The following is a 288,358-nucleotide window of genomic DNA, read 5'->3' as shown; positions in this document are numbered from 1 at the left end:
GAATCAGTCTGCATTTAATAAGAATCCCAGGTGATTCTTGTGCACATTGACGTTTGAGAAGCACTGTCCTAGGACATGTTTTAACAGCAAATATCCAAGTTCCACAATAATAATTCTCAGGATTTATTGACACTTTTCTGTCTTCCAACAGAAGTGGAAATCAAGAATCAATTGCTAATAATCAAAAATGTGTATGATTGAAATAACAGCCACTTATGGGGCATCTCCATTGCGCTAGGCACCGTATTAGAGATCAGAGATACAAATATCTGTAAGGACAGTTCCTACCTTTAAGGATCCCAGAGGAGGGGATCTTAACCCGAGGGGGTTCTTAACCTGAGACCCATGGATCGCCCCTCCTACAGCCAGCAACCTGCCCTGTCATCACATACATTGCATTTTGCATTGTGTGTGTATGTGTGTGTGAACAAATGCACATTTTTCATGTGCATTTCAAGCTAAAGGTCCATAACTCTCATCAGATTTACAGGGGTAACTAAAACACTTCTTTAGTATCAGAAATAAAAATTAGAATTGGACCACTAATGCTAATATAGAGGAAAATCACTTTAAAATTTTTACTTGAGTCTAATGCAATTATATCTCTATCCTATATTACAGATATACACAAACATATGCATCTACATAGTATATACATATATGTATGAACATTTGACCATGCGTTATATTTCTGTTTAGCCATTAGTCCTTACAAATAACAGCGTGACAGCAATAACAGCTAATACTTATTGAGACTATACTGTGTGCCAAGCGTGATTTTGAGCCCTGAATTAACTTATTTAAGTTAATGACAATTAGGAATTACTCTCATTTTACAAATTAGTCAGCTGAGGCTGCAGAGGTAAGTAAGTTGCCCAAGGCCACTCAGCTGGAAAGTGAAAGTGCCAGGACTCAAGCCACAAACAGAACCTAGACCTTTAGCCACTACCCAGCCTGTGAATAAACGGGACTGTGCTGATTCTCCACAACAGGGTTAAGAGTGATGCTGTTGATCAAACCAGGGAAGGAAGAAGAGGAACCATTTAGAAGTGGTACCCACCCAGTTCCCTCAGCGCTGTTATAAGCGTAACTTAGGTTCTTTCAGTTTGTCACGTCAATTTGGCAGACGTATGTGCATGAATTAAACATGTATATGCATGTGCGTATAAGACAATTCTATCCACATATATGTAAGTACACACATGAATATATGTGGACACACACTCACACATTAGTGGTCTTAACTCAGAAATAGAATCATTTCAGTTTCTCTTTTTGTTTCTTTTGCTGAACATTTCTGCACATTCCATGGTAACCAGGTCCCTTGTTCTACAGTGGTTCTCAACCACATGCATCTAAATTACTGGAGGGGCTTGTTAATAATTCAAACACTTGAAACCCTCCCTGACCTATTGAAAAACCATCTTCAGGGCTAGGGACCAGGTAACTACAAGTTTTAACAAGCTTTGGGAATACGTATTTTTTCAACAAGCCCCTCGGGTGACTAAATTTGGGAATAAATACTCTTTATTGACCCTTAAAGTGCCTGCAAATTACCTGGCCATCTTATTAAAGGCAGATTCAGGTTCAGTAAAACTGGGCTCAGGCCTGAGATTCTGTATTTCTAGTCAGCTGGTGCTGATGCTTCTGGTCTATGTGTCACACTTTGAGCAGCGAGGCTATGTATTACTGTTTTAACATTTATGGTCAAGTATACGTTTTGGCCCCCGTTTCACTGCTCTGTATACCTAGAAACAACACACCCCACCAGTTTGAGGACTAAACCCTCTTTGTAGGAACGGAGCATCTTGGACTTCTGAGGAGCAGGTGGAGATTTTTTGTTTTGGTGTTTGATGTAAACCAAATGAAAACAGGTCATTCATTCCAGGCAGGAGGACCACTCCTCGTCTTTAATACCAACGTTCACTGTTCTTTTTTTTTTTTTTTTTTTTTGCGGTACGCAGGCCTCTCACTGTTGTGGCCTCTCCCGTTGTGGAACACAGGCTCCGGACGCGCAGGCTCAGCGGCCATGGTTCACGGGCCAAGCCGCTCCACGGCATGTGGGATCCTCCCGGACCGGGGCATGAACCCGTGTCCCCTGCATCGGCAGGCGGGCTCTCAACCACTGCGCCACCAGGGAAGCCCCCCAACGTTCACTTTGTAGTTCGCCAGCATGGTTACTTGTTAGAACACAAAATGATCATCTAAATGTTAACATGCTGTCATTAAAGAATGATGACCACTTTCAAAGTACAAGTAATCCCTGACATCCTATAAAGAGGTGATGGAAGATGTAATATTTTATTCATCCCAAGGCTTCATTAACAATTCTTCTTTAAGGCAGCTGGGATTCTAGCATCTTATCCAAAGAGCTTTGACTGGAGTAGTAATTAGCTAAGCCTAAAAATCATGAGGATGTATTAGCAAGAGGTGGATTTAATGTGAAGCAAAAAAGCACCTTATAGGGCTTCCCTGGTGGTGCAGTGGTTGAGAGTCCGCCTGCCAATACAGGGGACGCAGGTTCGTGCCCCGGTCCGGGAGGATCCCACATGCCGCGGAGTGGCTGGGCCCGTGAGCCATGGCTGCTGAGCCTGCACATCCGGAGCCTGTGCTCCGCAATGGGAGAGGCCACAACAGTGAGAGGCCCGCATACCACAAATAAAAAAAAATAGCACCTTATAAATGGAAGCATGCACAATTTCTTTTGCCGACTGTACACACGGAGGTCTGAAATCACATTCCTGGAGGCATGCTGACAGAAGAAGCTGCCTGCTTATTGTGCAGAGGGGAGAGAAGCAGGGGGCAGGAAAGCAATCTAGTTCCCTAAATGTGCTGCCAGCATTTCCAGTAATTACATAATAACAATTATTATGATAACAGAAATAACAGCAATCACTGTCATCATTATCACTATGCCATAGAAGTTATAAGTGATAAAAACCCAACTCAAATTGGCTTAAGATGAAAAAATAATTTACTGGCTTATATAATTTTTCAATGTGTAAGCAGATTGAGGCACTTTAATGAGTAATGTGGTGTTTTGCTTTCTCTCCTCCTACCATTTTTATTCTATTTCTTTGTCCTGCTTCCTGGTATGGTGTCTGTCTTAGGCAGATGCTCTCCACATGAAGACCTATAGGAGCTCCATATGTTTGCAAACAGCACTCTCAGAAGAATTCTCAATAATTATAGCAAAATTTCTGGGCATTGGGTCTCATTGGACCAGCCTGGATCATATGTTTATTCTTGAAGCAATCAATTTGGCAGGGTCCAGTGGACTCCCTGAGTTGAGGAAACAGAGATGAGAGTCAAGGAGACAGAGGAGGCCAGAGTCCACAAGACAATACCAGAGAGGAGAGGGATGCACACAGAGAGAATTCCAGACATCTGCAGAGGGTCCCGCTTGAGCATCCATCCGAGTACTAATGCATCATGTTTGTAAGGAAACTACTGAAGGCTGTGGTCAGAACCATCTGAAACAATTAGACGAAGCAGTAAACAGGACTTAGGGTCAGAAATAGTGCCTATCCTCATAATAAAAACCCTCTTATTCATGGGGCCTTTGGTAGAGTACTCAGAAGGGTCTTGATCCAGGAGTTGTAAATAATTAGCCCTAGGCAAAATCTACTCTGGTCGAAACTTACCAATCTTAAAAAGAAGACTTGAAAGGATCATCAAAGTATTTACAAGTAATTTAACTTAATCCCAGAACAGAGCTCAAGACTATATATAGAAATACAAAATTACGTAGCACCCGAAAAGCTAAAATTCATTTGACATTTTTTTCTCAGTGGCACATAAAACAAGTTGCTATATTTTAACAAGTGGCATCTTAAAGTTGATGAAATATGGTTTAAGTATAAGCTAGTCTTCCCCTACTTTTCTCATTTTCCAAATCATGCTGTCCCATTGAGGGTCTCACTACATCCAAAATTTTTAAAAAACATGTTGTTTCAGTCCACAGTTCTCCCTCTTTGTCTTATCAGCTCTGTGTCTGACACCTGCCCCTGCATCTTGCTTGGCATGACTAAGTGTTTGAACTCATTCTTTTATTAACCACTTCATAATCTCAGTTCAGATGCCTAGATACAACGTCTTAAAAGCAAAAGGAAAAAATGTATTGAGAGAAAAAAATTAATTAGAAAAAATTAATGTACAAAAATTAATTTAGGAAAAAAATGAGTGACAGAGATACCATTTATATTACCACAGCCCCAGTTCTGCAGATGCAGCACAGGGTCTAAATCTCCTTTACTGGAGAATAGTAAATCTCTAAGTATATTCTACAGACAGATTCTCAAGGGGCCTTTAAAAAAACTGGCAATAATTAGTAAGTCTCCTTTCTACCACATTTCATATAAAAGGATGGATTGAAGCCCTTCCAATTTGTACATGTGTATAGTGTGTGTGTGTGCGTGTCTGTGTGTGTGTGTGAAAAACACTTCACACCTTGAGAAATGCTGACAAACACCCATCTATTTTTAATATATATATATACTAATATATTCTATATTTCTTTAATTGATTCATCATTTCAGTGCCTGATGGAAGGGCCATGAAGTGATAAAAACTAAGTTGAAAACAATTAGTTTAAACCCAAACATTTTCTTGATGACAATGTAACTAAGCTTCAAGTACTCTCTTTTATACAAATATTGGCAAAATATGCCACCTAGAATTAATTAATGAACAGTGCAAGATGAAGTGACTAATTAGCAAATAATGGAGATGGGGAGGGAGTGAGAGTGGCTGGGGATGCTTTGCTTATAGACCTAAGGTTCTGGAAATAACTGAGAATAGACTATGTTCCTCAGATATAAATACTTATCATGGGCTTGATGACACATGAAGGACAAACCTATTTAAAAACATGCCTCCTGTCGAAGAAAATGAACAGATCAGGACTCGTCAGATGAAACCGTTGCTGTTGACGTAGCAAATTTTGTGCTTCCTAGAAACCCTTTACGATAGATATCATCTCACCAAGTCCACTCTGTAACAGGCAAATTTGATCCCCTTTTCCTCCAAATTATGGAGTGGACCGGCAGGAATTTGTTTGCTGCTCCCAGAAAATGGCTTGCAAGAGAAGAGTCTAGTTGTCCATATAGCCTGGTTCTTCACTGACATTTAGAAATAATTAAGATCACAAGTATATTCTTTTAAAAAATGGTTTATAGTACTTGCTATGCACTAATACTCATCTAAGTACTTTACAAAGGTTTGATCCTATGGGATAGATACTGTTATTATCTCCGTTTTACTAATGAGAAAACTGAGCTATGAAGGATAGAACTATTTTACAGCTGGACTAAGAAAAGTCTGTCCTTTTTCTCTGGGGTGCCTGGATGACCAGCTGTAACTACTGGCTAAAATAAAGGTAGTAGGCTTTGTGATGTGCTATATAAAGTCATAAAATTCACCGGCCACCCCTTGGGCCACGTCCTCCACTGATGCTATGACTGGCCTAAACAGTAAGTCAAATAGTAAAGTTTGGCTAAAAACTGGGAACTTCTGTGTTGAGCTTTCCCAAAGCCAAGGTATCTCACACAAATCTTGGTGGTTTTACTGGAAGAGAGAGAGCAGTTGTCCCCAGTGGACTAGGACCCTGAGGACCTCACACCTGGTTGCTTCCTGGACCCCCAATGCCTAGCTCCACTCTCTCTTGCTGCATCATACCATGTGCCTTCAAGTAAAAGCTTTATGGGAGTATGTTCTGTGGAATCAGGTGAGTCCTTTAAAGTATCCCAACTTGGAGAATCTTTACATGAGGCACAGAAGTTAGTAACTTGCAGGCCAGTTACAGACAAAACCAGAATTTGACCCTAAGTATCTGGCCCCAGAATCTCTGGTTTTAACCACAAAGCTATGCTACTTGTCACAAACATCAGTACCCAAATTAGAATGGTATGTGGTCCTCAGGGGAGTCTACCTCTAGCCTTTCTCAAGTGTTCACATCTTTTAGTGAACCCCAAGGGGTGTTTCATATAGGCTTAGAGCCTGTCCTCCAGGGTTCTGTATAAGTTTTCTTGTTGACAGCCCTGAAGTAGGCAGAATTCTAAAACATCCCCTGAGATCTCTCAACCCCCTGGTATACAAGCCCTGCATCACCCCTTGACTGAATATGGTGGATTTTACTCTGTGATGGGGTTACATCATGTATATGAGATACAGCACAGTTTACTTCAGGATACGGAGATGACGCAAGTGGGCCTGACCTAATCAGGCAAGCCTTTAAAAGCAGGGAATGTCTCCAGGTGGTGACAGTAGAGGAGGTTGGAAGATGGAAGGGGACACCAGGATAGGAGCTGAATGCTGCCTCTAGAGGTTGAGACCGACCCCCAGCAGACAAAAGAATTGAGAGCTCAGTCCTACAACTGCAAAGACCTGAATTCTGACGGCAATCTCAGTGATCCTGGAAGTGGATTCTCCCCCACTTAAGAGCCTCCAGTTGAAAGCCAGCCAGGCCAACACCTTGATTTCAACCTCATGAGATCCCACACAGAGAACCTAGCCAAGCCACCTGGACTTCTGACCGATAGAACTGTGACGTAATGAATGGGTGTTGGGTTAAGGTGCCAAGTTTGGGGTAATATGCTACACAGCACAGAAAATGAATATAGTCCCCGAGGCGTAGTGACCAACACCTCCCTGGAGAGCGTCCTCCCCGAGAACATTGTATGCTGGCTGTGTCATCTCCTGGAGCTGCAGAGCCCTCAAGGTTGCAAGCCAGGCCGGCTTCCTGTGGGGCTCCCTGGGGCACAGGCTCACTGGCTCCTCACAGAATCAGGGAGAACCTTCTCTGAATCCCTGTGCCATCAGGGCCCCACCAATACTCTCCGTGCCAAGAAGCAGCCAGACTCCTGGAGAAAACAAGCCTGGCGACCTTAACTTTCAGCTCTCTCAACCAGGCTCAGGCCTCAGTTCTACTTCTCCCCTTTTGCTCACCCTGGCAGTAGCACCAGGGCCTCAGTGCCAGAGACCCAATCCTCAGATTTTTGTGCAGCTATTTGAGTGAGAGAATGTCATGGACTGCATGTTTGGGTCCCTTCCAAATTCATATGCTGAAGCTCCAACCCCCCAATGTGATGGTATTTGGATGTGGGGTCTTTGGGGAATAGTCAGGTTTCAGTGAGGTCATAAGGGTGGAGCTTCATGATAAGATTAGTGCCTTCATGAGAAGAGGAAGAGGCCAGAGCCCTTTCTCTCTCCATCCTGTAAGCACACAGCAAAGGGGCCACTGCCTTCAAATTAGGAAGTGGTTTCTCACCAGACACCAAATGTGCTGGAACCTTGATGCTGGACTTCCCAGCCTGCAGAAGGGTGAGAAATAAATGATTGTTGTTTAAGCCACCCAGTCAGTGGTGTTCCATTATAGTAGCCCAAACAATAAGACCATGTCCCCCATCCCCTGGGGCTGCTAAGAGGATCCAACAAAGGCCTAAAGAGTTTGATAGCTCATTGTTACCACCTCCAGGAGACCCTGCCTAATAAGGAAGCCAGGTTGAGCAAAGGGGAGCTGAGAATGAGAGAGGGAGAGACAGGGACCCTTGAACCAATCGTTTAGACAGGAACCAATGCATTTTCTTTGCTCAGTCCTCTTTACGTTGGGTTTTTGTCATTTACACTGAAGAAGTTCTGACAAAATAGTACGGTTCATTCCCGTAGAAGTCCTGCTGGTCTCACCCAATCCCTGTTTTGATTCGGTCATATCCTCCCTCCTTTAGCCACCCTTATCCCATCTTGACTTGTTGAAAGGGTTGGTTCACTAATGGGACACTGTTTTCAGTCTCTGAATGCTTGCTTTCTGACTGATGGATCTTTTTGCTTTAAAAAAAATTTTTTTTTTAATGCTCAGTAGTTATTTATACATAATATCTCCATTGTTCTGGACAAATCTCAACCAGACTAAAGTTTCCCAAAACCTTTAATGGAACTTCATGAACTACTTCTTCAGAGAGAACTTTAACCAGCCACCACGGTCAAATATTTTATGATCTTTCCAGGGCAAGAAGTGCAGGAGAAAGGAAGATGTGGAGGTGCCGTAAACAAACAGTCGCCCATGGCGCTCGACCTGGGAGATGAGACTGTCACGGGAGAATTAGGAGATATAAAAGTAAAAAATGACCTTGATGCTGGTGCAAGGGTGTTTGTGTTAAACTTATAGCGGAGATTTGGAAAAGCTCTACAAAAGCTTTACACGAAGAAGAAATGCTACCATGTCCAAAAAGTTATCTCTGCAGATGTGCTTGTTTTGCATTAAAGGAGAGTTCTACACTGGTGACCCTGAGAAAGTTGCTAAGACTCTTAGCTCATTATTTTATTCACTCCATGGAGGTCAAGTCCAAACTACCCTATGGAGGTCATCGCTATGAGAAACCTCCAGATACAGCATAGTGATGATAACTGTCATTGCCCCATTGTCATATGGAGCCCTTGCCTACTTAATATGTGGCAGAAACTGGGCTAAACGCTTTACATTTAAGTCTCACAAAAATCTGCAGGAGTGGGTAATATTAGTATCTCCATTTTACAAGTTTCAGGCAGGTTAAAGCATTTAAGTCAGTTAGCTAGACTGCTTGAGTCACAATTTAACCTGTCTCTGACTTTAAAATCCCTTTTGAGGGGAGAAGAGCCATTCGTACATTAAAGGTACGTATAGTGCAAGACTGTTGTCTCCTAACTCAAACTACTACCTTTTACACACACCCACATACAGATCTCACACATGCCCACACATGCACACACTTCCCTGCTGCAAGAGGTCCAATTTTGTTTATCCACATCCCTAGGAATTTGTATTCTTATAAGGAGACCCAGATGCAGCCCCAGGGGCAAGTCTTGATCCATCTGAGTTAATTAAGGCAGTTTCATCCCCCTTCCTTGACTGGCTTGGGAAGTGGTCTATGACCCAATTCTATCAAATGAGATACAGTGAGAATCCATTTCCAGGGCTTCATGGAAATGTTTCTTAGCTCTTAGAGAAAGAAGAGATTCAAGGAAGAGACTGGACCTTTTTTCTTTTCTGCTCCTGAACAATGATGTGTGTTTAGGAGCCACTGCAGCTATTTTGTGATCACGAGGGAAGTGAGATGGCATGCCAAGGATGACAAAGCAGAAAGTCAGAAAGGAATTGGGTTCTTTTTAAAATTTACTTATTTATTTATTTATTTTTGGCTGTGTTGGGTCTTCGTTGCTGTGCACAGGGCTTTCTCTAGTTGCGGCAAGCGGGGGCTACTCTTTGTTGCAGTGCGCAGGCTTCTCATCACGGTGGCTTCTCTTGCTGTGGAGCACAGGCTCTAGGCATGTGGGCTTCAGTAGTCATGGCACACAGGCCCAGTAGTTGTAGCTCACGGGCTCTAGAGCACAGGCTCAGTAGTTGTGGCGCATGGGCTTAGTTGCTCCGCAGCATGTGGGATCAGACTAGGGCTTGAACCAGTGTTCCCTGCATTGGCAGGCAGATTCTTAACCACTGCGCCACCAGGGAAGTCCCAGGAATTGGGGTCTTAATAGCATCACTGAACCTCTGAATTGGCCAAGCAGGAGATGCCTCAACTTGGGATTTAATATTTGAAAAATAAATCCCTTTATTTATTAAATCATTGTGACTTGGGTCTGGTGCGACTTGGGAGTCAGAGACTTTTAAAGATACCCCAGTATTTTACTGTATATTTGTGAGGGTCCTAGTAAATGAAACACCCACGGATTTACATTCTCTGTCCTCACTTTTGACTCTTCCTGTCCTCAAGTCCACAATGGCCTGTCATTCACTAAAATCAATTGTTTTCCCTATAAAAATGAACACAACAAACCAAGCTAACACATGAGTGTGTGATTATATTACATATATGTTATGTATGTAATGATGTTATTATATTGCATGTAATAATATAAGATGGGTGCAGCATCCATCTTGCTGGACTCCTTATTCCTGTAATGGTTTTGAGGAAGGAAGCAACCATGTTGGGGAACCCCAAATGGCAAGGAACTTTGAGAGGCCTCTAGGAGCTCTGGGTGACCTCCAACAGTCAGCCCAAGAAACTGAAGCCCTTGGTACTACATAAGCAAGAAAAGGAATTCTATCAACTGTGTGAGTTTGGAAGTAGATTCTTCCATAGTTGAGCTTCCAAGTGAGTCCTTGGCCCTGGCTGATATCTTAAATGCAGTCTTACAGAGGACCCAGCTGGGACCCACAGAAACTTCGGGAAAGTGAATATGTATTATTTTAAACCATTACTCTTGTTGTTTTTTGCACAACAATAGAAATGAGAGATTTTGGCACTTGAATAACCTTAATGTAAGCACCTCCGTAAATTTTGCATTCTAGGCACCTTGCTTGCCTCACCCTAGTTCAGACCTTGAGTTAACATAATTTTTTCAGCTATAGAGTTTGCGAGAAGGATTTGACAGAACTGAATCATAGCTTGCCTATTCTATTCAGTTAAGCTGGCATTATTGGGGGTTTTTTTCCCCTCTATAAAGTGTTAAACACAAAGCGATTAAGAATATTTAGTGTTTTGTAGTGTTCACTAATTACACTTTATAAAAAGCATAATTTTCTTTAAAATACCAGTAATTCCTGAGTTTTTCTATATTCATTTTCCCAACCCACTCGTATATACAGCCTAAGAAAGTACCTATGCTTTATTTCTTACCATCTCTACCAGCTCATGGTAAAAACCAGTGCTCAAGGAAAGAATTCAGCAGTGGTCAGGATTTCCAAGGTGTTTTTTCTTTTTTCTTTAATGTAAGAATTAAAATGTAAGAATTTTAATTTAAATGTAAGAATTTCAGAAGATCTGCAGTCAGAGAAACTTGGGTTTAATTCTGGCTGCTCTATAACTCACAAAGTGTATGACTTGAGAAAATCATTTCCTCCTAGCTTCATGTCCATTAGTTGAAAATGGGGAGATTAATAAGACCTACCACATAGGGATGCTTTAATAAAATAATGCCAGTAAAGTTCTTAACACAGTACTTGGCACAGAATATGTAGTCAGTAAGTAGATAATAGTGATAGAAAACATTTAATAAACATTAATTATGTGTTAGATACTGAACCAAAACCTTATTTACATTTGTTCACTGAACTTTTATTACAAACTTGTAGTTGTATTATACCCATCTTGCAGATGGGAACACTGATCCCTAGAGAGAGCAAGCATCTTGCCCAAGCTTCCATGGATTATAAGTGGTTCAAAAGGAAGTAGTCCAATACCTGCGTCGACCCCACCATGCTCCCCTCTTGTTCCCACTGCCCTCTGCTAACTACTGCTCTTTGGCAAAAATTTGATTTCCCTGCCCTCCCTCCCTCCCTCTTTCCTTCTTTCCTTCCTTTCTGAATGGGCCTGGGACTTCCTTGACGGTCCAGTGGTTAAGACACCAGGCTTCCACTGCAGGGGGCACAGGTTTGATCCCTGGTCATGGAACTAGATCCTGCATGCCATGCAGCAAAAAAATAAAAAAATAACACTTCCAGAATGGGCCTCTCTGCCAACATTTGGTGACCTGTATTATCAGGTTATGGTACAAGTAAGATGTGTCTCAGATTCTCTTTAGAGATTACGCTTTGCTATAGGTAACGCTTAAGTTCCCTTAGCTTTTTTAAAACTCCTTTTCTTTTTAAAGGGAGAGATTTGGGCTTCTTCTCAGTTCTAGTCACTGCTCATCTCATCTGATAGGCTTTTTAAGACAGAAGTTAAAAAATATCAAAATATAAGTTACTGGCATCATGGGGCATTCCAGTGGAGAAATGGTCACTTTCCTCATGACAAATGAGTGACTTCCTTATCAGACTCCCTCCTTTTTCCACCCATAACCACCCACTCTAATTCACTAATACAGAATAGGAAGGGGAATGCTGTGGATTTCACCCCCATCCTATATTTGCATTTGAATAAACAGATTGCTCCCAAGTGAGCTTTGAAAAAAAAATGCAAACCACTGAAGTCAGAGAGACTAAAATACAGTGATTATGAATGGGAATAGAGTCTGGTGCAGATAAATATATATTAGTCATGAGTTTCATATATATCAGAAATATTTCTTTCTACTGCTCTGACCCACCGAGGTGTAAAATTGATTCACCTGCTCTGGGAAAGCACATTGTGTCTGTCCTCCATAATCCATTGGCAATCTTAATTGATTGTAGCACTGCCTGTCTCTGGTTGGACATATAATCACAACCTCAGTTCTATAAAGTATTTTCTGCTGTAGGAGGATGAGAAAAACAATCTACAGGTGTTAACATTAAAGAACTTCATTAAATTTTCTATGCAACTCACCCTCAAACCAATCCAGTGGTTTATTAATTTTGTGAACCTAGATGTCGCTCATTAAGGGAAGGTATTCAGGTATTAAATCCCACTGATCATACAGAATGGAATAGTTTATAAGGGAGCTGGATTCTTTTCCCACAGAAATTAAATTCAGAATTCACAGCTTGCCTCCTCATCATCCATTTCCCCTTTTCCCAGCCATCCATGGATATTTAAGGGCATCTTCCCATTTTCCATTCTCAACATACATGATCAGAGAATAGCTCTGTTCTCAATCCTAGGACTGAACCAATCAGCTGAACAACTTGCCCTGAGCATGTGCAGAGATGGGCATATTATCTAAGCTGGACCAATCAAAATGAAGAGTGGGGCTTTTGCGAGAAATACTGGGGAAAATAGCCTCACTCTTCTCCACTGGATTTGACCTTGGAAGCATTTAGCCTCAGACTGTCCTGGCAGCCATGTTGCAAATACAAAAGGAAAGGTTGTCTGGGAATGGAGTCAACAGAGAAGACACAGAATTGAGTGACGGAGAAAGAGAAGTAACTTTTTTGACAGTTTCAGTCTCTGTTTCTAGCCCGATCTGCCGTGTTCTATTCAGTTATGTGAGCCAGTACTATTTTCTTCTGCCCAGGACAAAGAGGAATAGATATTTTGACACACCACCAAAGGAAAACTAAAAGATATAGTTCCTAATAGTTGTTAAATAAATAGGGATAATTACCTTGTTCATTTTGATTAAAACATACAAGAAGAGGCCCCATTACACATCTGGTAGGCATGGCTGGAAGCACTTCCTGTCGTAGTCTCGCTACCCTAAGTTCTGCTTCATTCATCTGATACATATGACCACATAGAGCATGAACTAAGTGCTCAGTCTATGCAGCCAGACTGGCTAGATTCAAAACCTGCTTCACTTACCCACCAGCTGTATGAAACTGGCAAAAGCTCCCTCAGCTCCCTGTGTTCCAGTCTACCCATCTATAATAATAGCATATTCCTCCTAGGGGCATTATAAGGCTATAATGGGGTAATTTATGAGAAGCCATAGAACAATGTCTGGCATGCTCTTAATATAAATGAATAAAATGTCAGCCTTAAAATCTCATTCACCTGGGAGTTGTCATAGTTATAATAAATGTTCTATGTAAATTGACATGAATACATATCAACCGTGGATATCAACTTTTAAAGTTTTAAAAATTTATCAGTACTTCCCTCTTTAGTATCATGTCTGCTCTGCTTGGTACCCGCTGCCATTTTGCTACCCATGGTCCCCCATCCTAAATTTACATCCAAAAGAAGCACATTGGAATTGCTTCCCTGCTTCTCCCCATCCTGTCCCAAACAAATTGAACATTAAAAGGCACTTGTAAACTGATTCACATGCATTTGAAAATAGTTGGCTATTATTAATGCACTTACTGCACTTAATTATATATATATATACATATATATATATATATATGTATATATATATATACACACATCTGTTTAAAAATGAAGAACATGCCCTAACACAAAAGAACAAGTTGAGAACAGTAGAGTCTGAGGGGTCTGAAATAGGTTCATAGAGCAGCTATTATGTGACAGAGGAAAATTACCAGGATAAACAAATAATTCTCCTTACATGGTCACCTTTTTACTTGGATTATGATCTCAAAAGAAATGTTTCTAGTTAAGGGTCTCAATAGGCATAGCCCTTCATTAATCATTTTATCCAAAAACATCTATTAACATCTACTTGTGTAGCAGATACTCTGAAAGAGGGTAGAGATACAAAAACTGATAAAATATCAACCTCTGTCATGAAGTTGTTCCCAGTCTAGTGGGAGAGACAAAACCAAAATAATACAAAAGCAATGTAATGATTTATTTCAGTAAATATATTCTGATTCTCACACAAGAGCTATGTTAAATGCTCGTGATACAAAGATGAGTTTTCACATAAATCCTGTCCTTGAAGAACTCACAGCTGTACACTTGTGACACATGTAATACTGTAAAACCAAATGTAGTATATTATTGCAGCACAAAGGAGAAGGAAGCAATTAATGATGTCTCTGAAGAGGAGGTTAAAAGAATACCAAATTCTGTAACAGGTTTTAATACAATGCTTTCTGGGGCCAGGTGGTTTAGGAAGTTTTTGGGTGTTCTTGGACTAATAGAAAATATAATCATGATGGGATCCCCAGTGTTTAGCATGGCACTGAGCTTAACATGAAGAGCACAACTGTATTTCTTCTCTCCCTGTGAGTGCAAATTCTATCAGCTGAGACGCCATCATTGAATCACTTGATGAGAAAACACACTCATGTAGATGTCAGCTTTCCTCCAAAGAAGGCAGCCTCAGTGAGTGGAAAGGCCAAACCGCAAGACTTCTTCTAGGGGTTAAGTATTGCAACAGGCTGAAAGCTACATGAAATCTAAGAATTCTGTACAGCTTAAACTCCATAAGCAAAATAAAAGGTTTACCCCAAGACAGGGTTATGTGTTTGCAGGGAAGGGCTTGGCATCCTTATAAATCAGGGAGCAAAAAGGAACATCCCCAGAATGTTAAGCTCCATGAGAACAGATCCTGAGTCTGTCTAATTTACGGTATATCCTCTCTGCCAAACCAGATGACTGGCCAAAGTAGGTGTTTAATAAATAGTCACTGAATAGACTCCTGAGTTTTAATCCAAATCGATGATGATTTATAGACTGTAATTTCCAGAGTGAATGGTGGGGGGGAATGACCTTTCGTATGCCATGGTGAAAATACAATTTGATATGAACTTCACAGAGGACAATCTGGCAATATGTACCGAAAGCTCTGAGCGAAACCTTCATCCTCATCCCCATAATCATCATCATTATAAGCTCGATACCTTTTAGCTGATATTCCAGGCACTGTGTCAAGTATTGGGTTGGCCAAAAAGCTCGTTCGGGTTTTTCCATAAGATGTTACAGGAAAACCTGAGTGAGCCTTTTGGCCAACCCAGTACTTGCTATGCATGCTTCCATTTATTCCTCTTCACAGCATTATGCGCTAGATAATCATACTGACTCCAGGCTTCTGTACGAGGAAGCATTCTTGGAGAGAGCCGTGCGCCAAATTCCCCAGCAAGCAAGTGGCAGAACCAAAATTCTAACAGCCATTTCTGATTCCAGACTCAAGCTCCTGACTGCTATGGTAAATGTCCTCTTAACAGACAATATAATGTTTTTTGTTGTTGTTCTTGTTTTTATCATGCAGTACCATTTCTGCTCATTATACTGGAAGAAATCATTGTGTGCTGTGCTTCAAAACTTAGTCAAAGTGTTAAGTTTTATTTGCTTAACATTTTTGCTTTTTCCCCTTCTTGTTTTGCTAAAATTATATAACTTGAGCCTTTGGATCACATTTCTCTGCAAAAATGTCATTTCCCACTCAATAGTTTGGAGAATTTGAAGCAACAAAAGAGCTTAAAATTAAACGTCAGGTGCCATAGCTATTAAAATCTATTGGTGTTCCACATTCCAGACCCCTCCTGGCCATCTCCCTCTTTGGGTCACCATGCCACCATATTTCTAGAATGAGTGTCTTCCATACCAAGTCACTCCTCTCACTGCTTCTCATATTCACCACTATAGACTTCCCTCCCCTCTTTTGGTAAATAGACCATTAGATGAATTGACTTTCAGTGAACTAGCCCATACTTTCTACTCTGGGGCCGTCAAGAAAAACCATATTCAGTTCCTTCATTATGTAGAACAACTGACTTCCTTTAACTCAGTCACTCCATTTTAGATTAGACTCTGGGACTGGTTAAGTAATTTACGGTATGGTAATACTATGTAATACTTAGAGCAAATCAAAATTATATTGCACACAAAGTTATGAATCTGGCAAGACATTTAAAATATATTGAGTGAATAAATATATTCAGGTTACAAAAAGGATAAAATATATTACACTATTTCAAAGCAAACATTTAAATTGCATTTCTGTTTGTAATGATATGCATCACAATTTTTAATAGTATTATTTTCTGCATTGTGGGATTATAGGGCTTTTTAAAACATATAAAAATATATACATAAATACACACAATTACATACATAGAGTAAACCCTGGAAGACACTTCAGAATACTTTTCTATATTATCTAATTATTCTAAGATAAATACTATAGGTTGTAACTCCACAGAGCAGAAATTTTTGTCCATTTCATTCACTGTCTGTATCCTAGTCTCTACAGAGGTCCCTGAAATATAGTAGGCTCTTAATATATATTTTTGAGGGAATAAAAGGGTATTCTTTTGTAAAAGAGTTCAAAACAAGATAGACTATTTTTTTAATTAAGTGATGCTGAGAAAATCATCTGTAAAGAAAAAAAACTGGATATCTACATCATACCATAACCAAAAATAACTTGTAAATAGATACAAGGGTTGGATATAAAATATAAGTCTCTGGTCTTACCTCCAATCTTTTCCTGATACAGCCAGAGTGATCCTTCTACAACACACTTTTGATCTTATTACTCCTCTATTTTAAAACTTTTAAGGCTTTCCCAGTGCATTGCTATTAAAGTTTAAAATGTTAAAAGTACTGAGCACAGCCTGGAGGTCCTGCAAGGTACCGAACCTGCGCACCACTCCACTTCATCTTGTCCTCTCTCTGTATCCCAGCTGCATTTGGAACTGGGACTTTTCTCTCCTTCTCAGAGAACTCAAGATCCTTAGCTTCAGAAACTTCCCACATGTGGTTTCCTTCCTTCTGAAACACCTCCCAACAGAATTCTCCTAACTAACCACTCACTTCTCATCTTTCAAATGGTACTTCTTGGATATTTACAATGACTCGGAAGTATCTCGCCACAAAACACATACTTATTAAAAAAGGAAAAATAGTAACTCTACACTACAGAAACTGGCAAACGACGCCGGGCAAATCATCCTGATAGTAAGCACTAAAAACGACACAGCATTGCTTCTGTGGCATTCCTGCCACCAATGTATAGCCTGAAGCTAATCATGGGGAAACACCCCCAAACCCAAACTGACGGGTATTCTATGTACAGCCAGTGCTCTTCAAAAGCTGCAGGTCTTGAAGGACAAACAGTGAAGACCTCTTCCAGACCAAAGGAGAGTAAGGAGACATGACAGAAATATGCAATGCAGAATTCTAGATTGAATCCTGGACTAAGAAAGGACATTAGGGGGACAATTGGAAGAACCTGAAAGGTCTGTTGATTAGGTAACAGTATTGCTATTGTTAATTTCCTGGTTTTGTAACTTGAGCTCTGATTACTTAAGAGAGTATCCTTTTTTATTTTTAGAAAATACACTGAAATATTTATAAATGTAGTGGCATCATCTCTGTAGCTTACTCTTCAAACATTTGAGAAGATAAAAATATAAGTATAAATAAGTATATCTATGTGTAAACACACACACACACACACACACACACACACACACACACCAGGGGTGGGGCTGGATTATAAAGCAAGAAGGGAGTTAAAATGTTAACATTTGGAGAATCTAGGTGAAGGGTATATGGAAACTCTTTGTTCTATTTTTGCAGTTTTTTAATTAAAATTTTTATCTTGAGTTAATTGTAGACTCAGATGCAGTTGTAAGAAATAATACAGAGATGTTCTTGTGCACCTTACCCAGTTTCCCCCAATGGTAATATCTTGCAAAATCATCATACAGTATAACAACTGGGATATTGACATGGACACTGTCAAGATGCAGAACTCTTTCATTACCACAAGGCTCATTCATTGACCTTTTATAGCTACACCCTTTCCTACTCACAGCCCCTCTCTAACCCCCATCCACCACTAATCTGTCCTCCATATCTGTAATGTACTCATTTCAAGAATCTTATATAAATGGAGTCATACAGGGCTTCCCTGGTGGCGCAGTGGTTGAGAGTCCGCCTGCCGATGCAGGGGACACGGGTTCGTGCCCTGGTCTGGGAAGATCCCACATGCCGCGGAGCGGCTGGGCCTGTGAGCCATGGCCACTGGGCCTGCGCGTCAGGAGCCTGTGCTCCACAACAGGAGAGGCCACAACAGTGAGAGGCCCGTGTACACCAAAAAAAAAAAAAAAAAAAAATTCACAGGTATTTTTAATAGAAAAAATATATAATTGAGAAAAAAACTATTTGGAAAAGATGAATTTGAATAAAAATATGTATTTGTCACATAACTGGGCTTAGGGTCACAGAGAAGAAGGGAGTGAACACAACATGTAGTTACAAAAGAAGCAGCCATGAAGAACATCCATATCAAAGTATCCATTCTATGCCTCATTACAAAACATGTGGCATTACTATTTATATGCACAAATCCCTAAGTCCAATTTAATGTCATTGTCCTACCAGTTAACATGAGGTTTAACACAGTTAAAATGTTAATCTTCTTAAGCTGATCATAAGGAGTAGCATTAATGACGACTGTTTGGGAGACCACCAAGCTGAGGTCGTGAAGACAGGTGACATCCACTGAGGCTTTCCTCTTAAACCCTGAACTTTATCACACCAGAATCTTCTTAGTGTTCATTAGGTCATCTTTTGAAAAAGCTTTGTACAAAGTGAAAAAACAAACACATTTCTCCATCAAGATTTTTAAATTAATTCATCCAAGGTTTTTAGTTATTGCTGCTCTAGATTATTTGAAAATTTACCCTAAAATGGAAAAACACCTATCACTAATGAATACCTGGCCAATAAAAAAACATTATATTTCAAGTCCAATTTATAAGTCTCTAGAGAGACAATGCTATTTAGTTTTTTGAAGGAGTAACAAACTGATGTTTCATATATTTATTTTCAGAAGAGAATGTATATTTAAGAATTCGAACATTGAAAAAAAAGGGAAGTCGTGTTTAAAAAACACATTTAGAAAATTAGCCTTTAAAATTGTTTTTCCTCAGAAGAATCATCTTGAATCATCAATGAAGAAGCATTATTGCAGGCCATCTTTTCATGGTCTTGGGGAATGTAGAACTAAGCCAATGTTAGTTATATGTAAGAAACACAAAAAGCCAGTGGTTAGAGGAGAAATTGACTACCTAGAGATAGTTTTATCTAGAAGAAGAAACTTGTGCCCTAAAAATGAAAATCAGACTAGAATTCCACTAGGAAACTGTTAAAATGTTTCCATCACTAATTTATGCACTACAATGTTAAATGAAATATTTTAACAAAGAGCATTTGGTGTTGCATGTTTAATAAGGAATAAGCATATTTGGATACGCTACAAGGTGAAATCCTACACTGCCTTGCTTCTTCCTCTTCTAATAGTTATTAATAAATTATTATACTCAGTTAAACTGATCACCAGATTATAAAGTCACAATTATCAGAGTAATTATTATGGGATAATCCTTGGATATTTGCTGACCTGGAGATTAAATATTTGTTCAGAGAGGCAAAGTGATATGTCTTAGGGTATGTATTTTAAACAACCATACTTCGAGAGGAAGCCTTTTATCTGCCCAACATTATTGAGTATTTGATGAGCAAATTCCATATTAAGCCATATTAGTCCAGATTGCCCCCTTCTCATTCATGTATTCAACAAATCTGTAAAACCCTATGTGCCTGGTGGTGTCCACCTTGCTGGTATTTGTGGAGGACTTACTAAAGTATCATGTATATATATATTCACACAGTAGCCCTGTGTGAATAAGAATTAGGTGAAGAGGATTTTGAAGCATGAAGAGAATCCGTAGCTTTCTAAAGGAGTCATATCCAGTAAATGGTTATGTTGGCTTTTGTCTTTGGAGCCCAACTTTTAACAACCATGCCTTATTGTCTGTTTATTAAAAATTTAAGTGTTTTCCAAGTGAATGCAAGTCTGCAATACTTTATCTGAAACCCAAGGCACAGAATTTGATTCTGCATTGAGAACTTTTCTATGCTATAAAGATAATATAGTTGACGCAGTAATCCATCATCTTACTATTTCTGCAGCCAAGTGTATGAATGAGGGTTACTGCTTGCTTCAGCTCTGTTTAGGTTATGTTTTACTATCGTATTAATTTTGACTACAATTTTACCAGAAACAAAAAGATTGAAATTCAGAACATTTTGTGCTTGAGAATTACAAATAACGGATTTGTGGGTCTGTTTTTCAAGTCAAAGCTAGTGCCAATTTAGTTGCATGGAGTTCATCTGGAAGCCCAGGACACATTTTCTGATCCCTTCTGACTGTCGGAGTTGACTGCCTGAAAACCACAAGCTCTCTAGGGAAGTTACTGCTATACAAACTCAGAATATGAGATTTGAAGTCTCTGCAGTAACATGAATTCAGTGCAAAAAAAAAAAAAAATCTCATTATCAAATGATCTTTTTTAAAGTAAAGTCTTCAAAACTTATTTTTTAAAAACTGCTTAGAAGTAAAGAAAGTTACTTACACTTTTATATATAAAGAATTAATCTCATCTAAGTCTAAAAGTATATTCACAGTAAAAAAAAAATGGCAGAAAGAAAACTAATTTGTTAGCAGGGTGTTATTAACAATGATTTCTCATTTTACCCTTTATACACTTTTTTTCAGTTTTCTATACACATTTTCATCATTTACTCCATAAACATTGTGTAAACACCAATTCTATGTTACTTGTTGCTCAATGAACGCATGACTGAATGAACAGTGTGCTTGGATACAATAAAAAGTTTCTGATTTCCTAATGTCCACAGCCTAGTAGAAAGCCAAGGATAAATTTTATTTAGAAAATATACAGGGAAAAAGGCAAATAGCATTTTAAATGGATATATACCAAAATCTCACTGAACTAGTTATATTAGGGGGGAAGTAGAGACAAATATGAATTAATTTAAATTTATATGTTCTTTAGAACTTAGAAAGATTTTTATTTTAAACTTTCAACTGTCTCTACTAATACTACAAAGGAAATGAGGTTAAAAAAAGTTTAATGAGGTTAAAAAAAAAGTTTCATTTTACATGAAACTTGTAAAAGTTTTAATACATTCCAGGAATAAAAAACTATTGCATTGTAAAGTTGATTAAAATTTGCTTTTAGTTATTTATTTACCTCATTTCATTACTAATTTCTTTTCCAAACCCTTTTTTTTAAATTGTGCAGAAATATATTTTACCACAGAAGGCCTGAGAGAATGTAATTTTCAAAAGAATGAATTCCAAATTAATGTGGAAATCAGTGTCTGTGATCTGCCTAACAGTAAGTGACTGATAAACACTGAATAAACCCGAGTATAGCTCTAGTATACCACACATAGTATATAGTGTAGATAGTGTAGCTGTAGCATACATAGTGCAGTATGTATCATATATAGCTATAGAATATAACAGTGCACCTAAAATGATATCTTGAACAAATCTCAGTAAAAGTCCCTTTGACCTAACCTAAAATACAGTCCTTTCTGTTTATAGTTTCACAATACCGCATCGAAAAATTCAGTCTAAACTCCATCTTTGATTTCAAACAAACAAAAAATACTTAGAGTGATTGATCATTTTTCTCACTGAACTGACCATTTGTTTACCCTCGTGGTAAACTGCACAATAGAAACAATTGGCTCCAATGATAAATTGACTGGAAAATGTGGATACCATTTATTTTTTTCCTGAGCAATTATTATATGCCAGAAATGATTCTAATATTAAAGATGATTATTGAACCTACAGTTAATTTAATTGTATTCAATTTAATTTTGTTAATTTATTTAATAAATTTTATTTAACCCTATTATAGAGCATGCACTATTATAAACCCTATTTTATAGGCATGGAAACTGAGATACAGAGAGCTTAAATAAATTTCCCAAACTATATAGCTAATAACTTGTGGAGCTGGGATTATATTCTAAAAAGAATGATCTGAGTGAATTATTTACTTAATTTGTAAATCAGTTGAGAAGAATTAAAGACAGAAGATTAAAATGAGTTTAGTGGAATCACGTAGGAGGACTGTCTAGATATCCCCACTAGAATTCCCCAGAGATCTGCTTTTCTTGTGTCCCAAGATGATCAGAACTTGAGACAGACTTAACACTGTTAAAGTTTCCAAAAGACCAAGGTAGATAGCAGAATGACAATTTATTAACTTCAGAGAAAAATCCAGCTGTCAAATGAATGGTGAATACTTGGGTTGGGAAGACAAGAATATGTTCCCTTTGTTGTCATGTAAATGTCAAGCTTCAGGCAAAATCAAGTCATAATCAGAAGACATTTGAAGAATATGCCATGCAAAACTGCTCTCATATACACTGGAAAGCCATTTGTTGAGTCTTTCAACAGTTTACATAGAAATCATAATATTATTGATGCAACAAATAGGTAGAGCAAGCTGAACCCAAAATGCATTAACATCAGCTAAGATTCATTTATTAATTCAATATTCATTGCTTGAACTCCAACAGTATGCCAGAGCCTGGGGCTACAGTGGTGAACAGGACATACTTATCTGAATCAGATATAACCTGGTGTCTGACAAAAACGTAACAATGAGTTCCTTGCACAATACAGATGTTTTTACTTATTTAATAATCACTTATATAAAAGACAGTGTACTAACTGCTTTGCAAATATTAACTTGTTTATCACAACCATCCCATAAGGTAATATTAAAAAGAATTATTCACAATATTTGTTAAAACAGTAAGACAGACTTTATCCAGGGAGACTACTACAGTGGGATTTTGCAGTAAAGGAGAGAAATTGGGCTTGATTTTGAATACAACAAAGGAAAATGGGCATTTATAGCCAAGGACCAGAAGTGGATTGGGGACTAGTGGATGCAAAATGACTCAGGGGTTAGGGTAATTCTTGCTGAGTAACCTAACAGGTGAAGGCAGACCAGGGAGATTAGATATTAAGTATTACTTGAGGGCTGAGGCCTTTGGTCAGATATCGAGGGAGATCATGTACTGAGGGTGGGAGATTCTGGCTAAACTGACTTAGCAGAAATCTTGTCTAAACTGGACCCCACAAGGATAGAAACTGAAGCTCTAGTTTGGACCTAGTTGAGCATAGGACTCAGAGGATCCTGACTAAAGTTTGGTAAAGAAGATAATCTTTGTCAGTAGGATTACTATAATCCCCATTTTACAGGTGAGGAAACCAAGGCAAAGCGTGGTTAAGTAACAATCTAGTTACAGACATCATACAGCAGGTAGATAGTCGAGCCAGGAAATCACTATCTATGCTGCCTTAAGAATAGAAACAAATGCTATCTTGGTTCTCTTTCACCCAGCACACACACACACAGAGTATCATTTTCATATAAAAGCACAAAGCCCTTTAACTCAGATTTACCATCTGGACAGTACTTGGGATGGGAACTGCCAACATTTCTCATGAACATGCTTTTACTGTGCTTCCTCTGCTTGTTGACATGTTCTTTATTAAATAAAATAAATTAGGGACCTAATCTGAAATGAGTTGGCATTTTTTCCTGCCCTGACCAACAATATGTTAGTTTTATATGTTAAGCAAGCACTGTTAGTTGCAAACAGGTGTCTTTTCACTGAATTTGTTCTAAGTAGCAATATACTCAGATAAAAGGTTCACTTCCCCAAACTTCGTTACAGCAATAGGTGGACCTGTGGCTGAGATCTCATCTATGAAATGTAGATGGGAATCTACCACATGGAAGGTTATTATTTCCCTGAAAAAGGTGATAAACCTGGCTGGCACCTGAATTGTACCCTTTGCCTTTCCCCTTCCTCCTGCTTGGAATGTACATATTATGGCAATAGCTTCTGCATCCATTCTGAGACCATGGGTGGAAGCCACATAACTGACGAAAGCAAAGCCGAACTATAGATGCAACCTGGATCCACACCAGAATCACAAAACTACTTTTTCATGGATTTCTTTTTCATCCCACTTGCTATGTGAGAAAAATAAATGCTCATTTGGTTAATGCACTATACTAGGGTTTGTATCTCATGCAACTGAAAACAATCATATAATAAGCAGACTTTCAAAGGGAAGTTATTGATGTTATTTTCTCATACTTGGTGAACATCTCACTATAACTATTAAGTACTTGTAGTAAATATTATCACTGACAAAACTTTATTGAATAAAGTATGAAGTACGTATTTTAAGCCATAACATGCAAAAAAAAGATTACTCAGAAATTGCTTTTCCAGCTGTTTCTAGCACTCTTCCTTCTTCTTCTTATTTTCCTACTCATTACATTTTATCAAGTGGCTGCTAGAGAAATAAAAGTTGCATTTTGAATTTTGGCACTTTTACTATTGGTCAGTTATTTGAAACAATGGTGACCCTAGAAATAAAAATGGAGGTGGTAGAAATTAGTATTCTGAAATATCTATGGAATAAATGCAAATTGTGCAGCCTAAATTTCAGATATAATATGATCTGAATTCAAAGAACTTGAACTGGTACTTTAAATTCAAGTATATTCTCAGTTTTCTGAAAACACACTTATTACTTTCCAAGCATCTTTGGCTCAAAACCAGCCACTTACAGAAATGCAATCTTCGTTTGTAAGTGGTTTTTCAGGAATGATCAAGGAGAGAAGATCGAAAAATCTGATGGTCCAGATTATTTGGGGGGAGAGGCAGCATGAAAAATGGTCACTGGCATATGATTTCACTTTTGAGAAACAGAAAACTTAGAGGGAAAAAAATATAGACGCTAAGGTCTCTGAACTGCCTCAGAAGGAGAAAAACAGTTTAGATTGCTCTGCTGCCATAAGAAGCAGAATTCATTGTTTTGTTTGCAGACTGAGGTCTGCAGAAAATAAATATCTGCAGCTGAGGGCATCCAAAGATAATGAACATCCAGAAGTGCAACTACACCCTAAGGTATTTTGGGAATCATCTTGACAGAAAGAAAGAGATAAAGTAGCAGAGAAGAAATATTAGCAGTGGTGAAGCAAAGGAGAGGCTATAAGAAAGAGCAGTTGACTGGTAAGGAATAGAATTCCATCCCCAATCAGCAGCCACATCCATTCAGGACTTACTGAAAAACAGGATTCACTTAATTTCTGCTGTAGAGTCGTTAACCTCTGCAATACTAATCAACTAGGGAAGCAGTTACAATTCCACAAAGTTGAGCTGTATCCTCGTTCGTTCTCTTCCATCAGCTCCATCCCCTTGCTCACAGTGAGACCATCCTACCCAGGAAGGTTTGATGCATATTCATTTTAAGAAAATGCTTCAAGTGAATGGTAGAGAAAGTTGGTACCAGAAAACTCAAGACAGTGAGTTAATTTCTCTTCCTTTTTTATAAACTATATATGTATCACTCTACCAAATGATAACCAAAAAATGATTTGTTGGAGTTTCTGTTTGTTTCTAATTCACGTCTCAGGTCCTAGATTATTTCCACTACCTTGGGGATTAACTTGGAACATGTGGCTTATTTGGTGTTTTAAAAAGCAAAATTTAAATGATCCTAAGATGAGACTGAGTCATTGCAAAATGATGACGTTTCTGATCAATCAAGCAGCCATTCAGTTGCCTTTATTCAATCACACATGAATTTATTGATTCCACAAATGTCTATCTTGTATCTCCTATACCCAAAGCACTATTCCAGCTGCTGATCTATACAGACAAGTGTACTAGACACAGATTCTGCCCTCAGGACGTGCAAAATATAATAGAAGGGGAAAATAAACATATGTTTACAAGGAATTGTAAAAAGTAGGTGATGACTTCAACGATAGAAATTTATCTGGGGAAAACAGTATGGGAACATTTTCAGCTATGAGATAAAGGAAGACTTCATGAACACAGTGTGTGAATTTGACTCTTATGACTGTTCAGAATTTAGCTATGATGACATAGGGGCAACAGAGAGGAAACAGTAAGCTAAGGAATTGTAATTGGAAACTGTGTTGTCCCTGTGGAGAAAGATAAGCATACATCTGGAAAGCAGCATTCATCAAAAGTCAGAAAGTGCAATCATGTGCTATGTTGTCTTTCTCATTATCCAGTCATACCTGGACTGCTGTTACAAAGTTTACATATCAACTCACTTTCATTGACTTGATAATTTTTGTTAAAATTGATTCATTTTTTTCTTAACAACTGTTTACATTTTCCTTTAAAAAATCACACCCAAGCAAAAAAATCAGTATCATTTGACACAAATAGAAAGTAGACATAAAATTTAACTGAAAAGAAAGCAATGTGGTTAAATTCTCCTGAGGCCTTTTTGGTTGCTTGAAGTCTCCTATCAATGTTAAAAATGGAGATTAATGAGAGGGAGGGAGGCATTGATACCTCCTGGAACCAAACCAAGAATTTCTCCCTGACACAGTGTAGGAGAAGGAACCAGAGAAAAGAAAACCAGTGTCTCATCATTGAATGCTGTTGAATGTTACGTCTGAGTTCCACAAAAATGCAGCTCATATTTACCAAAGACGTAAGAGGTACACTGGGAAAATCAACCTACAGAGGTAGGAAGGCTTGGATTTAAATTACAGCTCTACAATAAAATAACTAACAATTCTTTTTTATTTAATTTTTTTTTTTTTTTTTGGCTTCGTTGGGTCTTAGTTGTGGCAGGCGGGATCTTCGTTGAGGCACGTGGGATTTTTCGTTGTGGCTCATGAGCTTCTCTCTAGTTGTGGCATGCGGGTTTTCTCTTCTCTAGTTGTGGTGCAGGCTCCAGAGCCCATGGGCTCTGGAGCTTGCAGCATGTGGGCTCTCTAGCTGAGGTGCGTGAGCTCAGTAGTTGTGGTGCGAGGGCTTAGTTGCCCCGCGGCATGTGGGATCCTAGTTCCCCGACCAGGGATTGAACCCACGTCCCCTGCATTGGAAGGTGGATTCTTTACCACTGGACCACTGGGGAAGTCCCCAAATAACTAACTCTGTGTGTTAAACTTTCCTGAAAAGATTTCTCTCTCTTACAGACAGACAGATAGATAGATAGATAGATAGATGTAAGATACATATATGTGTGTGTATACATGTGTATACGTGTGCATGTGTGTGTATATATATATAGATATAGATATAGATATATATACAGTTGACCCTTGAACAACAGATTCGAACCACAAGGGCCCACTTATACATGTATTTTTTTCAATAGTAAATACTACGGTACTGTACAATCCAGGGTGTATCCCTGGATGTGGAACCATGGATACAAAGGAATTTCAAATACAGAGGAACCGCATATATGGAGGAACCATGTAAACAAAGGGCTGACTATAAGTTATATTCAGATTTTCAACTGCATGGAGAGTCAGTGCCCCTACCCTCACAAGGGTCAATGGTATTAAAAAATCTATCTCATATATATATATATATATAACATATATATGTATATATAACATATATATCATATATATGAATATATAAATATTTATGTGTACAGGGACAAACATATATATATATATAAAGAGAGACAGAATGACAGAGACAGCTAAATGTACTTTTATGTCTATGCCTATCATTCTATGTTTCATATATATATAGATAAATGTATTTAAATAGAGACATATAGAGAGATAGAAAGACAAAGAGACATCTAAATGTACAGCTGTCTATTTATCTTAAGAGAGAGAAAGAGAGAGGGGAAAAAAACACAGAAAGAGACTGGTATATACTAGGCATGCAGTATAGTATTGCAATAATAAAAATGAAGTTGGGTAGAAGTTTGGGACCAAATTATGGCTCTTTAGGCCAGATATGACTAAAAGTACATATTTCTGAGATGATAAAGATACATCAGAACCCTAATATAGTGTCAGAGACATAAGAAAAACAATAAAAATGATCTTGGTTAGTGTTAAAATGAAGGCAAAATGTCAACTGAATTCCAATCTTACAAAGATTCAAATTTAAGTGCTAATCAATATGCATGGCTATATATACAGATATATAAAAATTTATTTTAATTTCATAAGATTTTGAAATAGGTCATACAGTTTTTATCAAAAATCTTAAGTAATGTTCTAAGACTTTTCGGGTGAAAAGAGAACAATCCAAATAACCAGTTGCCACCTATACACCTCATCAAGCAATAGGTGTGTCCTTTTGCTGGGGAGGGTGCTCCCCAAGAGATTTTACTGATCTCTTTTTTGTTTCGTAAAATGACTAAGTATCTGAGTATTCCGGCAAAAGAATATAAATGACTGCTGCTTAGTAAAGACTCAATTATCCATATGCAAATAATTTTTGTGGTGTTTGTTATCCCAGTTTGCCATTATCCTTCTGCCAAGAAGAGTTTTCTAGGCCAATTTTCCCCACTGCTGATTGGAATATACTTAGGAAATTCACAGTTGCTTCAGCATGAACCTCAACAAACCATAATTAGGTGAGTCTGCTGAAACAAAACAGTCAAACTAAATAATGCATTCCAAGACCAAGTATCAATTATAGTAGATGATATAAGCCTCTGGGCTGCTGTCTATTGGCATGGATAAATGAAAACTACATTTTATCTTCATTTTATACTTGAGTCTATATGAAAATGGATGAATAAAACACTTAATTCTCACATCTGCCCCTCCCACCCTAAGTACTCATGTAGAAAAGACAGTTACGAAAGTTTTTGTATATCCAGAGGAAGTGTCTCTGTCTGTGATGTTGATAAACCTGATTTGCCATTCTTGTCTTTCTTGGTCATCTAATTAGGGAAGTCATACCACTCTTGACTTCTAGTCTCCATCACCTCTTTCCCAGGGGAAATAAAAGCAAAAGAGAATGCATCCTACTGTGATAATATGAGTTTATGCCTCACAGGTTGATCAGTAGTTGGCTTGTCCATCTCGTGATTCTAATTGAAGACGAGTTGATGATACCCTTAATTAGAAGAGTGCATAGTGCTCTCATTTTAGCAACTTTCATTTTCTGATTATTGTCTGAGTATTTACTATGTGCCAGTCACTTTGCTAAGCATTGGTAAAATGAACTGTTACATAACACTTACAACAATACGGTAAGGTGGGAACTGTAGATATCTTCACTTTACAAATGAGGAAACAGACTTGAAAATGTTAAGTCCCTTTGCCCAAAGACATAGTGGGAAAGTGGCAGAAGCATGACTTGAACCCTGGAATGCCTGACCCAACATCCAAGTGATGTCTTAGTCACTTTACTCTCCCACCTCCTCTCCCACTGCCAGATACATGGACACCATAACACTAAACTATCACAAGCCAGAAACATTCACTAAGCTCAGCAGCAGCTAAACTCAGAAGCTCTCACCCTCAAATGTGATCGAAGCTTGGAGTCCTCACAAGCAGAGAAACAGAAGCTGGAAATTGTCTGGTGGCTGGAGGACAAGGAAGTAAAGGCCAGGAGGCTAAAGGTCATGTAACCCTCCATGTGAATTTCTGTTGGCTGTGTCAAGGATGCTGCGGAATTTTGTTGTCTTGTCTAATTTATTTAGTCAAAAAAGGTCATTTCAGGGGCTTCCCTGGGCGCAGTGGTTGAGAGTCCGCCTGCCGATGCAGGGGACGCGGGTTCGTGCCCTGGTCCGGGAAGATCCCACATGCCGCGGAGCGGCTGGGCCCGTGAGCCATGGCCGCTGAGCCTGCGCGTCCGGAGCCTGTGCTCCGCAGCGGGAGGGGCCACAACGGTGAGAGGCCCGCGTACCGCAAAAAAAAAAAAAAAAAGGTCATTTCAACCTCAACGTCTTCTTGGTGGTGGCATACTGATTTTTATCAGAATTTCCAACTGGATTGACTGACTAAAGCCTGAGAAGGTCAATGGAAGTGAGTCAAAGGCTCTGATCACACTAGAATAGAGATTGCATCTGGCTCACTGCTTTTTGCTCTTTCACTAATCATTCCTATTTGTTTAATATTGTGGTTCATTAGACAAAATCTCTTATGTTAGGCTGAAGACTCAAAGACTCAACACCACTTCCCATCCACTGTCTGCTCTAGTCAAGTTTGAATTAAATAAAATTCACTGGGAAAGCAGGAAGTTGTATTTTATGTAAAACGAACCTCATGTATTAAATTCATTTTTAAAAGAGGACTAACATATGTGCCAGGTGCTATATAACAATAAACCAGAGAGAGAGATTTTCTGCTCACACGGAGATTACATTGCAGAGGGCATCTCTTCTTGTGTATATCCAGTCCTCTTTACCGCTTCTCCTGGTTACTGAAAACTGATTATCCTCTGAGGAAACACTGTTCTGCCTCTCTGAGTCCATGTGGTTTGGGTAGACCTGTGCCAACCATGGTGGCCAAGGAGATGATGAAGGTGGAAGCACATGACCCAGCCCTGGCCAATCAGCATTGTCCATTCCATTAGTCATATTTATGGGTTCCAAGACAGACATATGACTCAAGTGAGGCAAATGAGAATCAATTTTTAGGACTGTCCATGGAATTTTGGAAGAGTGGCTGCTTGACCGGAAGATAGAAAGTAATCCTGGAGCAACTAGTAGCCATCTTGCCACCACATGGAAAAAGACTGACTGAGAAAGAAAGAAGAATCTAACACACACCACACACACACACACACACACACACACACACACACACACACACAGAGAGCAAAGAGAAGTAGAAAAATTCCTGTGATGCTATTTGAGTCCATAGATTCAGCTGAAGTTCTATGTACCCCTACATCTCTTACATTGCGAGAGAGAATGAATTTTCCTTTTGTTTTTCTTTTCTTCTTCTTGGTCAGGGTTAAGGAAGGATTTGGTTCAGTTGCAAGAAGAAGAGTTCTGATTAATTCTTCCCCAAGAATAATTTTAGCTTCTATCCTTTTAAAAAGTATTTCTAAGATGAAGAGTTCTACTTTCCTGCTTTAATGAATGTGGGCATCATAAGCTTTCCTTGCCATGCTGTGGTCTTAATGCAAAATATCAATTCTCAGGGTTACAGATGGAGGAGCAGGAGATTGGCTCTAATAATTTTGGCTCTGAAGCCACCCTGCAAGTAAGGGATTTTGAAATAAATAGCTGCCATCCATTTATTCCTAGTCATTTTCCATTCCTTATAAAAATCAAAGGGAATCTATAAAAATGATTATACACATATATATAATTGATAAATGACTTTTCTGATTGATAGGGACAGAGGTAATTTTGTTAATAGGTCTTGAAAGCCTATCTTCTGTCTGGCTATTTTCCATTTAGCCTGATTTGTCCTCTGAGGAAAGTGCTTCCTTCCATGTCTCAACTTCCTGAAAGCTAGAGTGGCTAGTGTCATATCTAGTTTGGTGAAAAGGAAATTGGAAGAAGATAAAACACCAGCCAGTCACCTGAGGTCTTAGAAAAGGGTCTGTAATTGATTTCCTCTGGTCAACCAAGCCAACATTTGAAAGCCAAGTTATCAGCAAGACAAAAAGAAGAAATCAGCTCTCTGAGGTGATTACATAGGTGTTGGGTCATGTGATGGTTACCAAGCCTCAATGACCTCAGGAACCATATAGCTCAATGGCTTCATTTTGCTTTTGCTCCCTGCACTCAATTCTCATTCAGCAGCAGAGATATCTTACAGAATAAAATAATACAATAACATAAATAAAATAAAATAAAATCATGAACTTCTGTTGAAACACCACCAACATTTTCCCAATCTACTTAGAATAAAATAAAAAATCCTTAGGCTTCCCTGGTGGCGCAGTGGTTGAGAGTCCGCCTGCCGATGCAGGAGACACAGGTTCGTGCCCCAGTCCGGGAAGATCCCACATGCCACGGAGCGGCTAGGCCCGTGAGCCATGGCCGCTGAGCCTGCGCGTCCGGAGCCTGTGCTCCGCAACGGGAGAGGCCACAACAGTGAGAGGCCCGTGTACCAAAAAAAAAAAAATTAAAAAATTAAAAATCCTTAACCTGGCCTGATCACACATATTCTGATTCATGTTCTCTTCATCTGTCTAGACTTTCCCTCCTTCCTTACTCTCTGACTTTTCTCATTTTCTAACACACCAAGTCCCTTCCAGACTTAGACCTGTTTACTTTGTTTCATTTGTCTTTAATGTCTTTAATCACTTTTCACACAGGTAATTCCAACTCCTCCCACAATCTCTGCTTACATTTAATTTGTTTAGAAATTTTCTTTGGTATTACTAAAAGAATCAAGACCTTTCATTTAAAATTAATTTAACACTTTATATATCCTTTACAACAATTCTTATAAACTTTAATTAGATAGTTTCCATTTCTTTAAATACTTGTTTTCCCACTAGTCTTTAAGCTATAAGGTCAGGGGCTGTGTTTGTGTTATGACAAAGTAATGGTACTGACATAGAGTAAGTATTCAACAAATTTCTTCAAAGAATTAGTAAAATAAATGCGAATGTCTAGAGGAATGAAACAACTTGCCCTTAGACTAACAAATATTTTAGATGTTTTCATATTTTCAACCTATAGATTCCAGTAACTCTTTAGCATTTGTTTTTAATGGTAATGAGATACTGGTATATATGTATGAATCATGGATATTTATATACACTGTAATTTCTTTTCAACTTTCTGCTAACTTATTAATGTTCAACTGTAAGTTGTTACAATATCATCTTGTGAAATAAAATATAACTGAAAGTATCAGAATGTACTGTATATAGTAAGGTAAATGTTATTTCATGTAACTAGTGTTTTATATACAATATACATATGTGTGATAATCCCTTATTAGTTTCTAATTCTACATTAGTAACTTTTACTTTTTCTTTTTTTTTTTTAATAATTTCTTTCGGTGGGTTCTTTTTGTTTTCATTCATTCATTCATTTATTTTTTGGCTGCGCTGGGTCTTTGTTGCTGCGCACGGGCTTTTCTCTAGTTGTGGTGAGCAGGGGCTACTCTTCGTTGAGGTGCGCGAGCTTCTCATTGCGGTGGCTTCTCTTGTTGTGGAGCAGGGCTCTAGGCACGCGGGCTTCAGTAGTTGCAGCACCCAGGCCCAAGAGCGCACAGGCTTCAATAGTTGTGGCTCGCAGGCTGTAGAGTGCAGGCTCGGTAGCTGTGGCGCACAGGCTTAGTTGCTCTGCGGCATGTGGGATCTTCCCGGACCAGGGATCGAACCCTTGTCCCCTGCATTGGCAGGTGGATTCTTAACCACTGCACCACCAGGGAAGTCCCTACATTAGTAACTTTTCCCCTAGCTCACCACCATACTTTAAAAAGTTACTGTTGGTATTTTATTTTGTATCATTTTTACCTAAATGTAGAATGAACTTGGGATTCACAGCCAACCAAATTTCCTGAAGACAAAACATGAAGAAAAAACACGGATCCTAACTGTCTGAAAGTACATTTTAATATCACAAAACCACAGCAAGATCAATAATTCAAAGCCCACATTCCCAAATCCATCCAAAGGCATATATATATACACATGTATCTCCTATGTATCCACTCCCCACCCCACCACTAAATATTTATTTTCCCTCAGGCCCTGAGGGCTGCCCATAGAGAAACTAGTTCATAGCTTAACCAAAAAACATGGACATGTAAGTCAGGAAACAAGTACTTCTTTGGTGAGGTTTGGGAGACTAAAAAAGGAATTACAAATGAAAGAAGAACATAATCTTGTGCTCGAAAATCCATTAGGGATCTGGCTCCTATTTCCAACTAGTCTTATGTTTCTGTGGTCTTCAAAAGCCACTACTCTAGAATCTGTCAGATCTTAGTTAATAAATTTTAACTGGACCTTTAGTAGAGGCCAGTATATGATGGAAATGAAAAAAAAATAGCAGTGAAGAAGGCTAAAGAAAGGTCTTTTCTAAGACCCAACTTGTCTGGATTGAAATTCCAATTCTGACACACACAAGTGGGATCTTAGGCAAAGTGCTTAAGCTCAGGGGATCTCAGATGTCTTTCTCATCTGTAAAGGGGACACTAGCAGTGCCTTGTACAATAATAAGGACAACATGAGGGAATCCAGGTAAAGTTTATAAGCTTAGCAGCCAGTATATAGAAAGATCCAGTGTATATTTTCTACTGTTCTTATTACCATTATATTTACCATTATCATTATTAACCTTTTCCTTCAATTCTGATTAATCTGAAGTATTACAGCATCAACTGAGTATTTTCTAATGCTATCATGAAATTTTAGCTTCATTAAAATAGCAAAAGGAGGAAATGCTTGATCAGATTTTTGGGTCCCTTTACACATGGGCCAACATCATTTCTCTACTACGTGCCCCGAGTGAGATCATTCTTTCTTGCAAATCACACCCAGTGAAAGCACTAAGAAAGTGTTCTAAGCTTTTCATCAATAACCCTATAGAATAAGTCTCCAACTCTACAGCAAAAGAAATATTTCAAATAATACAGTCTTTTCTGATTAAAATATAGATCTTCTAGGGCTTCCCTGGTGGCGCAGTGGTTGAGAGTCCACCTGCCGATGCAGGGGACACGGGTTCGTGCCCCGGCCCGGGAAGATCCCACATGCCGTGGAGCAGCTAGGCCCGTGAGCCATGGCCACTGAGCCTGTGCGTCCGGAGCCTGTGCTCCGCAACGGGAGAGGCCACAACAGTGAGAGGCCCGCGTACCACAAAAAAAAAAAAAAAAAAAAAAAAAAATATATATATATATATATATATATATATATCTTCTAATTTGTCATTGCATTTCCATGTCTAAGTTTAATGTTTCACTTTCAGTGTACTGGAAGATCTAAGCTCCAGTTCCATTCAGTTCAACACCAGACATATTGAGCACTTACTCTGTGCAGGGCAATATGCTAACTATTAGGGATGCAAACATGAAGAGGACACAATGCCTGTTTTCTTAAAGATTATCTTAATGTTGTAATCTTTACAAACTTCTGGTATAATGAGTGATGTTATATGCTCTGTGCACAGTTTCCTCTCTTTCAGGAAGACTTTTAGTAAACACCACTATAATTTTAGCCATATAACAACAGTATAATAATATTGATTAATTCAAAAAGTAAACAACTGCTTAGCTACATTTTCAGCAAAGCTTTACCAAGCCCAAAATTAAACATGTTCTGTTACCAAAGCTTATCTTCTCAAATTCATTAAAGCCAATTGAACAAAAACATTTTAAGGTGTTCATTTGTTTTTATTAGATTTAAAGAAAAATAAAACTTGACATTTGGATTAAATTCTTCTAAAAAAGGGGACATCTGTAGGTAACTTTGCCCATTATTTGATTTCACAGAAATAATGCAAAATTTGTTTCTGCCATTAGTTAAAAGTTTAAGTACTTATTTCAAAACAAAACCTACATAGTTATTTTTCAGTGAGTCATTTGAACTGACTGAGGGTTTCAATATCATGGGGCCAACCCACAATGTTAAAAGAATAAAAATAACTGATGACACAAAGCATAGGATTAAATACATCACTTGATTCTAGCTAGGATATGAAATCAGTTCTGCCTCAGTAATTCTCTTAACAAATTGAAGTCAAAATAGGGAGAAACATGGTATGGTCTGCTCAGATTCAGAACAGAGATGCTCATATTTCATACACTTCACTTTGCTCCCAAGGCTGCATGTGATATAACTGGGCTAAGTGTTCTTGAGAGGGAGGATGGGAGGACCAACACTTTAGGGACACCTGCCCCATAGCAGACTCAGCAGATGTTGTCTCACCTTGTCAAGGACACTGTCTGACAGATCAAAAATGGTGGCCACCTCTTTATATGTAAAATGCCCAACAAATTTAGCCTTCATTTTAATTTAAAACAATCCATTGTTTTTACCGTTACTATAGTTGGATTTTCTATACTCCTTAGCAAGTCTTGACCCTCCTTAGGAGCAGCCAGAAGCAATGAGGAGAATTAATTAAGATAGAAGTGGCCACAGTGCAAAAGGCTCAGGCTAACTTATAAAGCCACTAAGATACAGACTCACATCATGTTGCACGCCAGGATTATCCCCAACCCAGCTGCAACAGAGGAAGCAGCACATCAGAACAAACCCTTGTATTTGCAACTAAACCTCTTCCCTTTTGATCTCATCCTGCGTCCTCCACCCAAACTCTCAAACTTCTCCCAACCCTCTTCCAAGGCAGTGTTAGCCAGAATACCCATTGCTCTACCTAATTACACTTTACTTAATTTGTGTGTGACTTTTCTCTTAAGGGGATCGGGGAGAGGCATCCCCTAATGGAGGCAAACGGGGAAAGGGCTACACAGTCTAAGCTCAGCTGGACATTTTGTTCCACTTGGTTGAGCCACACTCTTGTCATTACAACACTGTAATTATTCTGCAGTCTCCTCTTTTTCATTTTGCTAGTTTTTCTCTCAGTGTTTGTCATACATCTTCTCTTTAATACCCTGATTTTCACTTCAATCAGTTAATATGTAAAAACCCCTAAGTATGTTTAATCTTATAATTACAAAACCTCATAATTTACAAAATCTCTTGCCAAATAACAACTCCATTCAGAACCCTACACGACAGGAACTGTCTTAAGAGCAGCCCCGTGTTCAAACAATTACTTCTTACAAAACTCCCATGGGCAGTCACTAATATGATTCTTGTTTTATGGACTAGGACAGAAAGGTTACGGTCTCACAGCTAGTAAGCTTTGGTGTTGGGATGCAAACATAAGCCTTTTTAATGCAAAATCCACATTTTAATTATCATACTTACGTTCCACATATTAAATTCCCCAATTTAATTTATAAACAGCATGATTCATCAAACAATAGGGAATCATGTGGAAGGTGGACACTGGTAGTACATTAGGTGACCTAAAAACCAAGTTCACGCAACATAATGTCTAGACAGGAGGACCAGAGGCTGCCACCATCTCCTGCCCTAATCACTGGCCCCCCTTCCTTGCTTCCTCCATGTAGAGGACCTTTCCCACCCTCTCATAGGTCCACTTCCAACGGGCCCTGATGAGTGGGCAGAAATCCATCTGGTCTCACTGCCCCAGGTTCACCCAGGATCAGAGTTGGGCCCATCAGATTCTCTACCCCAGAGGTTGTGGAATTGGGTTCGAGACTCCCTTGGGCTCTGAACTTGGAAAGGGATGTACTGGTAGGTTGAGGTGGCCTAGCTAAAGAGATGGAGAGGAGCAAATTACATCTATGGAGACCGGCAGAAACGAAACCCCATTTGACCCTTGAGAAATAAAGAGAATAACTTTGCTTTTTTTTTTTTTTTTTTTTTTTTTGTGGTATGCGGGCCTCTCACTGTTGTGGCCTCTCCCGTTGCGGAGCACAGGCTCCGGACGCGCAGGCTCAGCGGCCATGGCTCACGGGCCCAGCCGCTCCGCGGCATGTGGGATCTTCCCGGACCGGGGCACGAACCCGCGTCCCCTGCATCGGCAGGCGGACTCTCAACCACTGCGCCACCAGGGAAGCCCTGATTCCCACTATCTTCTTGTAGCCCCCATCACTCAGCATTCATCTGCCCACAGTTGCTTTATCATTGGTGCCTTCTGAAAGGTGGGAAATTATACAGGGGAACAAGTGGACCAAGAAGAGTAAGCTCCAGTGGAACCATTCCATTTCCGAAAAACAAATGACACAAGTCTTAACTTATCTCATCCCTCACTTCCATCTCCATTGGGACACAAAGAGAAACAGCTAAATTCTACTTCCATTCAAAAGCGCTTTGTGCTTATGCAGAAACATAAGCAAATGGAAGAGTTACATCCAGGAACCAGAATAGACAATCCTGTAACCCTTGCTAAGATATTTCCTTCAAACATATTAGTAGGTTTGGTGTCTCATATGATTAAACAGAGTGAGTCCAAGCTGCTACTTAGAAAATTCAGCGGAAGTCAGAATTTAGAGTTGGTGAGAAGCTCCATGAAGAATTGGAGCTGGAATCAGGACTAAATTCTGCCTGGAAATGTTAAAGAGAAATAGAAATTTTCTCTCAAACATGAAGAAAATAAATATGTGTACCAAAGAAGATCACCATTAGTTTTACTGTTGCTGCTACTGAACGTATAAGCCAAGGTTTTTTAAATGACTTTAGCCATGGGCTCGTTATTTCATTGCTATTTGCGGTCACAGTGAATCCTTCCATGGTGCATGGGAAGGAAAGTGTTTGCAGCACATCATGCCTGCAGTCTTTCCTCCCCTTTATTGTGGATGTCTCAGAAAAGAAAGTGGCCCAGTCAAATCTCCTTGAAAATATGCTAATAACAGACCAGCTGGCAAACTCACGGATGGAATTCACTAGTAGGAGAATCCTTATCCACAAAATACTTTTGGTAGTATGTACCTTGTCTGCCTGGGGTTGTCAGAGGTAAACAAGTCTGGACTCAGTGGATCTGTGGGATATGGGTCCTTGGAAAATGCTACATACTCTGTGAAAATACCAGAGTATAAAATGGAGATGTTTGTATAAGTCGTGTACTGCATACCTTTCTTAGGCACCTTGCATGTTACCCAGCTTGAAACTGGATAAGAGCTTAGTTTCCATGCTCTTAACAATTTGTTCAATGCCTTAGTATGCAAAATTATGACATAGTATTTAATAGTATAAACATAATTACTACACTCTAATTAGTTATATTATTTTACATATAAATGCAAAGTGAAACAAGTCCAAATTATTAAATTACAGAATTGAATCTGTACTAAAATATTTGTTAAAGGTACACATTCACACTCACACACACATTTGTAAATACTTAATAATAACCTGGAAGATTATGTATACAAAGATGTTATATGAGATTAAAAATGAGTGGGGGAGATTCAAGAGTCTTTCTCTTCTTTTATACACTTTTCAAATATAATTATATATTATTAAAATAAAAAGCTAATATAGACACATTTAAAGTAAAAAGAGTAAGCATTTTGTATGCAATGCCGTGGCTTTGAAGAGCACACCATGTTCACACTGATGATTAGAAACTGTAGCTCAGTCTCCTACGTTCCTCATCACCCAGTTTCTGTTTTTTGCTTTGTGTGCCATAGAATATCAGGTAAACCCTAGGGCATACACATAGCAGATCCAAATGCTAAGTGTTTTTCACCTTTCTCTGCAAACACTAGTTTTCAGTCAACTCATTCAAAAGGTGAGAGTGAGGTAGTAAGTACAGTTGACCTTTGAACAACAGGGAAGTTGAGGGCACCGACCTCCCTGCACCATCAGAAATCAGCATATAACTTTATAGTCAGCCGTCCTTATCTGGGGTTCCACATCCAAGGATTCAACCAACCATGGATCATGTAGTACTGTTGTATGTACTTATTGAAAAAAATCCATGTATATGTGGACTTTGCGCACTTCAAACCCTGTTGTTCGAGGGTCAACTGTATGCTTGTTTCAAAGTTGAAAATTAAGAATATCTAAAGAATGCTTGATGTTTTAAAATAAATAAAAGTGAGACAAGAAATTATAGCTGGGAAATTCCATTCTTACCTATATGCCCTGGAGAAGCTCTCACAGATTTGCATAAGGGTATGGTTTGCACAACCATAAACAGTACACCATTCTTTATAAGAATGAAAGATTGTAAACAGCTTTTACATACATCAGCTGAGAGATGGATAAATTCGCTGTGATATATTCTTACATTAGTATTACTGCACAGCAATCAAAATGAATGAAATAGGGATGATTTATCAGCATGAATTAAAAAAAAAAAAAGTTGAATGAATAGAGGAAGGTGCAGAAAATTGCATACAGTAAAATATTATTTACATTGATCTTTTACTAACAAAAATACTATATTGTATTTTAAATATTAGCCTGTGGATCATGCATTTGTGTTAAAATATTAAAATTATGGATGTTTAATATAGCAGCTGCTAACATAGCAGCTTCAGAATAGCACTGAGTGGAGGTGGGGAGAGGAGGCAGGCAGGAAAGAAATGGAATGGAGAAGGAGTAGTCATAGCTGTAGTGGTTTATTTACTTTTTAAAATGTTAAGTAAAATTTTAAAAGTTGATATCCATTACATGTGGTTAATAGATACATAGGTGTTGATTATGCTATTATCTCACCTATCTCTATTTTTGAGATACTTTATATCTCAAATGATATAAAAATGTTTTATATAATATACACATATGTAAAATATATGTATCTCTGAAGATATTTATAAATGCTTATATTATAAAACCATTACTGTATTATAGATGTTCATTTATAAATATATACAAGATATATGTATATATAAACTAGGTAGCATTATTTATGAAAGATATTTTCCATATAAAAGTATATAAAATAGGGCTTCCCTGGTGGTGCAGTGGTTGAGAGTCCGCCTGCCGATGCATGGGACACGGGTTCGTGCCCCAGTCCGGGAAGATCCCACATGCCGTGGAGCGGCTAGGCCCATGAGCCATGGCTGCTGAGTCTGCGCGTCCAGAGCCTGTGCTCTACAACGGGAGAGGCCACAACAGTGAGAGGCCCGCGTACCGCAAAAAAAAAAAAAAAATATATATATATATATATATAAAATATATAATGGGTATTCTATAAATATACATATATATATACACAATTCAAAATGAGAGAAAATTGCAGAGTATATTATATATACACATTGTAATCTGATAAGAAACAATAGGAAACACCCCAAAATGATATGATAGAATCCCTATATGATGTTATACATTTCCGTGTTACTGCCTGTCTTTGCATAGTTAGCTAGTAATATATATGCATGTATTTGTACACATATATATATATATGATCATACATATATGAATAGGGCATAGCTTCGAAGCTTCCAAATTAATGATGCATTCATGAAAAGTTCATATAGATTAATGAGATGACAGAAGGTTAATTTTGAGCTCCGCACAGCAGCAGCAACATGAACAAATAAGAACTGATGCTTATTTTGTGATTTCTACGTGCCATACATACTGGTCTATGTGCTTTACCTATTTATGTTCATTCGCTGCTTACATAGCTAAACGAGTTAGGTGTTATTATTGTACCCATTTCATAGATGAAGACATGCATCACAAAAACGCAAGCAACTTGCCACGTTACACAGCTGGGAAGTGCCAAAGGCAGCATTTGAACGGGACCCTCTGGCTGCCAAGTCTGTTCTCCATTAAAGAGTTAATTTGGCAGGAGAAGCTACGCTCCTAGTATTCTCCAATGGGGACAGTTTTGTCTAAAACACACTAAGGTATGCTTGCTTTCATTGGTGTGCTCAAACCATCTGATATATAAGTTTTAAAATGAAATATAGCAAGTTTTCACAGTGCCCCTTAAGCAACTCTAAAGAACTCTAGGGGTCCACAGAAAAATGTCACAACTCATAGCAAGAATCTCTGATATCTGGTAGGTGTAATTTCGGAGACCTTCATGAATCGCATTTTCAAGAATATCAATTAGCATATAGCACTCCCCCATGAGACAAAAACAATGGGAGCATAGGAGTGAGCCCTCAGTTGAAACACTGGTTGGCCATTTTTCAGAAAGAAAAAGCTGTGGAGTGCTTGGGCTGCTTTATGTGGGATGATAAATGGAGACCAGCAAGCCCCGGTCCACATTCACACGCTCACCAGGCAACTGGGTTCGCTCACTGCCTTCTGCACCCCAGGCTCACGATCCTCAAACTTCAAATTCCAGCTTCCTCAAAGCAGCCAGCAGCTGCCCATCAAGGTCTCTGGCATAGCTTGCTGCCACCATTAGTCTCTTTCAAGTCTCAGGAGAGGGCAGTAAGCTCAGATGTTGGAGGAGGTCATGGAGGGGACATGGGTGGACCCACGAGCTGGACCTGGGCAGTCAGAGGCTCCTCACTCCCTCCCCTGTCTTTACACCAAAGATTCTGCCCGCTATTCACGCAGTGGGAGAGACGCAGCATTGAGAGAGCAAGGTGGTTTTGAGACCATCTGTATAGGATACATGACTGAACCCCATTAAGGCCTCTGTATAAACGTTTAAGATTCTGGCAGGTGGGTGCGGAGATCTACTCATCTTGCAGAGCCCAAGACAAGCCTCATATGTTAGTTCCCTCACTTGTTAAAAGTGCCACCTGCCCGTCTGGAGTGACTGCCTCTTTCTTGGTCTCTCCTGGCCTTCAGTGTAAAGGGGCCAGCTCCACATTTCACCCGGGAAACTCCTGAGCTTGCACACCGGCAGCAGATGCCCTGAGGGAAGGAAGGAAGGCAGCCTCTCTCTTAGCAGGTGAGCAGAGTTCATGAACACCAGGATCATTGTGATGCAGGATCCCTCAGATGTTTGGGTTGCCACAGAGCTCTCTGCCAGCTCACTCAGCCCTCCTGGGTAACTGGGTCACCTTCCAACAACAGTCACTCACCAACACTCTCTACTCTTCTCCCAATCTCATGTCCTGCGCCTTCTTGCCATGTGCTTCAACGTTTATTCTACCCCAATTTATCCTATGTCCCTGTCAGGCTAAACCTTCTGAGAGAAACAACCTGGCCATTAAGTCCCCAACACACACGCAACAACCTTCTCGGCTGGAGTTCTCTAGCCAGGCCCTCCCTAAGGCTACTGGCCTCTCTCCAGACTTGGCCATTTCCAGATTTATGTGAACTTAGGAAGTTAATTAACCTCTAAGTGCCTCAGTTTCCCTATATGCAAAAGAAGGGTAACCAGAGCATAGTTTATTAAATGGAATGATACACGGGGAGGTATTCAGAAGAGTGACCAGGTGGTGAACCCCACTGTTCTATGCCTGGGCCCATGGTGCCCAAGCTCATACCAGTTTATACTGATGCCCCAGCTGAGTATTAATGGAGCCCCTTCCCTCTCTGTACTGCCCTAGTTTTGACCATAGGTTATTTGGACCTGCTACCTATGCCCATCTTACAGACACTTACTTTTGGATCAGACAGTAACCTCCAATACAAATTGAGATGGCTGGGTGTCATGGCCCCATGGCTCAAAGTCTGGCTGACTCTGACCTGGGAGCTCTTCCAGCTACTTTATGGATAAGAACCATGTGGGTGTGGCAGACCCTCTACGTGTCACAGGCTTCTCTCTGCAACACCTGTGAGTAGTAGTACAAACCACTAATGCCAATCCTTAAGGAGCAAGCATTTTCCATAGAGAAGAAACAAAGCTGCATTTATCCCATAGGACACATAATTTAGGACCTTTAATTTTATTTTTTTAATACCTTAAACTGTTTTGTTAACACCAAAGTTGGTTGCCTCGGTTTCTCTTGGATGAGCTGGGAAACTGTAAATCACGGCTGGAGTCTCTTCTCTTATAATAGATCAGCTCGGCCTCTTCCTAAGGCAAAGCCAAGACCCAGACAACCGTCCTCCTAGCCCTGGGCTTCTTCAGACTGAGCATGTAAACAATCAAAAGCAGAGGAGAAAATGTAATTTGACAGCCTCTCTACACAGAATGCTGAGAGGTAGTTTGAGATGCTTTTCAACTGTTAAGGGCCCCAGGATTCCAAATGGCCAGACACGTGCAAGGCAGTCTCATCTGACACTTAGCTTGCCATGGTCCTTTGGGTCAAAGGAAGCTTCCAGAGAAAGATCAGCAAAGTCAGCACCTTCATACCAAGATGCAAGACACCAGGGCAAATGGAACCATCTGTACCTCCTACTGAGCTGAGGAAACTGGCAGGAGGAGGAACTGGCAGCTACATCTGTTGTCTGAGATGTATTGAGCTGGCGTACACACACATAGAGCCTTGGAGTTTATTTTTTTCTTATGACTGACTCATGCTATAATGATATCCTACATTTAAAAGAACACAGTAGCGGTGTAAACATACACCAGGAATGAATTTCATGAACCAGACAAATGTCTGAGAGGAGGGAGAAGAGACAAGTCGTAGAAGCAAGTATTAAGCAGCTAAAAGAGCTGCTAAAATAATTGAAACAGGATATTTTTATGTGCCTTGAAAGAAGTATTGAAAACACTATGCATTATTTATTTTTGAATGGTATATTTTTTATTGTGTCAGCTAAAAACATTTTTTTCATACTGCTGATAAAACAACAAGCACAACAAAAATGATCCTTCACTGAATCAAAGATATAAGGCACAGAAAATTCTGATTAGAGTGTCTAGCTTTCAAATTCTCACCCAAAGATTGCACTTTGTACAATATGTGCATGATCTAAGTTCAAGTGAACAGAAACCAAATACAAAGAATGTGAAAAACTGACTTTCAACCATTTGTTTTCATGCCTTTGAGATTCAGTCCTTTTCTGTGTTATTAGCTTGAAGAATTCAAGCTAATAACACAGAGAGAAGAAAGAAGAAAGAAGCTTGAAGAATTCAAGAAAGAAGAAAGAAGCTTGAAGAATTCAAGCTAATAATGTCTTTGAGGGAGAAATTAAAAAGGATGACAAAATCTTAATATAAAAGGCAAGATGCTTAAAGAGGAGATGATCGCTGCACTGTTTGGGATATTTATTTAAGTTCCTGGAAAATAGCACTGGCTTAAACACGTGGTTGTTTATTTCTCTCTCTGTCTAAATTTCCTCTTCTTCTAAGGACACCAGTCACACTGGATTAAGGTTTACCCTAATAATCCTATTTTAACTTAATCCAAATCTCAGATGCAGTCACATTCTGAGGTACTGGGGGTTAGAACTTCAACATATGAATTCTGGAGGGACACAATTCAGCCCCTATCAGATAGTTACAATGTAAGCACTAACCATGTATTGGCCTCTTTTGTTCTTCAACAGAGAACTGATTTTGTTTGGAGTCTGCTTTCTCCCACTCTGGGTCTACCTGGATTGAGGAGAGATCCAATACCAGGTGCAGCACACCACATTCTGCAAGCCTAGTAGGAGGTTCAGGAACTAACCCAATCAGAATGGATCTCAGGAATTCTGTAAGAATGAGTGGAATGGGGCTTTCTGCTTCTGGCTAGACTTGAATCCAAGAGGTCGTCCTGCAGCCGATTTACCATCATTCAGAGAGACCCTGGAATGGAGTGGTGGGAGGCTTGTACACCACAGGGACCCTAACATAGCGTCAATCCCACTGAACGAAGCAACAAGAGTTGGAAAGAAAGAAAGTTTGATTGACGTCATGTAAATCCCAAATCTAGCCACATGCCTGAAACCAGCATGACCTTCAGACTCTTCAGCTATGTTCTTCTAAAGTAAATTTGGGTTGGTTTCTTTCTCTTGAAGTTGGAAATACCCTAATCAATCTAATAGGTGCCCTACTTAATGGAGATGTTGAAACTTCCTCAGCTGTTGCACTGACATATCCTTTCTTAGAAACAGGAGGAAAAAAATTGATAGCATGTCATAGAACAAGTTTAGGCATTAGAAGTGCTGTTAAAAGTTCATTGTAAAAATCGTCTTGATTTCTTTGAAGCCACGTGAGATCAAGATCCCCATCTTTCCAGTAAGTAGCAAGCATCCCACTCACCAAGCATTTAAGACATCCATGCTTCATGATATTAAGACATTCTAAGGATCATTTTTGTCCCCCCTCAAATGGTCAGTGTTTCTTCATTCTCTTTGAAGAGTTCTAGAACTCATCATGGTATTCTCTCATCCAAGGTAAAATTTTGGGTAAGGGGCTTCAATTGATGCCACCATTCCAGAAACCTCAGAATCAAGGTTACCTCCCTTAAAAATCAATGGGCACTATAGTGCGCAGATTTCTACTCTGTTTCTTTGGAAACTTAGTGGAGATAAATGTCATTGGCTTCTCAGTGTTGCACTCCGCTGGCAGAACAAGCCATTCCAGTACAAGTTGGGTCCTGAGTATTTATTATGGGAGGATGTTTATCTACGATGCACTTCAGCCCAGTCAGAATGCTACCTTGGCATTGCTAGAGTCTCTAGCAGAAGGAGATCCCCAAAGCAGTTGGTTTCTATAGACTTAAAAAATAAAATGAGGGCCTCCCTGGTGGCGCAGTGGTTGGGAGTCCGCCTGCCGATGCGGGGGGTGCGGGTTCGTGCCCCGGTCTGGGAGGATCCCATGTGCCGCGGAGCGGCTGGGCCCGTGAGCCGTGGCTGCTGGGCCTGCGCATCCGGAGCCTGTGCTCCGCAGCGGGAGAGGCCGCAGCAGTGAGAGGCCCGCATACCACAAAAAAAAAAAAAAAAAAAAAAAAAAAAAAAAAAATAAAATGAAAATGAAACCCTAGAGTCTCTGCATAATGTATGTATGTTAGAGAGAAAACACATCCATTAAACTGCAGCCTTTCGGAACATGATGTCACAAGTCAGATCCTACTAAAGGAAGCAGAAGATGAATGTTTGCTCCAGGCAGCTGGAAGGAGTCAAAAAGAAAATACACTGTCAATCTTGCCACTGCTCGCCTAAACTGTCAAAGATGACTTTGGGAGTCAAGCAGACTTCTTCCAGTGAATGACTTCTTCCCAAGGAAGAAATTCTAAGCACTCAGTAAATATACTACATGGGTAGTCTGATTAGCAGAGGGGCGTTTGTGTGTGATACAGTTTATTCCCCCCAGTTAAGACCTAACTGGATTTTAGGGGAGTGACCAGGGAGGTGCTGGAATCCCTACCAAAGTGGATGGGTAGATAATTCAGCAAAATAACTTGATTCACGTGAGCATCCTAACTGAACACTTCATCTTCTTTAAGCGTAAGATACACTTGTGATATTTCCCACAGACTGGACTACTTGTATGATTACCCCATCTTTCCACTGCATTTAGGTACCTCCTTGGACCTAGAGTGTTGGTTTCGTTACCTGTAAATGATATTAATGGCATTTTATTTGGTAAAGCCTTGAACAGATTAAAAGTAAGAATGGCAATGGGCCTGCCCTCCAGCACCATTTCATAGGCATACGTGGAGACAAGGCATGCACCCTGTACCATAGTGTGCTACAAGGGCAAGAGGCCTGCTGGAGAGGAAAGAGGGGCCTCTCATAACCCGATACGGAAAAGGGAAGTCCTCTTTGGAATAGGACCAAGAACCAAAACCTAAGCTACCGTATAATTTCGGAATACTGCTAAATATCTCTTGTATATTTGACTCCAGACATCTGCACGCCTCTGGGCAGACAGCCACAGAATACGTCTTTAATTCCATGAGCGCACCTCAGTGATACATGCTTCAAAGCAGCTTAGGTGAATGTGAAGCAAAAGGAACACAAGAAGTGTTGGGGCAGGAAAAAGAGGAACATAAAGGAACAAGGTGACAAACACACGGAGAGGGAAGAGCTGGGAAAGGATACAGATGGAAAATGGCAAGGTTATCAGTCGGTTTATTATTAAGTGTTATTCACAGGTCTCCAAATTAGAAACCCACATTCTACTGAGTTGAGATTAATGAGTAGCGGCCATATTGAATTGCAGAGATACTGACTGTTGGACAGAAGGTTAGCTTGAATTTAGAGTGGGAAATTAATGTTCCAATTTATCATTCTCAAATAACAGAATTGGGACTTCCCTGGCGGTCCAGTGGTTAAGACCCCGCGCTTCCAATGCAGGGGGCGCGGGTTCCGTCCCTGGCTGGGGAACTAAGACCCCACATGCTGCGTGGCGCAGCCAAAAAATAAAATAACAGAATTATCCTCATCCTCTAGATATATTGATTGACCTTAACATCTTTGGGGACGAGGAATTCTGCAATTCAGATTTTCATAAAGCATTGATTACAACAACTTTCTAGATAGCAGCCTTCAGGTTTTAGAATGACTGTTACAAAATAAGATTCGGGGGACTAATTTTTGCAAAACTCCCAAAGTTTATCCTAGCAATTTCAGAAGTATTTTTTAAAATAATAATGTTAAAATGTTAACATACTATAAGGATTTACTATATAATATTTGATTTTTTTAAGACATGTGACATGTGGCGAGATGTCAAAAACTGAAGAGCAATGATAAAACATTCAAGGCCCAAAAGTTGGAAATCATTTACAGACCCAAGTGGGCAGGAACTCTACAAACCATCTCCTCCAGCCATGACAAATATTCTTCAAATTCCATGTCAAGTCTATCTGATTCCAAGTCATTACCTGTGTTGAGAAAGCTTCTGAGGCTAAGAGGAAAACAGCTGTTTTCTATTCACATTTCTATTTCTATTTCTACTCACATCACTGCTGGTTTTCCCCACACTGACCAGTTCTCCAACACCAGCTGGGTGTCCTACAATTCAGTTAAATTCTGATGTTATCTACCTGGAGTTAGCATCAGACCCCACAATTTAAGGGTTTAATCCCAAAAGACTGCCCCCACTTCAGATGTTAAATACATCTGACAGACCAGCTATAAACCAGGAGTTCCCGTGACCCCCTCCTCTGGTTCAGTAATTTGCTACACTGGCTCACAAAACTTAAGGAAACCCTTATTTACGTTTACCAGTTTATTATATAATGAAGAATATTTATAAAGTATCCAGATGAGCAGCCATATGAAGAGGTACATAGGGCAAGGTCCAGAAGGATCCTGAACACAGGAATTTCTCTCCCTGTGGAGTTGGGGTGCACTACCCTCCTGCCGTGTGGATGTGTTCACCAACCTGGAAGCTCTCTGAACCCTGCATTTTAGGAATTTTTATGGAGGCTTCATCACCCCCAGAGGATGGGGGTGGGGCTGAAACTTCCAAGCTTCTAATCATATTCAGTCTTTCTGGTGAACAGCCCCATCCTAAAACTATCCAGGAGTCACCTCATTACAACAAAAGATGCTCCTATCACCCAGAAAAATCCAAGGGTTTTAGTTTTGTGTAAGATACTCCTATCATCCCCATCACTCAGGAAACTACAAGGGGGATTTAGGAGCCCTGTGTCAGGAACTGGGGGTACAGAGGCTTAGGAAGAAAGAATATGGTCATGAATATAGGGAAGGTGACACCTCCACCTCATTCCCAATTACACACATATTTCTGTTAAAGATAAAGAAACTGAAGCCCTTATCTTCAGAGAGGTTAAATAAGTTGTACAATGCTATGAAGTGAATTACTAGAAATTCCACCACAAGGTTCTAAGTTTCTTGATATTCTTATCATCATCTGTATATCATTTGTTGCCAAGTCATGTTGCCTCCTATATTGATGGTCTGGTACATTTAACATACAGTTGGATCAAAAGTGAAATCAAGCAAACACCGAAGAAAGCAGATGGCTATTATGAGCAACTGGTAAGTTGTAAACACCTTACCCAACCACACAGTCCAAAATACCATCTCACTGGACCAAACAGTTACCAGGAATGTTTCCAAGTTATCATTTTAGTGAGGAAAATTCCCAAACCACAAATGAACCCAGTGCTCCCTTTACTTTATGATTTCCTAAATTGCATCCCAAGGAGTTGGAAAGAAAAAAGAGACACACCACACATCTTTCTGCAGAAATGTTAAACCACTGGTTAACTGTGCATTTATGATTAACCAAATCCTCATTTTTTTTGAAAAATAAAACACACAGGCACACATACACACTGCAAAAAGGGAACATAAACAGTTATGCTAAGCACTTTGCCATCTATACCTGTTAATAAGGGGTTTATTTCAACCTAACTGAACTTTTGCTTTTATGCCTGTTCCATGTTGTGTTTTTGGCTTCAGTCTGTCATTTCACAAACTGAGGTATTTTTCAGTATGATCCCATTGGAAAATTTTGCTAACCGTGGGTCATTTGAAAATGTGAGCGGCATGTCTTTAATAATCAAGTTGACGTTCAGGCAAAAGGCAATTTGGAATTCTGAGCTGGTGTTTAGGTGTCCAATTTAGCAGTTAGATAATAGTATTTCTCTTATACAGTCAACCCAATATGAACTAATCAATTAATACACATTAGCCTTTGTGAAAAAAATCACAACCCTATATAATTCTGCTATCATTTAGCCTCTTTCTTCCTTTTGTCTAGTAGTATATGTGGAGTGTTGCCAAATACTTTTCTGCACTCTCAATATATCCTCTGTCCATGCCATTCATCTATTTTAATAATTTGATCTACCAATTTAAGTTTGATATTTATTTTTTGTTAACTCACACTAGGGAGTAATCAATTCTTAGTGTACCTGCTTGTTTAATAACGTCTTCCAATATATCCCAGTGACTGAGCTCAACCCTTCTGCTCTATGGTTCCCAGAAGTGACAGTTTACCACCTTTCAGAAAATTAGTACATGTGTCTGACTCCAAATCTGATCCTTCACTCAGCTGATAACACCTGTATGGGTGGATGACAGTGATTCCTTAGTCATATCGTCAAGTTGTTCAGGATGTTAGTATACTTTATTCAATGGTAGAGAACCACCTCGCATTTAAAATTGACTAAGTGATCTCTTAGACTCAAAAACCATATGACCCAGCAATCCCACTACTGGGCATGTACCCTGAGAAAACCATAATTCAAAAAGAGTCATGTACCAAAATGTTCATTGCAGCTCCATTTACAATAGCCAGGAGATGGAAACAACCTAAGTGTCCATCATCGGATGAATGGATAAAGAAGATGTGGCACATATATACAATGGAATATTACTCAGCCATAAAAAGAAACGAAACTGAGCTATTTGTAATGAGGTGGATAGACCTAGAGTCTGTCATACAGAGTGAAATAAGTCAGAAAGAGAAAGATAAATACCATATGCTAACACATATATATGGAATTTAAGGGGAAAAAAATGTCATGAAGAACCTAGGGGTAAAACAGGAATAAAGACACAGACCTACTTGAGAATGGACTTGAGGATATGGGGAGGGGGAAGGGTAAGCTGTGACAAAGCGAGAGAGAGGCATGGACATATATACACTACCAAACGTAAGGTAGATAGCTAGTGGGAAGCAGCTGCATAGCACAGGGAGATCAGATCGGTGCTTTGTGACTGCCTGGAGGGGTGGGATAGGGAGGGTGGGAGGGAGGGAGACGCAAGAGGGAAGGGATATGGGAACAGATGTATAACTGATTCACTTTGTTATAAAGCAGAAACTAATACACCATTGTGAAGCAATTATACTCCAATAAAGTTGTAAAAAAAATAAAAATAAAATAAATAAAATAAAATAAAATTTTTAAATGCTTAAAAAAAATCAAAAGTAAACTAACATTGCATGATATGTGAAAATTACATGAAATTCGAATTTCAGTGCCCACAGATTAAGTTCTATGAGAACACAGCCACACACTCATTTATATTCATATGTGGCTGCTTTGGGGCTACAATGGCAGAGTTGAGTAGTTGCCACAGAGACCAGAAGTTTCCCAAGACCAAATATTTATGTTCTAGGCCTTTACAGAAAAAGTTGGCCAAACCCTGGCTTATTTTAATGTCGTAGTATATCTTTAATTCTCCCCTTAATGATGCTTGCTTGACACTTTCAGTTTGAAGGTCAGATTTCTTGATAAGAAGATGGAGAGAAAATGAGGATTGGATGGCTGTGCCATCATTTAACTGCTTACTGTGCCCCAAGCAGAAGGTGCCGTTTCTTTCCAGTTTATCTTCTTACCTGACATATCACTATAAAGCACTTTTCCCTTTACATAATATTTCCACAAGCTTTAATGCATCGTGCCCTTTAGCCTTACTGAACATACTTCTATAGATCTGTGACACCTTTTTCTTTGTATTTGGCCTTGGTTATCTTCTCCTGCTTCCATCCTCTGCTCGTGTCTATGAATTTATCAGAAATCTACCTCCCCAGACACACTGGCTTTTTCAGATTTTTTCCCCCACATGAGCAGATAATCATATATTATGTTTAAATAACTGATCACCTTCTTCTAGTGCCAAAATGTTTTAGAATCTCTTTTCAAGTGATTTTATTATTTCTACTCATTTTAAATCTGATTTTGTAAAGGCAAGTGTGGAAGTTGAACTTAGATGACACCAGCCCTGCACTCTGTAATTCTTCATACGTAACAGACATTGCTAGAAGATGGATGTGCTATTCACCCAGCACCCAGCCCCACTGTGATCTCAGACCTCTGGTGGAGTAGGAGGTTAAGAGACCAGCCAGAGTCTGAAATCACTCCTGGGTTGCATTCATAATCTGAGAAGCAGAAATTCCTCCTTCAAAACGGAAATCCAGGCCTTTCCTTCTGTGAAGGGACTGATATTATTTATTAAAAGTTGCAAAGTTTTTGAATCGTACATCTGGTTCACTAAAGTTCTATATCCTCAAGAGGTAAAAAGTTATAGGGAAAATGCCTGCTCAAGATTTGCTATGTAGTCAGTGGAAATTTTTAAAATCAAAATGTAATTTGTTAGAAATATAACCTTTATCTCTTAGCGTAAGAACAAGAGAAAATGTATTCTGGAAAGAGACTACTTCCAGAGTGCATGTATATTCTCTGGTGAGGAAGAAAGAAGACATTTGAGGAGAAATTATTCCAGATTCTCAAGTCCTTCCTGAGAAAAGGAGTCACCTAGCTAGCTGTCCTTGTGAAGAGGGCTCCATCTGTCATGTGCAACACCCAGAAAGACTGACTGATAAAGCTTCCTTTTTTGTTATATAAAATATGTCTACTATAAGTAAATATGTAGTAGTCACTAAAAGGTACATATAGCAAAATGTTTTCTGTTAGTTGAACGTATGAAATTGCCAATATTTGACAATTTTTGACTGTCACGAACTGTAATTTCATTTGTTTAAACCTAACGTTTAGAAGGACCGAAGTTTGAAATACAATCGAACCTAAAATCATTATGAATGGAGTTCAGGGTGAGAAATCCTGATGAAGCAATACTGAAATAGTTTTTTTAACCAAAGAATAACTTTACGAGCCTTGCTTGCTGCCAGTGTTTTCACAAAAATCCCATCTTCATTCATTAGTATTAAGCAGACCTCTTAACTCTGTCAATTCAATGTAACAGTTTTTAAAAATTACAAAGATGTAAATTTATTTGGGGGCCCCTGTTTAGGTCCTTTGACATCATGGGCATGCAGAGCTTCACACCTTAAATATATTTGCTGAATGGAAGATGGAGAGAAAGAGATGTATGGGGAGAAAGAGATGTATGGGGAGAAAGAGAGAAAGGAAAGGAGAGGACAGCTAAATGAATCCTAACATTAAAAGGAGCTGAAACGGAAGAGGCAGGGGTTAATATAATGTAAGCCTTCTACATTAAAAACCACAAAAGATGACTGAGAGAAATCAAAGAAGATCTCAATAATGGGTAGATACACTACTATCATGGGTTGAATGACTCAATGGTATTACAACAATACCAATCAAATTCCTATTGTTTTGTGTGTCTTTGGAAATTGAGAAGGTGATTCTACAATTATATGGAAATTCAAAAATCTTAGACTATCCAAAGAATCTTGAAAAATAACAAAGGGACATATATTACCTGACTTCAAGGCTTACTGTAAGTTAGAATATCCTAGACAGTGCTGTCCTGGCAAAAGGACAGAGAAACCTTCACTTGATTATGATTCACTTGGTCAATGTGTCATCTCTCCATTCATCTATCCATCCACCCATCTATCCACCTATCCATCATATATTATAATTTATGCACTGAATGGGGTATTGGATATACAAAGAGTAATTAAACGTGATCTAATTGTCAAAAAGTTCTCAGTTTAATTGGTGCTTTAAACGTGGACAAAATAATTAAAATGCATTTGTATAGATACATTGTGTTGTTGTAATACAGAGGAAGTAAGAGAAGTATATTAAATTATGTCTAGGAGACTGAATAGCCATATAGTCTGTGGATAATGAAAAGAAGGTACCTCTGAAAGAAGAATTCGCATGGGCTAGATGACAGATAATTGAGACAGCCTGTGTTCGTGCAGCACTGGGGAGTTTGAACAACCATAAAAGGAGGCGAGGTTAGTAAGTAGGACGGGGTTAAGAAACAAAAGGTTGTATAGGTCCTCAGAGAAGACTTATGCAACAGAGAACCCATGTTTTGTTTTGTTTTGTTTTGTTTGTTTGTTTTGGTTTTATAAAGCAGGTGACATAATACAGTTGGTTCTGTACAAAGATAACTTGGTTGGGAATGGGGAAGACGAACCAGCAAATTTGCATGGAATGGTTTGAAGCAGGAAACCAATTATTCCATTTAATATGTAAAAATATTCCCCAGATATATTTTCTGACTTGAACACTGGCAAGACAACTGATAACCACTTAGAACTTGGGAAGAATTTTAATTTCCCTAAAATGTGTTAATGCGCCTTGCCATCAGTAAATGGAGTATTGAATGACTGATTATATTTATAAATTATTCTGCCATTGTGCAGCCATCAGAAGGCATTTCTGAAACATATTCCCATTTGGGGGCTCATAACAAATTATTAATGTGTCAGCATGCTGTGGTAGCCACTTCTTCCCCAAGCTCCAGCGAAATTCATGTGAGCAACATGTGCTTTCTCTACCCTTGATGCTTAGAGACCAATACCAGGGGAAAAAAATACAACATGAAAATGTAAAACAATTTAGAAATAAGTTCAAAATAATGTAATTAACATTTCCCATTTGCCTTCTGCACCCAGATCGCTTTTTTCAATATGAAAACTTACATAAGTAAGTAATGAAAGTATAAAACATGACTTGGTGCTATCAGTCCCCAAATAGACACTCGGGCAAGGAAATATATCTCAAAGGCCACCCCATTCTACTGGACTGTACCATCCTGGGCTGTGATATGGAAAACAGAATGCATGCTATCTAACGCATCCAATCTTCAATTATCTGCTCTAGTGGAAAGGATAATCACCTTTCGTGTTATATTGTAACTTATACCTACATTCTATCCCAACTAGATTATGAGCAGCCCACGATAAGAAAAGAAAATCCTCATTAAGTAAGAAGAGCATGAATTTTGAGGACAATATTTAAAGCCTTTCTTTACTACTGTAAAGGGCGTCTGTTGTGTCTGCTAATCTTCGTCATCCTTCTTCTGGCTACATCACCCCAATTTTTATGTTATTGACAACCTCTCCTTCACTCTCTGTCCCTGCAGATGGGTCAGGTCCATTCTCCCCTTACACCTTCCCAACTCCAATTCCACATACGGTCACACAACTCAGATATGATCAATGTTTCTGTTACCATGGCTGCATAACAAATCCCCCCAAAATTTAGTGGCTTAAGATGACAGCAGCATCCCTGTTTGTCCACAAACATGCAATTTGGGGAGAGTTCAACAAGGAAAGCTCTTCTCCGCTCCACTCAGTGTCAGCTGGGGCAGCTTCAAGGCAGAGACTTGATCATCTGAAGTCTTTCTCGCTCATGTGTCTGGTAGTCGATGCTTGCTGTCAGCTGAGATCTTAACTTTATTGCCCAGAATACCCATATGTAGCTCTCCACGTGGCCTGGGCTTCCTTGCAACATGGTGGGGTTTCAAAGGTGAGTGTCTTGAGACAGAGACACAGTGAAAGCATTCTCACTTTTTATGACCTGGCCTTGGAAGTCCTGCAGCATCCCTTCCGTAACCTTTTCTTCATTAAGGCAATCACAAAAACCCACCTTTTCTAGGAGAAAAGGAACAGACTCTTCCTTTCAATTGAGAGTGGCAAGGCTCTGGAAGAGCATACCAGACGATTATTGTTGTAGTTACTTTTGGAAAATTCCAACTTCCACATCAGCATATTGCATCTCTCTGACATTGGTTCAGGCATTGGAATTCCACTCCAACAAGACTGAATCCTAAGACTTTTCATGGGGCTATTGTAAAAGAGTCTTTCTTTATTCCAGGCATGCACAGACGCTGGGAGGGATATTGGAGCTTTTGATAAAATGTGTGTGCTGAGTCAGGCTAATCCAGAAGAACCAAGAAATATAGAAAGACAGATATATAGTAACATGGTTTTGGGGTCTATTTCTGAGCTTTTCAGTTTCACAAACAAATTTCTTTTATTTTCTCAGTCCAGATTGAGGATATTTCCCTTCCATTTGCTTCTAAAGCTTCCTGATTAATAAAACCATTTACCAGGTCAGTAACTTCAAACAAGATATTTAATTTGAGTTTTTATTACTTTCCTGCAAATGGAGTGTGCAGGTCTATACCACACAGAGTTCTTTTGAGCGTATGATGGGAAAGCAAACATAGCTTATGTGAATTAGTCACAGAAAATGACCCTCACTTGCAGGTGCATCTACAAGAACCATCTTACCTCTGTTCAATTCAAGGAACCTGGTCTGAAATACATAGACACCCTAAAGACATCATGATTAAGATGGGAACACTTCCACCCATAACTGTAAAACCTCAATTAATCAAGATACTACCAATGGAATCTAGGTGTAAGATGCATTGTGCTTGGGAAACTAGGCATGTGTCCTTCATTGCTAGACCATCAGCTACATGGGAGTGGACATCAAATTTGCCTTGTTCATTCCCATCACCAACGCCTGGCACAGTGCTTGCTGCAGTGCAGATACACATCAATAGAAAAGGCTAATGATGGGCTAAACCTTTGATGAACTCCTTTTAAAAAAACTTATTTTAGAAGAATAAGATACCTGACAAAAATCTAGCTGAAGTTGGTGATTTACTCAACGTTTAACTTCCAGTGGAGCTACTGTATCTTCATCACTGTGTCTTCTGTCTTGTCTACCTATAGTCCTATTAAAATTTCTGTCATTCACTTATCAAATACTTACTGGCTGTCTGTCATGAGCCAGGTTCTGACAAGGACTCTGCCAAGGTAACCTCTTAAAATAAACCAGGTTGACTGAAGTTTTGCAAACTCGTGGTTCAGCTGAATGTACCAAATCCATTATCTGGGTGTGTTACGACCTCAGTTGCTACCCAGGTCATCCACTCAATCTTGGAACAAGCACAGAAGTGTTCCAGAGGTCACAAACTGGCTTCCTGTGGGCTGTTTCCATCTTGGAAGCATGCTGGTTTGACAGGCACCATGATATGTAATAGATACCTTTACTGTACATTGTTTGCAATTGGTAGCTATAAATGTGAGAAATTTCCCCATGAAAATCCGTATTTTCAGCTTCTTTTGAAATGTAAAAGATGCGGCAGACTTGTTTCCACATTCCCAAGAGGCAGTACTCAGCTGGAAGTAGGTGGTGGCCCCCCATTCAGGTACCCAGTCCTGTTGCCACCAGCTCGCACCTCACTCCTTTAGCTTAGCTGCTCAGCCCCTGTAGGGATTAGCCCTCTCTCTGTGCAGGAGCTAACACATGCAGTGGTTCCACTCAGGCTGCTGATGGGGACCCATACGTGCTTCCCCGCTCTTCACTGCACTGGTTGTGTGTTGTTTTATCTCTCTAAGCCTCAGTTAACCTGTCTCTAAAGTGGTGGTAATAATAGAACCCTCTTCAAGGATGCTGAGAAGATTAAATGAGCTAAAACATAAAAATGTCTTCATTAGGACTAGCTAGAGCCACTATAGCAAAGTATCACGGACTGTGTGGCTTAAACAACAAACATACTTTCTCACAGTTTGAGAGGCTGGAAGTCCAGGGTCAACATGCCAGCAGGCTTGGGTTCAGATGAGACCCCTTTCCTTGGCTTGAAGATGCTCTGTCCTCTCGTGGCCTTTTCTCTGGGTGCACACACTCCTCGTGTCTCTTCCTCCTCTTATAAGGACACGAGTTCTACTGGATGAGGGCCCTACCTTGTGGCCTCATTTAATTACCTCCTCAAAGGCCCTCTCTGCAAATACAGTCATAGTGGGGGTCAGAGCCTCAACCTATGCATCTGGGGGAGAGACAGTCCAGTCCACAACGGGCACTTCCACAAATTAGCTTAAAATAATATGAAAACATTTTACTACACATTTTACGGAAAAAGAAACTGGGGCAAGGGCAACAGCGTTACTCCCCTAACGTGATACAGGCAGCAAACGGAGGAAATGGGGTTAAAACTAAGTCAAGCTCCAAATTCTCTGTCCATCCTCTCCCCATGGCTGTCCAACCAACTCTCTTCTCTGTATTTTTGATTCCCATCATCTCCATTTTCTCTTTCTACGTTTACAGAAATTTGCATAAACTTGACTACGGCTCCTATTTGGAAAATAGTGTTAAAAAAGGAAAGGTCCCCTTTAAAAGGAAAAGAAGAAGAAGAAAAGCATCAGCTCAAGTCAACCAAGATAGAGCCTGACACTGTCACTTCCACACCATGCTTTTTTGGCACCACTGGCTTCATCAAAGAGGTAAGTGACCAGTAACTTGTGGGAATGAGACATTCAATTGGAAAGACATGAGGAAAACGTGTAACTTGTAGTTACTTAAGAGCCATAAGTGGAAGCTAGGGCATCACCAGTGGAGAAGGTGGTATAATTTTCACTTTATATATATATCCACTCTCAGTAATCCCCTGTATCAGTTTTGCATCACTGCTGTAACAAATGACCACCAACTTAATGGCTCAAAGCAGCATACGTTTATCATCCCATAGTTTTGTAGGACAGAAGTCTGAGCAGCCTCAACTGGGGTCTCTGCTCAGTGTCTCACCAGGCTGAAGTGAAGGTTCCGTCAGTCTGGGATCTTATCTGGAGGCCCTTGGGGAGAATCCACCTCCAGACTCATTCAGATTACTGGAAGAACTCAGTTCCGTGTGGCTGTATGACTGAGGTCCCCGATTTCCTTGCTGGCTGCTGGCCAGGAATAATTCTCAGCTTCTCCAGGATTCCCACATTCCTAGACTCAAAGCCTCCTCCATCTTCAGAATCAGAAAGAGTGCATCCAGTCCTTCTGTTGCTTCCAGTCTCTCTGAATTCTTCTGCCCTCAGGCAGGAGAAAGCTCCACTGTAAAGATTACATCAGGCCTGCCCTGATAATCCAAGATAATCTCCCTATTTTAAGGTCAATTGATTAGCAACCTTAATTACATCTGCAGAGTCCCTTTAACCATGTAACAAAACACATTCACAGGCATGAAACTAGGGGTAAAGTTCATGGGGACCAAAATTCTGCCAATCACACCCACCCAGCAAACATACACGAGTACAGGTCTTCGTGAGTCATGCTAATTCCCAGCTCACTGAGTTGATGATAAGCTTCGAAATGCATATAAAACTGGAGGGAAATGCATTGCTTCTACTTCTCCTCTAGAATTGTTATTTTTAACACATAAGGAATCTGATCCCTGGTATAAAGGGAAACACAGGGAGATTGTTGTAGGGTGAGAAAGCCTAAAGGGACATGAGTGCAGTAATCACTCTCACCAAGAGGAAGGGAGGTGGGTGTTGCAGAGCCTGAAGTCATCCACCTGAGTCAAGGAGAGAAGGCTGCTAGGACATAAATAATGAGGTAAAAAGGATTTTATATAACCTAACCACCATAAAAGGTAGCTTTAAAGAAACCAGAAGAAAGGAATATATATACATATATATATGTATACACATACACACACACGCATACGGACATATATACACACACACGCACACACACACGTGCATATGCACACATATACACACATGCATGCACATACGCACATGCACACGCACATATACACACTCAGTGCACACATGCACACGTACATATATACACACACGTACCTATACACACACATATATATACGCACACACGCACATTCACACACACATATGCACATATACATATGCACACATACACAACGCACATATACACACACACACATATACACACGCACATATACACACACATATACACGCATACACATACATGCGTATATATTTTCATTTTACTTTATTATTATTTTTTGACCCCACCACACGTCTTGTGCTCTTATTTCCCAGATCTGGGATCGAACCGGGGCCCGTGGCAGTGAAAGTGCCGAGTCCTGACCACTGGACTAGAATTCCCTATATTTTACATTTTAGACTGAATTTAAAAAGAAAAAAAGCAAGAAGTGTTCATTGAAAATGATTCGTATACTGTGTGGAGTCTCTGCTAAATGTGGCCATGGTTTGTCAATGACACTGGTGAGAGTTAACCTTTACCAAGCCTGCTGTGTGTGGCAGAACCATCTCATTCAACCCATAAACCTACAGCGTGAATGCTCTGGGGTCATCGCGATCAGCATTGTTTAAAGGTAAGAAAATGAAGCATAGGCACAGTTAAGACATTTGCCCAAAGTCACACTGCTGAGAAAGCTTGAAGCCGGATTAAAACCCCAGCAGTCTGACTCCACGACTCATGCTCTTAAGCATCTCTCTTCTCTTCAGGAAAACATTCTCCAGATTCAACATGAGGGGTCCTGAAGATGTAAACATTGTAGTGACAAGAGGCTACAGAAATAATGAGGTCAGTCATGGTCTCTTGAGCCCAATATAGCCAGGAAATGGGAGCAAAGAACTCAAAAAAGGCAGGGGAGTTATTTGTGTTTTAAGACATATGAGAAAAAGTGGATCAGTGACAGTGCCTCTAAGCAAAGACTGCATCTATACAAACCAAAAGTTCCAATGATCCAGGCATCTGCCGTTAATGTCCTCAGATTCCTGTTTCTAATTTAAACCAACTTTTAAAAAGTAAGTTTAGTTGAAAGGCTTTGAAACTGGAAACTGAAATTTGCAGATTATGCAATAGGGAAAAATAAATCTTGTGACTGAGACCTGTTCATTTTAGAATAAACCTGCACAGTTCTAGAAACTTTCACAAAGCTTGTGGACCACAGACTCTTCTGTCCAGAGACTTCCAGAGATATCCACAGAAATAGGGTTCTTCCTCTTTCATAACTCTAATTGCTGTGGCCCTGGTATGATAGGCTGAATTATGGCCCCTAAATGTCCACATCCTAATTCCCAGAACCCGGGCATTTTTTCACTTATGTGGCAGAAAGGACCTGATGTGACTGAGGTAATGATCTTGAGATGGAATGATGTTGAGATCCTGGATTATCCAGGTGGGTCCAATAGAGGGTCAGAGACAGATGTGCAACAGAGCACAGGTTAGAGATAGAAAGATTTGAAGACTGTGGGCTGCTGGCTTTAAAGATGGAGGAAGTGGCTTTATATGAGCCAAGGAGGGCAGGCAGGCTCTACATGCTTAGAAAAGGCAAGGAAGGCGATTCTCCTCTAGAGTCTCCAGAAAGAACAGAGTCCTGCTCATACGCTGATTTTAGGACATCTCATTTCCAGAACTTAAGATGATAAATCTGTGCTGTTTTAAGTCACTAAATTTGTGGGGATCTGTTATAGCAGCCATAGAAAACTAATATATTTGGTCATATGGTTTAGCTGTGCGTAGCCTCTCCCACCCTCAATTTTTTTTCCTCTGTTAAAATGGGGGAGTTCTTCTCTCGCAGGAAATAGTGAAGATAAAATATTACAAGGTAGGCATGAGACAAAAGTTAATTCCCTTACCTGGCTGTCACAGTCAGCACTCAGTTAAAAAAATAAATAAATAAAAAAATAAAAGGACTCCTGGGCTTCCCTGGTGGCTCAGTGGTTAAGAATCCGCCTGCCAATGCAGGGGACACAGGTTCGAGCCCTGGTCCGGGAAGATCCCACATGCCGCGGAGCAGCTAAGCCCGTGCGCCACAACTACTGAGCCTGCGCTCTACAGCCCGCAAGCCACAACTACTGAGCCCGCAAGCCACAACTACTGAGCCCATGAGCCACAACTACTGAAGCCCGCACGCCTAGAGCCCATGCTCTGCAACAAGAGAAGCCACCTCAATGAGAAGCCCGCGCACTGCAATGAAGCCCCCGCTCGCCGCAACTAGAGAAAGCCCGCGCACAGTGAGGGAAACCCAATGCAGACAAAAAAAATAAAATTAATTAAAATAAATAAATTATAAAAGAAAAAAGGACTCCTGCCTCTCCAGGCAACATTTCTTTTTTCTCTACAACTTGGTTTTCCAGTGAAAGTGCAAGGGATGAGAGGGGAGAGAACAGAGACTCCTGAACTTTGTCTCATGTATTGGAACTGCTTCAATGGATTCTACCCTTTTATTTTTATTTGAGCAACTGTAAATCGGGTAACACTATGAATAAGTTGGAGATAAGTTTGTGCAAATTTTATTACACATAAGAGCAACCTAATGCCACATAAAAACTACCACCTGAGCATTAACCCTCCGGGAAAAGTCACACCACATAACTTAGCAGGTGGACACCAGAGTAGCTTCCTTGGAAACACAATTGCCAAGTTCAGAAGCTGAAGCTAGAAAAAGCAACCATTTTGCCAGAAGTTCTCCTGTTGTAGCACACTGAAACATCCTCTGGACCCTCTGGTCCAAAGAAGTCTTCCCTGAGTCTTGAGGATTCATTTAGATTTCACTGCTTTTTGTCCTTGCCTTCAATTTATGATCCCCTCGTAGTAGAAGTTTGTGACAAGCTCAGCTTTAGCTCCTGCACCTTCACGTAAGGTGACAGCTGACAAACAACAGCCAAAACTTTCTTACCACGAAGTTTATTCTCTCCTGATGGCTCAAGTGTGCTTTAACACACACCAAGCTGAAATTACAAGTAGAAATGTAGCCCACGTTCTGCAAAATGACATTTTATTCTTTGGCTCTTCTCTCTGATAGCTGTTTTTGTTATCCTATTAGCCAGATGCAGACAGGCTCCAAAGTCATCTACACAATGCTTATATCCTTGCCTCATCTACACAATGCTTATATTCTTCCCCTTCTTTTATGAAAACAGTCTTTACTCCCTTTCTCTGTGTGAGGAAAAAGATGTATATTAACAATTTCAGACAGCTCTGCAGCAAAAATGCAAAAGAGGCCACATTAAACTTCAGTCGAGTATGATCATCTGAAAGTTGCAAATAAAAATTGACAGATGACATCATGGATAAAGAACTGAGGTTACGAATAATCTTTGGAAAGTTGCATTCTCTGTAGCTGGGGCCAGACCAAAGCTATGACTCAATCCTCCTCATCTGGAGGTATTTCTCTTTGCTTTGATTTTGGCTGTCTGGCCCACAGTTGTAGTGATAACAAAAGCCTTGCAATTTAAAGCAATGAAATTCTCAGTTCATAGGGCTTGGGAAGCTATAACCGGCGAATCTGACTGTGTTACAAAGCACTTTGCTCTCAGAAAAAAGGCAGCAGGAAACCCAGATGCTGCAGCTGCCCACCGAACAACCAAATGACCACCAAACTCCACATCTGCAAAGATAATTAAACTGTAATTAAATGCTCTGACCCACTTTAAGCAATGGATCACGCAATCTAAGCACTTTTCCGCTGGCATTGGACAGTCACGTGCTCTAGGGAGAAAACGACTTTGGATTGATTTTGCTTCACTGTGTAAACAAGTAAAGGAAATATTCCATTTGAGAAACAAATGGCAGAAGTAACAGGCTTGCTCCACCCCAAACCTGGTCTAAATGAAATTTGCATTGCACATGGCTGCGTAAGATCACTTCCAAAAATAAAGGATAGAATATAGCAGAGGGAAACGCCCCCGCCCAAGGAAGGGTTGAGGTGGCCGGCCCTGAGAACAGAATCTCAGTTTCCCAAGAAATTGATGCTAAAGGAAAGAATACTTTAAAAGTAGAGACTTAGGGCTATTGCAAATTTCCCCTCTGACTACGCATGACCACGTGTGCAGGTGTGCATGTGCATACACACGGACACACACCCAGTATTCTTTCCCTTTGGTCTCACAGAGGATGGGAAGATGCTGGGATTTGCTTGGAATCACGCTGCCCCGTTACAGAAATCCGGTTTCCCATCCCTGACCTCTACATTTTGGCTCACACATTCATATCTCAATGGCCCTAAGCCTGTTTCTCTAGTTCCAAAATTCAAGTGTTTATTGAAGGGCTATTTGTGTCATAATTATGAAAGGGCACAAAAATATAGGCGGTAACATTCCAAGCATGTGCGTCTGGCTCTATTCTAAAGATCTGGTATGCTCAGTGAACCCTCCTGACAACCTTACCAAGCAGGTTCTGCCTCTAATTTTTTACCTCCTGGAAGAGGCCTCCTCTAACTGTCCTCTCTGAAATACTCCCATCACACTTGTCCTTCCCCACTTAGCACTCATTGGCACCATGTTACAGGGTACTTGTTGTTTCTTTATTGTCTTTCTCTGCTAGTGACACACCTAAGTTCTTTGAAGTCATGGACTTATTTACTGAGGATTTGTCAAATCCTCTAATGAATTATGATCCTGTGGCTCAAAATTGTATAGTAACTTACCAAAGGTGGTAGAGTTCAGAGCAGGTCTAGGATCCAAATTTGAGTCAATCTGAATCAAGGCCTGAATCTTCAGCCAATGTTTTAAATTACAAATCAGGCAAAGGCATTCTCTCCTTAAACATGGCCTGCCACTGCCCTGCATAGGTCTGCTTTTAATAAACATGGTTGTAAAACAATCAAGAAGCAAGCTTTCAAAAGGCTGGAGAGAGGGCTTCCCTGGTGGCGCAGTGGTTGAGAGTCCGCCTGCCAATGCAGGGGACGCCGGTTCGTGCCCCGGTCTGGGAAGATCTCACATGCCGCGGAGAGGCTGGGCCCGTGAGCCATGGCCGCTGAGCCTGCGCGCCCGGAGCCTGTGCTCCGCAACGGGAGAGGCCCGCATACCGCAAAAAAAAAAAAAAAAAAAAAAAAAAAAAAAAAGGCTGGAGATCCAAGTTCTACGTTCAACTTGTGGTCTTCTCAATCTCTCTGTCTTTAAATAGATAGAAAGAAAGATAGATGATAGATAAGTAGATAGGTACATACATGTATACATAGATAAAGAGAGAAAGAAATATATGTATATTTCTTCTTCTGCCATCTTCACCATCCGCCCGTATAAGACCCAACTCAGTGAACCGTAAATTATCAGAAGACCAAAAGGCCACCCCCCACTACACTAAGCTTGCCTCTTCTCAGATTCAGTCTAGGGCATTTATTCCAGATGATTAATAAGCAAGATGGTTCCATAAACTCACTGGATAATCCCTTCTGGGACTCAGAGGGATTATCATGATAGAGGGGGAAAATTGAGTTAGAAAAAATGGAACTAGAGAAACAATGCTTAACGTGTGATCAGAAATTCAAGACCCTTTGATGGAAAGAAGGGCTTCTCAATATCATTGAATCCGAAACCAGCGTTAAAAATACCACATAGGGCTTCCCCGGTGGTGCAGTGGTTGAGAGTCCGCCTGCCGATGCAGGGGACACGGGTTCGTGCCCCGGTCCAGGATGATCCCACATGCCACAGAGCGGCTGGGCCCGTGAGCCATGGCCGCTGAGCCTGTGCATCCGGAGCCTGTGCTCCGCAACGGGAGAGGCCACAGCAGTGAGAGGCCTGCGTACCGCCAAAAAAAAAAAAAAAAAAGAAAAAGCCACCACATAAGTCTTCCTCAGTACAGTTTGCATTTAAGGGGGATGTAATCACATAGATAGTGGTACCTGTCAGTGCACAGACCCCATCATTACATATTTGAGGCCTAAGAGAATCAGAACTAAGACACATAATGTTGGTCAAGAAGGTGACTACATGTTTGTAATGATGCTGAAGATACTGATGCCGCTGCTAATGATGGACCAATAATCATAGGAACTGTTCAGTAAATTTAAAGCTATTTGCCAGGCACTAGGTTAGATAATTTACAATTTTTTTTTCCATTAAATAGTCACAAGTAGTAAATAAGATGAGTGTTATGTTTATTCCCTTTTACAGAGAGGAAAACTGAGGTTTAGAGAAGTTGAGAACTTCCCCCAAGGTCACATAGTCTATGCTGTAATCCATTAACTTGTGGCTTTTAGTGTAGCAAACACATGATTCTGTATAAAGTAAGTAAAACTCAACAATTAAAATTCTTGAATCTCTCGAAACTAGTGAGATAGATAAATTATAAAAACAGTAGCCAAGGCAGTTGGGGAGCCAGTAGTCTCATACACTGCTGGTAGGAAGAGGAAATCTATGGCCTTTGTGCTATGTAATTGGCAACATATTGTAATATTTAATTATATCAATCATTTAAGCAATCCAGTTGTAGGCAGACCCTAAGGGAACCCCATGACTCATACCCTTATATAATTCCCTCCTCTTGAGTGCAGGCAGGTCATGTGACTTGCTTCTCATCAATACAATATGGAAAAAGTGATGGGATATCAAACCCATAATTAGATTATGTTATATAATATAATTATGGGTCCAGTCTATCTTAACAGACTGGAGGGAGAAATTCTCCTCTTACCTTGAAGAAGCAACAGCCATGTCATAAACTCTCAAGGAGAGGGCCACATGGCAGGGAACTGTGGGAGCCTCTATGAGCTGAGGAGGACCCCGGACCAGCAGCCAACAAGTGAATGGGGACCTCAGTTACACAGCCCAGAAGACACCTTAGCTGTAGCCTTATGATGCCCTGAGAAGAGGACCCAGCCAAGTCATACCTGCCCCACAGAAACTGTGAGATAATAGATGTATGTTGCTTTAAGCTGCTACATCTATGGTCATTTTTCATGCAGCAACAGAAAACTAGTACAAACACTATTTGGGAACTTTAGCCTACAGAAATGAAGTAGAAGTCCAGGAGGTTGTATGTTCAAGGATATTTGTGGCAGCATTCTTCATAATGGAAAAACTTAAAATAATCTGAATACGTACCCATAGTGGAATGGTTGAATAACTTGTTAGTCCATTTTATAGACTATTAGATAGATTAAATATCAATAAGTAATCAACATCTATTGACCTGGAGGAATGTCCATGATGAATTCGTTCAGAATAACATTTACATGTCATTGCTGTTAAGGAAAAGTGAGTATGTTTGTTTATTCATATCAAGCATAGAGAAGTATTTGAAAGAATACAGTCTCTGCTGATACTATTGGTTATCCAGCTGGGGTAGAGGGAGGCCAGTGGAGGGGGAGGGGAGGCAGAATACAGGGAGGCAGTATCACTCGTTCATGGCAACTGACATCTGCACTGAGCAGCGTTCTAGGCATCGGAGGTAACTTTAGTTAATCATGCAATAGGAGGAGCCAGACAATTGAATAAACAAACCAACAAACAAGATTGCATTAGGGAACAACAGTGGCTACAGAGAAACTAAAACAGGATAATAAAATAAAATGTGATCTAGAGTGGGTGGGCTCACCCATCTTTTCCCCAAATTCCTGTTATTCCATACCAGGACTCTTGAAAGGCATCTTCTGATGCTAAGCATTCCAAGATGGCTGCCAGTTTTGGGTTTTTGAGTTTATTCATTGTCAACCTTTAGAACACAATCTAGGGCTGCCAAAGCTATAAGCGTACACCCTCGAACTGAAGACAGAAGCTCATTCCAGTCAAATGTTGCCTGTGTGTTTACAGGCACACGTGCAGAATGCTTTGATTCTAAGTGGCACTCATCTGAAGAAGTTATTTGTTTTATGCCACTATTTGTGATAAACCTGATTTATTTGTATAAGTTTTACAAGTATTGTTTTTAAATTAAAAACAACAAAAAACAAAAAACATTGGGCTTCCCTGGTGGCGCAGTGGTTGAGAATCTGCCTGCTAATGCAGGGGACACGGGTTCGAGCCCTGGTCCGGGAAGATCCCACATGCCGCGGAGCAACTAAGCACGTGAGCCACAACTACTGAGCCTGCGCGTCTGGAGCCTGTGCTCCGCAACAAGAGAGGCCGCAATAGTGAGAGGCCCGCGCACCGCGATGAAGAGTGGCCCCCGCTCGCCGCAACTAGAGAAAGCCGTCACACAGAAACGAAGACCCAACACAGCAAAAATAAAAATAAAAAATAAAAAAAAAAAGAAACATGAATGGCCAGAAAGGCCAACCCTGAGAGCATTTAACTAGACCTCTTCCTTACCCACGGAGCTTGCCTGGACGGTCACATCCCTCCCATTCTTGCTCCTACATGGGGTTTGTGTGCAACAGGTGGGGTGACGACTCACATGCCCTTCCAGCTTGTCAGCCATGTAGATGGCACAGCTGTTTGTCTTTTATTTACCACCCCTTTTTACATATTGTGAAGGACTCAGACTGCTGCTGCTGTTTCCTCCAGGTACCTGTCCTGGGCCTGCAACTGTGAGTCCTTCATTCCTACATTTGTCTCTCCCTGGTTCATCCCCAAAATGTAGGGATATTATTCAAGTACACAGGGCTGTGACTTGGTTTGATGTAGAAATCTAGAACCAGAATGGACCTCAGAGGCCATCACAGACAAAGGTAGCATCCTCCAGAAGAGGAAACCAAAAACTCAATAAGCAGAACAAATGAAAAGGTTAAGTACATGGGCTTTGGATTCAGACTCCCAGGTTCACATCCAAGTTGATCCCCTACAGCCTTCATGACATTGGGAGAAATAGAGTCCCCCCTCGGTATCTGCAGGAGGATTGGTTTCAGGAATGCTTGCGGATACCAAAATCTGCAGATGCTCAAGTCCCTCGTATATAAAACGGTGTAGTTCAGTGGACACCCCGCCCCCCCGCCCGGCTGTATCTGTGGGCTCCACATCCGTGGATTCAACCAACTGTGGGTCTGATTCTGGGTTGGCTGAATCTACAAATGCAGAATCCATGGATATGGAGGGGTGACTGTATTACGTACAGTCTGTGGTTTAGCTTCCTCATCTGTAAAGAGGAGAGTCATTGATTCAATTAAAATCAACAAATATTCTCTAACCACTCTGCTGGTGTAGGAGGTACACTGAATAAGCAAAAGAGCTTGTGTGTGTGAAGCTTCATGGAGCTTACAATCTAGTGGATACAGTAGTACTACCTCCTAGGGTTGCTGTGAAAAGTAAATGAGGAATCATAGAGTCTTAGAGCAGTACGTGACATGTAATGATTATAATCACAATTGTTATAATAACAATAAGAATGTTGTAACAATAATCGTTGTTATTGTTATGGTTCTTATTTAACAATAATATACGTAACCACCTCATGGGGTTAGTGTGACGATCAAATAAATAATTTATGTTAAATACTTAGTAAAAACGTCTAGAAATCGTGCAGTACATTTCATCTATTGTAATTATTGCTAGGTTAAGTGGTTTTTGCCAAAGGCAAAGAGTAAATTATGGGAAGAGCTGAACTGAGAATTTCTGCCACATGCCTAAACCATTTTGCACAACTCACAGGCTGTAATACAATTAAGTGATTTCCTGTCTGTCTCCCCTGTTCAGCCTTGAAGTATACATTCTATCTGGCTCAGATTCATCCTGCCAGGCCCATGCAGGATCTCTCACCAGGGCCTCTGCACCATGATTTTAGACAGTTCTGGTATCTGTAGGGACCTTATGTCATTATTCATTTATCCTGATTTAAATAAATATTTGGGGAGCCCCTAACAGGCACAACCCCCTCCCAACTGACATGTCCTCAGCATGTGGCATGTCATAGGTGTCCTACACTATAAATATTTATGAATTGGACAAACATGTCAGGTTCCTGCCCCCAATGAGATTAAATTCTAGTGGAGGACAAACTGCTAATGCAGGTCACAACATGGAAGCACCTCAAAAGCAGTATGTCAGGTGGAAGGACCAGGTGCAAACCACCACCTAGTGTATTGTATTGTATTGTAATATGTTTCCATCTGTGCTAAGTGCCCAGAACAGGCAAATCCAGAGAGACAGAAACTAGACCAGTGGTTCCCTGGGGGTTCCTGGGCTTGGGGATGGGAATGGGGTTGAAATGAAGATGGCACAAGGGATTTTGGGGGGCTGAAGGAAATGTTCTAAAAATGGAGTAGGGTGACAGTTGCCCAACTCTATAGATTTACTAAAATGGGTGAATTTATAATATGTAAATTGTACCTCAACAAAGCTGTTTTAGACCAAAATATTCTAGTGGAGGAAGACCTTAACCAACTAATTACTCAATTACTTGTTTGGTTCCAGCTGTGATATGTTCTATGAAGGGACGGACAGTCGAGGGTCCTGATAACCTACCGCATCCTGCAATCTGGGTAGTGAATGTCAGAGAAAGCACCTCTGAGAAAGAGTTGTTTAAACTGAGTTCAGATGGGGTGGGGTCAAGGGGACTCTGAAAGGCAGAAGACATGGCATGTGAGGGGCTCAGGGATGAGAAGGACCACAACAGTGTGGGCTTTTGGGGAAAATGAGGGAGGAAGCGGGACACCTGTGTGTCTAGAACACAGACTTTGCAGAGGAGAGGAGCTCAAGGAGAGGTGACAGCTACAAAGGGCCTTTTAAGAACTTAGTCATTTAAGCGCCAACGGCTGTGATGTGGACAGTGGCACTAGAGCCCACAGCTGGGCAAGAGTCACTGTAAGACTAACGAAGCTGTCCTCAAAGCCAACTTCTAGATTGCCTTGGTTTCCCCCCCAGTTAGCCAAAGACGTGGGTTTATGCGTAGTGTCTCCATAGAGACTTTATTTGACCAATGTCCTGTACGTTGTTGATTCAAATCACATTAGGAAGAAATCAGAAAACTGTCCTGCTATGCAATTCTGATTTATAGAACATTTGAATGGCGGTGAACTCGATTAGACAACCCTTGGGTTCATCCCCTAAAAGATTTCAAAGAAAGGCTCCTAAAACTTCCCCCCTACACACACCTAAAAAAAAAACTTTCAGATGAATCCAATATCACCAGTAAGTTACAGTCAGCTTTTAGTAGATGATCCATTAAGAGGATAATATTGGGAGAACACCTGGGTTTTCAGTCAGGCCTTAGAACTTTTGGCCAAAGATACCCAAGCAGATCCTTGATTTAGACAAAATATGCTCCACAGACTCTTAACTCAGACACAAAACCAGATTATTTTAGTTTGGGGAGAATCTGAGCATCTATTTTCAATAAGAGCTATTTTTTAAGAAATCTCTATTTTAAAAACATTATACACACATGCACACACATGTTCTACCTGAAACATCCTGCGTTCTCGTTGGAAATCACTTCTTTTCTTCTCCTGAAGTCTTCTAAAAATACACACAGGGCTTCCCTGGTGGTGCAGTGGTTGAGAGTCCACCTGCCGATGCAGGGGACACAGGTTCGTGCCCCGGTCCAGGAAGATCCCACATGCCGCGGAGCGGCTGGGCCCGTGAGCCATGGCCGCTGAGCCCGCGTGTCCGGAGCCTGTGCTCTGCAACGGGAGAGGCCACAACAGTGAGAGGCCCGCATACCGCAAAAAATAAAAAAATAAAAAATAAAAATAAAAATACACACAGTACTTCATTATCATCAGAAGGTTCTCGAGCCATTTTACATTTGTGGAGAAGCAGGCATTCTGTGTAATGATGAACACCAGCTTTTCCAGTGCATTCCTACAGAGCCATGCAGTTATCAAGGGCATCTTAGAAATCATTTCCCTTGCTTGTGCTCTATGTTCCTCATCCTTTCCCCACCATCTCAAACATCTCAGCTTCTACTTAAGAAAGGGAATGGCTCAGGTCACCACTCTCTGCTAAGATGTCCCCAGGGAGCACATGGATGGACTGTGTCACAACCCAAAAGGGGCTTCTGGTCTTCTATTTTCTTTTCCATAATGAGTTTCCTGCTTTTAGGGATAAGTGAATTGAGGAACAGGGACCTGTGTGCAGCAGAGATTTAGTGGAAAAGGGGTTCATAGACATAGACTCCAATTATTTTCAAATTATATGTATAACATATACATAACTTTATGCACGCATATATGTACATACCTGTGGCTATACACACACATATATTTACACACAACTTTACACACACGCACATATACCATGTTCCCCTTTAGGAAAATGAACCAGCCTTTTAAAATGTAGGAGTCATAGTAGATGAAAACCCTCTGCTCAAAACCCTCTGAAACCTCACATTTCACTCAAAATGAAGTTCAAAAGCCAGGACCTGCAAAGCTCCATATAATCTTTATGATTCCACCCCCGCCCCCAGTCTTACCAGCCTCCTTTTCTACCATTTTCTTCTTACTTCATCAGAGCCTCCCTGGATTCTTTGCTGTTCCTCTAACACATTCCTCCCACTCCTGCCTCAGGGCCTTTGCACGTGCTGTTCCCTCTGCCTCGCATGTTCTTTCCCCAGATAGCTGCTCGGCTCACTCCCTCAGCTCCCTGCCAGATGTCATTTCTAACACACAGGTTTCCCTGACCACCCCTCACTTCCTTAGTTTTCCCTCCCAACCTTTTTATCACCTAACACATTGTTTACATAGCATTTATTGCCTGTACCTACTCCATTCTAATGAATTCTCTGTGACAGCAGGAACCCTTATCTTATTCACCTTAGAGCTCCTGTGCCCAGAACAGTGTTGAGAGACTCTCAAACGTTTGTTGCATGAATGATGCTGGACTGATCCCATTGGACCAGACTGCTGCCAGTCACAAAGCTTTGAGCTGGGAGGGATATGGAGATGGCAACTCATCCATCACCCCTGCCAAGAGGGCAAGACCATGCCCGACACACCGCATACAGGTGAACTCGTGCTCTGAAATCAACATCCTGAGAAACATCACAGTTAGGAACAGGCAGCTCAGACGAGAGCCAGCCACTGGCAAAGGGCCCTTTCAGCACAGCCTGTTGGGGAGGTTCTAGATGCCAGATCCTTACCAAGCTGGGCTGTGAGGTTCTCAGAGCTGCAGATGAGGCTGCAGGGCCCAATGAGGAGAAGCAAGTGGGACTGGGGGACTGCATGCTCCTCTGTAGTGGGGAACTAACTCCTCCCTGGTTTTTGCATTTGGGATCTCTGTGGGCAGGCCAGCTACAAACCCCTAGTAGAAAACCTAGAGCTTAGAAATCAACTTCAGCCAACTACCTGCAGACCAGATGAAACCTTCCAGACAAAGTCCATTGCGAGCTGATACAGTCCAGTGGCCACAGTTGAAGCTCATAGGGCAGAATACGGCTGAGAGGAGGGTGGCTCAGCCGCCTGGGCCCAGCTGTGACTGCCCACCGGGACCCCTTGGGAAGAGGCATAGCAGGCAGGCCACAGGCACTGCTTCAGCTGAGCCTGATGCTAAAAGCAGGTCTCCTAGTCTGTATCTCTTCCCCCAGTTTTCTATCCCACCCCACCCCAGCCCACCTCAAAGGGATGTGATTTTTATGTAGCAAAGGAACAGGCTTTACCCCACCCTTCATAGTGAGAGATCCAGCAGATGTGCAGACAACAAATGCACAGCATCACCTTTCCACAAATGACAGAAGAAGAGGGATGGAGAGATGGAAACCAGGAAGGGCCAATGGGAAGGGAAAGAAAAGCACCAGGAAAGAGGAAGGAAGGGTTTTATTCCCATCAGAGGGACAGAGGCAGGTTCTGAAGGTACAAGTATGAGAAGCAGAATTGGAAAAAGGGGACAAAAGAGACAGACTGGGGGGAAGTGGAAGGTCTCAGTAACCCCAGAGCCTGGTGCAGAAGAGGAACGAAGTGAGTCTGAGTAGAAGGAATAGATTAATCGTATTAACACATCGACCTGACCTCAAAGGAGAAATGATAACACTCGCCCAGCACTTTGTAGGTTCTGGCCTCAGACAAGCACTTCCAGGCATTTCCTATTTCACTGGGTCGTGAACCTGCTCCCATGAATCAAACTCTTTTCTTGCGGTGAAGGCTGACAATGAACTCCGCAATGAACTGTCCTGATTCAACACTGTCATATGGGGTGGAGGAAATCTACATGGGTCACCATCTATGGGGTCAAAGAAATAAATGAAAAAATTATACCCTGCCTAGTGGTTGCCCCTCTGTCACCTCCCACCTCTGCTCTTTGCCCCTTGCTGTTATTCAGAAACGGGCCATTCACCTCTGCTCGGGTGCTCTGGCACTGAGCTTCTCCAGATAGGCTGAAAAAAAGGCCTTTTAGAAACTGTTGCATATTCTATTTCTTAAAACAGGTCTTTCAGCAGCAGGTCTTCTACCTAAATCCACATATCTTGGAAGGCTGGAGTGGAAGACACAGCTTATTTTTTTTCTCCCCTCACTCTCAAGAAAGTCCTCCAACCACCTATGCACATGTGCTTCTGTTCTGCTCTCTCTTTTGTGGCTCTGCTTCCAGAGAGGATGCTGGGAATAATACAGATGTTCCCCTTGTATATAGTTTGCATAGCAATTGCTGCAGAAATAAATATTATGGGCTTGGCATGGCAGGATCTATGGACAGTGCCATAAGATAAATAAAAAAGGAAAACTGTGTAAGCTGTTTTTACTTTATTAGCTATAAAACCCAGGCTTGGGCAGGGATGAGAGAACCCAGCAGACATCATTCAACAAAAAGTGGCGCATTCTTTTGCTCTGCTTTCCTTTTTCTTCCAAATGAGAACATCGCCACCTGGTGGGAATCTCCAAATCACCACCGGCAGTTTCCGAAACAACCCAGGGACAGAATTAAACCCAAACCTGAGCACAGAGGTCAGCGGCTGTCAGAAAGGAGGAACTGGATATTAGAAGAGCACAGGTTTCAAATACAACTTGTTCCCAGGAGACCAAATCTCTTACAAATCTTTCTTTCTCTTCTGCAACTCTCGTCTTCCCTGATTGTGGTTTTCCGGGTCTTCCGGCTCTCCTTGCTACTAGATACTCAGATTGAATCCATTATTTAATGCCTAGTACACTACCCACCTTCTCCAAGAGTCCACTGAGACCGCTCCAACCACGTTGGATTTCTCCCTCTTCCAACCTCCCAATGCACCTTTGTGCCACAAAATACACAACTTGATAAAATAATCTGCTCATTGCTCCTGGGCTGTTTGAACTTTCTCCTCAACTAAGGTCTGAGTCCCTGGATCTCTTAAACATTTATGCCATGGTCTCCAACTGGAGGCCACAGAGACAACAGCCTGGAGATAGGTTGGGGTTTGACATTCACACAATGAAAACAAAAGCCGTTGTTTCAACATTGGGAGATTTCACATAAAAATTTGAATTTCTAGAATTTCTTTTAAAAAAGCTTAATTTCTGCTAGAGCTGGGCCCACACAAAAGAGGCATGTTTCTGGTTTTTTTCCACAGTCCCACCATACTTTGTTGTGCCATTAATACCAGGTCTGAATTTCAGTTGCCATTTATCACTATGCTCGCTCTGAGTTTTTCTTTAATTGAGAAATATTTTTATATCCATGTCTCTGTTAAATGTGGGGAAGTAAGTAGTAGCCCAATATTCAAAAAACAGAGGTAGAGGGCATATTTCTTTGGGATCTTATCTATGTAACGCACAAACGTACAATCCACTTTATTTATTTCTGTTATTTGCCTGACCCTTTGTGAGATTTGAATTTGTTAATCCTCAGTTTGCTATAAGAAGCTCTAGACCTCCCACCGGGGTTTTGCTCAACCCAGAACGCTCTCCCTGCCAAGCCCTGACCATGCTCTTCTCTCCCATTGCCTACAGATCAGAGACCGGTAAATCTTCTTCTTTAAAGGATAAGAAAACCAGACATGGTTTTGCTTGAGGTCCATATGGTCTCTGTCACAACTACTCTACTGTTATAGCACAAAAGCATCTACAGATAACATGGAAACGAAGAGGCATAGCTGTGTGCCAATAAAACTTTATTCACATAAGCAGGCAGCAGGCTACCAATCCCTGCAAAAGGATATCTAACCATCGTGCCATCCTCCTTTTGACATCACTTCCTCCAGCCTTGGTCAGGCTCATCTGTGATACGTTCTCAGTGAAATAACACTTCACTTCAAATCTTTCCTTCCCCACTAGGCTGAAAGCACCAGACTCCAAGAGCAGGGACTCCTGTATCTCCAGCGCTATCAGCAGAGCCCTATGATACACATAAGCGTAGCTAAAGCATGACTGTGCAGGACAGCAGGTGAATGCCACAACCAAGTCCAGAGCGCTCTGGCTGCAGTGAGATTGAAGTCGGCTGCTTCTCGCTCGAGCAACAGATTTGACAGAAGCACTCCACAGCTGACATGGGACTTCCACTGCATCAGGGACCCAGGCTCCTTCTAATTGTTCTATCCCTTAAGAAACAGCTCCCAAGGCCAGCATCCAGGTGGCTGTACCAACTCCCACCACTGTGTCTGCACAAAACAGCTTAAATTCTAGAGCACGTTTCTCAAAACATAGTTGAATATCAGTCAAAGTAACTAGAAGAAGTCATTAGAGACTCTGCTACAACCAGTTTTACTTCATTTACTCATTTGTATATAAGTGAATTCGTTCTCCGTAAGGATTAGTTATTGTTAAAATCCCAAGCATGCCGCTACTCCAGACTTCTGCATTGTTGCTGCCTGGAATGTTCAAGATTTCATATGACGCCCCTCCCAGAAACACACAAGCAGAACACCCCTCCTCCATCCTGGGATTTTTTTCATAGAAATTATTACCATCTGATACTTATATTTGTTTGTTTGCCTAACATCTATCTCACTAGAGTATAAGCTCCATGTGAACAGGAAAGGTCTGGTACTTAGTAGGCCTTCAGTAAATACTGGTCAATAAATGAATGACTTTTGTCATTGTTTCACAAAGAAGAAGTTAAGAGAGGATTCTCATTTCTGTAGAGAATTTAACATCCCAGACCACATCTCAGGAAGGTCTTTATTGCCCAATAAAGGCTATTCTGTTTAGAATAGCCTTTCCTTCCCATCCCTGCCACACTCTGTTTACCCTGCTTTATTTCTTCCATAGCAATAATCATACCTGACATGTTAATTGTTTGTTTATTTGAATATTTTCTCTTTTTTCTTTTTTTTTTTTTTTTGTGGTACGCGGCCCTCTCACTGTTGTGGCCTCTCCCGTTGAGGAGCACAGGCTCCGGACGCGCAGGCTCACCAGCCATGGCTCACGGGCCCAGCCGCTCCGCAGCATGTGGGATCTTCCTGGACCAGGGCACGAACTGGTGCCCCCTGCATGGGCAGGCGGACTCTCAACCACTGCGCCACCAGGGAAGCCCTATTTGAATATTTTCTGTCTTCTCCCTTAGAATATAACTCTGAGAGAACAGTGGCTTGGTTTTGTCCACCCTTATTACCCTAGAAAATAGCCTGTCACAGTGACAGCTCCCAATAAAAACTCTTCAATGAGTGAAACCATCCACCCACCCATCCAACTTCCAACACTTAAAGTTCCCATAATGGGACATTCAAGGAGGTAGTGAGCTCACCATCACTGGAGGCATCCAAATGGTGCCTGAACTACACTGACAGAGTTGTAGTAGAGATTAAGGTATTTGATGTATGAGAGCACTGAGAGGAGGTTTTCTGTCCTGAGGTCCACGGACATCTGCATGAATAACCTCAGGGGGTCTGAGATCTTGTAGATTATCTCAGACTTTCATGTACGTGGCTGGATTGTTCCAAAGAGATAATTCTAGCAATGTTTGCTGACTGTTCCTCAGATATTGTTGGAAAGGCAGAGGACTCAGAGATGAACAAGTCCCTGCCCTTAGGAAGGTTCAAGTCTAATAGGAACAACAGGTAGTAAAGAGTCCAAAAAGGTGAATGAGGTCCCTAAGAGGAGCACAGGGGTCTCGGCAAGGGCCCTGCAACCAGTGCTCGGGGGGTCAAGGACGTGATTTGAGTCCAGGAAGTAACAAAGAATGATTTAGACTAGCTCAGGTGAAGCTGGAGATCAAAAAGGTTAAGAAACAGTGTTCTAGAAGATTCCTTCCAAGAAAGGCAGAAGAGCACACAAGGAGTAGGGAAGACCCAGAACTGCCCAGTTCGGCAGATGATACCCACACCCTTCAGAGCAAACCCTCCTTGCTCTGAGAGACAGGAATCATCATGACCCGAAGAGCCAAAGCTTGACAACGGTCAAGACACCAAACAGGGCTACAAGACAGCAGTGCCAACGGAAATGCATCATTAGTGCTCAGTGCCACGGAACATCAATCTGTCCTTGTGAAAGTTAATGAGGACATGAAAATATCACAAGGAGACCTGAGCGCTGAGCGGCTAGAGCCGTCACATTATTATGCGCTGTTCAGAGCTTGACAGAAACAAAGCTGAGACCATTCTTTGCTGTTCCATGCAAGTGCAGGAGTCTTATTTGTATAGTGTCTCCAGAACCCCAGACCTGGAGAGCTTACCACTTGCTCAACAAACTCTCCAGCCCACAGGAAAGGCTTTGCAGGAGAGGACGCACCTCTTCCACTAGGTAGGACCCCATTGAGAAGGGTAGCTATGTGTGGACCTGCAAGGGCCCGTGGACATGCGGAGTCTTCTGTGAACAGTCCACTCTGCAGAACCGACGAAGGTAGCACCTACCAGCCCAGTGACTGGGGACAATTTAAATTCTACATCCCTCAAGTTTCTAATCGATGAAATGGACATAAGAACGTTACCCCTCCCACGGAGTTGTGGTGAGAAATAAGTCAGATGTTTTGAATGCATCACGTGAACTATTGCCAATCCTTCCCCCACCTCCTCAGCTTCTGAGTGAGCTCCGAAAGCACTGACTCCTGGACTCTCTATAAACTATGTTTCACGTACTAGGCACATCTTATCCTGTAATCAGAACCAGCTACATAGTTGGTGGTGCCCACTGCAAAATCAAGCTGCAGGCCCCTTGTTCAAGAATGACTGAGAATTTCAGGATGGCCACAGCAGAGCATCCAACCAAGCATGGAGCCCTTAGGAGTGTGGGGTCCCAGTGACTGCACAGGTCACATATCCATGGAGCCAGCAGGTCAGTTATATCAACGTTAATTTTTATAAAATGGCCACAATTCCCACTACTACTGTTTATAAACATCTTGATTTGGGGTCAGATTCTTTTTTGTCGATTATTTTATTCCACTCACAATACCTAGGGGATGTGCACTGTTAACCTCCCTGTTTTACAAATAAGGAAACCAGGTTTCAAGGGATTGGGTCCAGTTGAGTGAGTTGATGGAGGGAACATAGATTTGGGAATCTAGGTCTTTATGACTCTGAGGCTATAACACTAGCAGGGGTCATTCTCGGCTTAACTAAATATTCAGATGCACAAGATCACCACTGACCACACTTAGCCCCTCAGGGGGATGCAGGCCAGGAAAGAGAGCAAGACAGGAGAACAGCAAAGTCATTCCTCTTCAGGTGGAACAGACGTTCCATGCAAGGGACATGCCCAGTGACAAGTCTTCACTCACAGGGGAACCCAAAGTTGGGTCTTTCCATCTTATATGGCTCACTCGGGGCTGCTCCCAGGCCCATGCAGTATTCTACCCAGTGGTCATATTTGTCCTGACCAATGTTTCCTGGTAACACAGCTGGCATGCCATCTTTATCAGGTTTCCAGGGGAAATGAGGTAGGAAGTTAGCCCAAGGTTAAATACGTCCCTTACAGAAGAAGAAAGGATTTGGGTACCTTTTGCCCCACAAATGCTCTTTACCACTACAGAGCAAGTCCCTAACAGGTACAGAATTCTCACTCTTCCAGAGCAGCAGCAGAGCACGTTCCATGACAGACACTGTGTGGCATCTTCTGCTCTGTTCTAGTACCTCTAAGCGGGTGTGCCAGGACTAATCTCTTTAGCCAAAAAAAGTTTGTTTTATTTTGCTTAGTAGTAATATTTATTCATAGCAAGGAGATAGTCAAATAGGCATAGCAAAAAGCAGTTGAAAGAGAAGAGCTAACACCTATCCTTCTCAAACTCTTCCAAAATATAGCAGAGGGAGGAACACTCCCAAACTCATTCTACGAGGCCACCATCACCCTGATACCAAAACCAGACAAAGATGTCACAAAGAAAGAAAATTACAGGCCAATATCACTGATGAACATAGATGCAAAAATCCTCAACAAAATACTAGCAAACAGAATCCAACAGCACATTAAAAGGATCATACACCATGATCAAGTGGGGTTTCTCCCAGGAATGCAAGGATTCTTCAATATATGCAAATCAATCAATGTGATAAATCATATTAACAAATTGAAGGAGAAAAACCATATGATCATCTCAGTAGATGCAGAGAAAGCTTTCGACAAAATTCAACACCTATTTATGATAAAAACTCTCCAGAAACTGGGCATAGAGGGAAACTACCTCAACATAAAAAAGGCCATATATGACAAACCCACAGCCAGCATCGTTCTCAATGGTGAAAAACTGAAACCATTTCCACAAAGTTCAGGAACAAGACAAGGTTGCCCACTCTCACCACTATTATTCAACATAGTTTTGGAAGTTTTAGCCACAGCAATCAAAGAAAAGAAATAAAAGGAATCCAAATCACAAAAGAAGAAGTAAAACTGTCACTGTTTGCAGATGACATGATACTATACATAGAGAATCCTAAAGATGCTACCAGAAAACTACTAGAGCTAATCAATGAATTTGGTAAAGTAGTAGGATACAAAAGTCAGAAAAACAAATACCATATGCTAACACATATATATGGAATCTAATCTACACAGGGAGGAGGAAGGGTAAGCTGGGACAAAGTGAGACAGTGGCATGGACTTATATACACTACCAAATCTAAAATAGATAGCTAGTGGGAAGCAACCACATAGCACAGGGAGATCAGCTCGGTGCTTTGTGACCACCTAGAGGGGTGAGATAGGGAGGGTGGGAGGGAGACGCAAGAGGGAAGAGATATGGGGATATATGTATAGCTGATTCACTTAGTTATAAAGCAGAGACTAACACACCATCGTAAAGCAATTATACTCCAATAAAAAAATAAATAAAATGAAAAAAATTGAAAGAGTGCAAATTTGTTCAACTACTTTTGAAAACAACCAGGGCAATAGGCACTCTTGACTCATTGGTCCCACTTCTAGGATTCACAGCTGAAGATGAATATTTGTGAATGCTCATTACAACATCATTAATAATAAGAAACTTGTTGGAAACAAATGGTCAAATGAAGAGCAATAATTAATTTATGGAAAATTAACATATTGGAATATAATGAAACCGGTAAAAGACAGGTGTTTGAAGTTTCTTTCATGATCCAAAAATTCTTAGTATCATTTTGAGTTAAAAAAAAAATCAACTGCTTAAGGTATAGTTATGATTTTTGAAATAAAAATAAATATGGACTCTACCTATAGGCACAGAAAAGACAAAGGAGACACCAATGTGTTAAAAGTGGTCATCCACAGTAGGTAAGATTACAGCTCATTATATTTTCTTCTTTACTCTTACACATTTCAACATATTTTCAACAATGCACTTGTTTGGACTTTTCGATAAGGAAACAAGAACAGCACAAAACTAGAGTTTATAGTTCCAGGAAGTTGAATTGTGGGGTTTTCAGCTGAAAGGAAGTTAAGAGCAAACTAATAATTATCTCATCTGGTATTCACAGGGGTTTCCATATCAGAAGCAGCTGCTGAATTCAATAATGTTGCTGCTTAAAAGAGCAGCTGTTTCCTCATTGACCGAAAGTTCCCCAAACTGGGGGCTCTACTTAGTCCCGCAGAACTGACCCACCAGACTCCATCATGGACACATGCAACAAAAACGCAATGAACTGCCACAAGAAAGCCAATTACACTTGCAGTTTCAACCATCCTGCTTGGTAAAAATCAAAGTCAGAGTAGATACCCCAGAAAAATATGAAGAACCTATATTTTATAGACTTTATGGATTTTTTTTCCAGATTATAAAGGCATTCTTTATTCCCTGCATAAATCAGACAGTGTAAACTGACATTCACCAAAAATACATTTAAATTTACCCCAAATCCCTCAACCCAGATATTAATACTTAATATTTAGGCTGTCGGATATGCTTCCACCCTCTGTGAGTTGTGTGTGTACACATACACTCACACCACAGACATGCATGCCTTCACTATTCATTCACACACATATACTTTTCTCTATGTAAATATACATACATATATAAATCCATAGTTTATCCCCAATATGGTGTGATTTATGTGCACTGTTCTCTATCTTTCCCACTTAGGGACACATCATTCATTTAACAAATATTCACTGAGCACCTCCCATGTACCAAATCCTCTCCTGGGTGCTTAGAATAGAGCAGTGAACAAAACCAAGATCTTTGCCCTCATGGAACTTATAAAGAAGGGGAAGACAGTAAATAAAAATCATGAAAAAGGAATCAAATTTTACGACATGTTAAAAAAAAAAAAGGTACTATAGGGGAAAAAGACAGAGTATAGAGTGCCGGGGACCAGAAGAATGGCCAGGGGACGGGAGGCGGTCACTTTTAATTCGAATGGTCAGGTTAGGACACTGAGAAGTGTTCTTCTGAGCAGAGATCTTGACCAAAGTGAGGAAAATCACGGATGGAAATTGCTGGTGGAAGAGCAGTGAAGCAGGGGGGCCAGCGCAGAGCCCCTGCCAGCGACCAAGAGAGAGAGGACGCGAGGAAACAGAAGCTGGCGGCGGGGGGCGTCAGGGGGGCAGACCGCGCAGGACCTTTTGAAGGCCACTCTGAGGACTTCAGCCTTTCCTCCAAGCTTGGCAGGAAAGGATATGTGATTGATGGGCAATAGCTGCCATGAATACAGAAGTAAAGGCAACCTCTGCGTATCGATGTAATGACGGTGCATCCTTGGGTACATCTTCAGACCATCCCTGCCGGCCCACTAATTTATAGAAGGAGGAGTATGGTGGGTGAGTGATGCCATATGACCTTTATATTTCAGATCTGTGCTGGGAACAGTGGGTATTCCAGCACTTGATTCAGACCTACCCGTAAAAAATTGATTTGGCCGTTTTCATGCAGTGACGGAAAGGTGCACACACGCACGCACACAGGGACGAGGGCAAGAATGTTCCTCTGTACAAGATGAGCGTTGGAGGTGAGCTGATTGACACACAGGTTTTCACTACCAAGTATAAAACCTTCATCTTTTAGGGGCTGGAAATCGACATCTTCCACAGATGCCACCTGCTCCGCGATTCTGGACAAAAGAGATGCCATCTGTACTTTCCTCCCCTAAGTCTTTTCCGTGGTGTTCCCCAAACCTGGATGGGCCATGGCGCCCTGACCTGCCCTTGCACGGCTCCCCCAACAGACTCACTCCTCTCCAGCAAGACTGCGGCCCCCACTTATTGGTCCTCAGACATCCCCATCTCACGGCTTGCACTCTCACTCCTTCCCTTCTTAGCATGTTCCCAGATGCTAGAAGGCTGAGCCACTCGGTGCTTCTCAAAATCACCTTCTTTTGTGACCTTCCTTGACCACCCCACTTAAAATTACAAGACCCCACCCAGAACTCCCTATACCCCTCCCTGCTTGGCTTTCTTAGCAGCAACTATCAACAGCTGGCAAAATATAAATATCACCAAATATTAAGTATGCTTTACTTCCCTCAACTAGACGGTAAGCCCCGTGAGGGCAGAGAATCTTGTCTGTTTTATTCACCACCATCTCCAATGTCTCAAGCACATAATAACACTTATCATTAGCATGTGCCGAATGGCCGAGTAAGTGAACCAGTGAGCAGCCGTCGGGAGCCCTGCTCATACAGCTTTGCCTCTTCTGCGCCGCATCGCAGCATCCTCTCTCCGGCAGGAAATTATAGCGAGAGGCCTGTTCAATAGTTCCTTGAAATGGGGGCAGCAGGGGCTTCTACACAAGGAGATGGGACAGGCAGGCTTCCGGTATGCCGGGACGATCGGGAACATTGACCTTGCACCTCTGGCCTCTCGACCTCTCCCACACGGGGTTAAGCAGCTGGAGAAAAATCACTTCAGTGTATTACTTCTTCATATTTCCTGCATCTAACATGATGCTGGACATGTACCAAGGTTGTTAGTCACATTTGAGGGATGAAAAGTAAATGCATGAAAGAATGTATGTATGTGTGTTACTCTGGGCTTTTTTTGACTGAGAGAATACAATCACTCAATAAATTATTCTTCCCTGCTCCCCTGGAGAAGTTCAGCTTGAAGCAGAAGAGAAGGCTGAGAAGAGCTGAAATGGAAGACACGACAGGGAGCTCATCTGGGGGACTCGGGCATTCTTAGCATCCCTGAATTATTTGTATACATAGTTAAATAATGTGTTGGTTATGTTTGAAACTTCCAACTATCAGATCTCTTAAAGTAAGTGCCCTGTGCACTGCTGGCCACATCCTAGACATCATCTGATCACAGGCCAAATAAGAAAAGGAATATGCAGTCACCAGGACGGTCCCATGAAGATCTAAACCAGGCTGCTGTGACACAGGAGGGTGGAGACTTGGCAATTGTTGAGTTAATGTCCTACACACCAACCAGGCTTCAGTGGAATTGTTCCTGCTCTGGGTGGAATGCCTCTCTGGGACTCCTGAACCAGGCAGGGAGCAAAGAGGTTGAGAATGGGCACATTTGATAGAAGAGGGAATGAAATCTTGAGTCTCTTGTCTCCTGGAGAAAAGAAGCGCCGCTATTTCTTACATAGAATCTGAATAAGTTAATACAAGGGAAATCTCCTCTTCTCTGTAGGCAACTCTGCATTAGGATATTTTCTTATCACAGGAGGATCTATCCTATGTTTGTCAAAAATTCACTTGGTATGTTTTTCTGCCTGCAATTGAAAACAATAAAAGTCCTCCTTTGCATCAGATGTTTGCATACAAATTATATTTGGCACTTTTATAACGTACTACAGAATCTTCAGTGTGCTCTGATGTGGCACAGTATATTATAATGGGGAAATACACATTTTTCCATTAACCAATTGCTTTTTCCACAGGTGGATCTGTAAGGGAGTTATAAGAAGGCAAAAGGAAAAGAAAAAAATCCTTGCAACAAAAAAATAAGCCAGGTCTGAAATTCTGACAGCTTCTTCCAATGAAAAGTAGTTAAATGGGTCTTTGAATTATCCTACCCTACACTGCTGTCTGATTGTTGTGCTTAGAGAATGAGTTTTACAGACACTTATACAGGACAAAATCATTAGAGAAGAGATAATGGGACACCACAGTAATGACTGTGGGAAGGAGCACTGGGCCTTAATTAAATTCAAGTGAAAAGCACTGTTCTTTTGCAAAAGGTAGATGGATCCCATCTTGAGAAGAAGCCTATTTCATAATCCCAACATTCCACACAGCAAGAAAGAAGATAACAGTGGACCGTGTCCTAGCCTTGGAGCTCACAGCCAAGGGCAAGGGAATTAAAAACAGAATAGAGTACCAGATATTGGGTTTCCTATGCATCAATTCCTATAATCCTCTAAAGATAACTACCCTACAGACAGTGCCTGCTACACTGTGGACCTTCAAATCACTGCTGAATAAATGTATGAATCAATCAATTTTATAAAACTGATACCAGAAGGGCTTCCCTGGTGGCGCAGTGGTTGAGAGTCCGCCTGCCGATGCAGAAAGCGCGGGTTCGTGCCCCGGTCTGGGAAGATCCCGCGTGCCGCGGAGCGGCTGGACCCGTGAGCCGTGGCCGCTGGGTCTGCGTGTCCGGAGCCTGTGCTCTGCAACGGGAGAGGCCACGGCGGTGAGAGGCCTGCGTACCGCAAAAAAAAAAAAAACTGATACCAGGAGAAATTAAGAAATTTGCCTAAAATCACACTGGGGTTCAAACCCAGTTCTGTTGGACCCAGAAGCCTTTCCAGTGCCCCTTGTTTTCCTCTGTTGAATGGGGGCACGTTTCTGTATCCAGAGAAGGAAGATTCTGGAATGGAAAATGAGCAGGAAGCAATGAGACCAGTTCCTTTTTGAGATGAGGAGGTATCTCAGGCCACACAATGACTCTCATGGGCCAGCAAATACTTTTGCCTTCCTGGGCCCCTTCCTCCATAAAATGGTATTAAAAACTACATTATACGACTGGGTTTGTATGAAGACCAATATAATCCAAATTGGATTTTTTCTTCTGATTTTAAAAGAAAGTAAAAGATTTTTATGGGCCTCTCAGAGAATCATGGGTCCCAGGCACCGCACCTACTGTGTCTTATGGAGACCGCGGCCCTGACAGCATCGCATAAAAACTCCATCAACTAGAAACATTGCACACACAAAAATTTTATAGTGAGTCCACATCCCTGCAAGGTTTTGATGCTCACAACATTTACCAAACACCGCTGAAATCAGTACCTAACAGGTCAATTAGGATCATGGTTCACTACACATGCTAGAGACCCTCAAGTAGGAATCTTTCATATGAAATAAGTCCAGACAAGGGCAGTCCTTATACAAGGGCTGGTCTAGCTACTCACGGGGAGTCATAAAGGACCCTTCTCCTCGTTTCCTCTCTGACATCCTTACAAGTGTCTTTGCTCCTCGTGGAAGCAAGATGACTTCTCCACCTCCAGCCATCCCATCTACATTCCAGGCAAGATGAAGAAGAAAGTGCCAAGGATGAGGGGTAAAAGCCTTTGCCTTAGAAGCTTTGTTTTATGGGGGAAAGGAAGCCTTCTGTGGGCTGGAATTGGGTCCCATGACCTTCCAGAGAATCTGGAAAAGTAAGTATTTTCAAGTAGAATCACTGCTTCCCCCAAAGGGTTGTTAGTAAGGAAAAAGGTTTAGTAGAGAAAAAAATGGAGCTTGAGTGGGCCATCAGCAGTGTCTGCTTCAACAGCCATAATTCCTATAAAACAAAATGACTCCCTGGTCCCAGTGTGTGACCAAATCTTTGAAAATACTACCCAGTTCAGGAAAGTTTCAGCTCAGCAGAAAACTGGGCGAGTTCTTTGGTTTTCACCAGAATTCGCTAATCCAGGCCACTCGGCCCTCTGTTAACACTCGAGCAAAAGAGACATAATAGCATCCTGTCGATTAGCTAACATGTCTGCAGTAACCACCTCCCCAGGCTGTCTTTATTTTTAATAACTGTCTTATTTCCCAGTACAAGACACTGGAGTTGTCTTCCTAGGTCAATAAAAATAGGTGTGTCATTCGCATCTTTTTCCTGGCTGGATCTTATCTGCTTGCTAAATTTTAGCTCAAGCGCTATTCTCTCAATAAAAACTTGCTGTTTGCAGCACAGGTGCCTGAAAATGCCTCTTGGTGCTCTCTGGGCCCAGGGATCCAAAATTCACCTTACTGGTACCCCTCCTACCGGACAGTGAGATACACTGAACCCTCGCTACTGAGCACAGTTCTTGGTCATGAAGGTACACAGTCAAGTGTTTGTGCACAAAATGCGAACATGACTCAACAAAATATTCAGTTGTTCTGCTGGGGTAGGATTAGGGTGACCAACTGCCCAGGTTGGCCTGGGACTCGGGGCTTCCCTGGACATTGGACTTTCTGTGCTAACACCAGGAAAGTCCAGGCCAGCCAGAGGAGCTGGCCGTGGTGAGTACAGTACCCATGCAGCACTGGCTTAGAACCGATTGGAAATAATATCATCATTAACAAAAACATTTTTTGAGTGATAACACTGTACCAGGCCCTCTCTTAACAGTTTACCTGTATTATTTTGTCCTCACAAGAACTCTAAGAGGAAGGGACTAATGTTATTCCCATTTTACAGGTAAGGAAAGAGAGGTGCAAACTTTAAATCGCTGAGCCAAGGATATACAGTTAGAAGCAGCAGAGGTGGACTCGAGCCCAGGCAGCCTGGCTCTAAAACCCAAGCTCCTGCCTCACCCGGATCCTTCTGAAGACGTCGGGCCCTGTGAGCTGAGGCCCATTTACTTGCTCAGGCTGTTGCATCGCTGATGTGCATGAGAACGTCCATCTTATAGCTGAGGGAGAAGGAAGAAATTTGTGGGCAGAGGCGTTTTATCCAATGCAAACCAGGAGGGAATTTTACCCCCAGAAGACACTTGGCAGTGACTCTAAAAGCACCTCACATCCGAAGCATTTTTTACAATTTCCAAAGAGTTTTCATACCTATGACTTCATTTGGTCTTAACCAAATGGACAGGAGAATTGTTGCTGCTATTTTGTTGATGAGGATGTTGAGTCACCTCTGCGTTCCAGCTATTTCTGGAGCTTTTCCAGCTCTTACTCTCTCTTTTATAGTAGCCTGCAAGGCATTTTTAAAAGTTATTTTTACTGTTACCTCTGCTTCAGGAATCAGAGCATAGAGAGGTTGAATGACTTGCCCAGAGTAAAACAACTACACAATAATCGAGCGAGGCCTCCCAGCCCAAAATTCTTTCCTCCTACACATCAGCTCCTAAAGCGGGGTCCTTGGAAACCCAATCCTGAAAGATGCTCCAGAGAAAAGAGTTACATTCGTTTTAAGCTACATGTTTAATACTTGAAGTACCCTAATTGGAAATCTGCATTCTAGGAGTTGTAAGTTGGCTAAAAAAAGAAAAACAAAACAAAAGCCAAACAACAGAAAAGCATATTCGCCAAACTCCCTCAACCCCAGAAGTGGCTTCAGCTACCTTTCCATCTGGTCAACACCAGAAGCTTGGCTAATTAGCAGAATGGGTGTTAGAAGCGGGTTTTCTTGGTGAATAAAGAGGTGTTCAAGAACATACGGAATCACCGGAAACACTGTAAACATTCCCACCCCTTTCAGGATTAGGGATGAGACTCCTGTGGGCCCAAGAACCTTCCTCTGGAAAAATGGTCCCTCACAGGCTTTGCAATCTTTTTTTTTTTTGCGGTACGCGGGCCTCTCACTGTTGTGGCCTCTCCCGTTGCGGAGCACAGGCTCTGGACGCGCAGGCTCAGCGGCCATGGCTCACGGGCCCAGCCGCTCCTTGGCATGTGGGATCCTCCCGGACCGGAGCACGAACCCGTGTCCCCTGCATCGGCAGGCGGACTCTCAACCACTGCGCCACCAGGGAAGCCCTCAGGCTTCGCAATCTTAACTGTTCCTCTTTTCAATGGATAGCTATGGGACTCCTCCACCCCACTAGAACCTTAGCTGAATCTGCTGCTGGACTACTGTCCCATGTGCCTCAAGGAAATCTTCACCACACCTCCAGTGAGAACACCTGAAAGTACAGGGGGGCCACCAGTCTGGCCACACCACTGTTTTTATACCTCCTGGCTAGTAATCGTTAGCATGTATCTAGACATTTGGTACAGCTGCATTGCAGACAACTATCCGATGGCCCATTGGAGGGTGAGAAGACCTGCCCTCACCTGTCTCTCATCGCTGGAAACGACTGATGGAGAAACAACCACCAGCAGCCAAACTGGTTTAAGACGTCACAATAAAAAGCTCTGCATCTTATGTTATAAAGATAAGTAAATAAAAGGCAATATATATAAAAGAAAAAAACAAACAAGCAAAAAAACCCTCTGCATCCTACAGCCCGCCCTTGGCTATTACATTACATTTACTAAATGTAAGGTGCCAAGAAGTTTGCAAAGTAAAGAAACTGGTTTGAGGTAACATTTACCAGAACTTCACTTAAGGATAAACCTTTTTGTTTCTTGCTTAGGAACTTGAGTTGGCCTCTTATCATAGGCCGCCCTGGGGAACCCTGGTCTAGGCGTATCTGACCCCCCGCCCCCCGGCCCTGTCGCTGCTGCTAACTGACGTGTCCCCCAGCAAAAGGAAAGAACCAGAAGTAGACACTGGGCTTTTATGCCTTCAGAGCCGCGTTTTTCCTACTGTTCTCGGCTCTTTTCTTCCTTCTCCAAGTAAATCACAGAATCCTCAGAAACCCCATTGCAGCCTCTCCAGGACTGCACTGTGATCTTTATCTTCAAAGCCATCCAGCTAGGCCTCTTGCTTGAAATTTGCATGACAGCTAAAGCAAAGTAAATTTGGGGGCTGGCTTCCTTTGATAACGAAATGTTTCTCTTTCCTTCTTTGTTCTGAAAGGACAGCTTTAAAAGGAATTCAGTGATGAGGAAAATAATTCCACACTATTTAGTTCTGGGCAGTCACCGTGACTGGCTTGGGGCATTCGCTTAAAATAGGAACTGCGTGGCTTGTCTTCAATAGAGGTCAATTATTAAAAGACTAGACTGGAAGGTTTAAAAGGTGAGCAGGGGTCCTGGGTGGAAGCCACGTGTAGAAGCAGAAAAGAGGCAGAAAAACTCAACTGGAACCTAATCCTCAGCCCCACTCAGCTTGCTTTCTTTTCAAGAAGCACCTTCTGCACAGGACCGGCCACAGAGCTGGTGAGACCCAGTGTACAATTAAAATGTGAGCCTCTGTGTTCAAAAAGCAAGAAAGAAGTGCCACTCAAGGAACTAAAATGTAACCTGTTTTCCTTTCTTCCTTATTCTCTGTTGGTCACTGTTTCTTTCTTTTTTTAAAAACATCTTTATTGGAATATAATTGCTTTACAATGGTGTTAGTTTCTGCTGTATCACAGAGTGAATCAGCTATACATATACATATGTCTCCATATCCCCTCCCTCTTGCATCTCCCTCCCACCCTCCGTATCCCACCCCTCTAGGTGGTCACAAAGCACCAAGCTGATGTCCCTGTGCTATGCGGCTGCTTCCCACTAGCTATCTATTTTACGTTTGGTAGTGTATATATGTCCATGCCACTCTCTCATTTCGTCCCAGCTTACCCTTCCCTCTCCCCATATCCTCAAGTCCATTCTCTACGTCTGCGTCTTTATTCCTGTCCTGTCGCTAGTAGTTCCATTTATTAAGCTGTTTGGTCCAAGCCATTTAAGCTGTCCTAACAAATTAGGAAACATTTAAAAATACACCTAAATCAAAAGAAAATATATTTTTAATTTTATTCTTAACCACAATTGCTTGCTAAGGGGATGTGTGTGTCTATAGGGCACTGAAGTTCCTCAAATCTGGGAATCAGACTGGACACCCACTGCCACCCTCATTTACTGGTGCACACCGATTTTTTCACACAGTACTTTTGCTTTTTATTGCCAAAAACCCAGTTTCACAAAAATGATATCATAGAAATGAAGTTAATGTGATCTAATGTTGAAACTGAACAGCCTCCAGCCAGCAGTTCCCAAGGGTTCAACAGACGTTGAATATCACTGTTTGCTGCAAAAATTTAATATATCCCACAGCACCGCTGTGAACTCACCGTGGCGCCCTGGGCACCTCAGCACACAGTTTGGGAACCACGAGTGTAGAAGTAAAGCATGTGGGCTCTGGAGTCATCACTCTCACAGGGATGGTGTAAGGATTATGCTTGGCACACACAGGAATTCCAGAAAAGTCAGGGCTCCCTGGCACGCGTTACACTACTCATCTGAGGGAGAACCTATATTGTCTAATACTGTGATTTAATGATGTATCTGTTGCCGTCTCACTTTCCATTTCTTTATGAAATGAAGATTTATTGAGTACCCGCTAAGTTAACGAGGTATTTTATTTGGTGCTGGGGGGACAAAGCTTAGCCAATTAGATACAGTACCTGCCCTCAGGGAGCTTGAGAAGCATGGAGAAGGCAGAAAATGCAATAAGCACATGAACATGTCATTATAAACAGTAATTAGTGCTACGCAGGAACCGCTCTGAGTACCTTAAAAGCTTATAACTGGCGGCTTCGTCTGGTCTGGGGGGTCCCAGGAAGGAACTCAGAGCCTGGTGTTTTAATTAATGTCTAAAGAAAGTGTTGGTTTTGCAAGAGTAGAAGAAAATAAGGTTTTTCCAGGCAAAAGGAACAGCAGAAAAATGACCCCTGCAGTGAGAGGGTGCAGGCCGCGCTCAGGGGAGGGCTAAGCATTCCCTTCCACCAAGAACATTCATTTCACAGGTGATGCTGAGGACAAGAGATGCCTGCAGGACCAGGGTCCCCAGAGGATCAGCTGGTTCCGGAAGGCCCGGATCGTACAGAGCAGGACTCTGCAGACCTTGCCTGTAGAGGGGACGTGGCCCCTGACACCGCCACTCAACTCTGCAGTTGTTGTGCAAAAGCAACCACAGGTAACAAATAAATGGGCATGGCTGTGTTTGAATAAAACTTTGACAAAAGCAGGGATAGGCTGGCTTTGGCCAGCATGTACAGAACCTTGCTACAGAAGCCTTCCACGTGTGCCTCATTAGGTAGGCCAAAGGAGGGTAGCTACCTACTGAAAAAAACAAAGCTAGTGCTGGGCCTCCTAGGGTTTCCAATGGAAAAAAAGTAAATAAACACAACATGTAAACACAGCAGAGAGACAACAAAGACGAGCAGTCACCGTCCGGTCAAAACTCAGAGCAGAAATAGTCATCCTTACCCCTCTCCGACATCTTCAAATCCATCCAAGCAACCTCTGCCCTTCAGTACAGGAGGGAACTGCATCATTACCAAAGGCCAAAGGTAATAACGTTACTATGATAACAAGGAGCAAAGCACTCTGGGGGAAGGGTGGGCGGGGGAAACCTGGTTGGCTAGTGGCTGAGCGCTGGGTCATTAGCAGCAGCTGGGTATCCGGCTCTGCTGCACCCGGCACGCTCTTTGCAGTCTATGCTCTGCTTTCCCCAGCAGCTTCTGGCTGGCTTTTTCCTATTAAAAACAACAGTGCGAGAAGCCCTTGCACTTTAGGCATCTCCGAGAAACAAAGAAGGTCAAACTGAGTCTCCTTATTAGTTGTTATGGCAACAAAGTATTGCAGAGGCACGGGAAACGCCACTACAGACCTCACTGCCTGAGCTTCAGTCACAACGCAGCCCCCCTTCCTGTGTGTAAGCGCCCCGCCCCCCCGCGGAATCTCACTGGTGCCCTCAGCCGGGCCGCACCCCAGCTCCGCCTGCTGACTTCCCCGAAGGCATCTTGTTTAAGAACACCTTGCTGACTGCCTCCAGGCACCAAACTTCACCTGATAGGAACTCTCTCCATTTCAATCTCCTCAAGGTTTCTTAAAATGGGATGTATACCTCCTGCATTGGAATTACCTAGAGATGCTGATTGAAAATATAGATTCATCGGCTCCACCCCAGACCAGCTAAATAAGTATCTTTTGCCAACATTTGATAACTACAAGCGCAGAGTAGAATGTGCGCAGCTGTATCTCCTTTAGCACAAATGTAGGCAAATGATTATCACCTGGTCTTGCCTTGGCCGACCCAAATCCCTAGAGGTTGAGCCAGAAGCTCTCTTTGACATCAGCCAGCACTGATTTTCATCAGAAGATGAGCTGCTTGACCTCCAACATTTAATCAAAACAACTTAAAATTTCAATGTGAATGAAAAGTACTGAGTTTGTGTGGAAATCTCAAAATGGATTTTTTCTGGGACTGAAAGGAAAATTTTTTGTTAATAGTTGGTACATTCCCCTCTGCAAAGGTCAAGGTTGCCCCCCCAAAAATCATAAAATGTCTCTTTATGTAAATGTACGTTCTCCTTAGTTTTTTCTATCTCCTGCACAGTTGGCTTAAGCACTTTGAGGTCATGGATAAGGCGCTGTGAAGGCAGGTACACTGCTGGTTATATTCACACCGTATTTTTAGCAACTAACACACAGCCTAGAATACCCAGAGACAAAACAATACTTGGTAAATGAATAAACGAATCAGAAACCCAAGCAGTCTTACGTGGAAAGCATTTTAGTAACTACTGCATCATGCTGCCTTAAGTTGGGTAAAAGGTCTTTTTAGCGCCGGCTACAATAAGCATGCAAAGGGGAAGACAAAACCACACCTTCTGCCCCAAAAAAGTCACTTTTCTCAGTATATAATTAAAACAGAAACAACTATGTCTAAGTGAAATTCTGCCGTTTAACCTCTGGATTTGTTTATTCGCAATGTTGGTCTAAGTGCTTGAGAATTCAGTTTGGTTTGTGTACAAATCCACCACAGCTTTGAAATGTTCCCCCTTCTCATACTGGGATATTCACCACTGACGTTAGGGATTAGAAAAAGAAAACTCAAAACCACTTCAAATCACTATTTCTCTTATTTAAGGCCAGAAATTAAAGTGTTTAAATTTCTTATGGTTTCTACCAAAAACCTGAAACTGATAAAAGATAGTATTTGCTGTTCTTACAACCTAGAGTAGAGAGGGGCTGCAATACGGTGTGGGCGAATCCAGCCTGTGGCTTGTTTTTGTAAATAAAGTTTTATTGGCACATAGCCATGCCTCTCCTCTAAGTATTATTGTCTATGGCTCTTTTTTGCAATACAGTAGGAACAGTGACACCATAGGACCCCCAGAGCCTAAAGTATTTATATTCTGGCCCTTTAAAGAAAAAGTTTGCTGCCCCCAAGGCAGCATGTGTAAGGCATTTTACACAGCAGTCTCTGGAATCAGATTGCCTGGGTTCACATGTGTCTACCATTTAGTAGCTGTTAACATAATCAAACAGGAAGGCCAGCAGACTGGGGTGATCCTAATGCCTCGATAGCCTACATGAGCAAAGCAAAATGTAAGCCAGAGTCAGTGCGTGAAAATCCAAGAAAATGAAACTTAGGAACAACCAACCACAAACAGCCAACTAGCCTTTCCCAGATAAGGCAACCACTAGAGTCAAGTCAAATAATTTCCTTGCTTTGCTTCCAAGTCTTCTCTGTAAAAACCTCCTGTTCATGGAGCACTTCTAACTACTTTTGGTCGGGCGCTGCCTGATCCAAAGAGATGGATACTCAAATAAACTCTTTTAATCTGCCTCAGTGTACCTTTTAACAGAGCTAAGAGATCTTGGGCATATTTTTAGATTATTTAAGCTCCTTAAGGCTCAGTTTCTCATCTGTTAAATGGGAACAGCAGTTGTACTTACCTCATGGAGTTGTTGTGGGGATTAAGTAAGATAACACAAGTAAAGCTCTAAGAGTAGCAGAGACATTAAATAGAAGCCGTTAGGATAATCTAATAGCACTCTAACTCTTTTCTGTCAATATGTCTCTTTTTTGAAAAGCCCTAAAAGAGGCTCTGGCTTGTAGTTAACTACACTCAGCAACATTTCTTCACACACTCATTAGCTGTAGACTTGCTTCAGCAATTCTGACTTCATTAAAATTATAATTATTTCTTTAATTCCATTTGCTTTATCTACTTCTTCAACTTAATCCCCCGTGCTGGCTGCCAAGGCCCTGGGAATCAGGGAGAACCTCTTATGAGGCAGTTTTAGATGAGAAAAATAAATAAATAAGAGCCACATAGAGTCAGGAAAACGAACAGTGAGCAAATGATCAAACGTGTGTGGCAAACCAAATTTTTAAAAGATGAATACAAATACATCTAGAAGGAGGATGAGCTAAAAGGATGTGAAGAGCAGCTACAGAGAACACAGAACACAAGTGCATCCCAGTGAAGCCATTAGCACTCAATCATTTCTATATCTCTAATCCACTAATTAATTCTTAGCTGAATTTAATCCTCCCTCCCCCAATATTTCTCCACCCCTGAGAAAAACACATCCTAACCAGCAGTGTCCTTGGAAATCCCAACCAACTCAGATCTGGGTGGGATTTTAGCAGGGCCTTTGGGGTTTTATTGGTCAATCTCCATTTTAGGAAATTATGCATTTTTGGAAGGAACATAAATGAAAATGAACCTTCTTAATGTCCCTTTTTTGGGGACTTAGTGAACAAACGCATAAATGGTTGGATTCCATCAAATGCGATGCCAAACCACACTCATGGCTCGTAAGGCAAATATTCACATACCTTCAGAAACACTGGCGATACAGAGAAAACCATATAGCCAGAATCCCAAGACCATATGGGTGAAGAATGATCTTTTATTTTAAAATGTTTTCGGAAAGTACACCAAACAAATAAAGGCTTTTTTAAAAAGGAGGGAGGGGGGAGATGGTGTGAGAGAGAAATCGTAACCCTATGAAGAATACAAAGTGCCTGGAAAGGTGATTTACTAACAGAATAGGTAATACTGAGTTAAAGCACTGATGTAACTAATGGGGAATATAATACAATATAATAAAATATGATGGCCAACAGTTATGTGGGACCATAATATTAATAACTGAGGAATACGGTATAAACAAATAACAAATAATTAAGAGCCATTTTATTGTCAGTACTGTCATACAATTGAAACACTCAGAAGGAAAAACCACAAGAATCGGCAAAAGGATAGATTCAGAGAGGTGCAAGGGACATGGCATCTACAATAGAAAATCATTTTGTGGCATCAACTCCTTTCTGTCCAACTGTAAAAGAGGGAAGAAAACGTCGATATCTATAGAACAGGTTTCAATTATGCTAAGTTTTTTTTAAGGAAAGAAAAGAGAAAAACCTTTTAAGGAAAAGGTTTCAATTATGCTAAGTTTTTCTTTTAAGGGGAAAAAAAAAGAAAGGAAAAAAAGAAAAAGACAAATATGGTATTGCAGAGTTTCCCAAGGACCACGCAGTTAGCCAGGACGTGTAGCTTCTTTTCTTCAGCGCTTCCCTCGGGGTCATCCTCTGACCTCCCGGGTGGGTCTGTGCCTGACACATCACAAGCATGTCACACAGCAATTCTTGGCAGTTCCGTCAGTGCTCAGATGGGTAGGCAGGAAAAGTCTCTGTTCGATGAAGCTTCAGAGGGCTGGTGACATCTTTTCCAAAAAAGATTTAGAAATCGGCAGTTATATTTCAAGAAAGCCCACAACCAGATTAGCTAGTCACAAGTTTCTCTGTAGCAGAAATAAGTAACATAGGACACAGGATTTTTTTCCCAGAGGCCACTCACAGGAATATGCAAATGAAAGTCATAAGAGAGGGCATGATTAACATACATTTGCATGTGGCCTTTGCACTGAACTATGATCAGACCGGTAGCAGTTAAGGACAACCTCCTCCTTAATGTTTCGTCTTTTTCAACTCCTATACCCAGAATATTTAGAGGAAATGATATAGAATCAAAGGACTGTGGAATCTTTTGGCGAGGACACTCTTTGGAAACCGGACCAGAAGTAAGACAATATTATATTTATACCTAGGAAATCTTGCAGTAAAAGAGGACTTCTTAAAATCCATTTAGCCTTTATTATTTCAGGTTTAAGTTCCAAACCAAGAAAAATGAAGAAGTCAAGAAGGCAACACGCAAGGCAACTGTGAGCCCCCTTTGTGACACAGGATAGGGCTGGCAAACTTTCTCTATAAAGGGCCAGATATGAAATATTTTAGATTTTGTAGACTGTATGGTGTCATAGCAACTACTTAACTCTGCTGCCTGTAGCACAAAGGCAACCAGTTAATATGTAAGGAATGGGCGTGAATGTTCCAAGGAAACGTGAAGAAAAACAGACAGCAGGCTGGATTTGGCCAGGAGGCCAGTTTTCCAGTTCTTGCAGACAGAGCACCATCTGCTGGCTAAACGTTACCACAAGCAAAGGAATTTACACTGCAGACCAGGTGAACAGCTCTCAGAAGTGAGCAAAGCAAAACCTACACAACAGTACAGCATTCCTGGAACCAAATGTGTGGATCAAGCCGGCCTAACACACAGGGAGATGGGACCCCAGCTAAGTGGAGCATGTTCGCCCCACCAACACGCGTTCAAAACACTGGACCTAGCAAAAAAGCTTCACAGTGGCCTCTGGCCCCCTAAGCCTTAAGCTCTACCTCATTATCACCAACAGCCCTGGCCTCCATCACACCCCAGTTGAGTCTCTTTCTGACATAAGAAATCGTGGATTCGGATATTTGCAAGCCTCAAATCTGAACCGTAAGAAAATTATATATATCTAGTCATACAGTCATTGGTACACAATAGCAGTGATTATTATTAAAGTAATTTGAATATTAAAATATCCCAAATCACTAGAAATCATTTCTTCCAGCCTCCCAGCCATTTTGGACATGAATTCTATTCTCTTTCCAACACACACACACGCACACACACACACGCATGCACACATGCACACATAAACACACGCTATAACGTAGAGAAACTGCATTAATGGGTTTGATTCCTACAAGTAAAAATCCAGGCAAATCTTTATTACAGTTTGATAAAAATTCCCTGCAGGAAGTAGACAGCGTACAAACAATATTGATGCAAAATCCACATCTTCAGTCAAGTGCAAAGCCCTTCCTGAACCTTCAACGGTAGCTCCTTAGACTCTAAAAGTTTTCGAGAAAAGTGACTGACAGCATTCACTTGGGGTCAAGTCAAAATGAATACACCTGCAGCTTCTACCATGATGGTTAACTGAAGCTTCCTGGCTTGGTTGGAATGCTGTTTTTAAGCTTAAAGCCAGGAGATGGATTGAGAGATTCTTTTTACATTTTTGCAGTTCACACAAAGGTCACAAGCTGGTACTGGCCTGTGGACACCATCTGGGCCCAGCCCTGTTCTCTGGCCTGTGCAGAGCTTGGAACATTTGGAATTGCTTATCAATATCTGAATGACTGCAAACTTCCCGTAAAGGGCGGATGTCCCTCTTTTCTAGGCCTGCACTCTCCCTGCCATTTTGTTACCAGGGACCCCACCACTCAGTCCTGGCATGTCCTCCTGGCCCCTACAGACATGTGACCTTGAGACCCTGGTTTATTTGTCATCTTTTCACATTTGCTCAGATCTTAATCTATTACTTCTCTCTTACCAGCTGCATATACAATGTATGTGACTGTGCTAGAATTAATACTGAAAAATCAGTGTTATAGAGAGCACATTTTTGGTTGCCAAGGGGGAGGTGGGTGGGAGGGGTGGATTAGAACCTTGGGATTAGCAGATGCAAACTATTATATATAGGATAGATAAACAACAAGGTCCTACTGTAGAGCACAGGGAACTATATACAATACCCTGTGATAAACCATAATGGAAAAGAATGTGAGGAGGAATGTATATATATGTGTAACTAAATCACTTTGCTGTGTAGCAGAAATTAACACGACATTGTAAATCAACTATACCTCAATAAAAAATAAATGATAAAAAAGAAAGAAAAACCAATGTTAACTCCTCCAAAGTAGCCACTTGCTCCAAGAATCTATCATCCTTAAAATAAAAATGTAAATCGCATGGCCTGGAACCAACCCACTGGAGGAGCTATTTCCATCACATGGTATCTGTCTTGGAAACACTTTGGGAGAAGCAGAACTTCCTCCCAAAGGCAAGGACGTGTGATAAAAGAGCGAGCGAGCCCTGGACTAAAAGTCAGAACACTGAAGTTCTAATGTCAGGCCCTCCACCCAGTGGCTATGTGATCTTGAGCAAGTACTCGACCTCCAAGGGTCTCAGTTTCTGCCTTCATTGAAATGGAGAAGATAGTCCCACTCTTGCCAACTCGAGCTGTTGCCAGGTGGACCAAATAAGCAACACGGAAGATGTCCCGCAGAGTGACGCAAACATCTGATGCCACTCTTTGATTTCCTAAAATTATCTAAAGTCACATCTGATCAATGATACGTGCCTATTTTTTTCTTTTTTCTTTTTTTTTTTTTTGAAACAAGGGATGCTATCTTCCGAGGCAGTTCCAACAGAAAGGTTCTAAAATATTGAGCAACAGAGCTCCTTAAGATTAAGAGCAAAATTCCTAAGATGTTAACTTTGAGGAGGAGGTGAGGGCATTTGAGAAGAACATGGCAGTGAAGCTGGACACACCTGCTGTCTCCTAAAGGCCCTTGTGCACCAGCCACACTACCTCCGTTCTGCTCTTTGAACACGCCAGCTCGTTTCTACCTCAGGGCCTTTGCGCTTATTGATCTCTCTGTGGACGGTGCTTTTCCCTGCTTCTCAGTATGGCTGTCTCTTCTCAGACTTCAGGTCTTGGGGTAAATGCTGCAGCCCCTCTAAAGAAGTCCCTTTGTCATCATCCTCCCCAAACCGACAACAACTCTGCTTCACCATTCTCTACTACAAACACTTTCTTTTCAACCTGACATGGACCAAATTTGAAATTAAATATATGTGTGTAATTACTGACTGTGACTCTCCTTTCAACTATAAGCTGTAGGAGGGCAGAAACAAGCCTGTCTAGTAGCCCCAGTATACCTCCATCACCTAGCACAGTGCTTGGCATAAAGTAGATGCTCAATTAACATTTGCCAAATAAACGAATGCATCAATGAATGAATGGAGAGATGAAAACCTCAACTCCTTACTAGATAGGTGACCCTGGACACATCACTAACCCTTCAGATTCTGTGTCTTAGCTGCACATGGGTGTAAAATACTCTCAGGTGGCTGCTTTGTGGACTAAATGAGACCATGTATGTTAAGTTTCTAGTGCAAAACCTGGAACACAGCAGATCCTCAAGAAATGGTAGCTTTTATAAAGATACTCAAGGAGTGTCCAGTCTCCCTTGTATGGAACAAATCTGGCACTTTACTAGAGGTATGTTAATGTTTGTTTATATAAAGAAGGAGAGACAAGATTGCATGTTCAAATAAATTTGCAGAGCTGTGATTTAAGCAAGACTAAACAGATTTTTCACTACAGGACATCTCAGAGTCTGAAAAATACTGATTTGCTTTCTGAATCTCCTACAGGAGAATTTAACATGTAGCATTTTGCCCCAAACGTATTGGAGCATAGAACTTTTCTGGAGGAAGGTGATATCTACCAGGGTTAGGACAATACAGAAGACAACTGGAAAAAGATGACTCTGGTTATTTTATACAATGAATTCTTAAAAGAATCCTGTGAATACGGTGCTCAGCACACTGTTGAATACTTCCGTTTCATGAATTCCTTCCCGGTTTTCATGATAAACCTCACAAGTTGATTCTATATATACCTAAACATAGAAGAAAATTTAGTTTTGAAAACTGGCAAATGGGGTGGGAGAAGCAGTGAAGGGGGATTGAATACGTCTTAGTGTTGGTGGGTGTGTCCGAACCAGCACCTTCCTCTCTCCACCAGAAACGGCAATAATAAGGTGGTAATTCCAAAACCAACCAGCAGGTGGCTCTCTAGGACTAAATTTGGAGAAGAAAATTTTCTCAGACCAGTTGGATAAAATTTCCTCACAAGCGTCTCATTTCCAAGAATAACCACCAGATCTGTCAGAAAACGTCGGCTTGAAATACATTAGGGTAGGTGAATTGGCTAGACGAATTACAACTCATGGATACCAGCAAAACAAGAAGAAATTACGTGCTGGGTAATTTCATCCTATGGCACACAGGGTCATGATGTTATTAGTTTTTCTCAATTTCATTTTTTTTCTGGGGGTGGGCAGAAGGGAAGGAGAGCAGGTGGTATAGGTGGAATAGGTGAACTTATCCCATTGATTTGTTGTGTAAGTGACCACCCCTGAGAAGAAGCAAGATAATGTTAGGTAGTCTGTGAACACTTTTTTTAATCTATCAAATTTACTGGTAAATTGAGCCCTCAAACTGCATACACAGCACGTATTAGCACTGTATCTTAATGAATGCTGGCAACTAAAAAGCAATCCACAAGGTAAAATAAATATGGATAAATCTGCACAGAACACGCTGGTGAGGAAATAGCTCAGTAAACATTGGTACAAATTAAATATCAAAATAAAATACATTTACATTAATTCCTACACAGGTAACAAAAGTATGTGAAAACAAATAACTTGATGAAATAACTGGTACCAAAAAATGTATATAAATGAAGCAAAAAAAAAATGAAGCAATTACAATGCCATTCTCATGCACAGAAATATTCCAAGATAATAGGACATTTCAGTGAGTATCAGCATGCAGTCAAAACAGGAATAATACAAGAATTCTATTGGAAATTTGTGTTCAGTGAAGGTCATACTATATAACAAAGAGCAAACAATAATAGTTTTAATTTTCATCTTCAAAACCTAGAACACAATCATCTTCAAAATCCTATAAAATTATCAATCACAAAGTCTGATAATCCATCATCTCTGAGGGAATTCTGTGGCATTTTCTTCTCATCACTGGTTATTTATTTCATTAGAAACTAAGCTATCACTATCTTCAAATGACTGTTTTGTAAGTATTACTACTGTGCTCATTTGGAAAATCCATACCAATAAACTTGAACTTAAGTTTACAGTAATGCAGGCAGAACCTTGTTTTATTGTGCTTCACTTTATTATGCTTCGCAGATACTGCATATTTTTAATTGAAGATTTGTGGCACTCCTACATCAAGTAAGTCCGTTGGCACCATTTTTCCTAACCACATTTGCTCACGTCATGTGTGTCCGTGTCACATTCTGGTAATTCTCACGATATTTCAAACTTGTACATTATTATTATATGTGTCATGGTGACCTGTGATCAGTGATTTTGATGTTACTACTACGACCTGCTGAAGGCTCAGATGACGGTTAGCATGTTTTAGCAATAAAGTATTTTTAAATTAAGGTATGTACATCTTTTTTAGACATAATGCTATTGCACACTTAATCGACTACCGTATAGCATAAACATAACTTTTGTGTCCACTGGGAAACCAAAGAATTTGTGTGACTTGCCTTATCTCAATATTCGCCTTTTGGAGGTGGTCTGAATCGAACCTCGAATATCTCCAAGGTCTGCCTGAAGCTTTTGAGTGTTGAATTATAAAAGTAATAGATAACAAACCTAGAGATGAAGATTTATCAAATAAACCCAAATCCAATTCTGATGAGTCGTTTGGTTGGTGGCTTGCTATTTTGGACACAAACAACAGAAACGTCTCAAAGAACATGATCTTCTTCCTTTGCGGTGAGGTTTTGCATTACTCTGATCCCCTTGTAAAGATAACATGATCACTACTGTTATTTTGGAATTAGTGGGTCACTAGACTTTTTTTTTTTTTTTTTTTTTTTTTTTTGCGGTACGCGGGCCTCTCACTGTTGTGGACTCTCCCGTTGCGGAGCACAGGCTCCGGACGCGCAGGCTCAGCAGCCACGGCTCGTGGGCCAAGCCGCTCTGCGGCATGTGGGATCTTCCCGGACCGGGGCACAAACCCGTGTCCCCTGCATCGGCAGGCAGACTCTCAACCACTGCGCCACCAGGGAAGCCCTGGGTTGCTCGTCTTTGATGATCATCCCAGACCTGTCAGCTGTGTATGGTTTTCCAACCATAATATGGGCTTTTTGCATGCACGTAAATCTGCGTTTTTTGTTGTTGTGGTTTAAAAAAACTATGTCTGTATGCTGGAAAACAGAGTTGTTTTCTTCATAGCAAACAGATGTAGACATTGTCAGAGGTAGTTGTATAAACCCAAGGAGCATACAAACCACATGCTAACAGTATCTAAAACATCTGCTTTAAACTTAAGAAGATTTTTAAAAGATATTAAAGGGTCTGATAAGACCCTTAGCCTTAAATCATTTCTGATGAATGCCTACTCGTTTTGGTTAAAGAGAGTTAGATTAGTTAAAGTAAGGATTGTAAAGTGAGCGTCTTCTTCATATGACATTTTCTCTGTCCGGATTGTCCTGAGGATTTTTAAATTCTGGGATATTTGCTAATAAATTCTGAAACTGCAACACATACTAAATATTCATGACATCCTCACTCTCATCTTGCCAAACATGGTATTCTGGGGAAATCCAGTGATTCATCAACTTTGATACAAGTTGACTATTCTCAAATTACCAGGCTGTCTCTCAGGAATTCAAGCAATTTATCCATTTTCTCTTTACGAAGCCTACATCACTTTGGTTCTCAACTTTCTTTTGCATTCCAGACACACAGAATCTGAAAAGACATACCTTTTTTGTAAAGATTATTTGGGTTTGTGTAGACAGTCAAGTTACAAAGCAACTCCATAGCTTTTTGTGAGTATATGTTCATAACACATGCTTCTTTTAAACCTTCAGTAATTACTACTGGTATTTGTACAGTTGATCTTATTGTGTATTAGAAAAAATATAGGTAATTGGTATAGCAGTATAAAGACAGTAAAATATACTTTTTTTTTTTTTTTAATTTATTTATTTATTTATTTTTGGCTGTGTTGGGTCTTCGTTTCTGTGCGAGGGCTTTCTCTAGTTACGGCGAGCGGGGGCCACTCTTCATCGCAGTGCGCAGGCCTCTCACTATCGCGGCCTCTCTTGTTGTGGAGCACAAGCTCCAGACACGCAGGCTCAGGAGTTGTGGCTCATGGGCCTAGTTGCTCCGCGGCATGTGGGATCTTCCCAGACCAGGGCTCGAACCCGTGTCCCCTGCATTGGCAGGCAGATTCTCAACCAGTGCACCACTAGGGAAGCCCAGTAAAATATACTTTTAAAAATAAATATATTTAAATAGAAGAGACGGAAGAAAACTGAATAATGGTACAAGTGATATGTAAATGACAAAAACTGTGATGATATAAGTCAAATGCTGCAAAAATTTCTGAATTTGTTCTGACCTGAAACCAATGGTATTTATAACAACCTGATCTAACCCAACCCTCCCTCTCTGTGTAGATGTGTCTTGGAAGGTAAGCTTATTTATCAATTATCAAGGCAGTCACTTGTCACTCCTACAGGCACTCAGGACATAATTTTTGAGCATCTACACTATGCCATGCTCCCCACAAGTGAACAGAGCCTACAGTCACAAAGACTAGAATGTAAGGACCTTCAGTGCCCTCTTAACATTATACGGTCGTTCAACAAATATTCATGGACTCTGTGCGAGGCACTGGGGGATAAAATAACGAGGAAAAAACAAAGACACAGGTCTCCTGCCCTCCTTGGTATTACTGCTTCTTGGAAGAGCTAGTCCTGAGTCAACTGGCCACACAATTAAATATGAAATGAAAACTGTGGTGGGGCTATAAAAAAGGGTGCCCTCGTCTGCATCTTAGGGGTACACACAACCGGAGATTCCACATCAGTTATGATAAAGTCTGGGGGACCTGCCTTGGAGTCAGGGAGGGCCCTGGAGGTAAGACCAAGAGATGACAAAGAGTTACCTTGGACAGGGGAAAGGCACAGAATTCCAGGGAGAAAGACCAGGAAAAGCTCTCTGCGGGAGAGATGACCAGCAGAAAGGGCCGAAGGGAAGGCTGGGTGACTCGGGTGCAGAGAGCAGGTATTTACGGCCGAGGCCATTGTTTCCTGTGGTCATTCATTCGTTCTTGCATTCATTTATTTAGCAAGTTTCTGCATACGAACTAGGTTCCATCCCGTAGATATTCTTCCATGTTTGGGGATCTTGTTCCTTATCAGTGGAAAGGTCTTCAGCAAGAACCCCCTACATGGGCCTATTCATTTATTTATACGTTACATATACACAAGGTATCCTTACATATAAAACATACAAAGATACATTTGAAAGGATAAGAAAATGTTTTAACATTTTTCTAATTGTTCCCCTTGTCCCTCCACGGGCCGTTCTATACCCTCGTCTGCATCTTAGGGGTACACACGACCGGAGATTCCACACCAGAGATCACTGTTCTGGAAAAGGGGCCTCTTAGGATTGGCTCAGAGTCACAGCAGAACCAGAGCCCAGGACTCCCCGCCCCCCACGCCACTCCCTTCCCAGGAGAGCGTGGGTCCCAAGCTTGAGAGTCATGAGCATCACCGGAGGGCTTGTTAACACATTGGGGCGGGCCCCACCCTCCGAGGCCCTGAGGGGGCCTGAATGTCCACACCGCCAGCCCCACGCTCCCAAGGAATGCCGAGCTGCTAGACATCAGTCCGCTCGACTATGTCCCCAAGCGCGGCCCAGACCTTGTGCCCAGACCCCGTGTAGGTCATTAAAAGTGAACGCCGCTCAGCCACTCCCTACACCTTAAAATCTAGCATCTCTGGGGATGAGGGCCCAAGAATCTGCATTTTAAACAATTCCCCCCAGGACACTGTGATACAGTGTAAGTGACGGGGAGTGAGACCTCGACAGGGGCCAGGCTCTGGGAGGGAGGGGCCTCCCAGCCTGGCGCGCAGCAGAGGGGAGGAGCTGAGCCCTCTCCCCACCCCTCCCCCCCAGCCATCTGCCCCCAGCCCTCCCCTCCCCCACACAGTCGTTCCGCGCTCACCTTGCAGGCGGTAGAGCTGCCCTGTGCTGTGCTGTCGCGTGATGTGCTGCCAGTAGGCGCTTCGAGGCAAGGGCACCATGGTGCTCAGCGAGGCGGCCCGCTCACTCATCCTCATCTGGAGCTGCGTCAAGGAAGAGAGCGTGTGTCAGCAACCCCGGGGCTGCGAGAGACCTGACCCAGGGAGCTCCACGCAGGGAGCTGCAGAAGCACGAGCTGGCCCGTCAGCCAATCAGTGCGTACGGCCCCATGGTGGTGGTGGACGCCTGTCGGCTTCACTGACTTAGCAGCATCCGTTCTTCAGCCGGCTGGCAACAGTGCACTGATTTTCCTTGGGGGAACTTCCCTCCAGTTCAGCTCAATCGATCCGGTCATGGTCAGACCCCACCACTGATTCTAGGGGTGACCTGCGTCAGGCCAATAAGACACAATCCCTGGGGACATTTATCAGGACTTTTGTGGAAGAGAGAATCGGTAGAGGTGAATTAAGGGGTTTTTCTGACTTTTTTTTTCGTTGCTGAATCCCAGGGTCTAGATTATTTCTGGAACGTGGTAGATGCACAAGAAATACCCGTTGAATTAATGTTTATGAGTTTTCTTGTGGGGTTGCTGAGAGGACAGGAGATGGGCCTGGAGCCTATCTTGGAACAATAAAGGGAGAACATGCCAGTCACTGGACACTGTTCCAAAGGAGACAGCCAAGAAAAGGAGGGGAGAGTCCCGACAAGCTCCACTGAGACCTTGGATCCTACCTGAACCAAGAGACTAGCCTGGGACTTCTCAATTATACAAGCCGATTATTTCTGTTCAGTTTAAGCTGATTTGAGTTGGGTTCTATCACTAGTATAAGAAAAAGAGCCTTGTCTGCCCCTACAAGCACCTGACCCTCATTCCAGACACTTGAGGGAGGAAGAGGAAGTCGTAGCTTTTGGCACCAAACATCTAGGAGTATCCATCCTGAAAGATACAGTGTGAGGCCCCAGGTCCTTGGGGAGTAGTCAATGGCCTGTCTGAACACATGGTGGGGGGAAGATTCAAAGAGAAGACAGCTTAGTGGGATGGGCAGGAGGTGAACAGAAGGCAAATGGGGACAATGCACGAAGAAGCGCGGGTGGGGTTCATGATTTGAGGCAGCTGTCCAGCCACCCTCTCCTCTAAGTCCTGGTCTAGACACAAGCATGATATACTTGTATTGTGTCATAACATGAGAAATGACAATTCACAATGTTTGATTTCCTGGAATTGCTTGAATATCAAATAACCTACCCCAGTCTTAAAAAAATGTGCTCACAGATACATGGATTTATATAGAGATGGGCATTAGGATACAGTTTGCAATCATGGAAAACTGGGGGCAACTTAAGGCTCCATCACTCAGGACCTGGTTAATTGCAGAGATACATTGGAATATTTGGCAACTGCAAACCAGAGGAAGGCAGATTTACATCAACTAAAAAGGAAACATTTACATATTGTATCATTAAGGAAACAGTGAATCACAGACCACTCTACCTAGTAGAATGCCATTTTAATTGCTCATATGAGGAAAGCTGGCATTAAATATTTATCCATTTGGGTTCAGTGAGATGATACCTGCTTAGCACTTGCCTAGCACAAACCAGGTGCAGGAAAAAATGGAGGATATTATTATGATGAGTATAAACTGCAGTGCCCACTGAAAGATCTTTTTTTAAGAGAAAACTCCCCACTCTACACATCTCATTAACATGGTAGTTCCAGGCATAATATCTGCATATTTACTCAATAAAGCCAAAATAATATGAGGCTTCACACCCTGGAGAACAAAACTCATTGCAGTTGACGAGACTGACTTTTTTAAAAAAGGTTATAACCATCTTTCTAAATACAATTTTAATTTATATGTCTTGCATTTACATGTGATTGATTGGATTCTTTATCACAATAGCACAATTTAAAAAAAAATGAGTCTCCAAGTAGAATTACATAGCACTAGGTTTCATGGGGACATTTTTTCCTAAACATGTCCTGTTAAATCAAAAGGGCAAAAAGCTGAAAACAAAAGCTAGTAGAGAAGTTCTGTGGCTGTTTCTCTATTTCTGCAGAAACTAAAGTCTCAAAAGTTTAAGAGCAAAAACCAAAACCAAACAAACCAAGAAAATCTATTTACCAGCGACTTCTGGTGACATTCAACCTCAATAACATGGAATACGAAAATAAAGAGAGGAAAAGAACTGAACTCTCAAGGTACTGATTATAAGATTTTCTCAATATAAAGGGATTATATTTAATGTAATAAAATTTTTAATATAAAGCAAATATTTGGGAAATAGCTGTCAAATTCAAATTACTCACTATATTACTGTGAATATATTTCTGCAGCCCAGCATGATCTGACTGTATTTTTAGAAAGCTTATTTAGGAACAAAAATAAAATGACACTAATGTCATGTGTCGTAGAGAACATTACAAAGCCAGGTTCTCTGTTTCTTCCAAAAACCTTTGAAACAATATCTAATTTTATGAAAGAGGCATTTTAATTGTCTTTGGAGAAAAATGCTGAGAAAAGTCTTCTTATTTAACAATGCAAAAATGTCTGAATTCTCGAAGACTGAGAAGACTTTGGAAGTCATGTGGTGAAGAGTCTAGCTGGAAGGTGTCCGTCCTCATGCTTCTTTTTTTTTCTTTTATTTCAAATATATCATATCTTTTTTATAACTTATTTTCTTCACCCGAACAATGTATTGGTAGCATGTTGGCATTTCTACAACAGCATTTTTTTTTTTTTTAAAGAAGATGTTGGGGGTAGGAGTTTTTATTAATTAATTAATTAATTTTTGCTGTGTTGCGTCTTCCTACAACAGCATTTTTGATGTCTACATAGTATTCCATTATATGGACGTATTTGTTTTTGTTTTTTTTTTAACATCTGTATCGGAGTATAATTGCTCTACAATGGTGTATTAGTTTCTGCTGTATAACAGAGTGAATCAGCTATACGTATACATATGTCCCCACATCCCCTCCCTCTCGCGTCTCCCTGCCACCCTCCCCATCCCACCCCTCTAGGTGGACACAGAGCACCGAGCTGATCTCCCTGTGCTCGCCCTCATCCTTCTTTATTGCTTTCAGTGGCCCTTCCCCTCTGAGCTTGCCACCCTTCCCATCCCGGGCCGCACTATGGCGGGGGCCTGCCGTTTCCACCCACCTGTGGTGCCTCCCCCCTCCCCCCTTCCCACCACTGCCTGGATCCCTCAGCCTGAGAGCTGCCCCCACTCCTCACCTGGCTAACACCTGCCTTCCCTTCAGGAGGCAGCTCAGGAATCACCTCCTGACGACGCTTCCCCCTTCCTGACGCCAGGCGCTCCCAGCAGACACCCCACAGCCCTGCTCTTACTCTGATCATTTCACTGTTTTGTGACAGCAGCTAAACTAGCCCACCTCCTCCTGTAGCCCATGCACTCCAAGCAAGTGGGGATTATATCTTTTATCTCTGTGTTCCCAACACCTAAGCGGGGCCCCCAAAGGCTGAACAAATAGAGGATGGATGAATGAGCCAAGGAACCCAGCTCTTGCCCAGGGAATAAATCCTAATCAACCCAGCAAATCAGAAGCACTGTTAGCCCAGAGCTGAATTCCTGCTGAAGCTCCAGGCCCAGGTTAAACTAACATGGTTCTCGGGGGCTATGGGGAACGTGGTAATAAGACAGCATCATTCTAAAGACGGAGATGCAGAGAATGGGCTTGAGGACACGGGGGGAGGGGGAAGGGGAAGCTGGGATGAAGTGAGAGAGTGGCATGGACATATATACACTACCAAACGTAAAATAGACAGCTAGTGGGAAGCAGCTGCACAGCACAGGGAGATCAGCTCGGTGCTTTGTGACCACCTAGAGGGGTGGGATAGGGAGGGTGGGAGGGAGACGCAAGAGGGAGGGGATGTGGGGATATATGTATGCATACAGCTGATTCCCTTTGTTATACAGCAGAAACTAACACAACATTGTAAAGCAATTATACTCCAATAAAGATGTTAAAAAAATAAAAAATAAGACCATCATTCTACCCTGCATTCAAGTGATGAGCAGAAGCAGGGCCTCAGGGAAAGATGTGCTCACGTGCGTGCGTGTGCACAATCGGTCAGGACAGCCCGACGGCGGGGAGTTCAGCTCTGCACATTTATTCATTCTACTAACAGTGTTACTCAAGATCCCGCCAGGGAAGAAAGGCAAGGCTTTGTGAATGTCAAACAAATGCCTTCTTGTACTTCAACACTCAAACTTTCCCCCTAAACAACAGGGATGCACGTAGGTCTCTTCCTAAACCAGCCTCAGCGAGTTCTGGCGCTGCCCCGTGGCCTGAGATAATCAATCAACGGATTAATTGATTGGGTTTCAAGGACACACAAAGCATTGTGCTGCAGAAGGTGGCAGGGAGCCGACCATGGAGTAGGAGACCTGTGCTCCCGTTCAGGCTGTGCTCCAGATGAGCTGTGTGACACGGGACACACCCCTCCCCGCGTTTAAGCCTCAAAATCTCCTCTCTCATGGAACATCCCTTCCTAAGGAGATAGACAATAAAACTAAACAAATAAAAAAGAAAAAGACTGCCATAAAAAGGAATGAAGTCCTGACACACGGATGAAGCTGAAAACTTGATGCTGAGTAAAAGAAGCCAGTCACAAAAGACCACATAGTGTATGATTCTATTTATATGCAATGTCCAGAACCGGCAAGTGTAGAGAAAGCAGATGGGTGGTTGCCTAAGGCTGGGTGGATGATGCCTAAAGGAGATGGGTTTCTTTCTGGGGTGATGAAAATATTCTGGAGTTGACTGCAGTGATGCTTTCACAATTCCGTGAATATATTAACACCATTGAACTGTACGGTTTAAAAGGGTGTACTGTATGGTATGTGAATTATATCTCAATAAAGCTGTCCTCAAAAAATGTAAAATAAAATCACATCGTAGTATATGTTATATGGACTTTTTTTTTTTTTTTTTTTTTTTTTTGCGGTACACGGGCCTCTCACTGCTGTGGCCTCTCCCGTCGCAGAGCACAGGCTCCAGACGCGCAGGCCCAGCGGCCATGGCTCACAGGCCCAGCCGCTCCGCGGCACGTGGGATCTTCCTGGACCGGGGCACGAACCCGTGTCCCCTGCATCGGCAGGCGGACTCTCAACCACTGCGCCACCAGGGAAGCCCTGGACTATTTTCTTAAAAAGTATGATGTAATGAGGTAGTGGTGGCTACTTCCTGTCAAGCAGTCACAGGGGAAGTACCATTTAAATTTGTGTGACAACTGGATAAAGCATGGTTCCCCATCATTATCATCGTCAACAACACAGATAGAGCCTCTTAAAAACCTCCCAGTACTCACAGTGAGGGAAATGCTCATTGTCAAGGCCCTTTTCTCATAATAATGGACAAATCATATCAACTCCCTTGGGAGAGAAAACATTCTAAGGACCGCGATACGTGGCTTGTCAGCAAGAAAAACAACCATCTTCTCCACTGCCAAGCACAGTTTTGGTTTCTTCGTCCTTCATTTGGTTTGGCTGACACTTACCCATTGCTTGTGCACTTCTTTTATGAGTCTGAGATCAGGCGTGCAGGGCAGTGGGGAGTCTCTGCCACAACACCACACCACACCATCCTTCTCTGGAATCCATCCGTTTTTAAAACAAAGCATTGTGTTTTGCAAAACTGAACAGCACGACAGGATGTAATGTTTGCTGCTACAATCAGCCCATCGTGAGTATGCTCCTATGCTGCGTATGTGACGTTGTTCTGGATCCATTCAGAAACCAGCACAAATCATCACAATGGCAAACCGATGACGACTTCACGACCTAATTGCCTCCTCATCAGACTCTTAAACTTCCACTGGGCTGCCCCTTAAAGTAACTCAAGTGGGGTGTCTGCCAAGAGCCACTCTGCATATGCAAACTCAACCTGGGCCCTGAAGTCACCAAACAAGGACACGGTTTTGACAACAAGATCGTGCTGTGAGTCACAGTTACACTGACGCCCAGTGTTTGCTCAACATGAGAGACTCCCAAAGCTCATCTGATGCTGGTAGTAGCCCTCAGTTCAGGGAAGTATATATAAACCAACTTATTTTCTCTGGGTATTTTAAGCACAACATGCGCACAAAGTTGAATCCGAAGGACCAATTCAGTCCGAGAGAAAAAGTAAAACTAGGTTCTAAAAGAAACCCGCGCTTCAATGTCTTTCTCTCATTCCACCCAAACTCAGCTGTGCCGGTGATACCACCCTTCAACTCGCCGGCATTCTCCACTCGGCTTCCTGAACTATGCCTCCATGTTCTGCCTACTTATTCTTCTGTGAAAATCACATTTGGCAACAGACCCTACCTGTACTTTCTGGACCCTGGGTCAGCAGTTCTCCGAGCTCTCCAACTTTAGCAAGCAAGAATCATCTGGAGAGCTCACTGAAATGCAGATTCCTGGCCCACATCCCCACTGTGGATGGGGGATTTGCATTTCTCCCAAGTTTCCAGATGATTCAGATTGTACTGGTCCAGGGATCCCACTTTGAGAACCACTGTCCTATGCTATTTATCACCTTTGGACCAATAACTCTGGGAAAAAGTTTTCCACTGTAGTAAGAGCCCAAACTCCAGAGTCAGGAAACCAGGGTTAAAGTCTGGAATCTGTCACTAAAAACTGTATGGCTCTAGACTAGTTATTTAACCTCCTTTAGGCGTTAATAACACGTCAGTAAAAAAAAAAAAAGAGAGAGGAAAAAAAGTTCCTCCTTTGCAGCTAATTCCAAGAACACACATGACTGGGGTTCCACCAATGTTAGCAATATTTCTAATTAGCCCTATGTCAATCAAAATACTATCTTTAGGGCTTCCCTGGTGGCGCAGTGGTTGAGAGTCCACCTGCCGATGCAGGGGACACGGGTTCGTGCCCCGGTCCGGGAGGATCCCACATGCCGCGGAGCGGCTGGGCCCGTGAGCCATGGCCGCTGAGCCTGCGCGTCCGGAGCCTGTGCTCCGCAACGGGAGAGGCCACAACAGTGAGAGGCCCGCGCACCGCAAAAAAAAAAAAAAAAGAAAAAAGAAAAAAAGAAAAGGGTAGATCTTTATATCTTTATGAAGTCACATGAAACAATTCTAAAACCAAAGGGCCACCATTCCTTATCTATGTGTGTTGGTGGGGAGAGCTCATCATCACTGGGACAGGTTTAAATACCGTCTATCCACACTGATGACTCTCAAATGCATGTCTGTAGCTCCAATCTCTCCCCTAAACCTCAGGCTCCTGTATTTCACAGCCTGCTCCCCACTTCCACCTAGATGTCCAGTAGGCACCCCTCATGTAACATGTACAAACTGGAACCATCGTTTCTCACACTCCACTCCCCAAAAGCTCTTCCCCTTCTAGGTCAATGGCTCTTCCATTCAACCCATTGCTCTGTTTAAAGAAGAAGAGAAACCTTTGAGACTACCTTGTTTCCTCTCTATCCTACAAGAAAGTTCAACCATCAGCAAATCCTGTTGTTCAACATGTATCCAGAATCCACTTTTCACCACCTCCCTCCCCACCATCCTGATCCACATCATTAGCACTCACCTGGATGCCCAGATGACAGAAATAGTCCCTAACTCTGCTTCTTACTTGTACTCTCGCCTCACCCACCCCCAGTCCTTCCCAAACAGCTGCCAGAGTGCCCCCTTCAAGAGTAAAGCCAGCTTATCTCGGCTTTTCTCAGAACCCTCCAATGACTTCTCAACTGACCCCATGCAAAATCCAAACTCTTGACCACGAATGAAAGGTCATATAGGACGTGGCTCCTACTTATTTCTAGACAACACCTCCTACGCCTCTTCTCATTTCATCTGCTTCAGAGTCACAGCTTTGTACTTGAACATGCAAAGCACAGAGCTGCCTCGGGGCCTGTGCACTTACTGTTCCCTCTGCCTGGAACAGATGTGGTACATATGTACAAAGGAATATTACTCAGCTATTAAAAAGAATGAAAAAATGCCATTTGCAGCAACATGGATGGACCTGGAGATTGTCATACTGAGTGAAGTAAGTCGCACAGAGAAGGACAACTATCATATGATATCGCTTATATGTGGAATGTAAAAGAAAAATGATACAAACGAACTTATTTACAAAACAGAAACTGACTCACAGACTTAGAGAATGAACTTATGGTTACCTGGTGCCGGGGGGAAGAATGGGGGGAGGGATAGATTGGGAGTTTGGGATTGACACGTTATATGCTGCTATGTTTAAAATAGATAACCAACTAGGACCTACTGTAGAGCACAGGGAACTCTCCTCAATACTCCGTAATAACCTAAATGAAAAAAGAATTTGAAAAAGAATAGATATACATATATGTATAAAAAAAACCAAAAACTGGCCCTTAGAAATTTCCACTCCTCCCTTCCCCCCTCTCTCTGCCAGAGTATCACCTTATCAGAGCAACAAACCTCCTCATTCTCTCTCCTTTACAATGCAGTCTCCTTCACAGCATTCACCAACTCCTGATACAGTTTTATGTTTATTATCTATCGATGACTGTCTCATTCTCCATAACAGTGAGTACACTCTTTGAACCCAAGGTCTGTTTCTTGTTCTCTGCTGTACTCCTGCTTCCTAGAACAGGGTCTGACACAAAGTAGATACTCAGACAATGAATGTACTTATTCACACATAGATACCTTTATATCTATTAAGGGATATGACGTTCCGGAAGGATGCAAAAGAAGCTGGTCGTGGGTTTGCTTCCGAGGAAGTAAACTGGGGACCTGAGATGATTAAGCGTGGGAAAGAGACTTACTTTACACTGTGTAACATTTTGTACAATTCTGTATCATGTGTGAATCAAATATTTTAATCCAAAAGCCTTCTATTGAAATCTTCAAAGAAATCATAGCTCTTTTCCTCAATTTGCATACCATTCCACGCACTAGTTTAAAGAACTCTGAAACTACGCATAAGGCACTGAGCAATGTGTAAGTGGCCCCGCTCCTCCAAGAACAGGCTTGTAGAGAGGAAACATCTTCCCACTCCACACACTGTCTTATAGGCCCTCCCCAGTCCCAGCCCTAAGCCCCTTGATCCTCTCCAGATGCCACTTACTAGAAAATGAAAACGGGGGAATTTCAAAGGAGAGTAGAAAACTGGTCTCAAAGGAGCTTAACCTTAATTTCAAATTTCTAACCAGAGAGAATTACTCCAACGATCTCATGAATAGTAAACGTGTTTTGAACAGAATCTTTAAAATGTTAGGTTTATTCCTACAAATTCCAGACCTCTCTTAAAAGAGAACAATAGTCTTAGACAATACTTTTTTAAAAAAGACATAAACATCAAGCATGTGTTTGTGTAGTATGTGATCTGTTTACCCAGTTTGAGGTAAATCTATATTTCTGAGGTTTATCAAACACCCTTGTAAAGTTCTAGCAAACTTGTACGGTTTGGTGCTGGGAGTAATTCATTGAGATAACGACATTTGCTGCATTCTTTAGGGTTCTTTCTGCTTGATGAAGCACGTTCATTTAATCAATACAAACCGCTTAAAATGCTAATTGCTTCGCTAAGTGGCGGTAACCAAATCCTCTGGAAGCGAGAGGCAAATGCTGTTGAACAAGTTTTGTCATCATTGTGGGTTGATGACAGGAGCTATATCGTCCTGTCTGAACAGAGGTCTGGAGAGCGGCTCTTGCGCCCACCTTTCCTCCACCTACTGGACAGGTGCGCTCCCACTTCAGTTAGAGGAGTGATTTCTTAAAAGGATCCAGCTTTCTCCAGCGAGAGAGCTTAACCACATGTTCTTGCTTCTGTAAACACATGAAACACCGTGAACGTATCCTGCTGAGATGCATGTAAAGACTGGTTAAGGTCCGATATAATTAGACCAGGAGGGAATTATGGCTGCATTGACACCTCTGTTCTCAGCGCAATGTATGTTCACTGAATGATCAGTGTTAAGTCTTACTGCGGATTTTTGTATGTATAAAGGGCATCAAAGCACGCGGTCCCATGCTGTGCTCTCTCTAGCTCCAGTGCCACTTCTTCCAGGGACCAAGGAGCTGGAATCTCAGTCGCTTTAGAGCCATAGTTCTCAAAGTGTGGTCCCTGGACCAGCATCAGCATCATCTGAGAACTTATTAGACATTCAAATTCCAATGCCTCTGGGGCTTCCCTGGTGGCACAGTGGTTGAGAGCCCGCCTGCCGATGCAGGGGACACGGGTTCGTGCCCCGGTCCGGGAAGATCCCACATGCCGCGGAGCGGCTGGGCCCCGTGAGCCATGGCTGCTGAGCCTGCGTGTCCGGAGCCTGTGCTCCACAACGGGAGATGCCACAACAGTGAGAGGCCCGCATAACGCAAAAAAAAAAAAAAAAAAATTCCAATGCCTCACCCACACCTGCCGAAACCCTGGAGGTGGAGCCCATCCACCTATGGCTTAGTGAGCCTTCCAGGTGACTCTGATGCCCGCAGAAGGTGGGGAACCACCGTCCCAGAGTCCACCTTTTCTGCTCCCTCACCTCATCACCGCCCAGACCACAGACACACACTCAGGCCCTAGACATTCTCTCTCTTCTACCTCCAAAGCCTCCCAAATTTCCTCCTTCCTTTCAGCTCCCACCGACTCACACCCTGGCCTTTATGTTCCTGTCCTGGCTCTGCACTTACTGACTGTAAGCCACGGAGCCTCAATTTCTCCCTCCATGAAATGGACCTAATATTGCCAATAAAATGCATACATTACAAAGAATGAATGAGACCAACTTGGCAAACTTTTCTGTCAAGCGCCAAATATTAAATGTCTTTGGCTTTGCAGGCCATCCAGTCTCTATGGTACCAATGAACCTCCTCTTTTATTTCCATGTGAAAGCAGCCATAACAATGTAAAAATGGATTGGGTGTAGCAGTGTTCTAATAAAACTGTACTTACAAAAACAAGCACAGGTTAGATTCTGCTCGTCAGCCATAGTTTGCCAACCCCTGAATCAGACCTAGGCTATATGACTTTAAACTACTCCCATGAGATATTTACTGTTGAATGAGAATACCAGGGGGTAGTTTCTTCAAACGTGTAATATGATCACGATTTTGTAAAATCAATAATGACCCCCAAATACTCATATCTTGTGTAGGTATCTATGTGTGTGTCTATCCACCTCTCTGTGTATGTAGATATCGATTTCTGTGTAGGATTATATGGGTACGGAGGAAAACATGGAAAGATAAGTGCACAGTTCATAGTTCATATAAGTTTTAGGAGTTGCTAAAGAGGGGAAAGAGGCATGCAAACCAATAATAAAAGGGAAAAAACAGAGCACAAATCATCTTCTATACGGTTATATTTTTGCAGTTAGTTAAAATTTCCATACATGTGTTTGTGTAAAAATAAATTAAATAGGATTCAAAAAACCAATCCCGATCTCCAAGGATAGTTGTGAAAATGAAACAAAATAAAGCATGCAGACACTCAGCGTCGAGCCAGATGGAGCTGCTCATTCCAACTCTAATTATCCCTCAATTAGACGAAGCCCCCGAACTCAGTTTCCCGTTCACGCTCTCCCTGCCTGCGTCCCTGCCTCCCCCGCACCCCTTTCAGTGAATTCTGCACTTGGCGTTCTTTGGCTCATTCACTCCCTCCTTCCACGCATTTATATACTCGGGGCATCATGTACAAGGCATGCATTCTGCTGGGGGCTGGAAACTTAAATAAAACACAGAACCTCTGTTTCCTCCAGGATTTTATAGTAAATGGCCAGAGAGCTAGTTTAAAGCCCAGCTTAGGTTACATCACCGTCTGCCTGCACAATGGTGTCCCGTCCTCTACAAAACAGAGCAGACCCTCTTGTAAGCAGAGCTCTCCTTCCTGTGGTGGAGAAGATTCCACATCTATGCTCATATACCTAGTGTCTGGTGTGATTCGTATGATGGTACTTAATAAAAAGTGGCTGAATAACTGAGTCACTGATGGACACACTGGCTGACTTGATGGAAGAGATGAATCCATAAGTGGATGAGAAAACTCCCTCATCTTCCATCCCCTTGCCATCTTATCCTCTCTAACTCCCAAGTCAACATCAACAACGCAGGTGGACTTGGATTTAGTAGGTGCCAGACACGATGTCAGGAGACCACAGGCATTACGCCACCCAGCAAGGTATGTACCTAATACAACCCCCTCTTTCACAGGGAGGGGAACAAACATTACAGGTGGGGAAGTGACCTGCCCAAGGACACTGAGCTGGTAAAGATGCCCAGCCAGGATGTAAGACCTGGCCTCCTACTGCAGAGCTAAAGTTCATATCAGAATCCTGTGTAGGTCTCAAGAAAGCACAGAAGATGTCATGAAGACCTTAAAGGATGGGCTCATGTTCTGTTCATAGTGATAAAAGGCGTCTGAATTTTGTAAATAAATTTTAGAAATAAAATTTTCAAAGCTTAGAGAAATGGCAGTCGAAGGAGGTGCAAGGAGATGGGAACACCCACAGAACCTTGAGGAGCAGAATCTCCCAGTGATTCTCCCAGCCCGTGGAGCCCTCACTGTCCCAGGGGCCTTTGCTCAAGTGAAAATCAACCATCTGCCAAACAGGTGGCCACCCTCGGCTTTATCATGAAACCCGCGCTTCTGGGCTGCCGAATCCAGCTCTGACAGATGTTTGGCAGGAACCACCCAAAGAGCTGTCTTCACTTTCTCCAGCTCCTTTCCCTTGTTCTGACATTTGGAGCAGAAGTGATGGGTATTCCTATCATCAAAGTGTTACCGAGATATCACAGAATATTATTGAACTGTCAAGGAAATAGAGCGAGCAGAGGCTTACTTTTGAATGTTACAAAAACACACACACACACACACACACACACACACACAGAGAGAGAGAGAGAGAGACAGAAAAGAAAAAGTGAGCAGGGGAGAAAGTTTGCTAAGGGAAAAAATGCAGCAGACACTGCTTGGTGAGCAGAACTCTGGCTGAAACAATGCCTCCACTGTCGCCTGCAGCTTTGATAAAGCAGACTGTTAGTGGAATCAACCATTTGGGGCCAAATTTCCAAATACAGCATCTTGCTGAGCACCAGATGTGCTCAAATGGTTACTTGCATGGGGAATGAAAGTGATTTCATCAATTTACTCGGGGCCATTTGAATTCTCAGCCATATGCATAAAATAGAATCATCCTTCCCTTTGCTTCTGGTAACTTTTTACAACTCCTTACCGAGGAAACCCTCTCCCCACCTGTACACCGAAATTAATAACCTCCGGGACTATTTTCCCCAGCCTCTCAGAGCAGACTTGCTTGGAACCTGCGCCTTGTCTTGGCACCGGGAGGGAATGGGATTTGGGATTCCGGCTTCATTTTCCTTTTTCTCTATGCTCATAAAATTGTCTATTCAACCCCTATTTTGCTCATTCAACAAAACTTTAGTAAACCCTGGGCCAGGCCCTGGGATGACTGCAGACATGTGGGGCCTAGTCCCCTCCCCTCCAGAGGCCCAAAGCCCTGAGGGGAGCAGCCACTTACTCGGAGGCCAGCTTTGAAAGTTGATGCAAAGGCAGATTTCCCTCGTGTTCAGAGTGAACCTCTAAACTCAACAGCTCACATTCAATAGAAGCAGGTGCTTTCGTGACAAGATGCCACGTGCACGTCGGAACTGGGACCAGTGAGGGAACAAGTGTCTATTGTTCACTTTGAGCAAGTTCATTGAGTGGAGTGGTGGGCTGGTGAGCAGAAAGGCCTGGACCGCATCGAGGTGCTGTGCTTTGTTTTGCTGCCCTTTGCATTGCAAAGTGGCTGTAGCGAACCCCGTGCATATTTACAAGCTCATGCTGAGTGCTCGGCCCTGCTGAAGCCAAGCAGAAGGCAGAAGTCTTACCTCAGTCTGATGCTGCCATGCTTACACAAACACCATCCGTGTCTTATGGAAGCAACAAACAACAGCGCTCAGCCTCATCACGCAAATTCCTGATGCCACCCGTGTGTATCTCCGCTGCTGCATGGTGAGTCTCCTTCTCCTGGCCCATCCCATGCCAGTTTGTGTGAGTACAAGGGGAATCACTGTAATGGCTCACGTTTGCTGCATCTTACTATGCCTCTCCTAGGTGCCTCCCACGCTCTAGCTCATGTGAACCACACAACACTGCGAGTCCTAAGCACTACTGTTGCCGCCCGCATATGACATATGAAGTAAACAGGGCAAAAGGAGGCCAAGTTGCATAGCTCAGGAGTGACATTCAATCCTGGACACACTGACCCATCAAATTCTTGCCCAGACTTCAAGCAAAACCTGTCCTATCTTCAGAGCTGGTTTCTCAACCTCTCGCAATTGACATTTTAGTCAGGTTGTTCTTTGCTGTGGACTATATGAACCTGTGCATTATAGCATGTTTAGCAGCACCCCTGACCTCTGTGCACTAGGTGCCAGTAGCATCCCACCTCCAGCTCCCTGTCCAGTGCTGACAGCCAAAAGAGACTTCAGCTATCGCCAAATGTCTCCTGGGATGCAATATCACTCCCCACTGAGAACCATTGGCTAAGGGTAAGTATCCTGGTTGCATCCTGTTTACATATGTTACCTAGGCATAACTCTTGACCAAGGCCAGCTTCAGGGGCTATAACTGTGCAGTCACACAGGGCCCCATGCTGAGAAGGGCCCCATGCTTGATTAGATGCTCTGCTATCACCATCTTGAAAATCTATAATAATTTTTGAACAAGAGACCCTGCATTTTCATTTTTGAACCAGGGCTACAAATTACATGGCTCATCCTGCTCTTAATAGGATCAGACTTGACTCTCAAAAGCGTCCCAGCTTGGGAAAAAATTCCTACGGTCACCCTTCTGATTATACATAACAGAGCCTTTAAAAGCTCATCAGGTAATTTTTGCCTTATTGATCTGAAAAATACAAAAGCCTAGTTTACTCTTCTGTAACAGATCATACTGTGACACGCATGCCTATAACGTGCTTGCATTTTCCATCATAAACTACGAGATGCGTATCTACCCTGACATCTTCCCCAGTAAGAGCCAGAGAAATGGCCATAATCTTCCACAAAAAGAGATTATCAGGGAAACAAATGTCTTGGCAAAAATTTAAAGGACAAGAGGAAAAAAAATAAAAATAAAAAAAAAATAAATAAAGGACAAGAGGTATGTGTGGTTCTCCTAAACCAGGGGCTGCAAACTTGAATATCTAAATGGGTCATGCAGGTATCAGATATGAATAAAACCTTCTGGTTATTGAGACAACAAGAAATGACAAGAATTATAAAAAAACTGAAGAGCAGTCAGCATCTCAAAATGGTAGTTGCTATTCAATTTTGACTCAGGCAGGCACCGTGTTACCAGATATTCTCATTTTTTTCAAAAGACAGAACTATTATTTTATGTGAAACCTTCCATTTTAAACATTGGGAACATTTTAATCTTTAAAAAATATCATCTGTGCCAATATCTTGTAGACCAAACAAAAACTGGTCTGCAAGTGCCAGCTCATGACACCTGCCCTGCAATCTTTGACAATCCTAGCTCCTTTTCCCTGCTCTGGCCCTTTGAGACATCTACCTAAGTTTTCTTGCTGCCTGAAGGCAAGCCAGTAGATAACTTTACCCCTCCCTCTTGCTACTTACATATTGGAGGAGGATTTGTATTTCATGCTTGGACAGGTCAATGACTATTTGAGCAGGAACCTATAAAGTGGTCCATTTCCAGTTCTGCAGAAGCAACTGACTGAATCTCCCCCAAAATGTTGAAACTTCCATAGCTGGTGACAACCTCTCATCCTGGCACCTCCTCCGAATGCCCTCTCCATGCTGCGCTCTGGTGGTCCGATTCTGGTCACGCCCAATGCTTTAATATCATAAGAAAAAACAGCCATACAAGGCAAAGTATGTGTCTGCTGGTGCAACCAACAGCAGGAACCTCTATTGAAGGATGTCTATGGTGTCTCTAAAAGTGACTGATTCTGGTTAAAATCATAAGTGGCCTCTGATTTTACTGCTAGGTATTTGAGGTTATTGCTTTTTCCTTTGGCAAACTCCTAGGAGAAGAAGTGAATCCACGTGGCTTGGAGGGAAGAGATTAGTTTAAGTAAGTGCATTTGTATCGAATGCCTAAAACCCAGGGTGTAGAGTGGGGGTCAGGGCAGGCAGAGCAGCAACCATACCTGGCCCCAGGAGCCTAAAATATTTACCATCTGGCCCTTTTCAGAAAATGCTTGCCAACTCTTGGTGGAAATGGATAAATCACTTATTCCCTAACTTCTCAAAATATTAGATTTAAAATGGCGTTGAACGGATTCCATTCATCGCTCAATCCCCATCACCGTTCCCCTCTCTGTCCTCTGCCGTGATTGACATTGGGAAAACCGTCTTCCTCAGCATTGCCCATCCGGTTGACCAGATGCACCCCCTGCTCTCATGTGAATAACAGGCTCACGTCATGACCTGCTGTCTTGCCATCATCACGCTTTCAATTTACTGCCTACTTATGGAGCCCCCATTTTAGACATTAATGTTAGTTTTAGAGTTTGTAAAGCTACAACCTGCGAGCGACATTTAATTTGTCTCCTTTTCCCATAGAGGCACAGCCAGCAGCTAAATAATGACCACGGCAAGGCTACAGGAGCTTCCGGCTTGGAGAGATATTGTATGAAGTCGGGTAGCATTTAATAACCAGGTGAAAGGACCATTAAAACGTACCACTGCACCTTGCAAGTTATTAGGTTGTTTTAAGAGACTCAGAAGATGACATCTTCCCCCAAATATATAGGAACAAAAGTCATAGCAAATTTAAGGAAGAAGCCTGAGTTGCATCTGCATCTATCCTGTCTAAAGAAACAGTTCAGCCCGTCTTGTCTATTAGTTAACGTAGGTTAATAACACTTAGCCTCTTTTACTTTCTCATGAATTTGTGAAGAGTGCCTTGTGACCTATAATTCCGTTAATTTTATTTTAGCTGAGTAAGTAGAGCACGGTGGCTAAAGTGTGGACACTGGAGCCAGCAACACCTGGATTTAAATCTTGGCTCCATCACCTCTAGCTGTGGGTCCACACTTCAAACTCCTTAACTATAAAAATGGGATGACGGTGCCCACGTCGATGGAGTCACGTTGAAGATGAAATGTTAATTCAAGTCTAGTGCTCGGCAGAGTGCCTGGCACACAGTAAGTTCTCAATGAATGTCAGATTCGTTATCACCTCCAGCAGCAGCAGTCACAGTAATGCACAGCTGACTCTGGTTCATCTGAAAACTCAGCTCAGGCACAAACTTCTCCAAAAAGATGATCTCATCCCTTGATGGAGACCCCATTTCTAGCACCTGCAAACTTCCCTACCAGGCTTTTAAAACTCGTTCTTGCTTATCCTGCATTTTTACGCATTCAAGTGGGAGAATCCTTCCTCTTTCTCACCAGTATATCCTTTCAGTTTGCCATATGCCAGAAGTCCAACTATTTCTGTTCCCGTAAATATAATTATGTAGCTACGTTTTTTAAAAAATTAATAGAGGGCTTCCCCGGTGGTGCAGTGGTTGAGAGTCCGCCTGCCGATGCAGGGGACGCAGGTTCGTGCCCCGGTCTGGAAAGATCCCACATGCCGCAGAGCGGCTGGGCCCGTGAGCCATGGCCGCTGAGCCTGCACGTCTGGAGCCTGTGCTCCGCAGCGGGAGAGGCCACAACAGTGGGAGGCCCGCGTACCGCAAAAAATAAAAATATAAAAAAATAAAAAAATAATGGAAGAGAAAGACATACAGAGAAATATAAAAGCCCCTTCTCAGAGCCTCAAACCCCAGTCCTGCTCCCCAAAGGTAACCAACATTACCCAGTACGTTTGTATCCCGCCGGAAGTTCACTCTCTGTGCTGACAAAGCACGTGTGAGTATGAGTGCGAGTGTGGGTGTGAGTGTGTCGGACTCCGTCTACTGTCCTGCCTCTTCCTCATCCATGTGCTTCACACAAGTTCGATAGTACCAAGTGTGACCCTACTTAGCTGCCTCACTAAATTCCTGTTACATCATGTATCTAATTATCCCCTTTGGGTGATGTCTCTATTACACACAAGCTCCCCAAGAACGGGAACTTCATCTTCTTCAATCACTTCCCCAGCACCCTGCGGACAGCAGGGCTTAGCAAATGTTTGTAAAACAGCGGAATGTAAGCAAAAAGGAATAACTCTCTCCATTTGTGTCCACATCATCTTTGCTTCTGGTAGTACATTTTTAGAGTAAATTCCTAGATGTACTATTGCTGAGTAAAGAGACATGTGAATTGAATTTTGATCAACAGGGACAAATTGCCCTCTAAAGGGCACCAGAGCAAATTGAATCACAGGATTATACTGTTGCATGTTTTGAAGGGTTTAAATCATAACTTCTTATCTAAATTTCAAGCTCCTTTAAAGATGCAAAAAAATTTTTTTTACATCTTTGCAAAGATCTACTTTGCAAGCAGGAGATAGATGTTCAGTAAAATATTTTTGAATTATAATTAATATACCAGGCTATGAAAAGGGAGTGGATATTCAGGAGTGAAAAAAAGTTGATAACTGCTTTAATAGTACACTAAAAAAAAAATCTGTAAGTTAACGCAATTAACTAGAGCTCATAAACAGAAGAAGAGGTAAAAACTGATTTTTTGTGGGTGGATGAGTGTGGACAGAGTTGTGAGAAGACTGTTTCTACACATAAAATCCCAGCAGGTGTGGGTCTTTTTCAGTGTGAGTAGTAGTGAAATTGATTCTATGCTTTCTTTGATGCCCTCTATATTAAAAAAAAAAAGTGTAGACTATCTTTTTTTTTTTTTTTTTCGGTACGCGGGCCTCTCACTGCTGTGGCCTCTCCCGTTGCGGAGCACAGGCTCCGGACGCGCAGGCTCAGCGGCCATGGCTCACGGGCCCAGCCGCTCCGCGGCATGTGGGATCTTCGCGGACCGGGGCACGAACCCGTATCCCCTGCATCGGCAGGCGGACTCTCAACCACTGTGCCACCAGGGAAGCCCTAGACTATCATTTTTTAAATTAGGTTGAATATAAATTACTTTGGTTTGCAAAACTGTAGAAGAGTTCCACTTGAATTCTACAAATTCATTAATAAATTTTATTTGCAAAACCAAGTCCGGAAGTAAATAAACAACAACAAAAAGGAGGGGACACAGAAAGTGCTCAGATTAAACTCTCAAACGTGGGAGCACGGTCAGGACTGCAGAGGATGGGGGAGACGTCACCCTGGGGCCTGAATGTCACCCCCAGTGGAGCCCGGCCCTGCAGCCCCCAAGGGAGCTGCTAAATTGCCACCATTCTCCACCTTGTCACTCTCGCCTTGAAGGAAATTCTGAAAATGACAGGCCCGGTCGTGGAATGAGGAACATCTCCACACTGCCACTCCTTGTTCCAAAATTAGACTCTGTTATAGACACTGATCTCCAAGGTGGCAAAAATAGCTGGCTGCTCGGGGGAGTCCCAAACTGCCCCGGCAGAGTTTCCCTGTAGCTGCTCCAGCAAGGCAGCTGGCAGCTCGTGAGCAAACGAGTTCCTGCGGCTCCATCTCATTCAACAGTTAGTCCTTCCCCTAATACCCCAGGCCCGCTCACCCTCTTCTACACCCTATTTAGAATGAATCATAATTCACTGAATTTAAAAAGAGAGGAGGTGGGGGAAGAATTTTGGAAACATGATTGCTACCTGGTCCCAAAAGTACCAAAGAAACGAGATTTCTTATAACAGTAATTTTTAAACATATACTCTGAGTTGATGTGTATTTCTGAAAGGTACTCTGATATTCAGGGTAATTTGAAAATGCTAAGACAGTTCTCAGTGCAGATATAAGAGAAACAGAAGGGCTTTAAAACCCTTCTGGGGAGTAAGGCATTGTGGCCAGAGGTAGAGGTTTAGGAACCAAATAAAAGGATCCTGCATTTCTGGCTCCAACAGTAATGAGCCCTACGGCTGTGGGCAAGTGACTTAACCACTGCGAGCATCTGTTTTCTCGTCTATAAGATCTGGAGAGTGATTCCTTCCAGGTCAAGGGTCATGAATAATACTCCCTTGAATTATTAAGACCCATGGGATCATGGGCTTTACATGTCAATTACCGCTATATCCTACAGCACATAACAGCATATTACATCTGCAATAAACATATTTGAATGAACTAATAAATGAGAACGAATGAATAAGTCTACTTCACAGAGATATCGTGGTGATTAGAGAAAAAGCGAGTAAAGTGCCTGGCTTGATAAGTGGTATGGTTGTCGTTGCCAAAGAGCCTGGCATTTAGCAGATGCTTCACAAATAAATGGCATTATTAGCAACACATCATAAAGCAGGAAACATACTTAAAAGGTAAAATCAAAGCACTAAATAAACATTATTCCAGAAGTTTGCATGGTATGGGGACAGACACTAAGGTGGCCCCCTGATCTCCTCCTCTAGGTGCACACACCCTTGTGTGGTCCCCTCCCTCTCGTGACCGCGGGAAGGACTTGTGACTTGCTTCCAACCAATAGCCTATGACGGGATGATGGGATGTCACGACCATGGTTAGGATACATAGGATTGTGGCCCCCATTTTTTTTTTTTTTTTTTTGCTGTACGCAGGCCTCTCACTGCTGTGGCCTCTCCCGTTGCGGAGCACAGGCCCCGGACGCGCAGGCTCAGCGGCCATGGCTCACGGGCCCAGCCGCTCCGCGGCATGTGGGATCTTCGCGGACCGGGGCGCAAACCCGTATCCCCTGCATCGGCAGGCGGACTCTCAACCACTGCGCCACCAGGGAAGCCCTGTGGCCCCCATTTTGCAAGAAGAGTCTTGCTGGGTTTGATGAAGCAAGTGGCTATGTTGGGAAGCCCACATGACAAGAAGCTGAGGGTGGTCCCTGGGAGCTAAGGATGGTCTCCATCCACTAGCCAACAAGAAACTGAGGCCCTTGATCCTGCAGCCCCAAGGAACTAACTTCCACTAACAGCCACTGTGAGCTTGTGAGTGGGTCGTTCCCCAGTCTAACCTTAAGATGAGACTAGAGTATCTCAGCCTTGTGAGAATCCGAAGCCGGGGCCCAGGTAAGCCATGCCAACATTCTTGACCCATGGCAACTATGAGATAACATACGTGTGTTGTTTTAGGGTGCACAGTTTGTGGCACTTTGTTACACAGCAACAGAAAACTTATACATGTAGTAACATAGGCAGGACATCAATTGGCCACAGCATGGCTAGCAAATGCCCAGGGAAGGACCACTTGCTGAGAGACAATGGAGAGTGGTAGGGGCTGTGGAGAACTGAAGATCCATCCCCATTCTACCTAAAGAGGGAAGGCGCCACCAGGCATATCCGATGGCTGCCACATGGGGGTGTGAGATCAGTGTGGCCTTTTCACTTTTAAAGATATTACAGAAATCTGAGTTTTATGTGAAACCTCTTAACTTTTAAATGTCAGCCATTAATTTGGAATTTTTAGAACAGCAGTGACCTGATCTCATGCAGGGCAAAGAAAACGTGTCTAGGGGCTTGATTCCGAGATAAAGTATAAAGTGGGGTTATCCCAGCACACCTGCTCCAAATTGGAGCCCCACTACTTCCAAGCTGGTGGTGCTGGGCCCTCCATCCAAGGGTCATTGGGAGGGTTAGAAAGTACACACAAAGTCCTTAAAATATTGTCTACCACAGAGTAGAGACACGATACATTTTTATTATCTTTGGTATTATTATTGTATTCGTCACCTATAGCTGTTGTAACAAATTCCCACAACACTGGTGGCGTACGACCACACAAATTTATCCCCTTACGGCTCTAGAGGCCAGAAGTCTGAAATCAGATTCACTGTGCTAAAGTCAAGGTGTCCGCTGGGCTGGTTCCTTTTGGAGGTTCCAGGGGAGAATCCATTTCCTTGCTTTTTCCAGTTTCTAGAGGCCACCTATATCCTTTGGGTCACATCTCTTTCTACCTTCAAACCATCAGCACAGACCCTTCAAAAATCTGTCTGTCCCTCTGCTTCCATCGCCACATCACCTTCTGTCTGGCTCTCACTCCCCCGGCTTCCTTCTTACAAGGACCTTGTGATGACACCGGGCCCACCTGGATAATCCAGGACAATCTCCCCATCTCAAGAGCTTTAACTTAATCACATCTGCAAAGTCCCTTTTGCCATATAAGGTAATGTTCACAGGTTCCAGCGATTAAGGTAGGAAAGATTTGGGGGAGCTATTGTCCAGCCTATTGCAATAATGACGATAATGATGATGATAATAAAATAAAAGTTATTATTACTATCTAACCCACAAGTCTCCTCTTTCTGACTTCTGGGATTCAAGGTCTTAAGTCTGATCCAAACCCCTTCACTCAAGGCTGCAACTTCAAACTGTCATGCATTCCACAGTGAAGCATTCTGTCTTGGGAGTTAGTGGCAGCTAACAGTGGGTTAGGGTTTCCTAATAATAAGGTCAGCTTCACCATCTTTCTCCATTCGTGACCTTGACCATCTCAGAGAAGCAAGCCAGTAGTGGCATAAAGGCAATTCCTAGTCAAGAATAGAGCCAATCCGTGTAGATCCACTCCCAGGGACCAGAAAATGCAAAACTCTAACTTAGGGGCTTTAGTATCACCTTCATTTGTTTCATTTTAGTACAGTACCTCTTTTCTCCCCTAATCAGAGATGGATTGAAGGATGTTGATTTTTAAGCATTTCACAATTCCCAGTTTAACTTCCTTGAGATTCAGATCCCGTTTTGAAGCTTACTCATTTCCATCTAAAACAGGATGTGTTTACTTTTAAAATCATTCATTTTATAGAGCTTGTTAAGCATACAGCAAATTAAGAGCAAACAACATTATATTCCAGTTAAATCTGCAAAAGGATGATCTGAACGAATTACTCATACTCCTGATTAATTTTTAGTGGAAGTAATGAGGAGGCTGTAAATGGAAAAACATGTGCGTGCAGAACCTGCTTTTCAAGTAGATAACAATGTATGCTATTCGATGGCTTTACAAAAAGGTAACCTTAAAAAAACTTCTTCAGACCTTTAAAGGCATCTTGTGGAGCTCACAACTTTAATGCAATGACATTGCCCTGTAAGTTCAAAGCAACTTGAACTCTCCTCCCTCCCTCCTCCTCTGCTTTTGCTCGCTTTTGCTTTACAATGGCAAAGTTAAACAGTTGCAGCAGAAACCATCTTTGACCACAAAGCCTAAAATATTACTATCTCGCCCTTTACTAAAGTTTTGCCGATCCCTGCTCTAAAATCCCAGAGCGCTGGGCTTCCCTGGTGGCGCAGTGGTTGAGAGTCCGCCTGCCGATGCAGGGGACACGGGTTCGTGTCCCGGTCTGGGAAGATCCCACATGCCGCGGAGTGGCTGGGTCCGTGAGCCATGGCCGCTGAGCCTTGCGCATCCGGAGCCTGTGCTCCGCAACGGGAGAGGCCACAACAGTGAGAGGCCCGCGTACCACAAAAAAAAAAAAATAAAATAAAATAAAATCCCAGAGCGCTGCATGCACAAGTCGTTCGGGAATAATCTGGGGATGCTTTGGGATAGATCATACTACATGTTTTTCCCATCTTTAAATCCAACCAGCCCACATGGTTAAATCATAACTTTTCAAACGGCCCTAACCTTACCATGCCAACCCAGTTCCTTTTGGTTTTGAAGATTTCTTTCCAGATGTGAATCTCTATGCATGTATTTGCAGCCACACTGCATGATTTGCATTATTTAACTGTTGTACATTCATTTCGGATTTTGTAAATTTACTGTTCTTAAAGAAGAAACTCATGAATCGTAACTGTCTGTACAATGCACAGTCCCTGGCACTAAGCAATGAAAAGAGGAGGGGTTTTGAGAGAGCCTTTACATACGCTCATGTGTATTTGTGTTTGCAGTGTTTTTATACATTGATGACTATGAAGGTTTATCCACTAGAGATGGCAAATGCATGGCTGTGGGCAGGATGAAGTCTTACAGGTAGGTTTCCTTTGTCCCACAAAGCATTACTGGTTTTTGTTGTTGGTTTCAGCTGGAATTAATTTCCAACAGTTACAAACGGGAAGATACTATAAACAGTCAAGTTCTTGACTTATCTGGAAAAAATCAAGAACTCTCCTACACGGAAACCACGATCTCATGTCGACAGTTGTCTGGTCTTGAGCTTTTGATATTTCACCCCAGTTTCCTCTCAGCCCTCTTCTCTCACCTTCATTTTCTCTCTGACCTCTGCTGACATTTGAAATGACAACTTCTGCTACAGTTAAGAATATTATATATATCTATAGATAGGTAACCCACATAACTGTGTCTATAGATGTCCATACACATCCAAATTGATTTTAATGTACATACACACACACTGCAATGGACTGACTATTGTGTCCCCCACCCCCAAATTCATATGCTCAAATCTTAACCCCCAAAGTGATGGCATTAGAAGGTAGGGCCTATGGGAGATGCTTAGGTCATGAGGGCACAGCCCTCATGAATGGCATTAGCGCTCTTACAAAAGAGACCCCACAGAGATCTCTCATCCTTTCTGCCATATGAGACAGTGAAAAGACAGCCATCCATGAACCAGGAAGCGGGTCCCACCAGAATCCGCCAGCACCTTGATCTTGGACTTCCCAACCTCCCAGTGAGAAATAAATAAATTTGTTTTTTATAACTCACTCAGTCTATGGTATTTTGTTGTAGGAGCCCACATTGATTAAACACAAAGGTAACAACTGAGGCACAAAGTGGGTAAGCAGATGATGAGGCGGTGTATAGTTACTGTGTTACCAGGTGGCCTTTTGGAGCTTTCCAAGGATGGCATGTAATCCAGGTACTACATTGCTGAGTACAGGAGTAAATCTTCTGCCCAAAAATATACTGACCATATTTTCAGCACAAAGATTCCAAGACTAGATTCTACAGTGGCGTACACTGGGTCATAAGCAAGAAATTCCACACGTACCATTGAATTTTTCACGCTCTGTAGCAAGCGCTCGTGCTGCTCGGCTATGGCCAAGGCAGCAGAGTGGACTTTCTGGTAGATGGCCTCCCCATCTCGCGTTTGAAAGATAAACAGCCCTTCACCAGTCTCACACATCCTGTGAAAACAAAGACAGAGAGCTTCTGAAAACCAGCTCCTACAAGTTCAATGCACCTAAAGCCTAGAATAGTCTGATACGAGGCTCATTTATTTTGTATGAGATTAGGATTCTTGTTCACATGTGCTAAACAGAGTTAACTAGAATCAAAGTGTTTGATGAATTGGTACTAATAAGGACAGGGAACCAATCGCTCTAAGCCAACACGGTGCCCAGTGTTTTTTGTCCTGAAGGTTTTGTCATAGAAGGTTAACAAGCTGTTTCTGGATTCTTAGTATAATCCCTCTACTTCCTGTAAGACTCTCAAAGAGGACACCTGTGCTACGGCCTTCCCATCACAGTCCACGAATCAGAAACTCATCAGAAACGGCGCCATGTAGCTCAGAGGTAAAAGAAGGATTCTATGACTCTCAGATTCTGTCCTAAGCTTCCTTACAGACAATGGCTTGAAGAATGATTTCATTCCCAAAGGCAACTATGCTTTCCCAAATCACAGATCAAATTTTACTCTAGGTGTTCACTCCATGAGATGAACCAAACACAGCTAAGAGGTTTTTTTTTAAATGAACCTAACTTTGCTGAATTAATGTGTGGAACATAAGAGAAGTTACTCAAGGAAAGCTAGATGGGTTTCAACATTAATATTAAGGATTAAGAAGAGGATCATTTCTACCTCAGACTGTTAAAAAAATGAATTATATTAATAACGGAAGATAGGTACACATAATTAGGCAAGAACCAAATAACTGTGTTTTAACTACTATATATACACACACAGACACACATACATACATATATGTGTATATATATATATATATGTATAGTGTGTTATATATAATCAATAAATATATTTAATTACTCTAAATATTTTTAAAGACTTGGACAAAATCCTATTATCAAGGATAATTTTTAAAAGGATATTTTTTAAAGTTATGATTTTGATACATACATATATCAAAGATAAACTAAGAGGTTGTTTTTGTTTTAAAGAACAATATTTAATTTTTACATTATTTATAACTATTAATAATTACTTAATTATTCTAAAATACAATTCCACTCCTTTCACCTCAGAATCTCTTGCTGAAAAACTGAATACTGGCCTTAATGCCTGAGTTTTGCTCACATCTAGAGGCTCACATCTAAAGAACTTTTTAACACAGCATGGAAACCAAGCACATTTTCAACCCAAACCTGTTAAATATTTTATCTATTCCAGTCTATGCAGTTAGTGCAATAAGAAAGACTTATCCTTATTTTCCACAGTTGGCTCAATACCACGGCCATATGGCAATTTTCAGCACATATAGCATAGCATATGTTAATTGGTCAAAACCTGCCTCGCTTGAATTTCACTAATATGGACCATGTAAGAAGAAAAACTAGAAGGCTCTTTCAACCAGCTAATATAAAGAACTAGCTTATGAGGTTGATCATGTGATTTTAATTATTAAGTCATCCTAATCCAAGGAAGAACTAAAAACTAAAATTCAAAGCATATTTACTCAAGTCCCATTTCCTTCCTGAAGACTTCCTAAAATACTTCAGTCCTCACTGCTATCCCCTCTTTATTTGATCCACCATACAAATTTGACTCTGCTACTAGGCACCTAATTCCACAAGGTTTTAATTTTTTCACACCTCTTTTTTTTCTATCAAATACGGAAATATAATTTGTTAAGAGGAGGGTAACCTCAATCAGTTGTTTAAGAGGAAGAAGTGGTCTTCTGTTTCCTCTAGGGCAGAGGTCATTTTTACTTACTTAGATGCCAACTTTGGTTCCAGACAGGATGAAGGCACCTGTTACTGGGAAACATTTGTAGGATAATTGATTCATAGAAAACCCTGCAGCTGTGTTTCTAAAACTTGACAATCTAGTGGCTTTTAAGGTTTTTGTAACAGCAACCCACAGTAATAAATATAGCTTAGATTGTGACCTAGTACATCTGTTGATCTATTTATCTATCACCTAGTTATTATTTAGCTATTTATCTATCATCAATTTATAATATGTTTATATTTTCTGTTATATTTTTTAATACAAGTGGTGACGTGCTTAATTTACATTATGACTCGCTAACTGGTGAAACCTACTCTTTGAAAATCACTCTTTTACCCAGTGTCTGCTTTTGGTTAACATAATGAAGCCACAACCATCCTTTAATGACATTTGACTCTCTAAATAATTACTGTGATCAGAAACAAACTAAATCAAAACAGAGTGTCAAGTATTCTTCTTGAAAGTACACAGACTTCCCCTGCCTCCACCTAAGGATCTGAAAGACACAGACACACACACACACTTACACATACACACACTCACACATACACACTTACCACTTACAAAAAGAACCAGGAGTCACAACCTCAAATTCCATCAGGGTTCAGACAAAGAACGTGAATGGATAAAGATGCTCAGACCCCTACAACATACAGCCACACAGAGGGAGTGTAGCTAATGGACACCAGCCACCAGTCAGCCCTGGTCACATTTAAATGGGGAGATACGAGCCCCGTGTAGCCACACTTCTGATTGTCTAAGAGAAATCAGAGATTTTGATTTTTATATGAAATAACCTGAATTTTTAATGTTGGCAACTTTTTCCTTCGGTTTTTTTTGTTTAAGCTGTGGGAGCCAAAATGCCTCTAAGGATCAGATCTGGCCAAGAGGCCACCAGTTTGCATTAAAGGCACAAACATGCACTAAAGAGCTCTAAACAGAACAGGAATTAGGCCTTTGGTCTGCCTAATTGTTGGGACTTTCATCCATACTGTTCAAAGGTATATGCCCTTCAGTGGGACAGCAGTGACCCAGAAAGCGTGGATAATGTACAAAAATTGACCTCAGATGCTCTTCCATACAGTCTCTTCTAACCTCTATCCACAAGTTCTTTTATTTCATTCATGCCCCTCAACCCAACAGACTTGTTTGGTGCTGTTTCTATAAATTTATTTAGTTATTTATTTTTGGCTACGTTGGGTCTTCATTGCTGCGCAAGGGCTTTCTCTAGTTGTGTCGAGTGGGGGCTACTCTTCATTGCGGTGCGCGGGCTCCTCATTGCGGTGGCTTCTCTTGCTGCGGAGCATAGGCTCTAGGTGTGCAGGCTTCAGTAGCTGTGGCTCACGGGCTCAGTAGTTGTGGCGCACGGGCTTAGTTGTTCTGCGGCACGTTGGATCCTCCCGGACCAGGGCTCAAACCCTTGTCCCCTGCATTGGCAGGTGGATTCTTAACCACCACGCCAGCAGGGAAGTCCCTGGTGCTGTTTCATAAGCAGCTTTACAAGCCATTTAAAATGTTATTAGAGGTCTTTGGCAAAATAATATAATGGGCCAACTTCCCAAGGCAAGTAAGAAGAAAATAGGGAAAAAAAGAAAAAAGGAAAGGAAAGGAAAGGAAGTCAAAAGAAAAGCACATCAAAGGGGTAATGATCTTACATAACCTAATATGGCTACATCTGCTTCACATGTCTGGAGAAAACACAACATAGAGCAAAGACGTTCTAATGGGTTCATCTATCACAGACTTGCAAATACACAGTCTTGACGTTTTTCTTTTTGGCCACACCATGCAGCTTGCAGGATCTTAGTTCCCCAACCAGGGATTGAACCCGGGCCCACGTCAGTGAAAGCACTGAGTCCTAACCACCAAACTGCCAGTGAGTTCCCTTGAAGTCTTGACTTTTAATGGTCCCGATTCCTTTCTTTCTCTTTACCCACTGACTTTGACCTTGGACACTTCTAGCATCCGAAGCTGTCCCAAATGCCCCAAGCCTCCTTCCTGATGGCCTTATGCTAACAGAACCAGTGGATGGAAACCCAGAGGAAGAAAAATAATGAGTTTAAGTTGGGCCTTTCCTATGTCCTTTGTGAAGATAAGGATTCAGATATTAGAACTTTGTGCCATATAGATGCACATATAGCTTTGAATTTCTAACTACTTTGCCTAAACGATATGCCCGTCACTCCAAACCATGGATTGTGCAATTAGTTAAGAAGCCATAAGAAAACCAAGAGCTCAGAAAGTATTGGGAAATTCATTCATTCATGCACACAGTAAGCATGTATCAAGGCAGCATGGAATAAAAGGCTTGGTAAAGGTACAGCCTTGGGCTCCAGACCGCCTGTCTGGGATTGCCCCTTACCAGCTTTGTGCCTGGTACACATTAGTTAACTTCCCTAAGCCTGCATATCCATCTGTAAAATAAATATAATGATAGTAACTGTCACCTAGATTTATTAAAAGTATTAAATATGATACTCAGAATGCACAAAGCACATCTTCAAATAATGTGCACTTCCATTATTTCACTGGAATGTAAGCTCCACGTGGACAGAGACTGTTTTCCAATTTATTCACAGCTTATCCACCAGGGCCCAGCACAGGACTTGGCCTATATTTAGTGTCCAATAAATAACTGTAGAATAGATTAGGAAACAGCAGACAGGGCTAGGAAAGGAGTGACTGAGAACTTGACCCAGGCTTCCTTGAGCAAGTTTTATTTAAACTGAGGGGTCACTGAGCCACCGTGGGGAGGGAAGTGGTTTGGATGAGGAAGCAGGAAGAACAGTGCGACAGAAACAACTGCACACAGAATGCCTTGAGGTGGGACGTAGTCAAGAGACGAGATGACACGTCGGAGAGGGGGCGGGGGGAGGGGCGGCCCGCATGCCGCGACCCACAAGGGCTCTGAAACAATGCTCTCCGCTATCTCCAAGTCACCACCTGGATGCAACAGCTTGCACTGGCACCGAGCGCCCGACTTTCTAATCTTTGTTCCTTCCCTTTGACGATGACGTTCCACACCAACATAGTTTATTAGAAAAATACGAACGGAATTGAAATTATGAAGACCAAAATAAGTAACCTCACGGGGGACAGTATTAATAAGCAAACTTATGAAGTTAGAAAGCCAATCGACTCAACAGTTCCTCACTTTCAAGATGTATTTTGTGCATGTGCGTGTGTACACGTGTATGTGTGTGTCTTCAGGATATTTAAACATTGCTAAAAGCAGAATGTATCTTACCCTCAACATGTATATTTCAGATAATCTTTTCTTCTCTCCATCCCTGCCATAGGGGTTATTAGGTCAGTATTGATTTTTCACTTTTACGATTACATATTATAACTGAAAGAATGCGGTACTTGTCACACTAACATTAGGCAAATCATGAGAGCGGCTGCAATGGATGTAAACAAAGGTAAAGGCACAGGCTTTGTCTTTGAGGAGTTTATGATTTGTTTGGTTAGACAAGATCTACATATGCGAATGGGTTCAAAGATAATATAATGGTAGAGTGAGCCGTTACAGGTCAGAGGAACAATCAAGAAAGGAAAGATATACTTGGGAAGAGAGGTGGGTTTGCGTTAGACAGCAAAAAAGAAAATCAGTCAGCCGAAAACCTGGGAACAACAGGTCAGAAGCAGCTTGCAGAGAGGGATACAAAACTAGGAGCAAAACCCTGCAGAATGTTGATACTCTTCCGTCTGTGAAAGTAAGGTGAGGAAACGGAGTAGAACCCCTCCCCACCTGTGGCCGCAGCGATGCCAAAGAAAGCACACACACAGAAACACAAATGAAGTAAACAAGAGGCTTAACCACATGGGATCTAGTAGCTCCATCTTGAAGAAAAATCTGGAGAGGAGAGAAGTCTGTTAGGAGCGTGTAATCTGAACAGGGGTTCTCTCTCCATTGGCACAACTAGTATCAGCAATACCTGGATGGCCAGATCATCCTTTGTCATGGGGACCGCCCTGCACATTGTAGGATGTTTAGCAGCATCTCTGGTTTCTACCCACTGGACGCCAGTGGTGTCCCCTAGTTGTGACATTGATAACTGTTCCTTGGGTGGCAAAATGCCCCCAGCTAAGAATCACTGAAATAGATCCAAATGAAGGGGATGACGGAGCACTTGACTTACGCTTAAATGGAAAAGAGGCTGCACACCAGGCAGCTTCTGGGTTCAGGGGAGGCTGCCTCACTGCAGACTGTGCTCAGGTTGGGGTAAAGAATGCACCCTGCACTAGTGGGTCTGCTTTGTCCTGCGTGTTCCAATTATTGGCATTGCTGCCTGGTTGATCTCAACTTGAGAAGAGATGGCGGTTGACTTTGCTAGTGCCGTGTGTGTGTGTGTGTGTACTGGCTGAAGATCAGGCCAATCTAGGCTGTCAGGTGAGGCTGTTTGCCTGGGCTTTGCTGCAACCAGTAGAGCGAGATATGGAATCAACATGAGACCCCACTGGATGTGCCACCCAGGCTTCTGAGCGGGGGACAGCTCTGTGAACATCGGTCATTCACACACAACTTTCATTTGTTTGTCAAACCTTTGTGTCGCCTATTTAATATTTTTAATCAACTCGCTTTTTTCCCCTCTTAAACAAATGTGTTGTAAGTGGAATCATCAAATCCATATCATAAGCCAGTATGCTCTGCCATAAATTGAAAGCAGACATGTACATAAATACAATGAAAATAGAGTTAGTAAGTCATTAAACTCTGTCTAGGTCCTCTTGTCAAAGATACAAGCTGGAAGTTTGCTTACTTCTCAGTAACACAGGTAAATTAGAAAGTGTTAGATGATTCCAGTGTTTAAGACATGCCAGCATGCCCACTGAAATGTTTCTGTATAATTTAACCAAAAATATCAAAAAAGGTAATTGAAAAGAAAATAACTTCATCACTGTAAGAGTCACATTCATTTAACACTATGTCTGTATCACCTAAAATCATCTCACATTTTGGGGAAATACAGGTGCAGTTTGCAGAGTCCTGCTCTGGGTGGTGTGGGAGACGATACATTTCCATCCCAGCTCCCTCGGATGCTGGAATCAGGACCTTGCGCATGTTCCTTGACCTCCTGAAGTTTCAGCAGCCTCATATTTCAAATGTGAATCATAAACTCACCCAAACCTCAGAAGGTGGTGGGAAATCGTGTTTTATATTTAGCAAAGGATCTGACATCAAGTAAACATTTAATTAGGATTTGTTGTTGTTATTTGAACTCTTTACAATGTCAAAGCCAATGAGGATGGGGTTCTCGGGGAAAACTTCACAAGGGCCACATCTTTGCCCAGAAGGAAATGTGGGTGATCGCATCCCGGGACAACAGTGCGGAAGCAAGAATAAGATGCATGGGAGATGCATGAGGGAAGGGATGTGGGAACAGATGTATATGTATGACTGATTCACTTTGTTATAAAGCAGAAACTAAAAAAAAAAAAAGATGCATGGGAAAGGAAGGTGTGTGGCTGGGGGACGTTCACATCTGAGGCTCACGGGCGTGTGAAAACAGAGTAATAGGATCCTCTTCCGCGAGAACGTAATTATGAATTCAGGGAGACAAAGTCTCCCTTTAAGAAAAGAATCAGCTTTCATTGAATAAAAACTATGATGCGAAATAGCGGGTGCTTTGTTTCTCCAGCTATGGGAAGTACACGGTGTTGGTCATGGAGTGTTAGCAACACCTTAATAAAGCTTCCGAGCCAAGTGATCAGGATGAAGACAAAGGTCCCAATTCCGAGTGTGCATTGTTACATGCTGTCCTTTTTCCTGTGGCTTCATCTTCAATGTCATCAGGCTTCCTAAGACCAATTCCCTTAAATGTGTACAGAGACCATCATTATCACTTTTTTTTAAAATTTGCATTCAATTTGTAGATTAATCTGGAGAGAAGAGACATTCTTTAAAAATGTTGAGCCTTTTGTTAATTAATTTATTATTTTTTTACTTTTGGCTGTGTTGGGTCTTTGTTTCTGTGAGAGGGCCTTCTCTAGTTGTGGCAAGCGGGGGCCACTCTTCATCACGGTGCGCGGGCCTCTCACTGTCGTGGCCTCTCCTGTTGCGGAGCACAGGCTCCAGATGCGCAGGCTCAGTAGTTGTGGCACACGGGCCCAGTTGCTCCACGGCATGTGGGATCTTCCCAGACCAGGGCTCGAACCCGTGTCCCCTGCATTAGCAGGCAGATTCTCAACCACTGCGCCACCAGGGAAGCCCCATTATCACTTTTTAGATACACATTCGAACACTTCTGTCTGTGGACTTGAAGGTTTATGGGGAAAAGAATTAACTATCCGAAGCCATATAACATGGCTAGGATAAAAGCATCTTGCATCTGTTCTTAATCACCTAACATGTAAACAAAGTCAAAGAAAGATGACTTTTTTCTTCCTTTTATGCTTTCTCATCTTAAGTCGTGGCTAGATCTAAGTCCTTCTGTCGAGGACGCATTTTCCCTCATCCTTCCTGCTGTAGCAGTTTACAAGGAGCGGGTTGCAAATGAAGTGCTGATCTCAGTTTTTAAACCCAAATATAATGTGTAGGTTTACGAATCCCTGACGGAATGAAAAGCCAATTCAGGGAAATTGCTGAACGAGCCTTGACGTTAACGTGTCCAAGGCTGAAGTCTGATCATCATCAGCCCAGCTCCCCGCCCCCCCCGATTTAGGAAGCTCTGCAGTAGCAGCCACTCCTGGGGGATCGTGAACCCCTCTCTTTCTCCCCTAACCCACATCCAATCAGTGAGTAAGTTCTTTGGGCTTTAGCTTCAAAACACTTAAGCCCATGTTCACTCACCACTACCATCATCGTTGCAAACACCCTTGTCCCTTACTCTGAACATGACGATGCCCTTCTAACTGGCTTTAGCCAGAGAGAGTCTAAAGATAAGTCAGACCATGTCACTTCTTTGCTTAACACTCCCTGTGTAGTCAAGAATTTAATCTTGTCCAAAAAGAGGTCTGGCCTTTGCCATGGGCTCCTGGGAGGTCATTTTCGTTTGCCTGGGGTTCTAGGCAAAGAGCAGCAAATATGATTTAGCATGAGCTTTGGGTCACATGGTATCTGTGGACCTGGAGACTGAGACCATCCATGTGGGCAATCAATGAACCAATCAATCATGCATGTGAGGGAGCCCCAGTAAAAACTCTGAACGCTGTGGATCGGGGAGCTTCCCTGGTTGGCAACACTCTGTATTGTCACACATGGACACCAGGAAAGGAACGATGCCCTGGCCCTACGGGGAAAGGGTAACAGAAGCTCCATGTCACCTACTCCTCCAGTCCCCACCCCATGCACTTCTTCTCCTGGCTGATGTTAATCTGTATTCTTCTCTGTAATAAACTGTAACTATGAATTTCGTAGCTTTCAGTGAATTCTGTGAGTCATTCTAGCAAATGACCAAACCTTAGGTGATATGGGAACCCCTGAACTTGCAACTGATGTCAGAAGTGAGAAAGGTCTTGGGGACTGTTCCTTCAAACCGTGTAGTCGTCCAACCACGCAGCCCCCAGTGGCTCCCGTCTGACTGAGACTAAAAGCCAAATTCTTTACAATGTCCGTCAAGCCGCACGTGGCCTGACGCCATCGCATCTCCACCTCTATCATGCATCGCTTCCCACTCACGTTTTCTGCTCCAGTCTCACTGGCCTCCTGGCTCTACTTTATGCTCTGCTTTCCAGATACACACACTTCCCCCTAGGCACCTTCTCCCATCCTCCTACTTCTGGCTGGAATGCTCTTCCTCCAGATTCCTGCATGGCTCACCCTCTCCCCTTTTTCAGGTCTTTTTCATACATCACTGACCTAGCAAACCCGGTCCTGCTCACTCTATTTAAAACTGCACCCCTCCTTTGACACTTTCTATCGAACACCTTTATTTTTCACTGTGGGACTTACACATTCTAACATCTGTTGTACTTTTTCTTAATGTTTGTTATAGTCTGTATCCCCTCTCCTCTAGAGAGTAAGTTTCATAACAACAGAACACATGTATGTTTTATTTATTGCTACATACATAGTGCTTGGAACCACGCCAGGCTCTCAGGGTACACTCAGGGAATGTGATGAAAGAAGGCACGGTTCATTTTTTACTAGTCCTTTACTAGAATTCTGAGGTACTGTCATATATAAAGTGGTCACATACACTAGTGGGCCATCACCTACGAAAAGATGGTCACACCACGCAAATAGCCAACAGCTATACGAAAAACGCCCCACATCACTAACCATCAGGGAAATCAGAACCACAATGAAATCTCACCTCATACCTGTTAGAATGGCTACTGTGAACAAGACAAGAGATAACAAGGGATGGTGAGGACACAGAGAAAAGGAAATCCTTGTGCACTGTTGGTGGGAATGTAAATTGGTGCAGCCACTATGAAAAATGGTATGGAGGTTCTTCAAAAAATTAAAAACAGAACTGCCAAAAGATCCAGCAGTTCCACTTCTGGGTATATATCCAAAGGAAATGAAATCACGATCTCTGCAAAAGAGATATCTGCAACCCCATATTCACTGCAGCATTACTTACAATAGCCGAGACATAGAAATAACCTTAGAGTCCATTGATAGATGAATGGATAAAGAAAATGTAGTGTGTGTGTATATACACGGACACTGGAATACTATTAAGTCGTAAAAAAAAAAAAAGAAGACAATCCTGCCATTCGTGACAACATGGATGGAACCTGAGGGCATTATGCTAAGTGAAGTAAGTCAGACAAAGAAAGACAAACACTGTATGATCTCACTGACATGTGGAATCTGAAAACAGCCAAACTCATAGAAACAGGGAGTAGAAAGGTGGTTTCCAGGGGTTGCAGGAGGAGGAAAAGGGGAGATGTTGGTCTAAGGGTACGGACTTCAAGCTGGAAGATGGGTAAGTTCTGGGCATCTAATGTACAGAATGGTGACTATAATTAAAAATACTGTATTGTGGGCTTCCCTGGTGGCACAGTGGTTGAGAGTCTGCCTGCCGATGCAGGGGACACGGGTTTGTGCCCCGGTCTGGGAAGATTCCACGTGCCGCGGAGCGGCTGGGGCCGTGAGCCATGGCCACTGAGCCTGCGCGTCCGGAGCCTGTGCTCCACAGCGGGAGAGGCCACAACAGTGAGAGGCCCGCGTACCGCAAAAAAAAAAAAAAAAAAAAAAAAAAAAAATACTGTATTGTATACCTGAAAGTTACGAAGAGAGTAGATCTTAAATGTTTCTCACCATAAAAAAAGGTAATTACGTGAGGTGATGAAGGTGTTAACTAACCTTATTGTGGTGACCATTTTTCAATACATACATGTATCAAACCATCACCCTGTACACCTTGAACTTAAAGGATGTTCTGTATCATTTATACCTCAATAAAGCTGGAAAAATAAATTAATTAAATAAAAAATACACCTTAAATTTTTTTTTAAAGATGGCCACAAGACAGGAGGCATTGGTGAGTGTCTAATTTCTTTTTCCAGAGGTCACAAGGAAGTCATCCTTTCCTTTAAGGATTTCATATGCTAGAACCAACCACAGAAGCTCAAAGGTAAGAGGGGACCTAGCTAAGCTTCTTATGATGGCCTTGTCTTGTCTGTGTTCACACCCACACACCTAGCACAGTGTCTGGCAGAGAACAGATGGGCCATAATGAAAGACCTTTAAAGATGATGATTAAAGAGGTTACGCTGTAGAGTGGAAAGGGGACTCTCCCTTCTGATTTCACACACGCCTCCACTCAAGCAATATTTATAATAGAATTATAAATGAAAATTTATAAATAAAAAATCTAAAATTATTTTTTAGATCGATGCTAATGAAGAATGAATGGCCATATAAATGGCACAACTGTAGTTTCTGTTTTCTTTCAAAAGAAGAGAATTTCACTTCCTCTGAGCAAGGCTGTGTGGGATCTAACGCATTTGTATTTAAATTTCTCTATCCAACATAGTAGGAAGCGCCAAGTACATTTTATTTGTTAATCTGCTTTCCTTTAGTAAGAATGAATATATGCTCTACAAAATATTTAGAAGTGAGGGATTACTAAGTAGCTTAGAATCAAGAAGACAGAGAATATCCAAAGGTTTATATGAGAATAATGGTCCTTTTACATGTACACTCATCTACAGTTTTCTTCTCCAATGAAAAGTTATTTCACCAGTTAGACTTGTTTTTAGAGTGATATACACAAGACACAGATGATTTCTTTTCCAAGACTGTTCAGATGTCTTTACATCCAAAAAGAGCCTTTTTCACCAATTTGTGCACTCCATTTAAGGAAAAGAATTTGTATATGCAATGTCAATTTTCACATATTCTTGGCAAACCTAAAAGTTTCTCTTAAAACGATGTCAAAAGCACGAGAGGGACATTCTCTGGCTGGTAGAGAGAGGCACCCATGTGTGGTAATTATTCACCACTTTCTGCCAAATGTCACCTGAGCTGCCCTCAGCCCTGCAGGTGCTAAACCGAGGGTAGTCATTTAAATCGGTCAGGAGGTAGGGCAGAGCCTGACACTGAAGCAAGCGAACTGGGCGGCCAGCTGTGAAATTCACAGGGAAACCTACTGGACACCTGCCACCATGCTTTAAACAGTAACGTTTCAAGAATAGTTCCATGGGGGATGTTGCCACAGTTAAAACTTCATGTCAACTGGACCTTCCCATGAAAAAATCAGAGACCCTGCCAATCTGATGAGCTTCACTGAAGCCTCAGGGCATTCCAAGTGGAAAGAAACAAACGAACAAAAAAACTAGAAAAAACTCAAATAAAATAAGCAATGTGTCTCTTCCCCCATCCCTCCCCCCGATAAGCTAATTGTTCTTTATCTCCAGGGGCAATAAGTGGCAATTAATTGTGCAACTGCACTTTATTAAAAAGATTATATTTCAACTGTGGAATTCTTCAAGGAAAAAACAGAGGTACGGTCAGAATTGCCTATATTGGGGAAGAGAGGGAGAAACAGCATCTAGAAGACTCTAATGACCTTTGACCATGATATTGCCGCCCAGGAGAGATGAACAATTCTGACTGTAGGTGCCTGCACTCCGAACTAAAAGAACAAATAGGAGGTTCCAGAATTAAAGTAAACTAAGATAATTTATACATGAGTGCTGGTTACGCAGTATGCCTTCTCTTCCTTAGCTCTGTAGAGTTCACTCAGAACTAGGCTAACCTAGTAGAGTTAGGATGAGCATAATAATATCCCCTGGTTTATATGACAAGCTAATGGCTTAAATGAGACAGTGCATGTAAAATGCTTAGTACAGCAACTTTCGTATAGTAAGGGCTCAGTAAGTATCAGTATTTATTTTCAATGGTTGATATGCTTGCTAGAGCAGAGTTTTTCACCTGGATAACTGGACCTGACAATGCTTTGTTGTGGGGCTTGTTTGTGCAGCACACATTGTGACAACTAAAAATGTCTCCAGACTTTGCCAAACGTCCCTTAGGTGCAAAATCACCCCTGGTTGAGAACCACTGTTCTGCATCTCAGTACCATTATGAGTGATATTACTAATTATAGTCAAAGAGCTGCTTCACCCTATTTGCTTTGAGAAATTATTAAATACTGTATTGGACACATTTTGTTAGTTTTTTTTTAAACCTCACATCCCTTCTGATGGTGTCAGTGACCTCTTCCTGATTTGGGAGAACCACGCCCATTCTATCTGTACCCTGTGTGCTTTCCATAAAGCCCTCAGTGCAGTTCCTGACACATAGTGAATGCAATGGTCAACGTATGGTAAGAATCTATCTCTCTTCTATTGGCTGACGGTGTGAGAAGATCTCAAAGCCCCTGGAAGCCCCGTGTGGGGCAGAGTGAAGCCACCTAGAAGGAACAAGACTGAGATAAAACCTAGGGTCCTCATTTGGACTCTGAATCAACCCAACCCTGAAGCCATCTCTGCTCCCTGGACTTTGGGTTCTGAAGGCCGACAAATTTCTTCTCTGCTTGTGTCAGTTTGTGTTGACACAACGGCCTACTACCTGCCAGGCATTATGCCAGGTGTTTGTATATGTACCTTTATTTAGTCTTCATGGCCATCTTGTGAGAGACATAAATTATACCCATTTTACAGGTGGCCAATGGAAGCTCAGAGAGTTAGGTCATTCACTCAAGGTCCCACAGCTAGTATGTGATTGACTATAATTTCATTTCATTTCCTCCATCTCCCAGCCCAGCTTATTACGCGTGCCCCATTGTCAATCTTGGTGCGGCGAAATGGGCCATTCAGCAGGAATAACACTTAGCTCCAAGTCTAACAGAGGCTTTGCCTAGACAGAGCAGAACTTTGCCCAAGGTCTTAGGAAGATTCTCTGCATTCTAGAGCGGAAATGGTGTGACGTTTTGCAGACGCATGCTGGATATGTGAAAACTATCTGCCTAGAGAGACTTAACTCCTGTTCATCTATCAACGTGAGACAGGGAGAAAATTATCTCAGTTAATATGACACTGCCTTATTTTGAACACATCCAAAAATAGCCAAGGGAAAGAATTATCTTCACTAATAAAGTAAGGCAAATGTGAAACCTTCACACTTGGGGGAACATGAATGATCTTATGATCCTAAGCATCTTGATGGTAACTATAAAAATTCATCTTTATTTGAGTTTCAGGCAAAATATAAAATAGTATGATCACCTTGCATTTAACACTGTCTGGATCCGGCAAACCCAGTCCTGTTCCAAAAGTTATTATGATAAAACCTCGAAGAGACTATTAAGAGAAGCCCAGCACCTTCTGGGTCATCTATGTGCACTGCTGCTTCTACCTAAGACCACCCCAGAAGGAAGTTATTACTTAGATAAACTTGCAAGGGAAGTTAAACACTTTGTCCGTGGCCGACAGCTAATAAAGAATAGAGATCAGGACCTAGGGTCTCTCTGACTCCCAAACCAGTGCACCTTACACTACGAACCACACTGTTTGAGAAATGAGTGAGGTCCTAAAAATACATTCCCGATACTTGTCCTTCTGATTGTTCGTTCAGTCTCGGGTTTGCACCAGCCCCATAAAGCATGACCACTGAACAAGAATGCTGCTCAAAATCAATAAATATCCTAAGTCCCTACCATATCTGAGGCACAACACTGTGTGGTATGGGTTGTAGGTACTACAATCATCTAACCACTGGAGTTCTTGGACAAAATACCCAAAAGTCAGACCATAAAGAGACCAAAGTCGTGAACCAAAAAGCTCCTTCATTTCCCGAGTCAGCACTTTATGGCTTTTGGTCAAAGAGGAATATTTCTGAACTTCATGTCCCCAATATAGCCTCACTTTTCTTCCACCATTTCTTTTACTTGAGGTCCTTCAATATCTCCCCATATCCACATCTGCTACCTCTATCCTATTATTTACAAAATATGAACACGATTATACACACACACACAAACACCTACTTAAAAATCTAGATGGTTTGCTATCACACTTGGGGGAAATATCAAAGTCTTTAAAATAATCTCCTAGATTCTTAGCAGTTCTACTACATGTCAATATGAAGAAGTTAAACTTTTGCAAGCTATGAGCAGTATTAAAACCGAGATAATTTTTTTAAAGTTTCAAATAGGGCTTCCCTGGTGGCGCAGTGGTTGAGAGTCCGCCTGCCGATGCAGGGGACATGGGTTCATGCCCCGGTCTGGGAAGATCCCACATGCCGCGGAGCGGCTGGGCCCCTGAGCCATGGCCGCTGAGCCTGCGCGTCCAGAGCCTGTGCTCCACAACGGGAGAGGCCACAACAGTGAGAGGCCTGCGTACCGCAAAAAAAAAAAAAAAAAAAAGTTTCAAATAGTCATGAGATACTACAAAGGTTTACTAAATTTTTAGCCTTTGGAAGTGACAATAAAAAGCCATACATGGCCATTTCCTATTATTATTTCCTATAAATAGAGTGAATCAAAGAAAAGCTGAAAAATATGAATGTTGGAATAAATGCTGCCCCAAATAGGCGCCAAACATCTTGATCAATGCAGAATTCTTCTGCACATCAATATGAAATACGAGGTGTACAGTCAATAGAAAAGTCTATTTTCAATGATAAAACATCTTTCATAACCAGATTTCACTGGTTACAGTTAATACATAAATAATTTCTGAGGGAATTCCCTGGCAGTCCATTGGTTAGGACTCTGCACTTTCACAGCCGAGGGCATGGGTTCAATCCCTGGTCAGGGAACTAAGATCCCACAAGCCACGAAGCGTGGCCAATAATAATAATTATTATTTCTGAGACCGAAGCAGGGAAATATACCACCTTCCCAAACAAATTCTTAATTTTCTACCAAGATTTTCCTATAAGGATAATAAGTCATTAATTCTGACATAAGAAGGATGCTGCACTAAAGATTAAAGTTTTATTTGCTAACTTGAGAACCTTTGTGTCTCTGGGAGATTTACCAATGCGTTTATACCATTTCCATTTCCAGGTACTTAAAATTTAAATAGACCAAAGAAGAGCTGTGTGGAAAAGAAGAATTTAAACACTTTCTAGGATAGTTGTAAGAGCATCAAATTGATCATATTTCTGAAAAGTGAATTTTAAATGACTGGGCTTTGTTTATAATGGAGTGAACAGATGAATGTAAGTGGAGCATTACATGATGTGAACCTGGGGAAAAAAATGTAGAAAAACAGTCATGAAACTCACCTCCCTGCCTCAAAAGTGAACCAAGCAGCATCTCGTCCATACCGCCGCAGGGCGCTTAGCGGCCAAGAGATGAGTTTGACTCTGGGATTCTGGACGTCCCAAAGACAGATGTGCTCATATGTAATCTGCAAGGCACATTCGCCATGTACATCTAAGTTAGGAGATGGCATCAAATACACATTGAATCTCTCTGGGAGAAAAACAAAAGGTTAGTCTAAAATCCCCAGGAATAAACCATCAAAGACATTGTAGGAACAAAGAGGCATTTCAAAGTAATTCAAGCTCTTATTCTAGGTTTTGGTTGAATATTCAGGAAGATAAACCTTTCTCATAAATTAACAGTTCCAGTAAATGATTTTTTTAAATGAAGACCATATTAAATAACATAATAATGATACAGTCTGGTTGTCAACATACATGCAACACTATTTACATGAGCAAAGATCTTTTTAGAATTTTTTAATTTGCATAATAAAAATTTGTATGCCAATAAAAGACTAAAGCAATGAAAACATTAAAAACAATTTTTTTCTTGCCAAGTACATGTTAATTACACCCACACTTTTGTATTCACAAAAGATGCAGGTGCAAAATAATTGTTGCATTGTCTAATGATATTAAAATTATATTGATCAATTTATAATTTTCATAACTAAAGGAACACAACTCTACCCCAAATTATTTAAGTAAACTAATACTAACTAATATTATGCACTTAACTGACCAACAGTTTGGAAAAATTCCAGTGGATCTATTTGAACTAGTTTTAACAAAGAGCTCTCTTTAGCCAAGTACCGGAAAGAAATATTCATTTGCTTATTTGGATGATTGCTAACATTTAACCAAGATTACTCTGAATAAACTACTTGGCTTATTATTGAACCTGAATTTTCATCCCCTCAGATACAGTCATGGTATTTTTATTACATTTCTAGAAAAGTCATTAATTTAGGAAGCTATAGAGTCAAAATTTTAAGTGAAATATGAACAAAAATATTATTACTATAGCAAACACACTTTTATCTATCCATTGTTATGGTAGATTGCCTACATCTGAGAAAATAGTGTGGCACTAATAATATCACTGGTATTCTAAATTAATTGTTTTATAATAAGGAAGTCATTAGAATTTCCATAGACTTCAGTTTAGTAAATAGGAGTGTCAAGATTGTCTTCATAAATGTATTCAAGCATCTATTCCTCAAGTTTTCTAAGTTACTTCAAACTCCCAGTAACCAAATATTTACTGCTTTCTAATAACTATTATTTTAAAAGTATATTCTAGTGGAGCAAATTTCTCCCTGGAGAGTTCTGAAACAAGTAAGAAAGACTGTCATCATCAAGCAAAAAGTAAGAGAGACCATTACCAATTTCTTTGCTTGGAAGTTCTTCCATATAACTACCTCATCCAAGAAAAACAGCAAAAGTGGTAAGAGTGACTACTTTAGTTACAATTACTTGAAGTCATACAATTAATCTTGTAAAGTGCCTTAAAAGACAGAGCTGAGTTTCATTATAATCCCTAGTAGTTATATACCAGAGGTGTTCTTATTCCTATTTGACAGAAGAGGAAACTGAGGCACAGAAAATTGGTACCAGAAACGTAACTCCTAGGCACAGGCAATTCTTGAATTCAGTTTGGAGCACTATCCGAATATAGCTTTGCAAATATAAAATGTGAAAAATAAGTGCTGATCTGAGCCCTCTAAAAAATAGTCAAAACCTGTCATGCTTTCCTCTTTATGTTTGACTTCATGTGCATTTGCCGGTGAGGCACTACAGGTGCCGTTCAGCCCAAGAGCATCCTGAGTTAGTGAACTATGGAGGGAGGAGCCTGGGGCTTGGTTGTATGACCCTGGTAAAGGACTTAATTAAGCTCTCTGCCGCTCAATTTCCCAGTCTGCAAAGAGGCTCCTCTGAATTAGCTAGCACTTCTAAGACTTTGTCAATAACACTTCCCTGGAGATGGATTCTGGCAGATACGATGCTTCCAAAATAGTCACCGACTGTAAATGTGTCACGAAGACATAGTTCCAATTGGAGAAAGGGCATTTTTTACTAACAACTGGAGTGTGAATCCATAGAAAGGGTCAGTACAATTCCACCTCTGCCATGTTCGTAATCAAGCCAGGTGCCCCACAGCCTCTTCGGTTGTGATATATCCTCATAGATCAAGTCAATAGGCTAAGAGCAGAACTATGGGATCCCACCTATCCCATCACAAGGCCCAGTTATGTGGAGCCAAAGAAATGATTCCTCACCTCCAAGCTCATACTGCAAACCAACACTGATTCTGTTGAAGTGTTCATGAATATTTCAATCATTATTATTTATAATGACGTATTCCCAGGTTGAGTGTTGAGCTTAAAGAGCTGGCTCAATTGTTAGAGCTAAAAAAATATATCACAGATTTAGGTGGGTTTAAACTTGATGAAACATTCATGAAGTCTGGATTCTATTAAAAACACTGGGAAGTGTTCAATAAAAATTTTAAGTGAAAAAAAGCAAGACAAAAACCCATTGCATTGTAAAATCTGTACACTATAAATATAGGCTCAAGAGTATAGTCTGGAATCAAACAGTAGTTATTGGAATTGGAGCAAGATCTTTAGCTCTTTTAAGCTTCAATTTCCTCATCTGTAAAATGGAGAAGTAATAGTACTTATATCATAGGGCTGCCAGGAAAATTAAACGGTCTAATGCATCTTCTGCACAAAACTGACACACACACAGCAGGTTCCCTATAACTTCTATCTGATATTATTAATGTAGATACATTCCTATTATACGTTGAAAACATGTTAAGAAAAGAAACACACTGAAATGTCTGCTCAGGTTTTAGGTGAAATAAAAGGTTATTTTTACTTCTTTCTTTATACATTTTTATACCTTCAAAAATTTTACATCATGAAGATGTCTCATGTTGCATTATATGGGGACAAAAACAGCTTTAGAAAAGAGCAAAGGAGAGAATTCTCTTTACATACCACTCTGTTCTCTCTCAACCCCCGTAGCCAGTAAGTCAGGCTCTCCAAGGCTGATGTCATTGATTCGCGTCCCTACACACTCCATCTGGAGAACTTTGCACCATTCATCAGCCTCAAGATCTGCGGAAATGTCCAGAGATTAACGTGTATGCCCAGCACCTGCTGAAAACCAAAAAGCCAAAGCCCTCCCTGCCTCCGACAAACCTGATTCACAGGCAAAGGTCTTGGAGGTATCATCATTGAAATAAATCACTATGGCATGCTTCTTGGTGCTTTTTGGCAACCGAGCTACGTTCTTCACGTTGTTGAGTTCTGTAACCTGAAAAATGAACAATGGTGAGTATGAGGATGCTCCGGAAAGAAAGCTTCCCATCAACACCATCAAACTGAGTGGAGGCACAGAAGGCAGACAGCACATCCCAGGCGAACACAGCCCGACAGAAGAGCGTGTATTCAAAAGCGATGAATTATTTCAGTGTCATCCTCAATGCCTAGCAAGGAAGGTTAACAAATTACCTCCCCTTTTTAGATCTTTTTCTTTTGAAGCCTATTAAGAGGCACAGGCTCAAAGCTTCGTAGACGTAGACGCTTGCTTTATTTTTTTAGTTTTCTATCCACCCCTGTCAAAGACTCTGCCTTCTCCATTGTCATCACGTTTATCTCCATCAATGTGGACAGACTTTCAAATACCCCGTCTCTTCAGAGTACTCCCAACGTAAGCATCTTAAACACACTGACCCCGAGGAAGAGAAGGCAATGGTGGTCTGGTTCATAACTAGATGATCTCACCCTTTGATAATCAGAGATAGAGTCTTAGGATTCTCAAAGATGCCCCTCTACTCAGGGTTGAAGTCATATATTCCAACACAGAGAGCTGGTAGGTGAGACGTTACTCCGGTCTCTCTGACTGACTCCTAGCTTCTCCATGGTTATGGGGCCACTGTCTTAGGGTCTGAAAATACTGCATGGAAATCACGTTCTTCCTAACAGGAGGGGAAAGCTTTCCCCTCTAGCCATTCTCCTCACCTCTCTCTCTCCCTTTCACTCTTTTATGACCCGTTTCCCTCCCACAAGGGGTATTGGCTCATTGTGTTTCCAAAATGCCATCTCTCATTCAGTTACAGCCAGATCCCCTGATGCACTCCAGGGCTGTGATCATTGAGTCCTGCAGGAGAGAAGGTTTAGGTGGCTTGGGGCAGAGTATTTCCAAGATAAATAACCCTTTCACACTAACTTAGTCTATCTCTTCTGTGTTATACAAAAGAATGTGTCTCCCATCAGTCTTTGCCATCAGTAATGTCATGCCATTTCTCCCATCTATTACTCTAAATTCAATAAATGCTTGGCTCAGGAAGTAGGTGAGGAGAGAAGCATATACTCTCCATGCACATCCTAACCTGATGATTTCAGTTCCCTGCTTCTTAACCTCCACTGGCTCTATTGATAGGATAGTGCAAATTTCCTAGCATGAATATCACAACAGTTGCTATGGACCAAATGTCTGTGGCCCTCCCAAATTCATATGTTGAAAGCTTACCTCTAAGGGGATGGTATTAAGAGGTGGAGCCTTTGGGGTGACTAGGTCATGAGGGTGGAGCCCTTGTGAATGGGATTAGTGCCCTTAGAAAAGAGGCCCCAGAGAGCTCCCTTGTCCCTTCTGCCATGTGAGGACACAGCAAGGAGTCGCCTTCTAGAAACCAGAAAGTGAGTTCTCACCAGACACTGCATCTGCCTGTGACTTGACCTTGGACTTCCCAGCCTCCAGAACCGTAAGAAATACATGTCTGTTGTTTATCAGCTACCCAATTTATAGTGTTTTTGTTGTAGTAACCCAAACAGATAACACTGTTTACCAAAAGCTGCAAACTCTTTAGTGGCTAAACACTACTTATCTCATTCCCCAACTGCACCAAGTCTCTCAGCGTTTACCAGATGCAACTGTTTATTTTTTGCTTATTTCTGTGCTAATACCACAATATAAGCCACTATCATCTTGCCATAACTGCTTACTGGTCTCTCCACTTCTATCCTAACCCCGTTCATTCACTGTAAACACAGCATCCAGATGATCTTTTCTTTTCTTCTTTTTTTTTTTAATGTTTTCTTTTTAAAACCCTAGTCAGCTTTGGGAAGGAAGTAGCTTTGGCAGAAGCAAAGATATTTTGGTGAAAAAGGAAAAAGGAGCCTTAACATGAACAGAGGCGCTCGGACAAGTGAGGGTTAGGGGGCACAGATGAGTTTTTTAAAACGCAGTTCTGACTCCAGCGTTTCTAGGCATAAAACAGAACATTTCAATGACTTCCCTTCTGCACTTGCAACAAAAGCCCAAATCCTTAGAATGATTATGAAAGCCCCCTGTGGTCCTCCTTATAGCTCTCACCAGGCTCCTCTCTGACACCTTCCCGAGCATCCTATGTCCCAGCCACACTGGCCTTTATTCAGTTCCCAGGAGGCACCATGATTCTCCCGGCACAGAGCCTTCCCCATGGTCTCCTTACTTCACTCCCACTCGCCCTGCTGGTCTTACTTTAAATCTCATTTACCTGCAGAGCCCCACTGGACAACCCCCCAAGCCCCCATCAAATCAACGTCTCAAGGCTCTACGATCCAAGGACATCTTTGCCCTCACAGACCTCGGATGGCTATACGGGTTATGGTTTAGCGCCTGTCTTAGAATAAAAGTTCCATAGGGCAGAAACGGTATATTTTTTGCTCACCACTTTGCCCCCTGAATCTAACCCAGAGCCTGTCACATAGCGAGAATTCAATGAATGTAGGTGGACTTGAACAAAAGACCAAACTCACCCACCAATTTACGTGTATGATGCTTCTCCAGGGTGAATGCCTCTCTCTCCTGTCTCTTTTCTCCAGGGAAATTTCACTTATCCTTCAAGGTTCACTTCCTCTGGGAAAGTTGCCCTGACCTCAGTGTGAATTCACTGTTCCCTCTTTCTGTTCCCATGTCTGCTGCATGAAGCTGTCTTCTATTATCTGTTGTTGTAATTAATCCATTTAGCTCTCCAGCTCCCAGCTAGACATGAGTCACTTATCAGTGACTTACTGATGAGCTGAATCAATGAAAAACAATCATTTGAGAGTCAACATTTATTGAGCCTACACCCTACATTTATGCACACTCTGCTTAATTTTTTTTTTTTTTGCGGTATGCGGGCCTCTCACTGTTGTGGCCTCTCCCGTTGCGGAGCACAGGCTCCGGACGCGCAGGCTCAGCAGCCATGGCTCACGGGCCCAGCCGCTCCGTGGCATGTGGGATCCTCCCGGACCGGGGCACGAACCCGTGTCCCCTGCATCGGCAGGCGGACTCCCAACCACTGCGCCACCAGGGAAGCCCTCTGCTTAATATTTTTATATAGAACATCTCATTTGATCTTCATAAAAATCCTATGACTGATATTATTATCAGTATTTTCCAGATGAAGAAACTGGGGATGAGAAAGGTTCAACTCATGTGCCCAAGTCCACAGCTAAAAGATGGCACAAACGAGTTGCGCATGAGGCAGACTGACCCCAAAGCTTCCTCTCTTCACCGTCTGAAGCACTAATAATGACTAACTCTGCAAAAGTTCAGCAGAGAGAATCTTTAACTCCGAAAGTCATCTCCGACTGGAGGACCTCTTTCTTTTCATGGGGGTAGGTTTTATTCTAACCCTCTACTGAGATATTATATAAGAGTAGTCCACCCTAGCCTTCAACTCAGCAATGACCTTGAAATATGTCATTTCACTAAACATCCTCCAAGGGCAAAGAGGAAGGAATAAGTCACCAGAAAGGGTCAGGGAAGTGCAGGGAGAGCTGCATGAGTCCAAACACAATCATCCATTTTGGAAACTGGTTTAGATAATAAGAAACCCCACACCCCGCTCAGGGTGAACGTTTAAGGAGCAAAGGAGTGGGTAGGGTTATGTTTTATGTGTGGAAGGACCATCAGGTTCTGAAGCAACAGTTTCTGTCCCCAATTCAGAACTACATCTCAGTGAGCACGTGTACACACACACACACACACACACACACACACAAACGTATGCTCGTGTGCACACCTTACTTCCAAAAGAATTGCAATCTGCTCGAATCCATAATAGAATCTTCCTCAAAACACATGCTACAGTGACAATTATGAGAATTAACATTTGCAGATATATTTATAAGTCACACAAAAACTTCTATGAGACATTTATTTCCACCATCACTTCATTTTGTAAATGAGAAAAACAAGGCAGGACGTATTTTTTTTTAATATTCCTTTCCCAAAGAAATAATTGGCCCCTAAATAATTACTTTTGAAGTAAAGAGAGATTTTGATAAGCTCTCAGATTCTCATTTAATACGAGCAGTATCTTAAATGGGGGCGACAACAGTGTAACTGACCATCAAAAATGACTCTATGGGATCCTCAGCACTGTCTCAAAGAGGATGAGCTTTCGGGACCACTTACGTGTGATAACTTCAGTTCAACTTCAGTATGCATTTATTGTCTTTCCCTTATGCTTCAGATCACCCAGAAGTTCTTTCTTGCCAAGTTCAAAACTTTTAAGTAAAACGCCCTCCTGGGTTTCATAGATTATATTTATAGTTTTCTAGATTTTATTCTTCTTCCACAGTGCAGGAGAACAGACACACCCTAAACTTTACATGAATTATGCTCTTTGTGTAGAGATTCACAGATAAAATGTAAAAATTTCTTCAAGGTGTAACAGCATCAAGGAGGGAACCACTTAAGCACAATTGCAGGAGAACAACATTCCGTCTTCAAGAATCTTCCTTGCATCCATTCATTCATCAAAATGTTTAATCACTATTTATTTACTCATTCATTCATTTATTTATTTGTAAAATTTACTCTGTGTCAAGTACTGTTCTATTCACTAGGGATAACATACAGAAGCTTTGTGCGTTGTTAGTGGGAATGCAAAATGATGCAGCTGCTATGGAAAACAGTATGGAGGTTCCTCAAAAAATTAAAAATAAAACTACTGTGTGGTCCAGCAATCCCACTTTTGGGTATATACTCAAAGGAAATTCAAAGGACCTCAAAGGGATATTTACACTCCTGTGTTTACTGAAGTATTATCTACAATAGTCAAGATATGGAAACAACCTAAATGTCCATTGAAAGATGAATAAAGAAAATGTGGTATATACCTAGAACGGGATATTATTCAGCCTTAAAAATATTATTTTCTTTCCCTTGTACTTCTTTTTAACTGTTAATTCCTGTTCATGGCAAACGATACGTTTCTATTGATGGTAGTAAGAAAATGTTCTTTTTTTTTTTTTTTCCTCTCACTGTTATGGCCTCTCCTGTTGCAGAGCACAGGCTCCGGACGCACAGGCTCAGCGGCCATGGCTCACGGGCCCAGCCACTCCTCGGCATGTGGAATCTTCCCGGACCGGGGCACGAACCCGTGTCCCCTGCATCGGCAGGCGGACTCTCAACCACTGCGCCACCAGGGAAACCCAGAAAATGTTCTTTTACAGTTAATTTATTTAAACAAAGAAGTGATATGATTTCAAGCAAAATATTAAGTAAATAAGAGTAGAGGTGATACTGTGACCACAAACAGTTACGAATAAATGACAAATGACTAAAAATTAGGAAAAACACTATCAATCTACTACTCCTAATCTAATACTACTATTATGAAACTGACTTTCAATTCATTTTCTACTGAGTCAACAGTCCAGGTGACAACCAATTGACCTGAAGGTCACAGAGTCACCCAGAACAATTCTCATTTGCTCCGCAGAGGCATGACAGTACATTTCAGTAGAAACTTGGTAAAGATTTGGTGCCCACTTGATATCCCGAAGGTCACCCATCTCATCTGAATAGGACCATTTGTTTCATTTTTGCCTTTTTTATCCATTTCACGATTGCTTGTCCTAAATGAGAGACAACAAAGCATTTCAAGCCTCATGACCAAAATCTGAAATATGTCTGAGAATTATGATTTAAAGATCAAAAGAACAGTTCCCAAGAGAGGTCTAACATGAGATCCAGTTACAAATTTTCATTACTAACAGAGGGGTTTGATAGTAAGCAGAAAACAAAAAGAAGTCAAATTGTGTGATTAAAAATGGTATATACATAGAGTTTAAATATTTTGACCTACCCTTTTATATAATCTTCATGCTAAGGGAATAGCTGACCAAGTTAGACAATCAAAATAACTTCTGTTTATTTTCTGGGCTGCTACCTGTCTGGTTACTCTTTCAAATTATTCTGTGGCCTCTCAATCTCTAACCTTCCTTTTCTTTTTCCAGGATATATTTAAGCATCCTGACTCCAGAGATTTTTCTCTTGAAATGGAGCTAAAATCTGCCAAAGAAGACCAGAGACATCCATATGGCTTACTGAAAATGTCAATATTAGGACCTTTGAAATGCTTGATTTTCTCTAGAAATTGGATGTTTACTTTCAAAAGCCCAGGCTAGCTCTAGGCTTAATCTGATTTAATACATCCTGGACCCAATTCAATCCTTGGACTGATTCAAAATTCATGGAAGACAGTGGCTCCTTGAAAATTCCGCTGGTAAGAGATAATGAACACTAAATAGGAGTTTCCCTGATACATAAAATATGTTTATGAGCACAGAGGATGGCAAGATGAAGTAAAGATAAGACTTGGCGAAAAGGATTCTCTCTTTAGAATCTGGAAGTATTTCCAATCAGACCAAAGGCAAATTCTGTACCTCACAGCAACCTTCACTGTCTGTATTGAATTATTTGTTCAAAATCATCCATCGCCTCCTGGCCCTCGTGACTCTTTACTGAGTTTGGACTTGGTCACGCAACTTGCTTTGGCCAACAGAATGTGAGCTCATGTGCTCAAGAAGATGCTTTAAATGTGTGTGTAAGTCAGTGCCACTCTCCTTGAGCTTCAGCCCTCCACTACAACAACAATATACCTCTCCTTCTTGGATCTCTGAATGCAGGACAGATGGACTGCAACTGAGTCAAATTAATCCAGCTATGCTCAATACACCCACAGCCAACCCAGATCCCTCAGGCAACAAGGGCAGAAGATAAAGATGAGCTGCTATAAGCTATTAAGATTTTGGAACTGTTGCCATAGCAGACATTGGCTAATACACCCTCTGTTTGATGTCCTTTTGGCCAAGAATTTTCATCGTTTTTCTCTCAAATCCCACTGTATAACAATATTGCTTCTAGTACAAAGGAGACCAGATTTCCTACTCAGATACATAATAATCCACTAGAACATTGGTTATCAGTTTTAATTTAGTAGTTGAATCATTTGGTTTTAAAATTTTTTTTCAAAGAAAATCTTACAGCGTCACTATTATATATAAGTAGAACTAGTCTAACTACACGAGGAAAATGAATCCCACCCTACTCCTCAGTTATAAATCCACTTCTCAAGAAGGAAGCCTTCCATCAATCACTTCACAACTCACTTCAATCAACCACAGAATGCTGAATGGCTACAATGTAATACTAAATTCTCAGGATGATATAACATCCTCGGTACTATTATTAAATGCATTACAAGGATGAATAGTGAGAATCAGAGAAGTAACTTAATTATGATTTCTCAGGTAGAATGGAAAGGTCGAGCCACACTCAAAGCCAGAACTTCTGGCTTTATAGATGTATGTTATTTCTAGCAGGACACTCCATAGGGTGTGCTCCTTAAAAAATACTAAAAGTAAATGAATGAATAAGTGACTGGCTGAATAAATGAGCAGATGAATAAAACTAAAGTTGCAAACAGTTTTGGAAACAATTAAAAGTTATTTCTGCAAGTTGTAAATCGTATCTTGAGAGAGAAAAAAGAAGAAATGCAAATCGTAATTCCTAAGGAAAAATAAAGTACTTGTCAACTCAAAAGAAGATACTCTGAACTAAACTCATCTTTCCTACTTAGACCTTAAAATGCTGAAGAAACTCAGCTTTTCAAAAACCACTTGCTTTTATGTGGGTACACCTGCACCATGGTTTGCATCCCAAGCTACTGCTCTAGTGAAATTCTGCTTGGGACAAGCAAGGAATCCAAATATCAGGTCCTGTGGATCAAGCACATATAGTAAAAGACAGAAATCTCAAGACCACAGTCCAGTGAATCTTGACACATGTACACACCTGGGCAGCCACCAATGTTCTGATTGACAAACAAAACATTTCAGTTAATATCACCACTTCCTGGGTCAGTACTGACCATAGATAAAACCACTACTGTTACCTCCATCACCACTGGTTAGTTATGCCTTTTAGAAAACTTTATATAAATGGAATCATATCATATGTATTTTTCTGTGTTTGGATCCTTTCACCCAATATAATGTCTATGAGATTCATCCATGCTCGGTGATACTTTGGCATCATGTGAATAAGCTGTTACCCAACCACCTTTCAGAGAGTTGTCTTAGCATCCACTGAAGACTCATCTGCATCAAAATACTATTCTTTTTAATCCAACTGGTTTGTCAACCTAAGTCCATATGTCTATGAGTGCCAGAGTCAAGATAAATATTGACCAAGGATGCTTTTACTGTTCCCACCTGCATACTGCTTTTTATTAAAGTAATCTGGAAACACAGGTCATGAATATTACTAGAATCACTATGATTACTCATTTATTTCAAAAATGTGGACTACTGCATTTAATCAGGTGAGCAAGTTTACATAGAATTTACTGCATGTTTAGTTGATAGAGGTGCCCACCGTACACCCTTTATGCATTTGGACATCCTCATCCTCAGTTTTTAATTTAGATTTGTCAATAGATGAGCTGGTGTACACAGCTGGGTAGCTTACTCAAGAAGGGAACCAAGCCATTTGTGACTTGACCCCATCATCAGTCTCTTTACAGGCATTCCAGAAGGACAGCCAGCTAGCTGTTATCACAACTGCAAGTTCTAACTGTAGTTACTTCGAATCTGAAGAAAATCATGCACAGGTGAATATGGTGGTCCATTTAGGTTACACTTCTAGAGCCTGTTGAGAAGGGATGTTGGCGATTCTTTGTTTCTCAAAGCTTTCAATGGCATTTGCAGACCATCTTATGGGGGACTTCTAATCTTCCCCTTGCACTGAAGCATCCTTCCTTCAACAGAGACTCCAGGCAGATGGAGAAGGCGGTCCAACTCGCCTTTCCTGCGCCAGTGCAGAAAATGACAGAAGGCTACCTTGCTGGTGGTGTGTTTTTTTGGCTCTAGCATATGGTTACATTAGATGGCACTGCCTGAAAATCAGTCTGAACAAACTTTGATTCACTCTTCTCAAGATAGAGCCCAACCATGTGTATTCCTCCCACACATGCTGTGCTCCTCTAAGAGAAATGGATCTCTTTCCAATAGCTGGAGGAAATAAAAAGCTGCACACTGAAGTCTCCACCTAGCTCCCACTTACCTAGTGGACAGTTCTTTGGGACTTTCAGAATGTTCCTCCAGATACTTCTCTGCACACACAGCCTATTGTGATGCTAGAGGTCATTATATTGAAGAGACACAACTCTACTGAAACAAAGGCAGTGCACAATTTACTGTTTTCCTTATCTTAAAAGCCCAACTGAAATCCCTCTCATTTCTGTGGTCTTTTCAGTCCCGCCAAGCAAGAACACCTGGGCTTGCTCTTCCTTTGCCTGGAGACACTCTTCCTCTATAGGAAGAAGCCTCACTCCTGCCTTCTTCAGCGACTCACACAACATCTTCTTCCGATGACTGTATTTAAAATTGTAGGGGCTTCCCTGGTGGCGCAGTGGTTAAGAATCTTCCTGCCAATGTAGGGGACACGGGTTCGAGCCCTGGTCTGGGAAGATCCCACATGCTGCGGAGCAACGAAGCCCGAGCGCCACAACTACTGAGCCTGCGCTCTAGAGCCCGCGAGCCACAACTACTGAGCCCGCGCGCCTAGAGCCAGTGCTCCACAAGAGAAGCCACCGCAAAGAGAAGCCCACACGCAGCAACGAAGACCCAACACAACCAAAAATAAATAAATAAATTAATTTTTAATAAATAAATAAAATTGCAGCACTCTCACTCCACATGCCTATCCCTTTTCCCTGCTTTCATTTCCTCCTTAGCATGTATCAGTCACGCCGACACACTATATATTATACTTTTCCTTTATGCTGGAGTCGAAGCAGAGAGTCACCTGCTTTGTTCTCTGCTGGATCTCCAGTGACCCTCAATAAGCACATGTTAAATGAAAGCCCCGCTTCCTAATCACCATTCCCATCGTCAAGACAAGGAGACTGAGGCGCGGTGATGTTGTTAACCTGCCCGGGGCTAGACAATTCCTGACCAGTGACAGAGGCAGGATTTGACTCCAAGCAGGCAGACTCTGAATTATGTGCCAGATCTTGGGTTCTAAGCCCTTCATATGGATTATGTTATTGAACTTTTTTTTTTTGTGGTACGCGGGCCTCTCACTGTTGTGGCCTCTCCCGTTGCGGAGCACAGGCTCCGGACGCCCAGGCTCAGCGGCCATGGCTCACGGGCCCAGCCGCTCAGCGGCATGTGGCATCTTCCCGGACCGGGGCACGAACCCGTGTCCCTTGCATCGGCAGGTGGACTCTCAACCACTGCGCCACCAGGGAGGCCCTGTAATTGAACTTTTCACATCCTTTCTCACTATGATATTATTCCCATGGTACATAGAAGAGTGTCGAGGTCTACAAAGGTGAATTTGTTCACTCAGCAGGCAAACAGCAGAGCTGGGATTCAAACACAGATGATCCAATGACTCTTTACTAAACCAACAACTGCCACCAAATGAATATACAGGGGCTTCCCTGGTGGCGCAGTGGTTGAGAGTCTGCCTGCCGATGCAGGGGACGCGGGTTCGTGCCCCGGTCCGGGAAGATCCCACATGCTGCAGAGCGGCTGGGCCTGTGAGCCATAGCTGCTGAGCCTGCGCGTCCGGAGCCTGTGCTCCTCAACGGGAGAGGCCACAACAGTGAGAGGCCCACGTACCGCAAAAAAAAAAAAAAAAAAAAAAAATGAATATACAGAAAAGAATCAGAGAGGCCATCATTCCTGAGTTAGGCATTGTTATTCCTAAGGTGGGTCGTGAAGGATGAGGGAAAGTTTATGAGGCAAAGAAAGGAAAGATGAATTTCCAGACCAAACAGAGCCTACATACGCACAATCACGAAACTGCAGTTTGGTACATAAAAACCTGGGGAAGAGCGGCGGCCAGGACGGCAGCAGCGGGCAACAGACAAAGCATGAAGCGGGAGCCGCTGGATGGGGGCTACATCCGAAAAGGCCCCGTGTGATGCCGTCAGGAGTTCAGTGTGACTCATGAAGTCTGCAGAGCGTATACTAAGAGGTTTAAAGCAAATAAGTGGAAGGGTAACATCTACGCATTAGAAAGATTATTCTACAGGCCAGTGGTTCTCGGTCTGGGGGAGATCTTGCACCTCCCTCCTTCCCAGGGGAAAAGATTTCACAAAGTCTAGAGATATTTTTGGTTGCCAAAACTGGGAGGTGCTACTGGCATCTAGTGGGTAGAGGCCAGAGATGCTGCTATACATCCTACAGTGAACAGGACTGCCCCACAGCCATAATGTTAAGTAACAGTGCAGTGGGTGAAAACCCCATTACAGTAAAAGTAGAGAATGAACAAGGCTGATGCATCATGCAACTAGAGAGTTCTATGCACACAGAGTTGATGAGAATGGCGCCCTCTGGAGGTGAGCGGTGAACAGCTGGCTTGGCCATACATGGGGGACTTAACCATGGGGAAGGAAGGGACCATCATGACCAGAGGGCAGAAATGAGGTCTAGAGAGGCCAGGAGGCAACCAGGTAATAGTTAGGACTTTAGCGTAGGTTAGAGCGGGAGGAATGGGAAAACAGGGAGAGATTTAAGAACTACTTAATTACCATGCATTTCTTGTTTTCTAGTTTTCTGAGTATCAAAAATCCAAAGTACTATGACTTCCTCAAAGAAAAGAAACATTCAACACTCTCCTAAATTTCTGATAAATCTTTAAGTATGCCATCCAATTAGGAATTCCAAAAGAAGGATTGCCAAATCAATTTGGCTGTTTAAAGCCATATTCCAGATGTCTTATTCGTCATAAATGACAGTATTCATTGAAATAAATGTTTAACAGCCAGCGATTAACAAAGTGGCCATACTTTAAAAGTTTAGTTTTAGGAAAACAAGGATTTGATTTCCAATTTTTCCCCTTCTTTTGCTGATGATAATTTACAGATAATGATTTATTTATGTTTACAGAGTGAAATGGAGACCGCTACCTAAAAGGCAATTTTTCCGCCTTGCTTTTGTAGGCTGTATCCTAATTATTTTTCCCCTTGTGGGACTGAATGAATTAAGTGAGCAATTCACTTTGTACATGCAAATTGTGAAACTCTGCAGAAACTTCAAATTATTTCATTCTAAAATAAATAAATTAATAAATAAATAAAGCAATTATCCTACAGAAAATAAAGAGGCATAAATCCCTTTAACTTTTGTAGGTTGCCTTTGAAAATAAAAGTCAGGTAAAAGCAATCCATTTCTGGGTCCGTAATGTTTTCTCAAGTACAGGATTAATAAAATAATCCATTACATTATTATTATTATTATCTGCTGAAATTTTCAGAGCACTCTGAAAAGATCTAATAAACATTTCCATTAAAATTTTGCAAGACTTCTTATAATGTGTTCCAAACCTTTAACTTTTTCATATCGTCTTTCCTAAAAAAAAGTACCAATGGGGGCTTCCCCGGTGGCGCAGTGGTTGAGAGTCCGCCTGCCGATGCGGGGGACGTGGGTTCATGCCCCGGTCTGGGAAGATCCCACATGCCGCGGAGCTGCTAGGCCCGTGAGCCATGGCCGCTGAGCCTGCGCGTCCGGAGCCTGTGCTCCGCGCAACGGGAGAGGCCACAACAGTGAGAGGCCCACGTACCGCAAAAAAAAAAAAAAAAAAAAAAAGTACCAATGGTTTTAATGCAGTGCCAGTAAGCAGGAACAAATGAGGAGAGACATCCTCAGTTCTAATCAAAAGTTGTCAGCATAAAACATTTCTATCCACAAGTCTCCCCTCAGGACCTGGAACACAGCAGTTTAATCAAACATTTTATAAAAGATTTCTTAAGAAAGAACCAGTCTAGACAGTTATATCCCAGCCCCCATAGAGATGGTTTCATTCTTTCCAAAAATATCTATATGCCCTTGGTCACTTAAAATAAATTGGACTAGCGCCTGTCTGAGGTATAAATTTGGACTGTTTTCCCTGAAGAGTGGAGCTTTATTTGTACGCATGAAATAACTGAAATAATCTATTCATTGTGTCTTCCTTAAAAATAAAAAGCCACACACACACCAAAGTGTACTTACACTGAAAAGTCTGCATCTGAAATTTACAGAGAGAATGTTGTCTGGGGTGAAGGGCACTTTCCTTAGCTGCCCGTGGGTGTGGGATTTTGGATAATCTATCTGGAGACAATTTGGCAGTAGCTACAAAAATGTTAAAGGTACAGGATATTAGCTGACCATCTCACATCTAAGACCTTCCCTTCCAAAAAGATTAGCATGAGCATATAAAGACAGATGCACAAGTTTTTCACCAAAATAGAATTTATATTAGTAAAAATTTAGAAACCTTTTTGTCCATCAATTTGGGTATTTTTAAACAGATTGTGGTGTATCAATATTAAAGAGTAGTCTGGAGCTGTTAAACTAATGAGGTGCAGACACTAATCATTGACTTAGAATTATAGTCAAAGCATGAGAGAAAGGGTGTAATTAATGTGACCATTTATTTTATGTCATAAACCAGAATATTTTGAATGTGAAAGAAGTTGTTACTAAAAGTTATATAAAGACTACAGGATCATCAAAACATCCTGGGGAAATCTGTATTTATGGTCTCCTTAAACACAATATGCATAGTATGTAATGAATTACTCTATTTTTGCTTTAAAAATGTGATCTATATATGTGTGAGAATATGCTTCTATTTGTGTAGAGAGTGAAAAGAAGAGTTTGAGGGGTGCACATCAGTCTATTAGTATTTTTTTTTCCTGAAGACAGGGACTAGGGCCCAAGGTAGGATTATTTTCTTTCATTTTACTTCATACACTTCAGAATTGTTTACATTTGTTACAAGGAATGTGCAAGATATTTATAATTTTTTAAAATGAGTGACAAGAAAAAAAGAAAAAGAAGTCTGCAAAAATGTGTAAAATGAGGTGAGTGGATCTCTATCCTTTGTCAACACAACTTCTTGTGCAGTAACTTACTTGGTCAACAATATCCTGTAGTTTCTCCCACACCCAAAAACCATTTGACTAATTTTTTTACCAACTTGAGAAAACCCACCCTTTTCCTTTTGACATCATTTACAGAGAGCTTCTGTATGTTCTTGGATTATAGTCAAGTGTTTCCACATAAACACAAATGTGAAATCACATAGATCAAGTCCTAGAGATACAGGCTTTTAAGAAATTCATGTAAGAAATACGTAAGAATGGGGAGGAAAAAGCATTTACATTCAATGAACTTTGTAGCTAAATTTGTTTTTTTCCTATTCTTATTTTCCTATGTGCATATGTGTGTTTCCTGAGATAACTAAGTCAAACAAACTAATAGACCAGTGACAGACCAAACAGATTACATTTTCATAAACCCTCAAAAACCTGAGTTTCTTTCCAAAATGCAAGGAAAACTAATCATTTCAAATGATTAGTCTAATATTGTGGGGTAGGAAAAAAAATAATTTAAACTAGATGATTGTTTTATCAGATTATAGGCTAAAAATGACTGGTTTACACACAAGTATTTAATTCAAAAGGGCTTTAAATTTAATCCAAATTAAATGAAATAATCACATATAAACTTAACAAAACATGTACAGGATATGGAGGTTGAACATTACAAAATGCTGATGAAAGAAGTTTTTAAAATTCAAATAAATGAGTGACCATGTTTATGAACTGAAAGACTTGACACAGAAAAGATGTCAGTTCTCCCACAATTTGATCTATAGGCTTAATATAATTATTTTCAAAATTCTAACATGGGTTTTCTGTAAGCACAGACAGGCTTCATTTAAAATTTTATGGAAAGGCACTAAAATAGCTAAAACAACCTTTAGAAAAAGAATAAGCGGAAGCAATCATTCTACCCAGTATTAAAGATTAGTATATATTTACAGTAATCAAGAGAATATGATACATAGCTCAGTGAAAAAGAAAAGAGAACCCAGATATAGACTTCTGCTAATATGCCCAAATGATTTTTGATAAATGTGCAAAAGTAATTCAGTGGGAAAAAATAACTATTTTTCTTTTTAAAACAAATGGTATTGGAATAATTGGGCAACCTTAGGTAAAAAGAATGAAACTCAACTTACATCTCACACCTTATACAAAAATTAAACTCAAAATGAATCATGAACTTAAATATATAACTTAAAACTATAAAATCTTAGAAAAAGAAAATGTTCAGGATCCAAGGCTAGGCAAAGAGTTTTTAGACTTGACAGCAAAAGCATAACCCGTAAAAGTAAAAATTCAAATACTGGACCTCATTAGAATTAAAACTTTTGTTCTGCAAAAGATCCTGTTAAGAGGATAAAAGATAAGCTATGGAAAAGAAAATATTTGCAACCACATACCTGACAGAAGAGTAGAATCTAGACTACATAAAAAATCACCAAAACTCAATGGTTAAAAAAAATCTATTAAAAATTCGTAAAAATATATGAAGAGCTATTTCATAGAAAAAGATATACAGATGGCAATTAAGTGCATGAAAATATGTTCAACATCATTAGCCATTAGGGAATACAAATTAAAACCACAATGAGATATCACTAACAGAATGACTAAAATAAAAATAGTGATGCCACCAAATGCTGGTGAAGATGCAGAGATACTGGATCAGTCATTCATTGCTGGTAGGAATGTAAAATCCACAGCCGCTCTGTTAAGACAGGTTAGCAATTTCTTATGAAAATAAACATGCAGCCACAATATGATCCAGTAGTTGCACTCGTGGGAGTTTATCCAAGAAAGATAAAAACTTTATCCATAATAATAAAAAATTAGAAACAACTAGTTCTTCAGTGGACGAATGTAAATAAACTGTGGTACTCCATACTATGGAACACTGCTTAACAACAAACAGGGACAGAATATTGAAACACACAACACAACAACTTGGATGACTCTCAAGGGGATTACATTGCTCATAGCAGCACTATTGAAAACAGCCAAGACATGGAAGGAACTCAAGTGCCCATCAACACACAACTGGATTAAGAAGATGGGGTGTGCATGTGTACACACACACAGTGGAATATTGCACAGCCATAAAAAAGAATGAACTACTGCCATATGCAGCAACATGGATGAACCTAGAGAATATGATGCTTAGTGAAATAAGTCAGAGAAAGACAAATACAGTATGATATCACTTATATGTGGAATCTAAAAAATAATACAAATGAATTTTTATGCAACACAGAAACAGACTCACAGATACAGAAAACAAACTTGTGGTGACCAAAGGAGAGAGGAGAGAGGGAAGAGGGGAGGGACAAATTAGGGGTATGGGATTAACAGATACAAACTAATACATATAAAATAGATAAGCAAGAAGGATATAGCACAGGGAATTATACCCATTATCTTGTAACAACCTATAATGGAGTAGAATCTGCAAAAATGCTCAATCACTTTTTAGATTCCACATATAAGTGATATCATATCGTCTTTGACTTACTTCACTCAGTATGACAGTCTCTAGGTCCATCCATGTCACTGCAAATGGCATTATTTCCTTCTTTCTTATGGCTGAGTAATATTCCATTGTATATATGAGCCACATCTTCTTTATCCATTCCTCCATCGATGGACATTTAGATTACTTCCATGTCCTGGCTATTGTAAATAGTGCTGCAATGAACATTGGGGTGCATGTATCTTTTCGAATTATGGTTTTCTCCGGATATATGCCCAGGAGTGGGATTGCTGGATCTCATACGGTAGCTTTATTTTTAGTTTCTTAAGGAACCTCCATACTGTTCTCCATAGTGGCTGTATCAATTTACATTCCCACCAAGAGTGCAAGAGGGTTTCCTTTTCTCCACACCCTCTCTAGCACTTATTATCTGTAGATTTTTTGATGTGGCCATTTTGACCTGTTTGAGGTGATACCTTATTGTAGTTTTGATTTGCATTTCTCTAATAATTAGTGATATTGAGCATCTTTTCATGTGCTTTTTGCCCATTTGTATGTCTTCTTTGGAGAAATGTCTATTAAGATCTTCTGCCCATTTTTTGATCAGGTTGTTTGTTTTTTTGATATTGAGCTGCATGAGATGTTTGTATATTTTGGAGATTAATCCCTTGTCAGTCGCTTTTTTTGCAAATATTTTCTCCCATTCTGTGGACTGTCTTTTTGGTTTTTTTATGGTTTCCTTTGCTGTGCAAAAGCTTTTAAGTTTAATTAGGTCCCATTTGTTTATTTTTGTTTTTATCTTCATTAATCTAGGAGGTGGATCAAAAAAGATATTGCTGTGCTTTATGTCAGAGAGTATTCTGCTTATATTTTCTTTTTTTTTTCCTGCCTATATTTTCGTCTAAGAGTTTTATAGGGGGAAAAGGGGTGCAGGGATAAATTGGGAGACTGGGAGTAACATATACACACTACTATATATAAAATAGATAACTAATAAGGACCTACAGTACAGCACAGGGAACTCTACTCAATACTCTGTAATGACCTACATGGGAAAAGAATCTAAAAAGAGTGGATATACGGTACATGTATAACTGAATCACTTTGCTGTACAGCAGAAACTAACACAACATTGTAAATCAACTATACTCCAATAAAAATTAATTGAAAAAAACTGAATCACTATGCTGTACACCTGAAACTAACATAATATGTGTATATCCACTTTACTTAAATAAATAAAAAAATAAATAGAGGTTAGCTGAAAAAGGAAAAAAGAGAGAGAAAGAAAAGAAAAAAAAGGAAAAGAGAAAGTCGGTTTACCAAGCCCAGGGTCAGCATACTTCCCACCTCACTAACTGCCTTGGTCTCAAAAACAACAGACAATCGTCTCTCCACTTAGATTTCTTCCCAGTTGTTATTCATCTCAAAAAAGTAAAAGTATGCACAGAAATTCTCAACCCCCCTTTGGCTGGTGTGAGCAACTTTGATTTGCTGAGTGAAAACAATAAACTTGTGTTTCACAAGAAGGTCAGGAACTATAATATTTAAAGTTGCTGGAGTCCTTTGTCTCAAACTTAGACAATGATGTATGTCAATTATTTCTCAATAAAACTGGAAAGAAATAAATGAAAAATAAAGTCACTGGAGTCTTAATATCGTTGCAATTACAGTTAATCAAATTCACAGCCGTCTCTGACAGCTGTGGGTGCTTGAGGGGTGCTTCACAGAAGAAGACATGAAAAATGAATGGTTCTGTATGTGCATTATTCATATATTTATTTTCCAATTTTTTATGAGAGCACCTTTAGCTCCCTTGTCAGTGAGGAAAGCACCAAGTTTTAAAATTCTACAGACAACTTCTTGCTTTAAAAACTTCTAAAAAGAATCACATACATAAAGCTGGCATTTTTTCCATAATACTATCTTTAAAAGTGAAACAAAAGAAGCACTATATTCCCATAAATGCTACAGATGTCCTACAGGAGAGATATGGGTGTATATGCCACATCATCTATGTGTTGATCAAACAGCATAATATACAGTTCTTCATTTCTTTTGGAAATTGCTTTACTTGTATTCAAATGAACTCTGAAATCTGTTCACCGTGTGCTACTTTTCACCCTAGTATTATCAAGATTCATAAATTACACAGAATTTGGATAAAAAATGCACATCTCAGAGTTACTCCAGCTTTTTATATATCCCCAAGAGATTAATACTAAACGTATCAGGCCTGAAAGAGTAAGGACGATGAATAGGCTACAGGAACTCATCAAGGGCTTGGAGGCTTAGTGTAGATAATTCTTCCATTCTAATGCTTTGAGCTTTGGTTAATGACTATTATAGATGAAAGAGAATGTGGCTTATCACATTCCCCACAGATTTACATATTAAATTCCAAAGCCAGCAGGTAGAAGTCTGGGAAACAGGGCACGTTTGTCCTCAATCTCCCCTTACTTGTTTCACATTCAAGGGGAAGCTTTTCAGGCCACTTTGGTTTTACATTTGAGTCTGTCCTCATAAAACTTCCCAATCCTGGCTTTCTCGGCTCCTATCCCCACGCACCCCATTTCCTCCAAATCAAAATTCCTTTTCCTAGTTTCAGATTTCTCAAGATTTTCTGATAAGCTAAGTAAAAGTGTGACACAAAGACATCTACATGTATCCCATGTCCTCTGTCGATAATATTCATAGCTTTTCAATCAATAGTTTAAAAAGTGTCTGCTATGTGTTAGGCCCTGATAAGGAGTAGAAGCAGACTTACACCCCCACCCGCCTGGAGGGGTAGGATAGGGAGGGTGGGAGGGAGACGCAAAAGGGAGGGGATATGGGAACATATGTATATGTATAACTGATTAAATTTGTTATAAAGCAGAAACTAAAAAAAAAAAAAAAAAAATCACTGCCCTTGTGGAGCTTATTTTTGGTGGTGTTGTAGTAAAGACGATAAGAAACAACCAAGTAGATGTGTAGGTAGTGATAAGTGCTAAAGAGAAAAATAAAGGGAGATGGAGAGGGAGGGTGTCCAAGGATTCCATTTTAAATAATGGCGGCAGGCAATAGCCTCACGTAGAGGAGGAATTTGAACAACGACCCGAACAAAGTAAGGACGTGAGCTTTGTGGATATTTGCTGGGAGAGCCAAAGCAAAGGGAAGAGCAAGTTCGAAGGTAGGAATGTGCTTGGCATGTTCTGCGGAGAGTAAGGAGCCCAGGGCACCTGTCGCAGAATAAAGTTGGATTTGGGGAAACTGTGCAGATGAAGTTAAACAGGCGACAGGCAGTCACATGAGTGACGTGTAGGCCATTTTAAGGACTTGGCTGAGGGTTCTGAGCTAGAGTATCAGGATGTGACGTAAGTGTTTCGAACAGACTTCAGAGGGCTGGGGATTAGGCAGCCTGGTGGCTTCGACCACAGCAGTAGCAACAGAGGTTGTAAGAAACATTCAGAGTCTCTCTGCGTATTGAACACAGAGCCGACACCATCTGCTGATGGACTGGATTTGGGGAGTTCCTATAAAATACTCCTCACCTGTCCTCTTTCTTCTCTTAGGAATATATAGGTATGTAAGCAAAAGACAGCCTATTTATTTCTCTGCATTCAGAAAGGTTGGTATAGGGGATTGTGAAGAATCAGATATTTCTGGAAATATATGCAACTCTACCAAAACAAGGAAGCACTGATCAACATCAGTGGCCACACACAATGAGCAAACTGAGTCTGACGGTATCCATTCAGGCTGTTGTAACAAGTCACCATAGACTGGGTGGCTGAAAAACAACAGAAATTTATTTCTCAGTGTTCTGGAGTCTGGGAAGACCAAGGGAGAGGCACCGGCAGATTCAGTTTCTGGTGAGGACTTGCTTCCTGGTTCTTAGATTCTGTGTCCTCAGCTGGCGGAAGGGAGGAGGGAGCTCTCCCGGGTGTATCAGTGCTTTGATAAAAGCACTAATTTCATTCGTGAGGGCTCCACTCTCATGACCAAATCACCTCCCAAAGGTCCCACCTCCACATACCATCACAACTGGAGATTAGGTTTCAACATATGAATTTGGGTGGTTGGGACACAAGCACACAACCTAGCGCAAATGGAGACTGTAAAGTTATAGATTGGCTGGAATTCTCAAGAGAAGAACTGATGTCTAACCACAAGTTCTGGCTGCCTAGGGGTGAAGCCTTTGGATGACCTTGTTAATTATAGTGTGAAGGCAATGAAGAATGAATGATTTTCAACCACAGCGGAAAGTCCAGTCACCAGGATGTGATGGACCTGAGAGGTGGAGGAGAGGAATCGGTGCCAGGTAAGGGAAGGAGAAAGGAAGCAACTGTGTCCTTGTCCTAGAGATAAACCAAACACCCCTTTGGGCATCTTGAGCTCCGTTTTAAGGCAAGACCTCTCAAGTTAAAATGAAGCACGTCATTCCTATATCATTGTTTGCCATCCTGTTACAAGAACAGACACTGGGTATGCACGGGATAAGTGGGACATATTACATCTGGTCCAAAATGACTGGACATCAATAGCTTCAGGTGTTACAGAAATGGAGAGACTGGCTCAAGATTATTTTCAAGGGTTCAAAGCTATGCTCTCCCTGGCTTCCTGGATCACCGCTCCTAAATAATAGATTCGCAACAACTCCTTCCTGAGGACAAAAAAAAATGTTATTTGAATAGTGGTAATGTCTGGCATATGGAGGATAAACAGTAGAGGAAATCCAGACTCATACAGAAGTATACTTGGGTTCTCCTTTGGAGAGAAGGAAGGCTGGACATGGGGCTGGCCTTGGAAGGTAGAACTTCGCTATGAAATACTGGGGAAATGAACCACATGGAAGATGCTACTCTTGACTCCCTTTCCTACTTATCTCTAAAGTCTTGCTCTGTGCTTTTCCTTCCCTTATGTCTGTATAGATGCACCTTTAAAGCACAGCATACTCTTTGTGTCTCTAAGCGGAGAAGGAATACAGCTTGTTCTACTGCTTTTCATTATTGTATAAACAAAGGTGTCAACACAGGCCCTTAGCAAGATGTTGGAAAGTCACCACTTTTGGAGAATTTGCACAAAAGGGAAGGTTATTCACTTTCCCTCACCTGGCTAAATTTCTGTGCTACTGGATCCACCTCTTCCAGCTCCTTCCCCTCCCTCCTCACCCCACATTCCAAGCACTGACTGAGGATCTATTCTGTATCAGGCACTGTGATAGACATAATGAGATCCAATCCTGACCCTCCAGGGGCTTCAATGTTGGGAGAAGGGCCTACCACGCAATTGAAAATTTACAAAACATGGTGATTTCTACAGTAGAGATTGGAAAAACAACAACAAATAGTAGGAAACCAGAAGAGGGACTTCACATCAGTCAATTATTTTAAACAATGAGCAAGTAGATATTATTTTAGAGATGTTTTGTCCTTGGAAAAAGTATCATTTGTACCTTTGTTAAAAAAGCAAGACAAGTTTTCAGACTCAATGAACTTGAGTTCCCTAATTATGAACAGATTTCTGGAAAGCTACAACAATCGAGTCTTACCTTATGATAACACCTAAAATATGCAGCACGTTCATCGGAAAATTTCTCCAGTCTTTTGGGACCTTTGCTTGAAGCTTTCTTGAATACTAACCAACATCGTTGATAAATCTGCAAGGAAATACAAAGACAGCACTCAGCATCACTACTGCCTCAGATATTACTGGCATTTCCATTTAAATATTTTCTTTTTTGATGTTTTCACCTGTAAAATATTCATAAGCCATAAATGGGATGTTGCTTTGGGAAAATAAAATTTTAAAACCCCAAACTGTTTCCACAATGGGCGTATTATGTCATTCAGAAAATGACTGGATTCAAAAGAAAATAAGTATTTGGAGGCAAATTTCTTCATACTTTGACAACACCACCAGTAGAAACATTGCAGGAAAAGTCTCAGAAATAAAAATCCCAAATCAGCACAAATAATATAAGCATTTACGGCACATGCTCTAATTTCAAATGCCATTATATATGGAAATCATAGGCCTGATATATGCCAAAGGCTTTAAGTCCTAGAAAGAGACAGTCCCTATGTGTCATGTGACAGTCCTCACAACTGATGGTCAAGAGTTGGGCAGACACTAGACTAGCTAATAAACGCTGAGGAACACCAACCAGATTCCCCCTCAGAAAATTCAACCCAGAGACTCAAAGATTATTGTCAGGCTAGGGTGCAGTCCAAGTTAATACCGTAAAAAGTTAATACTGTAAAAAGTTAACACTGTAAATTAAAGAAAAGAGAATTTCTGTTATTTCTTAAATATCCAAAGATATCAGTAAAATAATTAAAATCAGTTCTATTGGCTTTCATCTTGCATAGTCACTGAACTTACCAAGGGGCATAAAAACATGGAGACAAAAGTGGAAAAGCAATGGAGGGAGGGTAGCCTTTTAAACAAATGGTGCTCAAGTAACTGAATATCCATAGGGAATAAACAAACTCCTTAACCCAAAACACTCATACAAAACTTAACTGAACATGGACTTAAATATTTAAAAAACTATAAAAAGTTTAGGGGGAAAAAGGAGGAAATGTTTGGGATCATGGTCTGAACAAAGAGTTCTTAGACCTCATACCAAAAGCACAATCCATAAAAGAAAAGGTTGCCACATTGTACCTCATCAAAACTTAAAACTTTCGCTATGTGAAAAATTCTGCTAAGAGAATGAAAAGAGAAGCTACAGACTGGGAAAAAAAATATTTGCAAACCGCATATCTGACAAAGGATTAGTATCTAGAATATATAGAGTCCTCATATCTCAATAGTAAAGAACCAGACAATCCAATTACAAAATGGAAAAAAGACAGACATTTCACCAAAGAGAATATACGGATGATCAAGAAGCACAGGAGAAAATGTTCAACATCAGGAAGCCTTCACGGAAATGTAAATGAAAACCACAATGAAACAGCAGTACACACCTATCAGATTGGCTGAAATAAATAATAATAATAATAATAATGCCACCAAATGTTGACAAGGATGCTGAGAAACTGGATCACTTATATTATAATACATTGCCGGTGGGAATGTAAAATGGTACAGCTCTGAAACACAGTTTGGCAGTTTCTTAAAAAACTAAGCAAGCAACATAGGACTTACAACTGCACTCTGAGGACTCTATGCCAGAGAAATGCAAACTTCCCACACACAAAAAAATGTGAACATGAATGTTCACAAGCAGCTGGATTTGTACCAGCGCAGAACTGGAAACAACCCATCTATTCTCCAAGGGGTAAATGGTTAAACAATTTGGGGAACATCCATATCATAGAATACCACTCAGCTATAAAAACAACATGAATGAGTCTTCACAGAATGATGCTGGGTGGGGGGAAAAAAGCCAAACCCAAAAGGTTACATAGTGTATGACTGCATTAATAGCATTCTTGAAATGACAAAATTATAGAAATGGAAATTAGATTAGTGGTTATCAGGGGTTAGGGGTGTGTGAGAAGGGAGCAGAATGGAAGAGGGGCTGTCTATACAGGTAACATGAGGGATCCTGACAGTGATGAAACTGTCCTGGATCTTGACTCTATGAATGTCATTATCTTGGTTATAATATTGCATTGTTGTTTCAAAGATGTTACCACTAGGAAAACTGGATAAATGGCATAGGATCTTTGTGTAATAGTTCTTACAACCAAATGTGAGTCTACAATTATCTTAAAACAAAATGCTTATAAATTTTTAACAAAAAATGTAAAAGATCTTAAAAATTACAGCCTAATCTAATAACAGTTACCTAATTCTTTTGCTACCAGACCAAAGTCTAAATAACCACTAGACTAGGTAACTTTAGAAAGCCAAGTGGCAAGAGCTATTGGTAAGAATTCAAACCCCAAATCCTTTTCAGGGTGGAGAGTCAGCCATGCAAATTAACATTTTCAGGGCTATGGTTGGCAAATAGAAGACTTACCACCATCTCGCTGATGTCTGAATAACAGATGAGATCACCAGCTCCCTTAAAACCTAACCACCAGAGAGAGGACTGTAATTACATCGGGAATGACTGTCACCCTGATTGTTCAAATAAAGGATGTGGAAAATAGGTTTCTCATTGTCATTCTATTACTGGCAACCCCTTTCTTCTGGACATGGCCCTGAAAATGTGTTAAAGACAGCACGCTAAGGTATGCAAGAAATATGCCTACTATGAGGAAAAAAATATTTTCACCAAAGGGGATATTTTATATTTCCTAATTATGCCTCAACTTTTAGACCCAATCTTGAATGACAGTATTTCTACTTAAAAAAAAAAAAAAAGTATTCATTTTCTTCACAATCAAACCTCTATTTGCCTGGCTTCTGTCTGAAGTCTATCGAACACAAGCTAAAGATTCCTCAATTTCAGCATGCCTAGTGATGGCCATCTTTGATTCATCCATATTACACTTGGGGATTTTTGTTTTTCTTTTGTTCTATTAAGTATCAATAGTAAGAGCAAAAGTGCAATGTTATAATCAAATAACTGCACGAGTACTACTGTATAAATTCACATGCAATATTGCTTATAACTATTGGCTGGAAAGTCACCCCGGAACAGATTAAAACATGTTGGTTCATCAGGAGATAAGGAAAACCCCAAAACTTGGTTTATGAAAAGGGGGTTCAGTGATTCTCCGTGTTGGCCCAGCCTCACTCAAGACAATTGTTAATTATGCAGATTCCTAGAGATTAGCCAAGGTCGACTGCATCAGAACCTCTTGGGGTGGGGCCAAATTGGCTCTGTACCTTATCCCCCAGGGATTTTGTTTGTAATTTACAAACCAATGCCATGAATATTCATAAAGACTTTCAGACAACCCAGGGTTTCCCACGTGGGACTGACAACAAAGAGCCCTCCAACAAATGCTCCATCCACCACGAGGGTCTCTGGGCTGTGTGGTTTCCAACAAGTGATGCGCAGTGGCTTTGGACGTGGAGCAGCGTGAGATGCTGTCCTGAGACACGGTGAAGGTGAAAGTGAAATCTGCTGAACTACAGTAAACTCGCCATTTCACCTGCCCTACACTCTCCGTCCCAAGAACAGAAGAGCCACCAAGTATCAGAGAATTAAAAACTTGTCCTCAGGGCTTCCCTGGTGGCGCAGTGGTTGAGAGTCCGCCTGCCGATGCAGGGGACACGGGTTCGTGCCCCGGTCTGGGAAGATCCCACATGCCGTGGAGCAGCTGGGCCCGTGAGCCATGGCCGCTGAGCCTGCACGTCCTGAGCCTGTGCTCCGCAACGGGAGAGGCCACAACAGTGAGAGGCCTGCGTACCGCCAAAAAAAAAAAAAAAAAAAAAAAAAAACCCAACTTGTCCTCAACATTTCAAAACTGGTTAGAGGAAATGAAACAGGAGGACTCACTGAACATGGGGACATGTAGAGACTAGTTGGAGTAACACTGACATGGTTAAAAGGACCACAGTTGGAGAATAATCTCATTTGCATAATAGCATAGGGCATTTCTTTTCTTAAATTAATTCATTCAACCATCTCCTTCATATTTCATAAAACACATCCACTGACCATCTGTAGTATTTTTGAGCTAACATTTTTCTTTCAATTGACTTGTTTTTAACTAAAAAATGCTTATCCCAACCATGAGAGCAAAGTGCAGTTTCAAACTGGACATGAGGAGGAGGTAATCCTAATGATAACTATACTCTTAGAGAACCTAATGACGGAATAATTTTCATGTTGAAATATCTCACCTTCTCTGCAGCAGGGTTCCGCATTCTCGGCACAGCTGGCATTTTAGACAAGGCAATTTGGGGTAGTGGGAAGGGCGGGGCTGCTCCTCCAACTGGATGCCAGCAGCACAGCCCTCCTACCCTGCTGACAACCGGAACTGTCTCCAGACATTGCCAAAAGCTCCCTGGGGGGCAAAGTCAGAACCACGGCTACAGGGGAGTGCACGCTGAGCCGAGACTGCAGAGTTGAAGAATATGAGGTTATGGGAATGTCTTCTAAGTTCTGGCTTTGGACAAGTCAATCCACACAAGCCACTGCTGAAGCTAAAACAGACAAGCACATCACACAGTTCTGACAACCTGAGTGGATGTACATGAGATTTAGCAGTTACATAAAAATCTCCTTCAGTGTGTCTTTTCTTGGTGGTGGTGGTGGTTTTACTACACCTAATTTTCAGCCTTAAATTGTCATCAAACCATATATGATTTCTGTTACTTTTTCCATTGTCTTCCCTTTCTTTAAAACTTGAGATCCTGGGCTTCCCAGGTGGCGCAGTGGTTGAGAGTCCGCCTGCTGATGCAGGGGACACGGGTTCATGCCCCGGTCCGGGAAGATCCCACATGCTGCGGAGCAGCTGGGCCCGTGAGCCATGGCCGCTGAGCCTGCGCGTCCGGAGCCTGTGCTACGCAACGGGAGAGGCCACAACAGTGAGAGGCCCGCGTACTACAAAACAAAAAAAAAAAAAAAAAAAAAAAAAAAAACTTGAGATCCTTAATAACTAATTAGCTCTGGTTTCAAATCCCTGATATTTTTACTAGCTACTTTTCCTAACAAAGTCTAGTCTGGTAAATTCACCAAGATTTCCAGGGCCAAGGAAGAGCGGAAACAATTTAGAATTTGCTTGGAGTTCCTAATTTCCTAATTAGCAGTCCATCACAATGTCTTGAACAACAGAGTCACAAACTAAACTTCTATAGGACGTATCTTTTTTTTTTTTTTTTTCTTTTTTGGCCACGCCACGCGGCTTGTGGGACCTCGGTTCCCTGAGCAGGAAACTCCCTATAGGATGCATCTTATGAAGATAACAGAAAGCAAATTTTGGTCACAAAATTTCTGTTAAAAGGAAAATTATATACTGCCTTTACATAAGCTCAAGAAAAGCAGAAAGCTTAAGTGAGGTGTGACCATTTAGGACTTCACGGTCTAGTGCAAGTATCAGCAAACTTTTTTCTGTAAAGGGCCAGACAGTAAATATTTTAGTCTTTGAGGGTCACAGGCCCTTGTTGCAACTACTGAACTCTGCAGTGCTAGCATGAAAGCAACCATAGGAGGATATATGTAAATGAAAGGTGTAGTTATCTTCCAATAAAACTTTATTTAAAAAAACAGGCAGTGGGCCAGATGTCGCTCACAGACTGCAGTTTGCCAACCTCTGGTCTTTGGTAGTATTTCTCACCTGTTTAAGCTCAGGTCACCTTTTGATGAACATAAAAATCTGGTTGACATGTCCCTCTTCAGGGAAAGAGAGGAGGAAATATCTCCCAGGTGAGGATCCCTATATATCCCATATCTCCCCACAAGCCAAATTTAACTTAAACTTCTATTAAAATGTTGACTTGATGCCTTTCAATGCCCTCCACCACATACTCCACACATTTCTGGTCTCGCCGTCCACTGCTGGGACCCACTGCTCTACAATGGATGCAGATGCTGTCCTAAAGAGGCCTTTTACAGGCAGAGACATTAGCATCTCAGCTCTAGCTTTTTATAGTTACCGTATTCTACGCAGGGAAGGTGCACTTTGGGGAGAAAAGGTAAGTTAGGACTGTTTACCATTTTGCCAGCATCTGCTTCCTGTACTCAGATTGATTTTTCTCTTCTCAGGGCATTCTCTCCAATTCTAAAGATATACCCTCAGTTTTATAATGCTAAATTAGCCTCATTTCCCACATTCTAATCCCATTTTTTTTTTTTTTTTTTTTTTTTTTTTTTGCCGTACGCGGGACTCTCACTATTGTGGCCTCTCACGTTGCAGAGCACAGGCTCCGGACGCGCAGGCTCAGTGGCCATGGCTCATGGGCCTAGCCGCTCCACAGCATGTGGGATCCTCCCGGATCGGGGCACGAACCCGTGTCCCCTGCATCGGCAGGCGGACTCTCAACCACTGAACCACCAGGGAAGCCCTCTAATCCTGTTTTTATTTATTCTCCAAAACAAATCAAATATTCTTCTTATCCAGGGTGTTAGTAACAACACGTAGCATTGGTCGAACCCTTTGTGCGTGGCAGAATGCTAATCCCTCTTTGTGCATTATCTCAACTAACCCTACCAACAGCCCTATAAAACAGATGCTGCTATTATTCCCATGTTACAACAAGGAAATTAGGCCTTAGTGAGGTTACTCACTGAGTACTACTCAAGGGCGTGAAACTGGTAGAAACAAGCCAGCATTCCAACCTTGGTTTGCTTGATTCTGAAGAACAAGCCCTTAACCATTCCTCCAGGATTTTCCCAGAAAAGTTGATCTCCTAGAGATGCATAAACTTATGCTGAGGGTCGAGCTGTCTGTAAGAAGTTGATTTTCATGCTTATCATAATCTAAAAAGAGACATTTAGCTGTAACCATATGCTCTTTCATCTGGACGATGGCTTTATCGTCTAGCTATTTTGGTGTGACATTTGCATTTGTGATTTTAAGTTCCCTGGCACCAAGTGTTCACCAACAGTGATAGTTTTTAATGGAGTATTTCTGCATTTGGGGTCTGAAGACCCTATTCCAGGACTGCCAGTTAGCCTAGCAGTTTGTAAGATGTGTTTTCTTTGAAAAGAATTCCACTCTCTCCCTCCTTAAGTAACAAAGTATTCAGTATCCTTGACTGCAGTCCAGAAACTCAAACAAGCCCAGTATTTCTAACTAGGTGATAAGTATCTCATGTAAGTTCTCAGCTCTTCTTGGCGTTCCTTCCCTCTCTAAACTTTAGTCTCTTGTTATTCATTAGTTACAGCTGCAGTAAACCAATGTCCTGGCTAGCTGTCTCCCTGCTGGTATGTGTAGTCAGCTGCCTATAGAGTTGACGAGTCACTTCTCTAGGAGTGCCCAGCCCTCCACTTTGGCCAACAATGCATGGCCACAGTAACTAGTTGCCCACCCAGAGTCCTGGGCTCCTCTGTGACTGATGAAACACCACAATCCAAGTTCAACCCAACAGCCATAGAAATTGGTGTTGGATGATGCAATCTGGAAGCAGAGGGATAATCCCCCCTCCATCCTGTCTGCCACTGTCTGCAATAATCCTTCCACAATATTAGAATTTTGACCGGCATGATCTCCGGGACTAAGATGCTTAAAACTTTCTAGTCTTACGAAGGATTCTGTCATTATGGGATTTCAGAAAGTGACAGATGAAGAATATAAGAGAAGTAGTTCTTTGGCATCGTGGAATCGTAACAGGTAGGCTGCTACCAACTCCACCTACCAAAATAATGAGCTGGTTCAGAATTATGTATTTTATGAGGGGAAAAAAATCTTTTCATTGAGTAAACAACGCGACTCTATGCCTATCATTTATGTATACCTTTCATTTGTAAGGAAAGAAATGCTAATTTGGAGAAGGTTTTGCACAGTGGGTAGCAAGGTTCATTTTAAATTCACTGCAAAGAGAAATACCTGCAAAAATGAGATAATTAATCATAAAATAAAATTTGTACAAAGAGGATAAAAAATACTTCAAAAGCATCCACAGGCAATAAATTACCAATCCCTTGCTGATGGTGAAGTAAAGTAGCACAACCTTTCTAGAGGGTAAATCATGCCTACCCTTTGACCTGGAAATACCATTTCTAGGAACTTTCCCCTGAGGAAATAATTGAGGAAATATGCAAACATATGGGAATAGGGTTCTTTGGCCTAAAAACTGAAAGCACTCTAAATGTTCCAGGGGACTAGCTTAATTAATTATGGCATCTCTGTAAACTAGAAATTGCCATCATTAAAAATGATGGTATAAAATAATATACCATAGAAAATGCTATTAGTAAGTTATTAAGTAAAAAAAGTAGGTTTTCCCTGCTTTTTAATCTGTTTCTACTCCAGTATATATACTCATTCAGTAAATAAGGCCCAGTTGCTCATCCAAAAGGACTGAGAGCTATATTTCCACCCTTCCCCACCTCCCCTCACACACACACACACACATGCACACACACACGCACACACACACACAAACATGCACACACGACGACAGGACGAAAATGTCTGCTTCAGTGGAAAACTATGCGTTCTCTAGGACACACACATCCAGTATTATCTGCTTCTGATTCTGTGGGAGCTATTCTACAACTCTAAACTGTAGATTACTGATAGAAATGCAAAATAATTCTAGTCCATATGGATAGAAGAATGGGGTTTCCATTAGCTGAGCAAGCAAGCCTGGAAGAGGACCAGGATCTGAGGGAGGATATGGAACGTGATGATGGATGTAAGGAGTCTGTCATGCCTGTTAAACACCTAAGTTTATATAAACATTATATTATCAAACATGATGAACAGTCAGTTATTTGTGCGTGTTATATATATATATATCTATTATAGAAGGTTTTATTGTACTTTTAAAATAAATTAATAACACTATCTTCTCTATAGGCCTGTTGGGAGAATGGAATAAGTTAGTGCATTGAAAGGGCTTATATTGCTTGGGAAGCACTTCATAGAGGTCAGCAGCTCATACCATCCGATCAGGCAGTGATGTGCCTGCAAACAAGGACAACACCCATATTGGTTCCTTCATTTACTCATTAATTTTGCAAATATTTACTGAGCATCTACTATGTGCTAGGCCCTGTTCCAAGCACCGAAGAAATGGCAGGGTATAAAGCAGACTCCACAGAGTTCACTTTCTCATGTGCAGACAGATAATTATCTGTCTCCCAGCCCCAAACACAATGCCTAGCATGGGGTCATAATGATTACAGACCACATTTGCAGAATACCGTCATTTGGTAGGATGCACCCAATAAATATTTCGTGAAGCTAAACAAGAAATGATGTCATCGTGGCTTCCAAAGCAGTCTTTAAGTGATCACCAAACCAAAATCACCAACACTGAGTTCCAATTTCACAGCCTGGCTCTATACAAGCTGACCCGTGCCTATTTGTCAGACCTCTTCACCCACCACTTCCTGCTTCACTCACAGCACCCCCATCTCCAAAATGTTCCATTCTTCTCCGATGAGGGATGAGAGAATGTGCCGGAACTCTCTTCCCCTTGCTGTTCACAGGGCTGCTTCCTTCTCATCCTTCAGATCTCGTGCGAAATTTCTCTATCACTTAGCTATTTTTATGTGACAAATCACCCCAAAGCTTAGTAGCTTAAAAGAACAGCCATCTTTCACTTCTCACGAACTGGATGGTGGATCAGGTGGCTCTACTGATCTGACCTGGCTCCCGGCTCATTCACAGGTGAGCAGTCAAGGCAGGTGGACTGGAGTTTGCCTGGGGTGACTCAGCTCTGCACTGCACGGTCTTGGATTCTCCAGAAGGTTAGCTGGGGCTTATCATCACAGAGCAAGCAGAAGTCCGAGAAAGCAAGCAGAAAAGTCCTCTATTCCCGAGGGTCCCTTCATTACTGCTGGGTTGAGGGGGGAGCTCTATCTTCTCCTGTGATCTCCACTGACACAGCAGTGGGGGTGGTCTCATTACCACTGGGCATTGGTGAAAATCCTGACCCTCCACCAGGCCCCCTCTGACTCCGCCCCAGTGGGGAGAGGAAGAGGCACCTCATTACTGCTGCGTGAGGCGTACAGACCCCCAACATGGCCTCCACTGACACCGCGGTGGACAGGGCTAACTACCAACGGGCCAAGATGAAAGTCCTGGCTCCCTACTTGGCCTTCACAGACACCAGCTAGGCGGGGCGGAGGCCCTTGTTACAGTGGAAGAGGATCAGAGTACGCCACCCCAAAATATGCTACTCTGACATCAGGATTACTTTGAGCGGAAGACAACTGAGAAACAGCAGACACAGGAGGATCTCTCTGCCTTCCCCCTTTCTGCCTAAAAGCAAGGCATACATTTTTGTTTATGTGACATGGACTTACACGTGTAAACGTGTTTCCCTCTCTTACACCAGGAAGACGAGACAGCACCAAGACGAGTCTGTATACCAAACCATACTAAACAACCCTAACCTACAGTAAAAATTTCCTAGTCACCTTCCCACAATTGACCACCCTTAGTTGCTCAAATTCCCTTTCCTTTCTCTAGTCACTTCTCCACAACTTACAACCCTGTGTCAAAATGGTGTATAAGATTCTGAGCCTAAAGTAACACTCATTGTAGAGGGGAATGCTTTAAACAGCTTTGGTGAAAGGTGAGACCTCCAGGGCACAGGTATTACCAGGAGTCAGGCAAAATGAGAAATGGCCAAACTGTTCTGTAAAAGAGTGATTTGGGTTTTTTCTCTTTCAAATTCTTTACCTTTTTTTTTTTTTTTTTTTGATACTTTGAGAGAAGGAGAAATGAGAGAGAGAAAAGTAAAAGCAGCAGAAGGGAGAGAAAGAAGTCATGAATCTGGGCACTACTTGGAAAACAACAGGCAGAACACAAATCTGAGTTGGGGCAAATAAAGGACTTTTAGGAAGTGGAGTGACAAAAAAAAAAAGAAAGAAAGAAAGAAAAAAGAAAAAAAAGATTCTGAAGGCAGAGTCAAGATGGCGGTGTGGGAAGATGCGGAGTTAACGTCTCCCCACAACTAGGGCACCTGCCGGCCACTGGTGGGGGACTCTGATGCCCAAGGAGATGGGAGGAACCCCAGAGTGAACCGGTAGGAAGTAGGGGGTTCGAGGGGGGAGGAGAAGTGGAGGCCAGACAGGATCCGAGCCCCTGAGGCCGGGGAGATCGGGAGAGGCAGGCGGGAGGGACTCTCCAGGAAGAGAGGGAGAGGAGCAGAGGGTGATTGCCCCGCCCACTTGGGCACAGGAAGCCTGGCCCACCACCCAAACCTCGCCCTTGCTTAGGCCCCGCCCTCCACAGCCAAGGCCTTTTGCCCCCTCCCTTTTTTTCTTTTTTCTTTTCTCTCCTCCTCTTTATTACTACTGTGGTACTGATGTACCTTCCGGTTGTTGATTCATCTATATATATATATTTTTTTTTTTTTTTTTTTTTTGAGGTACGCGGGCCTCTCACTGCTGCGGCCTCTCCCCTTGCAGAGCACAGGCTCCGGACGCGCAGGCTCAGTGGCCATGGCTCACGGGCCCAGCCGCTCCACGGCATGTGGGATCCTCCCAGACCGGGGCACGAACCCACGTCCCCTGCATCGGCAGGCGGACTCTCAACCACTGCGCCACCAGGGAAGCCCTATATTTTTATTTTTATATTCTTCCTAACATACCTGTTAGTTTCCCAGTCTAATTTTATTTTTTACTTTGTTATTGTTGGTTTTTTTTTTTTTTGCCACCCCAGGAGGCTTGTAGGATCTTGGTTCATGAGCCCGGGGTTGAGCTGAAGCTCCTGCGGTGGCAGCTCTGACTCCGAACCACTGGACAAACAGAGAACCTCAGACCCCAGGGAATATTCATCAGAGTGAGGTCTCACGGAGTTCCTCATCACAGCAGCAAGACCCAGCTCTACCCAATAGCCTACTCCAGTGCTGGAGGCCTCAGGCCAAACAACCAGTTAGACAGGAACACAATCCCATTCTTGAAAAAAAAAAAAAAAATGAGATGGCAAAAAAATATGTCACCAATGAAGGAGCAAGGTAAAAACCTACAAGACCAAACAAATGAAGATGAAATAGGCAATCTACCTGAAAAAGGATTCAGAGTAATGATAGGAAAGATGATCCTGAATCCTGGAAATAGAATGGAGGCACAGATTGAGAAAATACAAGAAATGTTTACCAAAGATCTAGAAGAACTAAAGAACAAACACACAGAGATGAACAACACAATAAGTGAAATGAAAAAGACACTAGAAGGAAGCAATAACAGAATAATGGAGGCAGAAAAATGAATAATTAAGCTGGAAGACAAAAATGGTGGAAATAACTGCCAAGGAACAGAATAAAGAAAAAAGAATGAAAAGAATTGAAGAAAATCTCAGAGAACTCTGGCACAACACTAAATGCACCAACAGTCAAATTATAGGGGTCCCAGAAGAGAAAGAGAAAGAGAAAGGGTCTGAGAAAATATTTGAAGAGATTATAGTTGAAAACTTCCTTAACATGGGAAAGGAAACAGTCACCCAAGTCTAGGAAGCACAGAGAGTCCCATACAGGATAAACGCTAGGAAAAACACACCAAGACACATATTAATCAAACTAACAAAAATTAAATTCAAAGAAAAAATATTAAAAGCAGCAAGGGAAAAACAAAAAATAACATACAAAGGAATCCCCATAAGGTTATCAGCTGATTTTTCAGCGTAAACTCTGCAGGCAATAAGGGAGTGGCAGGATATACTTAAAGTGATGAAAGAGAAAAACCTACAGCCAAGATCACTCTACCCAGCAAGGGTCTCATTCAGATTCAAAGGAGCAATCAAAAGATTTTCAGACAAGCAAAAGCTAAGAGAATTAAGCACCACCAAACCAGCTTTACAACATATGCTTAAGAAACTTCTCTAGGTGGAAACACCAGAGGAGAAAAACACCCACAAAAATAAACCCAAAACAATTAAGAAAATGGTAATAGGAACATACATATCAATAATAACCTGGAATGTAAATGAATTAAATGCCCCAACCAAAAGACATAGACTGGCTGAATGGATACCAAAACAAGACCCATATATATGCTGTCTACAAGAGACCCACTTCACACCTAGGGACTCATACAGACTGAAAGTGAAGGGATGGAAAAAGATATTCCATGCAAATGGAAATCAAAAGAAAACTGGAGTAGCAATACTTATATCAGATAAAATAGACTTTAAAATAAAGACTGTTACAAGAGATAAGGAGGGACACTACATAATGATCAAAGGATCAATCCAAGAGGAAGATATAACAATTTTAAATGTTTATGCACCCAACATAGGAGCACCTCAATACATAAGGCAAATGCTAACAATCATGAAAGGAGAAATCGACAGTAACATAATAATAGTAGGGGACTTTAACACCTCACTTGCACCAATGGACAGATCATCCAAACAGAAAATAAATAAAGAAACACAAGCTTTAAATGACACAATACACCAGATAGATCTCATTGATATTTACAGAACATTCCACCCAAAAGTGGCAGAATATACTTTCTTCCAAAGTGCGCATGGAACATTCTCCAGGATAGATCACATCTTGGGTCACAAATCAAGCCTCAGAAAATTTAAGAAAATTGCAATTGTACCAAGCATCTTTTCTGACCACAACGCTATGAGACTGGAAATCAATTACAGGAAAAATACTGTAAAAAACACAAATACATGGAGGCTAAACAGTGCACAACTAAATAACCAAGAGATTACTGAAGAAATCAAAGAAGAAGTAAAAAAATACATAGAAACAAATGACAATGAAAACACAATGATCCAAAACCTATGGGCCGCAGCAAAAGCAGTTCTAAGAGGGAAGTTTATAGCAATACAATCTCACCTCAAGAAACAAGAAAAATCTCAAATAAACAATCTAACCCTACACTTAAAACAACTAGAGAAACAAGAACAAAGAAAACCCAAAGACAGTAGAAGAAAAGAAATCATAAAGATCAGAGCAGAAATAAATGAAATAGAAACGAAGAAAACAACAGCAAAGATCAATAAAACTAAAAGCTGGTTCTTTGAGAAGATAAACAAAATTGATAAACCCTTAGCCAGACTCATCAAGAAAAAAAGGGAGAGGACGCAAATCAATAAAATTAGAAATGAAAACGGAGAAATCACAACTGACACTGCAGAAATACAAAGGATTATATGAGAAAACTACAAAAAACTACAAACAACAAAATATGCCAATAAAATGGACATCCAGAAAGAAATGGACAAATTCTTGCAAAGGTAAAATTTTCCAAGACTGAACCAGGAAGAATTAGAAAATATAAACAGACCAATCACAAGCACTGAAATTGAAACTGTAATTTAAAATCTTCCAACAAACAAAAGTCCAGGACCAGATGGCTTCACAGGCGAATTCTATCAAACATTTAGAGAAGAGCTAACACCAATCCTTCTCAAACTCTTCCAAAAAATTGCAGAGGGAGAAACACTCCCAAATTCATTCTACGAAGCCACCATCACCCTGATACCAAAACCAGAAACAGATATCACAAAAAAAGAAAATTATAGACCAATATCACTGATGAAAATAGATTCAAAAATCCTGAACAAAATACTAGCAAACAGAATCCAAAAGCAAATTAAAAGGATCATACACCATGATCAAGTGGGATTTATCCCAGGGATGCAAGGATTCTTCAATATACGCAAATCAATCAATGTGATACACCACATTAACAAATAAAGGAATAAAAACCATATGATCATATCAATAGATGCAGAAAAAGCTTTCAACAAAATTCAACACCCATTTATGATAAAAACTCTCCAGAAAATGGGCATAAAGGGAACCTACCTCAACATAATAAAGGCCATATATGACAAACCCCCAGCAAGCATCATACTCAATGGTGAAAAACTGAAAGCATTTCCACTAAGATCAGGAACAAGACAAGGATGTCCACTCTTGCCACTCTTACTCAACAGAGTTTTGGAAGTCCTAGCCACAGCAATTAGAGAAGAAAAAGAAATAAAAGGAATACAAATTGGAAAAGAAGAAGTAAAACTGTCACTGTTTGCCAATGACATGATACTATACATAGAAAATCCTAAAGATGCCACCAGTAAACTACTAGAGCTAATCAATGAATTTGGTAAAGTAGCAGGATACAAAATTAATGCACAGAAATCTCTGGCATTCCTATACACCAACAATGAAAAATCAGAAAGAGAAATTAAGGAAACACTCCCATTTACCACTGTAACAAAAAGAATAAAATACCTAGGAATAAACCTGCTTAAGGAGGAGAAAGACTTGTACTCAGAAAACTATAAAACACTGATGTAAGAAATCAAAGATGACATAAACAGATGGAGAGATATACCATGTTCTTGGATTGGAAGAATCAATACTGTGAAAATTACTATAGTACCCAAAGCAATTTACAGATTCAATGTAACCCTATCAACTACCAATGGCATTCTTCACAGAATTAGAACAAAAAATTTTACAATTAGTATGGAAACACAAAAGACCCCAAATAGCCAAAGCAATCTTGAGAAAGAAAAACGGAACTGGAGGAATCAGGCTCCCCAACTTCAAACTATACCACAAAGCTACAGTAATCAAGACAGTATGGTACTGGCACAAAAACAGAAATATAGATCAATGGTACAGGATAGAATGCCCAGAGATAAACCCACGCATATATAGGCACCTAATTTACAACAAATTAAGCAAGAACATACAATGGAGAAAAGACATCCTCTTCAATAAGTGGTGCTGGGAAAACTGGACAGCTACATGTAAAAGAATGAAATTAGAACACCACCTAACACTGTACACAAAAATAAACTCCAAATGGATTAAACACTTAAATGTAAGACCAGACACTATAAAACTCATAGAGGAAAACATAGGAAAAACACTCTGACATAAGCCACAGCAAGATCTTTTTTGACTCACCTCCTAGAGTAATGGTAATAAAAACAAAAGTAAACAAATGGGACTTAATTAAACTTAAAAGCTTTTGCACAGCAAAGGAAACCATAAAAAAGACAAAAAGACAACTCTCAGAATGGGAGAAAATATTTGCAAATGAAACAACAGACAAAGGATTAGTCTCCAAAATATACAAACAGCTCATGAAGCTCAATATCAAAAAAACAAACAATCCAGTTAAAAAATGGGCGGAAGACCTAAACAGACATTTCACCAAGGAAGACATACAGATGGCCACGAGGCACATGAAAAGATGCTCAACATTACTAATTATTAGAGAGAGCAACACTACAATGAGATATCACCTCACACAGGTCAGAATGGCCATTATCAAAAAATCTAGAAACAATAAATGCTGGAGAGGGTGTGGTGAAAAGGGAACCCTCCTACACAGTATGGAGGTCCCTTAAAAAACTAAAAATAGGAGAGCCGGAGGAAGATGGCGGAAGAGTAAGACGCGGAGATCACCTTCCTCCCCACAGATACATCAGAAATTCATCTACACGTGGAACAACTCCAACAGAACACCTACTGAACGCTGACAGAAGACCTCAGACCCCCCAAAAGGCAAGAAACTCCCCACATACCTGGGTAGGTCAAAAGAAAAAAAGAATAAACAGAGACAATAGGATATGGACGGGACCTGCACCAGTGGGAGGGAGCCGTGAAGGAGGGAAGGTTTCTACACACTACAAGCCCCTTCGAGGGCGGAGACTGCAGGTGGCGGAGGGGGAAAGCTTCGGAGTAGCGGAGGAGAGCACAGCAACAGGGGTGTGGAGGGCAAAGCAGAGAGATTTTGGCACAGAGGATCGGTGCCCTCAGGCACACACCAGCCCGAGAGACTTGTCTGCTCGGCCGCCAGGGCGGGCGGGGCTGGGAGCTGAGGCTCGGGTATCGGCTTTCAGTCGGAGCGCAGGGAGAGGTCTGGGGCTGGCGGCAGGAAGAGACCCTGAAGGGGTTAGTGCTAGCCCGGAGGGAGTCCGGGGAAAGGGTCTGGAGCTACCGGAGAGGCAAGAGACTTTTTTCCCTTTTGTTGCCTGGTGCGCGAGGAGAGGGCATTCCCCTCCCTCCCCTCTGCCTGAGTGAGCCAGAGCCCCCGAATCAGCGGCTCCTTTAAACCCGTCCTGTCTGAGCGAAGAACGGACGCCCTCCGGCGACCTACGCGCAGAGGCGGGGCCAGGTCCAAGGCTGAGACCCGGGAGCTGTGAGAGCAGAGACAGGGAAATCTCTCTGTGCAGCCTCCGAGGCAGCGGATTAAAGCTCCACGGTCCATTTGATGTGCCCTGCGTCTGTGGAGTGCATGAATGGACAGCGAATCATCCCAAATTGAGGAAGTGGACCTTGAGGACAAGATTTAAGACTTTCCCCCCCCTTTTTTTTCCTCTTTTTACAACGAATTATCTCAAATTAAGGAGGTGGACTTAGCAAGATTTCAGACTTTTCGCCCTTTTCCTCTTTTTACAACGAATTATCCCAAATCGAGGAGGTGGACTTGGAGAGCAAGATTTTTGATTTTTCCCCCTACTCTCTTTTTGTGAATGTGTATGTGTAATCTTCTGTGTAAGATTCTCTCTGTATAGCTTTGCTTCCACCATATGTCCCAGGGTTCTTTCGGTCCGTGTTTTTTTTCAATAATTACTTTTTAATTTTAATAACGCTACTATATTTCATACTTTATTCTATTTTACTTTACCTGCTCTTTCTTTTTTTCCTCCCTTCCCTTCCTCCCTCCCTCCCTCCGCTCCTCCTTTCCTTCTTTTTCTTTCCTCCATCCCTCCCTCCCTCCCACCCTTCTTCTTTCCACTTTCTTTTTCTTTCCTTCCTCCCTCCCTGCCTCCTGTCTTTCTTTCTTCCTTTCTTTCCTCCCTCCCTCCCTCTCTTCTTCCATTCACTCTTCCTTTTGCTTTCATTCCTCCCTCCCTCCCTCCTTTCTTTCCTTTCTTTCCATCCTTCCTCCCTCCCCCCTTTCTTTCTTTCTTCCTTCCTTCCTTACTTCCCTTCTTCCTTTCTTTCAATCTCTCTTTCTTTCTTCTACTAATTATTTCTTTCTACTTTTTCTCACTGTTATTCTGAGCCGGGTGGATGAAAGGCTCTTGGTGCTGCAGCCAGGAGTTAGTGCTGTGCCTCTGAAGTGGGAGAGCCAACTTCAGGACACGGGTCCACAAGAGACCTCCCAGCTCCACATAATATCAAGCAGCGAAAATCTCCCAGGGATCTCCATCTCAACACCAGCACCCAGCTTCAGTCAACGACCAGCAAGCTACAGTGCTGGTCACCCTATGCCAAGCAACTAGCAAGGCAGGAACACAACCCCACCCATTAGCAGAGAGGATACCTAAAAACATAATAAGGCCACAGGCACCCCAAAACACACCACCAGACGTGGACCTGTCCACCAGAAAGACAAGATCGAGCTTCAACCACCAGAACACAGGCATTAGTCCCCCCCACCAGGAAGCCTACACAACCTACTGAAACAACCTTAGCCACGGGGGACAGACACCAAAAACAACGGGAACTACGAATCTGCAGCCTGCAAAAAGGAGACCCCAAACACAGTAACATAAGCAAAATGAGAAAGCAGAAAAACACACAGCAGGTGAAGGAGCAAGATAAAAACCTACCAGACCTAACAAATGAAGAGGTAATAGGCAGTCTACCTGAAAAAGAATTCAGAATAATGATAGTAAAGCTGATCCAAGATTCTATTTCCCAGATCCAAAATCTTGGAAATAGAATAGACAATATGCAAGAAACAGTTAACAAGGACCTAGAAGAACTAAAGATGAATCAAGCATCGATTAAAAACACAATAAATGAAATGAAAAATACTCTAGATGGGATCAATAGCAGAATAACTGAGGCAGAAGAACGGATAAGTGAGGTGGAAGATAAAATAGTGGAAATAACTGATGCAGAGAAAAATAAAGAAAAAAGAATGAAAAGAACAGAGGACAGTCTCAGAGACCTCTGGGACAACATTAAACGCACCAACATTCGAATTATAGGGGTTCCAGAAGAAGAAGAGAAAAAGAAAGGGACTGAGAAAATATTTGAAGAGATTATAGTTGAAAACTTCCCTAATATGGGAAAGGAAATAGTTAATCAAGTCCAGGAGGCACAGAGAGTCCCATACAGAATAAATCCAAGAAGAAATACGCCAAGACACATATTAATCAAACTGTCAAAAATTAAACACAAAGAAATCATATTAAAAGCAGCAAGGGAAAAACAACAAATAACACACAAGGGAATCCCCATCAGGTTAACAGCTGATCTCTCAGCAGAAACTCTACAAGCCAGAAGGGAGTGGCAGGACATAATTAAACTGATGAAGGAGAGAAACCTGCAACCAAGATTACTCTACCCAGCAAGGATCTCATTCAGATTTGATGGAGAAATTAAAACCTTTACAGACAAGCAAAAGCTGAGAGAGTTCAGCACCACCAAACCAGCTTTACAACAAATGCTAAAGGAACTTCTCTAGGCAAGAAACACAACAGAAGGACTATACCTACAATAACGAACCCAAAGCCATTAAGGAAATGGGAATAGGAACATACATATCAATAATTACCTTAAATGTAAATGGACTAAATGCTCCCACCAAAAGACACAGAGTGGCTGAATGGATACAAAAACAAGACCCATATATATGCTGTCTACAAGAGACCCACTTCAGACCTAGAGACACATACAGATTGAAAGTAAGGGGATGGAAAAAGATATTCCATGCAAATGGAAATCAAAAGAAAGCTGGAGTAGCAATTCTTATATCAGACAAAATAGACTTTAAAATAAAGACTATTAGAAGAGACAAAGAAGGACACTACATAACGATAAAGGGATCGATCCAAGAAGAAGATATAACAATTGTAAATATTTATGCACCCAACATAGGAGCACCTCAATACATAAGGCAAATACTAACAGCCATAAAAGGGGAAATCGACAGTAACACAATCATAGTAGGGGACTTTAACACCCCACTTTCACCAATGGACAGATCATCCAAAATGAAAATAAATAAGGAAACACAAGCTTTAAATGATACATTAAACAAGATGGACTTAATTGATATTTATAGGACATTCCACCCAAAAACAACAGAATACACATTTTTCTCAAGTGCTCATGGAACATTCTCCAGGATAGATCATATCTTGGGTCACAAATCAAGCCTTGGTAAATTTAAGAAAATTGAAATTGTATCAAGTATCTTTTCCGACCACAATGCTATGAGACTAGACATCAATTACAGGAAAAGATCTGTAAAAAATACAAACACATGGAGGCTAAACAATACACTACTCAATAATGAAGTGATCACTGAAGAAATCAAAGAGGAAATTAAGAAATACTTAGAAACAAATGACAATGGAGACACGACGACCCAAAACCTATGGGACGCAGCAAAAGCAGTTCTAAGGGGGAAGTTTATAGCAATACAATCCCACCTTAAGAAACAGGAAACATTTCGAGTAAACAACCTGACCCTGCACCTAAAGCAATTAGAGAAAGAAGAACAAAAAAACCCCAAAGTTAGCAGAAGGAAAGAAATCATAAAGATCAGATCAGAAATAAATGAAAAAGAAATGAAGGAAACGATAGCAAAGATCAACCAAACTAAAAGCTGGTTCTTTGAGAAGATAAACAAAATTGACAAACCATTAGCCAGACTCATCAAGAAAAGAAGGGAGAAGACTCAAATCAGTAGAATTAGAAATGAAAAAGGAGAAGTAACAACTGACACTGCAGAAATACAAAAGATCATGAGAGATTACTATAAGCAACTCTATGCCAATAAAATGGACAACCTGGAAGAAATGGACAAATTCTTAGAAATGCACAACCTACCAAGACTGACTCAGGAAGAAACAGAAAATATGAATAGACCAATCACAAGCATTGAAATTGAAACTGTGATTAAAAATCTTCCATCAAACAAAAGCCCAGGACCAGATGGCTTCACAGGCGAATTCTATCAAACATTTAGAGAAGAGCTAACACCCATCCTTCTCAAACTCTTCCAAACAATATCAGAGGAAGGAACACTCCCAAACTCATTCTACGAGGCCACCATCACCTTGATACCAAAACCAGGCAAGGATGTCACAAAGAAAGAAAACTACAGGCCAATATCACTGATGAACATAGATGCAAAAATGCTCAACAAAATACTAGCAAACAGAATTCAACAGCACATTAAAAGGATCATACACCATGATCAAGTGGGGTTTATTCCAGGAATGCAAGGATTCTTCAATATACGCAAATCAATCAATGTGATACACCATATTAACAAGTTGAAGGAGAAAAACCATATGATCATCTCAATAGATGCAGAGAAAGCTTTTGACAAAATTCAACACCCATTTATGATAAAAACCCTGCAGAAAGTAGGCATAGAGGGAACTTTCCTCAACATAATAAAGGCCATATATGACAAACCCACAGCCAACATTGTCCTCAATGGTGAAAAACTGAAACCATTTCCACTAAGATCAGGAACAAGACAAGGCTGCCCACTCTCACCACTCTTATTCAACATAGTTTTGGAAGTTTTAGCCACAGCAATCAGAGAAGAAAAGGAAATAAAAGGAATCCAAATTGGAAAAGAAGAAGTAAAGCTGTCACTGTTTGCAGATGACATGATACTATACATAGAGAATCCTAAAGATGCTACCGAAAAACTACTAGAGCTAATCAATGAATTTGGTAAAGTAGCAGGATACAAAATTAATGCACAGAAATCTCTGGCATTCCTGTACACTAATGATGAAAAATCTGAAAATGAAATCAAGAAAACACTCCCATTTACCATTGCAACAAAAAGAATAAAATATCTAGGAATAAACCTACCTAAGGAGACAAAAGACCTGTATGCAGAAAATTATAAGACACTGATGAAAGAAATTAAAGATGATATAAATAGATGGAGAGATATACCATGCTCCTGGATTGGAAGAATCAATATTGTGAAAATGACTCTACTACCCAAAGCAATCTACAGATTCAATGCAATCCCTATCAAACTACCACTGGCATTTTTCACAGAACTAGAACAAAAAATTTCAAAATTTGTTTGGAAAAACAAAAGACCCCGAATAGCCAAAGCAATCTTGAGAACGAAAAACGGAGCTGGAGGAATCAGGCTGCCTGACTTCAGACTATACTACAAAGCTACAGTAATTAAGACAGTGTGGTACTGGCATAAAAACAGAAAGATAGATCAGTGGATCAGGATAGAAAGCCCAGAGATAAACCCACGCACATATGGCCAACTTATCTTTGATAAAGGAGGCAGGAATGTACAGTGGAGAAAGGACAGCCTCTTCAATAAGTGGTGCTGGGAAAACTGGACAGGGACATGTAAAAGTATGAGATTAGATCATTCCCTAACACCATACACAAAAATAAGCTCAAAATGGATTAAAGACCTAAATGTAAGGCCAGAAACTATCAAACTCTTAGAGGAAAACATAGGTAGAACACTCTATGACATAAATCACAGCAAGATCCTTTTGGACCCACCTCCTAGAGAAATGCAAATAAAAACAAAGATAAACAAATGGGACCTAATGAAACTTCAAAGCTTTTGCACAGCAAAGGAAACCATAAACAAGACCAAAAGACAACCCTCAGAATGGGAGAAAATATTTGCAAATGAAGCAACTGACAAAGGATTAATCTCCAAAATTTATAAACAGCTCATGCAGCTCAATAGCAAAAAAACAAACAACCCAATCCAAAAATGGGCAGAAGACTTAAATAGGCATTTCTCCAAAGAAGATATACAGACTGCCAACAAACACATGAAAGAATGCTCAACATCATTAATCATTAGAGAAATGCAAATCAAAACTACAATGAGATATCATCTCACACCAGTCAGAATGGCCATCATCAAGAAATCTAGAAACAATAAATGCTGGAGAGGGTGTGGAGAAAAGGGAACACTCTTGCACTGCTGGTGGGAATGTGAATTGGTACAGCCACTATGGAGAACAGTATGGAGGTTCCTTAAAAAACTACAAATAGAACTACCATATGACCCAGCAATCCCACTACTAGGCATATACCCTGAGAAAACCATAATTCAAAAAGAGACATGTACCAAAATGTTCATTGCAGCTCTATTCACAATAGCCCGGAGCTGGAAACAACCTAAGTGTCCATCATCGGATGAATGGATAAAGAAGATGTGGCACATATATACAATGGAATATTACTCAGCCATAAAAAGAAACGAAACTGAGCTATTTGTAATGAGGTGGATAGACCTAGAGTCTGTCATACAGAGTGAAGTAAGTCAGAAAGAGAAAGACAAATACCGTATGCTAACACATATTTATGGAATTTAAAAAAAAAAAAAAAATGTCATGAAGAACCTAGGGGTAAAACGGGAATAAAGACACAGACCTACTTGAGAATGGACTTGAGGATATGGGGAAGGGGAAGGGTAAGCTGTGACAAAGGGAAAGAGAGGCATGGACATATATACACTACCAAACGTAAGGTAGATAGATAGTGGGAAGCAGCCGCAGAGCACAGGGAGATCAGCTCGGGGCTTTGTGACCGCCTGGAGGGGTGGGATGGGGAGGGTGGGAGGGAGGGAGATGCATGAGGGAGGGGATGTGGGAACAGATGTATATGTATGACTGATTCACTTTGTTATAAAGCAGAAACTAATTAAAAAAATAAAAAAAATAAAAAAATAAAAAAAAAACCAAAAAACTAAAAATAGAACTACCACATGACCCAGCAATCCCACACTGGGCATATACCTGAGAAAACCATAATTCAAGAAGAGACATGTACCACAATGTTCACTGCAGCACTATTTACAATAGCTAGGACATGGAACCAACTTAAATGTCCATCGACAGATAAATGGATAAAGAAGAGGTGGCACATATATACAATGGAATATTACTCAGCCATGAAAAGAAACGAAATTGAGTTACTTGTAATGAGGTGGTGGACCTAGAGTCTGTCATATAGAGTGAAGTAAGTCAGAAAGAGAAAAATACCATATGCTAATGAATATATATATGGAATCTAAAAAAAAAATGGTACTGATGAACCTAGTTTCAGGGCACGAATAAAGAGGCAGACATAGAAAATGGACTTTAAGGACAAGGGGTGGGAGGGTGAGCTGGGGCAAAGTGAGAGTAGCATCGACATATATACACTACCAAATATAAAACAGTTGGCTGGTGGGAAGCAGCAGCATAGCACAGGGAGATTGGCTCGGTGCTTTGTGATGACCTAGAGGGGTGGGATAGGGAGGATGGGAGACAGGCTCAAGAGGGAGGGAGGGGATATGGGGACATGTGTATGCATACGGCTGTTTCGCTTTGTTGTACAAGAGAAACTAACACATTATTATACTCCAATAAAGATCTATTTAAGAAAAAAAAAAAGATTCTGAGCCTAACCATTTCTTTAGATTTTCACTTTTTTTCTGTTAGTCCCTAAAGATATGAAGCTATCAATGACATTTGTATGCCTTTTGTCAGTTTAATTCACTATGGCAAGGTACCGCACCTAAGAGGGCAGAGGAAAATATTTTACTCACAGAGGCTCACAAGGATGGAAGTCTAGACTCCTTACTCAGCTTTTGCTGGCATGAAGGTGGGTGGGAGCACAGTCTATTCTGTGATGTTTGGCTGATATCAGAACAGATATTTTCTAAAAGTTTTCTGTGTTGCTCGGCTGCCTCATTTCCTGGTTCTTTGACCAGAAAATGGGTTTTTATTGGGGCTTTTTCTCTCTGTACCTGCTGGCATTTCTGGTTTGCTGGCTTCTTTAGCTCCAACTTTGGGATATACGAGACAAAATGAAAACCCAGGGAAATCACCACTATGTTGCTCCTCAAAAGCTGAGGTCTCTAGCCAGTCTGAGTCTCTCCACCTTTCAGAGTCTTCTTAGTTTGATTTATATATAAAATCCAGAGTTTGTAGTTGTACTTAGCAAGAACAATAGGGAAAGGTATGTCTATTCACTCATCCCAGAAGCAGCAGGTAAAAGTTTTTTATAGGCTTTGTGTGAAATGCTTTTATAAGCCTCTGCTTGTGGCAAGTTTGCTAATAGTTCATCTCACATGTGTTTCATCTTACAAGCCCAGAGTCAGGGCAGATAGAGACAATCAGAATAAAGGTCATGGAAGTAACTGAAGCCATCAACGTACTCACATGCTATCACGATCTCACCTCCTCAGAAACATCTTCCTTCCTACAAAATCTAAAGTATTCCCCTACCCATCCCCCTTGCAACTTCAAATCAATCTCTGAAATCACCTTGCTCATTTATTTGTCTGCATATTTATGTTTTATCTTCCTCCCTAGAAAGCAAAAAAACATCCTATTTTATCTTGATCGTCCTGAATTCTCAGGACCTAGGAGAGCATAGGTTCTCATTTGTTTTTAATGGCTGAGTGAATACACTAACGAGCAAACAAAAGCATGGGAAAAGCCATACTCAGTGCTCATGAGCTTCCACTGTTTCATAAATGATGCCCTTGGATATCAAAGCACCTCAGAATGGACCTGACATTTCCAAAAAAGCCTTAACCTCTTTATACAAGAGAGTATTTTTTTTTTAAAAACTCAAGATATGTAGAGCACACACATTCACATTATACTGACAGACATTCTTTTAAAAGAAACAATTATAAAACCACATTTTTCCTTAAAAAGTGCATTCCACAAAATGCTATTTTCTATACCCTGAAGAAAGGCTCCAGTGGCCATTTGTTACATCAGTGTTTTCAAACATCAATGGATTTTGTTCTAAAACCACAGAACCTCAAGATGACTATAATTCCCTAGAGACCAAAGCAAATATTTTCCTATAATTAGAAACAGGCTCTAACCAAACGGGAGAGAGACCTATTTGCCATGACCCGCCCCCCCGCCAAAAAAAAATTAAAAATTCCAAATTAGGGAGTTTTCATTAGAAATGCTACTTCTGAAGTTGAGCCACTGTAATGATTTCGGAAGGAAACATTTCAGCAAAGCTCGCCCTTCCACATCTCCACATTATTGGGGCACAACGCTGAGTAAAAGTCATTCCGTGAGAGGGCTCAGTACAGAAAATTAGAAGGTCACTCTCCAAGAAAGGAAGAGAAATGAATTCCATGGTTGAGAAAGCACTCTTAAAAAAATACACACACATAGGGAACAGATGTTGCCAGAAAGGCACAGAAGGGTGAAAAATAATAGCCCTGTAAAAAATTCTAAGCCAGGAAATTCAAGAGAAGGAAACCTGGGTGGCCACGGAGGAAACAGCTTCAGATTTTCAGGGGTAATTTGCAACAAAGAATAATATTTTCAGAAATTAGTCTTGTTGTGAAGAGATGCAAAATTGACAGTACCTGGAAGATTGTTGGTTGGTTGTTTTGTTTTGAGGGGTTTTCTTTTTGGGCTCAGTTTGGTTTAAGGATGAGTGGTATTAAACGTCATCAACACACTAACTATTTAAAACATATCATCACCATCACCACCCTTCACTAAGTCCTGACTTCATTACAGGGACCTGAGTTAGTATCCCACAAGCATTTTCTCATTTAAATGCCACCCATGCCGGGGTGAGCTAGGACCTATTAACGTCCCCTTTACACAGATGAAAAAACTAAGGCCCAGAGACTTCAGCAATGTGACTGCGGTCACACTATTACATGTCACACTGATATATTAGCTAATATATTACTGAGTCAACACTTGAATGGCTCCTGAACAATTCATCAGGTCTGTCTGATCTACATGACCTACATTCTGAGCTCAAATCCCCCATGTCTGAACAGAAGCAAATCTTTAGGACCAACCATTGTTTAATAATTGGTGGTCCAGCCATACTAGCCATTTTCTTTTTGAATTCATTCTTCAGTGATTGAATTTACTCCTGACGGTCAAGTGATACTTACACTAGGTCATTAGCGGAACAGTCAAAAGTGAGATGATTATCAAAGAAAAACTCTAATCCGGTTGTTGTCCACAGACACTGCTGCTTGGAAACAGGGTTTGGGGGACATATTTTTTTCTAAAATTACAAAATCAATCCAAAAATACGATTCTCATCCTTTAATTTTTGACATTTCTTTAGAAAAAGGTAATAATTTATCTTATGGAAAAAATCAAATAATAAACAATGGTCAAAAAATAAAATTACTGTTTGTTATATCACAAATTTAATATTAAGAGAGGTACACCCCAAGCTCTAAAAATGGGAAGCCTTGGTAAAATCAAGGTTAATAAAAACATGATCAGTATTTTTATCAGACTTCGAGCAAGTAACTTACCCGCTTTGAGATTCAGTGTCTTCATCTGTTAAAGGGTGATAATAGTACATATTGTGTATAAGGTACCCAGTGCATCGTTAATGTTCAATAAAGGTTACTTATTATTTTATTCTTTACACATTGTTTTCCGGATCTTGTTATTTTATTATTACTATTCATATTAATTTAATTTCAACAGGTTAGGAAAAACTGTCTAAATCTCAGATTATTAAAAAGCTGTGGGACTTCCCTGGTGGCACAGTGGTTGGGAGCCCACCTGCCGGTGCAGGGGACACAGGTTTGAGCTCTGGTCCGGGAGGATCCCACGTGCCGCGGAGCAACTAGGCCTGTGTGCCACAACTGCTGAGCCTGTGCTCTGGAGCCCACAAGCCACAACTATTGAGCCCACGTGCCGCAACTACTGAAGCCCGCGAGCCTGGAGCCCGTGCTCTGCAACAAGAGAAGCCACCACAGTGAGGGGTCCACACACCGCAACGAAGAGTGGCCCCTGCTCGCCGCAGCCGGAGAAAGCCTGCGTGCAGCAGCAAGACCCAACGCAGTCAAAAATAAAATAAATAAATAAATTTATTAAAAGAAAAAAAAAGCTGTGAAATAGCCTTTTGCTATATATCATCCAGGTGGAAAAAAAAAACAATCTACATCTGAATGACAGAAGCCTGTAAGTGATGAAGAATCCTCCCGTGTGATTAGATCAGTGGTCCTCAACTAGGACAAGTGTGTCCCCAGGGGACATTTGACAATGTCTGGAAACATATTTACTTGGCACAGCTGGGGAGATGCCGACCAGTGTCTAGGGCGTAGAGGCCAAGGATGCGGCCAACATCCTACGGTGCACAGGACAGGCCCCCAATACAAGAAATTATCTTCCCTAAAATGTCAACACTGTTGAAGGCGAGAAAAAGAAGACATCAGGTAAACAGTCTTCTCAAAATTAAAGCCTTTAACCCAGATTTAAAAGGACTCATTGATCAAAGTTAAGTGTATTTGATGAGTTATAAAATACAGTGAAACCAAGTATTTGACATGTTGGAAACCAAACATCAAGATGCCGGAACACTTCTGTTAATGTGATACTTTAGGGTCAGGTAGACACAGATCCTAACAAGCTGAGACATGCCCACAGTCCCAGCACGAGATATTTCAAACTTCAAAGAATTTCTGAAGTCAGGTGGCAGTAATTAGTTCTGGGCCAGGAGGTGTGGATAAAGCCTGAGGAACTGCCACTCAGACCGCAGGTCTCCAAACCTCCTGGCACCCTGCTCAAATTTGAGCCTGCCTAGAAAAGTCACTGCCGATCAAGATAGGGAAAACGTGAGAAAAAGGGGCATGGTGAAGGGTAATCAGGAGGAAAAGCAACACAGCAAAGACTGTGACCAGCAGCAGTCCTCGTACGTGAAGACTCAAGTCTGCACGAGACTTAGAAGTTGGCTGCCAAGCTGGGCACAGACCCTGCAGCCTTCCACACCACCAGGCTCCTTTCTTTGCCCAAACTATCCACACCTTCTTTCCTGTACCTGGGTGGAATGCCTCTACATGGATCAACCCTCCCATTCAACCTGGATCCTTATCTTCCATGGGTTGTGCTACTTCCTCTAGAAAGCCATCACTTCCTGTCACCACCCCCCAAGCCAATATACATACAGACCATACAAAGAAGCATATACAGCAGAATTCGGGAGCACAGCCTCAAGAGTCAACCTGACTAGGCTCAAATGTGGATTGCAAAATGTACACGCTGTGTGGCCTTGGGCAAGTTCTTCGTGGGATAACTAACTGTCATAGGACCCACCCCACTGGGCCTTCAAGAGGATCCAATGAGTTACTATATTTAAATCACCTTGGAACAATGCTTGGCACATAATAAACCTTTAATAAATGACAGACCCTCTTAGGAGAACGCAACCACCATGAATAGAGGATATTTGTCTATATTCTTCATTGCTTTATCCTCAGCTCTAGCACAGTGCTTGCCATATTGCAGGAACTCAATAAACAACTGCTAAATAAATGAACTGCCAGAGGCCCCTCTTATGCACACCCAGAGCACCCTGACCTTCCACATCATAAACAAACTATACTTCATGGCAATTGTGTCATTTTTTCTCTCTCTCTATAGTAACTGTAAGTTCTGTGAGGGGCACTGTCTGCTTTATGCACCACTCTAATTATTGGATCATGGTGAGCACACACAAAATAGTTCCCAAATGGAATTAAGAAGTCAGTGAATGTCAAACTTAAAGAATAAATACAATTGAATTATACCCAATATCTTTTAATAACCTATAATGGAATATAACCTGCAAAAAAAAAAAAAAGAATCATTGGGCTTCCTGGCAGTGCAGTGGTTGAGAGTCCACCTGCCAATGCAGGGGACACGGGTTCGTGCCCCGGTCCGGGAAGATCCCACATGCCGCGGAGCGGCTGGGCCCGTGAGCCATGGCCACTGAGCCTGCGCGTCCGGAGCCTGTGCTCCGCAACGGGAGAGGCCGCAACAGTGAGACGCCTGCGTACTGCAAAAAAAAAGAATCAGGGCTTCCCTGGTGGCACAGGGGTTAAGAATCTGCCTGCTAATGCAGGGGACACGGGTTAGATCCCTGGTCTGGGAAGATCCCACATGCCGTGGAGCAACTAAGCCCGTGCACCACAACTACTGAGCCTGCGCTCTAGAGCCCGCAAGCCACCACTGCTGAGCCAGCATGCCACAACTACTGAAGCCGGGCGCCTAGAGCCCGTGCTCCGCAACAAGAGAAGCCACCGCAATGAGAAGCCCATGTACCGCAACGAAGAGTAGCTCCCACTCACCGCAACTAGAGAAAGCCCGCGTGCAGCCACGAAGACCCAATGCAGCCAAAAATAAAATAAATCAAATAAATAAATTTAAAAAAAAAGAATCACTATGCTGTACACCTGAAACGAACACAAAATTGTAAATCAACTATACTTCAATAAAATAAAAATAAAATAAAATAAAATAAGAATAAATAAGACTGTCAGTAGAGCCAACAGAATTCATATTTTGTTTTCTTATAAACTTGTCTCTACTAAGTTTTACTGGAAATCCCTTTGCTTTTGCAAAGGATACGAAGAAAGGGGGAGTTTTTCCACTAGAAGCTAATTGGAAACCAACTCCCCTAAGACTTCACCTCCAATAGTAATATGTGGAGGTAACACTAGAAACTAATTGGAAACCAACTCCCCTAAGACTTCACCTCCAATAGTAATACGTGGAGGTGAGAGGCTCAACTTTCATCCTCCTTGGACCCCAGGCCAGCAGGAAGCTACACAGGAAGCTGTTGAATATTACAAGACCCTGGAATGGCATTCTCATTCCGATTCATTATGAAATGAAGCAAAGCTGATGCTTCCTCTCCCCTGTAATATCAATTTCTCCTTAGGTGTCCTAACTACAGTAGATTCTACTCAGACTCACCCAAAATTTAATAGCTTCCCTGTCTTATAAACCAGGTTCTGCTGTCGTTTCAGTCTTTTGGAGCTCCGAGGTCCTACAACTAGAATCAAAGTTGGTTCAAGACTCATCCAAATGAGGATTTTAAGATCCAATGTAATGCTTTTCCAGTCCCGCAAGATGGGCAAAAATGAAGACATTAACATAAAAATCCATAAGGTACTTTCATATGCTTATTAATGCTGGACCACAAAGTTGGCTCTAAGCAAGTAATATAATACAAACCTGATGAATTATGAGTCACATTCTCCATAAGATAAAAACAAACCAGTTGCTGAGGAAAGTCACAGTAATTCTTTAGACTAGGTCCAGACAGAAATATTTCCTCAGGATCTTTATAACAGATGGGAGTGCAGTTTGGACAATCTCCATGGAGGGCAATTTGGCAAGATCTTTCCCCAAAATGTACACACTCTTTGACCCAGCAATTCCACTTGCAAAGATTTAGCTTACCCTTATATGCTTACATGTGTGAAATAATGGCTAAGAGTATTCACTGTAGCACTATATGTAAAAGCAAGCAAAAGACTGAAAACAACTAGAGTATCCATTATTAGGATACTGGCAGAGTAAAACAAGAATGTCATGGAAGACTATGCAGTTGTTAATAAGACTGAGGCCACCCTGCATCCACCAGAATGAACTGGTCTCCTCCAAGCATGACTGCTAAGTGAAAATGCAAAGTGAATACCCAGAAGAAATTAAGACATATGTCTACACAAAAACTTGCACACAAATGTTCAAAGTAATAATATTCATGATAGTCAAAAGGGAGAAACAACCTGAATGTCCATCAACTGAAGAACAGATAAACAAGCTGTGGTGTATCTATACAAAGGAATATTATTCAGCCAGGAAAAGGAATGAAGTTCTGATACCTGCTACAATGTGGGGGAACCTTGAAAACATACTAAGTGAAAGAAGCCAGACACAAAGGATCACATATTGTATAATTCCACTTATATGAAATGTCCAAAAGAGGCAAATCCATAGAAATAGAAAGTAGATTAGTGGTTGCCAGGGATTGAGCGGAAGAGAAAATTGGGAGTGACTGCTAATGGGTAGGAGATTTATTTATGGAGTGATGAAAATATTCTAAACTTGGATTGTGGTAATGTGCTAAAAATCACTGAATTGTACACTTTCACAAGACTGAATTTTATGCTACATGAACTGTATCTCAATAAAGCTGTTATTAAAAAAAAAAACCCTAAGTATTACCCTTATAGACTTGTGGGTCTTGGGGGTAAAATTCTAAATAACTATAGAACACCGGACACATAGTGTGCCAGCAACAAAAACATCATCATCATCTTGATCCTGAGCATTTACTAATGGCCAGTCACCTGATGGGTATATCTTCTTAAATTGTTATGAGGGTTCAATGATATAGAGAGGAATTCTTATTATTCCCATTTTAGAGGTGAGAAATTGAGGTTTAGGATATTTAAAGTACAAATAAAGAGCCATTCTGATTCAAGAGCTCACATTCTTCTCCATCAGACGATACTACCTCACTAAAGCATTCAATCTCTGTTGGTCGTACTACTACAGTTGGACCTCGAACAACTCTGGGGTTGGGGGCACCGATTCTCCTCCCAGTCAAAAATCTGAGTATAACTTTACAATCAGCCCTCCATACCCTCAGTTCTGCATCCGTGGATTCAAGCAGCTGTGGATCGTGTAGTACTGTAGTATGTATTTATTGAAAAAAGCATCCTAATGTATAAGTGGACCAGTGCAGTTCAAACCTGTGTTGTTCAAAGGTCAACTGTGTAATTATGTCTCCAGCCTTGAACATCCAAAGGCTGGAGCAGCTATTAGGAGGCTGAGTGGCAGCTAAGGATGAGTATTTGTCATTAGAATTCTACCTCTGCAAACAGGTTTAATGCAGATAAGAAAATGATGAAATCTAAACTGAGTTGAAATCTAAACACCCTTTCATCTGACACTTTTTGGGGCCCAGCACTGGGTCATGACAAGAGGATCCGTTCAAACATGCCAAGATGCTCTGACAGTAAAAGAGAGGTTCAAACAAGCCAGAGAACTATCATTTCTCTGATGCTGCTAATGGTGGACTCCTGGGTCACCGTGTATCTCCTTACATTTTTATTTCCTCTTCTTTAAAATATGCATTTCTTAATCTTTTTTTTTTTTTTACTGTTTACGTAAAAATGCTCATTTAAGACAATCGATGATATGGAAGTGTAGGAGGTTGCCACTTGGCCATTCTAGCAAGTTGCCACCCAATCACCTTTCTCTTCTTATTCAATAGTAACAAAATCCTGGGCAATGTGCCACCAGAGGGACTGTATTTTCTAGGCTTCTAGGTGAAGCCAGGTGACTAAATACTGACCAAGGAGATAGAAGAAGCAGTTTTGTGTTGGTTTTTCCAAGAAGGCTTCTTAAGATGTGAAGGGTCAAAATTATTTTGCACTTCTGGCCTTTCCTCTTTTTTCTGGCCTATAAGAGATATGATGCATGGAGCTCTAGCAGCCATTTTGGGCCATGAGGTAACCTATAGGTGAGAAGCCACATAGCAGATTGGTGGAGCAGACACATAGATGAAACCTGGTTTCCTAATGACCATGGAACTGCAATATCATACAAACTTTGACTTCTTTTCTATGACAGAAAACTAAACTGCTCAGTAAGCCACTATGATTCTGAGTTTTCAAGTATAGGTGGACAAACCCAATTCAAAAAGTGGTATCAGTCTACCTTTCTATCTATATATAAACATTTCTATTTTTTTAATAAAGAGAATCACACCAAGTATTACGTTTCACAACTTTCTCTTTTATTTTTCCACTTGGAAACAAATCAAAAGCACCTTTCCACTTCAATATGCACAGCCCTAACTCTTTCTTTTGAATGAATGCATAGCTTTCCACTGTTAAAGTTTCAAATGGTTCCCCTGCATCCCTTTGTCACTTTGTTAAATTCGAACTGCTGTTTCTGAAAAAAAAAATCTATTTCTACTCAGCTCTGCCTTCCCAAGGCACTGAGTTTCATTTTGCTTTTAGACAAGCAACTTTGCTTCCCAGCTTCCATTTTGGGAAACTAACAAAAAGCCCTTTGGGGTTAGCATCCCCCATAGCGAGTACTGGAGCGGATACTATCTAACAACACCAATGTGAGAGGTCTGCTCTTGGGTTTGAATTCAGCAGCAGTGGATGCCGTGACAGCACATGGTTCTGTAAGAGGAAAGAAGCTCAGGGCTGTTAACCTTGGGAACAACCAGGGAGTTGCAAGTATAAAGTAGCTTCGTGAAATTCTAAGCACAGGAATATACACTTAAAATGTATCTTCATTTGTCAAACCACAAAACAGCTATGAATTGCCAGAGAATAAAATTTAAAAAAAACTTTTAAAGCCACCATTCCCAGAGAGAAAGCAGATTGTGAACCACAGAACCTGAATTTTGCCATTGCACTTGAAATTGCAATTGTTTAGGTAAAACACATCTCATGTATCATTCGAAGACCAAATCCATGTTTTCAGGCAAGTTGCTCAAGCTTTGAATTTGAGAGAGAAAAATTAACCAAGGAAATTCTCAAGATTACCCTTTCTGCTGAAAGTGCAATTATTTCAGCGACCTTATCAGAGGTACACAGAAACCACAACTATTTTGAACCACTTCTCAGTAAAATACAAGACCAGGCAAACTGTACCTTAACAAACATTGTCTCTGATAAATAAAATCTCATTATTTCATAGACAGTACCTGTTTGTGGTAAGCAACTGATTTTAAAACATCTCTGCCTCTGAGTAAGAAACTGCGCTCGCTTTTCACACTGGTGTTCTGAAAGAAACGGAAAAAAGGCTGCCTTCTGATAACAGGCAGCCCTACAGTTTTCTCTGGGAGTTCAGACATAGCCATGTGCATGAAGAGATATCTGTTATTGGACAATGGACTTGCTCCAGGTATTTCTGAAAAGCACAGTTTAATTACATGGCTCAGGAAGCATCCAGCAATTGGACATCTTTTTTTGGGTTTTCAAGTTGTGTGTGTGTGTGTGTGTGTGTGTGTGTGTATTTAACCAAGAATACTTCGTTTGTGCCAAATCCTCACTTGATTTATTATCAAACCACAAGTTTGCAGCAAGAAAGTTCAAATCCCCAAGAGAAAATCATTATTTCTAACGCTCTTAATACCCGAGTAGTCAGGCTCTACATTTTCTTCCCCTTTCCAGCTGGCCCCCCAGGCAGCCAGCTCTGGATCACAGGGAACAAATTCATTTCTTTCCTGAATATTCACCAGTTAGAACTCCACGAATCCTGGCGCCAGCCTGTCGGTGGCCCAGCTTTGGGGCCCCGCCCTTCACAATGCAGAGAAAGGACGCCTCTCAGATGGGAGAGTGTTCTTTAAACAGCCTGCCTTTATCCAAACTTATCAATGGAAGAAGCAGAAAACTGACAGGCTGGCAATTCTGAAATCTGACCTCATCAAACCTAAAAAGAGAGGAATGTGGGAAACGGTTAAAAAAAATTCTTGGTTTCTTTTTACGCAGGCTACTCGGCCAGAGATCAGAGAAGCCTGAACTTTAAGTGGGAGGAGCAGCCAAATATAAAAAGAAGACTTACTGAGGGGGTTAGAGCAGAAAGGGAACAATGCAGCCTGTGGCTGGGCAGTGGCGTGAACAAAATCGCACACTCACGCAAACACCCTGAAGACAAAAACGCGATTTGGTTCTTAGTGTTTGGCCCCAAATCTGCAGGCCAGTCTTCAAAATAAATCGAATCACCAAGTGGGAAGCGTTAGAAGACCTGAATACAACTTCTACCAAATCGCTTTATGATTTCAGTAAAGATGAAAGGACTGCCTAAATTATTATCTTTCTATCATTGCCTAACTTATTATAATAACGATGTTTAAGTTGTAAAACTAGGCAGCACAAATTTTAAAGTAGTTTACTTTCAAATGGATGATAATAAGGGTCAATTTTTTTTTTTTTGTACGCGCCGCACGGCGTGTGGGATCTTAGTTCCCCAACCAGGGATCGTGTGGGATCTTAGTTCCCCAACCAGGGATCGAACCTGCGTCCCCTGTAGCAAGCGTGCAGCTTGACCACTGGACCGCCAGGGAAGTCCAGGGTCAATATTTAACAGTAGCTTCAACTCTGGGTTTCTCTATTAACACAGCCCGTTTACCTCTCCCAACAAGGGGACTGTTATTTTCATCTCCATTTTATGGATGGAGAAATTCCCCAGGGCTTCCCTGGTGGCGCAGTGGTTGAGAGTCCGCCTGCCGATGCAGGGGACACGGGTTCGTGCCCCGGTCCGGGAAGATCCCACATGCTGCGGAGCAGCTGGGCCCGTGAGCCATGGCCGCTGAGCCTGCGCCTCCGGAGCCTGTGCTCCGCAACGGGAGAGGCCACAACAGTGAGAGGCCCGTGTACTGCAAAAAAAAAAAGAAATTCCCCAAAGGTTAATTAACAGACTTTGACATCCTGAAACCAGATCAGCATCTAGATTTTTCCATAATCCCTCTCACCTGTAGCCAAAGGTAACCCACAATTATTATAAGCCCTGAAGAAATGACACAACTAACAAAAACATAACGTGTTTCCTGCTCTTTGGGGCATCTCAAGGAATGTTTTTCCTACAAGTTACTAATTCCCTGCATTAAAACATAAAAACTCACATTTGAAAATGAAATAAGAATTGTAATGCTCATGTCCAAAAGAGAATTCATTCCGGCTTTTGGGGTGAAATTCCATTGGTCCCTGTAATATCTCTCTGTATCCCGTAGTGAACGGGATGACTAATATAAAGGCTTCTAACCAACTAGGGGAGCAGGATTCCACCCACTCCTACCTGAGCTCGGGCATTCTTTAGCCAGTCTCCCAGCACCCTCGGGGAAAACGCTTCCTTTCAGGGCAGGGACAGTCATGAGCAGACCCACTATAAATAACCTGGATGTTCAGAGCGGTGCCACTCGGAATATTTAACATGTGAGCAGAGCAAGAACTCTGCTCTTTCTCCGGACAGTGACCATTACCCACCAAGGAACATCTTTGACTAATGTTCTTCTCCAAAGGACTGTCCTCTGGTTGAAAACTAATTGCAACCAAGCACCCACAAATTAAAAGCTATAGATCGACAAAAACCCAGTCTTTCTCATTCTCTTTTGAAGGCCTGATTTTTAATCTGATATAGATAAACTTCAGCTGCAAGCTCAAGAGCATGCTAATTATCTTAGTGAAAATTAGTTATTAAGAAAGATAAAAATAAGATAGCAGAGGGGAAATATCAAAATGCCAAGCTATGAGGTGTGCTGTAAATTTGCTTTAAGAGTCACAGAACATTGATTTGGAAACCCGCTCTCCTCCTACTGTGTGATCGTGGGCAAATATAAATAAATCCCCTAACTCCCCTGAGTCTTAGTTTCCCCTGTGCTGAATTACAAAGAAAATACAACCAACACCTTCATTGCCCCCCTAGCATAGTTGCAGGAGGAGGGCAGGTCTGGATGGCAGACAATGGTCCATGTCAGTGTTAGTCACCATAATCGATATTCCTAAAATCAGATCGTTCAAGGAGATTATGTGAACAGAAAAGCAGAGACTGGAGTTTCTGGGAGCTGTAGGGGTTTCAAAGGGCAAATTTTTGGTTTGCCCTTTGAAAATTAATTTCCGGTTAATTTTCACTGCATCCTAACGAAGACGCTTACCCGCACATAATTGTCTATGTTAGCAACTAGACCAGAATGATAGATGAGAACAAAGGGACAAAGGGACAAAAACTGCAAGTTGCGTCTTTACCTGCAGCAGAGCAGTCCCTTCATCTCTTCTGCTGTAGCATCAATGCCACTCCCTTCCTCAATCCTAGGCTTCCCTTCCACGATCCTTCCTCCCGTCTCCCAGCACACTGCTTTCCTCCCTCAGCCCTCGGCCACCTCAAAACTGGACGGCGCTCAAGTTGGGTTAGACCGGAAGGTGCAGGGGGCGCGGGTGAGAGGTAACGGGGCTGGACCATGGCTAACCCTGTTTCACAGCCTTTAGCCCAGCGCCAGTTTTCAAGCCCGGTATGCAGCAGATTAGCAGGACTGCATCTCAGTGCTTCAATTCTGCAGACAGAACAAATTTGGTCCCTGATGCTGACCTTAAAGACAGTTATTTAATTAATCCTTGTAACATTTTTATTGGAGTTTTGAAGTTAAGCGCACTCAAAGAGGCCATGGTCGGTGTCTCCTTTTAGCGTGCCTAATGGGTTTCCGATTTCTGCCCCCACTAGCTAGCAAGAACGTGTGTGTGGGCCTTCTCCCTCTGGTCAATGGGAAATACAAGCCTTCCTCTTTTGAGCAATCATTCATTCTTCAGAAAATATTTAGATATTATATAGAGAAAAAAACAGCTCCTAAAACCCTTGGAATTTCCTGAGTGACGGGAAAGACAGGAATTTAGAAACATCTTTTATTATTCATAGCTAACTCCTTTCAACCACACCTAAATTTATGCTAATGAGGTGACTCCTGATGGGCCAGAGGAAGCGGGCGTGTGATTGGAGGGTTGGAACTCTCAGCTCCACGCCCCAATCCCCCCACCTCTGGGGAGGGGAGAGGGGCTGCAGATTGAGTTCAGTCACCAATGGCCAGTGAACGAATCAATCATGCCTACATAATGAATCCTCCAAAGAAACTCCTAAGAAAACCCTATTCTAAGATTTGAGACTTGTGGAATTTTGAGCAGAGGGGTGACATGATCTGATTTACAGCCTCAAAAATAATCTCCACCAAAGATGGGCAAGGGCAGAAAGCAAGGCAGCAGTTAGGAAGCTGTTGTGATGGTCCAGGTGATAATACAAGGCAGCAGTTAGGAAGCTGTCGTACTGGTCCAGGTGATAATACAAGGAGTTCTGGCCCAGGGCGATGACAGTAGGGTACTAAGAACTAAATCCTAGATGCACTTTGAACAGAGAGCTAATAGAATTTGCTAAGGGATTACCAAATACAGTGTGAGAGAAAGAGAAGAGCCAAGGACGACTGAAGGGTGACAGCCCTAGCAAACTGGAAGGATGGAGCTGGATTAGGAGTTCTATTGAGATGTCTTTGGTCCAGTCAACTGAAAGAGGAGAAGCCCAATAACATGAGCATTGGTATAAGAGTCCAAGTGTTGTAAGAGTCCAAGTGTTGAGCAGAGTCTGTAGGTCAAAGAGCTTTCATAGGCAGGTATGTGCACTACAGTATAAAACACACTTGATTTTCAAAGACCGAAATGCTAAGACGACAGGATTCTCTCTTGAGAGAGACTAAAAGCCGACAAGTAAGATTTACTATGGATAATCTGCAATGTCTACTGCACCACATTTCCTTGAAGCCAAAACAAGTAATAATTCAAAGATAAAAATCGGATAAACTGGTTACTTCATAGCATAGAGACAAATTCACAAATACAGTTATTGAGTGCATCATTCACTCTGAAATGAGGTAGTAAACCATCACGTTTAAACAACCCATTTCTCTTAACTGAATCACAAGATGATGGTGTTATAGACTTAGTGATATTTGCTTAAGATACAAGCTGGTTATTTGAAAAACAATGAGTGCATCATATTCAAACTTGTAACTTTGACCGAAATAAAGAATTTGTTTCTGACTTTCTGTAGATATTATAGAAATCCTGTCATTCTCTCATCTTCAATTGTATGGGCACTGATAACTTTTGGATCTCTACAGAGGAGAATAAATAATTTAATCATTTCAAGATGATTTTAAATGTTAAAGGCAATAATAGAAATGGAATGAATAAAGATTATAATTCATAAGTAAAAAGAAATAGATCTAATATTAACTAAATACCTCACATTTATGTAGCATTTACTATGGGATGGATGCTAAACATTTAACATATATCGTATCTCTTTTAATCTTCATAACATCTGACCTCTTGATACAAAAAAAATGCAGTTCAAATCACTAGAGCACAATAAATACATTAAATGAAATACAGTACACATTAAGAGTCAATCACATCTACACTGGAGCCCTAGATGAGCTAACTCCTACCTAGACGAACCTGGACATGTTAACTCCATTAAATCTCAAACTTCTCATTTAAAATAATGAGATTTTAACAGTAGCTAGCCCAGAGGGTTAGTGAGAATACTATGAGGTGATGCATATGGAGTATTCAGCATGGTACGTGGCAAAAAAGTAAGGGCTTAATAACTGTGAGGCATTTTCGTCAACATCATCAACATCATCACCATCATCGGCACTTCATCATCCCCACCAGCACCTTCATTATCATCAATCCTATAAAAGAAAACCTATTATTATTCCTATTTTATTGACAAGGAAACTAAAGCTCAGAGAGGTTAAATAAGTTACCCAAAGCCACACAGCTTATGAAAGTCAAAGCCAGCATTTACGGTAGGCATGTACTTCAAAGACTATATAATTCATATTCAAGCTGTGTGACTTCAACATACAGGTCAGTCTATTTTAGTGTCCCATGTTGCCTAAATCATAATGCTTCCAATTTATTTCAGAATTTAAACCTGTGATGGCATTATTTGTTTCATGGAACTACTATACAGTAGCATTTGATCCTTGTAAGAATCCACACCTATGCCCATTATTCAGGTGAAGAAACTGAGGCCAAGTTAGCTCAACTGAGTTAACCAAATGCTAATAAAAACTTGACATAAGACACAGAAGGGATGAGAATTCACATCTATTGAACTCAGCGGTTTAACTCTGCATATCAGGTGAGAAGTTATATGGAATCAAATAAGCCCTGCTAATTCTTTAGGGATTTTGTACAAAGCAACGTATATTTTTCAAATTCTCAAATAAATAAAAGAAATTGGGGCTTCCCTGGTGGCACAGTGGTTGAGAATCTGCCTGCTAATGCAGGGGACACAGGTTCGAGCCCTGGTCTGGGAAGATTCCAGATGCCGCGGAGCAACTGGGCCCGTGAGCCACAACTACTGAGCCTGCGCGTCTGGAGCAACAAGAGAGGCCGCGATAGTGAAGAGGCCTGCGCACCGCGATGAAGAGTGGCCCCCGCTTGCCACAAGTAGAGAAAGCCCTTGCACAGAAACGAAGACCCAACACAGCCAAAAATAAATAAATAAATAAAAGATTACTATAAAAAAAAGAAATTGAAAGATTATTATAGAGCAAAAAACATGAATCCTTGTACATGTTATATTTAAAAGCAAATGCATGGCTCTCAAGAAACTTGATGATATGAGGAATTTTGAGGCCAGGTGACAGTTTGTAAAAACGGAACTGCTTCTGAGAAAAACCGGTTTTGAAGTCAGTGTTTCTGAATAAAAAGCAGATGTTAAAAACTTAATTGCTGGCTTAGAAGTGGGTTCCCCCTTACCCTGTAAATTCTTTGAGGGCAGAAACTAAATCTAACTTCTATAGTGCCCAGTCTAGCAAAAAATCTCAATCTTTAATATTGTGATATAATAATAAATAGGTATTTGGTCTCTGTCCCTGCTTCCTGTACAGAGCTCCTAAAACCCTTAAAATTTCCTGAGTGACAGAGGTGAGAGGAGCTTCCTCTGTCATTCATAATAAGCCCTTTCAATTTTACCTGAGTTTATGCTAAGGAGGCAGCTCCTGGTGGGGCCCTAGAGAACTTCAGGAAGAGGAGCTGGATGACCAGCCAAAGAATTATCGGGTTGGAACTTTCAGCCCTTCCCCCAACCTCAAGGGAGGGGAGAGGGGCTGGAGATTGAGTTAATCACCAGCGACCAAGGGGTGAATCCATCATGCCTACGTAATGGAATCTCCACAAAAACTCTAAACAATGGGGTTCAGAGAGCTTCTGGGTTTGTGAATGCATCCACATGCCAGGAGGATGGCACACCCAGCTCCATGGAGATAGGAGCTCCTGCACTCAGGACCCTTCTGGACCTCAGCCTGTGTACCTCTTCATCTGGCTTATTTATATCCTTTACAATATCCTTTATAATAAACCAGTAGTAGTAAGTAGCGTTTCCCTCAGTTCTGTGAGCTGTTTTGGCAAGTTATCAAAAAAAGAATAGGGGGTCATGGGGTCCCCCAATTTATAGCCAAGTCAAACAGAAGTGTGGATAACCTTGGCAACCCAGTACTTACAACTGGTATCTGAAGTGGGGAGCAGTCTTGTGGGTGAGCCCTTAACCCGTGGGGTATGCACTAGTTCTGGGTAGTCAGTGTCAGAATTAAATTGAATTATAGGACACCTGGTTGGTGTCTGGAGAGTTGGGAAAATTAGTTGGTGTGGGAAAACCCCATGAACATTTGGTGTCAGATGGGTTCTATGAGCAGAAAATGATCAGAGTTAGTAATAAGTACCTATTTAGTAACTGAATGAATGAATGAATGAATGAATGATGAGTAAATATCTATGTTAATTTTTTCATTATTTATTGTTAGGCTAGAACCTGGGTTGAGTGTAGAGCACACATCTGGAGCCAAACCATCTGAGCTGGAGTCCCATCTCTATCACCTGGAGGGACCTGAGTTTTTATAAGGATAAAGCTCTTAGCCAAGTATGTTAAAAGGGTAAAATACAGCTCAGACATCACAGCATACTCTACCAGACCCAAAGAAGACAATCAAGTGTCCCCAAAGCTAGAGTATTTCCAAAGGGTTAAATTTAAATGATTTTCTTCTCTCACTTATGTCTTTCCATCTGTTGCAAAAGCCTCTTTATTTAAATAAAGCGGGGCTATAGATACATGTACACATGCTGTCTCCAGAAAGGCTATCATTTAAACAACACTGCTCAGTTCTTTTTAGGCTGAATTAAAACCCTAATTTGAATAAAATCAACTCCCACATCATATGTAAATTCCCAGGTTTTTTTCCTTACAGTAATTAAATATGTATCTGTAGCTGACAATGGGTTCTCCACATGCATATTTAAATATAGCTCCTTTTCCCACTATAACAGGGTTATATAACAAGACACACTTCTGCCCACTTAAGGAATTACATACAGGGAAATCAGAATATGGGAGCTGGATTCTGAGATGCTGTCTATCTTTAGCCTAAGGGCGCACGACGCACTGCAAGTTAACATTTTACTATTATACACACCTTTCTTTTCACTTCCGTCCACTTTAAGAGTCAGAAGTAACTAGAGCTAGAAAGAGATGGACGGTGTCAGGGATTGTGGTCAGCTAATGCATCACCCAATTACTTCAGCATCACGGAACTGTATAAAAGCATACTCTAGACACTTATGCCATCACCTGACAAAACTGGCTGATGGCCAGCAATTTGACTTCTTTGTATTACTAGCACACATTTCTGGGTACCTAGCATCTCCTCAGGAGGTACGGAACCCATCTTGGCATGCTTTCTTTGGTTGAGCCATGCCTCTTTTCATGGGCAACATTAAGAAATGATTTGTCTGCTTGGTAAATAAATTTACATTCTGAAACGGATTAAGCAAAAGGAGAACACAAGCTCAAAACTCTATAAATTTGCATCTGAAGTGACATTGGTAGGATGTCCTCCATTATAAGATCTCAAAATAAGAACCAGTAGTTAATAGCAACAAGATATACTAGGGTATATCTAAATGTCCCCCTAGGACTTCCCTGGCGGTCCAGTGGTTAAGACTCTGCGCTTTCAGTGGAGGGGGCGCGAGTTCCATCCCTGGTCAGGGAACTTAGATCCCATATACCACACAGCGCAGCCAATAAATAAATAAATAGAAAACAAAATGTCCCCCTAAAGACGTCCACATCCTAATGCCCAGGATCTGTGAAGATGTTGTCTTAGATGGCAAAAGATACTCTGCAGATGTGATTAAGCTAAGGATTTTGATATGGGGAAATTTCCCTGGAGTATCCAGGCGGGTACAATGTAATCATATGTGTCCTTATAAGAGACAGGCAAGAAGGCAAAGTCAGGAAAAGGAGATGTGACAATAGAAACAGGTTGGAGTGATGGGCTTTGAAGACGAGGAAGGGGCCATGAGCCAAAAAGTGCAGGCAGCCTCTAGAAGCTGCAAAAGGCAAGAAAACGATCTTCCTATGGCCTCCAGAAGAAACACAGCCCTGCTGACACCTTGATTTTAGCCCCATAAAGCTCAATTCAGACTTCAGACATCCAGAATTGTAAGAAAATACATTTGTGTTCTTTTAAACCACTAACTTGTGATAATTTGTTACAACAGCAATAGGAAAGTAACACATGTATCATTAAATTTTTTTAAAGGTACAATTTCAGACAAATGTATCTGGAATTAATTTCCACTTCTGAAAATTGAATCCACATATAACTTATTATACATGAGAATTATAGTAACTTGAAATCATTCTTTTCAGTTCTTAAAAACGTATTTATGTATTAGTTCCTCATTTATTTGTTTGGTATCACACATTCATTTAGTCATTCATTTAATATTTTTTTCACTTGTTCAACAGCCTTTATTGAAAGCCCACTCTGAGCCAAGGTTGGTTAGGAAGACAAAAATGAAGATTTCAAGTCCTACCCTCCAGATGCTCCCAGTCTAATAGAGGAGGAACACGTGTCAACATTTTCAGTGTTGTGCCATAAATGATTTAATGGAAACATGGATATGATGCCAAGGGTACAAAGAAGATCTTTCCAGGTCAGTATATGTACGTGTGTATTTCATTCTGCATCTCCTTCGTTCTTTTTAAAACTGTATAGAATCCCATGGTACACATAATTAATAGTTATTTGGCCACTCCTCTATTAATGGACTTATATGCTGTTTTTAATTTATACCACTACAAGCCATGATGCAATAGTCATCCCACTATATCTCTGCTTATACACATGTGTTTCTCTCCAGGTAAGTAAATAAAACATCTTGCAGTACACTCCATATAGGATATCATTTAAATAAAAGAACACATGTCCCAAAGAACTATATTTCTAGGGATACACATATTTATGCAAATACCTAGAAACCATATGTAATAACTGATAACAATGGTTACCCCTTGGTAAGGAGTTAAAGGCAGGATGATATGGCCAAGGGACACTAGCCTTGACATTTATTTGTAATATTTTAACTTCCTACAATGAGAATGTACTATGCATTATTCACACAATTAAAGTTAATAATAAAGTATTACCACAGCATATGTTCCCAAATCAGAGTGAGGAGGAATCAACTGGGTAGAAATTGAGAAACTGAATCAGCCATACACAGAAAAGAGAAGGAAGTTGTGATCATGGCATGGGGCTTCAAAGGAACACAGAAAACTTGTGCATCCCTTCCAAGGTTGTGTTCCTAACAAGAACTCTAAAGAACAGTTAGTAGAAAGAAGTAGAAAGAACAAGGTCATGGTCTCTCCAAAAGGTTAGATGGCAACTGGCTTTCCCTAAAACATACAGCACCTACATCATACTAAAACCATCGTGAACCAGCCCAGACCTCTGTTAAACTATTAATGCATTTTACCTTCCCTAAAAAACACTTGTTTCCTAAGCAATTCCAGAGGGTGTTCACTGGCAGCCTTAGAAATAGGCAAAGAAGAAAAGTAGAGCAAAGAAAAGAAAAAGGCACATTATGGTAAAACTTATAGAGGTTTTACATTACAAGTTGCTCAGATATTTTACCTGAGATTATTATGCATATAAAAAGGAGTGGTATACTAACACTTACTAAGTCTCAGGATGTTTTCACTCAGTAGTACAACTACCCTTGGCTTATTTTCAGACTTGGGATTCTCTTTCGCTTTTTTTAAAATTTTTTTAAATTTTATTTTATTTTATTTATTTATTTATTTTATTGTATTTTTGGCTGTGTCGGGTCTTAGTTGTGGCATGCGGGATCTTCGTTGCAGCACCCAGGCTCTTTGTTGCAGCCCACAGGCTTCTCTCTATTGAGGGTTTCCTCTCTCTGGTTGTGGCACGCAGACTCCAGAGCACATGGGCTCTGTAGTTTGCGGCACATGGGCTCTCTAGTTGAGGCACGAGGGCTCAGTAGTTGTGGCGTGCAGGCTCAGCTGCCATGCGGCATGTGGGATCTTAGTTCCCCGACCAGGGATCAAACCCACGCCCCTGCATTGGAAGGTGGATTCTTTACCACTGGACCATCAGGGAAGTCCCCTCTTCTGCTTTAAATGGATGCTTCAATATCTTTATACTGTCATATTCTCTGTATCACCATAGTTCACTCATCCTTGTATTCATCACACTCTTAAAGACAGGAAGACATCAACATAGTGGATGAGTTAAGTAGTTGTTCATAAAGAAACAGGATCAGTACCCAAACTACCCTGCTAAAAAAACATGTCTTGAAGCCTATTTTGCTGACCTTTGCAAATGGGATATAGAAGAGTGGTCATAATTTCTTGAACATTGCCGAATATTGCCTAGACACTTTAAGCAAAACTTTTAGTTGTATTCCATTAGAAATCTGTTCAAGCCCAGCCTTGGTTTCAAACATCTTACTAAGCTTTTTCTTCATGTAATTTCATACACACACACATATATATATGAGTATATATATGTATATATACATATATATGTGTGTATATATATATATATATATTTTTACATCACATATGTCACAATTATTGATATACCTGGTTGTTTTGGTTTTTATTTTTGCTTTTTTGACTTTTATGTCTTTTTCAAAATAAAAAAATAAACCTGTAACTTTTAACTAAAAAAAAAAAGAAAAAACACTTGTTTCAAAGTCTAGCACCCTTATACTTTTAGAAGACTGAGATTTCATAAACTGGGAAGGAATGTTCTAGGGGCAGGTACTTTGCTTGTCTTGTTCATCATAATACACTGAATACATGTGTCTGGCTCAGAGATGGTAACTAATAAATATTTTTTAAATGAATCAAGTCTAGGTTTCCTGTATCACACAGTACTAATAGTTCTAGTAACTTAAATTGCATTTTCCCTCAGTTTTCTTCTTTCTGTGTCAAAGAGTAGTAAACAAAAAAAAAAAAAAAAAAAAAAAGAGGAAGAAAGGAAGAAAGAAAAATGGAAGGAAAGGAAACAAAGAAAGAAACATAAATGATCCTTGGGTATAGAAAGATGCACCAAGTACTACTGTAAGTTCATAAAACTCCCATAATCCCCACAGAACTCTGCAAAGTTCAACATTCAGCTCAGTAAGTTACTTCCAAACCTGGACTAACTCAGCAAAAACATCTTGATCAGTGGCTTTTCACCTTAATCAGTGGTTAATTGTTTCCCACTAGGCTAAAAGAAGCAGAATTAGGAAGAGAAATAAACTCAGTTATGAAATCAATTACTTCTAACTTGTATCTCAAAGCCTGAAGTCAGGTCCACAGAACACTAAGATTACCTACAGTATTTTCTGTGGAATGAACTGTGTCCTCCCCAAATTCACAGGTTGAAGCCCCAACTCCCAATGTGACTGTATTTGGAGACAGAGCCTTTAAGGAGGTGATTTGTGTTAAATGAGATCATATGGGTGGGGCCTTGATCCGATTGGATGGGTGTCCTTATAAGAAGAGGAAGAAACACCAAACATCCTTCTCTCCCTGCCAACACAGAAGAAAGACCATGTGAGGACACAGCAGAAGGCAGCCATCTACAAGCAAGAAAGAGAGTCCTCACACCAGACAGCAGCCCTGCTGGCACTTTGATCTTGAACTTAGCCTCCAAAACCGTGAGAATATAAATTTCTGCTGTTTTAAGTTGCCCAGTCTGCAGTATTCTTTACGGCAGCCCAAGAAGACAATTACACTGAAATAAAGAAGAATGAGAAGGAGAAAGAAGAGAAGAGAAGAAGGGAGAGACAGAGAGAAAAAAGAAGAAAGAGGATATTTTCATAATTCCCTATGATGCACTTCACTTAAACTATTCAGCATAAGCAAAGATAAAGTAGAAGATGATTTCCTTGAACTTGTTCATTGCCTCAGACACAAACCTAGTGTTACATGTGCCCTCTACCATCAGTTTTATGTGACCCCAAACTCCCAAAAGTCACTTTGTTTTTCATTCATTTCTCGATGAACCCCATCTCCCATTACTCTTCCCTGACAGCCCTTCTGTAGCAAAAAGAGAGAGAGAAAAAAAAAACCAAAAACCTGTCTTACACAGCCAGTGAAGCTGTAGTTACTAGGCAACCCTCCATATATTTTAAAATAACTTGCAGTTCTTCAGCAAAAGGAAAGAGAATATTTAAGACTGTTAAGCTTCGAATTTTTACAGCACACCTGAACCAAAGTTAGTACAAGAAGAGATCTACTGCCATTTCTGGAACCGTTGGAATTCCTCTTCTGTCTGAAAACTGAAGTTCGACCATGGACTCCTAGAAACTCTTGACATCTTTTGACAAGTGGAAAAGGCAAATTCTCATGCATGGAATGGAGGAGGGCTTTGCAGAACTATTCAGAATAATGAAAGAGGAGGAAAGCGTCAAGTTGGCATTCGTCAAGCTGGGAGATGTGACTTCCCCAGGGGAAACTTCATTTCTGTATCTCCAAAAGGAGCCCCCTATTCAAAGCACGTGTCCAGTAACTGGAGCAGTTATGGCATATGAGGGGCAGAAGACTCTCAAGTAATCAGAATCCAAAATCCCTAAGGACGTCTCTTGAATTGCACCTTGCACTGAGTGCAAAAGGTTGGCTGCAGCTATTGAATCCCTTCAGAATAAGTAATCGAAGCCTCAGCATTCCAAATGGGGGGGAGAGGTCATTCCAACATCATCCAAACTATACAAACAAATCCCTCCGATAACCTGTCCTATTTCTTTAAAGTCTTTACAAAATAAGGGTCCACAGCCTTTTCTCCTGTTCTGTCGAAAACTTTATAACTCCCAGTATCCAGAATTTTTTTTCACATTTATTCATAATGATTCTCCTTGAAATGAATCTATTTTCTTTTTGTACTACTCTCTAAAAGACAGAGGATAATTAGTCGACATCAACCGTTTAAAATCCCTTCATGTATTTAAAAACTATTAATTAGCCAACCCACAGCCCACTCTTCTCCATCATTAATAATCTCAATGTCTTTTATCTTCCTTTGAAAGTCTTCTTCTCCGGCTGTTTTTGTGACTCACTTCTGAATTACCGTAAACCTCTCCACAGTTTGTTGAATGGATCAATGAAATGAATGAATGATCAGTGGTGGCAAAATGGCAGCCTGCAGGGCTTCCCTGGTGGCGCAGTGATTGAGAGTCCGCCTGCCGATGCAGGGGACACGGGTTCGTGCCCCGGTCTGGGAAGATCCCACATGCCGCAGAGCGGCTGGGCCCGTGAGCCATGGCCGCTGAGCCTGCGCGTCCAGAGCCTGTGCTCCGCAACGGGAGAGGCCACAGCAGTGAGAAGCCCACGTAATGCAAAAAAAAAAAAAAAAAATGGCAGCCTGCAAAGGCATACGGAGATTTTTTTTTTTTTTTTGCTCACAGAACATTTAAACATATATAAACAAACTAATATTTTATTTTATATTTTATTTTATAATATTTTATAATCAAGTTTCACACAGAATTGGACTTCAGATTTTGCTTTAAAAATTGAAAGAACTGACACAGCCAGATCCCTGGGCTGGATATACGAAGTGACTGCCTCCTGAGAGAGGGTAGATGCGATTTTACCAAATCCCTACCCAGCCTTCTTCACTTATTTATGTGGCAATTTGCCCCATGGGCTTCTGAGTTTTTGACTTTTTGGAATAATGTCTTCGACAATCACAGCTCATTTTTGAGTACTTACCAGGTGTCAGTCATCTAGAATTAATATTTACTGATCATCTACTATCTGTCAATTACCCATTAATTCCCATCATTCTCACAACAGCCCTGTTGGCTAGGTCTCATGGTTATTCCCGCTTTATAGAACTGAGTTTCTGAGGTTAGGTAACTTGATTACAAAGTGAAGTGTTAGAGATGGGATTTGAACATATGTTTCTGAAACCAAAGCATGTATTTCCTCTACACTGAGCCATCCCTCTCACCAGGAGTAAAGTGCTTACCACTGAGATGGAGGTGAAAAGGACAGACTCGCAAGGTCGTCAGTGATAGAGAGGTCACGATGAACAATGAAAAGGAGCAGTGAGGGCTTCCGTGGTGGCGCAGTGGTTGGGAGTCCGCCTGCCGATGCAGGGGACACGGGTTCATGCCCCGGTCCGGGAGGATCCCACATGCCGCGGAGCGGCTGGGCCCGTGAGCCATGGCCGCTGAGCCTGCACGTCCGGAGCCTGTGCTCCGCAACAGGAGAGGCCACAGCAGTGAGAGGCCCGCGTACCGCAAAAAAAAAAAAGGAGCAGTTAATTCCCACTTCTAGTTTATTAGCCCACAACTAGTTAAGTGGTAGTAAGAACTGGGATTAGATTTCCCAAATTCTAGAAGCCATTCTTGACTTCAGGCAAATTCTGACCAGTTTTAAGATTTGGGACAAAAGAATTTAACTAACTTCTCTGCTCTTTACTTTGTCAAATGGAATATATGATACCTATGTTTCTCCTGAAATCGCATATAGCTATGAACATGCCCTAGGAGGCAGAGTTTTTGCTTATTTGTTCTTTTAGCTTATTATTTCACTCACTTTTACCTGCCAACGTAACACAAGCTCATTATAAAAAGTCAACCTATCTTCTTAAGAGCAGAAGCTTTGCTGTGAAACAGACCTATGTTCACACTTCATCACTCAAGGACAAGTAACTTATAATCTCTAAGCTTCAGTTTCCTCATTTGTAAAACAGGGGTATCGCTGTAAGTATCATTAACTATATGGCTGTAGTAAGGATCATAAGTAAGGTAAATGAAATCATGAATATAAACCATTTTGCACACTGCCTGGCAGACAGCACACACTCTGTTGAAGCTCAATAAACTCCTATTACTATTATTCTGCTTACTGGGAATTGCATTCAGCTGGATGTAACAGAAAACCAAGTATACCAGCTCATAGTCCCAATGTGGCTGCTCAACCTCCAGTAACATCTCCATGTTACACCCTGAGAAAAGGGTAAGAGACAAGTTGCCAGCTGACTCTGCCCCTTATTAAAGCATTTTACCATTAGCCCCATCCAGTGACTGAGCCCCAGCCAAGAAGCTGGTTACTTTAGCTGGGTATACCATGACCCCAAACAACCTGGGATCTGTTGGTAAATAAGAGGGAGAAGAGAGTATCAATTAGATGTCCAGCAGTATCTAGGAAACAAACCTACATCACGGGCTTGTTATGAGGAACAAATAGTTGATGCAAAATTTCTGAAACATGCTCAGCACTGCACAAAACCTCGCTCTTGCTCCTCTCTCCTTTATCACTTTATATCCTGTTCTTCCACCTCCAGCTGTAGATCCTCTTATGATCGCCTTCTCCAGAACCATGGTACAGTAACTACACAAAGACTGAGGCCAAAATCAAGTCTATATCACTGAAAGAGTTTACCCTTCATAGCATTTCTATTTTTAAAAAAGTATGCATTTTTGAAACAGTAAAGCAAAGTGCAGATTTCAATATGAAAGAATATTACTAAAGGGGAAAGGTGGGGGGAGGGATAAATTAGGAGTATGGGTGGAACAGATACAAACTACTATATATAAAACAGATAAGCAACAAGGGCTTTACTATATAGCACAGGGAACTATATTCAATACCTGGTAATAACCTATAATGGAAAATAATCTGAAAAAAATATATGTATATAACTGAATCACTTTGCTGTACACCCAAAACTATTGCTAATACAATACTGTAAATCAACTATACTTCAATTTAAAAAAAGAAAAAGAAAATACCCATTAAATGGTAGCTATTACCATTGCTGTTGTTGTTGGAGTCCGGTGGCTCTGACCATCCTCAGACACAAATGCTCTTATTCTGTGTTGTCACATTGAACACCATGACCAGACAATGGTGATCAAGCCAGCCTTGCCCTCTGGCTCATTCCCATTGAACATGTGCCTTAGAGAGACCCAGAAAGATGATGAATGCAGAAAATCTAGCATGGCACTTAAGAATCTTCACTCTCCCTTCAAAGAGAGTAATACCAATGATTAAATGTTATTCCAAGAGTTAAATTAAGAGTTAAGGAAATGCCAAGCTCAATTCCAGGTTCATCTTGGTCGGCCATATGACCTTGAACAAGCTATGTCACTGTTCTGACCCTTACTCTGTTCATCTATAAAATGGCGTCACAAGTAGTAACTAATTCCCCTGTACACGTATATAATGTTTTGCCTAGTGGCACCAACTATTATTAAGTGTCCTACTATTATTAAATCTTAATGGCACTAGCTATTATTAAGTGTCCTACTACTGTTAGGTGCAAATTCAGTATATTGATTCATAGAGCTCACAATAATTTCTATCAATAATTCTACATTTCTACGTCCAAATTACAACCAACCACACTGACATGGTAATTAGACGGCATTATGCTTCCACAGAAAAATCTTTATTTGGCTGTAGGGCCAAAACCTACAAAAATACTATTCAATAGCTTTTGGAAACAAACCTTTATAAAACCAGCTCAAAGCAACAAGATTCTCTCTCTCCTTCCCTGCATTCTATTATTGTCCTAAACAAAGGACTTGGGTTATACAAATTAAATGGTTCACCAAGACCTTGGGTCTGAAATATTGGATGTAATTTTACTACATAAGAGTGAACATCAACACTTGTAAAATGGCACAGAAAATTGGAAGTGAACAAATTATCAAGATATATGGAAATTCCAAATCAGTTTGATCTGTTCTGAAAATCTGACCCAACTTTCTTCTCCCCTTTGTCCAGTCCAACCACAGTCTCTCACTGACGAAGCTGCCATGTTTACGTATTTAAGTATAGAATCCAAATACCATCTTTCTCTCTTGACAAACCAGAGCTGTTGTTCCCCTGATAAACTTAATATGATATGTAAAAAGACCACTTAATCCTCCAATTTATGACCGTGAGATGCTGCTGAAAACCTGAGCTCTCAATGCTCCTAATTAAAACATTAATAGTGATCACTAAAGGAAAATATATTTCATTAGAATTGTGAGGATGTCTCGCAGTGTTTTTGGCAAAGCCATAATGATTATGTTAAGGTGCAGAAAGTAACGTGGCCGAGCTTTCTCTCCTGCAAAAGAAAATATACAGTGAAAGTCATATGTGATGACTTTACATATGAATGAACATAATCTGTCGCTCTTCCAAGTTCCAAGAGATACAGGAGAGGAAAGGCCAGTGATGTTACTGGACCATGTCTTTCAGGACAAGACAATACATGAGGATATGCCCCTGTCATGCAGAGAATGAATTTCAATATATTTGAAGTAAAATGAGTTCACTAATAAAAATAAGTTCACTAATAAGTTCACTTATCTTCCAACTGCTATCCTCCATCTCTGCCCAATTCGGGTCATGATACTATTTTTATTGCACTACAAAAGGTATGAATGTGTATAAACAAACAAATGGATAGATAAATAAATTAAAAAGCACAAAATTTAAGAAGCAAATGACCACCCACCTCGCTTTACCTCCAGTGTTCCACTTCTTAGAGGAAAGCACAGTCACTTTCCAAGAGTTACGACCAGAACTATTCCGTTCTTCAGCTACTCCCATGCAGGAATACTCATGTGCACACATCTGTGCCAAAATCCCTCTTTTTTTCTGCCACTTGCTTTTTTGCACACTTCACAATATATCAGGATAATTCCACATTGTAGATTCCACATTGTAGCTTAAAATTATGATTTCTGAGGGGCCAGAGCCTCGGAGAAGTCATGAAATTGCTCCTGGCTTCAGTTTCCCCATCAGCAAACTACAGGGATCAAACGAGTTCCTATCAAATCTCTTCGCACCACGAATGTCTAATCATTCTGGCCTTTTCTCTCCCCTCTGGTTTCAAAACTTGAATTGATATTATTCTTTTTATATGTTACCCCTTAAATTTAATATAATTTTCACTTGCATGCCTAGATCACAGAATAGTGAGAAATAGTCTTTTAATAACCCTTATAGTCTCCTTGTTGGTCGTTTCTCCAACTAACATGCCAATGCCTTTCTCCGTTTGAACCTTTACAAGATAAAATGAAAATCTGCTCATTTCTAACTCCATATGCCTAAATACTCATCTAAAAATCATGATTACAAATTCCCTAGAATGCATGACCTTAACTGGTGGGGAGCTGACCCCTTCTTTAATATTAGAGAAATTAGTCTAACAAAATGATTTTTTTGTCTTTGAAAGATCTATCTCTGAAAAATAAGCTTCAAAGTTAAACACCAGTAAAATGTCCAATCTGCTTCACACACACTTTATCCTGTATCCATCTCTCTCAAACGGATTTAACTTAAGAAATTTATTTCTGTATGATAAAGAACTTTTTTAATCCCATGTGTAAAACCTGTCAATCTCATTAAAAGGTAGTCCAGCAGCCTGGGGAAATATACTTCTCTCTAAATCTTTAATCAATCTTGAAACATCTGCCAGTCAGCATGTCTTCTGGAACTCCATTTATGTTACAAATGTTCTCCAGAAATTCACAGTTGCCCAATGAAATTGACAGTTTTAAAGAAAAATCAGATTGTCTCCTTTCCATGAGTGGGCTACGCCCCTTTCAGGACTAAAGTAGACTCAAATTCGCAGACAAAAGCATATTCCTTCCCTTTGGCTACAAGAAGCTATAATCAGAATTCTCCTTTTATGACAGTGTAAACAAGTACTCAGGAAAAAGAACTGCCATCAGGCCTTTCAAGCAAGAAAAGCTAAAGTAATATGCATATAAATCTTGTCTACTGTTTATCTGGAGCTTCTTCCTCCCAGAGAAAACCATGGTTGATATTAATAATTTACGAAGTCCAAATTCAATGTAATGAACCAGTGGAGGTATTTTCCTAATTCATTCATTAGATGAGTCTGTTGAAGAGACCGGTGAATTTTAACAACATAAGAAATGAAATGGGGCTTCCCTGGTGGCATAGTGGTTAAGAATCCACCTGCCAACGCAGGGCACACGGGTTCAAGCCCTGGTCCGGGAAGATCCCACATGCCGCGGAGCAACTAAGCCCGTGCGCCACAACTACTGAGCCTGAGTGCTGCAACTACTGAAGCCCACGTGCCTAGAGCCTGTGCTCCACGACAAAAGAAGCCACTGCAATGAGAAGCCTGTGCACCGCAACAAAGAGTAGCCCCCGCTCGCCGCAACTAGAGAAAGCCCACGCACAGCAACAAAGACCCAATGCAGCCAAAAATTAATTAATTAACTAATTTAAAAAAAAAAAGAAGTGAAATGAGCCATCGAGCTTTTATTTTTTGAAAAGTAAATTAAAGAACCATTTTGGGGGGGGGTTGTTTTTTGGGTTTGTATTTATTTATTTATTTTTTGGCTGTGTTCAGTCGTTTCTGTGTGAGGGCTTTCTCTAGTTGCAGCAAGCGGGGGCCACTCTTCATCGCGGTGCGCAGGCCTCTCTCTATCACAGCCTCTCTTGTCATGGAGCACGGGCTCCAGACGCGCAGGCTCAGTAGTTGTGGCTCACGGGCCTAGTTGCTCTGCAGCATGCGGTATCCTCCCAGACCAGGACTCGAACCCACGTCCCCTGCATTGGCAGGCAGATTCTCAACCACTGTGCCACCAGGGAAGCCCACCATTTTGGTTTTGAGAACACTGGGTAAAATACAGGGAGAAACCATGGGCCAGCAAATCAAGCAAAACACATTCTTGCAAAAGGTCTTGGCTCCCTCTTTGGAAGGCTGAGCTAAGGCTGCAGGTTTGCAATTACAAATCAAGTTGCTGCAAGTTGGGTTTAGCAGAAAGCAGATTCTAAGAAGGAAATTTGCATTCATAATGTTTCGCGGGGTGGGGGCTCTGGAAGCAACACCTAGGAGGTCGTCAAGGATGCAGGTCAGCTGTGATGCACTCTCAGCAATGCACCCATCTCCACCCAGGAACCTGGATGCCTGCAGAGTTGTCCCAAACTGGGGCAGTCAATGAGTGTAGGCTGTGCCCCAGGAAAGGGGCTTGGCTTTGGTCAGGTAGCTCTCTTCAGCATCAGCACAGGGCACGGCTGCAAGCTGTCTGTCTACAACACTCACAGCACTCCCAGTGTGGGGATGGAAGCCTTCAGTCCTGGAAGAGACGGGTGGAGATCTGGGAGCACACTACAATGCCACTACACTGGTCTAGCCCAATCCCGTCAACCTTTCCAAAGTCAGGCAATGGATGCTGAAACAGCAAGCCCAATGAGAAAAAATCTCCATGATGTTGGTGGTGAAAGAACTCGGGTCCTGCTAAGGTATCTAACCGGAATTTTGAAGGAGACTTGGATAAAAGCATGGAACAGGGCTTCCCTGGTGGCGCAGTGGTTGAGAGTCCGCCTGCCGATGCAGGGGACGTGGGTTCGTGCCCCGGTCTGGGAAGATCCCACATGCCGCAGAGCGGCTGGGCCTGTGAGCCACAGCCGCTGAGCCTGCGCGTCCGGAGCCTGTGCTCCGCAACAGGAGAGGCCACAACAGTGAGAGGCCCGCGTACAGGAAAAAAAAAAAAAAAAAAAAAAAAAAAAAAAAAGCATGGAACATCCAGCCCCTTCCCAGAAGGCCTGCTGATCAATAAGGCACAACAATAAAGTTAAGAGCTTGGAGGAATTCTTTAATTCACACAGTCATTCATTCAACCAATACTTATTGAACCCTTACTCTAAGAAAAAAGCAAGAAGCAAGACAAGAATAAGCTGTACCCTTGTGGGGCTCACAGACTAATGAGGGTAAAACTATCAAAACAACATGTTCAATCACATACTTTAAAACAGCCATGAGTGTTACAAAGAAATTAAGGCAGCGCTGTCCCACAGAATTCTCAAAAATGATGGAAATATTCTATATCTGTGCTGCCCGACATGGTAGCCACTAAGAAAATGTCGCTATTGAGCACTTGAAAGTGGCTAGTGTCATTAAGGAACTGAATTTTTAAAATTTTATTTGATTTTAATTAAGTTAAATTTGAAGATCCACATACGGCGACTGGCTTTTCCCAGCATTTAGATGTGGGATGGTGCTGCGAAAAACATCTCCAGATCAATAACATCCCAGCTGAGATTTCAGGATGAGAAAGAAGTAGAGAAAGTAAGAGGAAGCATTTTCTGATCAGTGAAAATACATGTGCAAGGGCAGTAACAGAGGAAAGACAGCTTGGCCACTGGAGGAACTAAAGTAGGTAAGTTTGGCTTGAGTACTGACTTGGGGGTGCAATGATCTGAGAACTGATTTGGGTGGGATGAGATATGGCAGGGTCTAGATCACGCAGAGTGTCTTAAGTACATTGCAGAATATTTATGTGTAAGGAGAAGGCATTAGAGAGGTTTAAAGTAGAGGTAGGATAGGATTGGATTTGATTACTAGGTAATCAGTTTGCTGTAAGCAGAATAAATTTGGGGTGTGGAGGACTGAGCCAGGAACATCCTCACAGGACAATATCCTTCCAAACACACACACACACACACACACACACACACACACACACACACACGCGTGCGTGCGCGCTCACAGAGTTGAAACACACCCCAAGTGAGGACTGGCAGAAACAAATATTTCTGGACACTCTCGGTGGAAGTATACCTGGTACAACCTCTTTGAAGGAAAACTAGATTTATCAAAATTCTAAATATACACAAATTTGTAAGAGCAACTTCCTTCTTAGAATTTATCTTAGAAAAATATAGGATCATGTATGCATAAGTGCATGCACAAGGATGCTTACTGCTTCATTGTTTAATTAGCAAAAATTAGAAACGATATTAAAATGTCCATTATTGGTGTGAGCGAATTAAAGAAATCATGGAACAGCCAAATAAGTGAATATTGGGTATCTATAAAATTTTATGAAAAGTGCTACAACATAAGTTAAAAAGAACAGGGACAGGGCTTCCCTGGTGGCGCAGTGGTTGAGAGTCCGCCTGCCGATGCAGGGGACACGGGTTCATGCCCCAGTCTGGGAAGATCCCACATGCCGCGGAGCGGCTGGGCCCGTGAGCCACGGCCGCTGAGCCTGCGCGTCCGGAGCCTGTGTTCCGCAACGGGAGAGGCCACAACAGTGAGAGGCCCACATACCGCAAAAAAAAAAAAAAAAAAAAAGAACAGGGACAGAGTATATAACAGTACTTAATAATATGATGTGCAAAGCAAATTATACACACACAAAAACACATGCATTTTTATATATGCCTATACATATATATAGGTATATACATATCTCCATACAGATATACAAGAATCTGCCTAGAATTGCCTGGAAATGGAGACGAGTCTGGCGTAGGAGGGAACTTCCCTCTTCATGCCATCTTTTTTTGCCTTGATTCCTTTACCATGTACACGTAATGTAAAACACTAGTAAATTAAAAAGACTTCATATATGCAAAAGCCGTCTTTCACTGTACGTAGTGTGGGCCTCTTTCTCCTTCCTTCCTTCCCTCCTTCCTTCCTTCCTCCCTCTTTCTTCCTTCCTTCCTTCCTTTCTTTCTTGTCAGAAATTCAACACTGCCTTCTGAAATCCAAAGTAAATCATAAAAAATAATTTTTTTTCAAGTTATCTGTTCTTGTTTTGTGGTCTGACACAAGTCATAGCAGCACAGGGGCATCCAAAGTCTTCTCTGCTATTTTCCACTCAGGTGGCCTATAGCAGGGCACTGCAGAGACCAATTTGGGACTAAATGGGATATTGTGTGTGCTTGGGCATGCTCTTCACATCCACAATCATGCTTCTGGCTCAGAGGCAGACAGGTGGGAAGAGAGGGAGATCAGGCATTTGTATCTCCATCTTGCCACAGTGGAAGCGGAGGTGTGAGAAGTTCAGTGACATGCTTTGGTCACAGCAGAGGGCCAGCAGCAGGACGGGAAAAAATCAGGCCATTCTTATTCCAGCCAGGTTTCTCGTCTCCACATGTTTGTCCTGTGCCGAGGACTGCAGTCTGGATACTGCAAAAGGGCTAGAACAAACATCACCCAATAGAATTCCTCAAAACTCTTGGAATTTCTTGGGATTTATGAATATATGTACTCGTGAGATACCAGGGCTACTGTCTGCTTCATAACTGAATATGCAATATGTTATTTCAGGGTTTTATTCCTTTACTTAAATGTTTATTGAGCATTTAGTATGGGCAGAGACGCTAGTCTATCATTCCTCCCCCCAGCTGGACCCACTTGAAGCATCTTACAAGACTGAGTGAGTTAATAAATACATTGATTGGGCAACATTAGTTACTATGCATTTGTTTGATTCAATAAACATATTTTTTTACCCAATATATGTTGAGCAAATTTTCAGTTTTATCATTTTAACTTCAGAATAAAAATAACAAACACAGCCACAGTTAACATATGATTTATCATATCTTCTAGGTCAAAGAATTTGACATAACATTTCCCAGGAAGGTGCTGTTCTAAGAAAATAAATCATCGTTTATGTGTTTCTAAATCCTTACTTAATAACTACTTTTTAAATTGCATAAATGTCATTCCTAAAAGAAAAAAGACTGCAAAACTGAAAAGATTCTAATTATAAAATTGCCAAGAACTCACCGTCATGCTTGAGAAAATCTATGTACAAAACAGATTCACTTTTCACCTACTGGATTAGCAGAATCTTGAAACAGCTCTCAAAGCACACTTTTGCAAGATGGGAGGAAAGGGGTGAGTTCATAGATTTCTGGGAACATCCTCCAAGGCAACTTTGATAAAATTTTACATGTGAATATGCTTTGGACAATAAGTCCACTTCTAGGAATCTATTCACCAATATGCTCATCATGGGATGAGATGAGGGGGGGTTTGCAGCACTGTCTGTAACAGGGAAAAAGGAATTACTCAGATGCTCCACAAGAGAGAAGCAGCCTGAACTCAAACTTAGGTGCTGCCACGTGTGACTTGCACAAAAATTTAACATCACAGTTAACTCAGTCTTTTGATCTGTAAAATGGACATAAAAACTCCTACTTCCTGCACATATTTAATAGTAAGTAAAAGGAAGAAAGGAAAGAAGGAAGAATGGATAAATAAGCAAGCAAATACAGCAAATATACCCATACACTGGAATTCTATCTGATTACTGAAAACAATGATATGTTGCTAAATAAGCAAAGCACAGCTCACGGGGCTTGCCCCGGTCCGGGAGGATCCCGCATGCCGCGGAGCGGCTGGGCCTGTGAGCCATGGCCGCTGAGCCTGCGCGTCCAGAGCCTGTGCTCCGCAACGGGGGAGGCCACAACAGTGAGAGGCCCGTGTAATGAAAAAAAAAAAAAAAGAAAAGCATGACTCAGATGAGTATGTAATTATATATGTCACGTACACACATACATTCATGCACACACACAAGAAACTTTTTATACATAGACTCTTCTGAAATAAACTATTCACAGTGGTTGCTTCTGGGGAAGGAAACTAGATGATTCCTAGGGACAAGGATGAAAAGAATCTTACTGTTCAATGTAGAAACTTTGTACCTTTGAATTTTGTACCAAGTATACACATTACCTATTCCAAAAAACATCAAATAAAACTTAATTTTAAGGGAGTCAACTCAAACCTCGAGCGTTAATTGCTGAATTCCCTGGTACTGAATTTGCAGATTACATACCAGTAGCAATTATGAGACATCTTAGAACATCCTACCACTCAAAAATAGAAAATACCACAGAATCAGGTGGGACAATAGGCACAGTTTTCTCCTTGTCTTCTTACATGTGAATGTCTCATTCCATTATTCTGACCTGCAGTAAAATCATTTATTCATCCAATCAGCAAATATTGAGCATTTACTATAGGCTAAGAGCTGGGGATACAACAGTGAATAAGATAGCCAAGGTCTTTGGTCTCACAGAACTTACAGCTTAGTGGGAGAAGACATACCCTACAAAGAAATAAATTACGAAAAAAATGTATCTGGCACAAAAATAAGAACAATGTTCTAGAGGGATGTGAGGGGAAAACTTTGGATGTGATGATCCATATAGGTTGGTCTCAGGCAGGAACTATAAAGGTAAAATCTGGATACCAAGAGAGGGCCAGCCAGAAGAAAATCAGAGAAAAATCATCCATCAATGGAGAAGATGGATTCAAATGGACTAAGACCTCTCCTGGGGCCAAGTCCCTGGGAATGTTCCTCTCAAACCACACTTCACACGACATTTTCCATCTGAATTAATGGATGTTGAAGACCATACTAGTTTCATAACATTTAGATTTGGGGTCACTGTTGGTGAAATACAACCCAGGCTCAAAAAGTGGTTCTTTGGCAAATGAGCTAAAATACCTGCTATTGGTAAATGGAAAGCTGGAAATCTGAAGAAATTGTTCATATGAAAAGTCAATGAACTCTTTCACTAGGGGATTCAAAGAGGTATGATTTCTTAAAGTTTTTTAGAAATATTTTCTTTTATTAAGTTAATGTGTGGTATTAAGATAATAAAATGCATTTTAAGACTATAGCGCTTTCCTGAATAGTGTAACTTGTAATAAGTAAAAGCTTTGAACTCAAGCTAGTGTTTTAATTTAATTTGAGTTAGTAGTCCATTCATAAGATAGGCTAATTTCTCTTTCTATTAACCACTAAAGTATTCATTGTATAAATGAATTAAGGGAAGATAAAATAAAAACTTAGGCAAACTGAGACAAGTTTGTGGGTTTGGGGGAGTTGGGGGTGGGAGGGGACACACACACCCATGGTCATATCAGACGGAAGTTCCTTAGAGGATGGTATTGAGTACATGGGATATCTTTTCTTAGAACCCTATTTTCAATATGTTTGTATGAAATCAAGCCATATGGCAGCTACAAGTAAAGAATTTTTCACGAAACCCACTTAAAAAGATAAGTACAATCATCCTGTTTCCCAAACTTCAGTCACGCACAGCACACCATTTGGATTTGTGCTGCATCTGAGTTCTACCACCTACCCCAACAGTTTTTACTGCTTCTTTGTAACACTTGCACTAGGTGTTAATTATCTATTTTAAAACTTCGCTTTTTAAATTAAATAAATTTATTTAAAGAGGAAACTATATATTCTTATCTTAAATGGAAAACCAGTATCACTCGAAGGTAAATGTAAAATGTAATACAATATAGTGTTAACGAATACAATAAAATATGATATTTTTGAAGACTCTACACCTAAGTATGGTTTTCTATTAAAAGGTCTCCTAGCCGACAGCTCCTTGAGCTGAATTAAATAAGAAGTAGCACTTTTTCTCATTTTATAATTCAATGCTGTTTACTGCCCTAAAATGGTCTCTCAAGACATGATTCTCACATTTGGGGAAGACGTCTAGAGTTAATAAGCAAAAATATGATGGTCAATCTTTAATCAAAGGTCTGCCATTTTTGTCGAACATATTCAACTATGTATTTTCTAATACAGTGTTTCATCAGTGGCTCCTAAATAAACCCAATGTTATAAAAATGATTCACTAAAGTTAACGGCAAGAGGAAAGTACAATGCTACCTGCTGTTCGTTACCAAAGCCGTGACTCTTCTGCTGAGATACGAGTGAATTAATTTCTACCAGACAACAAACAACAAATATCACCTCAATCTCTTAACAATAAAATTAAAAATCAACATTACAGACCTTCATGAAGTTTCTACTGTGAGTCAGCACAGGATTAAGAGTTTGATGATATCTTTTATGAGAAGCGTATTATTATCCTCATTTTTGTACATGAGGAAGCTAAATTTTGGGAAGAGTAAGCAATTTCCCCAAGGCCACAAAGTCAGTAAGTGGCCAAGTTGAGATCCAAACTGAAGTGTGAGTCCCAAATGTACGCTATGTCCACCAAGGAAAAAAATAATGCACCAATTCAATTATGAATGAAAGAAGGAAGGGAGGGAGGGAAGAAGGAAGGAAGGAAAGAAAAAAAGAAAGAAAGAAAGAAAGAGAGAGAAAGTGTCCCAGCAAGATTTGTAGTAGTTATTGTCAAGACTATTCTAAAAATGCACCAATTCAACAAAGGAAGGACAGGAAGGAGGGAGGGAGGGTCCCAGCTAGACGTGTAGTCGTTTTAGTCAAGACTATTTGAAAAGTCATATTGAAACCAAAGGACCTAAAATACCTAAAACAATTTTGAAAAAGAAAAAGTGGGAGGAACCAGTTTACCCTATTTCAAGACACTGTACATATATAGACGTATCACTGTACAATGGAGGCACACAAAACAAATGGAAGAGGGTAGAGGACCTAGGAATAGATACACATAAATATGCTCAATGGAGAAAAGTCAGGCTTTTCAACAAATGGTCCTGGAGCAGCTGGACCTCCATAGGCGGAAAATGAACCTACACCTAAAATGCACACTGTATATAAAAACTGACTCAAAATGGATCATGGACATAAATGTAAAAGGTAAAACTATAAAATATTTATAGTAGGAAAGAAAAAAAGTAGGAAAAAAATAGTTGGGATCTTGGTCTGGACAAAGCATTCGTACCAAAGGCGAAAAAAAAACTGATAAATTGGACTCCATCAAACTTAAAAAATTTCTGCCCTGTGATAGACCTTGTTAAAAGGATTAAAATAATAAGCTACATACTGAGAGAAAATGTTTGCAAACCACATGTCTGAAAAGGATTAATATCTAGAACATACAAAGAACTCTCAAAACTCAACAGTTAAAAGCAAACAACCCGGGCTTCCCTGGTGGCGCAGTAGTTGAGAGTCCACCTGCCAATGCAGAGGACACGGGTTCATGCCCCGGTCCGGGAGGATCCCACGTGTCGCGGAGCAGCTGGGCCCACGAGCCATGGCCGCTGAGCCTGCGCATCCGGAGCCTGTGCTCCGCAATGGGAGAGACCACACAGTGAGAGGCCCGCGTACCCACAAAAAAGAAAAAAAAAAAAAGCAAACAATCCAATTAGAAAATGGGCAAAAGACATGACTGGGCATTTTACCAAAATGTATGTACAGATGGCAAATCAGAACACGAAAAAATGTTCAGCATCACAAAGAGATGTCAATCATCATCTCATCATCACAAGGAGATGTCAATATACACACATCAGAACGTCTAAACCAAAACTGACACCAAAAACTGGGGGGCAACACCAAATGCTGGCGAGAATGCAGAGAAACTAGATCACTCATGCATTGCTGGTGTGAATGTAAAATGGTCCCAACCACTGTGAAAAACAGTCTGGCGGTTTCCTGAAAAACTAAACATGCACCTACCAATACAACACAGCAATTGTATTCCTGGGCATTTTCCTAGAGGTATGAAAACTTACGTTTGCACAGAAACCCAGACCCAAATGTTTATATCAGCCTATACATAACAGCCTAAAACTGGAAACCACCCCCAAATGTCCTTCAATGGATGAATGGCTAAACAAACCATGGCACATCCATATCACAGAATACAACTTAGCAATAAAAAGGAATGAAACTTTGATACCCACAATACCGAAGACAACCATGACAATTCCAGAGAATTATGCTGAGTTAAAAAAAAAAATCCCAAAATGTTACATACTGTATGGTTCCATTTATATAATATTTTTGAAATGATAAAACTATAAAAATGGAAAACAGATTTGTGGTTGTCAGGGCTTTAGGGTTATGGGAAGGGGGAGCAGAAGGGGCGACTATAAAAGAACAACACGAAGGACCCTGTCATGAGGGAATGCTTTGCATCTTGATGGTACCAATATCAGTATCCTGGTTGTGATACTAGAGATTTGAAGGATGTTACCATTGGGAGAAACTGGGTAAAGGGCATGCGAAATCCCTCTGTATTATTTCTTACACCTCATGTGAACCTACTATTATCTAAAATCTAAAATTTTAATTTAAAAAAATGAGACAGTGGTTCTTAACCTTTTTTGGAAATTGTGGAGGGTGGGAGGTGACAGGGTTTGGGACACCAATGTCCTGATCTTAGAATCTCATAAAAGCTATGAGGTCATCTGAGAACAATCATTTGCATCTTATCCATAACACAGTACCCACAGCTAACATTTATGTTCTCTGAGACCCAGGGCATCAACAGAGGCTCAGAACACTAAAAAAAGAAACACAGCCCCCCAACCGCTCTGAAAAAAATCAGCTTCCAGATACTCATCCAAAATGTAGGCATCTGCATTCTAGAAAGAAGCTATTTTAACTTCAACATTCACATATATCTGTGGCATTTCTAAACTCCCAATTTCATTTTGAATTTCACAGAAACAGGGGTTTGCAGGAGGGAGGCATCCTAATCTCTTCCTGGCTTGGAATCCCCCAAAGTTTTATTTCCACCCAACCGGGATCAAATTCCTAGAGGAAGAGGAAAATCAAATTTCCCCTTCCTCGTTTCATGAAAATGAAACTGGAGATACCTGCAGATGTCTTTTCACTTCAATATTTGACCTGTTACTCAAACTAATTCATCCTTAACTAGAGTGAATATATTAATCTCATGTTAACAATACCATTCCAAAAATAGACTGTCAATTCCTTGAGGATGTTGACTGTATCTGTCTTATTTAAGGTGGCTTTCCCTGAGCTTCTTAAAACGAGTATTCACTCAATAAACATTTGATGCATGATAAAATTAATGAAATCAAATATATCCCAAATGAAAACTAAATTCTTAAAATACCAAAGATAATGATCCACAAAAATTACAAAGCTGCTTAAAAAATAAATATTTCTAGCCATCTAATGAATATCATAAAAAATACACTGGCAGATGTGGGAAAAATCATCACAAAAGTAATTTGGTTTATGCCTACACACAAAATCACTAAATTGGCCATTCTTTGCTTAAATCAGTTTTGGGGATGATTAAAGGCTGACTTTATGCATAATTAATCATACCATCCACAAGGACCATTGAATAAAGATGACTAAAATACCAGCTGGAAGGCACTTCTGACATGGAAACCAGGGAAGCTGATTCAAATGGAGCTAAAATACTGAGTACTCTTAGGCAATACTTAGCAAGTGTATTCAGTCTAACTGACCATCAATTTCACTACTGGAAGTTAGCCCCAGACTCTCTTTTCCTTGAGGAAGGAAAAGGATGCTTCATGAATCTTACTGAATGGTTGTATGTGTTTGTGTGCATGTGTGTGTAAATACACTCATGTACTGATGGTATATGATGAATTTATTCAATTCCTATGATTTTTTTTTTTTTTTTGCGGTACGCGGGCCTCTCACTGTTGTGGCCTCTCCCGTTGCGGAGCACAGGATCCGGACGCGCAGGCTCCAGACGCTCAGGCTCAGCGGCCATGGCTCACGGGCCCAGCCGCTCCGCGGCATGTGGGATCTTCCCGGACCGGGGCACGAACCCGTGTCCCCTGCATCGGCAGGCAGACTCTCAACCACTGTGCCACCAGGGAAGCCCCAATTCCTATGATTTTGATGTTATGAATATAACTTTGCCACGATATCATTAAAAATACACAGACCCCTGATCATCTCCAAAGCCAAAACCCTAAATGAAATATGAAACCTCTTTGGCATACTGGGTCAAGTGAAACAGAGAAACAAAGGAGTGAGAAAATATTTCTGCCTAAAATTTGGCCATTAATTAACCAGTTTTTCAAATCTACTCTGCCACCCAAGAAAAAGATGCCGAAATTAACAGTTATGCCCTAGTCTGATGAGCTTGCTCAAACCAAAGTTACATGCAGATGGGTTTCTCTGGTCCTGATACCTTTGCCATTTATCTAAGGATCATGAAAAATCCTATAAAGGCAAATATCCCTTCCATAACCTAACATCGGTGCTTGTACATTAATTATTTCACGGATATTAAGTTTTGTTTTCCTAACTAAAGAGCAAGGTCTTTGAGGATGAGAGCTATTGTAGTGAAAGAGATGAAAATAACAGCCATGTAAGTATCAGCATCCTCTAACAGCACTAGTAGGAGAGAGAGTGGTAATAAACATTAATTGGGTTTCCACTGTGTCAAGCATTGTGTTAAGCCTTTTATGAGAATCCTCTATTAGGTGGATATTATGAGTCTCCCTATTATTACAGAAGACTGAGGCTTATAAATGCTAAATAACTCACCAAAAGTCACATAACCAGTCGCTGAATTGGGATTTTAACAGTCTCATGTCAGAGCGTATGCTCTTAAACCAGTAGGTAGTGATGGATTCATTCATTCAATAAATCTTCATCGAGTGCTTTTCCATGCTGGAAACTGTTCCAGGCACTGGGGTTCAGCCCTCATGGAGTGTCACATACCATTTGGGAGATACAGGCAATCAACAAGTAAAACATACAGACCGGTAAGTGAGGGCGTGATAAGTCTAGAGAGAAAAAAAACAAAGGGATATAGCGGGAGAAGGAGGAAAGAGATAAAACAGGGTGGCTGGAAGGCCTCAGTGAGAAGGTGGCATTTGCGGAAAGGCTGAAGAAGGTGAGGAGCCAGCCAGGAAGAGATAACGTGGGAAACAGCATTCCAAGCAGAGGGAACAGCAGAAGAAAAGATTCTCAGTCAGGGAACTTCCCTGGTGGTGCAGTGGTTAAGAATCTGCCTGCCAATGCAGGAGACACAGGTTCGATCCCTGGTCTGGGAAGAGCCCACATGCCACAGAGCAACTAAGCCCCTGCGCCACAGCTACTGAGCCTGCGCACCACAACTACTGAAGCCTGTGCTCTAGAGCCCACGAGCCACAACTACTGAGCCTGCATGCCACAACTACTGAAGCCCGCATGCCACAACTACTGAAGACCGTGCACCTAGAGCCCGTGCTCCGCAACAAGAGAAGCCACTGCAATGAGAAGCCCGCGCACTGCAGAGAGGCATGGCCCCCGCTCGCTGCAACTAGAGAAAGCCCGTGCGCAGCAATGAAGACCCAACGCAGCCAAAGATAAATCAATAAATAAAAGATTCTGAGTCAGCACAGGGCCTTGGAGCCCGCTGTAGGGCTATAACTCTTGGTGGTCTGAGCAGTGAGGGAGATAAATTAGGAGGTTATTATTCTACAATATTTGGGGGATTGGGCCAGGGCGGCAGTGGCAGGTGATGTGAGAGGTAGTCGGATTCTAGACATGTTTCCAAAACACAGCTTACAAGACCTCCCGATGGACTGGTTGTGGGGCTGTGACAAGGAGGGAGTGAAAAGGGGGGCTGAGTTTTTATTGTTTGCTGCTTGCTTGCTTGACTGATTTTTACCAGGGCAACTGAAATACTAGGACCTCTAGTGGCTGAGATGCAGACTCCAGGAGAAGCAGGTTTGGATGAAAAAGCAGGGGTGGCTGGACATACTGAGACCAGGAGACGTCCAGATGAGGATGCAGGCTAGACGGGAGAAGAGGTCCTTGGTACATAAAAGCACAGAGATGCTATTGAAAGTCGGGTAATCGAGGGGGACAGCATGGAGATAAAGTGAACAGGTGTGAGTTTAAACTCTGAGACTTGCAGGGTGGACAAGCCATGGCAATTACTGACTGGGAAATCCTCTCCGTTGCAAAGGAAGAAACCAAGTGAGGGCAGTTATATGATACCATCTAAGCCACGTGATAGGTTAATGATATGCAAATTGCCTAGTTCACCATTCCTCTAAGAATACATTTTTTAGTGCCTTTTGTGGATTTGCCAGATAATTGTAGACACACCCCTCCCCAGCCCTCAAAACAGCAACATCGACATTATCCTGAAAAAGTATTGCACCCAGAGCCCGGCTTGACACCTCCATGAACCAACGGATGATGAAGCCGGAGAATAAAGATGTGAAGATACTGAGACTTTTGAGTTAAATGGATTGAGTTTCTTTAAGTTTTTTGATGTTTATAGAAAAAAGCAAGTCTACAAATATTTGATTGTTTAATCACTTAAGCTGCTTAGTATCTCAACTAAAGGTGACCACTTATTTGCAACCCATCTGAATGGGGATGGTCTGAGACTATTTCATGCCCCACTGAAAAATCACTTACATGTATATTATTTGTAAAAAATTGCATCCAATGAAAATGTTTGAGAGCTGCATAAACATTTATGCCTTTGGACACATCTAGATAGAAAGATTTTTAAAAATCAATCATTCCTATATCCTTCCACCAATCCTAACTCATCTCTGATTACACCAAAGAAATAATGAAATGAGAATCCATGCTGTATGCTTTCACTGCATTTTCACAAATATTATCTTATCCAATGCTCACAGCATCATTAAATAGTGTTCGTTGTACAGATAAGAAAACTGAGGCCAAGAGAGGTCAAGGGTCATAGAGCTAACAAGTAATAGAAGGAAGATTTGTTCTCTTTTCTTCTCTTACCAAATCTGAGGGGTCGGGCTTCCCTGGTGGCACAGTGGTTGAGAGTCCACCTGCCGATGCAGGGGACGCGGGTTTGTGCCCCGGTCCGGGAAGATCCCACATGCCGCGGAGCAGCTGGGCCCGTGAGCCATAGCCACTGAGCCTGCGCGTCCGGAGCCTGTGCTCCACAACGGGAGAGGCCACAACAGTGAGAGGCCGGCATACCACAAAAAAAAAAAAAAAATCTGAGGGGTTATTCCCTGGCACACCAGCTGCTTACGATTAAATGTTGTTTTCTTGTTTAATTATAAACCCTCCCAAACATGGTTCTAATCCACAGACACTTGTCTGAATTCCATTAATAAAACCACCATGTCATATTAGTTCCTCAAGGGGCTTATGAATTGCAAAGTCAGGCCTTCACTCTGTAGTTCAATCCATGTTCAATGTGCACTAACTGAGCACCTACTGTGTACCTAATGCAAAGCCTCCTGACTCTTTGAGACTTCCACATGCTGCCTGCTGTTCTAGGCTATCTGCAGCCTAGATTAATACCACTAACATTTCTTACTTTGGACGGAGGGTCCCTGTGCCATTTTCCTGAAGCATTCCTCTTGATGCCTCCATTATAAAACTTTAGTTTGCAGTACTTTCTGACAATTATGTAATCAGCCTCTTCAGTTTATATAAATAAATTATATCATTAGGACAGTTTTTGAAAATTAACTGGTGATAAAATCAAACTGAACAAATAAAACCAGATTTTGTTGATTATATTTTTGACCTTTTCTCTCCATGAGCAATAACCATCATTCAGTAAATATTCTAAAATCTACTGGAGTGTTAACACAGACACGATGAATAAATCCTGAGAAAGTACACTTCTGGTCGGCATCCAAGATACTGTAAAATATAAAGGGATGCAAAGTGAACTATATTTCCTTTCCTTCTGTTTCAAATATCTGTCCGTAAACATTGGCACACACGGGACTATATAGTGTCAGTAATATTACAGAAAAAAGTCTCAATTACTATAAACTAGAAAGTTATGGTAACTAGTCTTTCAAATAAATCACCATGTGTCACAATTTGGCATAAACTCTGATCCTTATGAATAATTCACATTTTGTGCATTAATAATTCATGTCCTCTTTCTACTGGAATGCTCTCTAGCACAGAATGGATGTCTCTTATCAATTTCCTCAGTTGACATGATGGAGTAAATCTAAAATTAGAATGGTGTTTTCTAATGCTCCTTTTAACATTGTAACACTCGGCTGGCCCTTAAGGTTACAAAAAATATAAAGTTCCTCTTATTTCTTGCCCTTTGCATGAAAGTCACTATGTTAAGTACCCTAACAATAGTTGGTCCCCTTGATGAGAATATTTGCATAGCAAAAAAGAAAACCAAGGAAACTAAGGGTTATAGGGATTGGTTAGTTCTGTCACATTTCTCCCTAATTATATATTTATATATTCACTATAACATGGGGCCTAGCTGCTAAAACATGGTAACCAGCAGGGAAAGAAAAAAAAGAAAGAGAGAGAGAGAAAGAAAGGGAGGGAGGGAGGAAGGAAGGAAGGAAGGAAGGAAGGAAGGACCAAAACAAATCAGGGAAGAGTTTTTAATAATTACAGATGTTTCCCATCAGCAGGTTTTCCTCCCTAACTGTTTAACACTGTGAAACTGCCTTTCAATTTTCAGTAAAATTATCTGGTACATAAAAAAGTCCAAAGACCAAATAAGAGAAAGGTGCCAATGACATATATTTGTGGAGAACGATGTTCGATTTATTACTATTAACTCTATTCCCACTGTGGCCATTCTTCATCATTACTGACCTTATTTTTTCAGACATTAGGAAAGTAAACTTTTCTCCCCAAACTCCCTCGCCCCAAAGTACACAATAAACAGAAACAGCAACAGCACTTGACACAAGGCAAAGAAAAATGAGGTAGTTTGAAATTAAAAAAAAAAAAAAAATCATTCCAGTATCCTCCACCTCCCTCAAGAATTCCTTTGCCATCCCTCAAGCCCAAAGAGAAGCAGAATGAGTTCTCTGAAGTCCATCAATGAAGAACAAAGGGGAAAAGGGCAGAAGAGAGGGGGTTTTAAGAGAGGAGCCATCCCCGGGCCAACATCCGGTCCCTGACAAGTAGCCTCTGGTTCATTCATTCTTCCTTTTAGTACATATTTAGGGAGGGAGCACTTGCTCTGTGCCAGGTATTATGTTCCGCCCTAAATAGTCCTCCACTGGGCATCCGGTGTGTATTCCAGCAATGAATCCACTATCCAGGCTCGGGACGATGGAACCTACCCATACCGCCTTTGCCAGCACCTGGGCCAGGGGTGGGTCACTGTCCAGGACCCGGAGTCTGAAAAGACTTCTTCTCCCTGGGGTCAGAGGGTCCCTGACCTTGTTCACACTCAGAGCGTCTGCCCTTTCCTCAATCAGTCCATTGACCCCCCGGAAAAGTTAATAAGTTGGCGGCGAGTGGGAAGAGGGGCACCGGGGGCAGCCTGCGGGCTCAGCAACCCCGCCCGGGTTTCTCAGCTCTAACTCCCATGGCTACCGAGAAATATTTATTTCCAGTAGACGGGCTCCAGTGGCTACTGAAGCCGACCACGGGGCCACCATCAGAAGGCCAAGTCATCCGAGAGATAAAGATAGATCCATTACATACCTAGACCCGGCCTTACAGTGGCAGCCCCAGGAGATGTGGGTTTAGGCTGAGAAACCACAGCGCAATTCTCCGGCGCGCTGCCGGGAATCTCCTTCCACCCTCCAGGGATGCTGGCTAAGGATAAAGACAATTGACCCGGTGAACGGGGGGGCGGGGGGGGAAAGGATCGATACTTACCCCTAGGCGTCTGCTCCGGATCCTCACGTACCCTTGCTTCACTATGTCATTAAAATTGGAAGCCATCCCGGACAGCCAGTGACAACCCCCCTCCTCACCCAAGCGCACGCACCCTAAGTGGCTTTGGGGAGGGCTGAGGCCAGGGTCAGGAGAAGGCTTTGGGGTGGGGAAGGAGAAAGTTGACAAGGTCAAGCGGCTACGGCTGCGGCCCGGCGTGGCTTCAGAAGGCGCACATCACTTTCTCTGTCCCCCAAAACCTGAAAGTGGGCGGCCGGTTTGCAGCCACTTTGGGGGAGCGCAGAGAGCACAGCGCCGCGAGGCGAGGCTGGAGCGCCGGCGTCAGCTGACTCATCAGCCAGCCTGCCCGGAGGAGGAGCGGCGGCTGCTCAGGGATCCAGCCCAGCCTCTTCCCGGTGCCCAGGAGGAGAAGGGGGAGGGGGGAGGGGGGGGCGAGGAGGAGGAGCCGCGCGGGGCCGGCGCCTGGCGGTGGCCACCCGCAGGCAGACACACGTGGACGCGCTCCCCCTCCCCCTCCCCTCCTCTCCCGCCCACCTCGCCCGCCCCCATTCTCGTCCCGACCCCGACCCTCCTCCGGGACCCAGAGCTTGCCCCTGCCTGCCCCGCACCTCGCCCACACCCGCCGAGATAACGCTCGGTAGCTTCCGGCTCTGGGCTTATTTTAGATGGAGAGGAAATTTCACTTTTTTCCCAGACGCCGCCGACCCCCGCCTCTCCCTTCAGCCCCATCTTTGCCCTGAAAAGGGCTGGTTTTTGCCTCTGTTGTGCATGTGTCTGGGGAGCGGTGTTGCCATGGTTTGCCTTGACCTTGGCATATGAGGGGAGGGATAGTGCCCTGGCTTAAGCTGCATGCTTCCTCGGGTTTCCTTGGCATCCTGGACCCAGCCCTTGCGTTGATATCATTTTCCTTGTTTGAGCTTGTCTTTCCCGCCGGATTGTGAGTTTCCCAGGGGCTGACCCTTGGCCTCATTAGTACGTGTACCAACAAAGCCTGGCCCAGAACGGGTGCCGAATAAATCCTTAGTGTCAGGCACCCTCTAAGCCCTTAGCTTGGGCTCATTTAAACTCCCCTGTACTTTATGAGGTACCCACCCCCCTTATGTGAATACCAGGACCATATTTATGCCTCCCTAGCCTGGCAATAGAGCTCATGTTCATAGCCATTGCAGGATGCTGCCTATAGAATACGATAAAAGGGAGACCGGATTTCACATTCACCTGCCCCCGGCTGCACTACCTTCCTGAAACATGTCTGAGTTGATAACGGCTATCATTTATTGGCACCAGGCATTAGGCATTGTGCTAATCCTGTTAAAGGAATAATGAGATAGGTACTATCATCCACATTTTATAGAAACTGAAGCTCAGAGGAATTAAGAAATTTGCCCCAGGTCCCACGGGAAAGGAGGTGTGTGTGACACCAGCTCTCGTAAACACTGGATGGTAAACACTGTCCTATACAGTGTGGTCATGGGGGAGGGAGGTTACTAGGTGGTTTCCAAGGAAGGTCTGTCTAATCACTTGCACTGTCCACAAAGGCAAAGATGGCATCAGAAATTTGACAATTCTTGTTCACTGGAGGTGACCAAACCAAGGCTGGGTGACCTCTGGTCAGAGCTACTGAGAGGATTCATTCATTTAGTGGATTCTTTGGCCTGATGACATTCAACGGCTTTTCAACTCTAAGATTATATGAATCTTTCCTTTCTCACTGGGAACACTAGCTTTTAGTCATCTTGGTTTGATGGGTGTCAGTTAAAGAAGAGAATCACCCAAGAATGTGTCATAGGGGAACTGAGACTAAATTGGGACAATCAAAAAGCAAATCTTCTGGCAGGGAGAACTCTTTTTGTTACATAGTAAACCATTAGCTCTGTCATCATGTTGTCATTCAATGAAAATGATGTTTTAAATTTAAATCTCTCACCAAAAGAAGATGAAATGATTAAAAATATCATTTGGAGAGTTCTTTTTGAAGGTTTAAAACTTAAAAAAAAAAAACCATCCATGGTTGCCATGAAATAGACATGTTCACGGAAGGCATTTATCCAACACATCATTTGTAGACCAAACCCACAGTATCATAGAAACCAAGAATTAAAGAACTTATGCATAAGGAGCTTGAGTGAATGGCTCAAGGTAACAGAAATAATTACTGACAAAAACTGAGACTGAGGGACTTCCCTGGTGGTCCAGTGGTTAAGACTCCGTGCTTCCAATGTAGGGGGCTCAGGTTCGATCCCTGGTCGGGGAACTGAGATCCCACATGCCATGCGGCATGGCCAAAAATAAATAAATAAATAAATAAATACTGAGACTGAGAAATCCATCCTTTGATAATTTATGTTGAGTTCAATCAATATCCATAAATAATTTATCTAGAAGTGAGGAAACTAGAATCACTCTAGCAAATATCAAACTAGATGAGAAGAAACAAATGCTTTTCTTTTTTAATTGCAAGATTGAATCCAGTGTATGGTTTTGTTTGTTTGTTTTGGGTGAAGTCAAACTGATATACGTGCAAAATACACAAACTGTGCTCTACTATTCAGAGGACAGACAGCCGCTTTACACTTGTCCAAAATATGCATACACAACTGTTGCAGGGGGAAAGGAGTAATTCACAGAGATACACAATGTAAGTAGTGCTTATAGAGTTGTGCAGTGTACACCTCCCACAACTATGTGTGTCAGACAGACACACAGCCACACACAATTCGGTTTCATTAGAGGTAAGTCTGACATAGAAAAATCATTATTTCAATCCCTGTTTTTAACTCAATTTTTAACACTTAGAACTTCATAGTTATAGTATCCATTTTTTTTTTTTTTTTTTTTTTTTGCTGTACGCAGGCCTCCCACTGCCGTGGCCTCTCCCACTGCGGAGCACAGGCTCCGGACGCACAGGCCCAGCGGCCATGGGTCCGTGGCATGTGGGATCCTCCCGGACCGGGGCATGAACCCGTGTCCCCTGCATCGGCAGGCGGACCCTCAACCACTGCGCCACCAGGGAAGCCCTATAGTATCCATTTTTGTTTGCTTCCTTAGCATGCAATTCCTTTCTTCCAATAGTGGTCACCATTGTCACTTGGGGTATAATTATCCCCTGCTCCCAGTACAGGTGTGCAGCCTTGTACATGCTTTCCTTCGAAGTTACTGATTGGTTTAGACGTGGACACATAACATAAATTGGTGCATTAAGAGTTAATTACATTACTTTTGCTGAATACTGGGCCAAAGGTTCATACTGTGTTTGGCTGAAATAGAGTCTGGATGCATGGAGCCCAGGAGCTTCGGGAGTGGAGGCTACACAGAAGAAGCAAAGCCAAGAGATAAGGAGAAGCAAACCCAATCCTGATAGTACTGTTTGGACCCCCCTATCCAGTACCCCAGGAACCTATTACATCATAAATACTCAAGAAGCTGGTGTAACAATTAGACCCCAAAATGCAATGACTTAGATTGGGTAAAAGTTTATTTATCTCTCATGGAACAATCCAGATGGGCAGATAGGAAGCTCAGTCTCAAAAGGTCATCCAGGGACTCAAGCTGGGGGGTCAGCTGTGGACATGGTATCCATCCTTGGGTCTAGTTAACTGCCACTTCCCAGGAAGGGAGAAGAGAGCGTGGAGGGAAAACAGCCTCCAAATAAAAAACTCATCCAGATATTTCAAACCTCTCTTTCTCTTGCATCCCACTGACCAATATATTGTCACATGGCCACAGCTGTCTCCAAGGGAGAATGGGGAATATAGTCTCCATTCCAACATGGCTCTATTTCTGGAAGAACAAAATTGAATTGGTATTGCATGGGTCAGTTGGCATTTTCTACCTCAGTGGAGCCACTCTTGGAATGTTTAACTGCACAAGGTAAAAAATTCCCCTTTTTTCTTAAACCAGCTCAGACTGAGGTATTCTGTCATTTGCAATCAAAGGAGTCCTGTTTAAGGTACCATGGTACAATTTGAACAAGAATCTCAACTAAATTGTATATAGACACAACTATAAGGCCCAGATTACTTGAGAAAATTCCAAAACTTTTTGTGGCATTTTCCCATAAAGGTACAGACAAAGGTGAAAGTGACCTCAGCTCCAAACTGGTCTGATCTCTGTCATTGAGAATCACTACTCTCTCAACTATGAGTGATTCTGGGGGAGTGGGTCGAGACAGCGACTATCTCATTCACCACAGGGCTGGACACCTGATCAAGTCTGGCCAATCAGCACACACCATTCTTGGACATGAAGATTGACACAAAAATGGGCACATGACCTAGAAGATCCAATCAAAATCTTCCCTGAGGTGAACAGATGAACACATGAGATACACATCTGCATAGCCATATTGTTTCCATAATGTGAGCCTAGGTGAGAATAAAGCCAAGAAAGGAGAAAGTGGGATGAGAGACAGAGCTAGAGATACAACCATTCCTGAGGCCAGAACTACCTCTGCCACTTCTCAGTGACACGATCTACTTTTTTTGTTTTGTCTTGTTTATTTGAGCCCATTTGAATTGGGTTATGAAGAGCATGCTCCCCAGGGCTGGGACTAGGGTGAGGCAAGTGGGGCACTTACAGTGCAAAATTTAAGGAGACACTCACTCTCAAGGCTGCGTGAGTGCTGAGCCTCCATTTGCAAGACCCTGAAGGTGAATGCTTCCTTAGATCATCCCTTCAGGAGCTTCTTGCTTCCTCCAGTCCTGACCCTGATACTACCGCCTTTCTTAGTCATCTCAGGCTGCTATAACAAAATACACAGAGTGGGTGGCTTAAACAACAGAGGTTTATTTCTCACAGATTTAGAAGCTGGGAAGTCCAAGATCAAGTGCGTGCAGATTCTTCTTCCTGGCTTGCAGACAGCTGCCTTCTTGCTATGAGCTCACATGCCAGACAGAAAGAGAGGGCTCTGGTCTCTATTTCTCTTCTTATAAGAGCACTAATCCTATTCATGAGGGCCCCACCCTCATGACCTCATCTAAATCTAATCAACTCCCAAAGGGCCCACCTCCAAATACCATCACATTGTGGGTAGGGTCTCAACGTATAAATTTTGGGGGGACACATTCAGTCCATAACGTTATCCTTATTAAAAGCATATTAATTAAAATGAAAGGACTGTCAGTTCAAAATGGAATACATATAACAGTATTCTTCTCCTGCTTGGACATCTTCTTGTTATGAAACAAAACTATGTCATGCACTGAAACAGAACTTTATAACCATAGCATCACAAAGGCAGGAATTAGCCCAAAGGTTGCTTAGTCCAATACATTCAGAGCAGAAATCCACTCTAGCTTGAAACGTGAACAATTCATGCCTTGCTCTCTGCATTCCCTTTAGCCTATTACTATTATTATTATTATTATTATTCTTTAGTTCTTCAGAACAGAAAATGCAGAGGCAACTGCACTTTTCCAGAGCAGGTGCCCAAGCTTCATCAAAGGATCTTGTACTTTCACCAAGTACCACAAAGTACCAGGGCAGAGGCTGAAATGGCCCTTGTCCAAAATCTTTACCAAAAATAACTTGAGCTTTGGCCCCGTCGCCTGCTGCTCTCAGTGGGAGTGTCACAGAAACATAAGCAGCCTTTCCTCTGGCAAGGTGACACAGCGCTAATGAGAAGGATCGGGCTGGGGCTGAGGAGAGAGGTTGTGTGCTCTGCCACCGGCTCCCTTCCCCAGCCCTTAACCAGCTGAAGGAGGATGACTTGGGAGAATGATGCACCGAGATCAGGTGGGAGAAAGCCTGGGGGCAGGTGTGCTTCAGTTCTTCACTGCTTCCCTGCCTCCTTCCTGCACTGGACAGATACTGATTGAGCACCTGCTCTGAGTGGACAGTGTCCACATTAAGCTTTCACACACACACACACACACACACACACACACACACACGCCACATAGATGAACAAAGTCCATGTCCTCAGGGAGCTTATAACCCAGGAGAGATAACAAGTAAACAAGTAAATAAACAATGTAAACAGCTGTAGATGGTGATAGGGAAGTGAGTGCAGTACTACGTAGGGGCTAACCAGCGGCCTGCTCGAAGCCAGAGAGTCGGGGAAGTCTTCTCTGAGGACGTGGCACTGAAGCCCAGACAGGAGAGAGAAGCAGCAGCTGTGTGAAACGTCAGGGGCAGGGCATTCCAGCCGGAGGGAAGAGCCCTCGAAAAAGCCAGGAGGAAGGAAAGAGCTTGGCAAGTCCAAGGAGCTCAGGGAAGGAGAGTGTGTCTCAACCCACAGGAGGAGGGACTGATGGGGAAAATAGTCCCAGGGAAAGGACAGGACAGCCCAACCCCTGGCCTAGCGGCCGCAGCAAAAAAAAAACTACATCCTACTCAAAAGGAGAAAACATGAAGGAACAGCTGATTTATATTTTTAAAATATTATTCTGCCTGTTGAGTAAAAAATGGATAAGAAGGGGGCTTCCCTGGTGGCGCAGTGGTTGAGAGTCCGCCTGCCGATGCAGGGGACACGGGTTCGTGCCCCGGTCCGGGAAGATCCCACATGCCGCCGAGCGGCTAGGCCCATGAGCCATGGCCGCTGAGCCTGCGCATCCGGAGCCTGTGCTCTGCAACGGGAGAGGCCACAACAGTGAGAGGCCTGCGTACCGCAAAAAAAAAAAAAAAAAATGGATAAGAAGGGACTGGACTGGAAATCATGAGACCATATAAGTATCTAGTTCTAAGGACCTTTGCCAAAAAATCTTTAGGAAAAGAGAAATAAAGCTTCCAATGAGAATGTAAATTTATATCGATTGATATAACTGTTTTGGAGCATGAGTGATGCTATCTTAAAATTTTTAACTTTGATAATTGCTTACCCTAGGTCCTCAACAATTCCAGTTCTGGAAATGTATCCAAAGGCAAAAATATTTAGTTACAAGAATATTCACTGCAGTGTTGTTTATGATTTTATATACACACACACACACACACAAACATATTTTTCCACATGGAAGAGTGTGTATATACATGTAGCCAAATTTCCAAAGAAGCCAGGATCACTGAGATGTAATCGTTCCCCATTATACTCTGCTTACTGAGAAGTGCTTTCTCCAAGCCTAAATGAAATCTCCAGCAGGTCCTTGGCCCTTCTGACTACTACGGGGTACCAAAGAGTCCACTTCAGCCTAACAAACACAGAACACCGCCCCCTTTCCATGCAGGGTTTATCCCCGAGCCCAGGTCAGGCCTGGGAGTGAGCTGGGGCTTAACGGGGTCTTCACTGATCTTCTGCTCTGCCTCTTCCACATAATAACTACAGGCTCCTGAGACCCCCAGGACTGGAGCCCAGGGGACAGGAGAGGCTAGAACACAGGAGTTCTGCTTGCCCCAAGGTTTGTCTGCGGGTGGATGCCCTCTGGGCTGCGGGCATATAAAGGCTGCTCTTTCTCTCACTGAGCTTTTGTGGGTTCATGAGGCACCAGCCCCTGTGTGCGCCACACTCACAGGGACTCACATCCCAGGCTTCTAAGTGAATCTCTTGAAAACCGCTCCCTTGCTGTAAGGTAAGCAGAAGCTCCCCGTTCCCTGCCCCAGGGGGAGAAGAGCTCTCTGCCAGGGACCCTTCCTTCTTTAACCTCTTTATCCACAATGTCCTATTTAGGCCGGAGGTGCGTGATGGACTAACGCAAACAAAAGGGTTGCGAACTACTTTTTTTTGGAATTTCTGCACAGACAGCCCAGCACCTTGCTTTGGAATGTTTTCTAAATGTGCCCCCCACCCTTCCCCTGGGCTTGTGCGGCTTCCTCTGCAATCGAGTCAATAGTAATTTTATCATTCTGTGACAAATCCATATCACAACCATTAAAATGGATGTGAAAGAGGTCCCTCCTTATTTGTTTGTTCAACAAATATTATATGAGTCAGGCTTGCTAGGCGCTGAGGAATTGGTGCAGCAGATAGAAAGAGACCAGGCTCTGCCCTTGTGGAGTTGATGGTCCAGTGGGAGTGCAAGACATTAATAAAATATTCCAATAAGTGTAAAATTATGCACCAAAGAAAGTTACATGATGTTAGGACAAGGAGAGAGGACCTGACCCCTTTGGAAGATGGGGGATGGAGAAATTAGGGAGCTGAGATGGGAAGGAGAAGGTGATATTACCCAGGTGAGGGAGGGAGCGGGGGAGGGGGGAAGAAGGCCATGAGCACATGTCCCCAACAGGCGAGCATGTGGTACATTTAGAGCAGAAGGAAGGTCAAGGTGACTGGAACTTGGAGAATGAGAAGAGGGTAGTGAATGATGAGGCCAGAGGGGATAAAAGGGCTTCTCACACACTGATTATAAATGATCTATGCAGTATGGTCCTGTTTTTTAAAAAAAATTATACACACACACACACACACACACACACACACGTGCACGCTGGGTAGAATATATCTACACTAAAATATTAGCAGTGGTTATTTGTGGGCAGAAGTGAAGTATTGAAGGTGTTAATTCTTTCCTGTGTTTTTTAAAACATAAATTCCAAACGCAATTTAAAAAAGAGAGAATGACTCTTTCTTTCTGCACAGGTGGACTCACATCTTAAGTTTTATAACCAAGGACACCAAAGCAAACATAAACCTCTAGTGAACTTGATTGGGATTCAAATTTTGGAGTCTTGTGATCCTTAGGCTTCTCCCAGATATTCAAGTCTCTTTTCTGATGAGGAGAGGCCTCCTCTCTGCAGGTCAATGCAAAGCCAACCCAGGAAAATCTAGGCCAACACATGAGAAAGAGACCAGAGAGAAGTAACTAGATGACAAAGGCATCTGGCATTTACAGAGCCCTTTTTCAAACTGAAGCGTGTATTCATTGGTTGCTGCAAGATTAGAAGTCAATATTCCGAAGGTCTCCTCACTCAGTTCACTCAGTGACTTTGGGCAAGCCTTTCATGTCTCCTGCCTTACAACCTGATCTGGAAAACACAGGTAAATGGGACCAGCCTTATTGGTACAGTGTGTTGAAGTCCCTGGATACAATGTGCAAAGAGGGCAGAATCTTATGTTCAAAGTGTTCTGCCAATGCTAATTAATCCCCACAGCACCCCCAAGCCCTGTAATGTTATCCCCAATTCGCGGCTGAAGGACCTGAAGCAGAAAGAATAAATGACTTGTCCAGGGACACAGAAGGAGCTGCTGGAGAACAGGAATTAGCCCTCGACAGCACTGGCATCCAAAGAAGTGGTATTTTAACATCACTCATGAGATATGACTAAATTGTGTGGAATGTTTTTATTTTGAAAACAGAGTTTCTGTGTCGATTAATTATAAGGCAGCAAAACCCCAGATGCATTTACAATAAAATATGGCAGACAGATGCATGTGCAATTTTAGGAACTCCTTTCTTAGACTGATGACTGTGATTAGCTGCTTGCATCAATTCCACTTCTATCTCATTGGCCAGGGCTTAGCCACGTGACCTTGGCCTCACAAAGAGAAGGGAAAGTGGGGAAATGTAGGTTTTACTCAAGGCAGCCATGAGCCAGGCTAAGGGTGGGAGTCTATGGCAAAGGCAGAAGGGCTGCTTGGCTGGGGACTGGACCAGAGACAACCTGAGAGGATGGAGTGACCAGTTAGGAAGCTACCGGGGACAACTAGTCATCCTACCGCCCCAGTCTTAACGTGGCTGAAACCAAATTCACAGTCGTCCCAACATTATGCCCCTCCAGTATTTCTAAATCATATCAGTTAGCATCTTTTTAGCTGAAAATAGCATAAAGCTCAACCACCAGAATCTCAGATCAAAGGCATTTAAGATGCTACTATACCACTTTATGCCCTAGTAAGGAAGAAAAATTACTACCAACTTAACTTTTCGTGCCAATGACCAACCATAATAATTTTTCATAGCTTTACTGAGGTATAATTGACATTCAACGAACTGCACATATATAAGGGTGTAAAATTTCATAAGTTCTGACAAATGTGTACACCTGTGAAATCATCACCACAATCAAGATAATGGATATACCCACACCCCCAGAAGTTGTCTTGTGCCCCTGCTATCTCATGCCACCATGCTACAGTGTTCATCATTTTGCCATATATAAATGTACCAAAACAACATTTGTGTACCTTAAACTTACACAATGTTAGGGGTCAATTATATCTCAATAAATCTGGGGGGGAAATGGATTTTTTCTATTTTACTACAGCCTACTTTTTCCTTCTCATTCTGTGGAGACTGGTACAGTTTGATACACTTAGATCTAGTCATTGAACTACTGAATCATACTTCATCATATGATAACACATTTTATTTCTCCTTTTTCCATTGACAGACATTTAAAGTATTTCTATTTTATCCCATTACAAGCAACAGACATTAAATTGTTACGCCTAAAATATGAAATACGATCATCACAGTAATATCCTTCTAAAAAAAACCCTAAAATCACTGACAGCTATTGACACTCAACATCAGAATTCTTAAAGAATACAGATGCTTGTGGGCTCTTTTTAATGAAATCAAATATTCAGTAGACCTTCTAAGGAGCCAGTGCAATAAAAAAAAGTCTGTTTTGCAGAAGCTCTGCAGGGAGAATAAAAACTAAACTAATATATTTTACACTTGATCTTAGCCAAAAGGCCGAGAAGCGATAAAACTAATATATTTAAAATATTTCTTTGATTTCCCTTGTAAGCTTCAAATGTTAAGTCTCACGTCAGTCCATTTAAATCACAGCAAAATTGTACCTGTGAATGACGGAAGCAAGAACGTGAAGGACGCTGCATTGGCATTTTAGCTCCAAGACAGATAACGTTTGCTCTTCCTTTTGAAGTGGCTTCAACAAAATCATGTCGCATTTGCATATGGAATAAAATCCACTGGCTTACAAGGTCAGACACGTCCCCAGGTCCTCCTCGTCTGCCTCCCGGATCCATCTACCTCCTGCTTCTGCTCACCCCCATCATCCACAAAGACCTTCTTCCTGTTCCCGAAATACACCAAACTCACTCCCTGCTCAGCACCTTAGCGTTTGCTTGCTCCTCTCTTCCACACACCCTTCCCTTAGATTTTCGCGTGGCTGACTCCTTCCTGTCACTAAGTTCTCAGCTTGTGTCACTTCCTCTGAGAAGCCTTCCTTGATATCTGAGTCCAAATTAGCTTCCTTCTTCCAGCCAAGTCACTTGCCCTCATAAACTTTTTTTCAAAACACTTAGCATAAATTGAAACTATCTTGTTTCATGATGTGCTAACAGGTCTCCTGTCTGTTCTCCATCCCCCATTAGACTGAGCACGAGTTGAGACCTTTCTGACTTGTGCACTGTGAGCCTCAGTGCCTGGTACAATGCCCAGCATTGCTGAATGAATGAATGAATGAATGAGTGAATGAATGAAATGCAGGCTATTATGTGATATTACATGTGTCCTGAGATGTTCAACAAATAATAGAAAACTAAAATAATGTCTGCATCACCATCTCATGCGTATCTTCCTCCAGGGTGACCCATTTGTAGGTAAAGATCCCTTCTTACGGCATTGCTTTAAACAAATGCAGTTAAACATGGATGGACAGTGCTCAAGAGAGACCTATTCAGAAAGGCATTGCACATTAAAGTAAGAAATCTGGACAAACTAGTGAAAACAACCAACAACTATGGGCTCTGGCGTCGAAAAGATTTGAATTCCCATCCCACCCCTCACTCTGTCTCTGAACCAGTGGTTCTCCACGGGGGCAATTCTGTCACCCAGGAGATATTTGTCTGGAGACGTCTTGGTTCTCGCAATGGTTGAGGGGTGGGGAGCTCTTGCTTTTAGTAGAGAGAGACCAGGGATGCTACAGAAAACCCTACGATGCACAGGGCAGCCACTCAGCAAAGAATCATCCAGCCCCAAAGGCCAATAGCATGGAGGTTGGGAAACCCGGCTCTAAACAAATTACTTAATCTCTCCTGTACTCAGTTTTCTCAGATGTAAATTGGCAACAAACAATATCAACCATGTAGGATTAGGGGAAAAATGGGTTTAAGGCACCAAGAACTGGGTCTTGAGCATAATCTACAAATACACATTGTTTTTATTATGAACATCACATATTATACTTATTACTTGTTTCTGTTTATTACTTATTTATTAAGGCATGTGGCTCCTTCTATGGCAGGGTTTCTCCTTCTTTATCTTTGAATCCCCATTTCCTAATAGAGGGTCTGGCAGATGCCTTAATAAATGTGGTCTGAATTATTTAAATTAAATTCAATATTGAATAATCTAAAACATCTTATATTTTGCTGTCATTTTGTCCCTCTCTCTCAAGATTAGTTTGACCACCCCAATCAGTGCTGTCCCCTATATGTTTAAGTTTCTTTTTATTTTTCTTATTATCTTGCTAGCCTCTTAAGTCGAGGATTGAATTATATGACACTGAAATTAATGATCTGGACCCTTACCTGTCTTTGTCATCATCTTCCTCCTTCCTCTCTCTGACTCACTAGAGGCAACACACTGGCCTTCTTGCTATTTCTTGACAAGCCAAGCAGGATCCTGCCTCAGGGCCTTTGCACTTCCTCTGGCTAGAATGCTTTTCCCCCTGGATATCAACATGAGATGTTAATGTTCATTTTTCTCGTTATGATGGGGTTGAGCATTGTCATAAGTTTACTTCCTGTCCATGTTTTACATTCTGTGCAATGTTTGTTCATGTCTTTTGCCCATATTTTTGTTGTAGGAGTTTTCTGTTAATGTGTTCCAGATAACGATTTTTTTGTCAGTTGTGTTACAAAAGTCTTCTGGCTTGGGGTTGTCTTTTCTTTTTCTTTGTGGTGCTTTTTAATAAACAGAAGTTTTAATTTTCATTGGAGTCAAATTATGGGTCATTTTTTTTCATGGTTAGTCATTTTTGTGTCTTAAGAAATCCTAGCTTTTTAAAAATATCTTTATTGCAGTATAATTGCTTTACAATGTTGTTATTTTCTGCTGTATGACAAAGTGAATCAGCTATATGTATACATATATCCCCATAACCCCTCCCTCTTAAGCCTCCCTCCCACCCTCCCTATCCCACCCCTCTAGGTCGTCACAAAGCATCGAGCTGATCTCCCTGTGCTATGCAGCAGCTTCCCACTAGCCATCCATTTTACATTTGGTAGTGTATATATGTCAGTGCTACTCTCTCACTTCGTCCCAGCTTCCCCCTCCCTCCCTGTGACCTCAAGTCCATTCTCTACGTACGCCTCTTTATTCCTGCCCTGACACTAGATTCATCAGTACAGTTTTTTTAGATTCCATATACGTTTGTTATCATCCAGTATTTGTTTTTCTCTTTCTGACTTACTTCACTCTGTATGACAGACTCTAGGTCCATCCACCTCATTACAAATAACTCAATTTCATTCCTTTTGATGGCTGAGTAATATTGCATTGTATATATGTGCCACATCTTTATCCATTCATCTGTCAATGGACATTTAGGTTGCTTCCATATCCTGGCTATTGTAAACAGTGCTGCAATGAACATTGTGGTACATGACTCTCTTTGAATTATGGTTTTCTCGGGGTATATGCCCAGTAGTGGGATTGCTGGGTCGTATAGTAGTTCTATTTTTAGTTTTTCAAGGAACCTCCATACTGTTCTTCATAGTGGCTGTATCAATTTACATTCCTACCAACAGTGCAAAAGGGTTCCCTTTTCTCCACACCCTCTCCAGCATTTATTGTTTCCAGATTTTTTGAAGATGGCCATTCTGACCAGTATGAGGTGATACCTCATTGTGGGGTGTTTTTTTTGTTTTTTATTTATTTTGGCTGCGTTGAGTCTTCTTTGCTGCAGGCAGGCTTTCTCTAGTTGCGGTGAGCAGGAGCTACGCTTCGTTGCAGTGCATGGGCTTCTCATTTCGGTGGCTTCTCTTGTTGCGGAGTACAGGCTCTAGGTGCCGGGCTTCAGTAGTTGTGGCACGCAGGCTCAGAAATTGTGGCTCACGTGCTCTAGAGAACAGGCTCAGTAGTTGTGGCGCATGGGTTGAGTTGCTCCGTGGCATGTGGGATCTTCCCAGACCAGGGCTCAAACCCTTGTCCCCTGCACTGGCAGGCGGATTCCTAACCACTGAGCCACCAGGGAAATCCCCCCTCATCGTGGTTTTGCTTTACATTTCTCTAATGATTAGTGATGTTGATCATCTTTTCATGTGTTTGTTGGCAATCTGTATGTCTACTGTAGAGAAATGTCTCTTTAGGTCTTCGCCCGTTTTGGGATTGGGTTGTTTGTTTTTTTGATATTGAGCTGCATGAGCTGCTTGTATATTTTGGAGATTAATCCTTTGTCAGTTGCTTCGTTTGCAAATATTTTCTCCCATTCTGAGGACTGTCTTTTCGTCTTGTTTATGGGTTCCTTTGCTGTGCGAAAGCTTTTAAGTTTCATTAGGTCTCATCTGTTTATTTTTTATTTTATTTCCATTACTCTAGGAGGTGAGTCAAAAAGGATCTTGCTGTTATTTCCTTCAGTATCTTAATGTCATACATAATCCATATTTTCTTCCACAAGTTTTAAAGTTTTGCTTGTCACATTTAGGTCTTGAATTCATTATGAACGATGATTTTATTGGGAGAGAGTGATGCCATGGAAGACTGGGATCCAATTCCTTCCTTTCTATGTGGAAACCACTGTAGTAGCCCCCTTTCCACATCAGCCTACAACGTCTCATCTGTCATGGATCTAATTTCCCTATATGGGTCAGTTTCTGGATACTGGACAACACCCACCGCATACCTCAGCTCACTGCCTCAATAACTGGCAGCTCTTAGAGTCCTAACCCCAAACCACACACTCATGCATCCTTAATTCTTCTTCCTCCTACATTCTCTCACCTCAGCAGTTTTTGATTTATGTATGTTGATGCTCTTTTATTTTATACATAAAGATACATGACCGTATTTTTTCAGAGTTGGGCAACACCAAAATAAAACTAATTTCTTTTACAACACTAATAATTTTTACTCTGAATTCTAAATTCATGCACTAATGTACTCTCTCTTAATGTTTTTGTGATGTTCTGAGACATCACTGCCCATCCTTTATTTCTAATCTTTAGGTATCATTTTAAAGTATGTTAGTCTTCAATTAGTATATAATGGAATGCATCTTTTCCCAAGATAGTTTAATCCACTTTCATTTTTAACATTTATTGGTGTGTTTGGTCTTCTCCTTTTCTGATTTTATGCTCATTTTATTATTCATCTTTCCTCCTTTGGTTTATATAAGCTATGTTTTCTTTTTAATTTTTAATAAGGCTGAAGTTTAAAAAAATGTTGTTGGCAAGCAATACTATCTACATCAACACAACTTACTATCTACATTGACATGACTCTATTATGCCAGGAAATTCTTGCCCAGAAAAATGAAGTTGCAATAACTTTACTGCTTCCTTCAGGAACTTGCTGAAAATCCACTTATCTGAACAATAGACTATTCACCCTGTTCTCTTCAGTATAAGGAACAAAAGTCCTTTCTTCCTATTCAACAACAGCTTGTCCAAGTGGATTCATCAAATTATTGTTTATTCATTAAAGACTCACTTCAAAAATCTCACCTCTCTGCATCCATCAATCCTCAACTATTATACCACAAACTTTGCCAGCTCCCAATCAAGTCCCTGCATCGAAAGATCTACCTTAAATCAGATCACAAAAACCTCATAGATCTCCCACTTTGGGCTTTTCCCTTTAGAGATGCTACTAAGACTCTGCCCTCCATCACTGCAGTAAACAATAAACTTGGCTTTGCTTGATCTGCAGGTTATTTTGATGATCTCTTTGGGGAGTCAGCTGTCAACACCATCTTATTTTTATTCCCTCAGCAGTTAATTTTATAATTTTATGCATGTATTTTTCATGTCTATGTCAAAAAAATTTTTGAAGTCTAACTTTTTGTAGAAGATGAAAATGCCCAGTTTTTATTTCACCTAGACCTGACCCCTTTTCCTAGCTTTTGTTCATATGATATAATATGGAATTATAATGACAAAGCTGACGATTTTACATTATACATGCTCTTTCAATAATTATTTTTGACATTTGTATTCGATTTTATAAATACATAAACATCCATGATGGAAATTTTAGCACATTTTGTTTTATATCAGCTCCATTCTACCTCTTCTAGCATCAACTATATAGTATCTATATAATGTAAGATTTTCAAATTTTCAATCCATAGATCTATTATTCATTTTTTTCTGCACCTTCTCATTCAAAAATTATTTTTGAAATTTAATATTACTACCACATTTAAACTCTATTATTAAATTGCATCTCTCTTGATCACTGACAGTTTTTTAAAAACTGTCATCTTCCTTCTCTGAAATTCTTTAAAAAACTGTCATTTTCCTTCTCTGAAATTCTTTGATCCATTCTTTTGAATAGCAGGAGGGTGACTTTGATTTTATTTTTAGGAAGAGGGCCTACATTTTCCTGCCAGCAGAATGACCTCATGAGTTTAAATGCAAATCAGACAAAGGCCATGTGAGGTATACAAAATTCTACTGGATATCATTCTTAACGTTTCCTCAGTTATATGAGTTTGAGAATATATATTTTAAAAATGAGCTCACTGAACTGACAAGTCTTTATCCTGGGGTAGAAATTATATTTATACATCTTTAAAATTCCACCAAATTTGTAAGTCCGAGTTAGCAAGGATCAACGTAATGTACTTCAAGATGGGGGGAAAAAGAAGCAAAAGTCAAATCAAATCAGTGATTTGGGTAAAAGTTACGGAATCTGTAAATAGATAGGTGAATTAGAAAATATGTATAACTTGAATTTGAGGAAATAGGCAAATTGATCACACCTTGGATTTATGGAGACATAACAAGGAGACTATAAAATAGATCTCGATGAGTCCCAGCAGGGTAGTCACTAAAAATCCAGGCAGTCTCTCATCATGAATAAATCCAGTTAATTAAAAGTATAACTATATTCCGGACTTCCCTGGTGGCGCAGTGGTTGAGAGTCTGCCTGCCAATGCCAGGGACACGGGTTCGAGCCCTGGGCTGGGAGGATCCCACATGCCGTGGAGCAACTAGACCCGTGAGCCATAACTACTGAGCCTGCGCTTCCGGAGCCTGTGCTCCTCAACAAGAGAGGCCGCGACAGTGAGAGGCCCGCGCACCGCGATGAAGAGTGGCCTCCGCTTGCCCCAACTAGAGAAAGCCCTCACACAGAAACGAAGATCCAGCACAGCCAAAAATAAATAAATAAATAAATAAATTTATTTTTTTTAAAAGTATAACTATATTCCTTAAATATGAACACAATACTTAAACTTTATAATTAAGTATAAAAAATTTGAGAGTAACAAAATCATAGTATTAACATTTTTTCTGTAAATACTGAATTTGTACACACTTTATAAACATGCCTTTGAAAAATTTTAAGAAAAGAAAAACTTTTAATTTTTGTAAGTTTAAACATTAGTAAATGAAAAAGACTTGATAAATATTCTAGAAGGTTGTTTTTATTAATTCAGTCTCTTGGGGGTACTTAGAGAAAGCAAATATATTAAATTTCTAAAAGCTGTTCAAAATATTTGAGGTGTTCAAGCTTGGAAAGGGAACCAAATATTTGCCAAAGATCCCTTAAAAGTGATTGCTAATAATATCTGCTGGACTTTAAAATAATAGATTTGTGAGCTATGCTTAAAGCCTAAGAAAGACTTAGTTTTCTTTTCACAACTGTAACTTTAATAAATTGAATAGTTTTTTTTTTTTAATAAAATACTTCTGAGTAGTATTTTTCTATATGTAAAAGCATCCCTTGGGGGCACTAAAGAATCCTTACATAAATATATCCTTCCTTTCATGTTGCTCATCAAGCATTTATTTAATCATTAAACATAGATCTATTAAATGTTTATTACAATCTATGTAATGGGCAAAATACTGGTGATACACTGAGAAATGAGGAAGGGTAATATGTTCACACAGACACATATTTTTGAGTTTCTGTAAATTTTGTAAGAGTAAGATGTCTAAGCATAACTAAGTTACAGACTGCTGCTTCCTTTCCCACCAAATCCCTGCCTGTTACACTTCCCTTTTATCAGTGGTATTAGAGTGGTGGTGAACATTTTTTGTATCTAGCTAAGGGAAAGATGAATTTAGGATACACTGATCTTGGTTTTAGTGGGATACATGTATGTGATTCACAGTCATTGATGTGTTCAATTAAGTTTTTGCTAACTATTCTGGTGAACTGTTTCCTGGAAAATTCTCAGTGCCTACAGGGTTGACTGTCCTGGCGTCATGACACAAGATACAAGGACAGAAGGATCACAGTGGAGCCAGGCCCCTGACCTCACAAGTATGTGGGTCATGGAGGAGAAGCAAGGCCTGTAATATCCAGAGTCAGATGACAGTCTATGGAAAATTCTGACAGCAAAGGTCTCTATCATTGAGAAGCTACTTGATAATACAGCATACGTAACAACAAATGCACCATACATTTTCATTCCTCTTTGGATGGGAATTATGAGAACTTCAGAATTCTTGATTTCACATTGGACAAGTTGAGGAGCAGCATATTAAATCACATCTCAGCTCCTTTGACACATCTTGTCCTGATGACATCTTATGAATCCAGACAAAGGAGCACACAAAACTGCTCACAAAACAGAAACAATCTACCATAGTGGAAGAACGACTGAATTATCCTTCAATTCTCCCTCTAGGAAATAATACTGTGAAATCACTGTCACATGAAAGAAAGAATGATATCAGTGATATCAAAAGATATGCCCACAAAAAATCAGGGAGAAGAGTACTACAGAGGTGTGACTCAGTTAATTAAAAAAAAAAAATAGGGCTTCCCTGGTGGTGCAGTGGTTAAGAATCTGCCTGCCAATGCAGGGGACACGGGTTCGATCCCTGGTCTGGGAAGATCCCACATGCCGCGGGACAACTAAGCCTGTGCGCCACAACTACTGAGCCTGCGCTCCAGAGCCCGCAAGCCACAACTACTGAGCCCATATGCCACAACTACTGAAGCCTGTGCGCCTAGAGCCTGTGCTCCACAAGAGAAGCCACTGCAGTGAGAAGCCCACGCACCGCAACAAAGAGTAGCCCCCGCTCGCCACAACTAGAGAAAGCCCACGCACAGCAACGAAGACCCAACGAAGCCAAAAATAAATAAATAAATTTATTTATTTTTTAAAAAATACTGTTTTTCTCGACTTTGTGACATGTGTGTGTTTTTTTAAAAATAGGCTTTAAAATCATTTGTGATTTATGATTTTTAATGGTTTATTATTTATTTCATGATTTATTTTCTCATTCTAATTAAGTATCAGCCCTGTGTCTAATTCTTTTTTCATAATTGTATATACATTTTTCTTTTTCAAGAAGGCTGTAATCATTATAAAAGCTTCAGACCTCAAAAACCAGGATTTATCACTACTAGTGGACCAAACAGCTGAAGTTCCTGGCTTAATGGAACTTAGACTGCAGTGGGAAAGTGTCCATCATTGCCCTTTAACAGTAATAGTGATGGTTTGGCTTAGATTTTTGCTTTCTTAAAATCTTTTTTTACTCCTAAACCTGTAGATATCATTTCATTTAATTCTGGGTTTTAATATTGTAGAAGACTGGCATAATGGGAAACAGAAGACAACAGGGCAATGAGAGGGAGACTGGCATTACGACATTAAAAAAAAGAAAGTGCTTCAGTGGAAGACAACTCATGTCTATAGCACACCCTCTGAGTTACCAGAATCTAGTTCTGTTCCTTGACTTTGAGCTATGTTACAACTCCGTAAATTGTGGATAACTGATAGATATGCAAAGTATGTCTTATCTGGTAGAGGTTCAAACTGTCTCCACTCCCACCCTGGTTTTTGTCTTTGCTTGCAATTCATCTCAACATTCCTTTACTCCAGATAAATTTGTGCTGTTTGTGCTGTGTGTTGTCTTTCCCTTTGAACAAGTTATAACACCAGCCTGGGCCCCTCATATGAGTAAAATAAAATCTTTAATACACATGTTCATGTTGATATCTGTATGTAAGTCATGATTTTATCTCTTCCCAAAAATTATCTTTCAATAATGGTCAGGTCTATCTAATTCCCTCTCTCCCAGAAGAGAAAGTCGAATTTAGCCCGATTTTTGTCTCCATATAGATTACTTGATTTTTCCCTCTAGATCTTAAGCTATTTTTCTTTAGACTTGAAGGTATAAAGTGTCATCATAGATGAATGTTATTAGTTTGTTTTGACATGGTGCATTAAAAAATATAGTTGACAACCTCTAACTTAAGTCAAAGCACAATTTTTAAAAAATCATTCTGATTATCTTAAGTATTTGTGAACTCTCTGGTTTAGTGGGATTTGTGGATGTTATTGAATATTGTTGAAATGCAACAAACTACTGATTTTTCACATTAAAGCACTAAACTATTTTAGAGTTAGACACAGCCCAAGAGACACTGTGTAAGTCCACATTCCTGGGCAGTTTTTTTATTTCATGCCCATTGAGCCTATTTTGATCCCTTCTATTGGTATTATTATCTTAAATTCCAAGGATACATTTTAAAAATCACGTGTACTATGATGTTATTTTGAACTAAGAGTTGTTCTCCAGACGGATTATTTGAGACTCTGTTGCAATGTTGTCACCAAAGCTTATGTGTCTTGTAATGATGCAGTTTATGGAAGTCTTAGGCTTAAAGTATCACATATTTAGCATGCTCAGACTGTCAGTTTAAATAAAGAGGAATGATTATTTTTAGAAAATAAATGGGCTTCTGAAAACCTGCCATTTTTCTGCATCTGTATTTTCTTTTTCAAGATTTTGTTTCCTTTGTCACTTCCCCTTTATAAAAAATGAAATTTTTAATAATTTTTTATAAATGTATAAAAGTCCCCTTCATAAAAAATGAACTTTGCTTTATTTGCTTTATTTCTATTATTTGCTGTATTTCTGTGAATCACAGGACAAGTTGAAATACGTTAAGACTGAATCAGTTCTACAGCTAGGAAGAGCAGGAGTTCAAGTTTTTACTCACACTGCCCTGATGTTATCCTAGAGTGTAAAACCTCTCCTTGCCACCAGGGTTAAGCTTGTTTTAAAAATGTAGGTATGGGCTTCCCTGGTGGCGCAGTGGTTGAGAGTCCGCCTGCCGATGCAGGGGACGCGGGTTCGTGCCCCGGTCCGGGAAGATCCCACATGCCGCGGAGCGGCTGGGCCCGTGAGCCATGGCCGATGAGCCTGCGCGTCCGGAGCCTGCGCATCCGGAGCCTGTGCTCCGCAACGGGAGAGGCCACAACAGTGAGAGGCCCGTGTACCGCAAAAAAAAAAAAAAAAAAAAAAAATGTAGGTATATCATGATACTATCTAGAAAAAATTCTTTCAGAACAAAGTCCACAATATAATGTTAAGTGAAAAAAGAGAAAGAGAGAGAGACAAAAATCATATTTATCTTAACATTATAATAAAATAAAGTTAAAATAATTATAATGAATTTATTTAATTATTTTTAAAAGACTGGAAGATACACGTAAAACACAAAAGGCTTTATCTCTGGATGTTGAGATTAAGGGTGATTTTAATTTTCACATTTATACTTTTTTACACTTTAAGTTTTATATAACATGCTGAGATGAATTTAAATAAAGAAAAAATAGTATTAAGGAAATGAAAAAAATTAATACTCTATGATGGTAGAGTTTAAATTCTTCGGTTGACACATAAAGCAAATACGTACACTATGGCCCCAGCCTGCCTCTCAGACCTCACCTCCCTCATCCCACCCTCCACACACACCTCACACCCTACACTCCAGCCACACAGAGAATATGGACTCTATACCCCTCACCCTTTGCACAATCACATTCCCTGCTTTTGTTGTTTCTGCCTCCAGAAAACCTTCCCTGACTTCTTTCAATGGTATCAGTTGTATCCACAGCATTTCAGAAATCCCTCTTCAGTGGAACTTATCGTATTTTGGCTATTTCTTTACATTTTCTCCACTCACCTGTGGGTTCTCTGAGTTCAGGGACCACATCTGATACATCTTTGCACCTCCAGTGTCTCTGCCTGAATCTAGTGGGCTCTACATTTGTTGAATAAATGAGTGAATGAACAACACAACCCAAAAAAGATTATGGGAGCTTTTTTTCCCATTTCATGTGAACTTCACTTCTTGAGAAGCCCAAAAGTACTTCCTGCATCCTCTATTATCTGAATTGACATTCTTTTCTACAAGTTTAGTGAAAAAGCCAAATATGGATGGTCTGTGTTGATGAAACTTCCTTTTCTTCCAGAACAAACAGAAGAAACACTTCTTTGTATCTCTGGGGAGAAACTGGTTTTCTCTTAAGAAATGTCCAGTTTATAAATAAAGAAAGCAATTTCTGAAACTTGCTGCAGAATCATATCTAGGTCAGAAATTATCATCCTTTTGTGTATATCTCACTTATTTTGGAGTTATGTATTATTCTGGTAAAAATACACCATGGGGAGCTTAGCTCCTGTAAAAAGGAACTTGGTTGAGTGTGTAATAAAAAAATTCTAGATTTCATACAGTCAGTCCCATGAATATGTCCTCATCTTTCAGATAAACCTGGCAGTGATATGTTTAATAATCACAGAGCACTTCTTCCTCAAAGGACTTGGATTTCTTTACCCTCCCCTTAGCACTCCTTTGGCGAAGGTAATCTTAACATCATAAAACAGATGAGAACATGGAAACCTGGTGTTATGGGTTGAGTTGTGTCCTCTCAAAAGACATGTCGAAGTTCTAACCCCCAGTACCTCAGAATATGACCTTATTTGGAAATCAGGTCCCTGAGACGTAATTAGTGAAGATGAGTCCAAATAACATAGGGCGGGCTCTTAACCCAATAGGACTGGTGGCTTTGTAAGAAAAGGAGGAGACACTCAGAGACAGAGACACAAGGGGCAAAGCTAAGTGGCAACAGAGGCAGAGATTAGAGGGATGCATCTATAAGCCAAGCAATGGTGAAGATCACTGGCAAACACTAGGAGCTAAAAGGAGCAAAGGGAGATTCACCCCTAGTGTCTTCAGTAGCTTGATTTCAGACTTCCGGTCTCCAGAACTATGAGACAATGTACTTCTGTTATGTTAAGCCACCCGGTTTGTGGTACTTTGCCACAGCAGCCCTAGGAAACAAATACACGTGGAGAGACTCAACCCATTTCACAGGATTCTGCATCTAATTTAGATGAAAATAGGACTAAGCCCAAGTCTTCTGTCCCCTGAGTCAGTCTATGGTCAAATGGCAAACAATTGTAACTCTGTAGTTATAATTCTCCCGGTTCTGCCATAAATGTTGGCCATGACTATTGAGTCCTGCAAGTTGTAGAAGGTGAAACATGAATTTTCAGAGAGATAAACTTGTCTTTCCCTTAATTTTCCATTTAACCTTTTGCAAGGTTGGTCTAAGAGTCAAGAACAAACCCAGTGGGGTTAAACTAGGCTATAATTCTGCATTATCGTTCATGTAGTCATTTATCTGTCCTGATGTACTGTGAAGCCAAGATTTCTGCCTATTAACCTTTCAGCCAAAGCAAGCCTGACTCTTGGGTTAGAAGCTAAAATGTTAGGAACAATTACCTTAAATGGCACTGCATTTCACACAAGGAATTTGGCCTTGTGGATGCTCTTTTTTTAAGTAGCCATTTGTTACCTAAACGAGGAAAAAGGGATGAGAATAAAGGATGAGACAAAATGAATAAAATGTATATAGATTCAAATCAGGAATTAATTTAAGTGCCTGTAAGTGATCAACTTGTGAGTCTCACTGAAAGCAAACACGTGACATGAGAGGCAGAAGGGTGTCATTTTTATTTTTTAATTTATTTATTTTTGGCTGCGTTGGGTCTTCGTTGTTGCGCACGGGCTTTCTCTAGTTGCAGCGAGCGGGGGCTACTCTTCATTGTGGTGCGCGGGTTTCTCATTGAGGAGGCTTCTCTTGTTGCGGAGCACGGGCTCTAGGCACGCGGGCTTCAGCAGTTGTGGCACGCGGGCTCAGTAGTTGTGGCGCGCGGGCTTAGTTGCTCCACGGCATGTGGGATCTTCCCGGCCCAGGGCTCTAACCCGTGTCCCCTGCATTGGCAGGTGGATTCTTAACCACTGCACCACCAGGGAAGCCCCAGAAGGGGGTCATTTTTAAGAGTACCCAGCATGGGTCCAAACTTTCAGTTTTAAAATCCTGGCTCTACCATTTACCAGCCTTAAGATCCTGGGCAAGGCACGCAATCTGCCTCCATCTCCTCAAACATCAAGTTCAAGTTTGGGATAAAAAGAGTATCTCCTCATAGCATTGCTGTGAGCGTAAAAAGTTCTTACTATGCAAATTCAAGGGACACAAATGCTGATGGTACTTTGACCCTAGTCTATACCTAGTCCATCCCAATCCATCCACGACAACTCACCCAGTGCCACCCTTCCACAGGGCATCCTCAGCAGCCTCAGGCAACTAACCAGACCTGGAGAACTAGAGGTAAGGCATCCTCAGCTCTGCCTCTGAAAGTCCATCAATCCTTGAGGTCCACACTTCCCCAAACCATAAAGAGGTCCACTTTTTCGCTGCTTATTCAAAGAAAGACTCAACCAGAACAGTTTGGATAGTTCTGCCTTCTTAGCAAGCAAGAAATTAAGCTTTTTATTTCAGATCTTGAATGTGGCTTCTTCCATCAACATCATAAGGATTAAATCACTGAATATATACACAGATCCCTTAGGCAGTGCCTGGTGTGTAGTAAGCAGTCAATAAATGTGCATTATAGTTACTCAAAACTGTGGTGGCCCTGACCTATTGGATAGACCAACAGGAAGCAGAGGCAGCAAACGTAGTATTCAAAATTGAGCATTCGGGAATCAGGACAACTGAGTTCAAAATCTAGCCGCCACTTAGCTATTTAGATACAAGCAAATTACCTACCCTCTATAAGAGAGGTTGGCAAACTACAGCCAGCTAAATCCAGCCCGCTGCTTGCTTTTCTAAACAAAGTCTTATTGGAATGCTGCCACACCCATGTATATATTTAATGGTTGTGGCTGCCTGTGAGCTCCAACAACAGAGCTGAGTAGTTACAACAGAGACCGTATAGCTCACCAAGCCTTAAAATATTTACTATCAGGCGTTTTACAGAAAAAGTCTGCCCTGCTCTGTAAACCTCAAGCACCGCATTTCTAGTAGTCCCTCAGTATCTTCAGGGGATTGGTTCCAGGACCCCCGTGGATACCAAAATCGAGGGATGCTCAAGTCCTTTATATAAATGGCATAGCATTTGCATATACTAGGTATACTTTATATCATCTCTAGATTCCTTATAATACCTAATACAATGTAAACGTTACACAAATAGTTTTCGGTTCACAGCAAATTCAAGTTTTGCTCTTTAGAGCTTTCCGGTTTTTTTTTTTTTTCTTCTGAATATTTTCAGTCCCATTAGTTGAATCTGCCGCTGCAGAACCCGCAGATACTGAGGGCCAACTGTATAAATGATGTCAATCACAGGACCTCCTTCACAGGGTATAGTGACAGTCAGTGAAAGAATATACGTAGCGTGTGTAGGAAAGCATTTAGCAGAGTACGCACTGCATCAGGATTAGAAACCGGCCAGCTGAAGCAGTGGCCAAGGCTACAGTTTTTATTTTTTATATTGAATTTGAATTATCTTAGGTGAGGCATAACTTGAGTTGGGGCACAGCTCTCACCCTTTCTCTTTTCTTTAAAATTAGGTTGACTTCACACTGTTTACCTGCCCAGCTCCTGCAGCCATTTCAACTGGAATGCATCATTCTAAATGTTAGTCACGCTATTACTCTTCCTTCCAAGAGAACCTAAAATCCCATGAGTCCTCCTTGAGTTTACGTATACAACTAAATATTTTCTTCAAAAGAGAGCAATTTGGGGCTTCCCTGGTGGCTCAGTGGTTGAGAGTTCGCCTGCCGATGCAGGGGATGTGGGTTCGTGCCCCGGTCCAGGAAGATCCCACATGCCGCAGAGCGGCTGGGCCCGTGAGCCATGGCCGCTGAGCCTGCGCGTCCGGAGCCTGTGCTCCACAACGGGAGAGGCCACAATAGTGAGAGGCCCGCGTATCACACACACACAAAAATAATAATAATAGCACATGGGTGAATACATGAGAGGTGCTTAGAACAGTGCCTCTCACTCAATACCTATTAGCTAGTATCGTTACCATCATTATCATTACTATTATTATTGCCATAATACTCTTATTTGCTATTATTAACTCAACTGACAGATGAAGAAACTGAAGCTCAGAGAAATTAAATAACTTTCCCAAGGTCAAATGACAGGGTGAGAATTGGAACTCCAGAGTCTGACCTCAGAACCACCAGGCTCCCCAGATCTACAATGATAATTATCTGGTTGAAAATGTATTATTATTTGGGCTAATATTTGAATCAGTTGTTTATACGATTTCTCCCTGATGTCACTTTAAGATTTCCTATATACCAACAAACACACACACACACACACACACAAGCACACACAGAGCTGTCCATATAAAAACACATTCACAGTTGCAGTACACTGAGGACCTCTAATAAATAACAATAATAAACTCTTTGTGTGATAAATGTGCTGTTTTCTAGTAAAAAAACAAAACCAAGAAGTTATTTTTTAAACCTTTAAAATTACATTACAGACCTAATAGTGTAAAATAATTCTCAATGAAAAATATACCATGATTATGATTCCAAATCATAGCAATAAATCTCCTAATGTTGCCACTGCCATTTCAGTGGGTGCAGTACGTTATGTGCAAAGGCCTGGAGAAATTCCTGAACACGTTTTCTGATTAATGCACAATTTTAACATTTTTATTTATTTATTATTTTTGCTTGGCTCAGGTGTTTCCTGAACAAGGTCTCAGGGAAGCAAAAAAAGAGGATTATTTCCATGGGAACATATGCAGAACTTAAAAACCTGCAAATTACTGTCAATATGGTAAATATTATTAAAGTGGAGGAAAATAACACTGACTAAACCTGCAACCAAACAGACTGTGCTGAATCCTGGGCCGTGTTACCCACTGAGAAATGCAGCATTCATTTTGCTTATTTGGGATTTTTGTGACAGGTTCCAGGAGTACAAACAGCTTTCTCTCCGCTCCCTTCTGCTTCTGGCCGTTGATAGCACTTGCCAAGAAGACCTTCTCCTCGCTCTATTCAGTGACTCAGGATCACGCAAGGCTTGAGTCAGATTACAAAATAATTCCCATTTGTCCCCTTTTGTGCTCTTTATTTAAAGTTCACTGAAGGGGAGTTTCTTTGCCAAATTAATTGGCAGGCTCTGTATCTGTCGCCAAACCAGGCTGGCGTAAACGACAGAATCCCTCCTCATTTTTACCCCTGGGAAACCACCTACAAAGCCACGACTCGCTTTAGTGATTATGGGATTTCCAGTTCATCCCTCTTGCCAGGAGCCCCTGTCTAAATGCCAGAAACTAACTGGGGTACAAGTGTGCCAACCCAAAGGCTAAAAACTCCTTTTTTGCTCAGTCACAGAGCCTCAGTTTCATTCAAATGTCTGGCAGAGGTCCGTCAGGAAAGAAAGGAGCAGACCCCAGTGTAGGGGTGGTCATGTGACCCAGATGGTCATGTAAGCTGGGTGTGGCCAATGAGAGCTAAGCAGAAATCCTCTGGGGGCCCCTGCCAAGAGTATGGCATTGGAAAAGAAATACTCTGCATGCCTCCTCCCTGCTTTGGAAGTAATTGGGTAAGGACCTCATGCTCCGATGAGTCAGGTCTATCTTATAACTAAGTGGAAAGTTTAGAGAATTGCAGGGTTACTGATCTGGGGCCCTGATATTGCTGAGCCACTGAATCATCACTAGCAAATCACCTTTTGCTAGAACTTTATGTGAGAAAGTGAAAACCTCCTTAAAGATCCTGAAAAGTGAATACTCCCTTAGTTGCAGCCAAAAGCATTCAAAACTCTTACACCAATACTCTGATCTCTTACGCATTTCCCTGACTTTTCTAAAACAGTATGAGGGTTAAGTTGGGACAAATTCTTGCATCAGTCCAGAGGAAGTGGCTCTTAACAAAGATGGCTGCTGTTTGCATTGGGGTAAGTGGAGAGTAGGCCTGGCTGGGGTGGTGGACGGATGGACAGGCAGCTGTCATGGGCCCTGAAGCCTTCCTGCATATTCTTGCTGGGTGTGCCAAGAAGGCAAGGCCCTGACTGCTGTTTACCCAGGTCACTTTTCAGGGCTCTGTTTACAGCAAGCAACTTTACAGGATGAGGTAACATCTCCTCCAGACAATGAGCAGGCTTGCTTACAGTTTACTATAACCGCAGTGGATTCCCCAAGCTCAGGTCTCCTCAGTTGTAATGCAAACCCACTTGAGCCCCTCTGCACTGGCAACTCTCCCTTTCCTCACCTCCTGTGGGACCTGGAGGGCAATGGGAACCAAGCCAAATATGAAGCTCATGCTACTTGCCCTGCATAATAAAGTCCTTTGTCTCTGACCCAAGAACCTCATGTCTCCTGTCAGCATGTATGAAGCTGTATGCATGTATGAAGCAGGATAAAATCTCAGACCCTTCACAGCTGTTAACAGATCTGTGGAGCAACTAGGCCCGTGAGTCACAACTACTGAGCCTGCGCGTCTGGAGCCTGTGTTCCCAACAAGAGAGGCCGCAATAGTGAGAGGCCCACACACCGCGATGAAGAGTGGCCCTCGCTTGCCGCAACTAGAGAAAGCCCTTGCACAGAAACGAAGACCCAACACAGCCAAAAATAAATTAATTAATTAATTAAAAAATAAAATAAAATGCACTCCTTCGGAAAGACTCTCTTATTCTATCAAGATTTGTCTCTACCAATTACTCTCTTCCTTTATTTTTTTGTTTTCATAGAACTTCCTGCAATTACCATTCTTTATTTACTTAGGAATTTAATGGTTTTTTCTCTCTTCATTAGGATGTGAGTTCTATCTTGTTAATTGCTATAACTTTTGCAACAAGAAGAGTGCATGGAACCTAGCTATTTTGTTGAATGAATGAATAAGTGTTATGCTTTATCATCAGGATATTAAAGAAGCAAAACTCTATAGTTATTTAATATCTCAAGGCAGGACTGTGCAACAAAAAAATAACAAGCCTCAAGCCTTTCTCAAACCCATGTTTATTTGTGGAAATTCAGCAGTTTTAAACAATATCATATCTTAACTTTTTTTGCAAATACAGTATGGAGGGGATTCTTTCAGCTTTAAAGGTAACCTCTGTGAATTTTGCAGAGAACTTCCTGGAGATGGGTTGTTTTTAATTCCAAACATTCCCTTGACAACTATGCCCACCAGGACTCAGGCTCCTTGTGGAAGCTAAAACATCACAGGGATGGAAGGGCATCATGGTAGGCTGAGAAATGCCCACAAAACACGTCGAAAAACACATTTTACATGGTTGACTTTTGGATAAATGACTTTTTTTGAGAATATGAGCTTTTCTAAGACATTTATGGTTCAAAATCACATTTCCTATCTATAGTAATGTATTCCACAGGAAATGACTAGTTGGGGGATAATCATCTAAAGTGTATTTTCCTTATCATTTGAAAATAGTATTTTGGGGGTGGAGGAAGGACTTTTAAGAACCATCATGTCCTGCAGAAGCGTATTTTAGGCTTGATTCTTATGAAATATTAAGTGCAAATAATACATAGCCATAACATCCTAGGGGGAATCTGGCTAGGTCCTTTACAACTTCTCGGCAATATTCAGGCTTTGGCTGCTGACATAGTAAAATAATGAAACTACACACTGGATTGTAAACATCTTACCAGTACAAGGAATCTGAAAAACTGCATTTCTCATGATGTTTATCACAGTTCTTGGCAGGTAGTATGTGTTTAACACAAATTTATTAATTTGTTGGTTATAAGAATAAGGAAAAGACTTCTGTTATAAAAAGAAAATATGTTAGTATAACCTATCACAGTCTAGGGATTTTATGGTGACTCTAAGGTCTTAGTTTCCCTCTATTTTTGGTTTTGCTGTTCCTAGTTTGCCTTACGTTTGCCTCGTGATAGCAATATGGCTGCTGCTCTTCCAGCCATTAAGTCTACATTCCAGCCAGGAAAAAGGAGGAAGGGCAAAAAAGTACTTATGAATTGAGCTCTTTAGGTGCTTCCTGGGAAGTCCCACTGTAAGCAAAAGTGGGGTCTGGCTGCTCACCCCTCAAAAGCCATTAAAGAGGCAAGGTTGGTGGAAAGGAAAGTTTGTTTTCTTTTGGATGCCGGCAACCGGTGGGGAGGGCAGACACCTGTCCAAAGGCTGATTCCCCACTTCCTACAACCAGAGGGCAAGAGCTTTTATGGACAGAGGAAGGGGGCTACATGCAGAAACCATACAGTCAGCTCTGACAGTCATCTTGAAATTGGTCATGAGGTGGTCTGTTCAGCATCATCTTGATTGTTTCAAGTACCATTAGTCTTCAGTTCCAGGGTCAGTTTGTTCCCATTTCTTTGAGGCCAATTCTCAGAACTGTGGCAGCTTATGTCATGGCTACAGGCTGGTCATCGTGTAGTTAACTGCTTCCACCTGGTGTGGGTTTCAGCATCTATAAGACAGCTCACAGGACATGGCTCAGAATATGATCTGTATTCCTTAAGGAGGAACTAAAGGTCCTGGACTCTGCTTAATGACTAAACTATTATTATTTGGTCTCCTTGGACTATTTTCCTTTGTTTCTGGATTTTCTCATTTCTCTGATTAGACTTATTCTTTGGCTAAAGTTCCTCCACAGACAGAAACAGGCTGAGGACATGGGGTGAGGGTGCGGGGAGGACCACAGGGTCCTGCTCGATTTCACCACCAAGTAACTTCCATTCACATCTCACCGGCCTGAACTTGTCAAGTAGCAAGCCCTATCTTCAGGGGATGATAGAAATATAGACTTTTACACAGGCATGTTGTTTTCATCATCAAAATTATGGTTTATCTTAGTAAAAAAGAAAGGTTAAAGTGTTATTGGGTGATTATGATCCCTCTTCTGCCTTAATAAAGTAATATAAGCATCAATTTCTCTTAATTTTGGAGGGCAGGCATACAAGGTTGAGAGATGGAAGACAAAGTTTTTGATATGGACTAATTTATGACCTTCAATCCATATATCCTGATGGGTCTATTCTCAAATTCTCTAAAAATTTAAACACCTAAAATCAGGATTTTTTTTCCTAAAACGATGAAAAACAGAATAATGCAGCAGGTAAAATTAAAATATCATTTTTACTGTTTAGTAATGATGGGCATTGAATGCTAAATGTTGAACAGTAAAGGTATTATGATACAGTAGATGCTACTAGATTATCAGAGATTATGATACACCTGATAAGCTTAAATGTAATTTTAAAAAACCACATCAATGAAAACCATTTAGAAGAGTCCATTTTGAAAGCCGGCATTATCACTTAACACTGTAGATAGGATGTTGCTGCTGAGGGTGGTGGGGGTCAGGGGTGGGTGGAGATGGTAGCTGACATACAACTGCAGCCTACTATGTGCCCAGTCCTGTTCTAAGCACCTGACACTTTCCCATCTCGTTGAAAATTCACATCCCTCCTATAAAACAGCTAAATATTTTTAACCCCATTTTATGGATGACTGAAAACAATAGTTAACAGCCCAAGGGCATCAGCTTGATAAGAATTTGAAGTCTGACTCCAGAGTTCGGCTCTTAATTCTCACATTACACCACTTCTCTGGAGGAATGAGCTTGGGAGCTCCAGCAGGGCTCAGAAGATCTGAATCCTCATCACAGTGCAAGGCGGCTACCGCTGGCTTCCTACCCACCTTGTGCTGCCCTCACCTAGAGACCTGTCCCTACTCCTCTGCAAGTCCCCGATACTGGAACAACGCAGAGCCTGCAGGTGAGCCACGCTGGGGAGGAACCCTTATTAGTTTGTCCATCAAAAACCACACACGGGCTTCCCTGGTGGCGCAGTGGTTGGGAGTCTGCCTGCCAATACAGGGGACACGGGCTCGTGCCCCGGTCCGGGAAGATCCTACATGCCGCGGAGCGGCTGGGCCCGTGAGCCATGGCCGCTGAGCCTGCGCGTCCGGAGCCTGTGCTCCGCAACGGGAGAGGCCGCAACAGTGAGAGGCCCGCGTACCGCAAAAAAAAAAAAAAAAAAAAAAAAAGAAACCCACACACATCACGAAAGACACAATGTATGGAGAATCTTGCTCTGGGACTGAAATTGGTGAGTAGTAGACGAATCTTTTATCGGTTATTTTATAATAACCAATAGATTTGATCCCTTTTCTGATCATTTTCAGGTATTTATTTTTATTGAAGTATAGTTGATTTACCATGTTGTGTTAATTTCTACTGTACAGCAAAGTGATTCAGTTATGCATATATATTCTTTTTCATATTCTTTTCCATCATGGTTTATCACAGCATACTGAATATAGTTCCCTGTGCTATATAGTAGGTCCTTGTTGTTTATCCGTCCTATATATACTAGTTTGCTTCCGCTAACCCCAAACTCCCACTCCATCCCTCCCCCACCCCCCCTCCACAAATACCATTTGATATCACTTTTATGTGGAATCTAAAATATGACACAGATAAATCTATTTCGGAAACAGAAACAGACTCACAGTCATTTTCAGATATTTATAACATCCAAAAATCAACTTTGTACTGACTCGGACTACTACGATGGACACTGGTGTTGAGCAGGGAGGGATATTTACACAAGGACTACTTTTTGAAGCAGTTTATCAATCAATACTTTTATACCACAATAAGTTTTATTTTCTCCTGAACCACAAGGTTCAGATAAAGAAATCTTGGATAATGAAGACCCTTATTATGTAAACGGTATACTACAGAACTACTGTTTTTAACTTGCTTTGATCACTTAATAATGTACCATGAGTGTTTCCCATATTATTAAATATCCTTGTGCAACAACCTTGCAAGTGAATATATAATATTCTATTGTGAGTACATACTATATCTAACTATATTCTGGATACTTTGACTCCAAGAATTAAATATTATTAATAATGCTAAACTATATATATATATATTCCTAGTTAATATCCACACATATCCTCAACTCTTTGAGGTAGTATATTTCTAGAAGTGAGATTGTCACATTGAAGGATTTATGCATGGTAAGAAAATTTTTAAATAAGTACTTTTTAATTAGCATTTACCAAGAGGTTGCCTTTGCCAACTCCCTTCCTTAGAGTCATATGAAGACATGACTCCCCATTTCTATCTATTAGCCGTGGCATCCAAGCTATATATTATTGCTACTAAAACATGGAAGCCCCTCTGGCCAGCTATCCTCCCGGCAATTGCTCTTCATCCACCCACACACTGTTCTGTGTTTTTCTATCTCATTGTACTTTCCTCCCTTCCAAACCCTTGTGCTTTGGGGGAAACCAGTTACACGGCTACCTGATTCCCCTAGTTCCTCAACCCACCTCCGCATCTTCCACGCTCGCTATTCCTTGGGGTCACTGAGCTCTCACTCTCCTCGGAGAGCACTGCGTTTCCGGAGACCAGTGCCAGGAGTTACTCTCTCTTCCACACCCCCGTTCCCACAGGGTGAGGGATGCCTCAGCCGTCTCCTAGCTCCCTGTTGCCTCTCCCCAGCCACTGCATTGCACCCTGACATGATCAGCTCGGTGCTTTGTGACCACCTAGAGGGGTGGGATAGGGAGGCTGGGAGGGAGGGAGACGCAAGAGGGAAGAAACATGGGAACATATGTATATGTATAACTGATTCACTTTGTTATAAAGCAGAAACTAACACACCGTTGTAAAGCAATTAGACTCCAATAAAGATGTAAAAAAAAAAAAAAAAACCACCCTCTCCTTTGGGAGTCAGAGTATCTGCTGTCTGTCCAACTTTCTCCCCTTCCCCTCTTATCCCCTCGCTTACACAGCAGCCAGAGGGGTCTTTTAAAAATACATAAGTCAGATCATGTTGCACTTTGCCTAAAACCACACCGTGGTCCCCATTACACACAGAGTAAAATCCGGAAGGGTCCTAAAGGATCTGTGCCGCATTCTCCTTCTTTGCTACTGTCCCGGGACCCCCCCTCCCCCACGCCCCCCGCCTCCGGGCTGCCACACAGTCCGTCCTCCACCTCCCACAGGTCGTGGCTCCAGCATCGTCTTATTACAGAGGCCTCTCCAACCAGCTCATCTGAAAGAGGGTTGGATCTCCTACCCCGATCTCATTCTCCATTCTCTATCCCTACTTTGTTATTCGTCGTAGCCCTCATTCCCGTCTCCCGAAATGAAATGGCGTGCCTTGTCTTTGTTCAGTGGTGAATCTCCAGTATCTTCCATTCCTGGCACATCAGAAGCAGTCAAGCAATATTTGGTGAATGAATGAATGAAGAATTGATTACCAGCTTATCTTTTGGTCCCTCACCTACGTTTATTTTGACACTCTCTCTCTAGATTGTATCATAATTATCTCTGTTTTCCTGTCATGCAGAACAGACTGCAAACTCCCTAAAGGCAGGCCTTCATCCTACTTTTTGTCTCACATACACTTAGGAAGGACCTGACATGTGATAGAGACTCAGGAAAGTATTTGTTGAACTGAACCCTCCTCCCTTTAAGACAGCTTTCTTACCTTCCTGATTATTCCCATTTTTCAGAGGAGAAACACAGAAGGCCAGAGAAATTCAGAGATCTCCCCAAGCTAGTAAATGGTTGAGCCATGTGACTTGAACTCACATATTTTTACCCCAAGTCTAGCTCTTTTTTTTTTCTCTTCTAATCTTGTTTTTCCTACTAATGGCCTCTCCTCGTCTTAAACTGGTATATAAAGAAGCTTCCAGTATTATGTACATGCTGTGAAAAGTTATGCTTGAGACCTTGGGATCCTTAATTTGACAAATGTTTGGAAGAAAAATATACTGCTCTAATTACAGAATGCAGATGGCACTTGGAAAACTTACAAACTATGTCATTTAACAAAGTAGAACAAGAGAGAATCATGCTTTATAAAGTGACCTTATTTTCTTAAAGAAAACAACTTGGGGGAATCTTTGAAAGGCATAAACAGGCTGCCTACACGTTCTTGATTATAAGAATACCTAAAGGAAACCCATTAAGTACCACTTACAATCATTTTAACCATCAATTATAAAAGTGGGCCTTTCTAATTATAGGCAACATTTAGCATTTGGGACTGAGTTATTGCTGGTTATGTAAGTTGCAGATCTAACGAAAGCCAAATATACCCTAGCTGGATTTTACCCCACATTTCTATATTTCTAATTATATTGTGATAGCATCAGCATTACTCACTGCAAACGTTTGAAACCTCATGACTCAAAAATAATCTATAGGGAGACTTCCAGAAATGAGTGGAAAATGTGAACAAGGATGTGGCCTAGTCTCAAAATCAAACACCTGGAAAACAAGCTCTTAAAAACACAGGTAGCAGCAAAAAACGCGACTATTTTTTAATGAGTTTTCTAGAAGGGACACAAAGTTCCCAATTCTGCCATTTTTTCTATGGAATGCACACTAATATAAAGCATAGCTGTAAAACACACTATGACAAGTCCCATCTCACCCCCAGAGCAGGACATGAAGAAAGAGACGGAACAGCTGAATGAATGAATGAATGAATTCTGGAACATGTATGGATCAGTGAAGCAGACCAAAGATCCCACCTTTTTAGAGTTTATATTCTTGCTGTAATTAAGAGTGATTATAAAACCTACTCAAAAAGTCTTTAAAAATAAGCTTGTCAGATCCCCGAGACGGTGAAAAGAGGGCTCCTGTCTAAAGCAGAAACTCATTAATGTTTCCCACAATGTGGGATATGAAATGCACTCAGGGGTTAAGCTTATAAAAAACCTAATGCCTTTATTTTAATATGTGTAACATAGAGAGAGAGATATAAAGATATATTATGTGTAGAATATGCATTTATATATATATATCTTTACATATACATTTAAAGGAAACAAGAGAAATTTTTTTCATTTAAAGAAAAATAGTAAAGAAATAAAACTAGAAGTGGTATGATACACAGATTATGGCAAAAATTATGATGGTGACACATGATCAAAATTTTACAAATACTGATCTCTTCAGACAGTGATTGTAACTCACAAAATTCCAAATTGCAGACGTGCAAATGCTTGCTATTAGAAAAAATCGCTTAACCCTGAAATGTTTCATCAAACACATGGAGATATATATATATATACGTATATGTGTGTGTGTGTATGTATATGTATATATATGCACACACACAAATTAAATAATTGTGCCACAGCAATTATATTGATTGTGGTTTTATTAAATTCAGACACTAATCATTTTACATATTTTATATCATTTAATACATACAACAAAATTATGAGATGAATACAATTTCTGTTTCATCTTACAATTTAAGCAACCATGGCACAACCAAAAAAAAGTAATTAGAGGGACAAAAAATAAGGGAAAAAAAGGGTAAAGATATCCCTATTTTGACATGACATATTTATCTGTAAAAACAAAGCTAAACAAATCTGCAGGAAAATACTGCAGATAATAAGATAACCTAATAAAGTAGCAGGTGTAAAATCAACACACTAAAACCAATAGCCTTTACATAGATATAAGACCATAAACTGTAGAATGTATAATGGAAGAGAAGGGAAATAAAAATGAACCTATGAATAAAATACCGAGGAATAAATGTAACAAAAAATGTTCAAGGACTATGAAGAAAACTATAAAACTGTCCTGAGGCAAACAAAAGTTAATACGCACAAAGGGAAAGACAGCATCACAGGAAGATATGACTTAATAAAAATGTCAATTCTCTGCAAACTTAACTTATAAATTCAACATTATCCCAGTAAAAATACAAAAGCACTTTTTTGAGCAAGACAAGTTTATTATAAAGATTCCTTGGGGGGCTTCCCTGGTGGTGCAGTGGTTGAGAGTCCGCCTACCGATGCAGGGGACGCGGGTTCGCGCCCCGGTCCGGGAAGATACCACATGCCACGGAGCGGCTAGGCCCATGAGCCATGGCTGCTGAGCCTGTGCGTCCGGAGCCTGTGCTCCGCAACGGGAGAGGCCACAACAGTGAGAGGCCCGCATACCGCGAAAAAAAAAAATCCTTGACAGAACAAAAAAGCCAAAAAAAAAAAAAAAAAAAGTCAGGAAAACCCTAGAAGAGAAGAATAATGGTGGTGTGGAGAATAGCTAGCCCAACCAGATAACAACATATATAAAGCCTCCAAAATTAAAATGGTGTGATATCAGTGCATGAATGGACATAAAAAACAATGAATCAGAAGAATTATCTAGAAATAGACCCAACTGTATAGGCAAATTTAGTATGCAATAAATTCAAAATTGCAACTCAGTTGGGTAAAGATAGACATTCTAATAAGTGGAGTTCCAACAACTAGATTGTTATAAGGAAACAGAGAAAATTGAGTATAATCCTCACACTCTACATAATGATGATTTCCAAATGGTCAAAGATGTAAAAAAAAAAAAAAAGAAAAAGAAAGAAAGAAAAGAAACAACAAAAATATTTTTTAAAAAGTTGATGAATCTCTCTGTAACTTGAGTTTGCAGAAAGCTTTCCCTATTATAATTCAAAATCCAGGTGCCATAAAGAAAAAGACTGATTAATTTGACTACTTAAAAATAAACTTTTGCACCCCAAGCGAAGTAAAAACATAAATTACAAAACAGGGAGAAAACATTTTCAACTTATACCAAAGGATTGATACCCCTAAGACCTAAAGAGCTTCTAAAAAAAAAAAGTTCAACTAGGCTACTAGAAAAGTAAGCAACGAGTATGAACAGACGGTTCACAGAAGAAAATGCAAATCGACCTTAAACAGAAGGCAAGGTGCTCAGCCTTGACTCAGGATAATATCACCAAGATAATGCAAAGGAAAACAGCAGACCTGGGGTTCCCTCCCCCTCTTCTTGGACTTACCACAAATGAATTTCTTTTTAAACATTCTAACACCTTTACCAGGATACAGCTGGTCAATCGAGATTGCCTGTCATAAACAAACTCCTGGAATGTATTAATGTGTGGAGCAAGGAAGGCTGGAAAGTGGAAGTTGAGTCGCACAGACTCTCTCTGCACAACTGAGTCTAAAAACCCAGAAGCCCCAAACTAGAGACAACTTCCTCTGGGCTCACTTGTGTCACACACACTGTCGCTATTCATCCTACTCTTGACACTGACAGGGGTTCCAATGGAGGTGAGAGGAATAGGTTTTGGAAGCTGCATCTGATAGTCTGGGGTCCCTCCAGAGAAGCACGCTGTGTCTTTGCTTCTACTCACTTTATTTTATTGTGAATTATTAGTGGAGGTCAGTGTTAGGTAAGATCTATGGTTTGCTGAGTCACCTTTCACAATGTGACATTGTGCTGTGAGGTCATCACTTTCATTAACCTATCACGTTGACAAAAATAGCCTGTTTGTGTAGCTGTGGGGAAAGAAGCATGTTTATACATTGCTGACAGGAAAACAAAATAATAACGCAGAGCACAATTACATATGCATCTACTTTTTGATCTATTAGTACTTCCTCTTCAAGGGATGGATCCTAAAGATATATCAACAAAAACTAAAACCAAATAAAGCCAAAAAAAGCAACAACAAATGAAACCCCCATATGTACAAGACTATTACTTGCAGCCCTACTTGAAATAGCAGAAGACTGGAAACATCACAAATGCCCACCTGCAGAGAACTGATTTAACAAGCAATAGAACATCTGCACAGTGGAGTACAATGCAACAGTTGAAAAAAATAAGGAATATCTTAATATTAATATGGTGCTGTGGAACAGTTTCCAGAATATATCGTTAAGTAAAAAAAAGCAAGGTACAGAACAGCACATATAATATCTACATTTTAGCTAAGAAATGAGCATTATACTAATGTATATAATACATTTGCTTATATTATAAATAAACAATGGAAGGATAAACCAGAAATGTTAAAAATAAAAGATTATCCATAAAGCAAAGGAGAAAATAGGTCGAGGGGCACAGATAAAAGCTAAAATTCTCTGGATATTTCTTGATTTATCGATTTAACTTTTACATGGTTATAAAACAAAAATTAAAAAATTCTTAAAAAAAAAAAAAGCAACCCCTAAAATGAAAGCAAAATAAAACAAAGCAAACTAGTGAGTATTGATTGGTGGCTTAAGCAAACAGGCAGAAATTATTTTAAGTGATTTTAAAACACAGTAATTTGATGGTATATCCTTAGTGGGATACATTATGAGGGCAAAACTGTTTTAATAATAGTGGTATTAATATTCTCACAGACACACACACAGACACGATTAATCATATACATGTAAACAGTAATAGCGATATTATTATTCCAATACACACACTTTTATAAACATGATTAAAGTTAAAGCAAAGAGGTAATTAATGTTACTATCATGAAAAACCAGGATTTTGCAGCATAAAAGTAAAGAAATTCAAATATAAAATCAAAGAAATTAAGTAAAAATCTTGTAACCACAAATTTAAATGGGTAATAGCAGTAAAAACTCATAGTTTACCTTTTGTTAAGAAATAAGCATATATCCTGTCTCCGTCCACTGAAAGGCCAAGAGACAAAGACCAGCCTGGTATGATTAAGTAACCACAGCACCTAGACTGTGCTCTTTAGATGCCAAGAACCAGGGTTCGTTGGAGAAATGGCAGAGTCCAGGTCTGGGGCAAAGCACAGAAGGAGTTAGGAACACCTTGGGCCAGAAACTAAGAAAGCTATAAAAGACTCTTGAAATTATATCAAAAGGACTCAGGAGTGATTTGAAGGAGCTCCCTTTGGCCAAAGATAAAAAGAATTGAGCCTCAAAAAAAGAAAAAGAAAGACAGTGGATGAAAAAACAAATGTGTTAAAAATATACTCATAATAATACTAAAAAATAACACTAAAAACAATCATACAGAAAAAGAAACCCTTGTTGGTTATCTTTGTGAAACTCTGGTAAACATAAGGGAAAACAATCAAGCATTTTTCCTGCCAGCCCTGCTTGAACTGCACCTCAGAGTGACCACATGATAAATCAGGGAAAGTTTTCAGCCCAGAAGAGTTCCAGGTAATACACGTAGAAGGACTGCTAGGATGAGACAATTTGCCACTTTCAAAGCCTATTGAAATGATGCATCAGGGATTGCTAACATCATTAGGTGAAAAGCTTATAAGGAACTCTGTAATGGATGAGTCAATCGTGACATCAGACAAACAGCAGTAGACATCCTAGGCTTCCTGATGGGATGTGGAAGGAAGTATCACCTCCCACCTATATTCTTGGGGTAGGGAGGAGGGAACTCCACTCCACTTACAAAAATATCAAAGGACAGAGTGATCTCTTAAATGATACCACAGGAAGCAATCAACAAAATCCACAATGGCAATGTTACAGAACAATCTAGTTTCTCCAACGAATAAATGGCAAGAGAAAGGAGGGAGTGGGAGGTGAACTTGCACATTGAAAGACACAGCAATCAAAGGCAATGTGTGGACTTTGAATCCTGATTTGAAAAAAAAACAATCATCTAAAAAGAAAATGTGTATGATATAAGCAGGAACTTTTAAACATTGATTGGATAGTTCATAAAACTAAGGAATTATTTTTTTTTGCATGTAATGATGGTGTTATGGTTATGTTAAAATTAGAAGTACCTAAGGAAGTTCTTATAGATGAAAAGAATATGATATCCAGGATGGGTTTCAAAATAATCCAATAGTTAAGGGGTAAAGGGGCAAAGGAAGGGCATTTAGACAAAAAGCACACTTGCCCACGAGTTGAAAATTGCTGAAATCTGGTTGATAGATGCATGGGGTTTTCATTATACAATTCTCTGTTCTTTTGTGTATGTTTGAAATGTTCCACAGTAAACTAACACACACACACACACACACACACACACACACACACACACAGAGAAACATGCACAAAGCTGTTAACTAACTTGCCCAAGATGGCTAAGCCAGTCAGTGATAGAGCTGTTAACCACTACATAAAGTAAAAGTGTGTTAAAATGATGAAACATTTGAGGAGAGGGTTTATGTCTTATCTTTTTTTAAAATCTCCAGATCTTAACAGTGTATGCAGCACATAGTTGCCCAATAAAACTTTGTTGCATGAAATATTTTTAATTACTTACACTCTGTTTTGTATCAAAAATGATTTAGAATTTAAAGAGTAAATAAAATCAATATGCAAAGTTTTTTATGAAATTAGGACCTTTATTTAGATGAGATAACCATATTTTGGTTTGATATCCATGTAATCCATCTTGAAAATACAAACTTCATTATTCAATTTTTTCTACCATCGGCATTCAATCATATAATACAGCTTCTCCTATTTATTCAGCTTTTGAATGTACCTGGATTTAATAATTTGTTTAGGAAAGTGCTTTGCTGAATAAAGTACAGAGCTCTAATGGCAAAAAGCTATAGTGGTCCAAGGATACAGTCTTTTGCCATGTAGTCATGTATTCCACAAACTCTGTTTGGGCACCTACTGTATTCCAGATGTTTTGCTATGTTTGTATTCAAAACCAGAGTTGCAGTTAAGAAAAGTGCAATATATAAGTCGGTCCACTTCTTTGAGATTCTCTTTCCCCTAAACTTGATACAATATCCTGTCTATTACATACTGAAACCCCAACTCCATCATCAAACATCCACACCAAGACCAGCCTCCTACAGAGAACATGCCCTGACTATCCCGTATATATTTCTTTTTCAAACTTATCACATGATGCTTATATTAGTTTGGTTCCTGATTCCCCATGATGTGAATTCTTGTCACTCCATCTAGGTCCCTGAAGACAGAGCCTGTCTTTCATGTTCCCATTTCCTACTGTACCTAGGATAACATCTTGCACACGGCAGAACCTCTGAGAATAATGACTATGTCATATGCTCTAGGCAAGAAAGAATTAAGGTTGCAAGTGGAATTAAGGTTGCTAATCAGCTGACCTTGAGATGGAGAGATAATCCTGGATTATCCAAGTGCCCCAATGGAATCACAAGGATATTTATAAGTGAAAGAAGGAGGCAGGAGAGTCAGTGTCAGAGAGATGCAATGTGAGGAAGACGCGACTGGCAGTGGGTGTCTTTGAAGATGAAGAAGGCCATGAGCGCAGGAATGCAGGTGGCCTACAGAAGGGGAAAGGCAAGGAAAGGGCTGCTCCCCTAGACCTTGCAGAAGGAACACAGCCTTGCCAATACCTTGATTTCCAGCCTAGTGAGACTCATTTTGGACTTTGGACCTCCAGAACTGTAAGATGGTAAGTCTGTGTTGTTTAAAGCTACTAAATTTATAGTAATTTGTTAGGGCAGCCATACGAAACGAATACAACCTGTATACAAAACTGACTCTACCACTTAACCTGGTTGAGCCATGTGCCTTTTCATAGCGTTCAGCCACCTTTTCAGCCTCAGTCCATTATTCTTCCAAGATGTGTACTTGACTCTAAAAAAAAGAGTGACTCGTCTGTTCCATAACACTAGCACGACTCTCCAGCCCTCTCCAGCACTATTGCCATCATCCTGGTTCAAGCCAGCCAACCTCTCACCTGGGCAACAGCAGCCCCTTAACCAGCCTCCTGACTTCTATTCTCCCTCCCCCAAACCCATCCCCTGCGACAATCTATTTTAACACTGCCAAGCAACTCAAGTTCTATCCTTCTTTGATCAGCCAACAGTCTGTACTTTCTTTTCCTGCTTTGAATAAAGCCCAATACTTCTACTATGGCTAATAAAGCCCTGCTCAGTCTTATCTCTGCCAAGTTTCTTTTATGATTTTATTTGAAAGAGTACAAACATTCAGAGAAGTATAATCAAGAACCAGTGTAACATACCACAAACCCAGATTTAAGAAACATTTTGCCATAACTGCTGCAGATCTTGTTAACGTCATAGCTTTGAGATATAACTCACATGCCATAAAATCCAGCCCCTCAAAGTACAGAATTAAATGGATTTTCCTCTTGAACACTGTCATGACTGCAAAAAGAAACCTCCTGCTCATTGGCCGTCACCCTCCATTTTCCCTCAGTCTCCCCAGCCGCTCAGAAACCACTAATCTAATTTTTGCCTCTGTAGATCTGTCTACTTGGGGCATTTCATATAAATGAGATCATATGATATGTGGTCTTTTTTGGCTTCTTTCGCTTAGTATGACTTTTTAAGGTTAATCCACAGTGTAGTATGTTTCCACATTTTATCTGTATTTCATTCCTTTTTATAGCTGAATAATATTCCATTGTATGGATGCACCACAATTTATTTATCTATTCATCAGTGGATGGACATGTGACTTGTTTCCACCTTTGGGCTGCTACGATTAATGATGCTATGAACATTTGTGTACAAGTTTTCAAATGAGTACCTGTTTTTGTATGGGCATTTGTTTTCATTTCTCTTATACAGAATTGCTGGGCTATAGGTTATCTTTTTTTTTTTTTTTTTTTTTTTTTTTTTTTTTTTTGTGGTACGCGGGCCTCTCACTGTTGTGGCCTCTCCCGTTGCGGAGCACAGGCTCCGGACGCGCAGGCCCAGCAGCCATGGCTCACGGGCCCAGCCGCTCCGCGGCATATGGGATTCTCCCAGACCGGGGCACGAACCCGTATCCCCTGCATCGGCAGGCGGACTCTCAACCACTGCGCCACCAGGGAGGCCCTAGGTTATCTTTATGTTTAAAACTTTGAGTAATTTCCGGACTTTCCTAGAGTGGCTGCGGCATTTTACATTCCCACCAGCAGTGTATTAGAGTTCCAATTTCTCCATATCTTTGCTAATACTCACTGTCTATCTTTTTGATTTTTGCCATTCTAGTGGGTGAGAGGTGGAATCTCATTGTGGTTTTTATTTGTATTTCTCTGATGGCTCATGATGTTGAGCATCTTTTCATGTGCTTATCAATTATTTGTGTATCTTTGGAGAAATGTCCATACTAGATCTTTGCCATTTACTCTTTTTTTTTAAATTATTAAGTTGTAGGAGTTTGTTATATACTCCAGATGTAAGTTCCTCATCAGATATATGATTTTCTCCCACTTCTCCCACTGTGTGGGTTGTCATTTCACTTCTTTGATGATATCCTTTGAAGTTTGAAAGTTATTAATTTTGATGAAGTCCAATGTATCCATTATTCTTTCAATGTTTGTATTTTTGCTGTCATATTTAAGAAGGTTTTTGCCTAACCCAAGGTCATGAAGATTTATTCCAATTTTTTCTAAGTTTTATAATTTTATCTCTTACATTTAGCCTATGATCCATTTTGAGTTAATTTTTGTGTATTGTGAGAGGTAGGGATGCAACTTTATTCTTCACATGTGGATATATAGCTGTCCCAGCCACCATTTATTGAAAAGATTATGCTTCCTCATTTAGTTGTATTGGCACTCTGATTGAAAGTTAATTGACTATAAATGGGAGGGTTTATTTCTGGACTCTCAATTCTATGCCACTGATATATATGACTATCCTATACCAGCACCTCTTTATCTTAACTACTATCTTGATTACTTACTTGATTGTAGTAAGTTTTGAAATCAGCAAGTGTGAGTTCTCCAACTTTGAATTTCCTTATGAATTTCCTTACGAATTTCAGAATTAGCCTTTCAATTTCTGCCAAGAAGCTAGGTGAGATTTTTATGGCAATACCATTGAATTTATAGATCAACTTGAGGAGTATTGCCTTCTTAACAAGATGCTATCTTCCAATCCATGAGCAAAAGCTATCTTTCCATCTATTTAGGTCTCCTTTAATTACTTTCAATAATGTTTTGCAGTTTTTAGAGTGTGAGTTTTGCACTTCTTTTGTCAAATTAATTTCTAATTATTTTATTCTTTTTGATGCTATTACAAATGAAACTGTTTTCTTAATTT

At 41.2% G+C, this 288,358-nt stretch overlaps 1 protein-coding gene across 2 annotated transcripts; it reads right to left on the bottom strand.

Annotated features, from left to right (window-relative positions):
- Nucleotides 1-95,340: 95,340 nt before the first annotated feature.
- Nucleotides 95,341-243,534, bottom strand: DOK5 (docking protein 5; the record flags this gene model as incomplete). 2 transcript variants are annotated; one of them, XM_079720334.1, is made up of 8 exons in its annotated part: nucleotides 95,341-95,875; nucleotides 105,181-105,301; nucleotides 130,099-130,234; nucleotides 146,647-146,836; nucleotides 149,634-149,753; nucleotides 149,838-149,952; nucleotides 171,847-171,954; nucleotides 243,469-243,534. In XM_079720334.1, 8 exons carry the CDS (start codon nucleotides 243,532-243,534, stop codon nucleotides 95,811-95,813), a joined length of 921 nt encoding a protein of 306 aa, XP_079576460.1. In that variant the 3' UTR covers nucleotides 95,341-95,810. The 2 variants fall into 2 exon arrangements, with proteins under 2 accessions (XP_079576460.1, XP_079576461.1); XM_079720335.1 differs by having other exon boundaries at nucleotides 105,181-105,295.
- Between the last annotated feature and the right edge of the window lie 44,824 nt (nucleotides 243,535-288,358).

This window comes from Hyperoodon ampullatus, assembly GCF_949752795.1.
Source record: "Hyperoodon ampullatus genome assembly, chromosome: 14".
In the NCBI taxonomy this organism is placed as follows: domain Eukaryota; kingdom Metazoa; phylum Chordata; class Mammalia; order Artiodactyla; family Ziphiidae; genus Hyperoodon; species Hyperoodon ampullatus.
This window is presented reverse-complemented; position numbering and strand designations above follow the sequence as displayed.